Source organism: Stenella coeruleoalba (genome assembly GCF_951394435.1).
Source record: "Stenella coeruleoalba genome assembly, chromosome: 2".
Classification (NCBI taxonomy): Eukaryota; Metazoa; Chordata; class Mammalia; order Artiodactyla; family Delphinidae; genus Stenella; species Stenella coeruleoalba.
The window spans coordinates 32,318,310-32,561,575 of NC_137147.1; the positions used below are offsets into that span (position 1 = coordinate 32,318,310).

Below are 243,266 nucleotides of genomic sequence, written 5' to 3' on the forward strand. Positions count from 1 at the left end.
TTCATGTAATATAAAAAACTCCAGCCCTTAATAATTACACGGGTGTATACATTTGTAAAAATTCACTGAGCTGTACTTTTTTTTTTTGCGGTACGCGGGCCTCTCACTGCTGCGGCCTCTCCCGTTGCGGAGCACAGGCTCCGGACGCGCAGGCTCAGCAGCCGTGGCTCACGGGCCCAGCCACTCCGCAGCATGTGGGATCTTCCCAGACCGGGGCACGAACCTGTGTCCCCTGCATTGGCAGGCGGACTCGCAACCACTGCGCCACCAGGGAAGCCCTGAGCTGTACTTTTAAAATTTGTACACTTTATTATGTTCATTATATTGTACTCCAATAAAGTATTATTAACAGCAACAAAAATCCCAGCTTTGTGTACAAATAAACCAAAGAATCACCATTTGGGGGTTTATTGGGTTGGCGGTTTGGAGAAAACTGTTGTTTTGAGAAAACACGCTGCGGACTTCCTGCAAAAACTTGCTCTTTGGAAACTACCACTACAGCATGTGCTTTTGGTTAAGCATTCCACGGCTGAAACGCAACTCGATGCTAAAATGCCGAGAGGATGAGGCAAAATCTTGGCCAAGGTCAAGCTCCGCTGATGGTTTGAGAGGGGGATGGCAGCCAACTCTCTGCACTTGTATAACATTTAAAAAAGGAAAAACTAACCCCAAGTCATCTTCTGTTCCTTTTCTGAGCCAACTTTAGTCTTGCTCATTGTATCCGAGAACTCAGAGGGAGCCATGTGTGCTACGGCTCAGGCTGACCCAACCTCCAGGGCCAAACGTACAGATCTTGATTAGACAGGAACTAAGCCAGCTGACTGGGGCTCCAGTTGGCTCTATGAGATTTAACAAAAGATGTCAATATTTTAGATAAAGTTAGGGTCCGTCTAGGAGAGGGCAGAGAAATATACTTTAGCCTCTCTTTTGGCTCTCTGGTCATTTTTTCTGGAACATCAACAAAATGCCCCCAATTTGGTAGAAAATGGGGGCTCACGTCTACATCGAAGTGATTATTGTGAAAAGAGCCTCAAGTTTAGCATACTTGGTACAAATAAATCTGTGCTACACAAAGAAAAGCCAATACACTATACCCCTTTGGGACTGAAACTAAGCACAAGGATGGAATGGAAAATGTATTTCCTGCCAGGTCACAGGGAATGGATATATCGGAAATGGGAAAAATGTCTCTCAGCAGTTTATAAAATACAAACTTTACATTTTGCACATGTCCCGTCTCACTGGTGGCCAGGCAAAGGTAAGCAGGACCAAGTCCCAGGCAGGTCAGGGTTATACAGAGGCAGGCCCCTGAGACTTCTCAAGTCTCCCTGGGAGTTAACCTTGTCTTAGGACTCACAGATGGAGAACAATGTGTTAACACAGTGGACCCCTCAAATTTTCTTAGGCAGTCCTGACACCATAAAAAAAGAGAATTTTTTTTTTTTTGCAGTACGCGGGCCTCTCACTGTTGTGGCCTCTACCATTACCGAGCGCAGGCTCCGGAAGCGCAGGCTCAGTGGCCATGGCTCACGGACCCAGCCGCTCCGCGGCATGTGGGATCTTCCCGGGCTGGGGCACGAACCCGCGTACCCTGAATTGGCAGGTGGACTCCCAACCACTGTGCCCCCCGGGAAGCCCAAAAAAGAGAATATTTTTAACTTATTGGTTTAATGTTTTCCTTTTCAAGTATCCAATTCTATCCAATTCTCTATGGCACAGCCTTAATTTCTCCTATCTTTAAACTGAGAAACATTCTTCCCCCTCCTCACCCCCCACCAACATCCTCCCATTTACAGAACTTGGCAAAAGTTGCCTCATTTCTACTCTGTGCTTTTCCCTTATTAAGCCTTACAGCACTGGCGATGTGGGTGAAGATAAAGATTTCTCTTCTTTCTTTACTGTTAAATAGTGAACTGAATAGAAATGTGAGTTCCCTAAGGCCACACATAGTACAACTCTGGTGAGAAGAGTATTTTGACCTCCAGCGGAGCTCCAGATGGAGGGAGCAGGCTTCTCCCTAGTCAACGAGGCCAGGAGGACACCGTGTGTCATCCTGTTTCCCTCGCCCCCTTCCTTTCACGCACAGCCTCCATTCCCAGGGCTGGGGGTGGGATGAGAGTGTGCGATGAAGCAGAAGGTACACAGCACCCAAGGGAAAGTGCCACATAAAGAAACGGTGGGATGTATGACAGAATGCTACACTAGGAGGGCCCCTACAGCACATCTAATTCAAACTCCTAATTTTACAGGTAAAGAAAGGAGTCCAGAAAAGTTAAGTGATTGGCCCAAAGACACACAGCTGTTGACCACAACCAGAACCCAGGTCACCAACCCACTCCTCTGATCCTCCAACACACTATACAACTGAGTTTAGGAAAAAGCAAAATACGAAGTCCACAGACTATACTCCCATCACCCCCACCAACCAGATAAATGTACCTTCTTTAAAACTACCTGTGCCTCAATCTCCTATTTCTTTTCAGCCCTGTTAGCTCACTAAGCTCAAATTTTGGATTCTTATCCGGGACTGAATAGATACCCTGGTGGTCTGAGTAGTCAGAATCCCAACTCTGCCCCAGCATGTTGCAGCCTGAGAAGGCAGATCTCTGGGAAACAGGAGTAGAGTATAAGGAGCCTCTCCAACTCAGGAATATCTGAACCACACATCACGCTTATAATAATGCTGACTGTAAACTCAGCAGCTCTGGAAGCTTATGCTGGCAGAAAGGCAACAGGCTACCTATCGAGCGAGAGAAAAATTCAAGAATTAGAAACAAGGAAGTTGGGCTTCCCTGGTGGCGCAGTGGTTGAGAGTCCGCCTGCCGATGCAGGGGACACGGGTTCGTGCCCCGGTCCGGGAAGATCCCACATGCCGCGGAGCGGCTGGGCCCGTGAGCCATGGCCGCTGAGCCTGCGCGTCCGGAGCCTGTGCTCCGCAGCGGGAGAGGCCACAGCAGTGAGAGGCCCGCGTACAAAAAACAAGGAAGTTGCAAGGAGGACAAATGCTTTGAGTTCAATCTGGAGGGTATGAGATTAACTCTCTATCTCCATTCAGTCAGAGCACAGAATGACCTTTTAAGGCAGCAAGTACCACTGCCTTGGAGGAGGGAACAGCCCAGGATGTGTGAACTAGGTCCTTTGACATTTCCTATTCCTATGCACAGCAAGTCAGCTCTTGGTTATCTCCCACGTGATTGCCCATTTGGTCCAGTACCCACAGCGTCTAGGGACTGCCAATAACCAGAGTTGGCCACAGACAAAGCTGGTTAGAAGGAAACAATGGTCTAATGTACTTCCCACCTTCCCAAATAACATGTTGCCAGTTAAGTAAAGGACCTTGGTGCCGCAGGCAAAGACATCTCCCTGGTAGGGTAGGTGGAACAGGTACTTTTGAACAAGTGGAACGAACATTTGGCTGCGTGTCAGCCCTGCTCCATCACCTGATGCAAAACTGTCCCAGGACTGGGGAAAGACAGAAGGTATTTGGTTCCAGCATGAGGGGGCAACTTGGTGAATTCCTAAAAAGAATAACTGAATTCCAAAACAAGAGTATTCTGAGGATTATGTATTATTTTTATATTACTCAGATCAAGAGTTAACTATATGAGAATCATTCTTATACCCTCTTACAGCTTATTTCATCCAAGAAAAACTGATTCTCACTGTATTCCTGAGGGATGAAGTACTCTAAAAAAATGACCAGGTAAACCACAGAAAAGACAAGAGACCAGAAAGAAGGATCCTTTTAAAATATGTAACAATTAGCAAACTAGAAAAATGAGAAACTCTGATACCTCTCAGAGGATGAGACACAATGAAGAAAAAAACAAAAAAAAAAGGAAGAAAAGGTAAATGAATGAATGAAAAGCTCAGAGAGGCAAGGTAACAAAGAATTTAAATTATAGTCAAATGTCAGGGTCCCAAACATTAGAATACAAAGCTGAACAAAAGCTCTCTCTGCTTGCTGGGTCCCTAAGAGTCTAAAATGAGGGATTAAAATGGCTTTATTTCAACAGAACACAGTTTGTCATCTGATCTCTGTGACATGGATAAGAATAAGGAACTTATGGCTGCACTCTTAAGAGGCAACAAATCCCTGAATATTGTGCCTTGTTCACTTAAGGATGGCAAATCACTAATTGCTTGTCAATCAGGAAAAAAAAAGTCTATAGCTTTTATTTTAAAATAAATTTTTTTATTTTTAATTAATTTTTTTTACATTTTTATTTTAAAACAAACTATTTCCAAAAAACACTGCTGCAAGGGGGAATGAGGCAATAAAGGATGGAAGACGGAAGGGAAGCAGAGAAAAGACTCTGAGCCTGCAGTTGTAACGATCAGGCACATTCAGAGAGGCCTTTGCTGTGACACTGTCCGCTCACCTCTACTCACAGGGGAGGAAGCCCAGCAAATGCACTGGGACGTGAGTTAAAGGGTCAAAGGGAAGCATTCCCTTCACAGAAATTCCTAGAAGGTGATATCAATTTGTACTCACTCCAGCAACGTGAGTCCCCCTCCTCGCAACCCAATTTCTAGGGTTCTAACCTAAAAAAGTTAGCAAAGATATAGTCAAAGATTTATACACAAAAAAGTTCATCACAACATCATTGATATTAACAAAGGATCTGAAACAACCAAAATTTAACAGTGTGGGAATGGATAATAAAGCAAGGTAGAGTTACTGCAAATCTACTTTCCAAGATTTAAAGACACAAGAAATTACTTGTGATACCACGTTAAATGAGGAAAGAAAATTGTCTACCAAGCTGTATATATGACTCTCAAGTTTGTTTAAACACCTTACATCTTATATGCATTTTTCAATACCGAAAGGAAATTCATAAACACACCAGCAGAGATTAGCTCTGTGCTACATGGAGGGAAGATGGATTTTCATTCTTTCTTTAGATTCGTCTCTAACAAGCATACACATTACTTTTGTATCAGAAAAAAATTTTATGTTAAAATATGCCCGCCCTAAAATAACTCACTAGAGATAGCAATTGTCAGTCTTAGAGAAAGGCGTCCAAGGCTGACTCAGAAAACAAAGATTCAAACCTACACAGTAACTGCTCTGAAAAGGATGAGAAATCAAGGGTGCCACAGTCTAGATGTTTCCTCTACCGTGGCTGCTGGCTCTACATTACTAAGCTTTGCAGGGAGCTCTACTGGAGAAACCACTCCTCCTTCCGCAGCAACCACAGCGTCTTAAACGACCTCCTAACGTGGTTCTCACCTCTCAGTATGAGGATCACAGGGAAAGAGAAAGGAAGAGCCCTACTCTCTTGTTTCGGAGGAAGACGTTTTTCTTGTAAAGCTGTCAAAATGACTCAAAGTGAGATAGACACAATCTGAAACATAACTCATGAGTTATGTTTAGGAACCCTGTTATCAAAGCCCCTTATTTCTCAAGAATGAATATAAAGCAAGATCTACGACGCCCCCTTGTGGCAAGCCTGTCTACGACAACCACTTATCCATCTCCACGGTTCTCCGCCCCGGGCTGTGGGCAGTTACCAGCCCCTGAGGAACCTGCCCCCTAATAACCTTAGTGTATTGAACAAACGGTCCCCAAGGCAGCTGGTACTATTTGTCTTCAAGACTTTCTAGTTTAGATCCCAGAGACACCTATTCGAGGATGAGTGGGGATGAAAGGGCAGAGGAACAAACTGCAGGGTGTGCATGTGTTGTGGGCCGCTGTTGACAGGCCAAAGCTGTTGGCGGAGGCACACGACGACACCTGCACACATATCATGGGCTGCCACACGGCAGGGACCTATAGCATAAAGATCTCCTTCCCCAAGAGTATTTGCTGATTTTATAAAATTATGAAGAAAAAGGTTTTACATTTACAATCAATGAACTTTGTGCTTAGAAGTTGTTTTATTTACCAGTGTTAGAACTACCATCACCAACTCGGGCACAATTCCGAAAGAACTGAGCTCTTGTTGAATTCTGGCCATAAAGCTCTTTTTTAAGCTTGTTAAGATCTGGTAAGGTAAGAAAGTTTTCCTAATACTTTATAAAAATACTAACCGCTAATAAGTTGATTCCGTACTCCAAGTGGTGGCCTCACGTTTGGAAAGATGAAACACCACCGTTTTGAACATCGAAACGTATTAATTAGTCTTGGCGTCCCAGGCATGAAGGGAGATGGAGAAATCCTCTCAACCTAACCAAATGACGCTGGGAGAGAATTAAGAGCTTAAAAGAGGTCAGTATTGCAAACCTGATGGAACACTGAAGGGACCAGATACTGATTCTGAGAAAAGATAACCTTCCTCTCAGAAAGGGATTAAGCTAAAAACCCTGCCGTTCTGGGCAGGAGGCTTGCAAGAAACAGCGAAAGGGAAAGCTGAGCAAATTATCCAAGTTCTCTTGGGAGATGGTTCTTGTGCTTCTCTGTGCCCCACCCAGGCTGACGGCCTCTTTCCAGAAAAGAATTCCCTCCAGCGTTAGGGTGAAAACGTATGGCAGGAAGTTGCTGCTTTGGTCCTGAATGTGTAAACGGGAGCATTTTCAAGCATGTGAAATAAACCAAGCAACCCAGATGGGCTGGATCCCAACCAGGTGAGTTACCGCACAGCACTAGGCCAAAGAATTTCTAATTATGAGGTTGAACTGGGAATAGGAATCCGACCCCTTTTCGCCTCTCCAACCTCTAGAAGAACGTTTTTTCCCCTCCTAACCTGATGGGCTTGAAATACATGACAGCTCCTGTTTGAGGTGAACCAACATGCTGGACAGGGAGAAAAAGCATTAAAAACCTGAGTGTCTTGACAAGACACTTCAGGGAGAATCCTTCATTTGTCGCCTGCACAGGGAAAGCAGAAGAGGGAGAGTAAAATGAAGGCCAAGCCTCCCATTTGTCCAGAAAAATAAAATAAGAGGGTGGAGTAAAGAACGCTCACCCTGCCCAACTAAAACTCAAGACCATAAGCTCCCCCTGAAAACAACAGCCTTGCTCCACCAGAAGCATCCTGGGATCAGTACAGGTTAGTATTGTGAGTTGTGTCACCAGGCTTTGACAATGACATTAAAACAGGAAGAGGTGAAATTTTCACCCCTGGCTCCAGCTTCCCAGCTGTCCCAACGTGGAAGGGAAGCAGCCATCACGACAGCTTGATGAGAAGGTCCTCCCCGTATTTCCGGAGCAGCTTCTGGTGGTTGTGGTCCACCGACCACTGCTGGGGCAGGTGCTTGGGCTGCATGGAGTCCAGGAAGTGCTGCCGCCAGCGGCTCTCCAGCTGCATGAGGGAGCGCAGCCCGCCCTGGGTGTGGCGCTGAACCACCTTCAGCCCGTGCGGAATGTAGTTTTCATTGGAGATCCTGTCAGGACACAAAGTACATGGGTCTGAGGGAAACAAGCAGGACAGTAACACAGTGGCTCCAAATGCTATGGGCCAAGATGCTTCGACAGGGGTTACAGAGAGGCTGCTGCATTCCTAAAGGGTTGGTCATTTTGATGCTTTTAAAACCATCCTCTTTCCCATATCTGCCTTTTTAAAAATAGTTTGGACATATAACACACAATCCAGCAGAAGGCATTTGGGGATTCTGATCTATACTTATGGGAAGGCCACTGCATAATGCTCAGCCCCCACCAGAGAGGCCCCGCTGTCTGGCTGATGATGGGTGAAGAATGTTGGTCTTTCATTGACTCCAGGGTTCCCCAGTTGCTTCTTTTAAGATATTCATTCTGAATATATTATTAGCTGTTTTATTAGCTGAATTATATTAGCTATTCAATCAGCCCGCGTGTTCCAGGTTTTCAGCACAGTGTAACACCTGAATGTAAAATGAAGGTGGTAATATTTCTTCGGCGTCTTCCTTCTTATACAAAGAATGCCAAACCACATCCACAAGACGTGCTTCTGTTGCGATGAAATTCTACCGTGGTTGCTTGGTTGCACAGCTAGTGCTGTTTAATGAGAAGATGAGTCCCTGCTTCCTTTCTAACTAAGATACCTTGTGGACAGTACTGTCAGCTCCTATGAATAAAGGAAGCTCCCTGCCCGGGGCTCAGTTCCTCTCCCTACAATCCATACCCTACTCTCAGTCCTCGCTAACTAGCAGTGTTCGTGCCCCCTGGGTATCTGCAGGGCATTTTCTTATTTAGCTCACAAGCATCCCACTAACTTGCCTAAACTTTCCCCAAACGGCTGTTCTTCTCGGTCCTAGATATCCAAGCCCAGCACCCTCCCATCCAAGTCAGCAAGATGAATTTGTTAGAAAGGTCTGTCACTGAAAGGGCAAGTTTAGCTGTTTTAGGAAATACATTTGGGAATTGGTTAAAGGAGCCAGTCTCATTAATTTGTAATATGACCTTGGTAAGTTACTTAACGTTAACCTCGGGGCATCTAATATAAAACTTGGAAAACAGTTTTAAGAATAAAATTTAAGAATAATTTTTTAAAATTTTAAAAGATTTTAAAGATATAGGATATGTTAGCAGTTACCAGTAAGAAACTCCTACCTCATAGGGTTGTTATAAGAAATAATTAAGGCAATTTATATAAAGTTTATTAACTTGGTGGAATAGATTAGGATATCTATACAAAATTTGTTCAATAATATTTTTTGCTATAATTAAGTTCGTGGGGGAAGGCTGTTTTGTTTTTATAACAAAACACTAAGGCAACCAGCATAACTACCAGGATTTGCGACCTTATCAGTTTAATTATTTCAACCCCTGTTACTATTGAAAGAAGCGGCAAGTTGGGAAGCAAAACTATAGCAGGTAGCCCAGAGTTTTTATCATCTGGGCCATGTGCCCATTTATTTCTCAGGACCAAAAAATGCTTCTCATTTAGGGACACTGAATTAAATGATATGAATTCAACTATGTACTGACGGGGAAAGAGAGAGAAAGCAGGCAAGGAAGGAAAAAGGTAAAAAGTAATTTAAATAGTAACAGCAATTCTGGCCAACATCCCATTCAGTAGGCCAACACCCCGGAGTACAGGTGAGACAAGAAACATGAATCCATTTGTCTCAATTCCCACAGACCTAGATAAGGGAAGAGAGGCAAAACCACACACATTGTACTTCACGGGCAACTCCAGAGACTGGAGGATATATATTTTTTAAATTTTATTTATTTATTTATTTATTTTTGGCTATGTTGCGTCTTCGTTTCTGTGCGTGGGCTTTCTCTAGTTGCGGCGAGCAGGGGTCACTCTTCCTCGCGGTGCGCGGACCTCTCACTGCCGCGGCCTCTCCCGTGGTGGAGCACAGGCTCCAGATGCGCAGGCTCAGTAGTTGTGGCTCACGGGCCTAGTTGCTCCGCGGCATGTGGGATCCTCCCAGACTGGGGCTCGAACCCGTGTCCCCTGCACTGGCAGGCAGATTCTCAACCACTGCGCCACCAGGGAAGCCCTGGAGGATATTTTTTGACTCTTATTTTCCTCTTATGAGCTGACCTGAGGATTTACTTCTGCAGAGAATGTATAAGGTACAACTCCAGTGTCCCTGAACTCTCCTGCTAAGCATGAAAATGGCTGGACATAAGTTTATGACCTCGAAGGGTCAAGGATAGAAGGCAAGTCTCCTGTGGAAAGTAAATTAGCAAACAGATTGCTCTATCCCACCCGCATGGTATCTTAAGCCACAGAGACTCAATGGGGTAAGCACGAGGCTGCGCACTGCGCCTGGACGACCACTGCTCCCTTCCTGGCAAGCATTCTCACTGAGTAGTCGGGGTTAAGTCACTGAACTAGTCCTCAATGCCCTCTGAGCAGGACTGTAGATCATACCTGGTCTCCAGGCTGGCAGCCTCCTGAAGCATCTCCTCCGTGACCGTGTCTGTGTGATAAAACTCTCTGAGCGCCTGCAGCAGCTCCTCCTTTCGGTGCTCAGGCAGACCCTCTGCGTTGAGCAGGGCCCTGGCCCCAGAACGCACCTGCCGGCGCTCAGGGTCTTCCAGCAGGCGCAAGCCCTCCTCGGAGCCAGTGGGGGCCTGGAACTCCCTGGCCAGCTGCTGCTTCAAGTGGTTGTCATAGTAGTTGGAGATGGCGTGGCAGGAGGTGCAGAGCAGCAGCACATCGTGGGAGTTGTGGTCCTTCATCTCGATGGGAAAGTGCTTCCGGTACTCATGCGGAATCACGTTCTTCCTAAAGAGGCCAAACAGAAGGCAACGCTCATTAGCACACGACACAGAACATACACGGAGTCGGCAGGCAGGCAGGCTACTAGCGTTCTGATCTGGGCCTGAACACACCTGAGGAGCTTGGGTCCCACAGCCCAGCAGGGGCGACATTAAGGCCATAGCACCTATTCCGCTCTCGGCCCCACCTACACACAGGCCTTGGGTTCTCCTCTCCTTGAAGTGAGTGCAGGCCACCGGCTGTCAGACTCCTCTGGCAGGCCAGGGGCAGGGAGAGGCTAATAACCACCTTTGGGAAGGCTGTGCTCCCAGAAGGAAAACTATCAAGGGAGAATCATGAGGACACAGAGAGAAAGGCAGCTTCCTAAGAAAGGAAGGTCTCCGTTCCTTCACGAGCAAAGGGAATGACTCTCTTCATGGCAAACTGTTATCGAGAAGAGTGCTTCATTCTGGAAACTGAGAACTGGCTCAGGAGGGGCAGAAGCCACTACAGCAAGGCCAGGCAGAGTGCTGAAGCTCTTGAGGACACTGGGATGCCCCCTGGGGACAAGTCTCCCAGCCAAAGTAGGCAGACTGAGTGAAGCCCGCCGAGGGCTCTGCGCGTGGCTTGAAGGACACTTTCCAACAGGGCAGCCCAGCCCACACTCACCGAATGTATGAGTCTTTCTTGCCACACACTACACACAGGTTTTCTTTAACCATCAAGTAGTAGTCTCCCGGGGATTCAGGTCTCCCCGCAGGTTCAAACTGTAGCTTGACCACAAAAGGCTCTTCACTCACCAGCTCTTAGAGGAAAGAAGCAGTGTTAGTGTATGACTGCCCACCTCTCCCACAAGGAAGAGGCACCACCTCAGTTGTTCTCTGCTGTATCCTGGCAGAGATCTCTATTTCTGGGTTCTGAACAGCCCCATCCCACGTGTCTCTAGGTCTCTCTGCCTTCTATCCATCCCATCCCTCTGCCTCATCTCATGGCCACTCTGGTCAGTGCCTGCATGCACCTAATTATAAGTCTAATATGACAGTTGAATCTCAAACCTCCAATGCCTTTGTCCAGGTACCACTGAGCTTTTCTTCGATCACAAGTGCAGAGGGGCTGTCCGTCAGGGGCGTGGAGAAAGCAGTTATCATAGAGAGGTGATTTTCTGTGGGGAAGGGAGAGAGAAATCTAAAACTGGGAGCTAACTATTGATCAAGGTACCAGTTGCCTTCCTATATTGAGTGACCCAAACTATTCAACACTAGGGTCAAACATTACATTTTTGGAAAAAAAAAAAAAAACATGGCAAGAAATCATGTTTATTCCTCCATCTGCACTGGGCTAGGAAAGAGAAATTAAAATGAATCAGTGTATACTATTAGTTTTTATATTCATAGGTTGGAACATTAGAGCGTGAGTTGGGTAGTGTTTACGTAGTTCTATCATGAAAGCACGCAGGAACAGAACACCAGGAAAACTTCCCTGTAGAGTAATCATTGGATTAACAAAGTAAATTAAAATGAAAGAACTTCAAGCTAAAGTAATGGGTGCCACGTGGATTTATTTCTGGCTCATCTGCAATAGTTGCTTCAATTTAATCACACAATTCCTAAAGGCACTTTACTATAGGGACCAAACTTCCACTCCAAAGTACTTATTAGTCATCCTTCTGCAGTAGAGGCATGAGGTGTACAGGAAAATTCCCATTGGCTAGAGAATTAACATCGGCTTAGGACTGGATGCCATTCCAAATAATCAAATGCCAAATGAACAAGAGGTCAGATGATGCACGTCTCCTGAAAAGCATGAGGCACTTCATTTTACCTTCACAGCTGTCCTGAAGCAAGCAAGGAATAATAATTATGCCCTCACTTATAACTGGAAAAGTACAGGTCTAAGGTCACATCAAGGTCAGTGACAAAGCTAGGTTAAGCTCTCCTCCTTTTCACTCCAACTGCCCACAAATAAAAAAGTAGAAGAAGGACAAAAGGAAAAAATATACAAGTAAATCAAAGGATAGCTCCAACTGTCCTTGAAGGAAAGGAAAAATAGAACTAATCCTTGGAGAGCCTCTGCCGCCTTACCGCACTAGCCTTCTCCCCAGAGCCAAGGTAAGGCATCATGCCTTTTGCTGGTAGCTGGGCCTTGGGCTCTACTAGACATGGAACAACTCAGTTACCTGGCAGAATAGCCCACTCCAAGGGGTTTTCTTTTATGTTTTCTGGGGTCTCTCCCTTGGTGGTTGCCTGGCATCATTCCATCGGTCTTCGGCTTCTTATTTCTTGGCTTCTGCTGAGATTCTGTTGCTTCCCCATTAACCTCCTCTCCCAATCTGCTAATTCCTTTGCTTCGGAATGGGATATCTACCACATCCTGACATTTCTCCAAGACTTTTCTCCAGCCAATGAAGTCATCATTTTCTTCTAGAGTTGAATTCCTAGAGAAAGGGTATCCAAGAAGATGGAGAAAGAGAGCCACTGAAATCTGGGCATCCCTGGCAGCATAAATTACCTGAAGAGAAAAGTCAGAGATCAGTGGAATCCGGAAGGCAAACCAGAGAGAGCAACTTCAAAATTAATCGCCAAGACACAGACAACTTTTAGGTTCCAATTCAAGATGTACAGTAACCCAGGCACCATGTACTCCTTAAAACCTTTTAATTACAAAACAATTCAAATGATACAAAAACAAATCAAATAGTATAATGAATCCTCACGTTCCCTATGTTTTTAACTAACATAGCTAAAATAATGACCTACTCTATGTGCTCAAAATTCCTAATCTATACAAATCAGTGAAGTTTCTTTCTATCTGCTACCAAACCTGCTGGACAGATTTTTCTCAAGTTTGGGGTAGGGTAGTTACCACAGGTCTGACAACTTCACTTTGGAAACTGTCATCATCTAGAAAACTGAAACCAAGATTCATTAAGAGGCCTGTGTGACTATTGATCAGAAACAAACTGCTGTACATATTAATACAATGTGTAAAACAAGGAAAACAGTTTCAAACATGGACCTCAAATCAAAAGTCACAAGGGCCCACTTCTGGAATTTATGTATTTATTAATAGTAAGTCATTCACCCAGGCAACTAGGCACAGGCAAGCTGGTCATAAATAAAAGTTGTCAAAACTATAATTAATAGCTCTTCCCAACAAAGCATGTGAGGACTTTAAAATTCCTTTAATTCACCTTTAATAATCAAGCCTGGTAAATAACACTATTAGTATGGATTTTTTGTGTGTGCTTTTAGAATAATAGAAAAAAAGAATAGAAAAATAAGGTTTGAGTAAAATTCTCCACCTAGACCCAACCATCTACATCTCTGTCAGCAAGTTGTCTCCCACAGGAAAAGAGGGTGCTTGAACGTGAAGAGTTCAGAATGATTTTTAACAAATTATTTCCAAATGATAAGGAATCCAAGGCACTTTTCAACAAATGGTGCTGGAACAACTGGATGTCCACATGCAAAAAGATAAAGTTGGACTCCTACTTCACACCACACACACAAATTAACTCAAAATGGATTATGAACCTAAGTGTAAGAGCCAAAACATAAGACTCTTAGATGAAAACATAGGAGGGACTTCCCTGGTGGCACAGTGGTTAAGAATCTGCCTGCCAATGCAGGAGACACGGGTTCGAGCCCTGGTCCAGGAAGATACTACATGCCGCGGAGCAACTAAGCAACTAACTGTACTGAGCCTGTGCTCTAGAGCCTGCAAGCCACAACTACTGAAGCCCGCACACCTAGAGTCAATGCTCCGCACAAGAGAAGTCACCGCAATGAGAAGCCCGCACACCACAATGAACAGTAGCCCCCGCTCGCCACAACTAGAAAAAGCCCACGCACAGCAACAAAGACCCAACACAGCCAAAAATAAATAAGTAAATAAATTTATTTAAAAAAAAAAGAAAACAGAGGAGTACATGTTCATGACCTTGGGTTAGGCAATGATTTCTTAGATATGACACCAAAAGAAAAAAGAAATAAAAGAAAAAATAGATAACTGGACCTCATCATAATTAAAAGCTTTCATGCTTTAAATGATCCCATCAAGTAAGTGAAAAGACAATCTGCAGAAAATGGGAGAAAATATTTATAAATTATATTATCTGATAAGGGATTAGTATCTAGAATACATAAAGAATACACACACACACACACACACACACACACACACACACACACACAGGTCTCTTAAAATTCAACAATTTAAAGACAAACAACACAATTAAAATGTGAGCAAAGGATCTGAACAGACATTTCTCCAAAGAAGATATACCAATAGCCAATAAGCACATGAAAGATGCTCAGCATCATTGGTCACTAGGGAAATATAAATCAAAACCACAACGAAATACCACTTCACACCTACTAGGATTGCGCTAATCAAAAAGATGAATAATAATAAATGTTGGTAAGGTTATGGAAAATTGGAACCTTCATATATTGCTGCTGGGACTATAAAATGGTATGGTTGCTTTGGAAAATAGTTGGGCAGTTCCTCAAAGAGTTAAACATAAAGTTACCATATGACTCAGCAATTCCATCCTAGGTATTTACCCAAGAGAACTGAAAATGTATGTCCACATAAAAACTTATACACAGATATTCATAGTGGCTTATTCATAACAGCTAAAAAAATGAAAGCAACCCAAATCTCTACCAATTGATAAACGAATAAACAAAATGTGGTCTATCCATACAATGAAGCATTATTTAGCAATAAAAAAGAAATGAAGTACCAATAGTTGCTACAACATGGATGAACCACAAAAACATGGTAAGTGAAGAAGCCAATCCAAAAAAACCACATACTGTATGATTCCATTTATATGAAATGTCCAGAACAGGCAAATTTATAGAGACAGAAAGTAGATTAGCGGTTGCCGAAGGCTAGGGTGTTGGGGAGGTGACATGGGAAGTGACTGCTAATGGGTATGGGGTTTCTTTTGGGGTGATGAAAATGTTCTAAAACTAGATTGTGGTGATGGTTACACAACTCTGTAAATATACTAAAATCCATTGATTGTACACTTTTTTGTTTTTTGGCCACATTGCACGGCTTGCAGGATCTTAGTTTCCCAACCAGGGATCGAACCCGGGCCCCCAGCAGTGGAAGGGCAGAGTCCTAACCACTGGACCGCCAGGGAAGTCCCTGACTTGTATACTTTAAATGGGTGCATTTTATTGTATGTAAATTATATTTCAATAAAACTATTAAAAGAAAGGAAGGAATGAACCTACCAAGGCAGAAAGAAGTAACTTACTCAGGGTCGCAGCAAATCTGAAGTAGCTTTAGAAAAAACAAATCAGATAACTTGATTCCCAGAACTCTCTCACAGGATAATATTAATCCTAAGATACTAACTATTGCTAACTCTTTCCATTAACAATGTTTTGGGGGATTTCCCTGGCAGTCTGGTTGTTAAGACTGCGCTTCCACTGCAGGGTGCGTGGGTTCCCCCTGGTCGGGAACTGGGATTGCTGCATGCCATGTGGTGCGGTCCAAAAAAAAAAAAAAAAACCACAACACAATGTTTTAGAAGGATGAACAAACTAAGCAAACAAGAGAAGGTTGAAACCTAGGCCTGTAGGGGGTAGTAAGCAAAAAATCCAAAAATCAAATTAATCTGAGCCACAAAGAATGGCAAAGTATAAAGAATGCGAGGCACCAGGTATCTATAAAAGCAATGATACAAGGTGAAAACAGGAGGATCAGGTGACAGTCTCTGTAAATAACACTTACAACCCCAGATCTCCTCTCTTACGGCATAGGGACAGGCAATTACTCCTTCCCAGACCCAAAAGAGTAAAAGTTTGCAGAACCAAAACTAAAATGGAGTCACTTATGTCAGAGACAAAATGGAGGTGGCCAATGCAGGCGCATTAAAGAAAATGAAACTTTATTTAACATAACTTGCAGGAATTTACAGCTCTCCTCAGAAATCAGCAGAGGATGTCAGTCAGTCTCCAAACACTGAGTCTGTTCATGCCATCTTTAGACTTCCTTATTCCCCTGTCTCAGCTATCCTGATCCAAATAAGGAAGAAGACCACTAGGCAAACAATCAGCTGAAAAAGCCAAAAATCTTCCACATTTACCCAATGAAAACCCTTTAGTCTGTGAGCTACTGGAAGCTCATTGCTCCCATGGCCTTGAGTTTCCCAGCTTGCAGGTCAAAACTGTTGCAATAAACTCATATTTCTGCTTTGTTTTACTCGGTGGGCAGAGTTTGGGTTTTGACAAGTTTAAGTCATAGAGTGGCTAAATCACAGAGGATCTGGACCTGGTAATACCGGGCATGGCAGAGGCTGGGGGCAAAGTGTCACCAGGAAAAAGGGGGATTATGGGAAAACCTACATATTAAATGATAAGACTACCATCACCTTCTCTCCCACTCAGCTACCAGAATATAGGCTGTGGGGCTGATACCTCTTGGGCAGAAGAGTAGGAGATTCATGTCTGGAGAAACTGAGTGGCCTGAGAGAAAAGACTTACAGTTACTGACATTTGACTTTAATTTATATTAATAGTTACTGATAATAAAACTCGCTAGTCAAAAATACCTAGCCATATGCTCTGTGCTCTCATTCCTCTTTTTTTTTTTTTTTTTTTTTTTTTTTTTTTTTTTACCGGTACGTGGGCCTCTCACTGCTGTGGCCTCTCCCGTTGCGGAGCACAGGCTCCGGACGCACAGGCTCAGCGGCCATGGCTCACGGGCCCAGCCGCTCTGCGGCATGTGGGATCCTCCCGGACCGGGGCACGAACCCATGTCCCCTGCATCGGCAGGCGGACTCTCAACCACTGCGCCACCAGGGAAGCCCTCATTCCATTTTTTTAAATGTCAAATTTAAATATTATTTTCTGTATTTTACAAAATTTCATTAAGCATTATGTTTATAATTAGAAAAACAAGAATTTTTAAATGAAGAATGAATAAGAGTCTTTGGAAATTCTGAATTCTCACAATAATATGGATCACAAATTTGGTTTCAAATTTGGTAGCAATTAACTTTTTCTTCCCAATGTTTTATTTGAAAGATTTCAAACCTAAGGAAAAGTTAAAAGAATGATAATTGACATTCTTAATTGTCAACATTTGCTTTATCTCTTTATAATACAATACATACACCACACAAATACTTTTTTTTTGGGGGGGGGGGCTGAACACTTTTCAAAATTAAGTTGCAGCTATTATGATATTTACTTCATCTCTAAATACTTTAGTGTGTATCTTCTAAGAACAAGGACACTCTCCTACATAATCACAACACCATTATCACACCCAAGAACTTTAACAGTTGTATTCTAATGTCTCCAACAGTCCCAAAGATGTCTTTTACAGATGTTGCAGGATTCAGAAATTTCAGAATTTTATTTAGAATTTTTAGAATTATTTACAGAATTATGCATGCAACCTTTATCACAGTCAATTTTAGAACATTTTCAGCAGCCCAGTAAGAAAACTTATATCCTTTACCAGTCATCCCCCACTTCTTCCAGTCCTAGGCAGCCACTAATTTATTTTTTGTCTCTATAGATTTGCCCGTTCTGAATATTTCATATAAATGGAATCATACAATATGTGATCTTTTGTGACTAGCTTCTTTCACTTAGCGCAATGTTTTCAAGACTCATCCATGTTGTAGCTTTTTATTGCTGAATAATATTCCATTGTATGGCTATACCATATTTTATTTACTCATTCATTAACTGATAGATTCAACTGGCGCTTTAATGTCTCCTTTGTAAACAAAAATGGATAGCTAAGGATCTAAACATTTTAGAAAAATCTTTAACGTGGAAGACAAAGACCAAATCAAACATTTAAATTAGAAATTCAGAGTAAAAAGAGGCAATGCAGGAAAGAGAAGAAAACTTCAGAAATCTTCAATACTCTAAGATAACAGAAGCTATGATATCCATTAAACAAAAATGCAAAGTTATTTTAAAAGTGAATATTGAGAAAAGACCAGGAGCTCTTATGACTTAATATGATAGGAAATTAAAAGTTGATTGGAATACTGAAAGATAAACTTGAGGACATTTCCCAGAAGGTAAAAAAAAAATAGAGAGATGGAAAATCAAAGAGAAAATATTTTACTAAGAAAATTAGAGGATCAATTCAAGGGATTCAATATAGAATCTAGAAAAAAAAAAGAGGGAAATTTTCCAAGAAATAGTATGAGAATAATTCCCTGAACTGAAAGACATGAGCTTACAGACCGAAAGGGTCCACTGAATTGTAAAACTATAATGAAAAATGGCCCACACTATCATCATGAATTTTAAAAACTAAGAATAAAGAGATTTTCCAGAAAGAAAAACAAGTCACATACTCAACATCAACACTGGAAGCTACAAGGAGCATTGCCTTCAAAGTTCTGAAGGAAAATGATTTCCACCCTAAAATGCTATCTCTCAGCTGAACTATCAGTTAATAGAGAGGGAAACTAGTATCTTTACAGACATGCATGGTGTCATAAATTAACTCCCCATGCTCCTTTCCTCAAGAAGCTATTGAATGTACTCCACCAAGATAAGAAAGTAAAAAGACATGATATTTTTAAAACAGAGGATCTACTATAGAAGAGAGGTGAAGGGAATTCCCAGGTTGATGGTAAATGCAAATTTCAGGATGAGAGTTGGGCAGCAGGGCTGGAGTCCTGAAAGGAGCAGGATGACAGAGCTCTAGCAGGGCTAGCTCCAAGGGAAAATGAAATGAGTAAGTTACCTGACTGTGTCTGAAGCAGCAGAAAGGAGATCGCTACATAGTTCTGTTAGAGTCTGGGGTTGAAACAGTTAACAGGTATATAGAAAACTAAGCAAACAAAAATATAAATTACTACTCCTGGGAAAACAAAAAGTTGTACAAGGAAAAAACATTTACTTTAGTCAGTTTGCTATGTGGAGCAGCTATAAATAATATCAATATGAGTAGATATTAACCTGATAAAAATGATGATTTACCTCTCTATTGGGAGCATGGGGAAGGGAATAAGTATCTGTCTGGGGATACAGGAATTGCAAGAGTACTATACTAAATCATGTCTTCCACAGCAACAAGTCAAAAGATAATATGTAAAATAAGAAAGAGTACTATATGCATGTAATTTTAAAAGATAATGGTAATTACCAGAAAGAAATGAAATCAGTTGCCTCTGAAAAGAAGGAAGAGTAATTAGGAATGGGGGAGGAAGGCAGGGAACTACTGGCTGTTTTTTTTTTTTTTGCGGTACGCGGGCCTCTCACTATTGTGGCCCCTCCCGTTGCGGAGCACAGGCTCCGGACGCGCAGGCTCAGCGGCCATGGCTCACGGGCCCAGTCACTCCGCGGCATGTAGGATCTTCCTGGACCGGGGCATGAACCCGCGTCCCCTGCATCGGCAGGCAGACTCTCAACCACTGCGCCACCAGGGAAGCCCAGCTGGCTGTTTCTTATAATAAGTGTTATAACACTTTGGTTTTTTAAATTATGCATTTGTATTCATGACAAAAAAAATTACATTTTCTGAAATGCCTGGCATATAGTAAATGCTCCAAAAAAATAGAATGGGGACTCTTACCCTTTTATCTAAGTAGCATCTACATTATTATAGAGCATTGTTCTTGGGTATCATCAGTGAGGCTATTTTAAGGCATTTCTGCCCAACACATATCATCTTTGAGGATTAGAATTTTTAAAATAATTATATTTCACAAGCAATGACTCTTCCACTCTTCAACTACTCTGATAAGAAGTACCTGGTCCTCAGTAAGATTCTCAGCATCCCAGTTGCTGCAACGAAGCAGAAGGGACTTGTCAAGGGGAAAGTTCAAAACAGTCTCAGCGAGTGATTTCAGGCTAAGCCCATTAGAGAGCAAATTGTTTCTACAAGAAATAAATAAAATCATGTGTCAAAAATGGGAAAGGATAAGAACAGGGAAATCAAAAAAGGTATACAAATGGCCAATAAACAAATGACACATAATTTCACTACATCAAACCAAATAAAAAGTATATACAATTTTAAAATCTAGCAGATTACAAAGATTTTTTAAAAATAACTATAGTATTGGTGGAACATGAAGAATCACCATCTAATCTAAAATTTGTGCACTGAACATTTGTATAACCTTTATGAAAAACAGTCTGTCAGTAAATAGCTATCAAAATTTTGAACATGAAAATTCTGTGATTCAATAATTCCACTTCTAGTAATTTATCCTAAGACAAATGTACATAAAACAATCTTCATTACAGCACTGTTTATAGTAGCAAAGAACTGGAAACAACCTAACATCCTCAACAGAAGACTGGTTAAATATCCATGCAATTAAATTCCACGTCGCTATTAAAAATAAGGATGTAGATCTATATTGATGTGAAAAAATGTCCATGATGTATTAGTTAAGTAACAAGAGATTATGAAAGAAAACATCATATGAACTCTTTATATTAATATATATATATACACTACACAATAAATGTGTGTATGTGATTCTAGGTATGTGAAAGAGAGGAAGCATAAAGAGTTAACTAGAAAGATATTAATCAGATGTTAGTGATGTTATCTCTGGGTGTGGGGTTTGGGGTGATCATAAATCTTTACATTTTATATATATATATATATATATATTTTTTTTTTTTTTTGGCTGTGTTGGGTCTTCGTTGCTGCGTGTGGGCTTTCTCTAGTTGCAGCAAGTGGGGGCTACTCTTCGTTGTGGTGCGCAGGCTTCTCATTGCGGTGGTTTCTCTTGTTGTGGAGCATGGGCTCTAGGTGTGCGGGCTCAGCAGTTGTGGCACATGGGCTCAATAGTTGTGGCTCGCGGGCTGTAGAGCGCAGGTCCAGTAGTTGTGGTGCGCGGGCTTAGTTGTTAGCTGCATGTGGGATCTTCCTGGACCAGGGCTCGAACCCATGTCCCCTGCATTGGCAGGCGAGTTCTTAACTACTGCACCACCAGGGAAGTCCTACATTTTTTATATTTGAATTGGCTAGTGTTTGTGTATTACTTTTCAAATTTGAAAAATATGATAAGGCTACTTTCATTGAGGGCGCGAAGGTACAATAAAATCAAATAATCTTCTGCTCTTCAAACACTTTCTGATTCAAATAGCTGCAGAGTGGTGAAAAAAATTAATTTACCCAAGGACTGGAGAGTCCAAACAAGGGCTAATATAAAATTAAGAACACACCAGTCTACAAAACTGGAGCTGACTTGCTGGTTACCAAGTGAGAGACGAGAGATTTTAGAGGAGGAAGCTTGGAGGTGGAGGTTCACATCAGTGTTACTGTTACAACATGCACAATTCCCTCAGGTACTGTGGAAAATGAAATCATTATAATGATGAAGAAAAGGAAGTCCTTCATTACAAAAACAAGCAGTAACTTGATGGATTTCATCACCCCCAAAAGGCAGCACTGACTAAAAAGTTAAAAAAAAAAGGTCCAGACACACTTAGGTAAAATATGTAAGGTCGTGGTTCAATTAATGGAAATCAAGAATTTGGGGGAGACAAACTTCTTTCCTTTTATTTTCAATTTTTAAAATCTTTTTATGCTTTCCTTTATATTAGTAATTACAATAGCAATGAATGTTTATTGTTAAAAATTCAGACAACAGAGAAGAGTAATGGGTGAAAAGTGAAAGCCCTCCACCCCCACTTCCACTCCTCAGGAAGAATGACCCTTATGAGTATATTGTGGCCCCTCCAGACCTTTTTTACAGACAAACAAAAAAACAGATGGTTAGACGGAGAAGCAGATATAGTTTCTTGGTATTTGTTTTGTTTTTTATTCTGCAACTTGCCTATCACTTAATGTATCAGGGACCTCCTTCCCTGACAGTAAGCACCAATGTACTTATTACATTCTTTGTAACAGCTGTGCAATTTATCAAGCCTGGGTATTCCATAATCCTTGAAATCATGACCCTCATTGAAAGACAGCACTTAGTTTTTCGTTACTTAATTCCATTTAGGTCATTAGTCTTTTATTTATTTATTTATTTTTGGCTGCACTGGGTGTTCATTGCTGTGCACGGGCTTTCTCTAGTTGCGGGGAGTGGGGGTTACTCTTCTTTGCAGTGCGCGGGCTTCTCATTGCAGTGGCTTCTCCTGTTGTGGAGCACGGACTCTAGGTGCGTGGGCTTCAGTAGTTGTGGCACATGGACTCAGTTGTTCCGCGGCGTGTGGGATCTTCCCGGACCAGGGCTCGAACCCGTGTCCCCTGTATTGGCAGGAGGATTCTTGACCACTGCGCCACCAGGGAAGCCCCATTAGTCTTTTTTTAAACGTCCTATTTGGGAAGGTTTCACATTTTTCGAGGATGGATTAAAAACAAGATGCCACCTTTGCTACTTCAAAGTTTCGCTAGGAAAAGTTCCAAAATCATATACAATAATCTCAATAATAAACTATCTTCTGCTAACATATAATAAAAATATAGAGAGTATGAAGAAAAGAGGACAGCATTACCAAGAAAATCTGTGCTCCTCTCCAAAGTCAAATGAAAGTAACTACTTACAGCAAACACCAGGAGCAGCCTATGGCTAAAAGTTGAGTATAATTCTTGCACTATAATGTCAAATTTCTTCTACTATATGTCAAAAAATTTTAATTTTACTTTTCAAGTATTCAATAATAAAATAAGAATGTTTAAAATTTTAATAAGATTTCATTAGAAATGAAGAAGCCTGATAAATGCTTCATTCTTATTTCTAGAGAAGTTCATGGTCATATTCAGCTTTGGCCAAATTTTGTATTTTGACACTTGGCCATTCTGCATTTAGCCAGATAAGTAAGGCACTTCTAATTTCTATATACTCATAGAGAGGACTGTAAATGGATAGAAAGAGATCTGGAAGGACAAACCAATCAGATCATGGTGGTGCTATAGGTGGTGGTGATGACGATGATGATGATGGACAGTAATAGTTGAAATTTACACAGCACTCTCTATATGTCAAACACCATTTCTAAGTTCTTTACATAGTTTAACTCGTTTAATCCTCACACCGATCCTATGAGATGGGAACATTATTATTTCTACTTTTCAGATGAGGGAACTGAGGAACAGTGAGGCTTAGTAACTTGCCAAAGGTCACGTAGTTGGTAAGAGGAAGACTGGGGACTCCCACCCACACAGCCTGCTCTGGAGTCAAGCCCTGGCCACTATACACATGGCCTCTAATAGCAGAGTAACAGCAGGCAGCTCTAGGGAGGCAGCACCAGAGGAAGGAGGGCCTGACGAAAGGCGGCTTTGGCTGCTATACTCCAAATACCTTTATAGAGCTAAAAGAATTTTACAGTAAATATTTCAATGTATTACTTGGAAAAAAAATGGATACTTCATTTATAAGAGTTTTTTTTTAATAAGAGTTTCATTTACACAAGCCAAACTACTAAACTAAACTAAAATTTCATTTACTAGCAAAAAATTATGATAAGCATAGATTTTAATCAGGCCTTCTCTTAGTTTATCAAATCCTCCAACCCTTCAATATCAGTGGCAGGGAGAAAGGCAGGGAGAGAGGCTGTTTCAGTCCACACTATTAAAATGAGGACCTGCATATATACATGAGAAGGTAACTGCAGCTTCCTTAAACAGGGTAGAATTTCCATAGGAATAGAATTCCAAAGGAAAGGAAAATCTCTTCCTCTCAGTAAAGCATTAGGGCTACCATCATTCTGGGCCGAAAGCAGGGTCTGCACATTCAAATGTTGATCAGGATGAGCTGGGTGTGACAGCTGGGAGGGGTGGGGATTCTGGCAAATTGAACAAAGCATGCTCATCTAAGAGGATGCTTCCAGCCAGCTGCTGCCGTCTAGAACTACTGACCTAGTGTAGCCAAATCACCTAATTTTTCAAGAGAAGCCAGGAATACAGGTTTTTACATTAAATCTTCTGAATTTAAACTAAAATCTCCCCAAAATATCATGCAGGACAAAAACAAAAACAAAAAATCTGCAACTCTAATTTGCCCAAGGAGCCCATCAGTTTACAGCCTGTAGCTTATAGAGACACCTTATTAATGTTTCATCTAAAAAGACCAATTCTAGGTAACTAAAGTTTTCCCAGAAGTTGGAATATTTCCTCACAAATTCAATATGCATCTCAGAAGCCTCTAAGCTTCTAAAGAATTTTAGAGGCTTCATTACTGAGTCTCAGTAATCTACAACCCTTGCTAAAATATTTGCCCCCCAGCTACAGGAGTTCCAGTAATCATACAAACCATACCTCTGCCTCATGGCTAGGTATCTGAGGTCCAGGCACCCCTTAACGACGAGGCCATAATCTTGCAGGAGCTTGCTGGCATCTTCTGAACATCCTACTCCAACTTTTAAAATCGTGCCATCTGCCAAAACGTCCAGTAACGTTTTCGGTAGTGCCCTTCCTCCACAGATCAGCTTGGGCAAGCGAACCAAGGCACAGAAGCCACTTGGACAGGCCATTTGAAGGAGTGACAGAGGACTGGCTTTGCCTTCCGAATTCACCTGTAACAGAGGAAAACAGGGCCACAGTTCACACGCCAGCATAGGACCAAGTACAACATGAAAGTCTGGCAAAAAAGTCTAAGAGGTACAGTCTTAATTTCCCAGAGGGAACAACTGACCAGAGTTTGCCTCAAACCTAACGATGAGCCTTTGCTAACGAATGCAATGGACTCTAAGAAGCAGCGGCCTAAACGGAGGTTACCGGGGGCCCAAACATGAGCCTGAAATGAGCAGGCCATATAAATAGTGACCAGCTGACACAGAGCAGTGCTGGGACACACATTGACAGAGTCATGTGAGACACACTGGTTTTAAAAAGCTAAGGGAATAAAAGGCTAAGGAGCAGAGCGCCAAATGATGATGTACTCTTTTCATTTTCTAGACTCTTTAATATACATGTTAGTAACTTGACTCATTTACTTGTCATCACTGCCTCAAGATCCGACTTTTATTTTTATTTTTTTGCGGTACATGGGCCTCTCACTGTTGTGGCCTCTCCTGCCGCGGAGCACAGGCTCCGGACGCGCAGGCTCAGCAGCCATGGCTCACGGGCCCAGCTGCTCCGCGGCATGTGGGATCTTCCCGGACCGGGGCACGAACCCGTGTCCCCTGCATCGGCAGGCGGACTCTCAACCACTGCGCCACCAGGGAAGCCCAAGATCCGACTTTTAAAAAGAGGTAGGAAATACAGTACCATCAGTAAGTGGTACCTGCCAATATAATAAATCGTAGTAGCACAGAGTGCTTTCTCAGCATTTTATGGTCACAAATGCTGTTCATAAAAAAAATGTATATTGAGCATAAGCTAGGATTCTGATATCTAAAGAAATGAAAATAACTTTATATTTTAACTGATCTAGTTTTAATCTTTTTGATGTAATAGATAAATTGGAGAAAGTGCTTAAAGCTAAGGAAATTATTCCCAGAAAAATTTACATTAATTAAAGGTTCCCTAAAGCTATCCACGGAACCCAGGTTAAGCATCCAATAAATTCCAATCCTTCTTATTTTCCAGGAGAGGAAATTTAAGGGCTACAGATGAAACAGTTTGACTAAACATGCAGAGATAATGGCAAAGTCAGAAGTGGAACCCAAATTTCCCAATCTGTACAACAGAGAAGAAACAGTCAAGATCAAGATCATGAAGAGCTGCTGTTAAAAACAAAATTGGGAGGGACTTCCTCCTCGACTTCTACTTCAGTGCTAAGTAAAACCACGGTTTAACTCAGAAAAGCTTTAGGATTCCCCTTCTCAGGCATTGTTTTATCATATCCTCAAATGGAAACATGCCAGTTTGATTTCCAAAGTGTCTATTTCTTGGAAGATCAACAAGACCCAGAAGAAACTTGACTACTGGTTCCTATTCTATAACAATTCATCTGGATGTGGCCAAATCACTTTTTTTTTTTTATTAAAGCATAATTCCCTCCCTCTATAATACTGGCTCTCTCCAAGAAAAAGCAGAAAATCTCTACTTCTAATATTTAGCACTGCTAATTTGACATAATACTCACTGCTAATTCCTAAGGCCAGATCTTTGAAAATCTTTTCAGTCAAGTTCCGTTGTCTAAAATACATTAAATAAATAGCTAGCTAGCTAGATAAGTTGTCCTTTTAATACTGTTTCTGGATTGTGCTTAAGATCCACTGTATTATAATTAAGGTTTTTCCACTAGGAATTCAAATGTTTATGATTCCAATAGGTACCCAATTTATACTGAATGTATGATTGGAAGAATATTGCTTCTAGCAGACTCAATTTGGCTTAAAGAATAAGGTATCTAGTCTTTTTTTGGGGGGGGGGCTGTGTCAGGTCTTAGTAGCAGAACATGGGATCTTCGTTGCGGCATGTGGGATCTTTAGTTGCGGCATGCGGACTTCTTAGTTGCGGCATGCAGACTCTTAGTTGTGGCATGCAAACTCTTAGCTGTGGCATGCATGCAGGATCTAGTTCTCCCACCAGGGATTGAACCCGGGCTCCCTGCATTGGGAGCATAGAGTCTTACCCACTGGACTACCAGGGAAGTCCCAAGAATAAGATATCTAGTCTTAATTTCTTGTATTTCCCCCTTTTGCCAACATCTTTTTGCCTTGACATCACTTACCACCCATGGAAAATAATGAAACCCTTGGCTTACCAACATTGTATTTAATAGGAAAAAAAAAAACCACATTTTAATTTCGTTAGCATTATGTAATCCAGGGGTCACTGGGTTTTTTGTTTGGTTTTTGATTAGTCGACTCATAAGAAATGTTTGGGACATACACAATACATGTACATATGCATTTATAAATCATATAAATGTAGTACTATACTAACGTGTTAAGACATTATGAAAAACACACGAAAGTAAAAATTTGAAATGAATGATTTCAGTGATTCACTCACAGAGGACTGGTTTAGGGATCCTCCTTCCTGAGGGCCAGTGATCATCCATTTTAGCTTCAGGGATCTTACAAATCCAGAGCAAATAAAACATTATGGAAAAGTCCGCGATTCTTTAAATGACCCCACAATGGCAGCAGGGAGCAAAAAATAATCTGAGACCATATTCTGGGCTGGAACAAGGTTAACTATCTGTGGAGGTTATGTGTCAGTTAAACTAGACCATGGCTCGAGACAGGAATGAGCTTGTCCTGTTCAAGTGACAGAATGAAGGCTCAATGAGGCCGGAAAGTAGTAAGAGGAAGAGAAAAGGAGACAAAATCAGAGATGCTGAGAGAGGCAAGAGCATGTGAGTCCTTAAGAACACATAAGTAATTAAGACATCTTGGTTTTATAAGAAGCAATGGAGGCTTTTCAAGCAGGGGACTGAGACGATCAGATTAGCATTTTTAAAAGATCACTTTGCTTACTCTATGGAGAAGGGATCATAGGTATATGAGTCCAAGTAGGGAGGCCAGTCAGGAGGCTACTACAAAGGTCCAAATAAGAGACTCTTGAGGGTTGGACTAGGCAGGAAGTAGAGGAGATGTAGAGAAGTACATGGATGCAAAATCTATTTTGGAAATAACAAGGGTAATACTTCCTAAATGGAAATGAAGGGTTAATAGTAAGGAAAAAGGAGGGGACTTCAAGCCTGAAGCCTGGGCCTGCAGAAGGATGCTCTTGGGAAAATGACCTTCACTTCATTCAGTCTTTTTTACACCAATTACTTTGCACCTGTTAAGCAAGGCAGTCTACAGCCAGAGACTCCAGAAAAAATCAGGCAGGAGTCAGGGGCCAGAAATCTATTTAACATCTCCCTCTCCCCCAGAAGAAAGGCAATAATAGCTTCTAAAACATGGCAGAATCCTCATTTTATACAGGTGATTTATCCATACTTACACATCACCATGGGTAACTCGGGGGAATCTGGCAACGCATACCTCTATCTGGTAGAATGCTGTGTTATTTCCTGCTTTCTATAACCACTTCTTTGAATTTCCACATATTTTGCCATTAAAGAAACTTAACATATTATAACTGCCTTTTTGTGTCTGACTTTCAATCATATCACTTCTGTTAGACAAACCTTAGCAGGGAGGATGTCTCTTGATTTTAATCTTAAAGGTGGAGAAGACTAGGGATAATACAGGTTTGGGAAGAAAAATCGAGAGGTCTGTTAGGAACATGTTAAGTCTGAGATGACTATTAGACATTCAAGGGAGATGTCAAGTAGACGGGTGGATGTAAAGGGCTGGAGTTCTAATTTTGAGAGTCTTCAGCCTATCAACGATATTTAAAGCTACAAAATTAGATGAGGTCACTTAGAAAAAGAATATAGATCAGAGGACATAAATTAGTAGTCCTTGGACCTGTCTGCTGACCCACAGATGTTTAATATTATATATTTCTTTGATCTCCACATTTTAAAAACTTATGCCAGAACTTTTAAATTGCAGTGGAGTCCACATTTTAAAAAAATCTATATATCGAGCTTCTTTTTAAAGAACTGGACAATCTGGCAACACTTGGCTTGAACTGTATAGCAGCTTCCTCATTTATATAAGGCATGAATTCTCTAATTCACCATAATGTCTTCTCAACACTGAAGCCAACTGTCATTTCCCATTTATCATTGTATTTGTAAACCACTGTTTTTCCAGCAAAGAAATATTTCTCAGGATCCATGTCTCTATAAAACTAGGAAAATGGAAGATAGATCACAGAGGTCTTGTGTTTAAAGAAAAAAGGGAGGGAGCATACTTCTGTATGAAATTGAAGAATACTCCTATGCATTCAAAAATGCAAACAATCACTCTACATTGCCCATTTACATTTCCTGTCTGGACCTTGTAGGCATCTGAGTTTGCAGTCCCTGGGGTGCATACAGAAGAGACCAAGGCTAAGTCAACTCAATATTTGGATGTGAGGTAGAAGGGGGATCAGAAAAGGAAAAAGAAGGAAGAACAGTAAGACAGAAGATAGGAGAGTATGATGGCATGAAAGCCAAAGAGAATGTCTCGTGCAGGAATTACGCAGATGCTTTTGAGAGCTAGAATAATATGAGTCCAAATAAGTGTCCACTGGACTGGAAAACAAGAAAGCCATCAACTTCATCCGTTTCAGTGGAGTAGTATGGTAGGATGTCAGATTAGAGTAGGTCGAAGAATAAATGGAGAATAGCAAATTATACCCAAACAAGTAGATGAAAAGAAATAATAAAGAGCAGAAATCAGTGTAATGGAACAAACATACAATAAAGATCAACAAAGCCAGAAGTTGGTTCTCTGAAAAGACTAATAACACTGATAAACCCATGGAAGGAGTAATCAAGAAAAAAAAAAAAAGAGAAGCAAATAAGCATTGTCAAAAATGTCCTTACATAAAAAAAAAAAAAAATGTCCTTACATATCCATCAGATAGGAAAAAAAAAAAGTCACTGGATATTATAAACAAGTATATGCCTGTAATTTAAAATTTTGAAAGAAGACACATTTAGATGAAAAATAAAATTTATCAAAACAGACATGAAGAAATAGAAAATATGAATAGCCCCAAAACTATTTAAAAAATTGTATTCATAATTCAAAAACTTCCCTCAAAAGAAAACTCCAGATGGCTTCACCAGTAGATTCTAATCAAACATTTAAGGAAAAAAGAATGACAATCTTACACAAACTCTTCCAGAGAACACAAAACCAAGGAACAGCCCTAACTTGTATGAGCCCAGCATAACATTTTTATCAAAATCTGACAAGGTCATTTCTAGAAAGGAAAATTATAAGCCAATATCACTCATGAATATAGATTATTTTTAAAACACTAGTGAAGTGAATTCAGCAATGTATAAGGAGAATAAGACATCATGACCCAGTTGGATTTATGCCAGGAATTCAAAAATCAATGTATTTTCACCACAAGAACAGAATAAAGGAGAAAAACTACATACTCATCTCAAGAAATTCAGAAAAGGCACTTAATAAAATTCAACAACTATTCATAATTAAAAAGAGAAACTTTTTAAAAATTGAAGTATAATTGATTTACAATATTGTGTTAGTTTCAGGTGTACAGCAAAGTGATTCAGTTTTTTATATATATATATTTCAAATTATTTTCCATTATATGTTATTATAAGATATTAAATCTAGTTCCCTGTGCTATACAATAAATCCTTGTTGCTTATCTATAATAGTTTAATAGTTTATATCTGTTAATCTCATACTCCTAGTTTATCCCTCCTCCACCCCCTTTCCCCTTTGTTAATCATAAATTTGTTTTCTATGTCTGTGAGTCTATTTCTGTTTTGTATATAGATTCATTTAACATTTTTAGATTCCACATATAAGTGATATCCTATTAATATTTGTACTTCTCTGTCTGACTTACTTTACTTAGTATGATATTCTCTAGGTCCATTCTTGCGGCTGTAAATGACAATATCTCATTCTTTAAAAAAAAAAAACAAAAAACTTGGGAATTCCCTGGTGGTCCAGTGGTTAGGACTCCACACTTTCACTGCCAAGGGCCCGGGTTCAGTGCCTGATCAGGGAACTAAGATTTCACAAGTTGTGTGGCGCAGCCAAAACAAAACAAAACAAAACAAAACAGAAAAGCTCTTGAGAAACCAAGAATAGAATTGAATGTATTTAATCTGTAAACAAACCTACTGCAGATATCGTACTCAATATGAAAATGTTGAAAGCTGTCAATCTGAGATAGAGAATAAGTCAAGGATGCCTACTGTCACCACTCACACTGAGCACTATATTGAGATCCTCGCCAGTTCAGCAAGGCAGGAAAAGAAATACAAACTGTAAGGACTGGGAAAAAAATTGTCACTTCACAGATAATATAATAGTTTATATAGAAACCCAAAAGAATCTAAAAGTAATTAGAATTAATAAGTGAGTTTAGTAAGTTCCTTAATATAAGAGAAATACATATAAAGTTACATTTCTATATACCAGAAAAAACACAACTTTAAAAAAAATTAATTAATTAATTAATTTGTTTTTGGCTGCGTTGGGTCTTCGTTGCTGTGTGTGGGCTTTCCCTAGTTGTGGTGAGTGGGGGCTACTCTTCGTTGTGGTGCGCAGGCATCTCATTGCGGTGGCTTCTCTTGTTGTGGGGTACGGGCTCCAGGTGTGCAGCCTTCAGTAGTTGTGGCGCACGGGCTTAGTTGCTCCGTGGCATGTGGGATCTTCCTGGACCAGGGCTCGAACCCATGTCCCCTGCATTGGCAGGCGGATTCTTAACCACTGCACCACCAGGGAAGTCTCACAACATTTTTTAAGATTTCATTTATAACAGAATTATTTTAATCACAGAAAACTACAAATATATTATTAAGAGAAGTTAAAGATCTAAATAAATATTCTTAGATTATAAAACTCAATGTTGGAAAGAAGTCAATTCCCCACAAACTGATCTATTGATCCAATGCAATCTTAATCAAAATATCAAGAAATTGTTTTTGGTAGAACCTGAAAAGCTGATTCTAAAATGTATAACGAAATGCAAAGGACCAAGACTATCCAAGACCCTCCGGGAAAAAAACAAGATAGAAAGTCTTGCTGCGGCAGATATCAAGAGTCATTATAAAGCAACAGTAACTAAGACAGTTTGTGATCACTGGCGGAAGAACAGAAAAATAGACTACTAGAGTGTCCAGAAATAGATCTATTCATATAGAGATACGTGTTTGGGGACTTCCCTAGCGGTGCAGTGGTTAAGAATCCGCCTACCAATGCAGGGGACACAGGTTCGAGCCCTGGTCTGGGAAGGTCCCACATGCCACGGAGCAACTAAGCCCGTGCACCCCAACTACTAAGCCTGCGCTCTAGAGCCCACGAGCCACAACTACTAAGCCCACGTGCCACAACTACTGAAGCCTGCATGCCTACAGCCCGTGCTCCGCAACAAGAGAAGCCACTGCAACGAGAAGCCCGCGCACCTCAACGAAGAGTAGCCCCGGCTGGCCACAACTAGAGAAAGCCCGCACCCAGCTACAAAAACCCAACGCAGCCAATAAATAAATAAATTATTTATTTATTTAAAAAAAGAAAATGAAAAAAAGAGATACCTGTTTTACAGTAAAGTGGCATTGCACAGCAGTGAGATTTATCTTTTCAATCAGTGGTGCTAGGACAATTGGATATCCATAAAAAGAAAAAATGAAACTCAACCCTACCTCACATCATACACACACACACACACAAAAATCAATTCTGGATAGATTATAAATCTAAATATGCAATGTTAAAACCACAAAACTCTGGCTTCCCTGGTGGCGCAGTGGTTAAGATTCCACCTGCCAATGCAGGGACACAGGTTTGAACCCTGGTCCGGGAAGATCCCACATGCCATGGAGCAACTAAGCCCGTGCGCCATAACTACAGAAGCCCGCACACCTAGAGCCCGTGCTCCGCAACAGGAGAAGCCACCGCAGTGAGAAGCCCACGCACCATAACGAAGAGCAGCCCCCGCTAGCCGCAACTAGAGAAAGCCTGTGCGCAGCAACAAAGACCCAACACAGCCAAAAATAAATGTTAAAAAAAAAAAAAAAAAGACTGGTAAGAATCTGAAAAAGAATTTACTGATGTCTCTCTGTAAGTGAATCAAGTGGATGTACAGCAGCAAGAAACAGCATTGAAAATCAGCTATACACCGTTATAAAAATAAATTCCCCCCCCCCAAAAAAAAGACAGAGAGAGAGAGAGAAGTTCTTACAGAATTCGTTCAGGGGCTGTGATGCAACCTGGACAGACCACATCTAGATCCACAGCTGGATGGGACCTAAGGCTGCACACTCGTGGGGCTGAGAGGCTTGGTGAGGATGGGCCAGCAAATGCAGCCCCTTTAGAGTAATACTGCCTGGTCCCCATTCCATGGGTCCCAAATCTCCAGGTGCTGGGGACCCTTCCTACAGCTAAAACATGCATGGGACACCCAGAGGATGGTACACCGGCTGATGGGGAAGAGTTTGGAAAAGGCACCTCATCTCCTCATCTCCTGGTGGTCGGGTTACCCCCTCCAGCCTCTTTCCTAACAATCTCCCCACTTGGGGAAGTCAGCACCTTCAACATCCTGTTTCACACAGTTTGGAATTTGTCCAGAGGATGAAGTGGAAGGGGGTGAACCAATGAGAGACAAGCCCTAGTTGTTTGGACAGGCACATGCCACTCTAATTTCCAATCAGGAAGAGGAACTGACCAAAGGCTCAGCCTGCTCCGGGAACCAGAATAGGGCTTGAAGCAATCCTGCTGTTTTGGGGCCAGTTCCCAAAACAACAAGTTGAAAAATGGAGCTCAGGGGCACTGCAACTCAGAAAACTGCAGGGTTGTAAATGATACCTATTGTCAAAAAATGTCTTGAGGTAAGTCATCAAAAAGGACTTGTAAGCAAGGCAGAATTGCAGGAAAGGAATTTCAAGAGGTAGATTGGACCTGCCATTAAAGCACATGAAAAGCGGCTGCACTTCGCCAATGATGCAGTTGGCCAAAAAGGGCGTATGCGTTTTTCCTGATATTCAGGAAAAACGCATACGCCCTTTTTGGCCAACCAAACAGGTGGACAATGCAAATCAACACTACAAAGAGGTATCACTTCACATCAGTCAGAAGGGGCATCCTCACAAAGTGTAAAAACCAGAAATGCAGGACAGCGTGTGGAGAAGGGGGAGCCCTGTTATGCTCATGGTGGGAATGTAAATTGCCAACGGCCACTCTGGAGAAGTGTATTGTGTTTAATAAAAAATCTAAAAAACAGAGCTACAGAGCATATGGCACTTCCAATCATGGGCGTATATCTTGGGAAAACCAAACATCGACAGGACACAGGCATCCCAACGTTTAGTGCTGCTCTGTTTACAAGAGCCTTGACTTGGATACAACCTAAATGTCCTTGGAAGGAAAAAATGGATAGAAGATGTGGTACTTATGTACGATGGAATATTACTCAGCCATGAAATCAATGAAATAAGGCCAGTTGCAACAACTTGGGTGGACTTAGGTATGATCATTCTAAGTGACATAAGTCAGACAGAAAAAGAGACATCATAAGTTATCACTTATAGGTGGAATCTAAAAATGGCTACACGTGAACTAAATTACAAAACAGAAACAGAGTCAAACATTTAGGGTTTCCCTGTTGGCGCAGTGGTTAAGAATCCGCCAGCCAATGCAGGGGACACAGGTTCGAGCCCTGGTCCGGGAAGATCCCACATGCCGCGGAGCAACTAAGCCCGTGCGCCACAAATACTGAGCCTGCACTCTAGAGCTCGTGAGCCATAACTACTGATCCCACGTGCCACAACTACTGAAGCCTGCACGCCTAGAGCCCGTGCTCTGCAACAAGAGAAGCCACTGCAAGCCCGTACACCGCAATGAAGAGTAGCCCCCGCTTGCCACAATTAGAGAAAGCCTGCATGCAGCAATGAAGACCAAACGCAGGCAAAAATAAATAAATAAAATAAGTAAATTTATATATATAAAAAAAAACCCCAAAAAACTCCAAGAAAATAACAGGAGAGTATATTCATGACTAGGGATAAGGTAAGACTTGTTACACAGCACTATATATAGATCTTCTGATCATCAAGCTTTAACAATAAAAGGATGTAAAGGCAATCCACAGAATGGGGGAAGACATTTACTGTACATTTAACTCACAAAGGGTTCATAACCAAAATATATAAAGAACTATAAATCAGTAAGAAAAAGACAACTCAATAGAAAAAGAGGCAAGAGACTTGAACAAGTACTCCATAAAAGAAGATATCAAAATAATCAATAAAATATAGAAAGATGCTCAATCTCAGTACTGGTCAGGGACATGCAAATTAAAACCACAATGAAATACTGCTACACATCCTACTACATCCATTAGGATGGCTAAAATTTTTAAATCTGACAGTACCAAATGTGGACAAGGATATAAGACAAAGGGAATTTTCATACAGTCTTGGTGAGAGATTAAATTAGTAGAACCACTTCTGAAAACAGCTAGAAACAATAGGTACACTCATTACTACTGATGAGGGTAAACTAGTTAAAACCACCTTGGAAAACAATTTGGCATTATTTATGGAAGTTAAAGATATATATACAAACTCTATGACCTAGAACTCCACTCATAGATACATATGCCCAATAATAATAAGTGCATTTGTTCACTTCAGCATTCTTTGTAAGAGCCCCAAACTGTAAACAACCCAAAAGTCCATCAATATTAGAACGGATGAATAAATCATGATATATTTACACAATGGACATATGGCAGTGAATCACAGTCACACACAACATGGGTAAATCTCACAAACGTAATGTTGAACAAAAGAAGCCAGACACAAAATACACACACGATAGTTTCATTTACATTAAATTTAAAAAGCAGACAAAACTCGGGCTTCCCTGGTGGCGCAGTGGTTGAGAGTCCGCCTGCTGATGCAGGGGACACGGGTTCGTGCCCGGGTCTGGGAAGATCCCACATGCCACAGAGCGGCTGGGCCCGTGAGCCATGGCCGCTGAGCCTGCGCGTCCGGAGCCTGTGCTCCGCAATGGGAGAGGCCACAACAGTGAGAGGCCCACATACCCCCCCCCCACAAAAAAAAGCAGACAAAACTCAATTATCGTGCCTAGGCATGCATTTTTTTTTTACATCTTTATTGGAGTATAATTGCTTTACAATGGTGTGTTAGGACATGCATGTTTAAGTAGTAAAAGTATAAAGAAAAACACGAAAGCAAATACCATAAAATCAGGATAATACTAACCCTTGGTGGGAGAACAGTGATTACTAGGGGTCACAAGGGGAGCTTCTGGGGTACTAGCAAATTCTGTTTCTTGACCTAGTTTCCAGTTACACAGCTGTTCTCTTTAGTGAAATCATTTAGCTCTTTGTTTTTGTTTCAGGCACTTTTCTTTTTTTTTTTTTGCGGTACGCGGGCCTCTCACTGTTGTGGCCTCTCCCACTGCGGAGCACAGTCTCCGGACGCGCAGGCTCAGTGGCCATGGCTCACGGGCCCAGCCGCTCCGCGGCATGTGGGATCTTCCTGGACCGGGGCATGAACCCGTGTCCCCTGCATTGGCAGGCGGACTCTCAACCACTGCGCCACAAGGGAAGCCCAGGCACTTTTCTTGATGTGTTTTATTTCACAATAAAAAAAGATTAAAAAAAAAAAGACTCAAGGGGTAAGTTAAATAGCAGATTACACAAAACTAAGGAAAGAAAAAGGGAACTATAAAAGAGACCTGAAGAAATTGTACAGAATGAATCCAGAGAGACTAAGATACATTAAATATAAAAGAGATTACCAGACGTAGGAGAGCAGAAAAAGTTCAGAATATAGCTGATTTAATTCCAGCAAGAAAGAAGAAGGAAAAAAAAAAGGAAGAAGAAGAAGGTGAAAGAGGAGGGGTAGGAAGAAGAGGAGAAGGAGGAGGAGAAGAAGAAAAAACAGGGTAAAGGCAATCTTCAAAGAGAATTTAAAAATTGATATGATACCAATCCTTACATCCAGGATATCTCTCAGAATCCCAAACAGGAAATACAGTAAGATAACAACACTAGTCTCATGACAGCGAATCTTCAGAACCAGCAACTCAAAAAGATCTTAAAAGGAGCTACCAAAAATTAGATTACCTATAAAGAATCAACATTTACACTCATAGTTATTTTCAACAGCAACAATGGAAGCCAGAAGAAAGTGGAATGCAATCTTGAAAATGGTAAGTTGCTAAACTAGAATTTCATATCCAGCGAAAATATCTTCAAAGATCAAAAGCAAAATAAAGACACTTTCAAAACAATAATAAAGTAGTTTACTATCAATGACCCCTCAAGAAATGAACTTCTAAAGGACAACCTTAAAGAGAATGATGCCAGAAAATTCTGAGATATAAGGAAAGATGAGCAAAGAAAAAGGTAAACACTTTGGTAAATTGAAACGAATACTGACTGTGTAAAACAAGAACAAAAACAATAACTAAGCAAATACTTACACAAAAGTGAATGAAAGAGAAAACAAATCAGAAATGGAAGAATGAAAAGAAGGAGGATGGATGAAAGTTCTTCTGTGGCAGCAATCAGAGAAATGCAATCACACCTGAAGGGAATGTGGCATCAGAAGAAGTTCAATACATTCCAAAGCCATAAGGAACTGGGTTTTGGATTATTTGCCACTTAAACTTACTCTGCTACAGTGATTAAACATATTATTATTAAATCGATTGCATTACTATTCACTTCAGACTACCCTGTTGTTGCTGCAGTTATACTTCACTTGGTAGGATAATCAAGGTGTTTGGCAAATGTGAATTTTCCTAATCTACTAAAGCTCACTGTTTACTAATGTTTTCTTCTATGGTTGTTGGTGTAAATATGTCTAAAATGATATAGAAATATGTTTATTTCTAAAATGATATAATTCTTACACACAATAAACAAAAGGTGCCCAATCCTTTCCTGATGGCCCAAGGTCATTGGTATAAACTACTACTGCTATTGCTGATATAAAGAAATACCCTCGAGAACTCCCTGGCGGTCCAGTGGCTAAGATGCCACACTTTCAAGCAGAGGGCACAGGTTCAATCCCTGGTCAGAGAACTAAGATCCCGCAAGCCGTGCAGCGCACGGCCAAAAAAGAAAAAAAAGAAATACCCTCAGTAGCTCCTTAAGGCCTTATGTGACTACTAAACCTTGCCCACACTGTCAGGTGTTCTCTTCTTGGTCATCATTGTACTGGCATCTTTAGTTCCTCCTACCAACCTGTGATCTGATTTTGTGGCAGCAATTCTGCTTAGGGCCTCTTTCGATTACACTTCCTGACTCTTGACTGTATTCCAGATACCCAGAAGACATAGATCACAGAATTTTGGCAAGGTATTATGCTGAATTAATAAGAGATAATAACTGTGACTTATTTATATTTTGTAGTATCTTCTGTTGCAAGGAGATTAAAGTTCACTCTGTGAGTCAGAATGACAGAAGAGTAGATGTACCATATTATCCTCATCACAACTATGTAACAACTCCCCCAAAGTAATAGCTATTAGAAAAATTAACCGATGGCTAAGGAAAACCAGCTCAAATGCTGGTTACTAGCTTCATAGCCTTGGGCAAGTAACTAAACCTTTTAACACTTCCTATCTGTAAAGAAATAATAACAGTATCTTCCTACGAATGATTATTGTCAAAATTAAATGAGATAATGAAAAAAAAAACAATACCTGGCTTAGAGTAAATAGTGTCTAGCATTTAAACTATTATCTTTTTAAATCCCAATTTGTGTAATAAACACATATTTAACTAGACCTCCTTAACTATCTTCTCCATGGCATCCTATGAAAATACTATTAAAAATATTAACAGTAGCTAATATATAATGAGCAATTACTCTCTGTTAAAATTGTGCTGAAGTCTATACAGGGATTATCTATTTGAATCCTTAAAAAAGCTCTGGGCGGTAGATACCATTACACACACACACACACACACACACACACACACACACACACACTCCGCTACAGATAAGTACACTGAGGCTCAAAGAGGTTAAGTACTTGTTCAAGTTCACAGAATAAGTGGTGAAAATGGACTCATGTAGCTCAGACTCCAGAATCCATGATTATAAGCACTCCCCTATCCTGAGAAGAGAAGCTGCTTCTCCTTCTGCTAAAATCTATTTACAAATAAGTTGAGCACAAGCTAATTCTCCTTTAATCTTATCCTCTATTTGACTATTCAAGGTCCCTAGCTGGAAAAGCAGAAAAGATACGTTTCGTTTTTTGCCTTTTAACTTACCCACTCACAGTCGATTCCAAGCACTGGAAAATCTTCTAACTCACTCCTAAGCAAGGGCTCAATTTGATCCCACTCCGCCTCCTGAGACACAGTCGCCACCTTTGCTCTAAGGATCCTCTCTTCCCACGAGGCTCTGGGGGCACTGGAGTGCTGCTGGTCCTCTGCTGGAGTGGGCCGCTCTCTCCTGCCTGGCGCTTTCGGCTGCTGCTGTGACAGCTGCTGCTGGGTCACACGACTTGCTTTACTCCTCCGACGCTGGATGCCTTTCCACAGGACAAACCCCCCGACAGCCATACCAAGAAGGGTGGTCACTGTCAAAGCCACTAAGTGTTTAGACATCTTCAACTTTTCTGTTGTTTAGGAAAGCATATCACTAATCCCACAATCTGCAAAACAAATGGCAACAATATATTCACATACAGAATTTAAAGGTCCACGGATACAAGTCCCCCCCAACCCCACAAAAGACGTTGCATTCACAATCCATGTGCTCACAAACTAAAACAATTGCTACAAATTTCCACATGAAACAGTGATATTTTAAAATATTTTCCCCCTTTTGTATGTCCTGTACTCCATCTCTATCTCCATCCAAGAAAAACCCCCTGCCCTCTACCAGTTGCCCAGGGCTCTCTTAATCCTATAAAATCACATCAATCAAAACAGAATAAACTAGACTCTTACTTCCACTTGCTGATTTATTGTGAGTAAATTTTAGTTAATGGATCTTCCTCAGGGTGTTTGTGTTTGAACCTTCAATCTCTAAGAGTTGAATGGAAACTTCTGCTTTGCAATTTAAAAAAAATCTAGGGCTTCCTTGGTGGTGCAGTGGTTAAGAGTCTGCCTGCCAATGCAGGGACATGGGTTTGAGCCCTGGTCCGGGAAGATCCCACATGCTGCGGAGCAACTGGGCCCATGTGCCACAACTACTGAGCCTACGTGCCACAACTACAGAGCCTGCAAACCTAGAGCCCGTGCTCCACAACAAAGAGAAGCCACCACAATGAGAAGCCCTCGCACCGCAACGAACAGTAGCCCCTGCTCGCCACAGCTAGAGAAAGCCCGTGCGCAGCAACAAAGACCCAACGCAGCCAAAAATAAATAAATAAAATTTTAAAAAAATCTAATCATCTGCAACTGGTAGGGGGACTTTTACTTTTTTAGGAGGCGTGGCTGGTGAGGGATGGAGCAAACAGGCTTGAGTGCACATGGATTTTCCGTTGCTCCAGAGGTCTCGGTAGTTCTCCGTGGAAACACACTCAGTTATTGAGGGTAAGCTAGGACAGTACAAAAGGGAAGACAGGACTAGAAAAGAAAAAGAAAAGAACAGAACTTAGAGAGCCAGGATGTTCAGGAGGAGGTTGTAAATTGAAATGTCCACAGGGTCCAAACAGGATAACACAAATAAGTGAAGCAAGCCAAGTGCAAGAGAAAACTGACACAGACATCCTATTAAATATGTAGGAACTGTCTTCCTTTCTATCACAAAATGGCCTCTTTTCCATTTTCTGTACGTGAAATAAAACTCATATTTTATGGCAAGACAAGAAAAATTTAAACAAAATTTTTTTTCTATCCTTTGGTCTCCTCTCTCCTCCCACTGTGCACTGTGTATCTACATTATGCATTAACCCAAGCTTCCCCATTGAGAGAAATACCTGCTCACCCATAAAGAGCAATATTCTAGCATCAATAAGACAACTCCTTAAAGCTGCCATTCCTTCTTGATCTCATAAGGGGTCACATGGCACTTAGATCTGGATCATGTAAACTGCCAATAATACAGCATTTGATGTACAGCCTCTGTCTCAAAAAACTTATATAAATGCGCCTTGACTTCTAAGGGGAGGAACAGGTCTCAGAGCTTTCTGAGATGCTCTTCCTGGGTTATAATCCTCAAATTTGGCTCAAATAAAATCTTCCATTTCTTTCTTAGACGAATTGATTAATTTTTTCATCAATGCTTATTACAATGTGGTCTTTCTCCATCTATCTCTTGTTTTCCTATTTTTGACAGAAAAATAGGCATATACAACTATCTCTGTACTATTTTAAAAAACAACAGTAAATGTGTAACAATAAATGGTAAGTGGCCTTTGGCCTCAATAATGGAGAGAAAACATGGGAGAGCAACGATTCAGCACAAGGTGTTCATCCTGTTTGTGAAGAAGGCCCAGTGTGGTCAGATTACCCTGATTACTCAAGAAAAGTTAGATATCTGAATTTGATGTGAAATATCACCATTTTTAAGTGTTAGCAACAAATTTAGAGTTTTTGAAACATTGTACCAGCCAAATAAAAACATTTTGGGCTCTGGGTTACCCATCTGTAGGCTCTGACCTAAAATCTATACTGCCCAAAGACACAGTGACCTATTAGACCCTGCCTACACTTCTCTATGGCTGAGGGTTTCCCATTTAATGGGAATTCCTTTTTTTTTTTTTTTTTGGACATGCTGTGGGGCATGTGGGATCTTAGCTCCCTGACCAGGGATTGAACCCAGGCCACAGTGGTGAAAGCTTGGGATCCTAACCACTAGACTACCAGGGAACTCCCAATGTGTACTACTTTTATCAATTTTTAAAAGCGTCAACAACAAATTTTTAAAAATAATTTAATATTTACAACAACCCTGGGCTATAATTATGCCTACAGAGATATTCAGCAATGGAGAGGAAAAATGGAATCACAACAATTATTACAGTACTAATGAAAACAATAAAATGGCTACGCTGTTTTTAAAATATTTACTTTTTTGCAGAAACTGTGCTTAAGTATTCATATGTACTTTCTCCAGCACTTTTATTGAAGAGGAAACTGAGACTTAATGAGTTTAAAGAACTTGCATAGAGAGATTTCTAGTTAAAATACTCTGAGAAGACATAAAAACCCTTCCCTTTCTCACTCTAAACAATACAAATGTTGGAGAAAACATTAAAAAGATAATAAGGGGCTTCTCTGGTGGCACAGTGGTTAAGACTCCGTGCTCCCAATGCAGAGGGCCCAGTCTCGATCCCTGGTCAGGGAACTAGATTCCACATGCTTGCTGCAACTGAGTTCACATGCCACAACTAAGGAGCCAGCAGGCTGCAAGTAAGGAGCCCGCCTGCCACAACTAAAGAGCCCACATGACGCAACTAAGACCAAACCCAACCAAATAAATAAACAAATATTTTTTAAAAAGATAATAAAAGTTTAATACACAGTTAAACTTAAAAAGAAGAAAGGGAAATCATCAAGTGTCAGAAATGGAAGAAGGGAACCCACAGTGGGTAGGAGATAAAGCTGGGCAGAGACCAGAACTCATACCAGCCCCAGTGCTGGAGAATATCACCAGCCCAGGGACAGAAGTCTAGGCCACAGGCCCAGGGCACAGTGGAGATGCAGAAGAGTGTTGCCTTGTCCATGAACAAGAACCTGTAAGTGTTCACCTACTATGGTCCAGGCAAGACATCTGCCCAAGGCTGAGAATATGAACACAGTCCCTTGAAGATCGGCCAAAGTGGTGGAGTAGAAAGACCCTGAGCTCACTTCCTCTCACAACCACACCAAAACCACAACTATCTGCAGAACAACCATCTATGAAAAAGACCAAAACCTCCCAGAAAAGATCATCTACAACTAAAGACACAAAGAAGGAACCACAAGATGAGTAGAAGGGGACATGATATAATCAAGTCCCATACTCCCAGGTGGGCAATACACAAACTGGAGAATAATTATAGTGCAGACGTGGGAATTCCCTGGTGGTCCAGTTGTTAGGACTCCACTCTTTCACTGCTAAGGGTGTGGGTTTGATCCCTGGTCACAGAACTAAGATTCTACAAGCCATGTGGTCAAAAAAAAAAAAAAAAAGTTATAGTGCAGAAGTTCTCCCACAGAAATGAGAGTTCTGAGCCCCACGTTAGGCTCCCCAGCCTGGGGGCCCTGCAGCAGGAAGACTAGCCCCCAGATCATTTGGCTTTGAAGGCCAGCCGGGCTTAATTTCAGGAAGGACTGTGGGAAATACAACTTCACTCTTAAAGGGCACACACAAGATCTTACATGCACCGGGACTCAGGGCAAAAGCAGTAACTTGATAGAAGTCTGAGTCAAACCTACCTGCTGGCCTTGGAGAGGTGGGAAGCCGGCCGTAGCTGACAACAGCTACATTTGGCAGCTCAGTCACATTTGGAAGCCAGTGCTGGTGGGTGTGATCTTGGGCTCCTCCCTCTAGCCATTAGAGCCAAGACCTAGCCCCATCCAATAGTCTGTAGGCAGCAGTGCTGGGATGCCGCAGGCCAAACAACTAACTGAGTGCAGACACAGCCCCACCCATAAGCAGACAGGCTTCCTAAAGTCCTCCTGAGCCCACAGCCTCCTCTAAACACTCCTCTAGACAGGACCTTGCCCACCAGAGGGCCAAGACCCAGCTCCACCCACCAGTGGGCAGACAGTGGCCCTGCCCTCCAGGAAGCCTGCACTAGCCTCTAGACCAGCCTCAGCCACCAGGGGACAGACACCAGACACAAGAAAACCACAATCCCACAGCCTGTGGACCTAGCCTGCCCACAGCAGGCTAGAACCTACCCTGGGACCAGCTGGGCCCTGGCCCTGTGCACTAGCAGGCCAACGCAAGCTTCGGGACACTCCAGACCCCATACCAACTGTGTCAGGAATCACCACCTCCCTGCCAACCAATGATCTAAAACAAGCTCTGTGGGCTTCCCTGGTGGCACAGTGGTTGAGAGTCCGCCTGTTGATGCAGGGTACATGGGTTCGTGCCCCAGTCCAGGAAGATCCCACATGCCGCGGAGCGGCTGGGCCCGTGAGACGTGGCTGCTGAGCCTGCGCGTCCAGAGCCTGTGCTCCGCAACGGGAGAGGCCACAACAGTGAGAGGCCCGCGTACGGAAAAAAAAAAAAAAAAAAAAGTCCTGGGATCCCTGGACCCTGCAGCCAGACTCCAGGAACTGGCTCTGCCTGCCAGTAGTCCAACAGTAACCTCAGGGCCTGGCTTCACTCGCCAGTGGGCAGGCAACAGCCCCAGAGTCCTCCGGACCCTGACTCTACCCACCAGTGGAGCCCGCTCTAGCCCCAGGACTTCCTAGGGTTCTGAAGCCAGTCACCTTGTTACCAGGCCCTCTTAACAGCACCCAGCAGCAACCATACAAGGCAGGACCTGGCAACCAACCGGACTAGGGACCGACCAGGCTTACCAGACCACCCACACAGTCAGCCCACCACAACAGAAGGACCCACCCAGCCCTCTTAAGGGGAACCCCTAGAGCATATAGCTTGGGTGATGAGACAGGAGCTCACTGCTGGGACACACAGGACATCTCCTACAGAAGGACACTTCTTCAAGATGAAGAAATGTAACTAATCTACCACATACATAAAAATAAAAATAGCAACTTAGACAAAATGAGGCAGCAGAGGAACATGTTCCAGATGAAGGAGCAAGACAAAACCCCAGAAGAAGAACTCAGTGAAGTGAAGATAGGTTATCTACCTGAGAAAGAGTTCAGAGTAATGACTGCAAAGATGATCAAAGAACTCAGGAGGAAAATGGATGCACAAAGTGAGAAGTTAGAAGTTTTTAACTGAGAATTAGAAATTATAAAGAACCACCAAACAGAGATGAAGAATACAATAACTGAAATGAAAAATACACTAGAAGGAATAAATAGTAGGCTAGATGATACAGAGGAATGGATCAGTGACTTGGAGGACAAAGTAGTGGAAATCACTGCCATTGAACAGAAAAAAAAAGAATGAAAAGAAATGAGAACTGTTTAAGAGACTTCTGGGATAACATCGAGCCCACTAATATTCACATTATAGGGGTCCCAGAAGAATAAGAGAAAGAGAAAGAGCCTGAGAAAATATTTGAAGACATAATAGCTGAAAACTTTCCTAACCTGGGAAAGGAAACAGACATATAAGTCCAGGAAGCACAGAGTCCCATACAGGATTAATCCAAAGAGGAACACACCAAGACACATTGTAATCAAAATGACAAAAACTAAAGATAGAGAATATTAAAAGCAGCAAGGGAAAAGCAACAAATAATATACAAGGCTATCAGCTTATTTTCTGCAGAAACTCTGCAGGCCAGAAGGGAGTGGCACTAATCCTACTCATGAGGGCTCCACCCTCAGGATCTAATCACTTCTCAAAGCCCCCCCAATTGGGGTTAATTTTCAACATATGAATTTTGAGGGGACACAAAACATTCAGCCTATAGCACTCTTAAATATGAAAAGACATCCAAGAATCACCAGTTATTGCAGGTGTGTCTCCAACATCATTAATTAGCATTTTCTAAGGAACACGTATAGAATTCTGCACCCAGGGCTTCCCTGGTGGCGCAGTGGTTGAGAGTCTGCCTGCCGATGCAGGGGACATGGGTTCGTGCCCTGGTCCGGGAAGATCCCACATGCCGCGGAGCGGCTGGGCCTGTGAGCCATGGCCGCTGAACCTGCATGTCTGGAGCCTGTGCTCCACAACGGGAGAGGCCACAGCAGTGAGAGGCCCGCGTACCCCAAAAAAAAAAAAAAAAAAAGAATTCTGCACCTAGCATTTTGAGAGTACACATTCTTTAAAAACATACAAAGAAATAGATGGAACATGCCTCAACATAATAAAGGCCATAAATGACAAACCTACAGCTAACATCATACTCAATGGTGGAGGCTGAAAGCATTTCCTCTAAGATCAGGAACAAGACAAGGACGCCCATTCTCACCACTTTTATTCAACATAGTTTTGGAAGTCCTAGCCACAGCAATCAGAGAAGAAAAAAAAATAAAGGAATCGAGATTGGAAAGGAAGAAGTAAAACAGTCACTGTTTGCAGATGACATGATACTATCCTAAAGATGCCACCAGAAAACTACTAGAACCCATCAATGAACTGGGTAAAGTTGTAGGATACAAAATTAATATACAGAAAACTGATGCATTTCTATTCAGAAAGAGAAATTAAGGAAACAATCCCATTTACCATCACATCAAAAAGAATAAAATCCCTAGGAATAAACCTACCTAAGGAGGTAAAAGACTTGTACTTGGAAAACTATAAGATGCTGATGAAAGAAAGTGAAGATGATACAAACATATGGAACAATACATTGGATTGGAAGAATTAATGTGAAAATGACCTTACTACCCAAGGCAATCTACAGATTCAATGCAATCCCTACCAAAATACCAATGGTATTTCTTCACAGAATTAGAACAAAAAATTTTACAATTTGTATGTAAACACAAAAGACCCTTACTAGCCAAAGCAATCTTGAGAAAGAAAAATGGAGCTGGAGGAATCAGGTTCCCTGACTTCAGACTATACTACAAACCTAGAGTAATCAAAACAGTATGGTACTGGCACAAAAAACAGAAATATAAATCTATGGAACAGGATAGAAAGTCCAGAGATAAACCCATGCACCTCTGATTACATAATCTATGACAAAGGAGGCAAGAATATACAATGGAGAAAAGACAGTCTCTTCAATAGGTGGTGCTGGGAAAACTGGACAGCTACATGTAAAAGAATGAAATTAGAACACTCTCTAATATCACATACAAAAATAAACTCAAAAATGGATTAAAGACCTAAATGTAAGACTGGATACTATAAAACTCCCATTAGAAAACATAAGCAGAACACTTTTTGACATAAATTGCAATATTTTTTTGGATCCATCTCCTAAAGCAAATAAAAGAAAAAATAAACTAATAGGATTTAGTTAAATATAAAAGCTTTTGCACAGAAATAAAATTTTTTTAATTTAAATATATATATTTTTTAATTTTTAAAAAAAAGAAAAAAAGGGACTTCCCTGGTGGTGCAGTGGTTAAGAATCTGCCTGTCAATGCAGGGGACATGGGTTCAATCCCTGGTCCAGGAAGATCCCACATGCCGCAGAGCAACTAAGCCCATACACCACAACTACTGAGCCTGCACTCTAGAGCCCGTGAGCCACAACTGCTGAGCCTGCACGCCACAACTACTGAAGCCCAGGTGCCCTAGAGCCCACGTGCCGCAACTACTGAAGCCTGTGTGCTCTAGGTCCTGTGTGCCGCAACTACTGAGCCCGTGTGCTGCAATTACTGAAGCCCACGCGCGTAGAGCCCACTCCTCTCAACAAGAGAAGCCACTGCAATGAGAAGCCCGTGCACCGCAACAAAGAGTAGCCCCCGCTTGCCGCAACTAGAGAAACCTTGTGCGCAGCAACAAAGATCCAACACAGCCAAAAACAAAAAGCTTTTGCACAGCAAAGGAAACCACTGACAAAATGAAAAGACAATCTATTGAATGGGAGAAAATATTTGCAAATGATATGACCAATAAGGGATTAATATCCAATATATATAAACAGCTCATATAACTCAACATGAAAAAACAAAACAAAACAAACAACCCAATTAAAAAGTGGGCAGAAGAACTGAATAGCCATTTTTCCAAAGAGGAAATGCAGATGGCCAGCAGGCACATGAAAAGATGCTCAACATCGTTAATCATCAGGGAAGTGCAAATCAAAACCACATTCTCACACCTGTCAGAATGGCTATCACCAAAAAACCCCACAAACAACAAATGTTGGTGAGGATGCGGAGAAAAGGGAACCCTTGTACACTGTTGGTGGGAAGGTAAATTGGTGCAGCCACTGTGGAAAACATTATGGAGGTTTCTCAAAAAACTGAAAATAGAACTACCATAAGACCCAGCAACTCCACTCCTTGGTATATACCCCCCAAAAACGAAAACACTAATTCGAAAAGATACATGCACCCCAATGTTCGTTGCAGCACTATTTACAATAGCCAAGACATGGAAGCAACCTAAATGTCCATCAACAGATGAATGGATAAAGAAGATGTGGTACATATACTTAGCCATAAAAAAGAATGAAATAATGCCATTTGCAGCAACATGGATGGACCTACAGATTCATACTCAGTGAAGTAAGTCAGACAAAGACAAATATCATATGATATCCCTTAATTGTGAAATCTAAAACAATGACACAAATGAACTTATTTACAAAACAAAAACAGACCCACAGACATAGAAAACAAACTTATGATTACCAAAGGGGAAGGTTGGGTAGGGATAAAATAGGAGTTTGGGATTAACATATACACATTACTATATATAAAATAGATAACCAACAAGGACCTACTGTATAGCCGAGTACTCAAAATATACTCAATATTTTGTAATAACCTATAAGGGAAAAGAATCTGAAAAAGGATGTATATATTTGAATCACTTTGCTGTACACAGGAAACTAAAACAACATTGTAAATCAACTATACTTCAATAATTTTTTTAAAAAGAAGATACAGTATATACAAAGGAATACCACTCAGCCATAAAAAGAATGAAAATTTACCATTGCAGCAACATGGATGAATTTAGAGGGCATTACACGAAGTGAAATAAGTCAGACAGAGAAACACAAATACTGTATAATATCACCAACATGTGGAATCTAAAAATTACAACAAACTAGTGAATAAAACAGAAAGAAGCAGACTCACAGAGAACAAACTAGTGGTTACCAGTGGGGAGAGGGAAGGGGGAGGGGCAATATAGGGGTAGGAGGGAAAAAGGGGGTTATTTTGGGATTATATGAAATCATGTGTGTGAAACTTTTGAAAACTGTAAAGTATTATAGAATATAAAGAATCTTTCATTCAATTAAAAAAAAGGAATATGAACAGAGTCCCTCATGAAAGGAGAGCCCCTCAAACCTGCACTCTGGACAGATAAAGGACCCAAGTTCACATTATCCTTGAAAAAGGAAACCCTCAGCCAAGAAACTAAAACTAAAATGCTTAGAATTGGTCCGTTCTGTTGGAACCAGGCAGAGCTGATCATAAAACTGTTTTACCATGCAATGGCGAAACTGTTTTATCATGCAGGGAACATGCAGGACTCCCACCGAAGATCACTCCCTAGAAGAGTGCTCACAAACGAATGAAAACAAAACAAAACCCAAAACCCTAAAATCAATCATAATAGCTCACAGAGCCAGCAAAAAAATATCTATAACTGAGATCTGAAAGAGACTTCAAAGTAACAACCAGGGAAATTCAGGAAAATAAAATCCCAAACATGAACAGAAGGCAACAAAAAGTAGAATTTCTAGATATGAAAAATATCTGTTAAAATTTTTTAAAAACTCAATAGACAGGTTAAACAGCAGATCAGACATACAGAGAGAGAGAAAAAGTTACCGAATTGAGGATAAATCTGAGGAAGTCACCCAGAACGCATCACGGAGATAAAGAGGTAGAAAATATAAGAACAGAGACACAGAGGATGGATTGAGAAACTCAATATCCACATAATGAAGATTTGGAAGATGAAGGAGGTCAGATTTGGTACAGTTCTCTGAGTCCCAAGTTGGAGAAATTAAATATATCCAGAAAAAGACTTGTATAAAAATATTCATTACAGCTGTATTCATAACAGCCCCAAACTGGAAACAGCCCTAGTGGTATATCTACATGGAATGCTAACCAGCAATAAAAAGGAACTTATTACTGATACATGCAATCTGGATGAATCTCAAATAACATTAGACCGAGTGAAAGAAGCTAGATATAAAAGAGATACTGTATAATTCTATTTATATAAAGTTCTAGAACAGCTAAAACTAACCTATGGTAGAAAAAAATATGAACAATAGTAGCCTCTGGGAGAGGTGGGTACAGGGAAGAGACATTTAAGCTGAGCACTGAATGACAAAAAAAGCCAGATATGACAAATTCTAAGGAAGAGCATTTCAGGCATGAAGGAACTTTCTGAAACTGTGGTAAAGTTTCATGTCTTGATGGAGGCTTGGGTTACACAAGTGTATGCAATTGTCAAAATTCAGGGATATTTCTGATTTTTCTCCTGTTGGCCCAACTAAAGAATTAATGACTGCTGGTTCATTCATTGTCTATCTTTCCCACTAGAATGTAAACCTCATGAAAATAGGGACCTTAACTGGCTTCTTCATTTATATATAAATATCTCCAGCATGTATAGGGACCTTAACTGGTTTCTTCATTTATATATAAATATCTCCAGCAAGTAGCACAGAACTGATAACAATAAATATTTATTGAATGAATAAAACTCAATTCAAGGTATTATATGTTAACATTTTATGATAAATATTTCTTTTTTAAAATAAATAAATAAGTGTATTTATTTATTTATTTACTTTTGGCTGCATTGGGTCTTTGTTGCTGCGTGCGGGCTTTCTCTAGTTGCGGCGAGCGGGGGCTACTCTTCATTGTGGTGTACAGGTTTCTCATTGCAGTGGCTTCTCTTGTTGCGGAGCACAGGCTCTAGGCACGTGGGCTTCAGTAGTTGTGGCTTGCAGGCTCAATAGTTGTGGCTCGCAGGCTCTAGAGCACAGGCTCAGTAGTTGTGGCACATGGGCTTAGTTGCTCTGTGGCATGTGAGATCTTCCCGGACCAGGGCTCAAACCCGTATCCCCTGCATTGGCAGGCGGATTCTTAACCACTGCACCACCAGGGAAGTCCTATGATAAATATTTCTAATTCAATTATCAAAATTACAAAAATCCGTTTATTCACGTGAAACAAAATTTTTTTCTCCTTATTGAGTCTTCATACTATAAAGAAGCAGTATGGTTCAATACTGGGTTAGGAGTGAGAAAAATCAAATCTTGTGTTATAGACTGAATGTTTGTGTCCCTCTGAAATTCATGTGGAAATCACAACCCCAAATTTTTGGTATTAGAAAGTGGGGCCTTTGGAAGGTAATTAGGATCAGATGAGGTCCAAAGGGTGGCACCCTCGTGACTGGGATTAGTGCCCTTAAAAAGTCACGAGAGACCTTGCTTCTCTCTGACCTCTGCCATAAAAGGATACAATAAGATGTTGTTGGCAGTCTGCAGCCCAGAAGAGAACTCTCATCAGGACTCAACCATGCTGGCAATCTGATCTCAGACTTCTAGCCTCCAGAACTGTGAGAACTGCTGTCTATAAACCACCCAGTCTGTGGTATTCTATTACAGCAGCCCAAACGGACTAAAACACCCGCTAAGGACTTGCCTGGGGATCCAAAGCTTTCAGTGCTTCACTATCTTCAGTGACTGAAAGGATCTGCCATTCTTTTAAAAAAAAAATTGTGTAAAACAACAACATCAAACCGATAACAATGGTTACCTAAGAGTAGTAGGGTTATAAATAGTTTTGATTTTTCAAATTCTATACGAGTATGTATATATTCATAATTAGAAAAAAATAAGTTTTTTTAGTGGTGCTTTTTAGAGATAGGCAAAGTAAATATCCCACTTAACATTTAAGACATATGATTATATTCTTGAAATAAATCTCATTTTAATGAATTAAACAAATATGTTAAAATGTTTAGAGAATAGCATAAAGTAGAGGATAACAACATGAGCCTTAGAGTCAAATATCCTGAGTTCAAATCCAGCCTCTGCCAATTGTTAGCTATATAAACTTGGTTAAATTACTTAACTTCTCTAAGCCTCAGTTTCCTCCTCAGTAAAATGGGAAGGATAGTACCTACCATGTAGGATTATTGTGAGACTTAAGTAAGATGATCAAAATACTCAGCATATTGGCTAGCACATTAGGGTTCAATAAATGTTAGCTATGACTACTACTGAGGTTCTATAAACCACAGAACTATTAAAGGAAAACAAAGAATCATAGAGTTAAAATTTAGAAGCCAAATTCAGCTCTCACACAATTCAAGATTTCTTTCTATGGTAATCCTGACAGATCATGACCTTATCTCTACCTGAATACATCCGGGAACAGAGTTCATCACCTTAAGAGGCAGTTTTTGTTGAAAAGTCCTTGCATTCTGTAAAAGTTCCCTGCATAGAAACTGCTCTCTTTGATGTTCAGTCTGGCCTCTGAAATGACAAGTGTTTACTCCCTCCTTAGAGCTTGTGAAATATGTGAAGATAGCTCTTATACTCCCCTTAGTACATTTTACTTAACCCAATCAGCTTCCTGTGACCTAGTTTAAAGACCACTTGCCATTATGGCCAGATCTTTCTGAATGGCTCCAAGCTTGTCAAGGTATCTCTTAAATGTGGCACCCAGGTCTGTATTCAAAACTTGAGACATGTTCTAATTGATGTGGACTACATTGGTACTATTACTTCCCAGGGTCTGGACCCTATATTTTATTAATGATGGATGAAATGATAGGTTTTTGAATAGCAGAATCACACTGGCGACCCTCATAGAGTTTGCGGTAAATTAAAATTCACTGAAATCATATTGAGTTCCCCATTTTATATACTTGTAATTTATACTTTGCTGTTAAATCCAAAATTTTACATTTCTTTCTTCTAAATTTCCTCTTGTCTGTTTCAGCCAAACATTTTACCCCTTGAAACCAATTTTCATCTTGATTGTGCCTCCCCTCCCAACTTAAACATGTTTTTGTATAGAAAAGTGAATTTCTGTCTTCAAAGAAAATAACAGCATCTAACATGTGTTTTTATTAATTCATTTTTCAAATTTATTTTTGTATTTCAAATTATCTCCATGTTTAATAACACTAAAATGAGGTTACGTTACAGTAGAAAAGTTGAAAAAACAAAGTATTATTGATTTGCTTCCATCGAGAAGGGCTCCCTCAGATCTAGAATTCCCAGGCTATCAGGTTCCTACTTATTCTTTATCATGTGTGACCTGAGAAAAAGAAAGGCCTCACAGGGAAACTGAAGGAGCAAGTGGGGTACCTCCATATGAGGGAACTGTTGGCAACATTCAAAAAACTTACTAATTCATTTTTATATGGAGAGATTTTGTGTGGGTTTTTTCCCAGCCAAGGGATTCATTCAGCAAACATGTAAATAGCACCTTCAATAAACGAGACATTGTGTTAGACTTTGGGTAAAAAGAGTTAAATGGCACAAGCTGCTTTCAAAAATGCAGGATTCAGAAAAGGAGAAATGCATGTATTGAACAAGCTGCAATTTGGTGAGGAAACACCAACAACAGAAGCACACACGAGTACAGGGATGGCAAAGAGGAAAGAGTAAGGGGATTATTAAGAGAAACACTCGCTGAGAGGGATGAACACTGAGACTGGTACTGGTGTTAAAAAATGAGCAAACATTCTCCAGGTGCGCAAGGCAGAGGGAATAGCACGTGCAAGGACACAAAAGGCACGAAGCATCGTGGTACTCGTGAAAGAGTACAAGCAAATTTAACACATACTGTAAGTGCAAAATACCAAATTTTGAAGAATTACTCTTTAAAAAAAGTAAAAAATATCTTACTGATAATTTCTATATTGATATTTTAAGGTGACCTTTTTTTATTGTAGTAAAACATACATAACACAAAATTTACCATTTTAATCACTTTTAAGTGTAACATTCAGTAGCATAACTGCATTCACAAGGTTGTGCAACCATCACCACTATCCATTTCTAGAACTACTTCATCATCCCAAACAAACTCTGTACCCATTAAACAATAACTTTCCATTCCTCCCTCCCCCAACTCTTGGTAGCCTCTATTATACTTTCTATCTCTATTAATTCCATATTGATTTTTTATATCTTTTTTTTTTTTTTTTTTTTTTTTTGCCGTGCCACGTGGCTTGCAGGATCTTAATTCCCTGACCAGGGATCAAACCTGTGCCCCCTGCACTGGAAGCGCAGAGTCCTAACCACTGGACTGTCAGGGAATTCCCGATTTTTTACATCTTATGTTGAAATAATATTTTGGATATACTGGGTTAAATAAAACTGGTTAAAATTAAGTTCACCTGTTTCTTTTTATACTTTTAATGTGGCTACTAGAAAGCTTTAAATGATTTATGGGGCTCACATTATATTTCTACTGGCTAGCACTGTGCTAGAGCACAACGTGCAAGTAAGGAAACAGAGAGGGATGATGCGAGAAGGAGTAGATACAGGTCAAGTTGTGAGGAGCCTTCTATTACCCTGAAAGATAAAACCTTATAGGTAATGGAGAGCCAATAACAGACTTATAAGGGAAGTGACAAGTTCAGGCTCCTATTTCAAAGAACACCATGGTGGCAGTGTGGGTGCTGGACTGCAGGCGGGCAAGGCGAGAGGCAAGGAGACCTGTTAGAAGACTCACAATAGCACGGCCAAGAGGGAAAGAAGATCCAAATCAGGGCAGAAGAAGGCAGAATGGAAAAGAATAGCTCTTAACAGAATGGCGGCATTGGAATCACCTGGATTAGTAAACAAGTCACAACTTTTACAACTTAAAATTTTGAAAGTTTGATGAATATAAAATCAATAGCTTTCCATACCCATTATAACGATATGAAGAAAATCCCATAGCAATATAAGCTGTTTTAAAACTATAAGCCACATGTTTTTTGTTTTATTTATTTAGTTAGTTAGTTAGTTGCTCCAGGTCTTACTTGCAGCACGCAGGGTCCTTAGTTGCAGCTCGAGCGCTTCTTAGTTGCAAACTCTTAGTTGCAGCATGCATGTGGGATCTAGTTCCCTGAACAGGAATCGAAACCAGGCCCCCTGCGTTGGGAGCACAGAGTCGTAACCACTGTGCCATGAGGGAAGTCCCACAAGCCACATGTATTTAAACAACAACCACATGTACACGAACAAACCTAGGTGTAAACTCAACAAGAAATGTTCAAGATCAATATGAAGAAAAACAGAAAGCTTTACTGAAGATATAGAAAAAGACTTGAAGAGCACAGATATATTATAGCAGCTGTCACTTACAGAGCACATATAATGTGCCAGGCTCTTTACATGCATACTCATGTATACGCATATATACATGACTCATTTAATCTTTCCAACAACTCTCTACAGAAGGTACGATAATTACCCTATTTTTCTTTAATAAACAAGAGATTGTTTTACTCAAATACTCAAAATAATGTAGTAAATTAAATGCAAACTTAATTTTTAAAAAAGTTTTAAAAAATGAACTGACAGCAGAAGCAAGAACTACAGCCTGTGGAACACAAACCACATCACAGAAAGATAGACAAGCTGAAAAGGCAGAGGGCTATGCACCAGATGAAGGAATAAGATAAAACCCCAGATAAACAACTAAATGAAGTGGAGATAGGCAACCCTCCAGAAAAAGAATTCAGAATAATGATAGTGAAGATGATCCAGGACCTCGGAAAAAGTATGGAGGCAAAGATCGAGAAGATGCAAGAAATGTTTAACAAAGACCTAGAAGAATTAAAGAACAAACACCTAGAAGAATTAAAGAACGAACAAACAGAGATGAACAATACAATAACTGAAATGAAAACTACACTAGAAGGAATCAATAGCAGAATAACTGAAGCAGAAGAACAGATAAGTGACCTGGAAGAGAGAATGGTGGAATTCACCGCCACAGAACAGAATAAAGAAAAAAGAATGAAAATAAATTAAGACAGCCTAAGGAACCTCTGGGACAACATCAAATGCAACAACATTCGCATTACAGGGGTCCCAGAAGGAGAAGAGAGAGAGACAGGACCTGAGAAAATATTTGAAGAGATTATAGTCAAAAAGTTCCCTAACTTGGGAAAAGAAATAGCCACCCAAGTCCAGGAAGTGCAGAGAGTCCCAGGCAGGATACACCCAAGGAGAAACATGCTGAGACACATAGTAATCAAATTGACAAAAATTAAACACAAAGAAAAATTATTGAAAGCAGCAAGGAAAAAACGACAAATAACATACAAGGGAACTCGCACAAGGTTAACAGCTGATTTCTCAGCAGACACTCTACAAGCCAGAAGGGAGTGGCATGATATATTTAAAGTGATGAAAGGGAAGAACCTACAACCAAGATTACTCTACCCAGCAAGGGATCTCATTCAGATTCGACAGAGAAATCAAAAGCTTTACAGACAAGCAAAATCTAAGAGAATTCAACACCACAAAACCAGCACTACAACAAATGCTAAAGGAACTTCTCTAAGTGGGAAACACAACAGAAGAAAAGGACCTAAAAAACAAACCCATAACAATTAAGAAAATGGTCATAGGAACATACATATCAATAATTACCTTAAACGTGAATGGATTAAGTGCTCCAACCAAAAGACACAGGCTTGCTGAATGGATACAAAAACAAGACCCATATATATGTTGTCTACAAGAGACCCACTTCAGACCTAGAGACACATACACACTGAAAGTGAGGGGATGGGAAAAGATATTACATGCAAATGAAATCAAAAGAAAGCTGGAGTAGCAATACTCATATCAGATAAAATAGACTTTAAAATAAAGAATGTTAAAAGAGACAAGGAAGGACACTATATAATGATCAAGGGATCAATCCAAGAAGAAGATATAACAATTAAAAATCTATATGCACCCAACATAGGAGCACCTCAATACATAAGGCAACTGCTAACAGCTCTAAAAGAGGAAATTGACAGTAACACAATAATAGTGGGGGACTTTAACACCTCACTTACACCAATGGACAGATCATCCAAACAGAAAATTAATAAGGAAACACAAGCTTTAAATGACACAATAGACCAGATAGATTTAATTGATAGTTATAGCACAGTCCACCCAAAAAGAGAGGATTACACTTTCTTCTCAAGTGTGCACGGAACATTCTCCAGGACAGATCACATCTTGGGTCACAAATCAAGCCTCAGTAAATTTAACAAAATTGAAATCATATCAAGCATCTTTTCTGACCACAACACTATGAGATTAGAAATCAATTACAGGGGAAAAATCCGTAAAAAACACAACACATGGAGGCTAAACAATACGTTACTAAATAACCAAGAGATCACTGAAGAAATCAAAGAGGAAATCAAAAAATACCTAGAGACAAATGACAATGAAAACACGATGATCCACAACCTATGGGATGCAGCAAAAGCAGTTCTAAGAGAGAAGTTTATATCAATACAAGCCTACCTCAAGAAACAAGAAATATCTAAAATAAACAATCTAACCTTACACCTAAAGGAACTAGAGAAAGAAGAACAAACAAAACCCAAAGTTAGCAGAAGGAAAGAAATCATAAAGATCAGAGCAGAAATAAATGAAATAGAAACAAAGAAAACAATAGCAAAGATCAATAAAACTAAAAGCTGGTTCTCTGAGAAGATAAACAAAATTGATAAACCATTAGCCAGACTCATCAAGAAAAAGAGGGAGAGGACTCAAATCAAGAAAATTAGAAATGAAAAAGGAGAAGTTACAACAGACACCGCAGAAATACAAAGCATCCTAAGAGACTACTACAAGCAACTCTATGCCAATAAAATGGACAACCTGGAAGAAATGGACAAATTCTTAGAAAGGTATAACCTTCCAAGACTGAACCAGGAAGGAATACAAAATATGAACAGACCAATCACAAGTCATGAAATTGAAACTGTGATTTAAAATCTTCCAACAAACAAAAGTTCAGGACCAGATGGCTTCACAGGTGAATTCTATCAAACATTTAGAGAAGAGCTAACACCCATCCTTCTCAAACTATTCCAAAAAATTGCAGAGGAAGGAACACTCCCAAACTCATTCTATGAGGCCACCATCACCCTGATACCAAAACCAGACAAAGATAGTAGAGAAAAAGACAATTACAGACCAATATCACTGATTAATATATATGCAAAAATCCTCAACAAAATACTACCAAACTGAATCCAACAACACATTAAAAGGATCATACACCATGATCAAGTGGGATTTATCCCAGGGATGCAAGGATTCTTCAATACACGCAAATCAATCCACGTGATACAGCATATTAACAAACTGAAGAAGAAAAACCATATGATCATCTCAATAGATGCAGAAAAAGCTTTTGACAAAATTCAACACAACTTATGATAAAAACTCTCCAGAAAGTGGGCATACAGGGAATCTACCTCAACATAATAAAGGCCATATACGACAAACCCACAGCAAACATCATTCTCAATGGTGAAAAACTGAAAGCATTTCCTCTAAGATCAGGAACAAGACAAGGATGTCCACTCTCACCACTATTATTCAACATAGTTTTGGAAGTCCTAGGCCTGGCAATCAGAGAAGAAAACGAAATAAAAGGAATACAAATTGGAAAAGAAGAAGTAAATCTGTCACTGTTGGCAGATGACATGATACTATACACAGAGAATCCTAAAGATGCCACCAGAAAACTACTAGAGGTAATCAATGAATCTGGTAAAGTTGCAGGATACAAAATTAATGCACAGAAATCTCTTGCATTCCTATACACTAATGATGAAAAATCTAAAAGAGAAATTAAGGAAACATTCCCATTTAGCATTGTAACAAAAAGAATAAAATACCTAGGAATAAATCTACCTAGGGAGACAAAAGACCTGTATGCAGAAAACTATAAGACACTGATGAAAGAAATTAAAGATGATACCAACAGATGGAGAGAGATACCATGTTCTTGGATTGGAAGAATCAATATTGGGAAAATGACTATACTACCCAAAGCAATCTACAGATTCAATGCAATCCTTATCAAATTACCAACGGCATTTTTACAGAACTAGAACAAGAAATCTTAAAATTTTTATTTATTTATTTATTTTGTGGTATGCGGGCCTCTCACTGTTGTGGCCTCTCCCATTGCAGAGCACAGGCTCCGGACGTGCAGGCTCAGCGGCCATGGCTCACGGGCCCAGCCACTCTGCGGCATGTGGGATCTTCCCAGACCGGGGCACAAACCCATATCCCCTGCATCAGCAGGTGGACTCCCAACCACTGCGCCACCAGGGAAGCCAAAAAATCTTAAAATTTGTATGGAGAAACAAAAGACCCCAAATAGCCAAAGCAGTCTTGAGGGAAAAAAACAGAGCTGGAGGAATCAGACTCCCTGACTTCAGACTATACTACAAAGCCACAGTAATCAAGACAATATGGTACTGGCACAAAAAGAGAAATACAGATCAATGGAACAGGATAGAAGGCCCAGATGAAAACCCACACACCTATGGTCAACGAATCTATGACAAAGGAAGCAAGAATATACACTGGAGAAAAGACAGTCTCTTCAATAAGGGGTGCTGGGAAAACTGGACAGCACATGTAAAAGAATGAAATTAGAACACTCCCTAACACCGTACACAAAAATAAACTCAAAATGGGTTAGAGACCTAAATGTTAGATGGGACACTATAAAACTCTTAGAGGAAAACATAGGAAGAACACTCTTTGACATAAATCCCAGCAAGATCTTTTCTGATCCCCCTCCTAGAGTAATGGAAATAAAAACAAAAAAACAAAGAAACAAAAAAATGAATTGACCATCAAAAAAGTGAAAAAACCCATGGGATGGGAGAAAATATTTGCTAGTCATAGATCTCATAAGGGCATGTATCTGGACTATATAAAAAACTCTTATGGGACTTCTCTGTTGGCGCAATGGTTAAGAATCTGTCAACGCAGGGACACGAGTTCAATCCCTGGTCCAGAAAGATTCCACATGCCATGCCATGGGACAACTAAGCCCATGTGCCACAACTACTGAGCCTGCGCTCTAGAGCTCACATGCCGCTACTACTGAGCCCACGTGCTGCAACTACTGAGCTACATGCTGCAACTATTGAAGCCTATACGCCTAGAGCCCATGCTCTGCAACAAGAGAAGCCACCGCAATGAGAAGCCCGCGCACCACAACAGAGAGTAGCCCTTGCTCACTGCAACTAGAGAAAGCCCATGGGCAGCAAAGAAGAGCCAACACAGACCCCCCAAATTTTTTTAATAAAATAAATTTTAAAAACTCATAACTCAATAATAAAAAGACAAAGAAACCAATTTAAAACAGGCAAGAATCTGAATAGACATTTCTTCAAAGAAGATATACAAATGGCCAATAAGCACATGAAAAGATGCTCAACATCATTAGGTATTAGGGAAATGCAAATCAAAAGCACAATGAGATACTACTTCACACCCATGAGGATGGCTCTAATTAAAAAGACAGCTAATAAGTACTGGCAATAATATGGAGAAATTAGAACTCTCATACATTGCTGATGTTGACAGAAAATAGTACAGCTGCTTTGGAAAATAATCTGGGAGTTCCTCAAATGATTAAACATAGAGTTGCCATGTGACCTAGCAATTCCACTCCTAAGTATATATCCAAGAGGAATGAAAGCACATGTCCACCCAATAGTTCATAGCAGCATTATTCATAATAGCCAAAAAATGGAAACAAACCAAATGTCCATCAGCTCATGAATGGATAAATAAAATACAGCATATCCATAATGTTATGGGTTGAATTGTGTTCCCCCAAAAGATATGCTAAAAGTCCTCACCCCCATTACCTACAAATGTGACTTTATTTGGAAAAGGCCTTTGCATACCTAATTAAGTTAAAATGAGGTCCTGCTGGAGTAGAGTGGGCCCTTAATTCAATATAACTGGTGTCCTACATGAAGGGGAGAAGAGACGCAGAGACAGACTTGCACAGAGAGAATTACGATGTGAAGATAGACACTCTGGGATGAAGGCCATGTGAAGAAAACAGAGGCAGAAGTTGTAGTTACACAGTTGCAGCCAAGGAATGCCAAAGAATGCCAAGGATTGCTGGCAACCACCAGAAGCTAGAAAGAGGCAAGAAAGGATCCTCCCCTAGAGCCCTCAGAGAGAGCACAGTCCTGCTGACCCCTTGATTTTGGACTTTATAGCCTCCAGGGCTGTGAGAGAATACATTTGTTATTTTAAGCCACCCAGTTTGCGTTACTTCAATACCATATCCCTAGGAAACAAATACACCATATGATACAATTTTATTCACCAATAAAAAGGAATGAGTACTGACACATGCTACAACATGGGTGAACCTTGAAAATATTATGCTAAGTGAAAGAAGCCAATCACAAAATACCACAAATTGTATGATTCCATTTATACAAAATATTTAGATCTATAAAGGCAGAAAGATTAGTGGCTCTTCTAGGGCTAGGGTGTTGGGGAATGGGAAGGGGAGTGACTGCTAATAGGTATGGGATTCTTTGGGGGATGATAAAAATGTTCTAAAATTAGGTTGTAGTGGCTGCATAATTGTGAATATACTAAAAATCATTGAATTGTACACTTTAAACAACAAATTATGTGAATTACATCTCAATAAAGCCACTTTAAAAAAAAACTACTTGAGGACTTCCCTGGTGGCGCAGTGGTTAAGAATCCACCTGCCAGTGCAGGGGACACGGGTTTGATCCCTGGTCCAGGAAGATCCCATGTGCCGCGGAGCAATTAAGCCCATGCATCACAACTACTGAGCCTGCACTCTAGAGCCTGTGAGCCACAACTACTGAGCCCGTGTGCCACAACTACCGAGCCTGCGTGCCATAACTACTGAAGTCCCCGTGCCTAGAGCCCGTGCTCCACAACAAGAGAAGCCACCGCAATGAGAAGCCCATGCACCGCAACGAAGAGTAGCCCCTGCTCGCCACAACTAGAGAAAGCCCACACACGGCAATAAAGACCCAATGCAGCCAAAACAAAACAATACAAAAACAAAAACAAAAACAAAAACACTACTTGACAAGCTGATTCTAAAATTAATCTGGAAAATAAATTGTAAGACTACCACCAAAACACTAATTAAATAATGAGTATGTGAGCTGATAAAGTATATGACGTCTAATAAAATAACAATAAAAATAATCATGAGGACTATTTATACTACCAGATATCAAAGTATAATATATATTTGATATAGAATGTTATGGTATTGGTCCAGCAAAATAGAAAAGTAGGACATAGAACAGAAGAGAGTCCAGAAACAGACACCAGAAACAGACACTATGTGGGTGAGAAATTAGTACATGATAAATGCGTCATTTTAGATTAGTGGGTCAAGAATGGACTGACATTCAGAGTGACATTGCTTGGAAAGAGTAAGGCACACACCATTTTCTCTCTCTCTCTCTCTCTCTCTCTCTCACACACACACACACACACACACACATACACACACTCAAACACACACACACACAGGAATTAGAGAAAAACTCTACCATATAACAACTTACAGGAGAAAACATACTCATAAGAGAAAACTCTGCTTCAAGGTAGAACAGGGTTTTTCAACCTCAGCACTACTGACATTTTAGGCCAGAAAAATTCTTTGTTATAGGGGCTTTTCTGTGCATTGTAGGATGTTTAACATCATCCCTGGCTTCTACCCACTAGATGACAACCAAAAAATGTCTCGTGACATTGCCAAGTTGCTCCTAGAAAGCAAAATAGCTCCCATTTGAGAACCACTGGGATAAGGAATGAAAGCCACAAAATACAAAATACACATAGTAAAAGACTGATACATTTAAACATAAAATTTACAACTTTTGTTCTACAAAGATGCTCTATGGTTAAAAGGTAAGTAACAACTTTAAAATGCAGTATGTTGGGAATAAATATTTCAAACATATATGAATGATAAAAGATTAATATCCTGAATATATAAAACAATACTATAAAAAAACACTACCATATATAAAAGATAACCCAATAGAAATGAGACATTTCTCAAAAGAGGTAATACAAACAGCCAACAATCATGAAGAGATGCTCAATCTCACCAATGACTAGGGAAATACAAATTAAAACACCAAATTAGAGTCATTTTCCACCCATCAGGTTGGCAAAAGTAAAAAAGATTGATAGCATCAAATGTTTAAAAGAGCTGGGGAAATAGGTATGATTATACACTGTTGGGCAGTTTGGCATTAAACATCCACACTCTCCTACCCACTAATTCCACCTGCAGGTTTCTATCCTTGACAAACGCTCACACAAGCACACAGACGCAGGTGTAAGGATATTCTCTGCGACACTGTGCCTAATGGTGAAAAACTGTAAGCAACCTATGGTATCTCACATACAATGGGATCTTAACACACTCTGAAATTTACAGAGCAGGTAGAACGAATACGCTAGATGTCTACATATTGACAAAGAAAAAGTTGCAAGACCCATTTTTAAGCATAAAAAGTCTAGTTGTTGAATTGGTACAATATGCCAGATTTGTAAAAGTTTAACACAAAACCTTCCATATTTATATGTACAAACACATATCAATAAATGTAAAGACAAAGAAATAGAAAAAACACCCCAAACTGATAACAGTTTTTACCTGGGGTCAAGAGATTAAAGAAGAAAAGATGGAGATGTAAAGAGATAGGTCAAAGAGGATCTATTTTAAATTTTTGATATGATTGTATGCATGGACTACAACCAAAATAAATACAGAATAAATATATTTTTTAAAACAAACTCAACTTGACCAAAATTTATAATTCCTTCCCCCTCTTAAACCTCTTTTCTCTCGTACCTCGTAACTTCGATATTAACAAAACCTTTCAGTACTGTTCCTTCTACCCTTGCAATGAAACTAAAAAAATACGGTATAGTGTTTTCAAGGAATGGGTATCTAAGAGAGTTTGCGTCCATTAATACATTAAAAGGTTATAAAGGTTTGGGTTTCGTTTATACTTAAACGAGCAGATATCAATTTTGTAATAAATAATCATTAACGTTCTGGTTCTGATCTATTCCAGGGATGCGAAAAGGGAAGGAGGTGGCTCCCAGCAAGGCCCGGAGCAGCGGGTGTGGTCTCGGAGGAAAGAGGTGGTAACAATGGGGGCGGGGGACGAATGGAGGGGACCAAACTGTTAACTGTGGACGCGTGCAACACGCAGCGCCCAAGCAGTTGCCAGGTGCTGCGAGCGGTGCCTCCGTTTTAGCTAACTGGGTCAAGAAGCCACGAAGGCGAGGGGCGGGTGGTGGTGGGATGAACTGGGAGACCGGGATTGACATATATGCGCTAATATGTATAAAATGGATAACATAAGAACCTGCTGAATAAAAAATAAATTAAATTAAATTAAAAAAAAGAAACCACGAAGGTTTGGTATGTACTCCTATAGAGAGCAAAAGGGGGTCCGAGGAGGCGCCCAGGGAAGGGCGTGGGAGGCCGCGGACCGAGGTGACAGCCCTCGGAGCGCACCTGGGTGCTGAACCGCCCCCGCCACGGGCGAGCGGGGCGGGGAGAGGGGCAGGGCCAAGTCGCTTGGGGAAAACGAGGTCCCCGCAAGCAGTCGCCCCCGCACACGGTGACATCGCCAGCTTCCTGAGCCCTCTCCTCAATCCGCGCTGGAAACCCCCTCCGCCACTCGCACAAGTCTGGAGAAGAGCCTCGCCCGCCCCTGATCCTCGCTTACCTGCGGCCCTGGACCCCACCGGGAACACCTGCGGCGCCTCACATTGAAGACCTGGAACCTCTGTGGCCACCTGCGCGCACCCACCCGGATCCACTAGGACCGAAACCACTTCCGGTCCTGTGACGGGCTGAAGGGACAGCCCCAGTCAGGGTATACAAATGGACGACGCCATCTTGTACGGAAGCAGTTGGGGGCAGGTGGTGCCTCCCGAGTTTCTCCACTGCTGAACAAAAGATTTGTTAAAATTGGAAAACCTTAACATCTTTTCAGATAAGTGGTGTTTTTGTTTTTGTTTCCAGGTGATATTTTTGTTTGTTTTGGTTTTAAAGAAAGAAGCCTCTGGAACCCTTACAAATGCAATCTGGGACATCTAACTGTCCTTACTAATTAGCTCCAGTAGTGTTTCTCCACTGCATAGATATTCTTAACTGTTAAATGATGAAGGTAAATAGAAGAGACACTTGTTTAAATAATGTATTCCTCATTAGCAGCACATTTTATACTATAGCCATTATAATAATTTATGCCATCTTTTATAACAATAACCACAATACCTTCCATTTATATTTAAAAACTTTCATTCACCCAGTCTATCAGCAACTGTTATTTGTGAGGCAGCTAATGTGTGCTATGTGCTGTTGCTTTGTCACAGAATGTGTAAAATAGGAGAAATGAGACGTGCATAAACAATATAAGGGATAATAATAGCTGCCATTTGATGACTGTGATCACAGTGTGCTAGGAACTTTGCAAAATGTTTTACATATTTTGTCTCATTTAATATTCATAACCTCATGAGACAGTAGTATTATCAGTACCTCATCACCAACCCATCTGAAGAATGTCCACGAGCTGATCACTCACACCCACAACCCCTTTCCCACACCCTGTCTTTAAAAACCTTTCCCTGAAAGCCATCAGGAAGTTCAGATCTTTTGAGCCCTAGCTGCCTGGACCCTTGCTTGGTGTCTTGCAATAAATGCTGCACTTTCCTACACCACAATCCAGTGTCAGTAGATTGGCTTTACTATGCGCAGGTGAGCGGACCCAAGTATGGTTGGGTAACAAATGTAGTGATTACTCTCAGTGGAGTAGTGACTCTGGAAGAGAACATGGGGAGGTTCTTGAAGTGCTAATAATGTTCTGTTTCTTAATCTGAGTGCTGGTTTACATGTGTGTTCAGGTTGCATATTTATGTTGGTTTTCTGAATGCATACATACATCAATAAAAAGTGATGGTTTTTTCGGGGGGGTTTCTTTTGTTTTTTTTTTTTTAATGAAAATAAAGGAGTGAAAAGTTTATAAGCCCAAAGAAGAAAGAGAACAGGAGAGGCGATAATAGCAGTCAAACAAATATCAGTATAATTTTAGAGGATAGAAATTAGATTAGAATGGAAGGACATATCATTTGAGGGATCCCATAATAAACTGTCTACATCCATAAGCAATCACCCTACATTTAAGGCCCAGTCAACAAGCCCCATCTATGCATAAATAATTTCCAGTCAACTTTTTAGTACTTCACTCTGTCTTAGTCCCTTTGGACTGTAATAACAAAATACCATTGACTGGGTAGCTTATAAACAACAGAAATTTATTTCTCACAGTCCATGATCTACGTGCTGACAGATTTATTGTCTGGTGAGTGCCTACTTCCTGGTTTATAGACAGCTGTCTTTTCACTGTGTCCTCACTTAACCAAGGGTAGGGAGCTCTCTTGGGCTTTCTTTTTTATTTTTTTACACACCACACAGCATGTCGGATCTGAGTTCCCCAACCAGGGATTGAACCTGCATCCCCTGCGTTGGAAGGATGCAGTCTTGATCACTGGGAAGTCCTCTTGGGCCCCTTTTATAAGGCACTAATCCCAATCATGAGGGCTCCACCCTCATGACCTAATCACTTCTCAAAGGCCTCTGCCTCCTGATACCATTATGTTGGGAGTTAGTTTTCAACATATGAATTTTGAAGGGACACAAAACATTCAGCCTATAGCACTCTTAAATATGAAAAGACATCCAAGACTCACCAGTGATTGCAGGATTGTCTCCAACACTATTAATTAACATTTACTAAGGAACATGTATAAACTCTACACCCAGTATTTTAAGCACACACATACTTTAAAAACAAAGATTTAAGAAAATTAATTTTAATTTAGGCCATTGAGCAACTTTCTACATACTGAAAAAAAAATGCTATCATACGGATCTCATTTTCTGACCACATTACAATTAAGTTGGAAATCAATAATAAAATGATTGTTTTTAAAACTCCATATATTTGGAGAATTTGGGGTTTTTTTTGCAGTACACGGGCCTCCCACTGTTGTGGCCTCTCCTGTTGCGGAGCACAGGCTCCAGACGTGCAGGCTTAGCGGCCATGGCTCACAGGCCCAGCCGCTCCACGGCATGTGGGATCTTCCTGGACCGGGGCACAAACCCGTGTCCCCTGCATCGGCAGGCGGACTCTCAACCACTGCGCCACCAGGGAAGCCCCTGGAGAATTTTTTTTTAAAAATCTTAGTAATTTAAAGCTCAGAAAAGAAATCCCAATGGAAATTTATAATATTAGATTTGAGAAGTAATAATAAATACTATACATATATGAAAATTTATAGGATTCATGTAAATTGATAACGTTATATGCTTTTTACACTAGAAAATAAGAAAGACTAAAAATTACATAAGTGATCAGGTAATACATTAGAAAAAACAAAAGAATACATCCAAAATACTAGAAGGAAGAAGATAACAAAAATCAGAGAATAAATTAATAAAATAGAAAAAGATGTTATTCATATGGCCAACAAAACTAAGGTTAGATCTTTGAAAACACTAATGAAAAAAGTTCTGTGAGATTGATCCAGATAGAAGAGAAATAACAACAAATAAATAATACTAGGATTAGAAGGGGGAACATAACAAAATACAGCAGAGATATAAGAAATTAGAAAATGTAATGAATGACTTTATGCCAACAATTTATTAGACAAGAGAATGAAAAGACAAAACACAGACTTGGAGGAAATATCTGCAAAACACATATCTAATAAAGGACTGTTATACAGAATACAGAGAGAACTTTTGAAACTCAACAACCCAATTAAAAAGTGAGCAAAAGATCTGAATAGACATTTCAAAGAAGTTATATGATATCCAAAATAAGCATGTGAAAAGATGTTCAACATTATATGTTATTAGGGAATTGTAAACTAAAACAATAATGGGATACCAGTATTTCATTGATTCTGTAAATTCTGTTAGAATGGCTAAAATCCAAACACTACAATGCCAAGTGCTGACAAGGATATGGAGCAACGGAAACTCTCATTCATTGCTGGCTGGAACGCAAAATGGTACAGCCACTTCTGAAGATACTTTGTCAGTTCCTTAACAAAGCTAAACATAGTTTTGCCATACAATCCAGCAATCATGCTCCTAGGTATTTACACAAATGAGTTGAAAACTTAATCCACACAAAAACTTGCACACAAATGTTTATAGCAGCTTTAGTCATAAATTGAAAGCAACCAAGACGTTCTTCAATAGGTGAATAGATAACAAAACTGTATTACATTCATACAATGGGATATTATTCAGTGATAAAAAGAAATTAGCTATCAACCCATAAGAAGACGTGGAGGAACCTTAAATGCATATTGCTAAGTGAAAGAAGCCAGTCTGAGAAGGGTACATACTGTGTGATTCCAACTACATGATATTCTGGAAAAGGCAAAACTATGATGACAGTAAAAAGATCAGTGGTTGCCAGAGGTTCCTGGGGAGGAAGAGAGGGGTGTATAGGTGGAGCACAGAGGGATTTTAGGCCAGTGAATCTATTCTGTATGATACTGTCATGGTGGATACATGACATTATGCATGTATTAAAACCCATAGAACTGTGCAGCACAAGGAGAAAATCCTAAACTATGGACTTTAGTTAGTAATAATGTATCAATATTGGTTCATCAATTGTAACAAACATACCACACCAGTGGAAGATGTTAATAGAAACTGTGCCTGTGTGACAAGGCGGGGGGAGTTGGGGAGAAGGCATATGGGAACTCGTGCTTTATGTTAGAATTTTCTCTGAACCTAAATCTGCTCTAGTAATAAAGTCAATTAACTACAAAAAAAAAAAAAAAAGAGAGAGAGAGATCATGCTGTGAACTGCTTGATTTATCTAAAAATGGTTTATTCATTTATTTATTGATTCCAAGGACAACTTAATGCCAAGCATTAGGACATCACGTACAGAAAGTTTAAGAGGAACTGTGGCAGAAGTGCTAGTGGGCTACCCAATATCCATTCTCCTCTCTACTTAGTAACAGAAGTCAGGGTATTAAATGCACTAACAAATGCATTTTTCTGTCTCCATTGTGAATAATTATGGTGGCCATGTGACTACGTTCTGGCCAATGAGGTATAAACAAGTTTTTGCATTGGACTTTGGGTAAAGTTACTAAAAAGGGGGCGTTTTTTGGTGGGTTTTTTTTTTTTTTTTTTTGCCTTTTTGTCATTACCCTTCTACTTCTTTCTTGCTGAGACTAGGACCTGATGGCTGGCACTCCACAGCCCTCTGCCACTGCAGTGGCACCTTGAAGATGGAAGCCAGGTACCTAGAAAGGTGGAGTGGAAAGGAGGAAGAAGCCTGGACCCCTGATTCCCTCTATAGTCTGTACTAACCCTGAACTGCCTACCTCTGGACTTCTTTTACATGAGAAAATAAATTAATTTTTTTAAGCCATGCAGTCAAGTCTTTGTTACTAGCAATAGAACCCAATCCCTAAGTGATACAGGACATGAAAGATACTAATAATGAATGCATGCCACCCAGGTTAACTTAAACCTGCTGAATACAGTGCCCAGTAGATGTACAATAAAGGTGGATACCCTGGGCTTCCCTGGTGGCGCAGTGGTTGAGAATCTATCTGCCTGCCGATGCAGGGGACACGGGTTCGTGCCGCGGTCCGGGAAGATCCCACATGCCACGGAGCGGCTAGGCCCGTGAGCCATGGCCACTGAGCCTGCGCGTCCGGAGCCTGTGCTCCGCAACTGGAGAGGCCACAACAGTGAGAGGCCCGTGTACCGAAAAAAAAAAAAAAAAAGTGGATACCCTTTACTGGATTTGTTCAGTGTCTTGAAGATAAAGGTCAAAACTTTGAGGAACCACTAAATAGGCTCTTTCTGAATATCCTATTTCCTTCCATTGAAATTCTATTGCTCCTTTCTGCCTGCTGGTCACATCTATAAACTTTTGTAATATTATTAGGTACTATACAGATTATAAAAATATGTAGCTGTGCACTCAAGAAGCTTACAAGCTAGTTGGAACCACAAAAAGACTATTTGTCAGCAAGTGAGAAAAGGTATCCTTTTTTGGTGGTTTAGAGAATCAGAACTTTTTTTTTCTCTTAAGGAGCTGGAATGAGACTACCTCTTGGGAAAGATGCCTGAATTCATTTAGAAGAAATTCATGAAGCCTCCTTAGAGTGAGGGTGAGACACATACATCCCCCAGTGAGACAAGTTCATCTAACAATAGGGGTTGAAAGACTGAAAGGCTGAATCTTCCTGGGAGAAAGATACCTCGGAGGAGACACTTTGGGAGAGAAAGAGTGTTTAAAGTGTTCTGGGATGTGAGTTTAAGTTCTTTATGCGGGGTCATGGGGGGGTGCGTGTTATGCAACTTCATCTTCTCTCCCTCCTAGGTAGGTTTCCCTTAAGTCTATATTGTTCTCTAGTGCTTTTGTTCCAGTAGATTCTTTGGAGGAATTTGAATAGGTGTTGAATTTTGCATCCAGGTTTGCAAGAGGAAAGGACAAAGGTTATTTTGGGTTTTCTGGAGCTGGGGGAAAAGTGTAGACTCTGGCCTCTAGATCACAGAGAAAAGAGCACAGAAAGAGAACTCCAGTTAAAGGTGACGGACTGAGCCACATATAAGTCCACTTCCTCCTGAAATTCCTCTTAAAAAATGGGAAAACACAAAGCTTCAAGGTAAAAAGATATAGAAAAAGATGAAGGCCACCCAAATGAGAAAAAACAGAAGCTATTTACTCAGAACTTGCTGTGGCAGGGAGTCAGCCATCACTTCTGTTTGGCAAAGACTCAAAGGCAGGCAGAGAAATGGGAAATCTTTATAGTGAAAACAAGGGAAGGCTTTAGATATTCTCTGAATGGAGTTCATTGTCATGGGGAAGCTAGGGATACGCTAAATGGAAGCCAGGCTTCTTCTGTGATTGTTTTGGCTTTCTCTGTTTGGTCCTGTGTTGGAAGTGGGGGCAAGATATAAGGAAGCTGACTCACTGACACTTCTGGGCTGACTGCCCCAGAGGCTGGTTGCCTGCCGTGGAGATTAGGGGTCAGTGTTCTATTGTCATACGTGGTATGGCTATTTGTCCATTTGTATAGTCAGTCTCTCACGGAACAGGACATAAAATCACTAACATTTTGGAAGCTGGAAAGCAGAAGGATGGTGGGAACTGACTTAGCAGACTCATCATCTGTCAAAGGACAGGCTAAGAGCAAGCCTGCTTTGTCCCAGAGAACCACCAAAAGACTCTAGAATTGGCAGCACCAGGTACCTCAAGAAGCAGGTAAAAGTTGGGACTAAAAGCACAATAATTGGTTAAAAGTCTACTTCGGAAGCAGACCACCAGCTCCTCCCTAGCTCCCAAGTCACTCCCCTATGGGCCCCTGCAGAAGGTTTAGGATTGATTTCCTGGAGAGGGTAGAGGTTACCCTCTACCTCTTATCTAGTTAAGGATAGGGGTGCCATGCTAGTAATATGAGAATTCAGTGAAAATCACTTCTTTCGAGACTCCTGCATTACTCTCTCACATCAGCAACCAATATTAGAAACCAAGTGTTGAAGAAAAATTTTCAGATAATTTTGATATGAGCATGTATCAAAATTTCATTATCATCTTGCAATAAGGAAGAAGCTCTGTAGTAGGATATGGGAGAAAGTGTGAAATACTTTTAAATGAACCAAAAGATTACTGGGAAATTGGAAACTATGCATTGTTTTAAATATACTCTTGCCACTTATCAGATTCTATGGGATTTATGCCTTTTACTGACTTTGAACTGTTTTACAAAACTGAAGAGATATAAGCTAATTTGTAAAAAAAAAAAAACTAATAGTAATGCAAAAAATTATTGTCTTTATATTTGCAAATAAATTCTGTTAGGTGAAGCTTCTATTGACGTCCCTGCCCCCGACACCCTCCAATAAGCAAGCTTTGCATCTATTAAGAAAATTGGTTTCAACATTTCCCATGGGCTTAGATACTTGTCTGGTCTTTGGATGTTCCTTTGAACTGACTGCAACATCTTTTCCCATTCCCTCATTAATTAATGAGTTAAATTAAATCTTTGACACATTCATTTCATATCTGCACCTATCATGATTTTTTTAAAACTATTATCCTTTAAGAAGTTAAATTCAAAGATTTACTTTTGGTAGGGATATCTGAGAGGAAGAGATTGGTTAGAAAATCATTTTAGAGTAGATACAAAAAAGAAAAGTATATTTGGTAAAACTCACTATACTCTTAACTGAAGGGTGAGTGGGTGCATAACTGGTTTCTCAGAAGTTATAATCCCATTAGTTGTGAGCATTTAATCAGTAATTCTAATTTCTTCCTGGAAAGAGGCTGTAAATTACATTATGCAAAAATTGCATCTTGGCCCTAGTTTGGACTTTTTTCTTTTACAGATGATGATTCCCAAATCTCCAGTCCAAAGCTGTGTCTCTAAATACTTATTATACCAATGCTACTCAAAATACTGGGCTGAAATGAGCAAATGACCTTGCTATGGAATGTAAATCAGCATTCTGCTTCCTTCACTGAAAAATCTTCCAACAAAAATGTGAAGGGAACTTAACATTGTGCTTGCTGACATAGGTAGTTTATACTTTGGCACAAGCTTTTATCTTGTTGAGGATTGATAAAAACAGACTGCACATAATGGTGGTATGTACCAAAAATGGAATATCATTCAGCCTTAGAAAGGAATTAAATTATAATACATGCTTCAACATGGATGAACCTTGAATACATCATGCTAAGTGAATAATCCTAACACAAAAGGACAAATAATGTATGATTTCACTTATACGAAGTAGCTAGAACAGTCAGATTCATGGTGGTGGCCAGGGGCTGGGTGAAGGAGGGATGAGGAGTCATTGTTTAATGGTACAGAGTTTCAGTTTAGGATGATGAAAAAGTTCTGGAGATAGATAGTGATGACAATCGCAAAGCAATATGAATGTAATATAACTAATGCCATAGAACTATATACTTAAAAATGGTTAAAATGGTCAATTTTAAGATATTTTATACATTTATTTACCTGCCACAATTTAAAACATGATTAAAATGATAAATTTTGTGTATTTTGCCACAATTTTTAAAAATTGCATGCTAGCTAATCCAGAGACTACACTTTGAATTATGCTATATTAGACTCCAGGTTTCTCCAACTAAATTTATCAATCGCAACAGATTTTTTCACTCACTACAAGCTACCTCCTCTCTACTCCCCACTCCACATATATTCTACCTCTTTCTCCACTATTCATTTGGTTACTAATACTGGAAACCTGTGAAATATTCTAGGCTCCTTCCTCTCCCTCATCTTTTTGTATGTAATCTAATAATGGTTGTCTAACTATGCTGATTGTAAAGAAATTGTTCCTCAGCTTCACACCCTCCGACCTCTGCTCTCTCTTTTGGTGCTGGGCTAGGTCTCTGCAATTCACATATTTCCTTTGCCAGCCTAGCTCTCCGTTAGGTTCTGCCAATAGTGGGAGATCAGAGACAGAAATAAGGGAGAAAGGACTTGCTCCTTCCTGTTCACTTCCTTTTTCTATCATTGTCACCCAGGCAACAGTTCTTCATGCCAGCAGCAGCGGTTGGTTCCAGCTTTGGACTTCTTTCCATATTCCCAGAAGGAGGCTTATCACATTCCTCAGAGATACCAGTACCAGCCAGCCAGCCAACCTCCTCAGCGGTCTGAGTCCTGACAGACCTCGGGACTCAGGTCCCTCCTCTGAGCCACTGAGGTACCAGTATAAGGTCAGTACAAGGCAGCATGTTCTCCTCAGGGTCTGGATTCCACCTCTAACACCCTTCCTTCAAGTGCTTGGTCCCAATAACCCCAACCTTGACCTTTTATTTCTCCATCTACTGCTTGCAGTTACTACTTTCTCTGTTTCACTTTCCCTTTTCAATTCTCCAACACCTGTGATAGCTCTAATAACTCTTTGTGTTAATTTCCTCAGATAACTGCTGCAGTTTCTGTTTCTTTATTGAATCCTAATACAGAAAATAGTCTAAGAGTGGTTCTAAGAAACAGACTTTCAGATATAGGATTTCGGGTTGATTTGGTCATATCCTTAAATTCAAACTCAATGTTGAGCAACTCATCAACGGGAAATGAGACGTAATGACATCATTTTATCACCTTTAGTCATTTGTGTTGAAGTGCCCACTAACGCAAATGCTTTGGAGCCATATTTGACTGATGGTAATGGTGACTATACCAACTGTAGGCTGGGAGTGACTTTATTTGCACGCACTGAAGAACTCACATAAAGAAATGAAAAGTTCAAGTCATTAAACATTCAGTTCAAGGCACGACAAAAGCTTCTACGGCAGCCCTAAAAGAACCCCTTAGTTTTTGCACCTGAAGGCTAAATCAAACATAAAATTTAATTGTGCAGGTTTCAGAATTACAACAGAAGTTGATTTCATAGCCTTGCCAAAACTCTAGTGAAAGATGGAGCATTGTTTGGGAAGGGTATGACACTGAAACTTGGAATGGGGACATTAGGAACACAAACAAAGTTAAGATTCTAGAATGCCCAAATCTCTCCAGTAGAAACAGCCCTTCATCCCTTGCTTAAAAGTCCTGTAACTATATCATCTGCAGGATGTCTATGTTCCCCAAGTTTCACTCCAACCACTCATTGTTAGCTGTAGATCAGGGTTTCTCAATGGCTGTGGATAATTCTTTGTTGTGAGATGTCCTGTGCATTGTAAGATATTTAGCAGCATTCTTGACCTCTATCCACTAGATCCAGTAGCAGCTTCCCCAGCCTGAGTTGTGACAACCAAAAATATTTCCAGACATTTCCAAAGGTACCCTTAGAGGAAAAAATCATCCCCAGCTGAGGACCACTGCTCTAGATCCATAACCAGGGTCAGATCGCAACATTTTCCACGGTCTGACTGGGAAGAAATGACTTGTACTTAATGTTGCAATACTTTGCTGATTTATATTTGAAGAAACTTGGAGAATATGTGGAAGAATGGATTCTTCCTTTCCAAGAAGGAAATAAATAAAGAAGACAGAATGTAATATTAGATTCGGTTGAACAGTTGATGTAGGCACTCATCACAATTCTAAATTTACTGTGTTATCTGTGCAGCTGGAAATGACTCTAACAGTTGGTTGACTGAAACTGCATTTTAGTAGTGGCCTATATTCAATAAAGTTGAAATGCAAAACCTTCCTGGCATACTTAGAATGAATCCAAAGGCTTAAGGAGATAGAAATGTTGGAGTGGATCTATCATGTATGAATTGCCACCCCCTCACTCTCTCATCTGAGAAATCCCAGAGGACACTCCCTTCTCTAAAGCACTGAGAAATACATTAGTGAATGGGCACCAGTATCCTTGTAAACTATTTGGTGACTGTTTTCTGTAGACAGGTTTCACGAAGGGAGAAGTTATAGTTGAGATGGGTTCCCTGATTGCAGTGGAGATGCTGGGATCTTGAAGTAGCAGAGGTCAAAGACTGTGAGTGAAGAGTCAATGTATGGACTTCCTTCCAAAGAGTACAGCAAGGAACGAGGAGGAAAAAAGAGTCACTTTACAGTGTTGAAACTTGACAAACGCTACCTCAGCCAGGTTATCAAGGCAGTAAGTCATGCTGACAGTACATACTTGCCTAAATAAACTAGGACTGCCATAACAAGACAGCTTGGACTGGATGGTTTAAAGAACAGAAATCTATTTTCTCACAGTTCTGAAGGCTGTGCCAGCCAATTCTGTTTCTGCTGAGACTTCTTTTCCTGACTTGTATATGGCTACCTTCTCACTGTGTCCTCACATGATGGAGAGAGAGAGCCCTCTGGTATCTCTTCTTATAAGGGCACTAATCCTATTGGATCAGGGCCCCTCCATTATTACTTCTTTTAACCTTATTACCTCCTATAGGCCCTATCTCCAAAAACAGTCAAATTGGGGCTTAGGGCTTCGACATATGAATTTGGGGCGAGGGGACAGGGGATGACACAATTCAGTCCATATAATACCCTTGATATAATGTGATGAAAATGCACTTTACCTCTGTGGCCTTTCTCCCAAAAACACATAACCCCAGTCTAATCATGAGATAAACATCAAACAAATCCCAGTTGAGTGACGTTCTACAGAATACTTGACCAGTACTCTTCGAAACTGCCAAGGTCATCAAAAACAATGAAAAGTCTGAGAAACTGTCACAACCAAGAGGAACATAAGAAGACATGTCAACTGAATGTAAAGTGGATCCCCTGATGAGATCCTGGAACACAAAGGTAATCTGATGTATGGATTTTAATAATAATGTAATGATATTGGTTCATTAATTATGACAAATATACTGTACTAAGATAAGATGTTAATAATAGAGGAAATTGGGTATGGGGTGTATAGGAGCTCTTTAATCTACCTTCACAAGTTTTCTGTAATCTGAAATGTTACTGGAGTTCCACTTATGGTATGTCCTAGTAAGCTCCTGTACTGGACTAGACATGGACTCTAGGCAAAATACACCACAAGCCAACTCTCTGAAGGCACTGGGAGTGAAAAAAGAAGCAGATAGATTCTGACAGGAGGTCAATCAACACCTACAAGATAGCAATAGCATGGGATGAATTTTCTATGTTTTATAATAGTCTTTAACCTGAAGGCAGGCTTCATCCAGAGTTACTTAGAGTGCTAAAACACTGATAGAAAATTCATAGTCTTTCTGAAAAACCAGAGGAGAGAGTTGGAGGGACCCACAGCTGCTGGACAGTGAGAGGAGAATCCAAGAAAGGAGTGAACTAGACAGAGGGAGCCACATAATTTGTGTTTAAACACTGTTCAACTTCTGGTAAACCGCTGAATTGCATATTTTCAGGGCAGACTGCAAGCAGCCCAACCAAAGATAAAACAACTGAACTGAAATTTGTGCTGCAGCCCAAAAACAGTTTGCAGTTTGAATCATCCCTAATGGCATGTTAAAACAAACAACCACCACAACAAAACTGACACTCTTTAAAAAAAAATAACTATCAGACATCTAATAGAGACTAGATAGAATTTAGTCTCCACAACAATTCAAAATTACTTGACATATGAGGAAATAAGATGATGTATTACATCTTCTCAAGAGAAAAGACAATCAACAGAGAGGGATACCAACATGATACAGTTGCTGCAATTAGCAAAGTTTTTTTTTTTTTTTTGCGGTACACGGGCCTCTCACTGTTGTGGCCTCTCCCATTGCGGAGCACAGGCTCCGGACGCACAGGCTCAGCGGCCATGGCTCATGGGCGTAGCCTCTCCGCAGCATGTGGGATCTTCCCGGACCGGGGCATGAACCCGTGTCCCCTGCACCGGCAGGTGGACTCTCAACCACTGCGCCACCAGGGAAGCCCTAGCAAAGATTTTAAGCCAGATATTATAGCCATTTTAAATGATAAAAAGGAAAAATGTCCATAATGTACAGAAGGATAGGACATCTCAGAAGACAAATTGAAATGATAGAAAAGAACCAAATGGAAATTTCAGAACTAAAAAAAAAAATCTAAAATAAAAAATTCACTGTAATGCTGTGGAGCAACTAAGCCCGTGTGCCACAGCTACTGAGCCTGTGCTCTAGAACCCGCGAGCCACAACTCCTGAAGCCCGCACACCTAGAGCCCATGCTCTGGAACAAGAGAAGCCACTGTAATGAGAAGCCCGTGCACCATAAAGAAGAGTAGCCCCTGCTCACTGCAACTAGAGAAAGCCCATGCACAGCAACAAAGACCTAACACAGCCAAAAATAAATAAATAAATTTATATTAAAAAAAAATTCACTGGATAAAAGTAACAACAGAGTAGAGTTGACCAAAGAGTCAGTTTAACTTGAAGACAGGTTAATAGGAATGATCCAATATGAAAAACAGAAATGAAAAATCATTGGAAAGAAAATGAACAGAGCTTCAGAGGTCACAGAAAACATTAAAAAAATCTAATGTATATTAAACTGGAGTCTCAGAAGGAGAGGAGAGAGAGAAAAAGAGACAGAAAACAATATTTGAAGGTACAATGATCAAATGATCAAAAATTTCCCAAATTTGTGGATGGACATACATTTACAGGCCCAAAGATTTCAGTAAATCCCAAGCTGTGTAAATTCAAAGAAAACCATGCGTAGGCATAGTATATTCAAACTGCTGAAAACCAGAAAAAGAGCATGTCCTGAAAACAGCAAGAGAAAAATGACTCATTACATACAAGAGAATGATGAATCAAAAAACTACTAATTTTCACCAGAAACAATGGAGGACAGAAGACAGTGGACTGACATTTTTTAAGTGCTAAAAGAAGACACTGACAACCCATAATTCTATACCTAGGGAGAACATCCTTCAGAATGAAGGCAAAATAAAAACTTTAAGATTAAAAAAAAAGTTTTAAGAATCTATCACCAGCAAGACTGTACTACAAGAAATACTAAAGGAAGATCTTTGGACTAAAAAGAAATGGTACCTGGCATAAAATCAGCTCTTTAGGAGGAATGAGGGGCATCAGAAATGGTATATATCTGGGTAAATAGACAAGAGATTTTTTCCCACTCATAATTAAAAAACAAAAACAAAATCGTATGACTGTTTAAAGCAAAAATTGTCTTGTTGGGTTTATAACATTTGTAGCTGTAATACATAAGATAACTATAGCATAAAAGATGGGGAATAGAAAATTGATCTGTAGACTTGTAAGTCTTCTACATTCTATGTAAAGTGGTAAAATATTAACTAAGTAGACTGGGAAAAGTTAAGGATGTAGGGCTTCCCTGGTGGCGCAGTGGTTAAGAATCTGCCTGCCAATGCAGGGAACACGGGTTCGAGCCCTGGTCCAGGAAGTTCCCACATGCCGTGGAGCAACGAAGCCCGTGCACCACAACTACTGAGCCTGCATTCTAGAGTCCGTGAGCCACAACTACTGAGCCAGCATGCCACAACTACTGAAGCCCGCGTGCCTAGAGCCTGTGCTCCGCAACAAGAGAAGCCACCACAATGAGAAGCCCATGCACTGCAACGAAGCGTAGTCCCCGCTCGCCGCAGCTAGGGAAAGCCCACACACAGCAATGAAGACCCAACACAGTCAAAACTAAAAATAAATAAAAATTAATTAATTAATTATTTTTTAAAAAAAAGTTAAGGATGTAAAGAGAAATACCTAGAACAGGGACTTCCCTGGTGGTGCAGTGTTAAGACTGGCGGAGTTAAGTCTCCACGCTCCCAAGGCAGGGGGCCTGGGTTTGATCCCTGCTCAGGTAACCAGATCCCACATGCATGCTGCAACTAAGAGTTTGCATACCACAACTAAGGAGCCTGTCTGCCACAACTAAGACACGGCACAACAAAATAAATATTTAAAAAATAAATAAATAAAAATTAAAAATTTCTAAAAAAAAGAAATACCTAGAACAACTTTTTAAAAAATATGTTTATTTTATTCATTTATTTATTTGGCTGTGCCAGGTCTTAGTTGTGGCATGCGGGATCTTTTAGTTAAGGCATGTGGAATCTAGTTCCCTGACCAGGGATCGAACCTGGGCCCCCTGCATTGGGAGCACGGAGTCTTACCCACTGGACCACCAGGGAAGTTCCTAGAACAACTAACTATTAAAAATGTAATGTAAAAAAAAAAAAAAAAAAAAAAAAAAAAAAAAAAATGTAATGTAAAGAGGTATAGCTAAAAAGTCAATAGATAAATTAAAATTAAATTTTAAAATATTTAAATAGTTGAAAAGAAGACAAAAAGGAAAAAAAGAGGCACAAAAAATCAGAGGAGACAAATAGAAAACAAATGATAAAATAGAAGGCCAAAATCCAAACATGTTAATAATTACATTAAATGTCAATGTATTAAACACTTCAACTGACAGGCAGAATTGCTTCATAAAAAGGCAAACTACACTATTTACTACCTATAAAATATACACTTAAAAATATAAAGACAGATAGTTTGAAAGTAAATAGATAGAAAAAGACATGCAAACAGTAAGTGTACGAAAGTGGAGTGGCTGTATTAATATCAGATAAAACCGATTTTAAGATAAAAAGTACTACAGGAGATAAAAGGGGGCATTTTGTAATAACAAAAGGTCAATATATTGGAAGTCATAACAATTATAAATGTGTATATGCCTAATAACAGAGCTTCCAAATATATGAAACAAAAATTAACAGAATTAAAAGGGAGGGGACTTCCCTGGTGGCGCAGTGGTTAAGAATCCACCTGCCAACGCGGTGGATATGGGTTTGATCCCTGGTCCGGGAAGATCCCACATGCCGCAGAGCAACTAACCCATGTGCCACAAGTACTGAGTCTGCACTCTAGAGCCCGCGAGCCACAACTACTGAGCCCTTGTGCCACAACTACTGAAGCCCTCGCGCGTAGAGGCTGTGCTCCGCAACAAGAGAAGCCACTGCAGTGAGAAGCCCATGCACCGCAACGAAGAGTAGCTCTCGCTCACCACAACTAGAGAAAGCCCGTGCACAGCAACAAAGACCCAATGCAGCCAAAAATAAATAAATAAAATAAATTTTAAAAGGGAAATGGACAATTCCATAGTCTTAATTGAAGATTTTAACATATCTCTCTAGGCAACTGATAGTCCAACCAGGTAGAAAATCTTCAAAGACATATACGAACTGAACAACACTATCACCTATTTTGTCATAATTGATATTTATAGAATGCTACACCCAACAACTGCAAAATACACTCTTTTCACGTGCAAATGATATGTTTACCAGGAAAGACTGCATGTTAAGCCATAAAACATATTTTAAACATTGAAATTTTAAAGAGTATTTCTCTAACAATGGAATTAAATTACAAATAAATAACATTCTAAGAAAACTCAAAATATTTGGAAATCAATCTACACACTTCTAAATAATCCACAAGTCAAAAAATCAAGATAAATTAGAAGATAATGAAAATAAAACATTTGATATTTGTGGGATACAGATAAAGGAGTTTTTAGAGGGAAATTTATGGTTTTAAATATTTTACATTCAAAAATAAGAGAGACTTCCCTGGTGGTCCAGTGGGTAACACTCCATGCTCCCAATGCAGGGGGCCTGGTTCGATCCCTGGTCAGGGAACTAGATGCTGCATGCATGCCGCAACTAAGAAGCCCATGTGTCACAACTAAGACCTGGTGCAGCCAAAATAAATAAATATTTAAAAAAAAGAAAAAAACACACAAAAGGAAGAAAGAGCAAAAATCAACTATCTAAGTTTCCACCAGGAGGAATTAGAAAAACAAGAGCAAATTAAGCCCAAGGAAAATAGAAGGAAATAATCAAGATAAGAGTAGAAATCAACAAAATAGAAAATGGGCATATAATCCATGAAAACAAAGGCTATTTTAAAAAATTGATCAATAGGAATCACAAGCCTCTAGCCAGATTGATCAAGAAAAAAAGAGAAAAAAGAAAAGAAAAAGGGGAGAGGACAAAAATTATCTCAGAAGTTTAAAGTTGGCTTAACATTTGAAAATCAACCCATGTAATTTACCCGAATCATGCCTGATTTACAGATATTCTGCGCCAAAGAGAAGACACAGCTGTAGCATTACAGCCCCCAATAGGAGTTTCCTTAAAAGACAGTGGTGAAGTAAATCCTCCCAGTGGGCAGATCTTCAAGAAATACACTTGGTTGTCCACTTTATCTGAACTGAAGAATGGCCAGAACACACCTACCCTGACTAATGGGCAGTTGCTTACAGCTTCACAATACGCTTAGGGAACTGGAAAGAACAGCAGCATTGGAAGGTAAGTAGAAAGAAGGTATGGGGAAGAGGTATGTGAATGGACCTCTCAGATAAGCAGAATGTAATATGTGTCTCATAAAAATGCTCACAAAAGGGCATCCACTGCAGAGGAGGCTGTCAGTCAAGTGGACAAATGACACTTAGTATGAATATCACTTCATTTCTTTCTCCAGACACAATAGTGTTTGCTCAATGAGCTCAAGTACAATGTGGCCAAGTCGTGTGGACTCAGCAACATCAACTTCCCCTCAATAAGTCTGACCTAAGTAAGCTCCTCAGCAAGTCTAACACACCTATGATAAATACTGACTGGACCCTCAATACGACACTCCTAGGGGAAGCAGTCAGCCGACTGGTAGCAAGTTGATTACACTGGACCCCTTATATAACAGCAATTGTCCTTCCCAGAATAGACATATATTATGGGTATGGATTTGTCTTCCCTGCTCATACGGTGCTTCTGTCAGCATCACTATCCAAGACTTGAACAGAATGCCTTATTTACTGTAATGGTGTTTCATACAGGGTTGCTTCTAATGGGAAGCATATTTCACTGTAAAAGAAGTGTGACAATGGGCTCATGTCTATGAAATTCATTGATCTTTCCATATACCTTATTAACCAAAAGCATGTGGCCTGATGGAGTGCTGGAATAGCCTACTAATGGCTTGATTTCAGCACCCTTGCCAGTGGGGAGATAGCATCTTGAAAGACTGGGATCATCTTATAAAATTCAATATATTCTTTAATATATAGTGCTATTTCTTCTACAGCCAGAATGCATGTATCCACAAATCAAGGGTTGGAAGTAGAAATGGCTTTTCTCATTCTTATACCTAATAATCCCCTTCCAGAATTTTTACTTCCCATGTCTGCAACTTTGAATTCTGTTGGTTTGGAGGCCTTAGTACCCAACAGAGTAATGCTTCTACCATGAAACACAATAACAGTTCTTTTGAATGGGAAGTTAGATGCCCCCCTAGCCATTTTGGGCTCCTCATGTCACAGAACCAACAGCCAAGAAAGGATTACTCAAGGGAATTCCCTGGCGGTCCAGCAGTTAGGACTCAGCGCTTTCACTGCTGGGTCCCAGGTTCAATCCTCAGTCGGGCAACTAAGATTCCGAAAGGGGCACAGCCAAAAAAATAAAAGGATTGCTCAGCTGGGTGAGGTGATTGATCCTAATTACAAGGGGGAATTGGGTCTCTGTTACACAGGTACCCAAGAGTTTCTCTGGAACCCAAGAGATTCTCTGGGAAGCCTTTCAGCACTTCTACATCTAATAGAAAAGATTAATGGAAAATTAGAGCAACCAGAAAAAAGCAGGACCCTGAAGGGCATTTAGATTCTTCAGGAATGAAAGTCTGGTTCATCCCAGCAGCTAAAGAACTCAGGCCAGAAAAAGAGGTTCTAGGTGAGGGAAAGGAAATAATGAATGGATAGTGGAAGACAACATTTATAAATGTCAGTTATGGCCTTGTGACCACTTACAGAAATGAGCACAGTAATAGCTATGCATATTTTCTTCCAGCTTTTTATGTGTGTACATAAAAAGAATCTCTCTCCTGATTTTCCCTTATTATCTTACATAAGGACTGCTGATGGTTGTTAACTTTACAATTTAGTCTTTTTTTTTTTTTTTTTTTGGCCATGCCGCATTGCCCTCAGCAGTGAAAGCACAGAGTCCTAACCACTGGACTGCCAGGGAATTCCCTACAATTTAGTCTTTTGGTTTCAATCTATGCAGATAGGACCTTGGACTGAATATGAGAAGTAAATAACATTGCCTATATATAGACACTGTAACTATAACTCCATGGCAAGCATTCTTCCTGCCTCAGGACATTTGCATTTGCTATTTTCTCTGCTTAGAAGGCTCTTTCCCCAGATATCCCTGAGGGCTTCTCCTTGACCTTTTAATCTTTATTCAAATATCACTTTTCTCAGTGATGCTTTCTCTTTCCACCCTATTTAAACCTCAAAGTAGTTATCATCATTTAACATATTATATATATTTATGTGTTTACCTTATTGACTTTCTGTGCTACACTCCCTTTAGGAAGTAAGCTCTTGAAGGGCAGGGACTATTATCCAGCTTGTTCACTGCTATACCCTCAGTACATAGAGCAATGTAGACATGCAAGAGATATTTGTTGACTATGCAACATTATGTTATGCAGGAATTTTAAACAATGAGGTAGAGTTATAAATACTAAACAAAACTGTTATTCATGGTTTCCTCTCAGACATTTGGGGAGAGCATAAATATGGATTTTAACTTATTACCTAAGTTAAAATTTTTTTTTCAATGTTGGGAGACACGAACATATTTGTCAACTTAGGGGGAAAAGCCAATAGAATTGGATGGTTTGGTTAATATATAGGAGAAAGGATAATTAATTGAGCAAAGTATGTGAGGAGGTAACGTGAGATGGTTCTACTGCACAGTGAAAGCACTGTGCTTGGATAAGAGGAGTGATAAGAGGCCTCCATGAGGAGGCCTGAAATTGAGGGAGTTCTCAACTGATAGCCTCCGTGATCCTTGTGAAACAGATGGGTAGGCCAAGGCTGAGGGCAAGGGCTTGGAGAGTAGGCTCAATTTGTGAGTGTTCAGGAGAGGTGGCATGGTTATGTTAACATTATTTTATTTAATCCTCACATCAGTCCCATGAGGTATTATTATCTCCACTTTACAATATTATTCCATTTTACAAATACAGAAACAGAAGCACAGAAATTATGTAATTTGCAGAAGACTGCACAGCTGATGAACGATGGAGCCATTTTAGGAAGCTCTAACCCAGGTCTCTCTGACTTCAATCTGTCTTGGCCTCACATACCTCAGCAAAGAAGTGGAAATGGTCTCAAGCTACACCATCCTCTAACGTAATGGTCCCCACAGTGGAGGAGGATAGGCACATCCTGGGTGTGCGTGATGGTATACTGGGATATTAACAAAAAATGTTAGATTTCTATTTATACTTTTTAAGTCTAAAACAATAATAAAGAAATTCAGCTTTGCTACTATTTAACATACAGCTGGACACTGGCATCCTTATTTGGTCTGGATGCCAGCTGGCTATGAGTCATTTTGGTATCTTCAGGGAGACATAGGAGCTCCGCAGTGCAAATGGATTGATAGTCCTCACCCATATTATACTTTTTGTGCTTAAGCGATGACATCAGTATGTTCATTTTTATAGAACCAAGACTTTTATGTAGCAGAGTGTTCATAATACAGTGGTCTATGGTGAAAAGGGGATTGCTGACAAAGATATTTGGCTTCGCTCAGATATTCGCTAAATGTTTCTTGTCAGAGTATTAAAATAGTTGTCAGAATCTACAAATAACTTACACTTTTCTTTTTTTCTGCTGGGGAAGACAGTGGTGAGGGATAACGTATACTTTTCTTTTACAAAAAAATGAGCATTTGAATTTGCTAACTTTTTCAAATGTGGATGATGTTAATGATGATAAGGTGGCTGTCAGTAGTATGCAACTCTATAGATACTGAAAAACAATGTTTTAAACTCTTTTCCTTCAAGATAAAGTTGATAGTGTAATGAGTGACAAATAACTGCTTTTTGAAAGCTACTGTAAATGAATATTTTGAAAAATGATATTTAGAAGTCTTTCTATTTTGGTAGGGGTGTTTTTTTGCCAAAAAACATAGAAGTATGTCACTTATAAAATGTTCATATTTGCATGCCTAAAACCTTGGAAATAGTTTTCTACTGTGTTTAAGAATCTTACGAATAAAAGAGATCCAGTGAATTTTAAATATATTTGCTAAAAATATAACATCTTCTGATTAATTTGCAAGTGTAACTGATTGATATAGAAGATAAAAATTAACTAGATGAATTTCAGTAAAATTCATCGGGACTGAAAAATTAATTTCATGTTTGAGTAAGCCCAGCCCGCTATTTTCCGTTTGCATCCTTTGTATTTTTGTGAGTTTCATTTCCATTAAAACGAAGTAATAAAGTAAACAGATCATAGAGGCAAACTTCAGAAATCATAAGATCATAGTGTGTTAAACCACCATTTCAAAAAGAAAGCAGTCAGATTGCTCTTGCTTAAAAAAAAAAGTTCATGGGAGCAAAAAGCGCTTTTCGTATAGAAAATAAACAAAATTTATATTTTAAAATAGTGTGTTTATTTCAGCTTCATCTCATCCTTTAGTTTTTAAATTTTTTTTTGCGGTACGCAGGCCTCTCACTGTTGTGGCCTCTCCCGTTGCGGAGCACAGGCTCCGGACGCGCAGGCTCAGCGGCCATGGCTCAGGGGCCCAGCCGCTCCACGGCATGTGGGATCTTCCCGGACCGGGGCATGAACCCGTGTCCCCTGCATCGGCAGGCGGACTCTCAACCACTGCACCACCAGGGGGAAGCCCTAGTTTTTAAATTTTTAAACCTTTTTTGTGATTTAAAAATGTACAAATATATTAGGACAGTATTACATTATATACATACAACATGGGTGTATGTTAAATGTTGAAAGGAGAGTTTGCGATAAAAAATTTATAGATCATTGTTCAAATACATCATGGTTTCTCAACTTGAGCACTATTGACATTTTGGGCTGGAAAATGCTTTCTGTGGGGGCTGTCCTGTGCATTTTAAGATATTTGGCAGCATCCTTGGCTTCAACCCACCAGATCCCAATAGCACCCTTCCCCCCACAGTTATGACAATCAAAAAACTTCTCCAGACATGACAAATGTGCCCTTAGGGTAGAGTTACTAGATTTAGCAAAACAAAAAAGCAAAATAAAAACAAAAACAACAGGACATATATTTTTCATCCCCTATTCTTTATTTATCTGAAATTCAAAAATTAACTGGCTTCGGGCTTCCCTGATAGCTCAGTGGTTAAAAAACTGTCTGCCAATGCAGGGGACATAGGTTGGAGGCCTGGTCCGGGAAGATCCCACATGCCGCGGAGGAACGAAGCCCGTGCGCCACAACTACTGAGCCTGTGCTCTAGAGCCTGCGAGCCACAACTACTGAAGCCCGGGTGCCTAGAGCTCGTGCTCCGCAACAAGAGAATCCACCACAGTGAGAAGCCCGTCCACCGCACCTAGAGAAAGCCCGCGCAGCAAGGAAGATCCAACGCAGCCAAAAAAAAAAAAAAAATTAACTGGCTTCTGGTGTTTTATCAACACCCTCCCCCGCTGAGAACCAAAGTGCTAATGTATTATTATGCCTATATTACTCTCTACAACCTTGCCTTTCTCTCAGCCTCACCCTACCTTCCAAACTCTTCCACTGTGCCCTCTAGAACTTATTATCCACAGCCTGCAAAAGCCCCTGCATTGTCAAGCTTTCTCTTCAATTTCTTACCTTTATTAAAATCTGACTCTCCCTTGAGGACACTATTTTCCTGTTGCCCCACCCAAATGGTGCTGTTTATACTCTCAGGTTCCACATACCTCTGGGATGAGAGCTGTACTGAAATTTGGGAGAAGCAAAAAATATAACTGGTGTTTCCAATGGAAAACTATGCATTCTTTAGAGCAGACCTTTCCACGTTATCTGATTCTAGCTTTTTATTGCTTTGGAGGTATTTTACAACTTCTGTAAACTGTATTTAACTGGTAACAAGGCAAAATAAATTCTGTCCAGTGGAAGCTCAATTGACTTTCCTTAAAAAATAGAAACTATCCCATTCTCCACCTTCTTAGTACTAAACATATAATCCTACTTTCACCAGTACCCATCCTGTTTTCCTTCCCTCCTGTTTTAATGGAGGGGTTGTCTTTCCTCCTAATTAGGGCCAAATTCTTTTCCTGTGTTTTGGATTCCCTCAACCCTGCCTCCTCAGAACTCTTCCCTGTGGACTACACAGTCTGGTTTCATCTATATATCTTTTTCAATTTTTTTTTTCCTCTGAATAGGACCCTCAATGGTTTTAAACATTCTTTTTTTTTTTTTTTTTTTTTTCTGTTAAAGAAAACAAAACAAAACCCTTCCTGGATCTTAGCTTCCCTTCTAGCTACTCCTCTAACTGCCTTCATTTCCTTTCCTTCCACTCACTGTTCAGCCAGTTCTCCTCTGGGGTCCTGCGTTATCACACCCATGAAGGACCTCTGATTGAGATCACTTATGTCTCACTGATAAAATCTTAGTGTCAACAAATCCAACATTTTTCAGTCATCTTATTGACTTTCCAACAACAACTGACACAATCTGACCACTCTCCCTTCTTGAAATGCTCTCTTTTCCAGCTTCCATGACAGTACTCTCCCAGTTTTTTTCTTATCCTTCTGACCACTCCTTCTGACTCCTTGTAAGTATATCCTCCTCTATCCATGCATTAACCCCAAGCATCTCTCAAAGCTCGGTTCTAGGCCTTCTTTTCTTTTCTTTCCAGTTAATACTTCTGAATATTCTTGTCCATGCCTAGGACTTTACCACCACCTCTTTATCAATGACCTCTGCCTTGACCATGCATCTGAACTCAGGTTACTTATCCATTCTTCTTGGAAGTCTCAGAGGCATCTCAAATTCAATGTATATATAACTGAACTCATGATTTTCTCCCTCAAAACTTAGCCTTTTCCAGGAGTTTTATTTCAATGAACAGTTATACAAAAACCTAGGCCCTGATGTCCCTCAACCCCTAATCTCTCCAATCCATCACCAAATTCCATCTTTTTATATTAGATCCATTTACTTCTAACTCTACTTTCACTAGATTTGTCCAAGCTACCATCTTCTCTCCCTGTGTACTCCTGTAAAATCTTCCTAATCATCTACTCTAATCCACTCTCAGCCCCCTCCATCCTTTCTTCTCATAGTAGCCAAAATAATCCTATAAAATGCATATCTGATCACATAAGCCCCTGTTAAAAACCCTTCGGTGACTCTTAAAGACCAAAATCTTCAACATGGCCAGGCCCCTGCATAATCTAGGCTGCATCCTCATCTGATATCATGTTCCATTCCAGCCGTGCTTCAGCCACAATGAGTGCCTTCTAGGTCTCCCTCCACCCCCTCTACCCCCAGAGACTTTGCATGGGCTGTTGCCTTTGCTTAGAACACGGCCACCCAACTGCCCACTTGGCCACATTCACACCTGCCTTTCCTTCAGATCATAGCTCCCCTCAATGCCTCTAATAGGATTCTCCCATTTTAATCTCTCACCATCATCATCATAATAGCTAATATTCAGACATGTTTACTACACATCAGTCACTGATCTAAGGGCTCTACCAATAAGAATTTGTTATATATGGAAACTGAGTTACCACACACTTTTATGTACCATAACTGTAATTTTCCTCATGTGTAACATAGAATAATAATACTTTCTTCATAGGGTGGTTGAGAATATAAAATGAGTTAATATGTGAAAAGGACTTGGAACAGTGCCAGCCACATAATAAATGCTCAATAAATGTAAATGTTAGCAATTGTTAGTATTGTAATCTTACATTGACTGCATGATTATTTGATTAAAGTCTGTCTCTGTCTCATAAGTACTATGAACATTGGTCAGGGTCTTCTTTTTTTACCCACTATTATATTCCTTGTGTCTTCCTAGGGCATTGGTACATTGTAAATGCTCAAAAACATTTCTGGAATTAATGAATAATAATTTGTGTCCAACCACGCAGGATTGTTACAAAGCTTAAAAAAAGTATGTGAAGTACTTTTTAAAACTACATAGGCATATAGAAATATTAAACATTTAAATGGTAAACTGTGATGGTAACTGTAACCATAACAGGAATCTTAGGAAAGGAAAACTAATGTGGCCTAAAATTGTTAGAAAAGAGGCTTGTGGAAGAAGAGGACTTCAAAGTATATATAGGATTTGCATGTATGAAGTGGACCTCAAAATATGTATAGGATTTGGTAGAGTAGTGTGAGCATATACGTATGCAGGGAAGAATGGGCTACCAGCCTACTTGGTGGATGTGTGATGAGGAGTAACAGGAAATATAATTATAGATACAGTGGAGACAAATCATGGAGGGACTTGATAGGCAGATAAAGGAGTCTGGACCTGATATGACAGAGAAGAGAGTATTGACCAGGCACATTTCAGGAAGATTCATTCACCTATCAACTAGTGACCAGGACCTCTTCTTGATACTGTAGATTCAATGGTAATCAAAACAAACCATGAGGGACTTCCCTGGTGGCACAGTGGTTAAGAATCCACCTGCCAATGCAGGGGACATAGGTTCGAGCCCTGGTCCAGGAAGATCCCACATGCCGCGGAGCAACTAAGCCTGTGCGCCACAACTGCTGAGCCTGTGCTCTAGAGCCTGTGCCCTGCAACAAGAGAAGTCACCGCAATGAGAAAAGCCTCTGCACTGCAACAAAGAGAAGCCCCTGCTCGCGGCAACTAGAGAAAGCCCGTGCATAGCAACGAAGATCCAACACAGCCCAAAGTAAAATATAAATAAATTAATGTAAAAAAAACAACAACCATGAAATAGAGACACACATGTAGAGAACAAATGTACGGACACCAAGGGGGGAAAGAGCGGGGGATGAATTGGGAGATTGGGACTGACATATATACACTAATATGTATAAAATAGATAACTAATGAGAACCTGCTGTATAGCACAGGGAACTCTACTTCACTTCGCTCTACAGTAGAAACTAATCCAACATTGTAAAACAACCATATGCCAATTAAAAAAAAAATGGTGAAGGGATTTGACCAGGTGATTTCTGAGATCCCATGGGCTTTATCATTTTGTGATTTGAATAATGATTATCTTTCAGCAAGCTCATACTTCCAGCTCCAACTTCAGTGGGATCTATACTATAGTCAAGAATACTGGTGATACTATTTACATCTTGAGTTCATGTGGTTTGTTCAGAAGGGAGGGGAAACAAGTTTATAAATACATGCTGTGATCAGTTCATTTTCCAGGAGCCTGTCCTTGATTACCACTGAACCCACAACGACAATTTATATTTGACATCTTTATCAAAGAATCTTCTTGCTTCTCCTTCGGTATATTTTACTTTGGGGAAGGGGCATTGCCCAATTTTATTTTCTAAATGGTGTTTAGCAGACTGAAGATGCTCAATAAACATTATATATCCATGGAACCATCTCTGGAAAAGAAATCTTGGCTGTGTGACTACATACCCAGTGCAATAAACAATAACTGTTTTAACCCATTCACCAGGGGGGTAATTCATGTGGAAACCTAAAATTAAAAATAAGTGAAAACAGCTGGCTCATGATGATTTTGTCAAGAAAACTTCAAATATACAAAACCCAGATGGCTGGCATAGAACAGCACAGAAGATACCACTGAGTAAATATCAAATGAATAATCCTGGCCATTGAGAATTTCTGTTCACTTTCACTCCATAAAGGTTATGTCAAAGTGGATTTCTTTATTCATCATGAAGAATTATGCATGGAAACTGACAAAAGATTAATCTCCAATATTTACAAGCAGCTCATGCAGCTCAATATCAAAAAAAACAAAGAACCCAATCCAAAAATGGGCAGAAGACCTAAACAGACATTTCTCCAAAGAAGATATACAGATTGCCAACAAACACATGAAAGAATGCTCAACATCACTAATCATTAGAGAAATGCAAATCAAAACTACAATGAGGTATCACCTCACACCAGTCAGAATGGCCATCGTCAAAAAATCTACAAACAGTAAATGCTGGAGAGGGTGTGGAGAAAAGGGAACCCTCTTGCACTGTTGGTGGGAATGTAAATTGATACAGCCACTATGGAGAACAGTATGGAGGTTCCTTAAAAAACTAAAAATAGAACTTCAATATGACCCAGCAATCCCACTACTGGGCATATACCCTGAGAAAACCAGAGTTCAAAAACAGTCATGTACCACAATGTTCATTGCAGCTCTCTTTACAATAGCCAGGACATGGAAGCAACCTAAGTGTCCATCAACAGACTAATGGATAAAGAAGATGTGGCATATATACACAATGGAATATTACTCAGCCATAAAAAGAAATGAAATTGAGTTATTTGTAGTGAGGTGGATGGACCTAGAATCTGTCATACAGAGTGAAGTAAGTCAGAAAGAGAAAAACAAATACCGTATGTTAATACATATATACGGAATCTAAAAAAAAAAAAAAAGGTTATGCAGAACCTAGGGACAGGACAGGAATAAAAACGCAGACATAGAGAATGGACTTGAGGACACGGGGAGGGGGAAGGGTAAGCTGGGATGACGTGAGAGAGTGGCATGGACTTATATGCACTACTAAATGTAAAATAGATAGCTAGTGGGAAGCAGCTGCATAGCACAGGGAGATCAGCTCAGTGCTTTGTGACCACCTAGAGGGGTGGGATAGGGAGGGTGGGAGGGAGGGAGATGCAAGAGGGAGGAGATATGGGGATATATGTATATGTATAGCTGATTCACTTTGTTATAAAGCAGAAACTAACACACCATTGTAAAGCAATTATACTCCAATAAAGATGTTAAAAAATTTTTTCAAAAGACGAATTATGCATGGAAAACTTGAACGAAATGTCTGGAAAGTAAGTTGGATTGTGATTTGAAAATTCTAGTAACAAATGATACTCTGACTTTAATTACTGAATTCAATTACTTCACAGACTGGAAACTCACTTCAAGACCTGTGAAAAATGCCCCTTTTAAAAAATGTATTAGAGGGAATTCCCTGGCGGTCCAGTGCTTACAGGGGGCACAGGTTCTATCCCCAGTCGGGGAACTAAAATCCCGCAAGCCACACGGTGTGGACAAAAAAAAAAAAAAAAGATATTAGAAATTAATAACAGAAGGAATTTTAGAAAGTTCACAATATGTGGAAATTAAACAATATATTCTTAACTAATGGGAGAAATCACAAGGGAAATCAGAAAATACCCTGAGATGAATGAAAACACACAACATACAAAAACTTATAGGATGCAGCTAACACAGTGCTTAGGAAGAAATTAATAGCTGTGAATATCTATATTACAAAGAAAGATCTCAAATCAGTAACATAACCTTCCAATTTAAGAAATTAGAAAAAGACTAAACCCAAAGCAAGCAGAGGGAAGGAAATAAAGACTAGAGCAGAAATAAATAAAATAGAGAAGCAAAAAACAATAAAGAGAATAAACAAAAACCAAAAGTTTGTTCTTTGAAAATATCAACAAAATTGACAAGACAGCTGGACTGACCAAGAAAATAGAGAAGACTCAAATTACTAAAATCAGGAATGAAAGAGGTGCTATTACAACTTTACAGAAATAAAAAGAATTATAAGGGAATACTATCAACATGCCAACAAATTAGATAAGCAATATGAATTCCTAGAAACACCCAAACTACCAAAACTGAATCAAGAAGAAATAGAAAATCTGAATAGAACTATAACAAGAGATTGAACCAGTAATCAAAACCTTCCCACAAAGAAAAGCCCAGGCCAGGCAACTTCCCTAGTGAATCCTACCAAATGTTTAAAGAAGAATTAGCACTAATCCTTCACAAACTTTTCCAAAAAATAGCCGATGGACTTCCATCTCATTTTATAAGGCCAGTATTACCCTGATACCAAAACCAAAGGCATCACAAGAAAACTGAAAACAAACATTTCTATGAATATAGTCACAAAAATCCTCAACAAAACACTAGCAAAGTGAATCCAGCAACATATAAAAACGATTAAACACCATGACCAAGTAGAATTTATCTCAGGAATGTAAGATTGGTTTAACATATGAAAATCATATTAATAAAGGACAAAAACCATATGATCATCTCAGCATACAAAGAAAAAGCATTTGACAAAATCCAACATCCTTTCATGATAAAAACATTCTACGACTAGGAATAAAAAGGAAGTTCTGCAACCTGATAACAGAATCACATAAAATCCACAGCCTACACAATATTTAATGGTGACTAATATTAGGAACAAGACAAGATGTCTGCTCTTACTACTTCTATTGAACACTGTATTAGAGGTTCTAGCCAAGGCAATTAGATAAAAAAAAAGAGAAATAAACGGAACGTGGATTGAAAAGGAAGATGTAAAAGTATTTCTATTAGCCCATGACATGATTTTGTACATAAAAGTTTTAAGAAACCTACCTACCAATTAGAACTAATAAATGAGTTAAGTAAATTTGCAGGATACAAGGTCAATATACAAAAATCTATTGTGTATCTATACACTAGCAATTTTTAAAAATTAATTTATTTATCTTTGGTTGCATTGGGTCTTTGTTGCTGCGCATAGGCTTTCTCTAGTTGCGGCGAGCGTGGGCTACTCTTTGTTGTGGTGCACGGGCTTCTCATTGAGGTGACTTCTCTTGTTGCAGAGCATGGGGTCTAGGCACGTGGGCTTCAGTAGTTGTGGTACGCGGGCTCTGCATTGTGGCGCCTGGGCTTAGTTGTTCCGCGGCATGTGGTATCTTCCCAGACCAGGGCTCTAACCCATGTTCCTTGCATTGACAGGCGGATTCTTAACCACTGCGCCACCAGGGAAGCCCATACACTAGCAACTCAATGAAGGAAAGAACAGTCTTTTTAAAAAATGGTGTTGGGATGATTAGATGTCCACATGGAAAGGAATAAAGTTGGACCATTACCTCATACTATATACAAAAATTAACTCAAAATGGATCATAGACCTAAATGTAAGAGTTAAGACTATAAAGCTCTTAGAAGTACTACAGGAGTAAATCTCTGTAACTTTGCATTAGGTGGGTTTCTCAGATATGGCACCAAAAGTACAAGTAACAAAAGAAAAAATATGTAATTAGACCTTAACAAAATTTTTAAACTTTTGTGATTCAAAGGATACAATCAAGAAAATGAAAAGACAACTCACAATATGAGAAAACATATATAAAGATTATAATCTGATAAGGGACTTGTGTCTAAAGTATGTAAAGAACTCTTACAACTCAGCAATAAAAGGACAAATAATTTTTAAATGGGCAAAGGAGCTGAATAGACATTTCTCCAAAGAAGATATACAACTGGCCAATAAGCACATGAAAATATGCTCAACATCAAAGGCCATCACAGAATTGCAAATCAAAACCATAATGGGAAACCATTTCACCCACTTGTATGGCTATAATTAAAAAAAAAAAAGATAGGCAATAACAGGCATTGGCAAGGATATGAAAAAACTGGAACCATGTTACGTTGCTGGTGGAAACGTAAAATGGTCAGTTGCTTTGGAAAACAGTGTGGAAGTTCCTCACAAAGTTAAACATAGAGTTACCATATAACCCAGCAATTCCACTACTAGGTATATATACCCAAGATAAATGAAAACATGTCCACACAAAAATTTGTACACAAATGTTAATAGCAGCATTATTCATAATGGCGAAAAAGTGGAACCAGCCCAGATGCCTATCAACTGAAGAATGGAGAAACAAAACGTGGTATTGTCCATACAACTGAATATAATTTGGTCTAAGAAACAAATAGAGTACTGACACATGCTACAACAAATATAAACCTTGAAAACACTGTTAAATGAATGAGGCCAGACACAAAGACCACATATTATATGATTCCACCCATATGTAACGTCCAGAATAGGCAAACCCAGAGAGAGTAAATAGATTAGTGGTTGCCAGGAGCTAAGAGGAGGGAGGAATGGGGAGTGACTGCTAATGTGAATGGGGTTTCTCTTTGGGGTAATGAAAATGTTCTGAAATTAGATAGTGGTAATGGTTGCACCACTTTGTGAATATACTAAAAAGCCATTGAATTGTGAACTTTAAAAACGTGAATTTTATGGTATATCAATTATATCTAATAAAATTATTATTATCATTTTTAAAAATTTATTTATTTTAGGCTGCACTGGATCTTCGTTGCTGCATGCAGGCTTTCTCTAGTTGCGGCAAGTGGGGGCTACTCTTCGTTGCGGTGCATGGGCTTCTCATTGCAGTGGCTTCTCTTGTTGTGGAGCACGGGCTCTAGGCGTGCGGGCTTCAGTAGTTGCAGCATGCGGGCTCAGTACTTGTGGCTTGTGGGTTCTAGAGCGCAGGCTCAGTAGTTGTGGTGCACAGGCTTAGTTGCTCCACGGCATGTGGGATCTTCCCGGACCAGGGCTCAAACCCATGTCCCCTGCATTGGCAGGCAGATTCTTAACCACTGCGCCACCAGGAAAGCCCTTAAATTATCATTTAAAAAGAATGGATGTATGTCCTATAGATCTTGTTGGAGGAATTTGCATTTAAATGGATATTTCTTTTTTTTCCCCAAATTAAAATTGACTGTTGTCTGTTTGAAATGACCAATAACTTATCCTTTAAAATGACACTACAGTTAAATTATACATATATTTGACGCATTGATCGTTGTCTAAATTAATATCTCTTATCTATAAGTAGCAGTTTATTTTAAAGTTGAAAATATTTTGAAGTGAAAAATTTCTGAGATGCTAGTATCCATACATAGCCCTTAATATGCTAAAATTTAGTAAATGTGTGAGAAAGGGCTTAGCATTTTCTTAGGTTATTTTTTAAAACAAACAATTTCTAATGTTTGAACATTTCCTTAGCATCTAGTGCTTTTCAAGATTCTTTACTTTTTCTTTAGTGATATCAGGGCCAAGCAAAATAGAAGTCAAAGAGTAAATGAATTTCTGGCAATTCTATGTTTAATCAGTATTCAACTCATGGTGGAGCAATTAAGCAAGACTTCCCATGTTCAGTAATTTCCATATCTTGGTTTTTCCAGAATGAATTTTCAAAACAGTGTTTCCAGGCTTTCTGAATGTGAATGTTAATATACAGAAGTTTCTTGGCCTAGGTAAGAAAAATATGAATTTTTTACTTTTTCTCCCTCTTCTTCCACATAGTCTATGTACTGGATAGATTACTCAGGAGTCCAATTTCATTTGCTATTTTTAAGCTAAGTACACTGGATTTTTTTTACAATAAATGCCTGTATCAAAAAGGCCAAGCTTATATGGTCATTGAAGTTAATTGTTTGTGTTATATCATTATGTACATTATTAGTTTGCAATAAATGACACAAGGGACTATGTCAAATTCATAATAAAAGTAAACAGCTATGGTGGGGCTTGATCTTCTGAAGTTGGGTTATATTATAGCTAGGGTTGCCAGATTTAGCAAACAAAAATACATGATGCCCAATTAAATTTGAATTTCAGATAAACAATGAATAATAATTTCAGTATATCTCAAATACTACATGGGACATATTTATGCTAAAAAATTATTCATTGTTTATCTGAAATTCATACAGAACTGGGCATCCTGCATTTTATCTGGCAACTCTAATTACATGAATAAGAGAGATTTTCTGCACTCTCCTTACAAAAAGCTGCCCAGACTAGCAGTAGGATATAAACAGACTGAGAGGTCCCTACATTTCTGTCCTGGCTGGTCACTGAACAGTTAAGGAAGTATCCAGCAAAGTCCTAGAATTGGGCTGGCTTGTGATCGGATCCTGGTCTATTTTTAGGCTGAGATAAATGGGACAGTTATTCCAGGGATTGGGGAAAAGCGAGTCATATTTAAAATTGTGGAGAAGTATGTGCTTGAGAGGGGAGGGGAGGGTGTCATATATTGTCACAGTAAAGGCCACTTCAACCACATCATTACTGTGCACATCCACCCCACCCCAGGCAAAACAAAGTAGGTATAAATGATGTCCTATTAATTGGAAGGAGCCAGAGGGCTCCCTGTTTTTGAATGTGTGGATTGAGTACGTCAAGCAAACGAACAGTGAGATGGGAAACTGGCTTTGAAATCATCTCCACTGGAATGAAGCACAGTTACCTCAAACCCAATGCATCTGACACTGATGCATTACCTTCCCCTCCTCATTCTTCCCCTTTCCCTGACTTCATTCATGTATTCAACAAATATTTGAGTGGCTACTCAGTTCCAGCATGTGCTAGCTCTGGCCATATACCCATGAGCAGAATAGGCATGGTCCCTGCTCTCAGAGAACTTACAGGGGGAACATGCTGATATAATCACGAAAATACATGTTTAATTACACATTAAGACATTGCTATGAAGAAAAGATGTTGGTTGCTATGAAGAAAAGGTGTTGGTTATAATCAAGATGGTATATCACTACTGATCTTTACGGTGCTATTATAATGAAGAAACACTATGAAGCATCCTAAGAATTAAACTTTTTAAAAGAAAGTATTACACATTTTCCTGTTTAGGGAAATAATATTCCATTAATATTCCAAGGCACTTAACACCTGTCTCCTCACTGGGGTCACCGCGGAGGCTCCCAGACGACTGTAGTGCAGCTACTTCTGGCCTGGAACGCAGCTGCTAGTTAACAGCTGTACAGCCTCAGAGCTCCACACTCAAGGCCTTGAAGAGGGGCTCACCGCACCCAATTAAATAACATATATTTCTATTTTCGAATAATGCATCTTGTGTCTTGCGGATGTACCTGGAACTAATGAACAGAGGTACTTTCTGCTTACCTGAGCTTTCTCAACTCGGTTTTGGCAATTTTCTTTTTCAGTTAAAAATTCCTCCCCCACACACACTTTTTTCCCCATATACCACTTCATCATCTAACCGATGGAACCCAGTTTAGCCTTTTTCACTGAACGGCTGGAAGAAGGGAAAATCAGGAAACTGGATGGGGCGGGGGTAGTGTCAAAACTTTCTTTGGGGGGCCCCAAGCAACCTTACCCCGAGTGTCCAGTCCTAACTCCTGGTTCCTTTCCCTTGGACAGGGCTCGGGCGGCCCAAGGATGAGGCGAACTGAGGTAGAACAACCGGAGCCTCTGCCCGCAGTCCTCCCTCCACCTCTTTGCCACCTCGGGCTGCATTTTCCGGACCGGAAAAAAAAGAGCCGGGAGCACACTCGCCGCGGCGATGGACCGCCGGCCTCTGTGGGAGGAAGGCGAGTCCGCAGCCCCGCGGCCACTTTGATCGTTGCGCGCCTCCAACTTCACAGAGTGCACCGCTCAGGGGGTGCAGCCCGGCCTCCGCCCAGAGCGACCCCGGTCCTCGCGCGGGGAGGAGCTGCGGCGGGAAAGCCGAGCCGCCGCCCGCGGTCTAGAGGCCACCCGCCCGAGTTTTTCCGGCCCTCAGCCCGCGGCGGGGGAGGAGCCGCCGCCACTCGCGTTCCCTGGCCCCCGTCGCCGCCGGCGGAAGGGCCGCGCGCTTCGCGGAAGCGCGGCCGCAGCTGAGGATCAGCTGCTGGAGGAGGCGGAGAAGGAGAAGGAGGAGCCTAGGGGAGGGGGAAGGGGAGGGAGGGGACCGTCAGGAAGCCGCGAACGCCACCGAGTGTCTGCACACCTCGCTCCGTCTGCTATGGCTGGTTAAAGAACCATCCGGATCGCAGCGCGGGGGGAGGGTCGGGTGGGGGGAGAGCGCCGGCCGCGCGTGAGGCCGAGGGAGGGGCGGCGGCGCGAGCGGCGGCGGCGGCGGTTCCAGCATGAAGAGGAGAGCTGGCCTGGGGGACAGCATGAGGTCAGTGGTGGGCTTCTTGTCCCAGCGGGGCTTGCATGGGGACCCCCTGCTCACTCAGGACTTTCAGAGGAGACGCCTGCGAGGCTGCAGAAACCTCTACAAGAAGGACCTCCTGGGCCACTTCGGCTGTGTCAATGCCATTGAATTCTCCAACAATGGAGGCCAGTGGCTGGTCTCAGGTAAATCAACCCCCTTCCCCTCCCTGCGCCTCCCGGCCCCCTTCCAACCTCCCCTTTCCGTTTTCCCTCGCCACCCTCCTCCTGCCCTCCGTCCCCACCCCCTCCCTCCTCAACCCCCCCTTCGGCGGTGGGAAGGTGGGTGTCAAATTAAAACCCTGGCGGGGGAGGGAGGGAGAGAGGGGTAGGAGAGGATGTCTTCTATAAAAAAGACCTAAAATGGTTGACAGGTCCTTAATTCGCTTTATCCCAAGTGTAAAGTGATCTCTCCTCATGACTGCGGTGGAAGTGTGGGTCGGGGAGGGGGGCGAGGTTACCGCTTGACAAAGTTTGATGGGAAACTCTTCCTCCGCGTACTTTAAAAGGTGCTGGGGGCATTTGAGCGATTTGGTGGGGGAGGAGGCCGAGGCACGCCGGAAGCCGGGGGCGGCGCGGGGGGAGCTCGAGCCCCTGTCTCCGTCGTCCCGGGAAGGGGCTTTGGGTCCGGGGGCCGGGCTGTGACAGGGCCGGCCGCCGGAGGGGTCGGGGCTGCGACTCCGAGTGAACGGAGGGGAGGTGACGAGCGGGTCCCCTTGGGCCGCCCCCTCGTCGCCCTCGGGCCCAGCGCCATCTCCTCGGGTCCTAGAGTGGCCTCTTCCGTATCTTGTTTTTCTTATGGCTTTGGGAGTGCCGAGGGCTCTGGAGGCCAAGGGGCACCGGCCTGAACTTGAATGCGCAACTTGCGAGGCAGGGGGTGGGGGGCTAGACGACCCCGGGAGACTTGTTGGCTGGAGCCCCGAGCCCGCACCCCCTTTCCCCGCGCCTGCCGTTGCAGGTGGTCTCCGCGCCTCCTCCTCCCGCCCAGCTGGGCTTGGTTGCCCCCCGGCTCCCCCTCCGGTGTTGGGTAAGTGGCGAAATCGAGGCCGGCGCTCTGGCCGGGCGGTGTAGGCCTCGCTCTCCCGGGGCTCCTAGCGACAGGCAGCTGAATCGATAGCCTATTGCTCCCGGGGAGGCCGGGGCCGGGCGGGTGGCGGCGATAGCTGCTCCGGGGGAGGTGCTCCTGCCGCCCGTGGGGGCGCTCGCCGCCGCCGCCCTCATCACGGGGGTCGCGGGCCCACGGCTGGCGAGAGGGGATGGGTTACGCTGGGGGCGGCTCCCCGAAACCCGGTTCAGGGGAGGAGGGCGAAGACGGCTGATCTGGCGTTCCCGCTCGCCTTTTGCCCTCCCAACCCCGTCCCTTTTCCTATATCGAGAGGGAGGAAGGGGGAGCCCAGCGCTGGACGTGGCGCTTCGCTTCACCCAGGCTGGTCCCCGAATGATTTTCTAATTTACGTCAGTGGGCAGCTCGCCAGAAACTTCTGGGATCATGGCAAAGCATCCGTCTTCTTCGCGAGTAACATTCGGAAGTGACACGGGGCGTGCAGTCCAGTTTGGGGGTAACAGAGATAAGACTTGTGATCATTTCATGATAAACCTTCTGGGGTTTCTCCAGAACTGACTTGACTTTTCCACTTCAGATCGTTTTCTCTTTGACTAGGTAGATTTTAGTCCTAGATCATCTCCTGAAGAAATCTAATATTCCACTTCGAGACATACCCCAAACAAAAGCTTCCTTCCCCCACAGGGCCAAAAATTCCAGGGGCAAAGATGGGGGAAGAGCTCTTTACAGAGCTCCCAGTTTTTTCCCCTGCTGCTACTTCTGTATTCATCATACTCCTGTCTACTTCCCAGACTGATATATTCCAACAGACATGTTCCCAGACACAAGTAAATGCACCCTACAGGGTGAGGGAATTTAGGGGGTGCTATTACAGACTGAGCTAATCGTGTTGATTAAATCATAAATGTAGTCATACATTGCTCAATTTAACAGGCTTTTTATTTATTTATTTTAAACATCTTTATTGGAGTTTAATTGCTTTACAATGGTGTGTTAGTTTCTGCTTTATAACAAAGTGAATCAACTATACATATATCCCCATATCTCCTCCCTCTTGCATCTCCCTCCCACCCTCCCTATCCCACCCCTCTAGGTGGTCACAAAGCACCGAGCTGATCTCCTTGTGCTATGCTGATCTCCCTGTGCTATTCGGCTGCTTCCCACTAGCTATTTTACATTTGGTAGTGTATATATGTCCATGCCACTCTTTCACTTTGTCCCAGCTTACCCTTCCCCCTCCCCGTGTCCTCAAATCTGTTCTCTACGTCTGCGACGCTTTTTAAAAGTAACAGATTTATTAAGATATAATTCACATGCCATACATTTCATCCATTTAAAGTTCATTAACACTTTTTAAATATATATATTTATTTATTTGGGCTGCGCCGAGCCCCAGTTGCCACCTCTAGTTCCCCGACCAGGGATGAACCCGGCCCCCTGCATTGGGATGGTGGAGTCTTACCCACTGGACCACCAGGGAAGTCCCCATTAACACTTTTTTAAAGATGCTAAAAAGTTGCCTCCATTTTCTACCAGTTAATCCTTGTGTAGTACCTTCCCCCATGAACCCAATTTTCTCTAGACTTGACCAGTTCATTTCCTTTATCTTAATTTTAGTCTGTAGAGGAGCAGGGTCCTTTCCACAGGCAGGCTCTGGTAAACCTTCTGGTTCTAGGCATTCATTTCCTCTTTTCTAGGCCTGAGTTGCCCATCTCCATCAGTACTTCCTGGGTTCCAACTTTCTTTGCCCCTTACTTCTCCTCCTTCCCGGCACACTTCCTCTAGCTTAGTTCTTCCTGTTTCCTTTTTATCTACTCATGTCCTTGTTCCTAGTCTTCCAGTAGGCTTTTTCACCTGCTCCTCCAGTTTAGCTCAGCTACCGTTAGCTTTTCTTACTTGTTCCCTGAACGGTAGAATTAGCTTATTCACCATCTAGTATGAGTACAACTTATGCAACAGAAAGTTCCTCCTGTTCGCTTCAGATAAGGAAGCCCCCTCTGGGAGTCATAAATACACTTGTTAAAGCAAATTAAATTTTGTTCTGGGAAGTCCTTCAATAAGCTTCCCAAATTTAAAACTATTTAAGGTGTCTACATCTTATTTATCATTGTCCTTCTTTAGCAGTTAACACCCGAGGGGAGGAGCACATGGTATTTTGAGGCTAATGCTATCAATCCCTAATGTTTCACCAAAAATGTGGTGGGAGGCCAGACTGTAGGATGGTAATGAGATTACTTTTATACATTTTGTTGTAGTGCTTGTATCTTGTCTGGATTGGTTAAAGCTCTTGAAAGTGGTGATTAAAGTGAAAGTTTGTTCCACAGAAAAGGAGATTAGACTGTGGTTACCAGAGGAGGGGGCGGGGGAGTTGGGCCGGTGGCAGGGGAATTGGATGAAGGCAAGTCAGAAGGTACAAACTTCCAGTTATAAGACAAACAGGTACTAGGGATGAAATGTATAATGTACATGATAAATATCATTAACACTGCTGTATGTTATATATGAAAGTTAAGAGAGTAAATCCTTCGAGTTCTTATCACAAGAAAATTTTTCTATTTCTGTAATTTTGTATCTATATGATAGAGTGAATTCACTAAACTTATTGGGATTATCATTTCATGATGTATGTAAGCCAAATCATTACACTGTACACCTTAAACTTATACAGTGCTGTATGTCAATTATATATCAAAACTGGAAGAAAAACAGTTTTTTAAAATGATAGCTTGTTCATAGTTTGCTCACTGTTTTCATTTTCTAATTGTTTGGGCAGGCTCACGTTTCTTGTAACTGATACACTATTTGGGTTTTTTTGTTTTGTTTTTGTCTTTTTTTGTTCTTTTAATTTTATTTATTTATTTAGCTGCACAGCTCGGCCTATGGGATCTTAGTTCTCGGATCAAGGATTGAACCCGGGGCAGTGAAAGTGTCGAGTCCTAACTACTGAACTGCCCGGGAATTCCCTGACACACACTATTTGATAGAATTAACTTAGACCTAGGCCAAAAATAATATTTGCATGATTCCTATGGCCTTATAAAAATGCTGTTTGTTAAGGATACATCATTGCTTTTTTGTTCTAATAGCTAGCCCCTTTTCCAGGGCACAATGAGGCCAGCAGATATTAAGAGTAAAGCAGAGAAAACCAGGAAGGAGAAAAGGTGCTCAGCTGGGAAGTGAGTGTGTGACAGCAACAAGTGGGAGGATGTTTTTTTGACATTTTGAAATACAGAAGTATTTTAACCTAAAAAGTATTTTTCTTTTTTTTTTTTGCGGTACGCGGGCCTCTCACTGTTGTGGCCTCTCCCGCTGCGGAGCACAGGCTCAGCGGCCATGGCTCACGGGCCCAGCCGCTCTGCGGCATGTGGGATCTTCCCGGACCGGGGCACGAACCCATGTCCCCTGCATCGGCAGGCGGACTCTCAACCACTGCGCCACCAGGGAAGCCCTAAAAAGTATTTTTCTTTATTGCTGAAAGGGGCATTACTGTGATATCATGTAAGACAGTGTGGTATAGCATACACATGGTTAAAATCACTGCTGTGTCATTTAATGTGTAACTTTAGTCAAGCTGCTAAGCCTCTCTTTCCTGATTTAAGCAATGGGAATACCAGCACCCACCTGAAGGGCTGTTGTGACAGCTACATTAGGCAAAGTTTAGATTGGGTACTGAACAGAGTTCCCAGCCTTTCAGAAAAAATGCTGAGTTTGTTTTCTTTCCCCTTTGTACTTATAACTTGTGGTTTCATTATTAGCTGGTACTTGTTCTTACAGTGATGGTAATGGACATGTGCAAATGGGGCAGACAGGATAGTTTTGTGATTTTTTTGATGTGGAATGAGGAGGCACAATATGGTGGGGAAAGAGCCTGGGATTTGGTGTCACGTGGTATGTTGGAGGCTCTACCAGTCACAGATTGTACGAATTTAGGCAAGTTCCTTCATTCCTCATCAGTAAACGGGATTAACAAATTGCCCTCACTACCTAACAATGAGGTCTGTTCAATGAAATGTCATGTGTGAAGGTACTTTGTGAACTATATGGGTTTGAGTGAACATTATTCTATAAAGGACAGCTTATGCCTGATGCAGTCTTATCTTAGAATATTTATGGGTGTTAGTTCTTTGAGAGATAAGGAACAACATTAAGTGCTACTTACAAGAGATTGTAACACCATCAAGGAGGTTATGCTAGTACACATATTTAAGGGATAGCCTGGGTTTACCTTTTAAGTCTTTGGTTGCATCTGATTCTTTCTTTAAATTGCCTCCATTGTCTCCTCTTAGGTTTCTCCTTTTCCCCAGAATGGAAATATGTTTGCTTAAAAGTCTTTTTATTTTCTCTTGGGGAAGGAAATGAACATCTTCTTGCATTCTGACTGCTAGACCAATCAGAATGTAGCTCTGGGGGAATTCCCTGGCAGTCCAGTGGTTAGGACTCAGCGCTTTCACTGCGGGGGTCAGGTTCAGTCCCTGGTTGGGAACTAAGATCCCACAAGCTGTGAGGCACAGTCAAAAAAAAGAGTGTAGCTCTGTATATATAACTCTCTGCTTTCTTATATCTTATAAATGGTTTTGGTAAATAGAATCTTAGCAGTAAATAAAAATATTCAGCTCTTTGGGATAAGAGTTGCTGTAATATTATTTACCCTGAATTGATGTTTAAGGCATTGGAACTTGTAGCACTAGCAGATTAATAGCCCATAGTGTGAAGTTTTGAGTTACAGTGAGAGATTATGATTTCTTTTTTAATGCTTATGACTAAATGTAGAAAAAGCACCCTCAGAAGCTTTTCAGATAGCATCAGCAACTATACTGTTTCAGAGTGTTAATTAAGTAGGAGTTGTGAATGGGGAGAGGCATTAAATTACTTGGGCATAATATTTATAATTGGACTCACTATTTAGTCCTATTTCTATTTCATATGGGTCTCCCATATTCTTATGGGATATAAGTATCCACAGTTATATAGAGAGATTAAGAGTCATATAATAAGGACAGTGATGCATCTCACAGGGTTGTGGTGAGGATTGAATGAAATAACACCTGTAAAGTTTTTAGCACAAGGGCCTAGACCATGCTGTTGCTCTGGTTGCTACTGCTGCTGCAACTGTTGCTACTGTAACAGTAGTAACACGGAGGCCCGCGTACCACAAAAAAAAAAAAAAAAAAAAAGCTTTTGTAGTACGTACGTTTTTGGTTTTTTTTTTTTTGCGGTACGCGGGCCTCTCACTGTTGTGGCCTCTCCCATTGCGGAGCACAGGCTCCGGATGCCCAGGCTCAGCAGCCATGGCTCACGGGCCCAGCCGCTCCGCGGCATGTGGGATCTTCCCGGACCGGGGCACGAACCCGTGTCCCCTGCATTGGCAGGCGGACTCTCAACCACTGCCCCACCAGGGAAGCCCAGTACATACATTTTGACATGGTGATTAGGGAATCAATTCTTGGATTTTCTTCTGGACTTTTCTGTTTACTGATAATGCATTGCTGTGAAGGTGTTAAATTTTATTCTTTGGTCTATTTATTAGTTCAACAAATAGTTTTTTTGTGTTTTTTTTTGCGGCACGCGGGCCTCTCACTGTTGTGACCTCTCCCGTTGTGGAGCACAAGCTCCAGACGCGTAGGCTCTGTAGTTGTGGCTCACGGGCCCAGTTGCTCCGCGGCATGTGGGATCTTCCCAGACCAGGGCTCGATCCCGTGTCCCCTGCATCGGCAGGCGGACTCTCAACCACTGCGCCACCAGGGAGGCCCCAGCAGGGGCCTCTTATGTTATCCATTTTATACATATTAGTGTATATATGTCCATTTTATACATATTAGTGTATATATATATATTAGTGTATATATGTCAATCCCAATCTCCCAATTCATCACACCACCAACCCCCACCCCTGCCACTTTCCCCCCTTGGTGTCCATACGTTTGTTCTCTACATCTGTGACTCTATTTCTGCCCTGCAAACCGGTTCATCTGTACCATTTTTCTAGGTTCCACATATATGAGTTAATATACGATATTTGTTTTTCTCTTTCTGACTTACTTCACTCTGCATGACAGACTCTAGATCCACCCACATCTCAACAAATGACCCAATTTCGTTTCATTTTATGGCTAAGTAATATTCCATTGTATATATGTACCACAGCTTCTTTATCCATTCATCTGTTAATGGACACTTAGGTTGCTTTCATGACCTGGCTATTGTAAATAGTGCTGCAGTGAACATTGGGGTGCATGTGTCTTTTTGAATTATGGTTTTTTCTGGGTGTATACCCAGTAATGGGATTGCTGGGTTGTATGGTAGTTCTCTTTTTAGTTTTTTTAAGGAACCTCCATACTGTTCTCCATAGTGGCTGTATCAGTTTACATTCCCACCAACAGTGCAAGAGGGTTCCCTTTCTCCAAACCCTCTCCAGCATTTGTTGTTTGTAGATTTTCTGATGATGCCCCTTCTAACTGGTGTGAGGTGATACCTCATTGTACTTTTGACTTGCATTTCTCTAATAATCAGTAATGTTGAGCAGTTTTTCATGTGCTTCTTGGCCATCTGTATGTCTTCTTTGGAGAAATGTCTATTTAGGTTTTCTGCCCATTTTTCGATTGGGTTGTTTGTTTTTTTAATGTTGAGCTGCATGAGCTGTTTATATATTTTGGAGATTAATCCTTTGTCTGCTGATTCATTTGCAAATATTTTCTCCCATTCTGAGGGTTGTCTTTTTGTCTTGTTTGTAGTTTCCTTTGCTTTGCAAAAGCTTTTAAGTTTCATTAGGTCCCATTTGTTTGCTTTTATTTCCGTTACTCTAGGAGGTGGATCAAAAAAGATCTTGCTGTGATTTATGTCAAAGAGTGTTCTTCCTATGTTTTTCTCTAAGAGTTTTATAGTGTCCAGTCTTACATTTAGGTCTCTAATCCATTTTGACTTTATTTTTATGTATGGTGTTATGGAGTGTTCTAATTTCATTCTTTTACATGTAGCTGTCCAGTTTTCCCAGCACCACTTATTGAAGAGACTGTCTTTTCTCCATTGTATGTCCTTGCCTCCTTTGTCATAGATTAGTTGACCATAGGTGTGTGGGTTTATCTCTGGGCTTTCTATCCTGTTCCATTGACCTATATTTCTGCTTTTGTGCCAGTACCCTACTGTCTTGATTACTGTAGCTTTGTAGTATAGTCTGAAGTCAGGGAGTCCGATTCCTCCAGCTCCGTTTTTTTCCCTCAAGACTGCTTTGGCTATTTGGGGTCTTTTGTGTCTCCATACGAATTTTAAGATTTTTTTGTTCTAGTTCTGTAAAAAATGCCATTGGTAATTTGATACGGATTGCATTGAATCTGTAGATTGCTTTGGGTAGTGTAGTCATTTTCACAATTTGATTCTTCCAGGTCAAGAACATGGTATATCTCTCCATCTGTCTGTATCATCTTTAAATCTTTCATCAGTGTCTTATACTTTTCTGAGTACAGGTCTTTTACCTCCTTAGGTACGTTTATTCCTAGGTATTTGATTCTTTTTGTTGCAATGGTGAATGGGATTGTTTCCTTAATTTCTCTTTCAGATTTTTCGTTGTTAGTTTATAGGAATGCAAGAGATTTCTGTGCACTAATTTTGTATCCTGCAACTTTACCAGATTCATTGATTAGCTCTAGTAGTTTTATGGTGGCATCTTTAGGATTCTCTGTGTAGTATCATGTCATCTGCAAACAGTGACAGTTTTACTTCTTCCTTTCCAATATGTATTCCTTTTATTTCTTTTTCTTCTCTGATTGCTGTGGCTAGGACTTCCAAAACTATGTTGAATAATAATGACAAGAGTGGACATCCTTGTCTTGTTCCTGATCTTAGAGGAATTGCTTTCAGTTTTTCACCATTGAGAATGATGTTTGCTGTGGGTTTGTAGTATATGGCCTTTATTATGTTGAGGTACTTTCCCTCTGTGCCCACTTTCTGGAGAGTTTTTATCATAAATAGGTGTTGAATTCTGTCAAAAGCTTTTTCTGCATCTATTGAGGTGATCATAAGGTTTTTTTCCTTCAATTTGTTAATATGGTGTATCACTTTGGTTGATTTGCATATATTGAAGAATCCTTGCATCCCTGGGATAAATCCCACTTGATCATGGTGTTGTTGGATTCTGTTTGCTGAGGATTTTTGCGTCTATATTCATCAGTGATATTGCTCTGTAATTATCTTTTTTTGTAGTATCTTTGTCTGGTTTTGGTATCAGGGTGATGGTGGCCTCATAGGATGAGTTTGGGAGTGTTCCTTCCTCTGCAATTTTTGGAATAGTTTGAGAAGGATGGGTGTTAGCTCTTCTCTGAATGTTTGATAGAATTCATCTGTGAAGCCATCTGGTCCTGGACTTTTGTTTGTTGGAAGATTTTAAATCACAGTTTCAATTTCATTACTTGTGATTGGTCTGTTCATGTTTTGTATTCCTTCCTGGTTAAGTCTTGGAAGGTTATACCTTTCTAAGAATTTGTCCATTTCTTCCAGATTGTCCATTTTATTGGCATCGAGTTGCTTGTAGTAGTCTCTTAGGATGCTTTGTATTTCTGTGGTGTCGTAACTTCTCCTATTTCATTTCTAATTTTATTGATTTGAGTCCTCTCCCTGTTTTCCTTGATGAGTCTGGCTAATGGTTTATCAATTTTATCTTCTCAGACAACCAGCTTTCAGTTTTATTGATCTTTGCCATTTTCTTTCTTTCTTTTTTTTGCGGTATGCGTGCCGCTCACTGTTGTGGCCTCTCCCGTTGCGGAGCACAGGCTCCGGACGCGCAGGCTCAGCGGCCATGGCTCACGGGCCCAGCCGCTCCACGGCATGCGGGATCTTCCCGGACCGGGGCACGAAACCGTGTCCCCTGCATCGGCAGGTGAACTCTCAACCACTGCGCCACCAGGGAAGCCCCTGCCATTTTCTTTGTTTCTATTTCATTTATTTCTGGTCTGATCTTTATGATTTCTTTCCTTCTGCTAACTTTGGGTTTGTTTGTTCTTTGTCTAGTTCCTTTAGGTGTAAGGTTAGATTGTTTATTTTAGATTTTTCTTGTTTCTTGAGGTAGGCTTGTATTGATATAAACTTCCCTCTTAGAACTGCTTTTGCTGCATCCCATAGGTTTTGGATCATCGTATTTTCATTGTCATTTGTCTCTAGGTGTTTCTTAATTTCCTCTTTGATTTCTTCAGTGATCTTTTGGTTATTTAGTAATGTATTGTTTAGCCTCCATGTGTTTGTGTTTTTTAACGTTATTTTTCCTGTAATTGATTTCTAATCTCATAGCGTTGTGGTCAGAAAAGATGCTTGATATGATTTCAGTTTTGTTAAATTTACTGAGGCTTGATTTGTGACCCAAGATGTGATGTATCCTTGAGAATGTTCCGTGTGCACTTGAGACGAAAGTGTAATCTGCTCTTTTTGGATGGAATGTGCTATAAATATCAATTAAATCTATCTGGTCTATTGTGTCATTTAAAGCTTGTGTTTCCCTATTAATTTTTGTTTGGATGATCTGTCCATTGGTATAAGTGAGGTGTTAAAAGTCCCCCGCTATTATTGTGTTACTGTTGATTTCCTCTTTTATAGCTGTTAGCAGTTGCCTTATGTATTGAGGTGCTCCTATGTTGGGTGCATATAGATTTATAATTGCTATATCTTCTTCTTGGATTGATCCCTTGATCATTATATAGTGTCCTTCCTTGTCTCTTTTAACATTCTTTATTTTAAAGTCTATTTTATCTGATATGAGTATTGCTACTCCAGCTTTCTTTTGATTTCCATTTGCATGGAATATCTTTTCCCATCCCTTCACTTTCTGTGTATATGTGTCCCTAGGGCTGAAGTGGGTCTCTTGTAGACAGCATATATATGGGTCTTGTTTTTGTATCCATTCAGCCAGCCTGTGTCTTTTGGTTGGAGCATTTAATCCATTCACATTTAAGGAAATTATCGTTATATATGTTCCTATTACCATTTTCTTAATTGTTACAGGTTTGTTTTTTAGGTCCTTTTCTTCTCTTGTGTTTCCCACTTAGAGAAGTTCCTTTAGCATTTGTTGTAGAGCTGGTTTGGTGGTCCTAAATTCTCTTAGCTTTTGCTTGTCTGTAAAGCTTTTGATTTCTGTCAAATCTGAATGAGATCCTTGCTGGGTAGCGTAATCTTGGTTGTAGGTTCTTCCCTTTCATCACTTTAAATATATCATGCCACTCCCTTCTGGCTTGTAGAGTGTCTGCTGAGAAATCTGCCGTTAACCTTATGGGAGTTCCCTTGTATGTTATTTGTCATTTTTCCCTTGTTGCTTTCAATAGTTTTTCTCTGTGTTTAATTTTTGTCAGTTTGATTTCTATGTGTCTTGGCGTGTTTCTCTTTGGGTGTATCCTGCCTGGGACTCTCTGCACTTCCTGGACTTGTGTGGCTATTTCCTTTCCCATGTTAGGGAAGTTTTCTACTATAATCTCTTCAAATATTTTCTCAGGTCCTTTCTCTCTCTTTTCTCCTTCTGGGACCCCTATAATGCAAATGTTGTTGTGTTTAATATTGTCCCAGAGGTCTCTTAGGCTGTCTTAATTTATTTTCATTCTTTTTTCTTTATTCTGTTCCACAGCAGTGAATTCCACCATTCTGTCTTCCAGGTCACTTATCTATTCTTCTCCCTCAGTTATTCTGCTGTTGATTCCTTCTAGTGTAGTTTTCTTTTCAGTTATTGTATTGTTCATCTCTGTTTGTTTTTTCTTTAATTCTTCTAGGTCTTTGTTAAACATTTCTTGCATCCTCTCAATCTTTGCCTCCATTCTTTTTCAGAGGACCTGGATCATCATCACTGTCATTATTCTGAATTCTTTTTCTGGAAGGTTTCCTATCTCCACTTAATTTAGTTCTTTTTCTGGGGTTTTATCTTGTTCCTTCATCTGGTACATAGCCCTCTGCCTTTTCATCTTGTCTCTCTTTCTGTGAATGTGGTTTTTGTTCCACAGCCTGCAGGATTGTAGTTCTTGCTTCTGCTCTCTGCCCTCTGGTGGATCTTGGCTGTCTTCTAAAGTCTCCTCCTTAACACTGCATGTTCTATGCTTACTTACTTCAACCACGTGACTAACTTCACACCTCCTTTACTCTAATTAAGAGTGGGTATACAAACTGTGGTTACCAAGTTGGTTCCTCTTCTCCATTAATCTAACTAAAAGTACAAATAATATATTGTGTTTACTGAGCCTGTGGTTTTGAGTTTGATTTCTGCTGAAAGTATGCTGCTTGAGTATGGCTGAATTTCAGCCAACAGAAATAGGTATCTTTCCTTATAATTATACCTGTGGAAAAAATATCTATGCTTGGGACACAGATAATGTGCTTCAGAATAAAGTGCCTTTTGGAAGAAGGTTTAAACAATGTAACATGGGCGATCTGCCCAGAGAGCACTGTAAGTCATTTGGAAGCACTTTTGGCACTTGGAAGCACTTTTGACAGTAAAATGAAGCATAGTGTTATTGCAGGTTAAGTTTACTTCTGTCACCAGCAGCTTCACTCTGCTTCTGTGAAAAAGGTGTTTTCTTTCCAAGCTTGCACACTGACTGGATGAACAAGGAGGGTTACTCTTCAGGTTCTGGTCTTGGATTCCACTTGCTCTTCACCTCAGTTTTTCTAGGTCAGGGATTTATGGAAAGAATTGACAACAGTAGTTCGTCACTTTAGTTGTCTGCTCTTCCCATGCCTGCATGTTTGCACTTGCTTTGCCACCTTGCGCCTCAGTCCTTGCACTTTGTAGTGTTAGACGCCCGAGATTCTATCATGTACCTCTCAGGATACAGAGTTGATATGCAATGGAGATCAAGTCTATGTGCTTTGAGTACTATTTTCCTGTTAGGGCCAATCTTAAGGGAGTTATATTCCAGAGGGCTGGGGCATGTAGAAATCAATGAGAAAATGGCATCTGAAGTAACTGACAAGCTTATAATATATCCAAGTAGCAGAGATTATATTGGCAGCAAGGCTGATTTCCATCTTCCCTTTTGCCTCTGCTGGGGCTCCTGCGGTTGATAAAGTGAGGTAAGATTACCTTAAATGGTTGATCAAGTAACTCCTTAGGTCCCCTGCCTTTGCTGGGGTCCTTTATAACTAAGATGACCATATATCCTGGTTTACTTGGGACCATCCCAACATCCTAGTACAATTATTAGTGCTCCTTTCATTCTTGAAAAGGTCCTAGTTTGGATTATAAGTCACATGGCCACCTGCTCATGATTGTCCGAGTTGTCTGGCACTCAGGTAGAACCAAAGCCCTAGTCTCTTAACACCTCCCATTCACTGTTGAATGCCTCTGCTGGAAAAGCTTCCAAGCCCCCATTCTCCCCACGTCAGGTCTTTCAACTGCCACTTTTAAGGTACTAAATTGAATCTGAGAGGCAGAGTGGTTGGTTAGTCATTTGTCTCCTCCTTGTCCTCTTATTAGAAAGAAAAACAAACAAAAAGGCTAAAACCATTTAGAAAATGCTAGATCCAGAGGCTAGTAAGTTACCCCTTCCTTTCTATGTACTTCTTCTTATAGTTCTTGTTCTACTGTCCACTTGCTGTACATTCTTTTTTCTTTCTTTTTTTCTTTTTAAGTCTTCCTGTGGGTTGATGTTTTTTGCAGAGTTGATTTTGAGGAAAGATGTTTTGACGAATGATTCTCCACTGAGTTGGAGTTTTTTTCCTAAGGTGTTTTTAACCCAAAGTGATATAATACTAAAACCATGCTAAAGGCTTAGTTTTGTGGAGTATCTATCTAGCACCATATACATTTGGAATAAAAGTTGGCCCCCTCAAGTGTATAGGTTGGCGCGGTGAAGAGTTTTCGGGGATTGTAGTTTTTCAGATATGTGGGCAGTTGGCTGTAGAATATCTTTGGTGTTGTGTAATGTCATCATTAAAGAAGTTTAAGAGATCTGGCCTAGAGTCCTGATTTCACCCTTCCGTGATCTTAGGCTGCTGATGTTCTCCCTCTGTGGAATCATACAGTTTAATTGCTGGAAAGGACTAATGATCATCTAATTGAAGCCTTTAATTTTACATATAAGGGCATAAAGGAGCAAAGAGGTAAAGTGATTAGCCCAGTAGCTCACAACTAGTAAGTAGTACAAGCAAGATTAAAATCTGGGTCTTCTGACCTGGTCCCTCAGTATGGAAAATTATGAGGTTCTGCATTTATAAAGGACTTACTCAAGTAAGTGGCTTACTTCACCAGTACATTCTGTCTGCAGTTTTATTGTCTCTGAACATGGTTGTTTTGATTAAGTTGGTAGTGCCTCATTATTTTGCAGATGAGTAGTAGAGATTTTCCAGGGGGAGGCAGACTGTCACTGTGGCTGACTCTCCAGTTTTAATTCTTAGCCTGCCTATACTTCCTTACTTTAAAAGGTTTTCCAAGAACATTACTCAGAAGAAGGAATTTTTGCAAATCCAGATACCCGTCAGAATCTTATTACACAACTTTCCTCACTCTGAATTTCCATTCAAGTCTTGTATCTAAATTCCAGTTGTATCTTTCATGTTACTCCTTAAAGCCAAGTGACTAATTGGAGTCTCTGAGGATTGTTGTTTCTTTCTTTTTAGGTGTCTTAACCATGTTTGATGGCCTAGTACAGATACCTTATTGCTTGCTGCCGTAGGTGGCTGAAGCATGTTTTGCCTTAGACATACTGGCAAGAAACAACTGAAATTGGCATGTTTGGCAACCAGGTTCAAGCAACCCTTGATTTTAGTCTCAGAGTTGACCTCTCTGTTTATACCTACTCTTGGGTGGATATTGTGTACCTTCCTGGAAGGACTAAGCATTGGTGCCTGCTTTGGTTCAATTTTTAGAAATAGCCCAAGAAGAGAGAAGAAAGCTTTATTATGTTGTTACTGTTGCTTATGCAAGGAATTTTGCAGAAGTTATGCAGGCAATCTTCTTATTTAAAAAAAGAAAAACTTAAAAATCAGAAACTTCTCAGATTGAATGAAGAGCATCTGTGCTTTAATGAGGAGAGTGTATTGTGCAGGTTAGTTCTGTAGGGCAGAAGAAGTGAGACTGGACATGAAGACAGTCTGTGGTCTGGGAGTACCTCAAAATAAATGCATCATCCACTATCATAACTTCCCTGTAAATCCTTACTGTTGTTGAGGATCTGTTTTTAGCCCTAGCTCTATTTGAGGATCTTTTTGTTCTTTGATATTTCAGAATTCCATACTTTACCGTTGAGAATTTCCTGTTGAATCATACAAGTTATCGGAATATGGCACTTATAAGACAGACTTCCCACTTATTCATAAGTTTAAAATGTCATGTATTAATTATGGGAAATTTGGAAAATACATATTTAAAGAAAGAAGTATCCCACCTACTCAGGATGACCATTTTAGACACCTGGGACATATTTTATTTAGACTTTTTGTATTTAAATGTACATATTTTAAAAATAAAATTGGAATTAGGCCATCTCTGCTGTTTTATCTTTTTTTCTTAATATTGACATTTTTTTTCATATGTCATTGAGTATTTTCAAAAGCAGAGTCTCTCAGCCTCAACACTGTTGATGTTTTGGGCCGGATAGTTCTTTGTTCTAGGCGGCTGTCCTGGGCATTGTAGGACATTTTGCAGCATCCCTGGCCTAAGACTATATGTGTATGCCAGTGGCAGCTCCCCAGTTGTGACAACCAAAAATGTCTCCAGGTATTGCTGAATGCTCCGTTGGGGGGGCAATATCACCTGGTTGAGAGCCACAATTCTAAAGCAAAAATTCTCAAACTCTTTGGCTTCAGTGAAAAAGACAAATAACATTTTAGTGTTACTGTAAAAGTAGTTCTGACTTAGCAGGCCTCCTGGGGTTTGTGGAACATATTTTGAGAACTGTTCTAATGTATGATATATTATGGCAGCACTGTATCCTGTCAAGGGCCTACATCAGAATTTAACCAGTTCCCTCTCATTCTATTTATTTTTTGCTTTTATCACAATTCTTATAACTAAACCTTTGCAAAAACTTTTTTTTTTCCTGAGAATAAAATCTTAGAAATGGGATTCTGGATCAAAGTTTTTTTATAATTTATAAAATACATTTGATATATATTTGTCCTCTGAGATGGTTGAATTAATTTATTTATACTTGTACCACTGTATTATTAGACTGCATCATGGCTATTGTTGGGCATCATTTAATCTTTGCTATTCAGTCAATATGTGAAGATGGTATTAAAAATTTTTATTATTACTGAAGTTCTCATATAACTGGACTTGATTATTAGTGAGGCTGAATATTTTTGTCTTAAGTTTTGGCCATTTTGTAGTCTTCCTTTAGGCTGATTACAGTGTAACTCATAAGATTGCAGCTTTCTTTGTTAAAATGATCACATTCTCCTAATGCCTTTAGAGATTAATCCCTAGTTACTCTGTTTGTGTTTGAGTGTGTGTCAAATCGCAACCTCAGGTTTAGAGTCCCCCTCTTAAGGAAATAGGTAGTAGAGGTGCCTGGTAAACTACTGTCTAAATTTCAGAAGTTTGAGCCCCACCTTTTTGACTTTTGTCACATTTCAGGGGTATCATCTGTGCTATTTAACATTTTTTTCTAAATTGACTCCTTAAAACAATATTTGAAAGGAAACTTTATATTATTATAATGTCTATGAAATCATGGGTTTAATGGTCTAGGTTTCTTTTTCCTAATACACATTAAAATACATAATTGTTAAAATCATTTCTCTACTTTCTGAAATCATCCAGTGACCTCTGCTTACTACACTTTAGGAAGAACAGGTGCTTTGGAATCAGACATCTTGGATTTGAATCTCACTTTGCCTCTAACTGATGGTGTGCTCTTGGATAGGCGAGTTTACCTCTTTGTGCCTTAGTTTCTTCATTGGCAGAAAGGGGATGTTGGAGAAGATGATCTGTTAGGTGTCTTCCAACTCTACTCTGTGATTCTGATGTGTATTCCTTTCTCTATTTCTGCTCAGGAATTTGAGACATTGTCTAGGGGTTGGTGTGCTGGCTTAGGATTTAAAAACCCTAGCTCTGTTAAACCCCACTGCTACTAATCATTTAATTTTAGAGAAACTATTTTATTTCCTAGGGTTCTAGCTATCTCTTTAGGGTGTTGCTGCTACTTTAATTTCTGCTTCTCATTTAATGTCAGGTGATTCAAGCAAGGAGTCAAGGCTTCCATCATTGAGGCACACCAGTGCCTCACCCTTCACATCCTTAAAATGGGGATAATGTTTCTGCCTTACTTGCCTAATTGGACATGTGGGAAAATGAAATAATAGGTAGATGAGTAGAATCAGTTTTCAGGAAAAAGGTACTAGGTAAGAGCAGCTTATTAGCAGAAGTATCACTCCTGTGGCTACTTCTGTAGTGAAGAGCAAACTTGTGTGATACCACCTCTCCTTATCTCTCCATACCTGCCTGCACTTGCCATTTGATTTTTTTTTTTATTTCCTGATTTAGGAAGTACCATTGGACCCCCGTTTTGTGACCTTGGGCAAATCACCCCATTTTAACTTATCCATGGGCTAATTGCAGCCTGCACTGAGGCCTGCATTCAGCCTGCAAAAATCAGGTTGCTATCTTCTCTTAAAAAATTGGAAGATCTGGCTGACTTAAGCCTGCACTCTGCTGTGGCAGTAACTGGCTGGAGCTGAGTAGTGGCTTTCCTTGAAAAAGGGTTGTGTAACCTCTAGTCTGCTATTTAATCTGGCAGGTTTCACTCATTTGCTTTGCTACCTGGCCCCTGTTGTACTTGAGAGGCTGGATTGTATTGTGGTAAGGAGCACCGTCTCTGGAGACAGATTACCTGGATTCAGATCCCAACTTCCATTCTTGGTAGCTGTGCACCTTCAGGTTATTTAGTTTTTCTGTAGTTTCATCTGTATAATAAGGATAACACTACCTGCTTCATAGGGCTGTTAAGAGGATTTGAAGAGCCACTACATGTAAAACCCTTAGGATAGTCCCTGACCCAGAGTAAATTTAGCTGATGTTAGCTATTGTTGGAGTTCAAATAGCATAATAATTAGCTAACATTTATCTAGCTTGTATTGTGTATCAGGCAGTGGGCCAAGCCCTTCACACAGATCTATCATTAATCCTAACATAACACTGTAGAATAGAGAGTTATTTTTTCAGTTTTGCAGATGAGAGGGTACAATTTAGAGTGGTTAAGTAACCTGTCTAAAGGTACATGGCTAGTAAGTGGGTAGCAACACTGACAGTTGAACCTATGTTTTTCTAAATTAATTTATTTTAAATTAATTTTTATTGGAGTATACTTGCTTTACAATGTTGTGTTAGTTTCTACTGTAGAGCAAAGCTAAGCCTGTGGTTTTGAATGCTATGCTGTGCTGCCTCACACTACATCCATCTCTAAAGTAGGTTTAATTGCAGAATTGGCATGCTTGGGTAAACAGAGATTAGTGCTCTTAATGTTTTTGTAAGTGATTTGAGGAGAGAATGCATATAAATAGCCCCAATTTATATACGACATTAGTTCCTTCAAGTAGTGGAATGCCAAACCAATGGAAATAAGCTGCAGGCAACTCTTTGGGTGGAACGAGTGAGCAGAAGAGTGGTAACTGAATTTCAGGGTAGGTAAGTATAAAACAATACATAAAGAAAAATAACAGACTGTTTGTAGAATGATGTGCTCCAAGATATTCAGTAAGAGAATCATTTTAGTCTATTATTTGAAGGTAGAAATGGCCAACACATATTTCATACCCATTAGGATAGCTATTATCAAAAAACCAAAAAATCAGAAACAGAAAATAACAAGTGTTGATGAGACATGGAAAATTGGAACCCTGTGCATTGCTGGTGGGAATGTAAAACGATACAGCTGCTGTGGAAAACAGTATGGCAGTTCCTCAGAAAATTAAACATAGAATGTTACCATATGATCCAGGAATTTCATTTTTGGGTGTATACCCAAAAGAATTGATAGCAGGAACTTGAACAGGTATCTGTACAGCCATGTTCATAATAGCATTACTCACAATTGCCAAAAAAGTGGGAGCACTCTAAATGTCTGTCAACAGATCAATGGATAAAATGTGGAATATACATCCAAAAGAATATTATTCAGCCTTAAAAGGGAATGAAATTCAGGACTTCCCTGGTGGTCCAGTGCTTAAGAATCTGCCTTCCAATGCAGGGGACGTGGGTTTGATCCCTGGTCAAGGAACTAAGATCCCACATGTTGCGGGGCAGCTAAGCAGCGCACTCTAGAGCCCACGCGCCACAACTAGAGAGAAGCCCAGGCACCACAACAAAGATCCCGCGTGCTGCAACTAAGACCCTATGCAGCCAAACAAATTAATTTTTTTAAAAAATCCAGTCTTTTTTTTAAAAAAAGGAATGAAATTCTGGTACATGCAGCAACATGGATAGACCTTGAAGACATTATGCTAAATGAAATAAGCTAGTCATAAAAGAACAAATATTGTATGAGTCCATTCATATGAGGTACCTAGAGTAGTCAAATTCATAGAGACAGAAATGGTGTCTCTAGAGGTTGAATGGTGGTTGCCAGGGGAGGGGGGAGGCAGGAATGAACAGCTGATACTTTAATGGATATGGAATTTCAGTTTGGGAAGATGAAAAGTTCTGGATGGATGGTGCTTTTCTTCCCTGCGTAAAGCTGTGAAACATCCTCACTTGGAATTGTAAGTAGTGTTCTGGCCTCTTGCACTTTGGTAGAAAGGATACACCTTGGTTTTAGGCTCCAGGCCTAGCTTCTTAGGTTGTTAGCAAGTCATTTTGTCTCTCTGATCCTCATCTGGAAAAAGGGTTATATAATCCTTACCTCGCAAGTGAAGATATATGTGAATAAACTTTTATACAAAAGTTAATTATTTTCAACTTTGGGGAAATAACAAAACAGACTTATTTCTCATACACTGATGTAGCTGGGCTGTATGCCACATAGGCTGCACCTCTATATCTCCATGCTTCTTCTTAGAGCTCAAGGAGAGGTATGGTTGTCACAAAAAGAGGTTTGGCTCCGCAGAGTGGCGATTACACACATGGAGAAGAAGGAATAAATAGGCTGAGAAGAAAGCCAGGCTGCTTGATTTCCTTTAAATCTTTGCAGGTTAAAAAAATAAACAAAACTGCAGCAGTATAAAAGTGCATTAAGTAAAATTCCTATCCCCAAGAGTAACTTCTGTTAACCATTTTACATTTGCCCTTCCATGTACAAATTAGTGTATTCTTTTGTTTTATTAAAATACATCATGCTGTTCATACTCTAACGCCACCTGAAACAAGAGTTTGGAAGATTGGGACAAATTCATGGAGGATACTTAAGAGAAACTAGGATGTTTTAAGGAGTGTGTATACCTAATAAGTGACACACTGGGCTAATAAGTGCTTTTATATTTATTATCTCACCCAAACACATAACAACCCTGGGAGATAGTTGGCATTTTCTTCATTTTACAGTCATAAAATTGAAGCTAGAGTAGTAGAATAACTCGCCTAGGACACATGGGTGGTGAAACCAGGATTTGAATCCAGACACTTTTATTCAAAAGCTTGCACTTCCTGTACCACCTTTGCTGCCTACAAAGATGGAACCCTAAACCCTGAATCTAATCCCGTGTCGTTTTTTAAAAGAAAATGTTTTGAATGGTTAACACAGTCACTAACACTGCATCATAGTGATTATGCCATATCAGAAGAGACAGAGCTGCCTCATGCTTTTTTTTTTGCCTGCATAATACATAGTATATATACGAACAGTAAACTTTTTGCATTTTTAAAATTGTGGTACAACATACATAATGCAAAATTTACCATTTTATTTTATTTTTTGGCCCTGCCACGCAGCTTGTGTGCTCAGTTCCCCGACCAGGGATTGAACCCAGGCCACCTCAGTGATAGCCCTGAATCCTCACCACTAGGCCACCACGGAACTCCTTTTTTTAAATTTACCATTTTAACCATTTTTTTTCTTTCTTTCTTTTTTTTTTTTTTTCGGTACGCGGGCCTCTCACTGTTGTGGCCTCTCCCGTTGCGGAGCACAGGCTCCGGACGCGCAGGCTCAGCGGCCATGGCTCATGGGCCCAGCCACTCCACGGCATGTGGGATCTTCCCGGACCGGGGTACGAACCCGTGTCCCCCACATCGGCAGGCGGACCCCCAACCACTGTGCCACCAGGGAAGCCCTTTAAGTTTTTCTTTTTCTTTTTTTTCATTTTAACCATTTTTAAGTGTACTGTTTAATAGCATTAAGTACATTGACATTGTTGTACAACCATCACCACCATCCATCTCCAGAACCTTTTCATTTTGCAGAACGGAAACTCTGTACCCATTAAACAACAGCTCCCCATTGTTCCTCCCCCAGCCCCTGGCCCCCACCATTTCTACTTTATGTCTCTATGATTTGACTACTCTAGGTGCTTCATATAAGTGGAATCATACAGTTTTTGTCCTTTTGTGTTTGGCTTATTTCACTGAACACTATTTAATGAGACTTAGTTTGATGGACATGTAAATGTCTTTTGCTCTACAAACAATGTTGTACTGCAGGAGCATTTGATCCCGACTTTCAGAGTGCTCTCTCAGATCTGTCCTGTGCTTGGCTGACTTTGAGGAAACCCAAAGCGAATTCTTTCCTTCTGTGCCTCAGCTTTTCTGGACTTTTCTTATTTTAAGAAGAATGTTAAATAATTTCTTTTGTTAACAGCACGGTGTGAGAGCTTGCAGACTTTCTGCTTATGGCTCACAAGCCACTGGAAAAGAGTAATATTTAAATATAAAGTCTTTCTGTAACTACAGAGCTGCTGCCACAATGTGATTATAGTACATTTTAGGATGAATTGGTCAGTTTGATACAGAATTAAATCAACCCAAGATGACCAGCATAAGTAGCTGTACTCTCTTGGGATTCTCAGCTGGGTTGAAGCTAAGCAGTGGTTTGTGAGGAAACCAGGCTTAGAAGGCCTGCCCTCTCCTTGTCCTTTGCCTGGCACTGGCACTAAGCAGAAAGGTCTTGCCTTCCTAAGAGGTCCTGGTGCTCCCCCTGAAGTGTCTGAGAGGCCAACCCCACAAGCACCCAACTGCTGCCAGACTCACGGAGCCGGCTTAAAGGATCATACTCTTCCCTTGGATTGTTTGCAGGTCAGACAGTCTCTCTCTGTGGGACTCTACAATACATCTTTGGTTTTTTGAACTGACCAGGTGACTCACAGAGACAGAACTGTAGAGCTTTTTTCATGTTCTAAACTGATTTATCCTTGCTTCACCAGCCCTCCTTTGCTTTGTGGGGTCAGAGTTTTGGGCACAGCTGTTGTGCTCTCTCTACTGGCTTAAAAGCAGCCCAGCAATTTCAGATTATGCCTCAGTTTGCACCGTTGGTGTTTTTTGCCAACACGTGGTTGAAAAGTGTCATCTTTACACAGGGCTCTTAATACCTTGCCTAAGGAAATGGGGGTGGGAGGGGCATGTGCACCTTACATCTTCTGACACTGACCTTGAGGGCAAAGCAGAGGAGGTAGGCCCTGCCATAGCGATAATTTCTGCCTCAGTGATTCCAATCTTCTGTGGACTTGGGCTGTCATCATCATTTTAGGTACTAAGGACAAATCATTTTATTTTATTTTTAATTAATTAATTTATTCATTTATTTAATTTTTGGCTGCATTGGGTCTTCACTGCTGCACAGGGGTTTTCTCTAGCTGCTGAGAGCAGGGGCTACTCTTTGTTGTGGTGCGTGGGCTTCTCATTTTGGTGGCTTCTCTTGTTGTGGAGCACAGGCTCTAGGTGCACGAGCTTCAGTAGTTGTGGCACACAGGCTTCAGTAGTTGTGGCTCGCGGGCTCTAGAGCACAGGCTCAGTAGTTGTGGCGCACGGGCTTAGTTTCTCTGCAGCATGTGGGATCTTCCCGGACCAGGGCTCGAACCTGTGTCCCCTGCATTAGAAGGCGGATTCTTAACCACTGTGCCACCAGGGAATCCCCAGGACACATCGTTTTAAATTGATCTCAAGGCACTCTACAAATAACCATTCTTTTAAAATCAGAAAGAATTTATTTGGCAAAATTAAATCTAGAATGAGCATTGAAGATAATGCTGACTGGATGATAGGGGAAGATCCTTTGGCTGAGAATGGTTATGACTTTGAGCGCATAGGTATAGATATTCTGTTTTCTTTTTTATTGAACTTTTTTTTTTTTTTTAAGCTGCTGCAGTTCAAGAGAGGTTGTACTGCCTGCATAGGTCTTAATGAACAAACACAGAGGTGCCCACAGTTATATTTCTTTGCTATGGGTATCCCAGCACATCCTGGAGAGTCTTATTTTCTTTTTCTATCATGAACATTAAAAATATGTATATTTATTTATTTTATGGAAATGTGCAAGCATATACAAAAATGTAGTGTACCCATCTACAACAATTATCAACATTTTATTAATCACCTATCCCCCTACTTTTTATTTTCTGGAATATTTTAAAGGAAATTACAGATTTTTGCCATTTCACCCACTTCAGAATGTACCCCTAACTGATAAGAACTTTTTTCTTTTTTAACATGATCACAGTACTGTTACTATATCTCATAGATGTAACAATGTCATGAAATATTTAAACATAAAGAAGAGAAGTATCAATCAGATTTGACAAAGTGTTGACAGTTTGTTAAATTTTCTTCTAATCTACTGTTTTTTTTAAAGGAAATAAAACTTTACAGGTACATTTGAAGTCCTCTTTTGTTATTTGTGTGTTCATAAATAATATGGTATTGTTTTGCATATTTAAAACTATATACTTAATGTTTTCCTTTACGTATCCTTCTGAAACTTGTTTTTATTACTTAATACTAGGTTTTCAAGATGTATTCATTTCAGTACACGTATCTGTAGCTCATTTTAAATGCTGTATAGTGTTCCATTGTGCTTAGATTTCATTCGTGTTTGTATTCCAGTCGGTTTTATCAGTTTATATATTGATGGATATTTATGTTATCTACCTTTTTTTTTTTTTGCTATTATGAACAGTGAGGCAGTGAACATTCTTTTGTACATTTCTTTGTGCCATTTTGTAAGAAGGTATCTAAATTATAATTTACATTTTCCTGATTAATACAGAGGTTGATATCCTCTATAATCTCTGTTGGCCATTTGGTTTTCCTCTTCTGTAGTTGTCATATTTGCCTCTTTTCCTAGTTGTTTTCAAAGTTGATTTGTAGGAATTCTTTGTATGTTCTTTATAATAAGCCATTATCAGCTTTGTGCATTGCTAGAATCTTTATAATTTCAGGAAAGCCTTTCCTGGTCCCTGTCCCTGCTCCTTCTGTGTACTCCACTTAAGTTGGTTTCTGTTTTTACTCCTGTGGTCCTTTGTTTTATTCTTACCTACTCATTTTTGAGTTGTGCTACCAAGTCAGAGAATCCTTTCAGTTGTCCATCAGCTGAATTTGCTTTGTCAGTTACGGTTTGTTTTTCATTCTATAAGGCAAGCAATCCAGAATAGTGGTTAAGAGAGTGGGGAGTCTTAACTGCTTGCTTTTGAATCTTGGCTCAACCACTTTACTTACTGTTGTGACCTTGGCAGATTACTTAACTCTCTTGTACTTGACTTTATAATCTGTAAAACCCATGCGAGTAGAGCTGTTATGATCCCAGTTTTGTATTTGATGAAACTCAGGCTCAGGGAGATTAGATTAGAAACATGAGTAAGTTGAAGAAACATGTGGGCCTCTTTATCTTTTAATTTTTCACTTTTGATAGAGACATGGGCACAGAGAAATATTTCTCTAAATATAAGATATAAAGTAACAAAAACAGTGCCAAGTCCCTGACCTGTGGCCTCAAGTGTTGGGGAAAAACAGTAAGAGTAGAGACTATGTAGAACTAAAGTGCCCATGGCCTGTCTAAATCTATTAATAGGGAGGAAAACCCCTTTATGCCATTTTTCATGAAAATAAAACAACAAAAACCCAAAGCTTATTTTCATGACCTTAACTTATAAGAGACATAGAATTTAGAAAACCATCCCAGGCCAGAGGACTCATAGTTGAATTAGGCAGATCATAAACACAGAACATTGTGGACCATACTTAAGGGATCATTCCCTTAAGGGTTGACAGTGAAATACTTTGGAGGAGGACACAGGACTTGATTTTGACGGACAATGGAAGGAAGAAGGATCTCAAGAAACAAAGGAACTCAAGAAATGAAGGCAACTTCTTTCTAGGGGAGGGAGAATAAGTATGATTTGGCTACTATGTTTCCTACTGATTTTTTTTCCTACTAAAAGAGGAAATATGTTTATGGCAAAATGTCAAGTAGTAAAGGAAGGTATAAAGTAAAAATTAAAACATAAAATTTTCCAATGGTATATACCCAAAGGAACTGAAAGTAGGGACTTGAACAGATATTTGTACATCCATATGCTCTTAGCAACGTTATTCACAATAGCCAAAAGATGGAAACAACCTAAATGTCCATAGATGGATGAATGGACTAAAAAAAATAACGGTATGTGTGTAATGAAATATTACTCAGCCTTACAAAGAATGAAATTCTGATACGTGCTACAATATGGATGAACCTTGAAGACATTATGCTAAGTGAATAAGCCAGACACAAAAGGACAAATGTCTGATTCCACTTATATGGGAGTACCTAGAGTAATCAAATTCATGGAGGCAGAAAGTAGAATGGTGGTTACTGAGCACTGGGGAGAGTTATTGTTTATTGGGTACAGAGTTTCAGTTTGGGATGATGTAAAAGTTCTGGAGATGGGTAATGGTGATGGTTGTACAACACTGCAAATATACTTAATGCCACTGAATTGTATGCTTATAAATGGTTAAAATGGTGCATTTTCTGCTATTTATATTTTACCACAATGTAAAGTCTCCAAACAATTCTAGCCTAGAGGTGGTGTCCACTAAAAACTTCTTTTGTAGCCATCTAGATTTGCAAATACAAGCATAGATATGCAAGCATAAGCATATTCATTCAATGTCTGCTCTTTGGGACATTCATTTAGGTGCTGGGAATTCTGCAGTGAACAAAACTGACAAGGTTCCTGCTGTATTGGAGCTTTTTAAAAATTTGTTTTACACAAATGGATGTTGGTATGCATACTGTTTTACACCTCATTTTTTCCCCTAACAAAGACCTTTGGTCATCTTTCTGAGTTAGTTCTTAGAGATCTACTGATTGAATGGTTGCATGGTATGCCCTTGTTACGGATGTGATATAATTTGTGGCTATTATATTGCATGGAGGAGGGGAGGCAGAGGTATAGAGCTTACTGTGGCTTGCTGCCCATGTTTGCTCCTGTTGTAAGTTAAATTTTTATTCGGAATATAATAAAGGTTTGTTGTAAAGAGTCAAGCAGGGCTTCCCCAGTGGCGCAGTGGTTGAGAATCTGCCTGCCAATGCAGGGGACGCGGGCTTGATCCCTGGCCCGGGAAGATCCCACATGCTGCGGATCAACTAAGCTCGTGTGCCACAACTACTGAGCCTGTGCTCTAGAGCCCGTGAGCCACAACTACTGAGCCCGCGTGCCACAACTACTGAAGCCCGCGCGCCTAGAGCCCACGCTCCACAATGAGAGAAGCCACTGCAATGAGAAGCCCGTGCACCGCAACGAAGAGTAGCCCCTGCTCGCCACAACTAGAGAAAGCCCGCGTGCAGCAATGAAGACCCAACACAGCCATAAATAAATAAATAAAATTAAAAAAAAAAAGAGTCAAGCAGTGCCAAATCTATAAAGTAAAAGTAGAAACCCTCTTAATCTGTCCTCTACCTCTCTTTTAATCCTATTCCCTGGAAGTAGTAACCACTGTTTACAGCCCATTGTTCATCCTTCCAGATGTGTAGAATGCGTTTGCAAATATAAAGAATATGTAGAGCATGTATCTTCTCATTCTCCAGGAGCTGGCTCATGCAGTATAATATTGCTCATTCAACTCAGACTATTGAGAATTATGCAGAGGAAAGAGCTGGACTGAGCTTCATGAGAGCCAAGTTCTGTCTTAACCCTGCTACTGTGACAGGCAATTCCTCCTCAGTTGTCATTTGTCTGGTGTCCCATAGTCAGTGAGATCACATCAAGGAGAGTGCTTTGGAAACTATTATGGTATAAATACTAGCATATTTAGAGTTCTTTGATTGCAAGCAGTAGAAACCAACTCAGGTTCTGTTAGACAAAAAAAAGGTGGGGGGACATTAGTGGAAGGATTTTAGGTAGCAAATGAAGAAATATTTAAACAGCTGGGTCTCTGGAAATTCAGAAATTTCTCTGTATCTGTTCAAGATGTAATTTCTGGGGAAAAGTGAGTGGCTTAGAGGCCATGTGTCTACTGATGGTTAAGGGGGTAGAGTTCTGGGTTTATGTGTCCCATCAGAATCTCACAGAGTTGGGAAGATGCAGTTTTGGAAAGTATGGGATTCAGGCTGGCAAAACCAAATGTCAGCCTTGAAATGTCAGCTCTTTTAACTCTAGATTCTTACTCACCTCTCAAGGAGGAGATGATCGCCGGGTTCTACTATGGCACATGGAACAAGCTATCCACTCCAGAGTTAAGCCCATACAGCTGAAAGGAGAGCATCATTCCAACATTTTTTGCCTGGCTTTCAACAGTGGGAACACCAAAGTATTCTCTGGAGGTGAGAAGATTTCCCCTTGGGAAATTGTGGCTGGGATTTCAGATAAAGGAGTGCTAAAATTATTCCTTAATTTTCCTTCCTTTATCTCATTGAGTTGTGGAATTACTGTTTTCCCATAGCTTGTCTTCTCTGTATTACAGCAGTTTAGACACATGTATTAGACTAATGTCTGTCTGTCCTTTCTCTCCTTTGCTCTTGTTCTTTCTCTCTTTTTTGGTAGAAAACTTTTCACATTGCAGTCTGATACACAGAAACATGTTAGAAAGAGTACTTAACACATACTAAGTATGTGTGGTACACTCTGATTTTTTTTTTTTTTTTCCTATTCTATTCTGTTTTGTTTTTAAAGATTTTAAAGGTTGTGACTCAAATTGGTGTTATGACCCATGGGTGGCTCCTGTGTGAAAAAACGTTGTGTTGGGGTATAATTGGAATGGCTTTTGCTCAAGCCAGCCTCTTGATGATGGCATTCATCAGTCACACTCCTTTCTGACCACTACATTTCTAGCCCTGACCTCTCTTCTGCACTGCAGATTTCCCCACTGAATATCTACCTTTGTTTTCCAAAAGTAATTTAAATCCAGCAGATCTAAAACTAAGATTATTAGTCCTTCTCCCCTGCACAGTATTTCCTCTTGTTTCCTGGTTTCCCTTTCTCGGTTATTATCATCATTCAACTAATTATGTAAGTTGTTAGGTTTAACTTTTAAGAAACTGCTGACATTGGAGCATTTTCAGCTTACAAAAATGACAGTTTCATATGGTTCAGTCTAATAGAAATCTCAAAGTCAGCTTCAGACCTGCCTTTCTTTCATTTTCACATCTTGTATGTCACCAACTACACTGTCAGATCTATTTTGGAAGCCTCATATCCATCCTTTAGTTTCTGCTCTCTTGTTATACCGACTGCTCTGATTCAGGTCCTCATCTTTGGCCTGGACTACTGCAGTGTCCTGCTGTGATTTCTGCTACCGGTATCTAACTCTCCTTATTCATTGCTTATACGAGTTTTCTTCAACCATGTGGACCTTTGATCCTACATGTCCATCCACAGGATAAAGCCTCGATCCAGTCTGCCTATCTGGCCTCATCTTCCTCCCCTGCATCTTGTGCTCTAATTCACTAAATCACTTGTCATCTTAAGTGCTCTGTGCCTTTTGCCCATACTGTTCCTCCATAGGCCATGATTAATTGTCCAGACCCCACCAATTCCCATAAGTCTTCCATCGGTAAGAGTTTTGAGTTATTTGAGTTTCTATTCAAGTGTCTCCTTCCCCATAAAAATATTCCCCCTTTATGCCACGTACTTTCACCCTGCTAATAAAGGACATAATTGCTCCTTTATCTGTGTTCCCATTGTAGAGCATATCGCTACAATAAGATAACCCGTCTTGTCACTATTAGTTGTTTGTGCAGGTGGACTGTGAATTCCTCAATCTTATTCATTCCTCTCGTATCCTCAGCACCTCATTCTGTGCCTGTTACCTAAAAGGCATTAGTATGGGTTTGATTTACTTGGTATGAACCCACCATAGAGTTACAGTGAGGACTTTAAGATGACCTGGCCACGTCTCTACTGCTTATGCTTTTAGCATAGAGTGGGAAATTTTTTTACTGTCTTCATTTTGGGATTTTTATTTTTTGGCTATATAAACCATTTGAAGGCAGGACTACACATATCGTGGATGCAGTATTTTTAGATTCCTTGAGAAATGCAAGAGAAAAAAGTTGTGGATAAAATCTTTCCCATTATTTAGGATCACACTATCATTAGATTTTAATGCTATAAAAGATGATGAGGGTATGAATAGTAGCAAACGTTTGTTAGGGGCTTAGTCCTACTCCAAATGCTTTTATATTCTTGTCTTCACGATAACTCTATGAAGTAGATACAATTGTTATTCCTATTTTGCTGAGACATAGAAAAGTTACAGATATTTTTCCAGGTCTCACAGTTAATGAATGTTTTGTTTAAAAAAAAAAAAGCTAGCTTGGATGAATGGATTGATTTGCCCATGATCATTTATTCTTTTCCTGAATAGCCACAGTTTTTTGTTTTTTTAATCATCCACTGGATAATGCATTTTGGAAACTTATTATATCTACGTGCTATTATGCTTTTTCAAATTCTCTATAAGAATATCCTATCCTTCTTCACTATTTTTATAAACCTTTTTCTAATTAACACTCCTAATTTGTAAATATTAACATTGACTTTGTTCATTTGTTTTTCCTGAAATCTTTAAAATACTGAATTGTAATATGAACAGGATCACTTTGCAGGAATTACCAAATGTCTGCTTTTTCCCTTGCAGGAAATGATGAGCAAGTTATCCTCCATGATGTTGAAAGGTAAATAGATTGTTGGTATGTGAAGGTAATTAACTCTATCTTTCGTAAGAAGAAAGGCAGGTATCTCTTTAGACCGAAATAGTTCTTGTCTTTTGAAGAAAATAACATGAAATCAACTGTCCTTTGCTGAAAAAGATTTACAAAGTTGATATAAAATTATAGTTTTCAGGTAAAAATTTAAAGGGAGAGGTTGTAAGGGAAGGAAGCATAATATCTAACCCTCAATAATTTTATGAGGCAATACTATTATGATCTCAATTAGGAAACTGAGGCATAGAGATATTAGGTAACTTAAAGTCAAGTGATGTTAGGATCTGAACGTAGGCAGCCTGGCTTTGGAGCCATGCTTTTACTCACCATGCCAGACTGCCAGGAATCCCTCTTCTACCCCTGCTGGCATCAGGGCTGCTTTAAAGCTTTCCCTCGCTTTTTGGAAATCCAGCACCACCCCAAGACTGTACACAAGCAGATGCATTCTGTAGTAAGTGAAAACATAAAACTTACCAGTTGAGTCACTTTTTTGGGGGTGGGGATGTTAGTTCCCCGAACAGGGATTGAACCCGGGCTCCAGCAGTGAAAAGCGCTGAGTCCTAACCACGGGACCTTCAGGGAATTCCCTTGAGTCACCTTTAAATATGCTTATTTAGTGCAAAAAGCAAACTTGTCGTGAAGTCTTATCTCTTTAGTAATACTTTTTTTTTTAACCTGGAAGTCGAATACCTACTTTTTAGTAAATGTAATATCCTTTGGGTTTAGCTAGGTTGACTTTCTCCTGGAAATGAAAGAGAACTCCATTCTAGGAACTAGAGGGCTTTAACTCTGCACTACTTTTGTGTGTATGTGTGTGCCTGTGTGCCTCTCTCTGCTCTCTGTCTCTCAGCAGTGAGACCTTAGATGTGTTTGCTCATGAAGATGCGGTGTATGGCTTGTCAGTGAGCCCAGTGAATGACAACATTTTTGCCAGCTCCTCAGATGATGGTCGGGTTCTCATCTGGGACATCCGGGAATCTCCCCATGGAGGTAGGGTCACTGTGCAAAAGGTGATTGGACTGTGTTGAAGAGTTTGATGTCAGTTTCATAGCAGATCCAGTCTATGACTTGAGTAGCCTGGGTAGAAGTGCTATAAAGGGAGAGGAAACTCAGCGACATAAATGTGTCTCTGGAGGTCCCACCTTACCCCTGAGTACTCAGAAGTGAGGCACCTCTGCCAGTCCTCCTCCAATCACTTGTGAATCTCCACAGACCTTTGCACCTGGAGTAAATACCACAGTATCTTGCTGTGTAGTAGCCCCAAGGAGCAGAACATGTGGTGCCTCATTTGTAGAGAGTAGCCACCAAGGGCCAGCTTTGTGCATGGTGCTGACATGCACATATTCTTGGTTACTTACAGAGAATGGGCGTGTTGTGCACTTTGTTACATCCTAGATCCAGGGTTGTTATTTTGCTGAAAGAACCACAGAACCTCACCTTCACTGTGTGTAGGAACTTAAAATGATAGCAGATACCCTCTGTTTAAGGGGGATTGTCTGGGTGAGTTCCTCTTCCAAATGTGTTCTTTGGGTCTCTGAAATGTAAATGAAGAATTTGTCTTGTTGAATTTCTCTGAAGTTCTTCAGGAAATGCATCTTTTCAGCTCATTTCCTGCAGAGAGACTTCTGTCACTCTATCTTCAAAGGCTCTTTCCTCCAGCATACCCTCAGTGCCACCCCCAGCCCCACTCTTGGTGCAGCTTTGTCATGACCATACCTATGCACATAGAGTTACTATCTTGCCTACCTTGTCTGGCAGGCTCTGAGTCTTTTTATTCTTCTGTATTCTGAGCATTTAACATGCTGGTCTGTGCTCATTATTGAGGTTCAGGCTATAAGAGAAGTTTGTTCTCAGAGTCAGATAGGTTTGGTAGCCAAAAGCAGCAGCTATGGTTGAATGAAGTGGTTTGCTTGGTACGTGAACTTCTCCTTTGTCTGAACTGCCTCGTGGCTGAGATTATTGAGCACTCCCTGTGCCCAGAGGCCTGTGAAGTATCACATATGGAAATCATAGACTGAGGAGTGCTTTCTGTCTATTGCTTCTAAACAACTTCCATAGGAGTATGTCCCCCCAGGCAGCAAAGTGATTCCTTCCTCACCTGGAGCCAGCTAGTATATGCAAGAGGCTGCAGGGTTTCAAGGTGAAGTTGATTAGAAACTGGCTGGATGCAAGAGAAGTTCAAGTACTAGATGAAATGAAATCCTAAAATTCTAGACTGAGGCTATTTTCTTTTCAATTTAGGGAGCAATATTACCAGAAGGAAAAACTGCACTATTGTTTTATTTTGTCTTCATTAAATCTTTGTGTAGTTTTAAAACTTTCAATTTCTAAAGCTAGTAAATTTGGATTAAGGTATAATAATCCTACCAGTAATTGATTGTGAATTTTTTTAGCTCATGAGGAATTCAATTTTACTTACTGTAAAACAGCTTAACTTCCCATTTACAGTGACCATTTCTGTTTTGTTACAGGATCTGAATAGGTACTATGTTTATTTATCGGCATTATAGTTTAAAATTTGTGTATATGTGTTTAAGTTGCTGTTTGCAGACTTTCTGGTGCAGAAGGGTGTGTGCCAGGACTTGGGACCTTGTGAACAAGCGTGGCTACTGGAATGATGTCCTACACTGGATTCCAGCCCACTGGGGTGATTGTTAACGGCTGTGCTCCTCTTGCTTTCACATCCTGCTTGTCTGCCTGCCACAGGCCCAGCAGTGCCTGAAGTGGACTGATCAGAATTTCTCTCTTCACAGAGCCCTTCTGCCTGGCCAACTACCCATCAGCCTTTCACAGTGTCATGTTCAACCCTGTGGAGCCCAGGTTATTGGCCACAGCCAATTCAAAGGAAGGAGTGGGACTCTGGGATATTCGAAAACCTCAGAGGTGAGCCCCCTTTATTCAGAAGTTGTTAAAAGTTTCCCCTGACTCAACTCTCAGGTAATGTCATCAGTCAGCAACAGTCTTGAGAACCTGGTTGGCAGTTGATCTCAGCTGGACATCTCCTAACATATCCCAGTGTCTCTGAAGCCAGGGGGACCCTATTTCCAGGGGGCAGGCAGTGTGAGACATCCACACTCCTTGCTAAGGAGGAATCATAAATTGTAATCTGGACTCTAGACAGGATCAGTTCTAGGCAAACTTTGCAATGGCAGAGCTCTCTTCAGCACTACCTTCTATCTTTAGGTCCAGGGTTCCCCAAATGCATGGGAGGTCTTCTGGAGGAGTGATGGTGATTTGTTAAATGCATTGCCCCTGAACTGAGGATTCTTAACCCCGGGCTGAAGGGAATATGAGCTTCAGGAAGACTGTGAGCCCCCAAACTGCATGGAAATTATATTGTGTATTCATCTAAGTATGTTTTTCTGAGAAGGGAGTTTAGTTTTTTTCAGTTTCACGAAAGGACCAGTGACTGCAACAGTAAAGGTTAAGGGCCATTGCACTACAGTGTTAGGGACCTAATGTGTTCCCCTTCTGTTTGCATTATTAAAGAGCACACTTAGGACAATTCTGAGCTGATGATCCGAATCACTAATGGGGGAATTTCAGACATCATTAAGAGAAATATGTGGATGGGGCAAGTAGGAGCCTCTTTCATGTTCCTTAAATCCCATGGGGGAGAGATGACCTTTCATGGCATCTGTGCATGAAGCCAAACCTTGCTTTATGAAAGATCTGCATGCATTGCTAGCTCCTCTGAAAATTCTACATGGAGTTAACTTCCCACTTTAAGGTACTATTGCAGAAGAGTATCATGGAAAGTAAGCGAGGTTATGACTTATTTCATGGGCCTCGGATGAAAGGGGCAATTGAGTACAGAGGATTACCTTCCTTGGTGATTTTTAATTCTAGCTAATTCTCTCCATGGGGCAGTCTGGTGAGGTTGGATCTATGGCAGATCTGTGTAGCCCAGAAGGGGATCCCTGGTGTTGAGCAGGGCTCCCTGAGGCTCCATAGGGCAGCAGAGATTTCTCCTGCTCTCTGTTGCCTATGCACCTGGCTCTTTCTTTTCCACGTGGCTGAAATGCGTGTAGTAGCAGGACCCCTATTGTGCATTTACGCTGTGTGCTGAGGGAAGCTTGTTCTCTGCCAGGAAGACAGTCTCCTGTGTTCGGCCCAAGCCTCCTCTGCCACGTTGGGCTCTTCAGGAACAACTGTTCTGCCTTGTCCTTATCACAAAAGGCAGAATTTGGACTAAAGATGCCAGCTTTCTCCCAACCTGCTATCTCCCATACTGAGAATGAATAGCTGGCAACTGGAGTGAGCCCTGAGCTATTCATCCCCAGTGGAAAGCTTGAGCAGTTCATGATGTTAGCAGTGTCTTGAGAGAAGAGGGGGGTTGAACGTTAATGCTTCTTCTGATTTTCCCCTACCAGCTTCTTACTGTGCATTATATTGAGGCCCTCCTCCCATTTTTACTTGTCTCCTCACTAAACATGGCTTCTTTCTTTTTAAAAAAATTCTGAGATTTCTGCTTTACTTTTATTGTAACATTTATTAGATTTAAGGTCTATATCCAGAAAAGTATAATGAATAGAAAAAAAAGATAGAAAAAGAAAATCCCATCTCAAGATTATCTCTGTTGCTTGTATGTTTTTTAAATGTTTTACATCAATACAGTACTTCTCTTTCCTGGTCTCTAGTCACTATCTCCAAAGGTAACTACAGTGAACAGTTTCTTATGTATCTGTCCAGAACATAACTTAATGTGTGTAACACACATAAGGAATATATATCCTTAAAAGAATTTAGACTAAAGGAACCACATAATAATACCACTGTGCTCAGCTTCTTTTTCCAATTAATAATATGTCTTGGAGCTTTTTTCATGTAAGCACTTGCAAATCTAGCACATTCTGTTAATGGCTACGTCGTATTCCATTCATATGATGTACCCAGCAACCAGACTTCTTGTTTCCTGTTTGGGCCATTATAAACTATGCTTCACTGACCCTGATCACACGTCTATCTTGGCCTACCTTTGCAAAAATATCTAGGTAATTGCTGCATCAAACAAAGAGTGTACGTTTTTACATTTTTTATAAAAATTGTCAAATTTTCCCACGACCACAAAAGGCTGCACTGATTTACAAACCTACCAACTGTGCATGAGACTACATGCATCTCCAGACTGTCATGAACACTTAAACTGTTGCAGGTCTTATGGGGGAAAAACATCTTCTTGTTTTGATTACTTCTTCATTTATGGGTGAGGTTATGTGGTTTCTTTGGTAACCTATAGTTTTCAAAGGCCATGTGGGAGAAAAGTCGTCTAGTAAAGCTAGTTGGCAATCTTGACTGATTCCTTTTTTAGAATAAAAGGAGGAGCACAGTGCTGTGGAGACTAGGATGTTTTTACCTGTTTCTTTCAACTTTTCTAAGGTTTTTTGGATATGAGGCAGAAAAAGGGTGTGAAATATTCTTGAGGTCCTGTTCTTCACATCCACTAGTGTTTGGGGATTAAACTGCAGATCTTTTCTGTTTGAATTTTCTCAGTGCAAGTTGGTATCGGGAGAAAGAGACGGCCCTTTGTCTTTTCCATGCAGGATTAATTATGCCGAGTTGCAATGGATGATTTGTCTCCTAAACACAGCTGCCTGGAAACCCCAACCCAGATCTTGGGACAATTCTGAATTGCCTGGGAGGACAAGCCTGGAACAGGAGAGATGATCTATTTCAGGGATACTTAAAGTCTAGGGAAAGATTTTAGGGAATTTGTGAACCCCTTGTAATTGCAGGTAAAATCATGTGTGCTTGTGTATCTGAGTGAGCACACGTGGCATTTTTTCTAGGGACAAGGAGAGCTTTTACCAGGTTCTCATAGAGACCTTTGAACCCCAAGAGGATGAGTCACTCAGTGTTCTAAAGATTCTTGATTTAGAGCCTGTTGTGGTTCCTTAGCAGGCTTCTAAGTAACTTCCAGCTTGTAGTAGCTTGGGCACATGTGTGAATTCTGGGCCTTTTCAAGTGGCCCACTGGCTCCCTAGAAACAAATATATCTCTGTGGAACAATAAGGGGGGCTCACATTGAATATCTTTCCCTTCCTACCTTACCTTATGGGTGGTTCCATGCTGGAACGGTTTCCCTGCCCTACCCCAAGCCTAAGCTGTGTCTCTCCACTTTAGCAGGTAGCCCATAGGAGTGTGAACAGGTTCATGTTTGTCCTACTACTGCCCTGAAATAAGCTGACTAGAGGGCTGGCTGGTAGAATAAAGTGTCAGCTCTAGAAGGGACTTCAGTTATCATCTGATCTGACTTCCTATTGTACGGATTGTAAAGGGAGGCAGAAGAGCTTGATGGTTTAGAGTGTAGGATCTGAAGTACATCCTGGGTACAGAGCCAGGTAGTATACCTTAATAGCCATGTGATCTTGAGCATGTTACTTCACCTCTCAGTGCCTCATAATAATAAATAATAGCTAACATTTATTAAGCATTACATGCTGGGGATAATGACAGTTACATGAATAATTCCTTATTTAATCCTATGACACCCTTATGAAATAGATTCTATTATTCCTATTTTGATGATAAGGAAGTCAAGGTACAGAGAGGTGAAATAACATGCATATATGTGTATTATATCCTCCCCTGTATGTTCTAGTTTTCTTTCATCTATGCCTCCTTGAAATAAAGCTTTGTCAGAATTCCTCTCAAATTTTTTTAATACAGGCCTATCCAACTCTAGAGTCTGAGGCCTTTAGACTTTCTGCCTCCCTTTTCACTGTCTTCTGGCCCAGCCCCAGTCTTCATGCTGACTTCCCATGTTTCTCGCTCTCCTAACCCTGGAAACCCGCACATGCTCTTAATTTTTCTTTTGTAAAGCTTTAGAACAGAGGTTGTAAACTAGTTGCCCATAGGTCATATTCAACCCACGGAGATATTTTGCTTGGCCTACATGATGTAATAGTGTTTAGAAAATTACACAGAAAAAATCACAGTTTCTAACATCTCTTGAAAAATTCAAAAGATCTGATATCATTGGACCTTTATTCTCACATGGCAACAGTCAGCCGAAGTTGAATCATGGGTTCCTCTTTAAACCTTTGGGATGTGTTACAGGTTCCACCACTCCTTGATGTCTTAATCCGGGTGTGCTTCTCTCATTTATGTTACTTCCCTGGTCATGTAGTCATTGGAGCTTGAGGGTCTGCTTTGGGGATTTTAGTGGAAATGAAGGGGGCATAGCTGGGGAACTTGAGTATAAGTAACTGGATAAGAGAAAACTTCACATATACAAGTATGCATTGCAAGTTTGGGCGAGGTTTGGTTTATTTCATTTAGATTATTTCTGCTGATGTCTTTTCACAACCATCCTCTCCTTTATCACTGCCAACATCCCAGTTATGATGTCTTGCTTGGACTATTGCAGTGGCCTCTGAACAGTTTTCAAAACTGAACTCCTTGAACACCCAAAGCGTTCAGGAAGAGTGAAGTTTTCCCTGCTGTTACTCTCCTTGTCTCACCGTTTTCATTGCCTGTTTTAGCTGTCTGTTCACTCACCACCTCTCTCCCTTCTCGTATCTTTAGTTTGTCAGTTTTTGTCAGGATCCGTTAGTTCTGTGACAGGTAACAATGTCTTGCTTTGACAAGGATAATAAAGAGAGTGGTTCTTTCCCACTCAATAATAAAACTAGGGCAAGCCAGGAATTCCTGTAAAGACTTACCTTATAAGCTGGTGCTTTTACGTGTTGTGTAAATTACACACTTGATAATGGGTAGTGAGTGCAAATTCCTGCTCTCAGAAAGGAGTTGCTCTTAGTAACTCATCTGGCTTTGGGGCCTAAATGTTCTCTCGGCCTGTACCAATCCTACTTCTGTAGAGACCAAGTTAAGTGTAACTCCTTGCCTTCTGAACACCTAGGCAATCTCTGCCACATTGCATTTGAGGGCTACTCATACTATTATGGGAAAATAGAGCCCAAGTGTTCAACTTCAAAGGCCCGAAAAGGCATTTATACTCTGCTTTCTCTCTCTCCTCTCCCACTCACCCATCTTTAGTGTTTATATGTATATATCCAATACTCAGGCAAATGTCCCATCTATTGAAGCCTGTAATAAAAGCTTGTTTTTTTCCCCTAAAACTGTATATCTTTAAGTTCTTTATTTTTATTAATGTCGCCATCACTCTTGTACTCATCCTGGCTAAAATCCTAGAGTCCCATTTGACTCTTCTGTTTCTCCCTCCCTCTGCCATGACCAGCCTTGCTCTGTGTTAGTGCCTGGCCACTATTTTCAGTTCTTAAAGCCCCTGCCCTATTTCAGGTCCATATCACTGTTTCCATAAGGTGTTGACTACACTGGCTTCTTAACCTGCCTCTTGCTTCTGGCACATAGCACATGTCCTTAAACATCACTTCTGCCATTCCCCTACCCAGGAGCTGTAGTGGCTGCCTTTTATCTTTCTTCATGGCCATATCCCCTGAACCAATTATGCAGGATGCTCCAAGAAAATGTTTTTTTGGGAATGAATGTATGACCTAGTTTACTGGATGAAATAAAAACTCGTTACGCAAGCAGTCAACCCCTTCGCTGGTACCAGTGCCCCTTCTCCCCTTGTAACTCCTCCTCTGCATACAAACACACGTAGAGGAGAATTTCTCCTTTTTTCTTGATTTTTCTTTTCCTATTCAAATCCTAGTTACCCCTCAAGGTCCAAGATCAAATGGAAGCCCATCAGTGCAGACGTCCTTGCTGTGTCTCCCTGTTACATACTCTTAAAGCTTACTTTACTCGCTGTGTCCCCAGCATCTAGCCCAGTTTTGGCACAGAGTACATGCTGAATGAATGAAGCTTGCCCTCACTTCTAGCAGAAGGGATCGCTCTATCTAGAACCTCTGTAAAGTATAATGCTTACGGCCTGTGGCATTCATGTTGCATGTCTCAGTCACCGCTTTTGCCATCATTGATTATCTTTCCTGTGACTGTGTTTTATCTCCAGACAGACCAGTATTATGTCTGTTATTTCCTTCCAGTGCTCAGGAATTACTTCTCAGGAAGGAAGCACTTGTCCTAATCTGTACTATGAATTCTCATGTTTTTCTGTGGATTTTTAAGGACAGAGCCATGTTTTATTTATTTTTAATCTCTATCGCCTAGCACAGTGCTTAGAATGTTATGGACCCTTAGTAACTATTGAATGAGTACAGTGTTACACTCATCCCAAAATAGTATGTATTCTCAAAGCTAGCTTTCTGTAATGTTTTCATTAACTCCCTGAGTGTAATGGCATGGATCAAAATGTCATCTGTAGGGAATAAATCCTTAGAGGAGGTTGTAAGGGTTCTTCTGGGGCTTTGGACACCTGTCAACTAGTGATGTATGGAAGTCAAGGATTCTGGCAAAATTGCTTTCTGGCTTTTGGGCCACAAGGTGGAGCTCTAGAATCAGCTTTGGCCACTAGAAGATACCAGGGCCCCAGTATCCTAACCCAGTGATTCTCAAACTTTAGAGGGCATCAGAATCACCTGGGGAGGTTGTTAACGTGCACAGAACCTGTGAATCTGCCATTTTTTAATACATACCCCAGGTGATCTGACAACTTTGCTTATCCTTCAAGGTGGAAGCTGTGATTATTCAGAGGTCTGTTGAATTTGCTGCTGTGTTCATTTGGACCCAGGGTCTTTGGGCTTTAGGCCAGAGCTTCCCTGTGTCCATTCATTCTCACCAGTGTGCCTTTTTATAGAAAGAGACTTAGCTTCAGACCAGAGCATCTGGGGAATGCCTGGTGAACGGATGGGAGTTGTGGAAGCATGTTCCAGTTCATATCCTCCCTTTAATTCTCCCCAACTCTTGTTGTTCAGGAGGAGGTGATATCAAATTCCTAAATCAAGTACACTTTATTTTAAAATCAAATCTTGACTTTTTCTTCTTTTTAAAAAGCTTTTTATATTAAAAAATTCACATACACATATATATATGTAGAATTGTAAAATAAACTCCATTATACCTAGCACCCAGCTTAAATTAACCCATTGACAATCTTATTTCATTTATTCTTCCTCTGTGACCTCCCTTCCCAATTATTTTGGATCCATTTCCATGTAGCATTATATCATTTCCTCTGTAAATACTTTAGTATGTATCTCTGAAAGGTATTCTTTTTTAAAAATTGAGATAAAATTTACATAACATAAAATTAACTATTTTAAAGTGAAAACTTGGGCTTCCCTGGTGGTGCAGTGGTTGAGAGTCCACCTGCCGATGCAGGGGACATGGGTTCGTGCCCTGGTCTGGGAGGATCCCACATGCCGCAGAGCGGCTGGGCCCGTGAGCCGTGGCCGCTGAGCCTGCGCATCCGGGCATTTATCCAAGAGAGAGGAAAACTTACTTTCATACAGAAACTTGAACATGAACGTTCATAGCTGCTTTATTCATAATAGCCAAAAGCTGGAAACTACCCATATGTTTTTCAATGGGAGAATAGTTTAAAAACAAAAAAAACTGTAGTACATTTATACCATAGAATACTACTCAGCAATAAAAAACAGTGAACTATTGATACATGCAACGATTTGGATAAACCTTAAGTGAATTATGCTACATGAAAAAGCCAATCTCAAAAGGATACATACTGCATGATTCCATTTATATAACATTCATGGGAGAATATAATTATAGAGATGGAGAACAAATTAGTCATTGCCAGGTGTTAGGGTTAGAGGTAGAGGGGGTGGATGTGACTATAAAAGGGTGGCACAAGGAAGTCTTGTGGTGATGGTACAGATAAGTATTGTGGTTACATGAAGTTATACAAGTGATAGAATTGCACAGAGCTACACACACACACACACACACACACACACACACACACAAATGAGTGCATGTATAACTGACAAAATCTGAGTAAGCTCTATAGATTGTACCAATGTAAATTTCCTTGTTTTGACATCATACTGTAGTTATGCAAGGTGGTAACACTGGGAGAGTCTGGGTAAAGGGTTCAAAGAACCTTGTTGATTTTCTATATATAGTATCACGTCATCAGCAAACAGTGACTGTTTTACTTTTTCCTTTCCAATTTGGGTTCCTTTTATTTCTTTTTCTTCTCTGATTGCTGTGGCTAGGACTTCAAAACTATGTTGAATAAAATGGCAAGAGTGGGCATCCTTGTCTTGTCCCTGATCTTAGAGGAAACACTTTCAGCTTTTCACTGTTGAGTATGATGTTAGCTGGGGCTTTATCGTATTTTTGTGTTGAGATATGTTCCCTCTATGCCCACTTTCTGGAGAGTTTTTATCATAAATGGATGTTGAATTTTGTCAAAAGCTTTTTCTGCATCTCTGTTGAGATGATCATATGATTTTTATTCTTTGCAAATTCTTTTTACAAGGAAATTTATTTGCAAATTCCTCTGAATCTATAATTATTTCAAAATAAAAAGTTAAATGCAAGTAACACATAATAACATTCTCCTTTTAAAACTGTCAGTAAGGCTAAAGTTCCTTCTGACTACCTCTTCCAGTCCTGGTCCCCTGCCCCCTCCTCTGGGGGTAATGAGTGTTAGGAGTTTGTAGTATATGCTTCCAGAACTTTTTCTTTGCTTTTATATGCTTATACATGTACCCATAGAAAATATATGATTTTTGTTTCTATATGCATGTATGCTTTTCACACAAATGATGTACCACTCTGCAGTTATTCTACAACTTGACTATTTCACCCATCAGTGTATGTTGGGGATTTATCTATATTAACATATCCAGATTTATCTCGTTTCTTTTGCCAGTTAAGAACTTGAGTCAACTCTCTGACTCTCTCTGTTAAGAGTCAGCTTAGGTTTTTCTTCTAGGAAGTCTTTTGTGACTGCTCCCCCTCCTGTGTACCCAGTGGATGGTAGATATTCTTCCTGTGTCTCTCACAGCACATATTCCCCTTATTAGAACACTATTCATGTTATAGAAGGAAACTGTTGGTTTTCTTGTCCCTGATTAGTTCTTGAAAGTGTCCTTTCATCTTATTTCATCTTTAAATTCATGTGCCTAGCATATTGTCTAGAATAGTTAGCAGGTATTCAATAAATGTTTATTCAGTAAAGGCATGCCTGAATATATGAGTTACTGAACTACCGGGAAGGGTATGAAGTGAATTACTTAGATGAATCCTTCTGGCCCTGATGCATTGTTATATGATGCTATTTTTTTTTGCTGGGTGGAATAATCCATCTCCAGAGCGTATTCTGTGAAATCTTGTTGAACCAAGAAGCAGAAAACAACTTGTTGGCCCTATTTCTGCTGCTTATTTGTTGTATGGTTAAAGCCAAGTCACATAAGCATTCAGGACCTAGGTCTCCTCCAATTTGAGATGAGAATAATGTTACCTTCACTGTCCACCTTACAGGATTAATGCAAGGATTAGATGATACAATTTACAAACATCTTGGAAATTAATTTTTTATACATCTTTATTTTTAAAATTTTATTTATTAATTTATTTATTTTTGGCTGCATTGGGTCTTCGTTGCTGCGCACGGGCTTTCTCTAGTTGCGGCGAGCATGGGCTACTCTTCGTTTTGGTGTGCGGGCTTCTCATTGCGGTGGCTTCTCTTGTTGTGGAGCACAGGCTGCAGGCATGGGGGCTTCAGTACTTGTGGCTTGTGGGCTCTAGAGTGCAGGCTCAATAGTTGTGGCACACAGGCTTAGTTGCTCTGTGGCATGTGGGATCTTTCCCGGACCAGGGCTCGAACCCGTGTCCCCTGCATTGGCAGGCAGATTCTTATCCACTGTGCCACCAGGGAAGTCCCTATACATCTTTATTAAGGTATAATTGCTTTACAATGTTGTGTTCGTTCCTGCTGTATAACAAAGTGAATCAGCTAAATGTATACATATATCCCCATATCCCCTCCCTCTTGCGTCTCCCTCCCACCCTCCCTATCTCACCCCTCTAGGTGGTCACAAAGCACTGGGCTGATCTCCCTGTGCTATGCAGCAGCTTCCTGCTAGCTATCTGTTTTACATTTGATAGTGTATATATGTCCATGCTACTTTCTCACTACGTCCAAGCCTCCCCATCCCCCCAAGTCTATTCTCAACGTCTGCATCTTTATTCCTGCCCTACCACTAGGTTCATCAGTACCGTTTTTCTAGATTCCGTATATATGCATTTAGCATACGGTATTTGTTTTTCCGTTTCTGACTTCACTCTGTATGACAGACTCTAGGTCCATCCACCTCACTGCAAGTAACTCAATTTCGTTCCATTTTATGGCTGAGTAATATTTGGAAATTAAATTTAATGAAGAACTTGTGGCTTCTTCAAGGGTATCTATCGTGATTTGATTCCTTCAGTGAATTCTTCATAGTTTGAACTTTTTATTTTGTGACCTTAGGTTTGACCCCTTGTATTTTATCTGGTGTGAGTCACGTGTTTTAGATGGGGATGTCTTCATACACTCTTTAATAATCTTGGCTTCATTTATCCATGAATTTGCCCACGTATAGAAGACTTTCCAAGAACATTGCTAATGTTTCTGAATTCTACATTAAAAACTTTGTGTTTTGAATCAGTTTTTTATTCCAGTAATACAACTTTGCCATTTATTTATGGGTGCTTGGGAAGTGGAATGGTGGATCTGCAGAATGAAATCAAACTAGGTGTAGTTTCAGATCTAACCTGGTACTATGTCCAGTGCTAACCAAGGGAGGCCTGTTTAGTACTTAAAAACCTTTCAAAGGAGGGATATTATTTGCCTTCATTGAGAAGGATGGTGAGGGACACTGAAATTTTCAGAGTCCTTTGAAAATTTTTGTTTAACTATCATTATATAAATTTAAAACAATGATTTAATTTCAGATTTGCATCTACACCAGAATCCTGTGGGGCAGCATATTATTTGAAGTTTCAATTAAGAAGCTCTTTAAATTCCCCACTGTCATACTCTTCTCAAAGCTATCTTCTGTGGTCCCTTAATTAAAGAGGGAGTATGTTTGAGATGACATTTTAGAATGATGTATTTTCTTCTGATTACAGAAGTTCATGTTCATTGTAGGAAAACTTGGAAAATAAAATGAAAGGTATAAAAAAAATTACCTAAATGCTATAGTCTAATTAACATGTCTTCTTGTTGGTCTCAGTACATCCATCAATCCAAATGTTTATCACTATCTATCCTTAGACATAATTGGATAAGGCATGTATTCAAATCCTATAGAGTTCACTGTCTACCTTCTGAAACCTGATACATAAATTTTCTTTTTTTAGCTTGTAATTGACTTCCTAAAGTTTAACTATTAATTTTCCTTTTGAACTTTCATTTTACAAATATCAGAAACTTGCTTTAAAATACAAGATAAAATTATGATACCTGTTTACCTGTTAAAGTCTTCCTTCTTGCTGGCTGCTTATTAGCAGGTAGATAAATTTAACTCATTTGAAGGACGTGTGGTGGTGTCAGTGAGGAGGAAAAGACCTAAGTGGTCATTGGCAAATCATTTTACTTTCTAGGCCACAGTCCTTTGCCTGTGAAAGAAAACTTTGACTCCGATGATCTTCAAGCCTCCTGCTATTTCTCTGATTTTTATGTTGCTCTTCTGCTTGCCTCTCAAGATTAGACTTTGTGGGCAGACAAATGTCAGGAGCCAGGTGAACCTTTGTGGAGCCTGTTTTGTTTAATGTTCTAAGTCAGGTTTTTCAGACTGCTACTCATGATCCATTAGATCATGCAGCATCTACGTATTGAATGCCTATTGTGTGTCTGGCACTGTGTAAGCACTTGGGATGCACAGGAAAAGATATAAAAGTTAATAGTCTAGTGGAAAAGGACAAATAAGAAACAAAAATAAGTACGTAAAAATTTATGGTATGTAAGATGGTGATTCATGTAGTAGAGAAAACTAAGCAGGCAAGGGAGAGAGCGAGCATTGGGGAAGTTGCATTTTTGCATAGGGTATATCAGGAAAGCCTAATTGAGAAGGATATTTGAATAAAGAGTTAAGTGAACGAACCATGCTCATATCTGGGGAGGAACGTTCCCTCAGGATTTGCAAGTGCAAAAGCCCTAACGCAGAAACCTGTCTGACATATTCTAGGAGCAGGAAGGAAGCATCGTGTGGTTGAAGCAGAGTAAGGTAAGATGAGTGCTAGGGGGCAGAGCCAGAGACATAGGGATTGAGGGGCTGTCTAGGGCATTGTTGGCATTATAAAGAATTTGGGTTTGGGGGACTTCCTGGTGGTCAGTGGTTAAGACTCTGTGCTTCCAATGCAGGGGGCGTGGGTTCCATCCCTGGTCAGGGAACTAAGATGCCACATGCCATGTGGCGCGGCCAGAAAGTTAAATGAGTAAGTAAGTAAATAAATAAAATTTAAAACCTTAAAAAGAAAAAAAAGAATTTGGGTTTTAATCTGGTTGAACTGGGAAGCCACTGGCAGATTTTCAGCAAAGGAATGATGTGATCTTGACTCATGGATCAGCATGCCTCTGGCTGTCTTGTTCAGGATGAAATGAAGCATGGGCCAAGAGTGGAAGCAAGGAGATAAGATAGGAAGCTCTTTCAGTAATCCATTGGGCCATGAAATTAATTTAGATGGTCACAAGTATTTATTAGATAGAAAATGGAAAATAGAAAATCAGTGCATTGCACACAGCAGACAGTAAGTTGTTTAATGAATTTATGCTAAATAAATGTGAGTGTACTGGAATGCAGTATAAGATGTACTTACTACAAAGGTTTACTATAAACAAGTTTGAAAGCCGTTATCCTAAGACATTTATATTATTGCCAACTAGAGGTGACTTTGGTTTTTGGACACATTCTCAGTAAGTGGCTCCTGTATGAAATAAGCCATCTTCCTATAATCGTGTCTCATCGGTCAGCACTTTGGCCTTCTCTCCCCTTTCCTTTGCATTCCTCTCTTCTCTTGTTTTCAACTGTTTGCATAAGTGTTCTTGTAGAAGATACCAAATTGTAATTTTTGTTTTCAGACCCTCTCCTGCTTAGGATTTTTTCTAGACTTTGCCTGTTTCCCCTTTAACATTCCTCTAGCTTTGTGGCCTTGTATCCTGACAGTCAGCACACACACCCAGTTTCTCCTCCTGCCATCAGGGTCTGCCTGTTTATCTGCCTGTATTCCCACCCACTCCTTCTGCACTGTTACTGTTGCTGTAGCAACTGCCATCTCAGTTTCCCCCTTCCCCTGGCTTTTTTCTTCCTCCTGCCAACCACTATTCATTAAACTCTTCCTCTCCAGTTTTCTACACTGTGAGGTCAGGGCTGATGCTATGTAACATCTGTCAGACGGTAGGGCCAAGAATAGCTTAAGATAAAGATTAAATGGCTGCTTACAAAACCCCTCTCTGTTTTTCCACAGCTCAGAGTAAAGGGGGGTTTTGAATAAGCAGGTCATCTGATGAACTGAGATGACTAAATGCTGAGTCCCTAATTCCGTAGAAATGTCATGAGTGTCCAAGAACAAAACTGTTACGGCACTGCTTCTTAATTCATTTTGAGATCTTGCATGAGGTTGAGATCTTGGTTGGTTTTATGTGGCTTTTGGGATCCTCTGAGCCAAAGGCAAAAACGTGGACTGTATGTCACTTCAACTCTGGGTATGTCCCTGTTCTGGAAGGTGATGATTAGAGGCACTGCAATACCTACCATCCATGTTTGCTTCATGGAGGGACTAGATATGCCATTTGATTACCTGAAGATCTTTTTATCAGAAATTTAGTCTAGCACTTCTGCTGACCTCATTCAGACTTAAATTTCTGGATGTTCAAAAAGGGAAGGAAATTTTACCGTGGACACTGAACCTGTATCTATATTGCAACCCAGAGAGGCTTGGCAGTGGATCATGTTCTGAAGAAAATAAGTTTGTTTAGTCGCAGATGACAGTGTGTCTTTCTCGGGCTTATTGTCCAATAGTTCTGGTTTCCTCTAGAGAAGTCTCAATCTTGGAACTGAGGACTGTATTAGAAAAAACAAAAGAGAAAGCCCAGGTTCTTCTCCTTCCAACTCACATAAAAGAAATGGTTAAGGAAAATGTGGTAGGGACTTCCCCGGTGGTCCCACGGTTAGGACTCGACGCTTTGACTAACGTGGCCACGGGTTCAATCCCTGGTCGGGGAAATAAAATCCCACGAGTGCACGCACAGCACAACCATTTGAAAACAAAGGAAGATGTGGTATATATATGCAATGAAATACTACATAGCCATAAGAAAGAATGAAATAATGCCATTTGCAGCAACATGGATGGACCTAGAGATTGTCATACCAAGCAAAGTAAGTCAGAAAGAGAAAAACATAACCATATGATATCACTTGTATGTGGAATCTAAAATATGATACAAATGAACTTATTTACAAAACAGAAACACACTCACAGACATGGAAAACAAATTTACGGTTACCAAAGGAGAAAGGGGGTGGAGGAGGGATAAATTAGGAGTTTGGGATTAGCAGATACAAACTACTATGTATAAAATAGATAAACAACAAGGTCCTACTGTATAGCACAGGGGACTATATTCAATATCCTGTCATAAACCATAATGGAAAAGAATATGAAAAATATATATATATATAAAAAACTGAATCACTTTGCTGTACACTAGAAACTTACACAATGTTGTAAATCAACTATATTTCAATTAAAAAGAAAAGGAAAGAAAAAGGTTAAGTGATCACCAAGATCTTGAACACACTTGAACGGAACTGATGTGGGCTGTGACTTTTTGAACTTTTTCACTTTTTACTTAATTCTAGTATCTTCTAGGGTTTGTCATGTTCTCTGGGTTGTGTTATAGGAAGTACAAAATGCCCCTGTATTCCCTATAGGTCATCCTGTCCTAAAGCAGAAACTGGAGGGGAGAGATTTTCCCCTACCCGTGGGACATTGAATTTGCCTCTCTGGTTGTCTGATACCAGCTCTGATGCCTGTGATTTGGAGTAGCAGTGCCTTGACTCCAAGTGTTTCACAGGTGTTAGGAAACTTTCACATAGAAACTCTGAAGAAATTCGTGCCAGTGGGCTTTGGAAAATCTTGTTGGCACTGTCGACGAATTACTTAATCATGGATTTATGGAAATCTAGGTTCAGGAAGCCAGATCTTGGAACGCTTACCAGTGCTCTATCTTGTGCAGGACTTGATACTCCTAGTCACTTTTTCTGGAAACAGCCTTGGCTTGTTCCTCTTCTGTTCCAAGACTTTAGCCTTGGCCAAAGACTTAAAATTTTTCTTTTTATCCCACCAAAGCAGTAAAGAAGTCCAATTGAATATTTTTGAGGGGCCAAAAAGCAAAAACCCAGGGGAACACACTAGTGAGGAATATTTTCCTGATGTTCTGAGGTTCTCTTGCTTTTTGTCCTGCGTCTTTTGCATGCTGACCCTTGGATCACCTCCTACCCCATTCTTGTTGCATTTTATGACAAATTCTTGGTTGAAGATAGGCTGGGAATAGATTGATTGCTTGTATTTTTCTTATAAGGATATTTTGGGGTTTTTTTAAATCTATTAACAATCATTTTATTTTACTTGCTTTTATCTTATTTATTTTTTAATTTTTTTAACATCTTTATTGGAGTATAATTGCTTTACAATGTTGTTAGTTTCTGCTGTATAACAAAGTGAATCAGCTATATGTATACATATATCCCCATATCCCCTCCCTCTTGCGTCTCCCTTCCACCCTCCCTATCCCACTCCTCTAGGTGGTCACAAAGCACCGAGCTGATCTCCCTGTGCTATGCAGCTGCTTCCCACTAGGGATATTTTGATTTGAACTCATTTTAACTTGTTGCTAGTCCTTTCAAGATACTGCTCATCTCATTTGGGTGTGTGTAATGGTGACCATTTCTCTGGAGGAGTGGAGATGGGCACCTCCGCTGTCAAGATTGAGGCATTCTTATGTACAGGTACCATCAGTCCTCCAAGAAGAAGTAAGAAATTTCTCCTTCAGGGAATGTGTTGAGGGCAGGAAAAAAAACATTTCAGGCATTGTTGGTAGAGTGGAACTCTGATCTTAAAAGGAGTTAGAGTCCTTTCTGCTGTTAGACATGGGGCTGTAAAAAGTGCCATATTGTGTGGTTGGCTTTTCGCTGAGCCTCTAGTAATCTGCTTTCTCTCCACCTTATTTTCCCCTCTACACCTGCCGCCCCAAATTCCAAAATGGAACCATATTTTTCAAAGTGTGGTTTGAAAGTCACTTGCATCATAATTAATTAAGGTTGCTTGTTAAATTCAGATTCCTGGGCCCACTTCTCAGACTGAATTAGAATATCTGGGGATGGATCCTGAGAATCTGCCTTGTTTTTTTGTTTTTTTTGTTTTTTTTTGCCCATGTGGCTTGTGGGGTCTTGGCTTCCCCGACCAGGGATTGAACCATGCCCCCTGCCGTGGAAGTGCGGAGTCTTAAGGACTGGACCGCTGGGGAAGTCCCAATCTGCATTTTTTAAAAGTCCCAGATGATTTATCATGCATCTTACCCATGGAATCATAAACAACAGGATCTTTGACATTATCTTTATATCTTGACTGTGAGGGGGAACTGCTCCTAAGCCTTTTCTTCCTGATGAACAAGACCATTCTCAACAGGAGGAGCCAACTGCAGAACCCCTGCTGAGAAATTACAGTTAATGTAGCTCACTTTCTGAATTTCAGGTGTCAGTCTATCCCTCTGAAAGGATTTTTGCACCCAAACATGAAGTATTCAGTTTTAGTAGCTGCTGCTACAGGTTTTTGGTAGCTGCACCCCTAAACACTCTAGGAGCAAGATTCCTATGTACCTACTCTCCCTGTGTGAGAGATAGGAGTTCCCTGCCCAGAAACTAAGAGAAAAGTTAGTGACTCTTGTGGAGCCCACAAACAGACCTCTGTAGAGTGGCCAGATTGCAGACATAGGAGCTTGGGTGGGAATGGGATGGGCCCAGATGCCTGTCTTGGGCAGACTCCTGCAGGCCTGACTAGAATCTGCAGAGGAAGTTCCTGTTAACAAATGGAAAGGGTGTTGCCAGAGGCCCCAGCTTTCCTGTCAGGGATGCCTGAGCTGATGCAATCCCCTGCCGCTGTGGCTGACCAAGTTTCTTTTTTTTGAGTCTTGTTCCCACCCCCAACTCCTCTTCAGTCCTACAGATACTGGTTTATTTGCACACTCCATGCTGATCTTGAATTGAAAGGCTTTCATTGTTTTTGAGATCAGTGTTTAGATAACACCACATGCCTGTGGCAGCTAGGACACCCTGTAAAGGAAATGCCTGGGCTCTAACAGCCCCATCATTCATGCCCTGTATGTGAATGACTGTGGCCTGTGTTTAGGACATTATAAGAACATTGCTTTGCAGGGATTATTACTTGGGGACTGCAGGAGTACCAGGCTTCTCCTTGATGTTTAGAGTTCTAGGGACCGTTTTCTAAGTCACTTCTCTCTTTACTTCCCTTCCAAACATAAGAGGATTAAAGTCTTTTGCCTAAGCTTTGTTTCCACACATACCTGCAGTACTAGAGCGTTCTTCCCTCTGGTGAGAAGACTGCTTTGGGGGACACAGGACTCACTGTGGCTAGTGGTGGTGCAGAATGTTTTTATGATTAGGCCAGGTTGGCAGCTTCCTTTGCACTGTGGTCCAGGGCCTCCTTTTCCCATGGGATATCTGCTTTCTTTTTTAAAAAACATTATAGTAGTAATCTCTTTAATTTGTATAGCGCTTTGCCAGTTATAAAGATTTACACCACATATTTCATTATATCTGTATAATGATATAAAGAATATATTAAAGAGTCTTCAGAACCAAAATTAATATCAGAGTTTCAGAGAAAAGATGACTTCTTGGATTTATGGTTAATACAACAGCATGTTGAAAAAACCAGAGTTGTGAATTCAATTATGTCAAATGGTCAAACATGCTAACACTAATAGCAGGAGTAATTTATTCTCTATAAAACCTATAGACACTATTATAATTGTAAATTACTTTTAATTCCTTTTTTTTTCCTCTTTTGGTTGTTTACAGGTTTTGTTTTTGTTTTTTGGTTCAGTTTAGTTTTGTTTTTGAGATATCTCCTTTCTTGTCCCCTTAAACTTCTCCATCACTCTCTTGCCAGAAAAGAAATAAAAGAAAATGTGTTATATTCATTCAGTGTTAAATTTCTTCTGGTAACATATAGCTCTTTAAGTTTTCACTTGGTAAAATGCTATTAAAACTTCTTCCTTAAAAATGTTTCAAATAAGTCTGGCAGGCTCTAATTTATGTATCTCAAGGCCCTTTCCAGCTCTGATTCCCTAAATTTATAAACTTTTTTTCTTAAATTACTAGAATCTCTTTTCATGACCACGGTGTCTTGTGAAGCAGAGTGAGTTAATAGCACTGATGTGGCCCTCATTTCTATAGCATTCTCCAATGCATATACTTTTTTAAAAATAAATTTGTTTATTTATTTTTGGCTGCGTTGGGTCTTCGCTGCTGCGCATGGGCTTTCTCTAGTTGCGGTGAGCGGGGGCTACTCTTCGTTGCAGTGTGTGGGCTTCTCATTGCAGTGGCTTCTCTTGTTGCAGAACACAGGCTCTAGGCACACGGGCTTCAGTAGTTGTGGCGTGCGGGCTCAGTAGTTGTGGCTTGCAGGCTCTAGAGCGCAGGCTCAGTAGTTGTGGTACACAGGCTTAGTTGCTCCATGGCATGTGGGATCACCTGGACCAGGGCTCGAACCTGCATCCCCTGCATTGGCAGGCAGATTCTTAACCACTGCACCACCAGGGACGTCCCTCCAGTGCATATACTTAATCTCACTTTCTTACCAGTAATTTCGTGTTCCAAGAATTAAAGAAAGAAAAGTTGGTTGACATGGACAATGAACCGTCATCCCTCTATAATAAAATAGTGTCCGGGTAATCATAATCAAGGAGCCTGACTACTAGAAAGTTAAAACACACACCATTTGTTACTTAGTACTGTATAATTGTTAATGTTCACTGCCATCCTAGTTAACACATTGTAAGTATCTTCTGAGTCATCAAAATAAATTATTTGGAACCATACTGTGTGACTTTTAAAAAATGTTATGAACATTATGAAACTACAGAAGAATACTGCGTGAACCAGATCATACCACTCTCTAGTAGAAGGTGGATAAATGGAATTATATATATTAGCCAAAGTATATTTTAAAGCTAAATATAAACTCTTTGGGAATTGTAAAGGGAAACAAGTCATCTTGCTTTTCTAATTGTTGTAACTGCTTGCTCTGTGTTTAATTTAAAATTTTCTTTAATACTTATTCTTGAGTTGTGCCATATGGAATATAAAAATTCTCTAAACAGATTGAAAATTCAAAAATAAATGTGTAAGCAATAAAGTGATTATTGTCTTTTTAAAAATCCAGAATAAACTAGAATATCTTGTTTTGGCTGATGGTTCTTGTATCTCTAATTCAAAGGACAAATATATTCCTTAAATACCATCCATGATTAGCCAGTTAGTGTGGACACCACTGACTTCCCAGGGTCTTGACAAGTATCTATTTGCGTATGTAGCTCTGGTAAATAAAAGAACTAATCATTTTAATATGTCTCTTCTTTCAAGATGCTTGTATTATCCTTTTCCTATAAATTTACTGGTAATTTGCCTTTCAGAGATTGAAGAGGGGAACCACCAGGTTAAATAACTTGCTTTAATGTAATCAAGGAGTCATCCCCGCCCTCTTTATTACCTTCTAGCCCACTGCATAAAAACAACTTTCTACCAAAATTCAGATGTGCAAGCCTGACAGGAGGTCCTGGTACAAAATGCAGTGTTTTTTGCAGACTCTGGTCCAGCCCGCCTCATGCCTGAACCCTGTGCTTTCTGCCTTCCAGTTCTCTCCTGCGCTATGGGGGCAACCTATCCCTCCAAAGTGCCATGAGTGTGCGATTCAACAGCAACGGGACCCAGCTCCTGGCCCTGAGACGTCGCCTGCCCCCTGTGCTCTATGACATCCACTCCCGCCTGCCTGTGTTCCAGTTTGACAATCAGGGTTACTTCAACTCATGTACCATGAAAAGCTGCTGTTTTGCAGGAGATCGTGACCAGGTAAGTGCCTTCTGCCGCCTGCATCCCACACTCATGCTTTCCTCTCAGATTGTTCTTTCTGTACTGGTCTTTATTTCTCTTTAGCCATGTCAGGTAGAAACAGTTGAGGGGAAACAATAAGTGTCTGGAGACATTCTGGCTTAATAGTGAGTTTTTCCATCAGAGCTGCCTTTGGGTAATATGTATGAGGCACACACCATAAACCACAATATGGTTCTGAGCAACCTAGCTCTGCCAAGTTTGTGAACAGACTTTAAGATTCTAAGAGTGTGTCATTTCAAAAGAAAGGAGGAAGTCCATGGAAAATTAGCCTGCCAAAAAAAGACACCTTTTTTTTTGTATCAGTGAAACACAGTGATGTATGAAACACTGTAAGTACCCTCCAAGAGACACACATCCTGAATAGTCCCTTGGAATGGCACCTTTTTCTTGGATGAAATGGGCTGAGCAGCTTTGTTTGAGAGGAAGCCAGATGCTGACGTTTTTCCTTTTTATTGCCAGTATCACAACTGGGAAGGAGAGCCCAAGCTGTGAGTTTCCAGCCTTTTCACAGTCTTACTGGGAATCGAGATACTGATGTTGACTTAGAGCTGGCAGTTTAGAAACATACCTATACCTTTGCTATACCTGTCTCTCTTGGCCATAGAGTTCTGAAGTGGGTGTCAGTGAATGGATCAGTTGGACTGGTCTGAGTAATCAAGCTGAGTAAAAACAAATATAAAGTAAGATTGATCAAATAAATGGATAAATTTTTTTTTTCTTCTCAAACACAATAAATCTTATTGCCGTTTCACATCTAGATTGGAAAAATAGAAACCTTAGTCTTGCTAATTCTTAGTGTTCGCTTTGGATCCATCAACTATGTTAAACTTTGACATATAATTCTCACATGCTGTACTCCACTGCTTTAAAGTTACTTGTGGGCAAGGGGCATAAAAGAAACAGTTCTTTGAGAACTTGTGAAGACCCTGCTTTTTGAAGGCAGTAGCTGGGGTTTTTCTCCCTAGCTGAGGTAGAGGCTCCCCGACATCATAGCTTAAAGATTAGCATATGTAGTAGGAGCACAATAAATGCTTTTTTACTTGAGTTGCATGTTAAAGAAACTGAGAATATCTTTTAAGTTGTCCAGGCTAGGAATTTCCCCTTTTATAAATAGAGAATATATATCTAAATTCAGAATTTATATTTGTCAGAGTCCTAGGGCCTACTTAGCTGCAATCTACACTTAAAACCACTAGGTGGCTTCAGTTATATAAGCGATATCTCCTTGGAGAGGCCACAATGCCTGATAGACTTAGTTTTTATAGACAGTTTGTTTCTTGGGTAGAAAGAAGCAGTTTCTAGAGATGATGTGACTCACAACAGAATAGGTTATTTTTTGTTCTGCAGAATGGTTGATTTAGTTTCATATAGCTATGGAAATGACAACCAAGCCCCTGCCTCCCTGTCTACCTTTCCTCCTTGCTTTTGTTGATTTTCTGTCTTCTGTCATGTCAACCTCTTATGCATGTGATTTTATTTCATTGAACAATAAAGAGCAGGCACTAAATGTAGAAATGTAGTGGTTTATTAGGTTTTATTACCAGAGACACAGGCCCTGAGAGAAAGGAGAAAGAGGTGAAGGAGAATGGATGTTGTGTTTTCTTTTAGTTCCTATGTTAGCAGCCAGAGCCTGCCTGCATGGAGTCCTTAAAAGACCCAGAACAGGGCTTCCCTGGTGGCGCAGTGGTTGAGAGGCCGCCTGCCGATACAGGGGACACGGGTTCGTGCCCCAGTCCAGAGAGATCCCACATGCCACGGAGCGGCTGGGCCCGTGAGCCATGGCCGCTGAGCCTGCACATCTGGAGCCTGTGCTCCGCAACGGGAGAGGCCACAGCAGTGAGAGGCCCGCGTACCACAAAAAAAAAAAAAAGACCCAGAACAAAGGCCTCTAACCAATATGTAAAAGCACATAGGCCATGGTTTCTCCACCTTGGCACTGTCAACATTTTGGTCAGATAATTCTTTATTTTGTGGGGCTGTCCTGTGCATTGTAGGATAATTAGCAGCATCCCTGGCCTCTCCCCACTAGATGCCAGTATCATCTCCCCCAGCTGTCACCCAGACAACCAAAAATGTCCCCAGACATTGCCCCTGATTGAGAACTTTTGACCTAGGTTATAATTACCCACTTTGAGATACGGGGGGACAGGTACAGATACTGCCATAGGCAGAGCCACACAAGGTGTTTTGTGGTGCTCCTGGTTATGTACATTGACAAGATGTAGTTGTTTTGGCCTTTCAGGTTATATATAATGGTAAAAACATTGAATGGCTTTTGATTTTCTCTATTCAGATTTGACTATTATGTATGATTTTTGTCCTATGGGAAAAGTTTGTGGGTAATATATCCTTTCTGACAAACTAGACTGCTTTTTGGTTGGGATAAGTGGTTTGCCATGGATAGAGGAGGATGGGAAGTCATTGAGTCTAACTTCAAATCCATTTCAGAGTTAAAGTCTATTTATATTCCCTATATAGATTATCAGAAGTATATAACCTAGGGAATAGGAAGTACAGAGATTTATGTTTGGCTGTTTTCTTCACTTCTTAGGGACTAAGAAATGTAGCTAATTCATCATTATCTTGTCTCCAATGCCTGGCACACTGAGAGCACAATAAATATTTGTTGAAGTGAATCTTGAGTACTTTGGTCAATGTGTGGTTTTTAGCTTTCCAGGCCTAAGCCTTGTATAACTGTAAGTCAGGATTGATAAGTACCTGTTTTTCTGCTCAACTTCCAGGAGCTTTAGGAGGATGAATTAAATAATGGATTTTCAGTGAAACTAATCTACTGAGCTTATACTTTCTAAGTGTAGCATAGGAGGCCAAAATTATTGTCTCATTCCTGAAACATGTCTCTCAAAAGTGATTTATGGGCTCTGACTTTCCACACTCAGGGCTAAAGCAGCAGCTGCCACAGTTACAGTATGATCTGCAGGACCGATAGGTATATTCTTTGACTGATTCAGACAGGATCTTTTTAGCTGCTTTCAAATTCCAAAGCCTACCCTTTCCTTATATCGGTCTTTATATTTGATCTTTTTCTTGTATGCTTTGAGTACGCCCACAGCCCGAGGCTCTGTGCTCTGGAACTCTTCATTTAGTCATAGGCTGGGTAAGTAACCATCCCAGAGAGGAATCTGCGAATTTCCATAATAGGAATGAACATGGTCAAGAAAGGCAGTAAGCGACCTATCTATCTGAGACAGTCTTCTGGCTTTTAATTACACTATTACTCAGTCCACACAAATCAAACCATTATGCCAGAGAGCCTGTACTTCCTATAAGACTGTTCTAGGTTCACTAAGTAATTCATTAGCCCCAAAATGAAACTAACATTTCAAGATCAGAATAAAGCATAAAACCGACTGAGCCTACTTTGTGTCTTCCCCATACACATTGCCACCATTGTAGATCAATTCTAATTATAGAGCTATTAGAGATCATTTTGTACAACCCCTCCTTTTACAGATGAGAAAACAGGATTAGAGAGGGTAGGTATACAAGTTAAGACATGTACAAGTTTGAGTAGGACTAGAACCCAGATTTTTGAGCTCTCAGTGGAGACTCCTTTTCACTATACAGAAGGTCACAACGTAATGCCTGAAGCAAGGCAAGCAGCAAAAATGAGTGAGTTGGGCTAGAAGTAAACATTAGTGAGTAGTGGGGACCGTGGCCAGCTGGAGAGCCCACCCCATCCTAAATCTGAGTGAATGCCGTATAAATGAAGCTTTGACGCAGCTTCAGCCCATTGCTGCCAGGAGGGCCTTTGGTTTTTTCGAGGGAAGCCAGAAGTAAAGATTTGTTACGTGAAGTTTCCTGGTTTTTTAGTATTGCAGCAAATTCATACTTCATTGTATGAATTAAACAAACCTGTGAACCATAACACCTATTCTTTATTAGAGCCACCAGTTTCAAACCTCTGTGCTTCAGCAGGATGTTTTTCTGTCATGTTTAGTTTCATGGTCTGTCACTAATTCATAGGTGAGTGGAGACACATTCCTTTTTCCTGTTTCCTACTGAACCCTTCCTAACTTCATGCCTTTTCATCCCCTCCATCTTATAAAATAAGAAAGCAGATATTTACTGAGCATCTGCTGTGTGCCAGATGCTGTGGTAGACACATTCACGTGACTGCCAGTTCATACCCTCTTTGAGATTTTCATTCAAACCCCTGTATATACACTCTGTCATCCCCACTTTTGGCTAAGAATACGTGGTTTGTTTATTGCTAGTATAATCTTATTCAAGTTCGATAACTTCTATCATCAGATAAGGTGACATGAGTGACATCAGATTGATTGGGCATCAACAGGAACAATTAGCCCCAAATAAAGCCTTAACTTTTTTTTTTTTAAAGGCAGCCCATCTTCTAATCTTGCAGTATAGTGAGGAATCTTTTAGTAAAACAACAAACAGCATTCCTTCCTCGAGGCTGCCTGAACCCAAAGGTTCTCCTCCTTGCTTTTGTATCATACTTGGATTTTTTTGTTTTTCATTTTCTCTCTGAAGCCTGACTAGGTACATTCTGGCTCCCAAGTTTCACACTCCCCTCTGTATACTTAGTGAGCCAATCTCTTAACAGGGTTAAAAAAGAAGGGCAATTTTCCACCTGCTAGCTTTTCTGGCACACACTTGTAAGACAGCACCCAGCTTTTGTTCCCTTTCTTTCACAATTCCTTAAATGGCTCTTGCCCTAGATTGCGAGAGTCCAGCAGAGCACCTCAGGCTTCTGGGAAATAAGTCTTTCAGGCTAACTGGTTTGTGTGGCCTGGAAATGGACAGTGTGGTAATTTAAGTCTTCTCTTTCGTTAGTCTCATCTAACACCTGGCCTGGTAATCCCTACATCTTGCCGAAAGTCGGATAGGGAAGGAAGGAGAAAGAATAATAAAGTTTTCTTGAAAGGGCTGAGCCCTGGAGTGTCTGAACATTGGGATCACTTACAGAGGTCTTTCTCTTGAACTTGACAGATGGCAGACCCCTAAAATCATGATAATTAAATCATCATATCTCATCCCCTGGAGAAAAGAGCTGACTTGTACACTGTGAATCCAACAAAACGGCCTTGAATACATGGCTTGGCCTCAGACATTACGTCACCACTCAACCTTTCTGTGTTGACATTATACGGGTATAATAGAGGTGTAGGAATTCACCAGGAAGTGCACTCCAGGCCAGTAAAGGAACCTAGAAAGTTATAACTCCGCTTTTTTTTTTTTTCCTAATAACTCCATGCAGCCCTGATTAAGCTCACGTGGGGGCCTGGCATGCCATATGTTCTCCTGAAATAAATGCACACCTTTAATAGGGGAGATGCAACTCTCAGATTCTATCCTTTGACTTGCTTTGTATCTTTAAGCTAACTTTTTCTTCTTCTCCTTGCCTTTCTTTTATATATTTTTTGCTCTTTAGCTTCTAAGCACTTTCATGTCATACTAATCCTCCCAGCAACCTTTGGGTATAGTTGAACAGGTTTCATCTCCATGTGAAACTAAGGTCTAGAGTAGTTTGAAACTGCAGATCTAATCAGTAGCTGAACCAGGACTAGGCTCAGTCCATTGCCTATGATTGTACCCTCTTCCTCATAGACCTGCTGCCACCTGTGTTTTCAAATCAAGCGGCAATAGCCTCTTCCATGGGCTGATGAGGAAGAGCTGAACACAGTTATGGCAGAGGAATTCCTTGTTGTTTGTATTTTTTAGGTGAATATTTCAGGAGACTCTTTACTTTATAAAGAGAAGGTAGCATGAAAATAACTTGTTTATTAAATCAGCTATTTGTAAATCTTTTTGACTCCTGAACCTCTTCGAAAGTCTAAAAGCTTTGAACACCATTTCAGAAAAATGTACATATGCACATCGTTTTGCATGTAATATTAAGGAGTTTATGGAATTCCTGAAAACTAGGGATTCAGGTATTAGCAATCCTGGATTAAGATTTTACTCAAGGATTAAACCATCTTTTAGTTCATTTACTGATGTAGAACTTAGAAAGCTTACAAGGTTTTGGAGTATATGCACACCTGCTAGATATAGTCTGGTTTTCAATTGTTAAGCTGAAAAGGACCACTAGGTGACCTGATTTCCTCTTAGGAACAAATGGAATTGATGTGATCTGGTGATACAACATGGCAGTGCTCCTTTAATATATAGTTCCTGACTAGGAGTTTGGGCTTCACTAGGAAATCCCTGGTAGATATTAATGATGGGAACAGAGTATAACCTGCTCTACCTGCCCCATTCTCCTTGTAGTGTTTAAGTAGCTTTACCTCATTTTGGGGTATCTTAAAAAAAGGGAAAAGGGAAATAATATTCCTTCCTCTGAAAGACTGGAGACCTTTGCTTGAATAAACAATATAAATACATATTTGCAGACTGAAATGAGTGATGCCATCTCCCCACTTCCCAGTCCCCAAGTATAAAAACTAAGGCCCACAGAGGAGAAATTGATTGTTGAAGGCCATTTGGTTGATGACCCCTCATCTTGCCCAGGTTTCCAAAAGAGTTTTGCCAAACAGAGATTCATCTTTAAGTAATGCAGCCTACTTTGTTACAAGCAGCTGTTAGAGATTTAGAGCATTTTTTTAATTTCTTCCCTACTGATTATTTGACAGTTATTGGCTGTCTTTATGGAACTTTTTTATTATTATTAATAGAATTTTTCCTACTCAGAACCCATAAAAGTTAGTTATTTTAATAAACCAAAGAATCCAGGAGCCTAGTGGAGCTGAAATGGCAAATGATCCAAAGAAGCAAAAATCACGTGAAACTTCACATGCAAAAAATAGTGTTAATCTTATGGGTATGCATATTTGTGTGCTTTTATTGGTAGCCAATGGAATTGTATTTTCTCTGACCACAAATAAAATCAGATAAACCTATGGCTTTGGCCATTTCCAAAGAAAACTTTTCCTGTTTGCTTTGGATAGTATTTGTGACAGGCTCTGGGTATAAGTGATATGATCAAAGGTATATTATATACCAATTGGCAAACCTTTTACTGAAAATAATCTTATAGAGGGCACATCACAAAATGGTTCAGTCACATTTTTTTTTCCCCTTCTGACAAAGGTCAGGGAGAAATGAGAGCTGTGTTTGATTTAAATGTTAAATAGCAATTTCTGCTGTTGCTGATCCAGGCTAGAGAGCCATCTGGTTTTTCTATCCTATTCAATACAGTTAATTAGACAGGCGTGCCATTTACTGGAGAATAATTAATCAGTTACTATGGGAGGAACCTTAGAGAGAACTGTGTAAATTGATCGGTACTCAGTGAATAATAGCTGATTGATATATGTCTTTCTCCATCAGCAGATATTGGGGAATATTAACTGCTGTGCACACACACTTACACACACATATCATATACATATATTTTACTTAGAGAAGTGGAGCGGAGAAATTGAGCAGAAAGAGATTTCTCTGTTAGCAAAGGACCTAAGACATATTCTGGGTTATTTTTGGAGTATATCAGTAGATGGTCTGTTCCTCCTGCATGCTAGAACTTTTTCCTCTTTTTAACATGGATTTCGGGTGGGTAAGAAGTGGGAGGCATTTTTTTGGTTTCAGGAGTTCTTGGAGGGGACGCTGGGCATTACAGCAGTCTACCAGAGTAGGGAGTATTATGTGACTGTTTTCTCTAAAGGTTAATAGATTGACAGAGGACATGTGGGCAAATAAGATAGTGACAGGGTGCTAATATGGGGGGGGGGGTTGGTTTTTTTTTCTTTTTGGTCGTTGTTGGTGGTCATGGTGGTAGTTCCTTGAAATCTATTAAGAGGAGCAGTTGTTGCTCTGTCCCTGTGCTTGAACAAATTAATATTTCCATACTGACAGTGGATTAGATAAAATGCACTGGCTTTAGGTTAGCTCTACTTAAGATGACTGGGCTGCATCAAGATCAGTAAACAGGCTGCCCTCTTGGGCTACGGAATGAATGAACAGTGAGAGATGGGGTTAGAGTGTAACCAACCTTTAACCTTTGTGGCCAGCTGGGAAGGATTGTGGATGGTGTGGATCCACACAACAACTTATGCTCATTTTTGCATTGGTATCACGCATCTTACCCACAAAGCCAAGTTAAAATTAAGTATGTCTTCCACTCTCTGATCTGAAGTAGGCTGTGGGTCTCCTACCTCCTCCTATCCCCCATACCTCAAAGCATTTGGGGAAATGGGGCTTCTATTGCCTAGATAATGGACTCCCTAAAACATTCTTTCTCATTCGGAGCCCTGCCCCATCTATCTCTGTGAGGATACAAGGTGAAACACTCATGTGAAGTGAGTTGGTTTTTTTTTTTAATTAATTTATTTATATTTTACTTTTGGCTGCATTGGGTCTTTGTTGCTGCACGTGGGCTTTCTCTGGTTGCGGTGAGCGGGGGCTACTCTTCTTCGCAGTGTGCGGGCTTCTCATTGCGGTGGCTTCTCTTGTTGAGGAGCTCGGGCTCTAGGCACGCCGGCTTCAGTAGTTGTGGCTCGTGGGCTCTAGAGCGCAGGCTCAGTAGTTGTGGTACATGGGCTTCGTTGCTCCGCGGCATGTGGGATCTTCCCGGACCAGGGTTCAAACCCTTGTCCCCTACATTGGCAGGCGGATTCTTAACCACTGCACCACCAGGGAAACCCCCTGAAGTGAGTTTTTAATTTGTCACTCACCCCTCAGTCAGAGGCTTCAGCCTCCTTCAACTGGGAGGAGAGGAATCTTTCCAGCTGCTCTGATGACGTTAAATGTATCTTTGGACTCAGTCCACTTGAAATGATGTTTATTTCTGCAAAGGTTTAAAAAGAAAGAAAGGGAAGGGAGGGGAGGAGGGAGAGAAAAAAAGAAAGAGAGATAAAGGAAGAAGGAAAGAGAGGAAGGGAGGGATAGAGGGAGAGAAAAGAGAAAAGAAAAAAGAAAAGAAAAAGAGCTCCTTTGGCTGCCTTGTGGTTTTTTTGTTGGTGGTGGTATTTGTTTGTTTGTTTGTTTGCTGCTGCCACACGCATGCAGGATCCTCAGTTCCCCAACCAGGGATCAAACCCGTGCCCCCTGCAGTGGAAGCATGGAGTCTTAACCAATGGACCGCCCCTACCTTGTATTTTAAAATAGCCCAGAGCTCTGTCCCTTCTAGAATATTCTTCTGTTCTTCTCCCAGATAGCCATGTAACTTGCTCCCTCATTTCCTTCAGGGCTGTACTCAAAATGCCATATTATCAGAGAGGCCTTCTGTGACTACCCTGTATAAAATGAAACTAACCACCCCCAGCACTCCTTACATGCCCCAACCTGCTGTTTAATTTTTCTCTGTAATGCCACCACTGGACACATTACATACATATATTCTTTTTAACTTTTTTTCCCCTACTTACTCTTCACTCACATTATATATGCATAAAATTCTTTTCCTCTCCCCACCCAATAAAATGTAAGTCACATGAAGGTAGGGACAGGGTCTTTCTGATCAGTCCTTTCTCTGGGACAGTGCCCAACACTGTAGACATAGTAGACATTCAGTAAATACTTGTTTAATGAATAAACGGATGAACTCATTTTTAAAATATTTCACTCTCTCAGCGGTATCCTAGGCAGCCGACTTTTAATGTTGGAAGGGGCCCAGCAGACAACCAAGAAATGCCATAAATGAATTCCTCAGGGCAGTTTTGTGATTCCAGTGTGTGTGAACAGTTAAACAGTCTGACTAGCCGGCAGTGGGTCGAGACCCCTTCCTTGGAAATTATCCTGAGCTGTTCCCTTGTGGTGGCTGCAAGAGGAAGAAAGGGTCAGCAGTTGCCCTTGTCTCTGAGAGGAAGCCTGTACATGGTACTCATTTTCCACCTATTTCTGGAGCTGTCATACTAAATCCAAGAGGCCTCAACTCTGTGGGAGTTTTTTTCCTTCTAAGGAAGGCTTGTGCGTCAGCTTTCTGTCTGGGAGTCCCCTTTTACCTTTTCATGGCTTTCCCTGGTGAATAGTTGAGCAAATGGGAAAGCACTGATCCTTTGCAATGAAATAGTAAAACCTCTGATAAGCCCAGCCTTGGTTCACTCTTTTTTTTTTTTTTTTGCGGTAGTGGGCCTCTCACTGCTGCGGCCTCACCCGCCGCGGAGCACAGGCTCCGGACGCGCAGGCCCAGTGGCCATGGCCCACGGGACCCTCCTGGACCGGGGCACGAACCCGCATCCCCCGCACCAGCAGGCGGACTCCCAACCACTGTGCCATCAGGGAAGCCCCACTCTTCTTTTAATATTTATTTTTTGTTTGTTTAGTTTGGGGAAGATATTGGGGAGGGGGGTGCACAGGGTAACAGGAATTCTCTATTTGAAGTTTTATAGCCTCTTTTAAACACAGAGCATGAAATGATGAGCTGTTGAATAATAAATATGTTTTATATATAAATTATTAGTACACAGTTCTTTTGTGTTCCCTCCCCCATGTGTCTTAATTTGGATTCAAGTTTCAGGTGCAAGTAATTTATTTGGAAATGCAGTAAATATCAGAGGAGTGGAAAAGTGAAATAGAGGAAAGAAGGATGATTTAGTGAGCCAACTACTACTGTGGGCAATTGGAGTTTGATTCTGAGGGGAAAGGGTATAGAACACACACTTCAGGGTTATTCTACCTGGGATCTAGGCAGCTGGGATATGAGTTGCTGGAGCCTGCTCACAGGGAGTGTTCATTCCCTAGAGTACCCTGCAGCCTCCTGAGCTTTCGAGAAGCCCTTAGGCAAAGAGATATGGATACTGGCAGTTGGAGATCAGGTACACTAAGCAGTAAGGCCTGAGGGACTTGAGCAGGGTATGAAGGAGTGAGTTACCCGTGCTTTCTGTTTCTGTTAAAACAGTAGACTACATGAGCACTTTATCTTTCCTCTTTCCTTTGCCTTTTCCTACCACATCTTTACCTGTGGGTGGCTCAGGGCTCAAATCTATCTTGCCTTGACTTTTGTGAATCAACAGGCACCTTGTTTCTCATAATGGCACCTAGTGATCTCGACTTCATGGCAGGGTAGCTGTGTACCTACATGTATATTTTCTACTTGGTTTAAGCTCCTTGAGAACCCGGGTATTACCTTATATATCTTTGTAAACACCAGAGTGCCTGGCATATAAGTGCTCGGTTCGTGTGTAATTAATGAATTTTTTCCCCTAACTATTGATAGTAGGTAGTTTTGCCAAACAGGCTGTGAGAGAAAAGCCTTTGGGCTCCTGAATTTCAACTTCCTAACTTCAAACAAGGTAGTGTCATTAAACTGCAGGGAGTTACTGGATGGACCCTAAGTCAAGACAATGAAGGTTCATCTTTTCGTTTTTTCTTCTATTTTTAAGGGGAAAATATTTAAGTATAATTGTAGTGATAAGTACATTAACATTGTTGTGTAACCATCACGAGCATCTATCTCCAAAAGTTTTTCATCTTGCACAAGTGAAACTCTGTACCCATTAAACACTAACTCCCCTCCCTCCCCTGCCCCCAGCTCTTGGTAACCACCATTCCACTTTGTCTTTATGAATTTGACTACTCACTTACTCTAGGAACCTCATAAGTGGAATCATACAGTATTTGTCTTTTTGTAACTGGCTTATTTCACTTCGCATAAGGTTCAAGATTCATCCATGTTGTAGCTTGTGTCAGAATTTCCTTCCTTTTAAAATCTGAATACTATTGCATCGTGTGTATGCACTGCGTTTTGTTTATACATTCATCTCTTGCTGGACACTTGGGTTGCTTCCCTCTTTGGCTGTTGTGAATAAAGCTGCTATGAACATTGTTATATAACTATCTCTAAGAGATCTTGCATTCAGTTCTTTTAGCTATATACCCAGAGGTGGAATTGATGAATCATATAGTGATTTTATTTTTAATTTTTTGAAGAACTATTTTCTGTTTTTTTTGATAATAACCATCCTAATGAGTGTGAGGTGGTATCTCCTTGTGGTTTTGATATTCATTTCCCTAATGATTAGTGATGTTGAGTATCTTTTTGTGTGCTTATTGGCCATTTGTATATGGCCATTGTACATTTCTTCTTTGGAAAATGTCTGTTCAAGTACTTTGCCCAGTTTTAAAATCCTGAGGTCTTTGGTTTCTGTTGTTGAGGAAACTTTTAAATTGAAGTGTAACACGATTAGACTTTGAGTTTCCTTATTTTCAACATACTTATGTAGTGACTCGTCAAGCAACTGTGAGCCAGCAGTTTAGGGATTTTCAGCTCTGATCTGGCTTACATCATTCCTTCACAGAGTAATCATAGACTCTTAGAACTAAATGAGCCTCAGAGGGTATCTTAGTCTGTTATGGCTGCCATAACAAAATACCATGGACTGGGTGGCTTATAATTTCAGTAATTTCTTTCTCACAGTTCTGGAGGCTGGAAGTCCAAGATCAGGGTGCCAACCTGATTGGGTTCTGGTGAAGGCCATCTTCCTGGTTGCAGCCTGCTGACTTCTCACTGTTTCCTCACATGGCAGAAGGGGCTAGGGAGCTCTGCCGGGTCTCTTTTACAAGAGTGCTAATCCCATTTATGAGGGCTCCACCCTTAAGGCCCAATCACCCCCCAAAGGCCCCACCTCCTAATATTATCACATTGGGCATTAGGATTTGAACATGTGAATTTGGGGGGACACAAACATGTAGACCATAGCAATGAGCAACCAGATGAGGAAACTGAACCCACTTCTTTTTCCACTGTGCCCTGAGCCAGATCACCTAACCCCTGTGGATAGCACTTTCTTCATCTTTGAACATGAGTCTCTTTCCCTCCTTTCTCATGTTATTACTAGTGTTTTGAAGACTGGTAAATTGATTTTTAATGATTACAAAGTATTTAGTAATGTATTCATTAGGCATGAGGTTGTGTATATGTTGGACTTACACTTTTTGGATATTTGCAGTGTCATTTTTAAGTCAGAAATTTACTTTTAGAATGGAAATGCATTTCTTTTATTTATTTATTTTATTTTACTTTTGGCTGTGTTAGGTCTTCGTTTCCGTGCAAGGGCTTTCTGTAGTTGTGGCAAGCGGGGGCCACAATTCATCGCGGTGTGCGAGCCTCTCATTGCGGCATCTCTTGTTGCGGAGCACAGGCTCCAGACGCGCAGGCTCAGTAGTTGTGGCTCACGGGCCTAGTTGCTCCGTGGCATGTGGGATCTTCCCAGACCAGGGCTCGAACCCGTGTCCCCTGCATTAGCAAGCAGTTTCTCAACCACTGCGCTACCAGGGAAGCCCAGAAATTTTCTTTAGAAAACTGTAGGCCTTTATTTTTCTGGGGGAATAAGCAGATGGGACCAAAAGGTAGGAAGTAATGCTGACCTAAACTTGAAGCAAAGCACTTTTGTTAATCTTTGGAAATAAATGAACTCTCAGAATTGCTCACTGGTTGCTATTAGACAGTGCTCTTATGAGTCCTAATTAAAATAGATCTGGCTTAGTGTCCTCTCTTTCTGAGATCAGGCAGTTTGAAGCTGCCTCATAAAAGGGGATTGCTTACGTCTCTGTCATTAACTCATAGCTGGGTTGGCAATGGCTTCCTGCTCAAAGATGTAGATGACAACAGGGAAATTCAGGATGCTTGGGCTTGCATAACAGATCTCTTGGGAAGCTCCTAAATTTAAAAAAAATTTTTGAGAGATTGGTTCAAGATGGCAGAGCAGAAAGACGTGCTCTCACTCCCTCTTGTGAGAACAGCAGAATCACAACTAACTGTTGAACAGTCATCGACAGGAAGACACTGAAACTCACCAAAAAGGATACCCCACATCCAAGGACAAAGGAGAAACCACAATGAGACGGTAGGAGGGGCACAATCACAATAAAATCAAATCCCATAACTGCTGGGTGGGTGACTCACAAACTGGAGAACACTTATACAACAGAAGTCCACCCACTGGAGTGAAGGTTCTGAGCCCCACATCAGGCTTCCCAACCTGGGGATCCGGCAACAGGAGGAGGAATTCCTAGAGAATCAGACTTTGAAGGCTAGCGGGATTTGATTGCAGGACTTCGACAGGACTGGGAGAAACAGACATGCCACTCTTGGAGGGCACACACAAAGTAGTGTGCGCATCGGGATCCAGGGGAAGGAGCAGTGACCCCATAGGAGACTGAACCAGACCTACCTGCTAGTGTTGGAGGGTCTCCTGCAGAGGCAGTGTGTGGCTGTGTCTCACCATGAGGACAGGGACACTGGCAGCAGAAGTTCTGGAAAGTACTCCTTGGTGTGAGCCCTCCCAGAGTCTGCCATTAGCCCCACCAAAGAGCCCGGGTAGGCTCCAGAGTTGGGTCACCTCAGGCCAAGCAACCAACAGGGAGGGAATCCAGACCCACCCATAAGCAGACAAGTGGATTAAAGTTTTACTGAGCTCTGCCAACCAGAGCAACAGCCAGCTCTACCCACCACCAGTCCCTCCCATCAGGAAACCTGCACAAGCCTCTTAGATAGCCTCATCCACCACAGGGCAGAGAGCAGAAGCAAGAAGAACTACAATCCTGCAGCCTGTGGAACAAAAACCACAATCACAGAAAGATAGAAAAGATGAAAAGGCAGAGGACTAGGTACCAGATGAAGGAACAAGATAAAACCCCAAAGAAACAACTAAATGAAGTGGAGATAGGCAACCTTCCAGAAAAAGAATTCAGAATAATGACAGTGACGATGATCCAGGACCTCAGAAAAAGAATGGAGGCAAAGATTGAGAAGATGCAAGAGATGTTTAACAAAGACCTAGAAGAATTAAAGAACAAACACCTAGAAGAATTAAAGAAAAAACAAACAGAGATGAACAATACAATAACTGAAATGAAAACAACACTAGAAGGAATCAGTAGCAGAATAACTGAGGCAGAAGACCAGATAAGTGACCTGGAGGACAGAATGGTGGAGTTCACTGCTGCGAAACAGAATAAAGAAAAAAGAATGAAAAGAAATGAAGACAGCCTAAGAGACCTCTGGGACAACATTAAACGCAACAACATTCGCATTATAGGGGTCCCAGAAAGAAAAGAGAGAGAGAAAGGACCCGAGAAAATATTTGAAGAGATTATAGTCGAAAACTTCCCTAATATAGGAAAGGAAATAGCCACCTAAGTCCAGGAAGCGCAGAGAGTCCCAGGCAAGGTAAACCCAAGGAGAAACATGCCGAGACACATAGTAATCAAATTGGCAAAAATTAAAGACAAAGAAAAATTATCGAAAGCAACAAGGGGGCTTCCCTGGTGGCGCAGTGGTTGAGAGTCCGCCTGCCGAGTTCGTGCCCCGGTCTGGGAAGATCCCACACGCCGCAGAGCGGCTAGGCCCGTGAGCCATGGCCGCTGGGCCTGTGCATCCGGAGCCTGTGCTCCGCAACGGGAGAGGCCACAACAGTGAGAGGCCCACGTACCGCAAAAACAAAACAAAACAAAAAAAGCAACAAGGGAAAAATAACGTACAAGGGAACTCTCATAAGGTTAACAGCTGATTTCTCAGCAGAAACTCTACAAGCCAGAAGGGAGTGGCGTGACATATTTAAAATGGTGAAAGGGAAGAACCTACAACCAAGATTACTCTACCCGGCCAAGATCTGATTCAGATTCGACAGAGAAATCAAAAGCTTCACAGACAAGCAAAAGCTAAGAGAATCCAGCACCGCCAAAGCAGCTCTACAACAAATGCTAGAGGAACTTCTCTAAGTGGGAAACACAAGAGAAGAAAAGGACCTAAAAAACCAACCCATAACAATTAAGAAAACGGTAATAGGAACATAATATCGATAATTACCTTAAACGTGAATGGATTAAATGCTCCAACCAAAAGACACAGGCTCGCTGAATAGATACAAAAACAAGATCCATCTATATGCTGTACACAAGAGACCTGCCTCAGACCTAGGAACACATACAGACTGAAAGTGAGGAGATGGAAAAAGATATTCCATGCAAATGGAAATCAGAAGAAAGCTGGAGTAGCAATACTCACATCAGGTAAAACAGACTTTAAAATAAAGACTTCCTTGTTACAAGAGACAAGGAAGGACGCTACATAATGATCAAGGGATCAATCCAAGAAGAAGATATAACAATTATAAATCTATATGCACCCAACATAGGAGCACCTCAATACATAAGGCAACTGCTAACAGCTTTAAAAGAGGAAATCAACAATAACACAATAATAGTGGGGGACTTTAACACCTTACTTAAACCAATGGACAGATCGTGCAAACAGAAAATTAATAAGGAAACACAAGCGTTAAATGACACAGTAGACGAGATAGATTTAATTGATAGTTATAGCACATTCCATCCATAAACAGCAGATTACACTTCTTCTCAGCACACACGGAATATCCTCCAGGATAGATCACATCTTGGGTCACAAATCAAGCCTCAGTAAATTTAACAAAATTGAAATCATATCAAGCATCTGTTCTGACCACAATGCTATGAGATTAGAAATCAGTTACAGGGAAAAATAACGTAAAAAACACGAACACATGGAGGCTAAACAACACGTTACTAAATAACCAAGAGATCACTGAAGAAATGAAAGAGGAAATAAAAAAATACCTAGAGACAAATGACAGTGAAAACAAGACGATCCAAAACCTATGGGATGCAGCAAAAGCAGTTCAAAGAGGGAAGTTTATAGCAAGACAAGCCTACCTCAAGAAACAAGAAAAGTCTCAAATAAACAATCTAACCTTACACCTAAAGGAACTAGAGAAAGAAGAACAATCTACAGATTCAATGCAATCCCTGTCAAATTACCAATGGCATTTTTTACAGAACCAGAACAAAAAATCTTAAAATTTGCATGGAGACACAAAAGACCCCGAATGGGCAAAGCAGTCTTGAGGGAAAACAACGGAGCTGGAGGAATCAGACTCCCTGACTTCGGACTATACTACAAAGCTACTGTAATCAAGACAATATGGTACTGGCACAAAAACAGAAATACAGATCAATGGAACAGGATAGAAAGCACAGAGATAAACCCACGCACCTGTGGTCAACTAATCTATCACAGAGGAGGCAAGGATATACAATGGAGAAAAGACAGTCTCTTCAATAAGTGGTGCTGGGAAAACTGGACAGCTACATATAAAAGAATGAAATTAGAACACTCCCTAACACCGTACACAAAAATAAACTCAAAATGGATTAGAGACCTAAATGTAAGACTGGACACTATAAAACTCTTAGAGGAAAACATAGGATGAACACTCTTTGACATAAATCACAGCCAGATCTTTTTTTGATCCACCTCCTAGAGTAATGGAAATAAAAACAAAAATAAACAAATGGGACATAATGAAATTTAAAAGCTTTTGCACAGCGAAGGAGACTACAAACAAGCCGAAAAGACTACCTTCAAAATGGGAGAAAATATTTGCAAAAGAATCGATGGACAAAAGGTTAATCTCCAAAATATATAAACAGCTCATGCAGCTCAATATTAAAAAAACAGACAACCCAATCGAAAAATGGGCAGAAGACAGACCTAAATAGACAGTTCTCCAAAGAAGACATACAGATGGCCAAGAAGCACATGAAAAGCTGCTCAACATCACTAATCATTAGAGAAATGCAAATCGAAACTACAATGAGGTATCACCTCACACCAGTTTGAATGGGCATCATCAGAAATGCTACAAACAACAAATGCTGGAGAGGGTGTGGAGAAAAGGGAGCTGTCTTCCACTGTTGGTGGGAATGTAAATTGTTACAGCAACTATGGAGAACAGTATGGAGGGTCCTTAAAAAACTAAAAATAGAATTACCATATGACCCAGCAATCCCACTATTGGGCATATACCCAGAGAAACTGATAACTCAAAAAGACACATGCACCCCGGTGTTCATTGCAGCACTATTTACAGTAGCCAGGTCATGGAAGCAACCTAAATGCCTCTCGACAGAGGAATGGATAAAGAAGTTGTGGTATATATATACAGTGGAATATTACTCAGCCATAAAAAGGAAGGAGATTGGGTCATTTGTAGAGACGTGGATGGATCTAGGGACTGTCATACAGAGTGAAGTAAGGTAGAAAGAGTAAAACCAATATCATATATTAACACATATATGTGGAACCTAGAAAAATGATACAGTTGAATGGTTTGCAGGGCAGAAATTGAGACACAGATGTAGAGAACAAACGTATGGACACCAAGGGGGGAAAGTGGCGGGCTGGGGGGAGGGGCGTGGTGTGATGAATTGGGAGACTGGGAGTGACATATATACGCTAATATGTATAAAATGGGTAATAAGAACCTGCTGTATAAAAAAATAAAATTCAAAAAAAATTTTTTTGAAAAATTGTGGTAAAATATACATAACATGGAACTTACCACTAAAACCATTTTAAAATGTACAGCTTCGTGGCATTAAGTACATTCACATTGTTGTGTAACTATCACAACTGTCCATCTCCAGAACTTTTTCATCTTCCCAAAGTGAAACTCTGTACTCGTTGAAGAGTAGCTGCCCATTTCTCCCTTACCCCCAGTCCTTGGCAACTACCATTCTGCTTTCTGTCTCTATGAATTTGACTACTCTTGGTTCCTCATGTAAGTTGAATCATACAACGTTTGTCTTGTTGTATATGGCTTATTTCACTTAGCATAATGTCTTCAAGTTTTACCCATGTTGTAGCATGTGTCTGAATTTCGTTTTTAAGGCTAAATAATATTCCATTGTATGGATATATACCACATTTTGTTTATGTGTTCATCCATTGATGAACATTTAGTTTGTTTGGCTGTTGTGAGCCTTCTGCTCTGAACATTGGTGTACAGATATCTCTAGTCCCTGCTTTCAATTCTTTGACATATACCTAGGAGTAGAATTTCTGGGTTATATGGTAGTTCTATGTTTAACTTTTTGCAGAATCTCTATACTGTGTTCCACAGTGTGTGCACCATTATATAGTCCCACCAGCAATGCGCAGTGGGTACCAACTTCTCCACCTCCTCACCAACGCTTGTTTTCTGTTTGTTTGCTTTTTGGTTATCGCCATCCTAATGGGTGTGACGTGGTACCTCATTGTGGTTTTCATTTTCATTGCCATAATGATCAGTGATGTTAAACATCTTTTCACATTATTGGCGATTTGTATATTTTCTTTGGAGAAATGTCTGTTCAAGTCCTTTGCCCATTTTTGCCCATTTTTAAATCAGGTTGTTTGGTTGTTGCCAAGTTTTAGCCAGTTAGCCTTTTGATTTGCAAATAGTTTTAAGAGAGTGTTTGCTCTGTGGTGCCCTATGAATATATGTTCATTTATCTTGTTTATTTTTAAAAACCTTTTTCTGTATAGGTAGATAGGTAGATAGATTATCAATCAATACATAAGTAATAAATAGATTTTTTTTGTCCCAACAGTATATCCTTTCAGGCTCTGATGACTTCAACCTGTACATGTGGAGAATTCCTGCAGATCCAGAAGCAGGTGAGTGTATCCCGAGTGTGAACCTGCTGCTAATGTTGGCTCTATTGACCTCCTGCGTGCTGTGCCCTGAAAGGGCAGATCTTTAGCAGTAGAGGAAGATATTTCTCTTTTAATACAAAAAAGTTTTTGGAAAGTGACCAAAGTAAATTTTAAAATAAAAATTAGGAGCCAAATTTAGCTATAACCTTCATGCATACTCTTATCTGACATAATCATGCTCAGCTTTTTTTCCTCCTAAGAACTTTTCTTTAGACTTCATAGATCTCCTTTATGTCCATTTTCCTCTCTCCTGTTTCACACTTGGAGTATTATTACCTTGCTTTTTACATGCTTTTCCTTTATTATTCATGTGCACATTCCTGCTTATGACTCTACAAACAGTTGGTAGGGCCTCTGCCTTTCTTTTAGCCTCCCTGGTGATGTTAGGTAAAGGGAAACTTTCTTTGTTGATGGACAGATATACTCCCTGGAGTTTGGCTAACCCCAGACATGAGAGAAATTAGGAAGAAATATTTCTGCTTTTGCTCTAGATGTATTCTGAAAAAGAGCCTGCTACTTTCCATAAATTTGGACCTAGGCCATCTGAGCTTTCAGGCAGTGCGGACCATTCTTCATTCTTTTTTTTTTTGCGATACGTGGGCCTCTCACTGTTGTGGCCTCTCCCGTCGCGGAGCACAGGCTCCGGACGCGCAGGCTCAGTGGCCATGGCTCACAGGCCCAGCCGCTCCGCGGCATGTGGGATATTCCCGGACCAGGGCACAAACCTGTGTCCCCTGCATTGGCAGGCGGACTCTCAACCACTGCGCCACCAAGGAAGCCCTCTTCATTCTTGATAATAGTGTCCTCACGTGCTCAGATGAGTGTTACACTGGTTGCTTCCTACTGGTAGAAAAATGTCTATTTTTTGTTCTCAGGACAGCTCAGTACAGCCATCTGCTCCAGGTGATACATGGCATCAAACTGGAAAATGGCCATCAGGAAAGTAATAGAGGACTGTGCTGATTATATTACACAAGATGTGTCTAGTGCTCAGAGTCTAGGAAAGTTGTTGGCTTGCCTATTGCTGAATTAACAATATTGTTACCAAACATCTGCCTTTCAAAACTTGTCGAGGCTTACTTTTGGAAACTATCCTGTTGCTGTGGTCTGGTTACTAAACAAGTTACAAAAGACCTTTTTCCCCTTCTGGAATTTGGAAAGCATGAGTGAAGCATCTTACCTTTGAAGCACTACCAGATGGGACAGCAACAGTCTATCTGAACAAAAAGTGATGTTCCAGCACTAGAGATAGTTCTGTATTAAGTCTCCCACCCCCGTAAGTCCTAGATTGATTAGCTGAGAAATAACCTATGGGCTTAATTGTATCTTTTACCTGATCTTGAAAAGCTTTTCATTATTAAGTCAGTGTGGCTTTTAAAACAGAAAGTGGATCATCAGCTCCCCCAGGACTGTCCTCTGGAATCTTTTTCATGTTTGTATTGAGAGAAGGGGAAAGAATTAGCAGTAGTAGTGTAGATTTTTTCACCTCCTGCTGATTTCTGTACTGACTTAGGGTACAGGCCACTGTTAGGCTGTCTTTATATGTAGATGGGTATGCAGTCTCTGGGTTGGCAGGGACCCTCATAGCTGATTTAGGATTCCAGTATCAAAACTGCGAAATGGGTGCCTGGACCTTCCAAGGATTGTATAGGCACAGCTGGTTTAAAGGAATCCATTTCTAGATTCTCAAATTCCATGTGTATTGTCCTTTCCCACCTCCCCTTTTCCCTTTGTCCTTCCCCCACTTTACAGAAAAACAAACAAACAAGCAGACAAACAAAAAACACCAGAAAATTGGAAGTACTCCAGAAATTTCTGGCCACTTGAACCTTGGCATGGTGCATTGCCCTAAGATGTAAAAACAAGATGCCAAAAAAGCTGAAGTATCCTGTAATCATAGGGCTATAACCCAACCCTCCACCATCTTCTACCTTATCTTCTTATGCACTTACAATAAATTGCTCCTTTTTATAATAATTGGTTTTTATAAAGCATTAAAAGTATATCTGTTTTGATCAATTGTGTTCCAGTAAGTATTGTAATGGTAACTCAAATCCAATACAGAAATGTTAGCACTTAGAGCCTTACAGTCACAGTAAATAAAGAAAATTTTAAGTTTGTAATTATATTTTTATTGGTGAAACTATGATAGATTTTCATTAAAATATATTAGGTTGAAATTTGGGGGGAGGTAGATAAAGTAGAAATATTATTTCAAGGAGGAAAAGGGAATGATATAAAATTTCTATTAAAAAATAAATTGTTAGACGTCAGATTCCACATAGGATGCAGTAGGTAGCTCCTATTGCAATAAGTACAAAAATCAAATTACAAAAGCCATATTTTTAAAGATGTCAGAGAGCTGTGGTTACAAAGTCTGTGAGGAGAACTGAAGTTCAGAAGAAGGAAGAGCCCTTCCTAACTGAGCAGAAGGTGCTGGCCATGTTCTTTCCTGAGGGCATCTATGCACAGGCTGTAGTTTGGGCTGCCATGGACAGACTCTACCAGGGTCAAAAGAAATCAGAGTTTTCGATGGCCACATGTGTTGATAGGATAGACTGGATTCTAGAGGAACCCCGAACGTATGACCAGTCTTCCCTATAGGACATTTGCTGGGTGCTGGGGTTGCCCTGGGAGCTAGGGGGCTAGGCTGGAAAGCAGAATGAAATGCCCACAGTATACAGTGCTTAGGAGACAAAGTTCCCCTAGTGGGAAGGTCCTGCTCCACAGGGCATTTTGAACCTACTTGGGAAAGGATGATAAAGAGGTAAGATTAAAACCTCCAAAGAACAGAATGTTCAGAGCAGAGAACAGAGGTTTGACAGGCTCTCCATCAAAAGTCCAAAAGGACTACACTTGAGGATGGAGCTGGGCCAGAAAGGCCGAGTGTAATATCCTACAATCTCCTGGTACGTAAGTAGGACACGAACTTCCATTAGTGGAAGAGATCTGCAACAAGCACGCCACAGGTCTTGCCTTTGAGACGTTTGAAACCAGAAGTAGACTTGGGACTTCCCTGGTGGTCCAGTGGTTGAGAATCTGCCTTCCAATGCAGGGGATGCGGGTTCAGTCCCTGGTCAGGGAACTAAGATCCCACTTGCCGTGGGGCAACTAAGCCCACACGCCACAATTAAAGAGCCACCGTGCCACAACTAGAGAGAAGCCCTCGCGCCACAACGAAAGATCCTGCATGCCGCAACGAAGATCGCACGTGCCACAGCTAAGAACAGATGCAGCCAAATAAGTATTTTTAAAAAAAGAAGAAGTAGACTTATTCAACCCAGTGCTGACCTGGTTCCTTCTTATTGGATTGAGGGTGATCAGCCCCTTCTTTTCTCAAGAGTGGAATGGGTAAATGCATATGGAGGAAACAGCTTTCATCTCTCTATTAGTTTGCTAGGGCTGCCATAACAAAATCCCACAGACTGTAAACATCAGAACCATATTTTCTCACAGTTCTGGAGGCTAGATGTTCAATATCAAGGTTCTGAGAAGTTCGATTTCTCCTGAGGCCTCTCTCCTTTGGCTTGCAGATGACTGCCTCCTCATTGTGTTCTCACATGGCCTTTTCTCTGTGTACATACATCGCTGGTGTCTCTTCCTCTTCTTATGAGGACGTCAGTCTTATTGGATTAGAATCCTTCCCTTATGACTTTGTTTAACCTTAATTATCTCCTTAAAGCCCCTCTCTCCAAATAGTCACATTGGGAGTTGGGGCTTCAACATACGAATTTGCAAGAGACACAGTTCAGTCCATAGCAGTCTCCATGGTTCTTTATCCTCAATGTCCAGCATACAATAAAAAAATTATGAGACATGAAAATGTGGTCAGTAATCAAAAGAAGCCAACCCACAATATAATCTAAATATTGAAGTCAAACAGTCAGGAACTTGAAATACTGTAAATGTGATAAAGAAAATAGAAATGATGGATGGACAAAATGGATAAAAAGATGGATAATTTCAACAGAGAATTGGAATCTACCTAGAAAAAAAAATCATGTAGAACTGAAAAATATGTCTAAAACTAAGAATTTTTTGATTTGTTTAACCTTGAGAGGACAGGCTTGGTGAATAGAAGACAGGTCAATAAAAGACATTCAAACTGAAGGACGATAAGAATGGAGAATGGAAAAAGCAAAGCAGAGAGTGTAAGAGACAAGTGGGACACAGGTGATCTAACATATGAAATTGGAATCCCAGAAGGATAAGAGAGAGAAAGTGAAGCAGAGCAATATATGAAGAGATAATGACTGAAAGTTTCCAGAACAAATGAAATATGCCAATTCTCAGATTCAAGAAACTCAGTAACCAGAAGCGGAATAAATAAATACAACACACCTAGGCATATCATGTCAGACTGTTGAAAATGAAAGATAATGAGAAAAAGCCCAAAAGCAGTCTGAGAAAATGGACAAATTACCTGTAAATAAGCAACAATAAGATTGATGGTCAAATTATGGAAGCCAGAATATAGTAGAATGATATCCCTAAAGTGCTTAAAGAATTAAAACCTGCCAACCTAGAATTCTAGGGAACCTAGAATCCAGGGAAAATATCTTTCAAAATTATAGGTAAAATAGAAGACATTTTAGAAAAAAGAAATTGTAGAATTTTAATATAATCATTTAGCAGCCCTCAGTGAATTAATGCCTCTAAACATTGAGCATCTACAGCTGTTCACATCACAAAAAGAAAGACAACTAGACATTAAGAGTCTCCTGATGAAGAAACACAATGGTGCCTAAGGTCTTGCAAAATAAAATAACCCTGAATCTAATCAAACCTCAGGATCCAGCTTTCAACTTGCAGGTAGCACAGAGGACAGAGGAGTGTTCTGTACTACGTTGTGAGGATATAGGTCAAATGATCTGTGTTCTTCAACAAGTATTTACATTTTGGTGAGAAAAGGAAGGATGGACAGGAGAAAATCTATTGTATAAGAAACCCAAAAGATATATTAAAACAAAAAACAGGCAAAACTAAAGTATTTAGAAGGGAATTCCCTGGCTGTCCAGTGGTTAGGACTCCGAGTTTTCACTGCCGAAGGCCCAGGTTCGATCCCTGGTCGGGGAACTAAGATCCCACAAGCTGCACGGTGTGACCCAAGAATAAATAAATAAATAAAGTATTTAGGAATGCATACTTGGATGAATAAAATTATTTTAAAAAGCAGGGAAGCGATTAATGTGCAAGTCAGGATAATGATTTCTTTAGGGGAGGGAAGGGGTTGTAATAGGAATGAAGCATATAGAGGCCTCTGAATGGCCAGGAAAAATTCCATTTCTTGAGACCTGGGTGTTGGTTATACAGGTGTTCACGTTAAAAAACTTCATTAAGCTATACTTTTTTTTTTTTTTTTGCGGTACGCGGGCCTCTCACTGCCGTGGCCTCTCCTGCCGCGGAGCACAGGCTCCAGACGTGCAGGCCCAGCGGCCATGGCCCACGGGCCCAGCCGCTCCGCAGCATGTGGGACCCTCCCGGACTGGGGCACGAACCCGCATCCCCCGCATCGTCAGGCGGACTCCCAACCACTGCACCACCAGGGAAGCCCCTAAACTATACTTTTTATGCTGTTTTCTGTATCCTTTTTATACTCCTTGATGAAAAAAGAAAAAAAAATCAGTGAATAAACATTGGACAAAGAATAGATCACAAAAGAAATAAAATTTTCTTAAATGAATAAAAATGAAAACATGATATCCCAGCAGAAGCATTCACATGCTGCATGTATTTAGTCCAGATCAGTGGTCTGTAGAATTTTCTGTTCGCATACATATCCCCACAATAATTTTTTTTTGAGTTATAACTTACATATATTAAAGTACACTTTTATTTAGGAATAACTTAAACCCTCTGCTAGGTTGGCCCCCATGATAGGGTGCTTGTTGCCCCAGGGCAACTCCAGTGATTAGAAAGTTCTTATATGTAGGCTCTCTATTTTTAAATGTTGGCAATTCATAGTTTTTAAAAACATTTAGAAAGGTTCAGCAAGCCAAACATAACATAAAAGGGCTAAATGTGGCCTTGAGTTCTAGCTTTGAATGCTTAGATAACGAAAAATCTGTCAGGAAATTCCTCATCTAATCTACTGCCATTTTGACTTAAACAAATCTGGAAAAGGCTGTGCTCGCTCTCTCTGTTCATGCCAGTTGAAAGTAAGATACTGAGGCAGGCTATGGGAGGAAGCTGGCTTGTTGTTATATGCCTTAATGGCATAATCAGATGACACGCAATCTGCATTTATTGAATACCTGCTGTGTGCTTCTCAGTGTGAGCCACAAGCAAGAGCATCTTTTTCTTCTCCATTCTCCTGTTCAGAAAGACTGACAGTCACTGGAGAAATTTTTTTGCTACACAAACTCTAAAGAGATGAAGTTTATTTATTATATAAACAACACAGAATTAGCCAGTTGGCTAAGTAATTCACATAGGGCTTCCTCAATCATTTCAAGATGTAAGAACTAATACCCACTGTAAAACTTCCTACCTGGAGGATTAGGCTCAATTTTTTTAGTTGATGTCAAATAATTACTCATTTCTCAAAATCTCTTTAAAAATCAGAGGAAGGAACTGGGGATTTTGCTGTAGCAAAGAAAAAGCCCATCAGAATATATTTTACACCTACGAAGTACGTAGGAAGAGCATCTGTTTCTATGTGATAATTCTGAAGATAAAATAAACAGGCTGGCCGTTATCTATAGAGCCAGTATGGTGTATGGGAAGGAGCGTTAGGCTTAAGATCATACCTGGATTCAAGTCTGCAGTACTTCCAGTAACCAAATGATTGAGTGATTCTAGGCAGGTTATATAACAGCAGTTGTCTGAGTCTCAGTTTCTTCTGTAAAATTGCTACCTCCACCCCCCGCCCTACCACCTCATATCGTGGATGACTTAACAGCCTTGGAGGCTTTCTGAAAACTAGGTGCTTTCAAATGTAAGACATTGTTGCTGCTGTGTGTAAGATCAATGCCCATAGATCCATAATTTCCAGAGCATTGCTGCCTAGTAACCTAGGTAATAGACGTAATGGGTTTACATTTGGTAGATGTTGGTGTCTTTGGAAAATATTCATACGGCCTTTTCCTTCCCTTTTCCCTAATTCTTGTTGGAAAGGACTTTAGGGTTTTCACTGATAGAATTGCTTCCCCTGAGATATGCCTCTACACTAAGACCTTACTATTTATGGAAAGAAGCATAATGTAATAGAGTTGGTAGGCCTGGGTTTAAATTCCTGATGCATTCGTCTCTTAGTTGGAGGCTTTGGAAAAATTGTTTAATCTTGCCAAACTTTCTTCATCTGTAAAATAAGAATATTAACAATGCAAACAATAACAACAGTAGTAATAATATCTGCTTTCTTAGGGATATTGTGAGGGTGCTCAGTAGCTACTAAATGTTGCTATTCCTCATTTTAAAAGCTTTCTCCCTTTTAACTTTCCTCTGAAAAACTCCTTAGAGACCAAGCCATGGTGCTCATCTGGTGCCCTCCTGAATGGTCAGTTGAGTTTTTCTTGCATGAAGGCTGCTCTTGACTCATCAGTAGTTTAAGAGGGGGGAAGTCATACGACAGTTTTTTCCCTGAATAGAGGGGAAAACATGCAGCTTCACTGCCAGGTCACTGCAGCCATCCCCCACTGACAGTAGGCTGTTGAAGTCGGCTGGAAACAGCTGTAAATGTATTTCCATGGGCCTGCATACGTGTGCCTGCTCTGTCTCTCCTCCTTTTTCTAGACATGCATTTACTCTCAGTGAGTTAGGCCTGGGCATCTGCTTTTTCCTCCCATGTAATAGGAAGAACAGCTGTTTTTAATTGGCCACAAGTAGTTGGTTGCAAACACATGTGAAGTACAGATGAAAGAAGAACTTAGTGTAATTGACTTTTTTTGTACAATTAAGCATTGCTGTCTGTGGAGCTCTTTGAGCTTTACTGACAGCACTGACTGTCCCATCTGGCTTTTCTTAACTCTTAAGTGGTTACAGGATCCCCAGGAGGCAGCCACTGCTCTCTCTGTATTGTCAGTACCCTGATTGTATTTCTCTTTATGGTTTGAAACTTGGAGCCCTGGGAGTGTTCACTAGGGCCTTTTGGAATTACTAAGAGGTTGTTTGGACAACTCTTTTAGATATGTGAGGAAAAGAAAGAGTCCCTTGCCCCTCATGGCTCCTCATTAACTCTACCAGTGGAGTCAGGAATGAAATAGATTAATTGCCTGGACAGGTACTTACCAAACCTCCTTTTGGTAGATAACAGCTTTAGCCTTCTGCTTCAAGCCTTGTTCCAGAGGAAATAATGAGATTTACTTTAATTTGTTCATTTACTGAGTATCCTTAGATAAAACATTATGCAAATCCTATGGGTGATTGAAAAATGAATACTTTCTTGCCTTCCAAGAACTTCCAGTCTAAGAGGGATGAGAAAGGGTATGTGTGTATGTGCACACTAAATTTAAAAATGGATTCCAAAGCCTATAGAAAAAGGTAATTAAGGAGGGCTTGAAGAGATTCGGGGGATCAGTGAAGTTTTCATGGAACTAGCATTTCAGAGGACTGTGAAGGATAGGTAGGATCTTAGCTACTTTATTTCTCTGCTCTTAACTATAGTCAAAACACAATAAAAGAAACACACAAAATTGACAGCAGGAAGATGGAGAAAGACACTTGGGTAATCCCCATGTTGGATGGTGAAGCCCACTAATGGAGATTGGGTTCTTTCCTGCATGCTTATATTCCACAGTCTAATACACTCACACCTTTTCATTCATTCATCAGATACTTGTTGAAAATTTACCATGTACTAGGTAGAGACTGTTCTAGAGGCTTAGGATACAGCAGAACAAAAGAGCCCTGCCATCATGGAGCTTACATTCTAGCAGGGGAAACAGACAATTAACAATAGATACAGTAAATTATATAGTATGTTTAAAAGGTTAGAAGTGCTTTGGAGAAAGAAAAAATAGAGAATAAGGGGGATAGGAAGTGGTATGGGAACAGAGTTAGGGAAATGTAATTTTAGATAGGATATTCAGTATAGTCCTCACTGAGGAGGTCACATTTGAACAAAACCTCAAATTGGTGAGAGAGCCTTGCAGAAATCTGGGATAAGTGCATTTCAGGTAGAACCAGTATGAAGGTTTTGAAGTGAGAATGTGCCTGAGGGGAGAATAGTAGGGCTTAGTCATAGAGATAAATGGGGTATAGGGGTGTCCAATCATGTAGGCTTTTATTGTGAGTGACGTGGGGAGCCATTAGAGAATTTTGAGCAGAGGATTGACCTGATCTGACTTATTTTAACAGCATCACTCTGACTACTGAGTTGAGGGTAGATAGTGGGAGTGGGGCTGCCAAGGGTAGAAATGAGGAGAACTAGTAGGATTCTCTCACACAGGTGAGCTGTGGTGGTGGCTTGAACCAAGGTAATAGGGGTTGAAATCTAGATATATTTTGAAAGTAAAGCCAAAAAAGGGGGAGGGGGTACTTCCCTGGTGGTCCAGTGGCTAAGACTCCACACTCCCAATGTAAGGGGCCCGGGTTCGATCCCTGGTCGGGGAACTAGATGCCACATGCATGCCGCAACTAAGAAGCCCGCATGCCGCAGCAAAGTTCCCACGTGCCGCAGCTAAAACCTGTCACAGCCTAAATAAATAAATTTTTTTTTTTTAAAGTAAAGCTATCAGGATTTCCTAATAGATTAGATTGGGGGAGAAAGGGAGAGCAGGTAGAGTTTAATATCTCTCTTAAACAACGAGGTAGAGTTGTTGAATAAACACTTTGGATGTTAGAGGTATGGAGGTCTGGAGTTCAAGAAAGACCTGGACTAGAGATAAAAATTTTTTTGATATCATATAGGTAGTATCTAAAGCCACAGACTGGATGAGAACACCAGTGACTGAGATCAGCAGTGAGTGAAGTATAGGTAGTTTAAGGGAAGAGGACCAAAAACTGAGCGCTAAGGCATTCTCATGTTAAGAAGGCAGGGAGGGGACTTCCCTGGTGGTCCAGTGGTTGAGACTCTGCACTTCCACTGCAGGGGACATGGGTTCAATCCCTGGTCGGGGAACTAAGATCCTGCATGCTGCGCTGAGTAGCCCCCCAAAAAAAAGCCAGGGAGAAGAGCCAAAAAGGGAAATCAACAAGGAGTCACCAGTGAGGTAGCAGGAAAACCAAAAGAGGGTGATCCTAGGAGGGCAGTGAAAAAAGTGTGCCAAAGGGGAGGCAATTCTGTTGAATCTTGCTAATAAGTCAAATAAGACGAGTTAGGATGGGAACTGAATTAACCATTGGATTCTTTGGTGAATATCACCAAGCCCAAGTCTTATTGCTTAGGGAAGGACTAGGTAATTACAGAGATTTGAAGTCCATTGCATCATGGCAATAACCATTGTTACCTGATTTTTTGACTTCTTTTCCTGCAAAGTAGTACCACTCCTTTATGTGCTTGCTTCCCATCTTGCCCTATCACTGTGTTCTGCAGGCTTTTGTTTGCTACTCGAGTCTAGAGCTACCAGATGAAGTTTTCCCATGCTTCCAGCATTTCCTATACCAATATCTGTCTTTTTTTTTTTTTTTACGCGGGCCTCTCACTGTTGGGGCCCCTCCCGTTGCGGAGCAACAGGCTCCGGACGCACAGGCTCAGCGGCCATGGCTCACGGGCGCAGCCACTCTGTGGCATGTGGGATCTTCCCGGACCGGGGCACAAACCCATGTCCCCTGCATCGGCAGGCGGACTCTCAACCACTGCGCCACCAGGGAAGCCCGGTTATATAGTTCTTGGCAAAAATATTCCCCACCTAACTTTTTCCAACTCGATTCTCCTGTTGATGAGCAGGCTCTGGTTAGATAATGGAGGAGAGGAGGCCCCAAGGTCGTACTGGTATTGGCATCTTGACATTAGCCATTTCAGACTAAAGAAATTTATCTGGTATATACAAATCTCCAGAACTGATAAAACATCTATTCTCTAAGAATCATTGTATGTAAACTGTACAGTAGCAGCTGTATTCAATTACTTGAAACCTGGAAACCAGGAGAGGGACTATAGAGAACCTCTCTGAAGCCCATTCATTGCTATGATTCTCTGTACGCAGCCTGGGTTACCTTATACAGATGGCAGCAATACTTCCTGTACCTGTTTTCACCTTCTGTCTCTTGGCTCTATTGACTTCCTCTTCATTTTCAGATTTTCTGGGTACACATTTGGGTAGGAAGAAGGAGAAATAATTTCTTATTAAAATTGTTGCCAAGGGACTTCCCTGGTGGCGCAGTGGTTAAGAATCCGCCTGCCAGTGCAGGGGACACGGGTTTAAGCCCTGGTCTGGGAAGATCCCACATGCCGCGGAGCAGCTAAGCCCATGTGCCACAACTACTGACCCTGCACTCTAGAGCCCGCGCACCACAACTACTGAGCCTGCGTGCCTAGAGCCTTGTTGCTCCGCAACAAGAGAAGCCACCACAATGAGAAGCCCATGCACCGCAATGAAGAGTAGCCCCCACTCGCCACAACTAGAGGAGGCCCGCGTGCGACAACAAATACCCAACACAACCAAAAATAAATAAATTTATTTTTTTAAAAAATTGCTGCCAAGAAGAGAAACCAGATGAAGTCACAGTGCTTGAAAGAGCATTAGAAACAGTTTTTCCATGGTTTGAATTTTCAAGCATTGATACCCTTCAGTTATTCCTTAGATCTGAAAGTTATCGTAATTGTATTCTAAGTCATCTTTGACAGAAAGATTGGTTTAGTTGATAAACTTTAGTTCTCTGGTAGCTGATTCTTTAAGACATGAGACCTTCTAACTGTCCTCCTTTGGTGGTACTTATTCTAGAATTGCCCTCTCCTGAAACACTATCCATTTAACAATGGATACCTGCTTTAGTTTTACTAAGTTCCTGCTTTAGTTCAGGCATTGCACCCCAGGTTCTGGGTGTGCAAGAGATCCACTTCTACTCTCATAGACTATTCAGTGTTGGCAATGTGATGAAATGTCCTGTGCTGATACTGTAGAGCTTGCAATCACAATACCATTGGATAGAATCTTCTTCTTCCCCTCTTTTAAATTTAGGACTTAAAAAGAAAATCAACTTGTACAATGACTGCCAGAAGGATTTAGAAATCAGTTATGACCTTTTGACTCCACCCCTATTCAAACCTTTTCATCTCTTAAATGCCAGTGTTACAGAGGGAACGATATTAGGCATTACAACCAAACAGACTCTGGTTCAAATACTGGCTCTGCCATTTACTAGCTACTTGAAAGAAGTCACTGAAGTTCTCTGAGTCACTTAAATTCTTTTTCTTAGAGGCAGAAGGATTAAACAAGAGATTGGTACTAGGTTCAACCGTAAGTTTCTTTGCTAGTGACCACCCCAGCGTGGGTATGAATAGGAGTAGGATGTTGGAAACGTAGAATTCAGAAGAGATCCATGAGCAGGACTGCTACTTGTTGAATCAACCATATATAGAAAAGAAACTCACCCAAAGGAACTCCTTGGGGTGGTGAGATCACTTTATTGAGACAACTGTTTTAGATTCCCATGGATCCCTTTTCCTTAATTCTCTCAAGTTTCTTTGTACTTTGACTAGGCTCAGGTTACCTTCCCCTCCTCCCACTCCACCCTAGGAACCTAGTGCACTCAGGCTGCCTAGGGGTTCCCATCAAGGCAGCCTACCTTTGGTGCTTAAACCTTTCCTAATCCTTTGTCTCCATAAAAACACACCTATGTCCTAGTTACTTTTCTTCTCCTTTATAGTTTATTAACAAACATGATGATGTTGGGCTGAAATATGAACGGCTCTAAATACATTATCCATCCTGAATAATTCAAATATTAATAATGTCAAACATGGGGGAAAATTTAGGCAAAGGATATTTTTGTCACTCACAAAGTAGAGTAAGCACCTGGTGCTAGCCGAGTTGGCACCACCAAGGAGCAAATCAGTATAGTCTGAAACCTCTTGCTGTCATAAAAAAAAAGATACGTACATGTCAATAAAGAGGGATATCTTTCATGAGGCAGAAGAGGTGAAGGAGGAATTGTCAGGAGGCCAAAAGCAGAAGACACCTTCTGCAGAACCAGATTATTTCTGGAAAAGGGATGTTGTTCTGGCCATTTTCCCTCCAGATACTGAGATGAGAAACGTTTGGAATAAATGTTTGAACAAGGTGGAGTTGGGACTGGGATGGAGGCGTGTGGAGCTGAGATAGTGCGTGATGGTACTTTGTGCCCTCGTGGTGCCATGCTCCTGGTAGGGTCTAAGAAGGCACTCATTGCTTAAATAAATGAGCACTCATTTGTTTGTGTCTGTATGCATCACGTTTTGCCAGTTGGTGTGTACTGAGCTGTTGATGGCTGCTCAGAAGTGACCTTATTCAGAACTTGGGTGCATTTGTTCTGTGTGAGTGTGATGCCCTTACCAGTGAAGTTGAACCTTTGAGATTGTCCCGAGTTCATAAATGATGACATTTTCATCTATAAGTTCTAGGCCTCTGGTACTTTTCGCCATCATTGAAGAAGAAAGCCTACAGGATGGTCCTTAAGATACAGCTTTCCTATCAATGGCCTCCATACATGGTGTATTTAAGGCCCACACTCTCTAATTCTCAATACCTGGGCTCTGCTTATTATGAAAGTGACCCATATCTCCTTTCTTTATCCTTAGTTCTCCCTGCCATCAGAGTGAAGAAGGGATTTTCTCCATTATTTTCCCAGAGGTTTTTGTTTGTTTGCTTTGTTTGCTGTTTTCATTATAGAAAATGAGGGCAACTGGATCAGAGATTTTTTTGCGCGTTTAAGTAATTACATGCTTCTGGTTCTGCATGTCCCTGGCTCAGCTGCCACCTGTTCTCAAGCAGTTCGGTCTCATTTTGCTTATGACTGGCCTTTTTTAAGGTAACACTTGGATTCTATCTTGGGGATCAAAACCTTGAGAAATGTTTTAAGTGGCTGTGGCTTCATTGACAATGGAATTGCAGTGGGTGGGCGTGGGCAATGCTTAAAGACTAAATAAAGGCTCTTGGTAAGAGCACATATGCCGAGAGATATTTCATCTTCCTTCTTTCCATAGCAACTTTATCTGTAAGATTAAGCATTCTCCTGGTGGTATAGTTAATAAAATATCTCGGCTCTGGTTCAGAGCTGTTTGTTTGCCATTACTGGAACCTGTTTACTTCCATCTGTTTCGTCATTTGATTTTTGTTTCCTTCTGTCTTCCCAGGTGGCATTGGTAGGGTGGTCAACGGAGCCTTCATGGTGCTGAAAGGGCATCGGTCTATTGTGAACCAGGTCCGATTTAACCCCCACACCTACATGATCTGCTCTTCTGGTGTAGAAAAGATCATCAAGGTGAGGCACCTTACCCTCTTGTCCTTTTAGAGAAATTATTGCAATTCGTAAATGGAAAAAACTAAATGTATATAGGACCTCATAGCTAAACATACCGAAGGTCTATCAGAATTCTCAATTATTTTGACATATTATAAAATACGGAAAAATTGATGTTAAAGAGGGTGGTTTTAAAACCCTCCTTTCAGGGCCATTTTTAAAAATAATCACTAGGTTTTGAAACTAGATACTACCTGTATGCCACTACATTTCCATGGTCTCTGATCTGGAGTCTGATGAATTCTGCTTTCCAAACCCCATCTGGTGGTAAAGAAGCTATCATCCCCAAAGTTACTCTGTGTGCACTTTTCCTTAATTGCTGTCCTCATAACTAAGTGACTACCGGAACCATAGCTAACTTGTCTCAGGACATATCAAAATATTACAACCACATGCATATCAACCACTGCATGTGGTTGTGATTGAGGCTAAACACTTGCATCAACTGCACATTGACTGAATGAACTTAACTCTGCCAAGGAATATTTTTAGAGCTTGCAACTGAGAGACCCAGCCTGGCCTGCGTCCACGGAAGGATGGCCCGCTGCCCATCACTCACATTCCAGTCGCTAGTAACCCTTTTCCACATCTGAGAAAATGAGGGTTCAGGGCAAAGGACGAATTCTTGAGGACCCTGTGATAACTTGACTATTAAATAAGGATAGATGATCTCCCCCGCTCCCCAGCAAAACATAAAACTCCTCTTTTTTTTCCCCCAAAATGACATTGAAAACCTGAGGGAAGTTTCAGGGGAAAAGTAAAAATTGATTTGTAACAAATTGGTAGTTTTCATTTTCTTTCATTCTTTAAAAAAACCCAGAAAACTATACAACTTGTATCTGAGGCAGAGGAAGCTATCAAAAATGTAATGTTGGAGTATGGGTCAATATTTTTATTTGTCCTTATTCCAACTTCCTTTATTCAGGTTTTATTGGTCCTGTGGATCAGGGCTGACTTTCAAGATTGCATACATTTATTTACCCATAAATAAACAGGGCTAGAACAGGACCTCTAGATCATTTTTACTGACTTTTCCTTTTGTAGATGATGAGGTTTAAATTGTAAATTTACTGTCTGGGGTTAATTATACAGCTAATTAGTGGTAAGGCTAGCATAGAGCCCTGTTCTTTGTTCTTCCTGGTATACTGCCACATTTACCATGCTAGCGGGAAGACAGCAGGCAGCCTGATGCCCCTGCTGGGTTTGATCATCTCAGTAGTCCTTCACTTGGGCAGTCATTGAATTGCCCCTGTCCCTTGCATTGTTTTCCCTTCTCCTTTAGCCTGTGACTCATGGGTTGGCACAGTAGCATGTCCTCTCTAGGCCCATTGACATCATTCTCTCAGGGAGCTCTGCTTGAGCATCTCCTTTAGAACAGAGATTCCTGCTTGGCTGTACACTCTGGGATGCTTCTGTGCTAAGTCTCCCCGATTATTGTTTAGTCAACCGGAGTCCTTACCCGAAAGGTCATAGGTTGGAACCTAGCCAAGTTCTCAGAGAAGAAGGAGAAGAAAATATTTTCTCTGTGAAAATATTCAGACTAAACTATGGAGCTCACTGCTTTCAGGTTCCAGTGAGGTCTGAACATTGCCTCAGCAGTAGGCATGTTTAGCCAATTAAAACCTTAAGTCAGTACAGTTAGTACCCTTGGGCAGCCCTTCGAGTCTGTCTCCCATCTGTCAAGTGAGGGCGCTAACAGTGACTTGACACCTAAGAGTGCCTTGTAAGTTACCTGTGCCTGACAATTTCTGACTATTTTAACAAAAGTCACTTTCTTGTTTGCTGTTTCTGAGAGGATCAATGGCTCAAAGACCATCATTCCACCATATTCTAGTCCAGCCTGCTTTTCTCTCTCCACCTCTCTCTCTACTCACTCCACCTTCCCCCTGACTTGTCCTTTGCTGATGCCTTTCTGGCCTGGAGGAGAAGAGTCCCTATTGTCAGGGCCAGCCTCTTCTCACCCATAACAGGTCTTCTATCCCCTTGAATTGCCCACACTTAGCAGAAAAAAGGGGGTTCATTTTGTAGTTAAACATAAGAGATAGCAAGATGGAGCAAATGCTGGCATTTTTTTCCTCAAAGACCAATATTCATTTACTCACCCTGTATTTGTGAACCATACCTACTGTCTGCAATTTGTGCCAGGCCCTGTGAGGAACACAAAGAAAGAAAGATAATGCAGGTCCCCATGGGAATTGGTGACCCAGTAGGAGAGACAAGAAATAAAGGTAATGAAAAATGCAATAAGTACATAAGAGATAGAAACAGTGCTGTGTGGGGAGGGGGAAATTTTTTTCCCCATCTGGGGTAATCTCAGTGTAGGTAATACTTGAACTAGATTTTGAAGGAAAAAGCCTGCAAAAGAAAAGAAAGGAGTAAGATGGGAGGACCATTCTAAGCAGAGAGAATGGACATTTAATTATTTCACTGAATCAATAAATATTTATTGATCACCTACTGCATTCCAGGCAGTGTGTTCATGAATAAATGCTCAGAAGCAGCAAAGTGTAGGACCAGTTTAGAAAATGATCATTTGGCCAAAGTAAAGAGCACAGAAAGGGAGGGCTGAGATGTAAGGCAGGGATGGTAGGCCAGAGGTGGGCCCAGGAAGTCTTGGAATCCGGAGTAGAGAGTGTGGAGCATCCCTGAATAACAGCTTAAGTCTCTATCTGTGTAGTTTTTCTTGGTAGGTGGGCAAATGTCTAAATTTAGTGTGATAGCACAAAGAGAGAAGAGGGCTTAGAGATGCTACATCAAGCATGTCATGGTCACCTGTGTAGATCAGAACACTTGTTACTTAAATTGCTTTCCATTTCGATGATGCTTTGAATAAGAATTGAACTGCATCCTTTTCCTCAGCAGCCTCTTGTGCTAAACTTTTCACTGGGCTTGAAGAGAAAGCTGCTCATCCCTCCTGCTTTTCTCATGAACTTTGCCCCCCCATGAAGAGAAACATCTAGCCACACTTAACATGCAACAGAAAGTTGTGTTTTCATTGCTTCACTTCTGAGTTGTTGACTTTCAGTGTAAGAAAAATAACAATTTCACAAATGTTTGAAATTGATATTTTAGGGATGAGGAAGGACTAACATAATCGGGATGGTCAATGCTTCTGTTGTTCAAAAGTCTCTTTGAGGATGAGTCTCAGACCTTCTAGTTGAGGTATTCAGTTGCCAAACGAAGGAGGAAGCACCACAGTTATTGGTGCTTTGGTATACGTTATATCATTTTACCATTCTCATTTCTACAGTTGAGAAAGAGGTTTCCAGGATGAAGTCATTTGCTCTGGGCCATGTGAAGTGTTGAGGCTCGGGTTCCTACCTGTTCTACTAGTTCCCACAGCTCTGTGCGGCAAGTCCCTTGAGGACTGAAGACTGGCCGTCTGGGATAGGGGTTTTGTTTTGCTCTGAATCTTAGGATTGCATGAGACCCATCTAATTTCACTGTTTAGATAAGGAAGCTGAGCTTCACCCACGGTCACCAGCGAACTAGAGCTGTGTGGGAACCCACATTCAAGACTCTTGCCTCCTGATCCAGCGTTTTGTTCCATTACTCCAAGCTTCAGGAATGAAAGTCTACCTCAGCTTAATACATTCCAGAGCGCATATAAATGCCAACTTTCAGTATTTTGATTTTCATTCCTGAAGTGAAGATATAGGAGGCTGGGTAGTAGATTAAAATCTAGGCTTGTTGGATAGTTGGGCCAGCAAGAATCTCACCATTAACATTTTGTGATTCTGTTAAATTCTAAGTTTCTGGGAAGTACATATAGATTTCATATTATGCAACATGGTTAGTAACATTTTCCATTTTTAAACTGGGGGAGTGAGAACTTTAGCCCAGAATATAGACTAAGACCCCAAAACACCCTAAAGGCTTTGCCTGTTGGACCCCTCAGTCTCTCTCTTTTTTAATTAATTAATTATTTGGCTGTGCTGAGTCTTAGTTGCAGCAGGCGGGATCTTTGTTCCCACATGCGGGATCTTTAGTTGCGGCATGTGAACTCTTAGTTGCAGCATGTGGGATCTAGGTCCCTGACCAGGGATCAAACCCAGGCCCCCTGCATTGGGAGCATGGAGTTTTAGCCACTGGACCACCAGGGAAGTCCCCCCCACCTCAGTTTTTTTCTAAGCCACCAAACTTTTATTCCCAGAGACATCTGTTTGCAGAGATAGTCATTTACAGCTTGGGCCATTGCTGAAGGCCAGGTCTAAATGTTTCCCGAAAATTGAGTCTCACAAAGAATTTGAGAATTGCTTCAGGCTAAGCCTTTATTTTCTGCTACTTATTGTATGCAAACTATATTCCAGTGTTTCTTAAAAGTTGGTCCCCCCACTTACCCCTTGAGTGCTAATTAAAAGTGCAGACCCCTGGTAACCTACCCATGACTTACTGAATCAGAATCTCTAAGGGTGGGGCTCAGGAGTCAGCTTTTTTTTTTTAAGATAAAACACCTTGATTTATTTATTTATTTATTTATTTATTTTTGGCTGCGTTGGGTCTTCATTGCTGCGTGTAGGCTTCCTCTACTTGCGGCGAGCAAGTGCTACTGTTCGTTGTAGTGCTCGGGCTTCTCGTTGCGGTGGCTTCTCTTCGTTGTGGAGCACGGGCTCTCGGCGCGCGGGCTTCAGTAGTTGTGGATCGCAGGCTCTAGAGCACAGGCTCAGTACTTGTGGCACACGGGCATAGTTGCTCCATGGTGGGATCTTCCCAGACCAGGGATCAAACCCATGTCCCCTGCATTGGCAGGCAGATTCTTAACTACTGCGCCACCAGGCAAGTCCCAGGAGTCAGCATTTTAATTATTCTTCAGGTAATTCACGTGCATGCCAAAGTTTGAGAACCACTGCCTTAAAACTCCCCTGGGTAAGATTATGAAGCTGGAGATGGGAGAACGCCTGAGGAGTTGTGGGCAGGGAACAAAGTTGAAGGAGGAATGAATCTGAGTTGGGAACTGGTGAAGACACTTAGCCTAGAAGATTTCTTCAGCCCCTCTTGAACTGGGGATCCTCCAAAGAAACACTGTCTCCCAGGAGATCAAAGTAAATCACGGAAGGAAAGGGCCTCGGGAACAGGGCTTACAAGAAGGCGAATTTGTCCTTGGACAGCTTTGCCGAAACAAAGCCATTGTCTTGATAGGGGATGAGGAGCCACTGTTTTCTGGGTTGGGTGCTATCTAAATATAGACACCAGCCTGTCAAGGCAAGAAAATCATCTGGAATTTCATCTGAGTTGCCATGACTACCAGCTGATGTAACTGAGCTTCTCTGTGCTGCTCTGGACCAGTCTGGCAATCAGGTGAAGCTCATCGTTCTCATTTGCAGTGACAGCTTAATTATCTTGGATATCGTTTTTGCATAACTTATTCAACTTGTAAAGTTGGGCTTTTGCATTCAGACAGACCTTAGTTTGAATCCTTTTGGCTATGCGCCCATGTCTCTGACCATGGAGTGGAAGGGTATTAAGGGATGGGTCTGTGGTCTTGGAAGGTGTGTCCTACCTATTCCTGCAGCTAACAGAAGAGTTGGGGAGCAAGCCAGCAGCTCCCTGGTTAAGAGAACCCAGATTCCTGGGTAACTGATGCCTGCACGTCCAAGAGGGAACTGCAGTGTAGGCAGCTGGCTATTCTTATCAAGCTCCAGTAAGCAATTCCCATTAGTTTAAAATAGAAATGTTGCAGTTGGGGAGAAGTAGAGTTATAGGCTGAAATATTAACTGTCGCAGAGGACTGACTGCTGGGTCTCTTTTCACTTTGGAAAAGTGGTACCTCTCCAGTCTTCTGAGAGTTTTGAACACATTGGCCAATCTTCAAGTCATCCTCTGTGCTCTGAGATTATGAAGGGGGTTATTGTAGTTTCCAAGCTACTAATAGAGGAAGCTAAAGGGAAGAGGGGTAGTGGCAGACAGGGTGTGTGTTTATCCTGGGCCTAGAGACAGGACTTGGGTCTCCTGAAACTAGGCTAATGCTGTGTCCTAGACCATGCTTTGTCCCACATTTGAATCTGGAAGCTTCCATTTTCATATGTGGCCCACATAATCCAGTCTGGATTATATTTTTAAAGTTGGTTAGCAAGTCCTGGCTCAGTGACGGGGAGGGTCTGGGGAAGCTCTGCCTTAGTGTTCTTTATGTTCGACAGCTTTAGAATACATTCTAATCAGCCCTCATTGGTTTTGTTTTCGCCTTCTGTGCAGATCTGGAGCCCATACAAGCAGCCAGGATGTACCGGAGATCTGGATGGTCGGATTGAGGATGATTCTCGCTGTCTCTATACCCACGAAGAGTACATCAGCCTTGTCCTGAACAGTGGGAGTGGCCTGTCCCACGACTACGCCAACCAGTCTGTGCAGGAAGACCCCCGGATGATGGCCTTCTTTGACTCCCTGGTGCGTCGCGAGATCGAGGGCTGGAGCTCCGACTCAGACAGCGACCTCAGCGAAAGCACCATCCTCCAGCTGCACGCAGGGGTCAGCGAGCGTTCGGGCTACACCGACTCCGAGTCCTCGGCCTCGCTGCCCCGCTCCCCTCCGCCCACAGTGGATGAGTCTGCTGACAGCGCCTTCCACCTGGGGCCCCTGCGGGTCACTGCCACAAATGTGGTGGCTTCAACTCCGCCACCGCCCACGTGCGAGGATGCCACCACTCGCCAGCAGCGCCTGTCTGCCCTGCGGCGCTACCAGGACAAACGCCTCCTGGCTCTTTCCAACGAGTCCGATTCAGAAGAGAACGCCTGTGAGGTTGAACTGGACACAGATCTCTTCCCCCGGCCACGGTCTCCCAGCCCTGAAGACGAGTCCAGCAGCTCCGGCAGCCCCAGCAGCTCCGAGGATGAGGAGGAGCTGAATGAACGGCGAGCGTCCACCCGGCAGCGGAACGCCATGCGGCGCCGGCAGAAGATGCCTCGAGAGGAGAGGCCTGGTGCCCCGACCAAGCCCACTGACACCTGCATTGGAGAAGACAACTATGATTACCCCCAGATCAAAGTAGATGACCTCTCTTCTTCCCCCACCTCCTCTCCTGAGCGGAACACGTCCACTCTGGAGATTCAGCCAAGCCGAGCATCGCCAACTTCCGACATAGAGTCAGTTGAGCGCAAGATCTATAAAGCTTACAAGTGGCTCCGCTACTCCTATATCTCCTACTCAAATAACAAAGAGGGAGAGAGCTCGCTTGTGTCTGGGGAGGCAGATGAAGGGAGAGCAGGAACCAGCCACAAAGACAACCCAGCCCCTTCTTCCAGTAAGGAAGCCTGTCTAAACACGACCATGGCCCAGAGGAGCCAGGACCTGCCCCCCGCAGGCCACAGCAAGGATGCTTTTAAAGAAGGGACTTCTGCCATAAATCCCAGCAATGGCCCAGGCCATGAGCCCAGCGGTCACCCTTGGGCTGAGGCACCAGAGGACACCTCTCAGGACACGAGTAACACTGGTGGCTCTGTAGAACACTCTTTTGAGACCAAGAAGCTCAATGGAAAGGCCCTGAGCAAGGCCCTGAGCAGCCGGGCTGAGGAGCCACCCTCCCCTCCTGTCCCCAAGGCATCTGGCTCCGCTCTCAGCAGCGGGTCTGGCAACTGTCTGAGGACCCAGTCTGATGACAGTGAGGAGAGGAGCCTCGAAACCATCTGTGCCAACCACAACAATGGGCGCTTACACCCCCGGCCCCCTCATCCCCACAGCAACGGGCAGAGCTTTGGGGAGCTGGAGGCGGTGGCCTGCTCGTCCCCAGGACGTTCGGACACTGATCATGATAACTTGTCCCTGACGGCGATGCTCCTACACAAAGATTGTTGTGGGTCTGAAATGACCTGTGAGACCCCCAGTGCTGGAACGAGAGAGGACCCCACTGACCCCCCAGACACAGACAGCAGCAGGGCTGTTCATGGCCATAGTGGCCTCAAAAGGCACCGAATCGAATTGGAAGACACAGATTCGGAGAATTCCTCCTCAGAGAAGAAATTAAAAACATGATAAATACAAAGGGAAAACAAAAAGCTACGAAAAGTAGCTTTATAAAAATTTTTAAATCCTGTTTAGTGAACACAGAGGAAAGGAAAAATAGTATTAAAGGCACATAAAACCAGGGCCTGAAGTTTTGTGTCTGATGCTGCTCCCTTCTATTCAACAATGGGTCTGATGTTTAGCTGGCCACTGGCTGTGCTGTGTTAAGAAAGGGAAACAAATCCAAGTGACTCCTTTCTAGTAAGACTTGAGCATAGTGTACCTGTGCAGATTCTGTTAAAGTAAATCCTCGTTGAGATGTTTGACTTGTTCTTGTGTGTGTGCGCTGGCATGTGTGAGCTCATTGTCTCAGACTTTTCTTTCTTTTCTCCATCAGAAAGGATCTATGGATCTGTATTTTCTGCCATCTCACCCCATTTACATGCCATAGGTGTTCTGGTCTTAATAATGAGTGCCTGCTAAATCAGGTTGTGTTGCCAGTGAGTAGTGGATTTATGCTGAAAGAATGGAGACGAGAATGGAAATAGACCTTCAGCCCACTGGCTGTGCTGGAAAGGAAAGCATGGTTCCTTTCTTAAAGAAATCTTCCATGTTTTCTCAGTAGCACTTCTTCATTGATCATTTAATGTAGACGTACTAAAAGTGGAGCGTTTTTAATGCTAATGAGAGGTTAGCACTTAAGATCAGATTTGAGAGAACATAGACCCCTGATAAATTTCACTGGTTGCAAATTGAGCGATGGCGCAATACCATACTGTAGGGAGGCCATAAAATATAACTAGTTGTGGGTAACACTTTAACAAGTTAGGTGCTAGTTCCTATGAGGCGCTCAGAAAGCCAGCAGGCTCTTCCTGACCGCGTGTGGTGGCATCTAGGCATATTGAAAGAAGGGGAAAGACAGCTCTCAAGAGATTTGTCCTCAGACTACTAAAGTGAATGTTATAGGTGTGTTAATGAAGAAGTATAGGAAAGGGCAGAGTATGGTACTGCCTTCATTCAGTTCAACCCAAAATGGTCAGAATTGGTAGAACTGGCGTCTTCCCTCAGGCTTGCTGTCCACAGAGACTGTGGTGTTCTGACTGGATCTTGCAGAGCAGGAGGCATCTCGAAGTAACAGATTCTTATTGAGTAGGTCTGTTAGGAGGCAGAGAGTATGGAGAGAGGAGTCACTGGCTCTGTTTCATTAAGGTAGATAAAGATTGAGAGAGGAAAAGACCAGGAGCTTTTCAGCATTGCAGTGGTGGTCACACTCACTTGGTTATTAATGAAGGCCTGTACAAGACGGGAAGACCTAGGATGACAGATACCTTGTTGGTGTGGATGTCATGAAAAGGCAGGAGAATACTGGGAAGAAATGAGGGAGAGAGAGAACACTACAACTTTCTTGAGCACAAAGGTGCTAGACAATTAGGAGACCAGCGGCACTGGCTTAGAGAGGACCTAGCATGTGACTGGTGTGGCCTCACTGATCCAGCGTTCTTTTTAGGGAAGGACCCGTCCTACTGGAACTGAGACCAAGGGGAGACAGCCTGTGGAGGATGATGACTTGGGTGAATTTAGTCACTGGGGGAAGGGGGGTTATTTATAAAGGAAGGTTGTTGATCTAAGCCAAAAGGAGATATCACCTTGCTAAGCTTTGTTAAAAGAAAGATGTGCCTGGTGTGTGTGATGTGACTTGGGTGTAAAAACATTGGCTTAGGAGAAGGAGACCAAGGAGTGTGAGTAGCAGTGGGGATGCTTACAAGTTAACAACTGTAATCTCACCGGGGAGTGGGAAAGTGATTCTGTAACCATTAGAATTACTTTAATCTGTAATCAAAACGGTTCTATGATTTGTCTTTGACTATTCACAGATAATTGTAAATTCTGGTTTTATAAGCCCAAGTCATTTTACATTTGCTTTTCCAAAATTTATTAAATTGGAATTTTTTAATCCTTTATATACAAAAAAAAAGATATAATCACTCAGTGTGTGTTTCTCTTCCCCTTCCTAGTCAGCATTCCCCTTCCCAATCTTTTTGTTTTATATTATTTAATCTAGTCAGTAGCTAGCCACTTCTGACTTCTCTAAGGACAATCCGCATATCTTTCTGGAGAAGAAGTAAAGTTCCGCTGGGAACTAGCCACTTGGTAGTTACTGTTCCCAAATGCAGAACTTGGTCTTTTCATGTTAAGAGCCGTTATCTCATTTGGGTACTCAAAAGAGAAGTCAAAGTTCATTCTGGTTCAACTTTAGTATCCAAGAAAGACATTTTTAGCAAGGATGGCTTCCATCCTTGGGAGACATCCCAGGTTCAGCTTGCCAAGAGATAGGCCCCGCAGCATACCCACAGAAGCAGGCTGAGGAATGCTTGTCTCTGTAGCCATCCACTCTCATTTCCAGAAATCTCCTTTCTGATCATGGAGAGATCAGAAGTGGTAGTTCCTGCCACTACCACTTCCAGGGTCCCTTCGCCTAAACTTGAGACGCCAACTTTGGAGGCACATTTAATCCTCAGATCCTTCCATGATAGGTATTTTTACTAACAGGGCAGATGGCACTGATTAGGTTATGAGCTATTCAAAAGTGCCTCTTACGGTTTTTTTCCTGCATCCTGTACATAAAATTTTAAGTGGCTGGTCCAGATTTATAAAACCTTCCCTCCACTTTATTTTCCACCTGGTTTTGTAAATGATTCCCATGTCTCTAGGACAACAGGTAAATGAGTTAAATGAATAGTGGGCTTGGGGCAAAAGAAGGTTGCAACTGCGCTTGATTTACTAAGCCCGGAGTCCCTTGTGTGTCAAGGTGCCTTCCTCTGCTGAAGCCTTACCTCCTCACAAGCCCCACCTCTCTCCCGGCAACGCTAGCTCTTCTCTTGTGTATATGCAAATAAACCTATTATTCACTTCTAATGGCTTCCTCTTCTCTTCCAGGGAAGACTTGGTTGCTTAGACACCCCTCCTCCTTCGTTTCTTTCCTGTTTTAATTCTTGCCTAATTGAAAACTTGATTCAGAGCCACACTGAAGACTAGAAGAAAAACTGCGGTGCACTACATCTATGCCAATGATCATTGTCACTTCTAGGTGTTGGGACAAAGGTTACATTGGGACAACAACATTTGGAGTAGGAGGAGGTACCTAACTGGTCTCCTTCACCAGACTTAGACTCAGGATAGTGAAATCCTGGAATTGACTCTTATTAGCTGGAACTGAGGGAATGATGCAGTGAAATGACATTACAAACAGCCTCCAAAGAATTATGTTTTCTCATGTTTCCAAATATCAAGTTGCTTTTCCTGCCCTGTCCCAGACATGCATTGCAAACTTTTTTTCTTAACAGAAAGAAAAAAAAAAACCCACCTTATATATATATCCTGTCTGTAAAGCGGCCTCCTTCAGTTAACTGAAAAATTCTTGCCAGGCAAGACTCGTGAGGAAAATCTATGCTTCCAAGGGAAGACTGTCCTTCCCTTAGGACCTAAGCAAGACAATGTGCCAGCGTTGAAATACTAAGGTGAGGTAAGGCTCGGTGAGTCCAGACTTGCCCACAGCAGCAGGATAAGGGCTTCGGACAAGCTGTGTGGTTTCTCTCAGGTGGGGTATTTCAGTCTAAGTGCTCGTTTGTCCTTGAGCACTCATACTAGAGTAAAAATAACATTTAAGTGGCTTGGAAGTAAATTTGAAATTCTTCAAAGAACAGTGCTTCCCACATGCAGCAGAAGAAAAATGTATATGAGAAGAAAATCTAAGCCATCTGCACCCTGATTGCAATTCACTGTTAGTACAAAGGTGGTAAGATGCTTCTCAGAATGGAGGCTGACAGGCAAAGGTAAACTTCACTGGGGCCAGCACTAATGTGGCCAGGGACAACAGGAGGAGTTGCTCAGTTCTGTTCACTCAACAGAGTTTACTTGAGCTGTGCAGAAGGATCCTGCAGTGCTTATCTACAAGACAGTCACGTTGTAAGGAAATCGGGTATCTAGTATTTCATATTAACTAAAATTGGGAAGTGACTCTTTTCTGGAGCCCAAAGCCATGAGCTAATGGAATATTCCAGCTGAAGTACAGAATGCTAGCTTTCAAGACTCCCTGTGTCTGGCTTTGTTAGTACCTCCACCAAGGCTGGAGAAAGGCAATAAAATACTAAGATATCTGGGTGCCAATCCAGATCCTTAAGCATGAGAGACGTTCTTGGGAACGTCTAGGGAAGCTGGCATGGAAGACATTTGGAGGGAAGGAGAATAGGAAGACTGCAATAGAAGGAATGAAATGCTAGGTGCCTTCAAACTGCTTTCCAGATCCACAGAACTCGTATTGAACATGCGATGGATTGGCCTTTAAAACACCAGGTCATAAAGATTCTTGAAAATCCCTAAGTAAGGGAATTCCCTGGCAGTCCAGTGGTTAGGCCTCTGCTCTTTCACTGCTGAGGGCCCGGGTTCGATCCCTAGTCGGGGAACTAAGATCGTGAAAACTGTGCAGTGCAGCCAAAAAAAAAAAGAAAATCCCCAAGTAAAATCCCAAGTTTAAAATGGAAGTCAATAAAAATGCAGGATTGGTTTGGGAGAAATTCCCTTTGCTGGAATGCATAAATTCCATGAAATAACAATCATATAATGACCTGAGCACCAGCACACTTAAACATGTACCTAGAACAGGTGAGTGTGTGTTTTTGGCAATTGGCGTAGGCTTTCAAAGGGTAACATCTCCCTGTTGGACTATTCCTAGGCACTATGGCTAGCGACACTATTTGGGGCCTCCCCCTACCACTTTTTTAACTTATTTTTTCTTCATGTCTCAGAGTCAGTATTTTCTAACATTTCTAGTCTCTCCAAGACCCCACCTTAAATTGCTAAAGCTAATGTCTGTTCTTTTCTCTTCCTCCTGAGAGAGACCTGTGAGTTGGATGGAAGTGACATTGAAGTAGCAAAAGAAGTGGATTCTGTACTGATCTCTTCAGTGGAGTAGCGTCATGAACCTTGGGCAAATCACTCAGACTCTTTGGAACTGTGAAATGGAGGTCCCTGTTAAGTCTAAAATCTCATTCTTTCCATCTCATGGCCTGTCTACATCCTGTTCCAATGAGTTCTCATACCTGAGCCATCCCTCTAGTGCCCACCAGAACCAGTCTGTGAGCCAAGGTCTTTGGCAAGTGTACAACTGCTCGGAGCCTCAAGCTCCTCATTTGTGAAATGGGGGGAAGAATACCTGTCTCAGCACATTGTTAGAGTGTTAAACATGTGGGCACACGTGTGTGTGTGTGTGTGGCTTAGAACAGAGCCTGATGTATGGAAAACACTGAAGTGCTTGCTGTCATTAGCATATCCTCTCTATTCTGCTCTCAGTGCTTGTTGAAAGCAACGTGCACACCACAAAGAAGGCTTTTTTCAATGGGGTCTGCCAAGGAATATAGAAACAGAGAAAGAACTTACTGTTTATTAGCAAACCTTACTCTGAAGCCACAGGAAAGAGTAAATTATCCCCATTATAGTGGACCTGACTGGAGCTGAGTTTGGGGACTTAGACACCACCTCCAACTTGGGGAGCCAACTGTCTAAAGGCTCTGTCTGAGAGCTTCAAAAAAAAGCCAGCCTTGGCTGACAGGGCCCACAGATCCTTGCTTACTACAGCAAGTCTTCAGGGGATGGGGGAGAACTAGCAGATTTCATTAAACTGCAGTCTTAATATGGTGGTACTGGAGATGACCCAGACCTCAGGAGCTGGGACAGCAAACTTCTCTCTGGCCTTCAGAGTTAAAATTCCCCAATCTGGCACTGGGCCAGCCCTAGAGAATCAGAAAAGTGGCAAGCCATGGAAATGTTCTGTGTTTGTGCCTGAGAGAAGTTTTGACCGGAGTTTCCATGCAGGACTGTTTCGCATGTGTATGTGTGTTAAATATTCTGTAACATCTGATTCAAGAAGAAGCTAAACCGTAAAAAAGCCAACAGAAGTCTGACTAGGCCAAGGGGAAAAAGAGTCAAGAGTTCAGTCCCGGCCCGCTAAACCCTCAGGACAGATCTGGAATAGAGATTTAAGAGCACATGTGCGGCCTTGGAGAGGGCAGACAGAGGAATATGAGAGAGGAGGGGTTTGAATTGCTGGTGGAAAAGAGGCAGTGGAATTATACTTGTGGGCGGGGAAAGCTTTTCAAATAAAACACACCTGCCAGAAGAGAAGCTAGAACAAGGGTAGGGAAGAGTGGTCCTGAAGGAGGTAGGGGTGCTTAGCTGTATCATCCGGTCCAGTGCCCTCGTTTTTGAGATGGAGAGCCCAAGGCCAGTTAGTGGCTTGGCCTGGCCTCTGAGGCTGGTGCTCTCCTCACATCTTGCTGTTTCTAGATGTGGTTCTTTGGTTGGAGGGGGCGCTTACCTTCTTTCCTTGACCTTCCCACCCTCAACCAGTGTGACTCCAGCGGGGGCTCTGATGACAATATGCAGCTGTAGCAAGGGATTGAAGATGGCCTGTAAGGAGGAAGCGCAAGGAGGGAAGAGCCTTGTGCAAAGGGAAACCAGAATCCGCTGAGCTTGGACCACCCTCACCCCCAGAAAATCAGCACCAGGGCCCTTAAACTCAGACTAACGTGACTTGTCCCTGCACCTCTCTGCAACTCTGGAGGCTCCTAGGTTGCTGAATGCCGTCTTGATGTTTCAGCGCCCAGAAATGTCAACAAATCTCTTGGGTGAATTTCAGAGGGGAGCAATAAACATGTTGGGAGACTGGAAGAAAAGATCAAAGGGACCGGAGTGTGGGAACTGAGGTCGTTAGGTTTTAGGTACACCGGCGCTCAACAACGGGAGAAGACTTTTCCAGTTGTAAGCACCCGAGGACCAGAAGAGGAAGGAACAAATCTTAAATGGAATCTGCCCAGCTGCAGGCCAAAGAAGACTGGTTCAAATTGCTGTGTTCCTCTTGGCTGCTGGGTCCTGGTAAGATCTTTTTCCTAAACTAGCTCTGAGAAGCAGCTTACCGTTCAGATCCCTTCATTGTTATCTGAGTTTTAAACTTCCCTGCTCAAAGGAAATTCCAGCACTTTGTTCCTCAAGCACCTGCCTGGGTTGGAATTCCATGGGCAGGTGCTACCTAGTTTAGCCTTACTGGGGAAGGCTGGGCAGCCCCAGTAGGTGGAAGAGCTGGCAGAGACTCTGCCTCATTCCGATCTGGCTGACCATGGGGGCAAGAGTTGACACAAAGGCAAATTTGTCCTCCTCTTCAGGCCAGTGTCCAAATCCTACAACTTCCCCAGCTTGTCTTTCTGCCGAGAGACCAGAGAAGATGTCCTAGGCTTGGGCTCCTACTGAGTCGGGGTGCTCTGTGTCTCCCTCGTGAGGTCAGTTGAGTCCAGTCAGCAGCTACATCTGACCTGCTGACCTCCTCTCTCTTCTCCCCTAATTTGGGATCCAGTCGGCAACCTCGCTTCCCCCTAAGACAGGAGAGTACACTGGAGGTATCCCAGAGGGGTGGGGGTTAGGAGCCCCTGCCCGCTGAACATCCACGCTATTTTTACCTCTTCATCTCTCAGGTCAATATGTATGAAGAATTCGGGGAAAAGACAGTTCTTGGATTCCACTCAGAAGGGAGGGAAGAGGATGGTTGGCTGGGTTGATCCTGATGTTGGTACCCTGGACAACAGGAGCCAGGGGGAACCAGGAAGAGGGATGGGGGCGTGAAAAGACAGAGGACCACTGGTTAGCATGCCTCTGGGGTCTCCTTTGGAAAACAGTCGAACTTAGGAAATAGATGAAACCGTTGGAGCAGCAGGCTTAAGAGGCAAAGCTCTGACTTCATTCAAGAGGATTGGCTCATGTGTGTCCGAGATCAGTTAGACCTTCTAGTTATTTATTTATTTTATTTATGGCTGTGTTGGGTCTTCGTTGCTGCCCGCGGGCTTTCTCTAGTCGCGGTGAGTGGGGGCTACTCTTCATTGTGGTGCACAGGCTTCTCATTGTGGTGGCTTCTCTTGTTGCGGAGCACGGGCTCTAGGCACGCAGGCTTCGGTAGTTGCAGCATGCAGGCTCAGTAGTTGTGGCGCACGGGCTTAGTTCCTTCGCGGCATGTGGGATCTTCCCGGACCAGGGTTCGAACCCGTGTTCCCTGCATTGGCAGGCGGATTCTTAACCACTGCGCCACCAGGGAAATCCATAGATTTTCTCTTTTTAATGGGCATTGGCTCTTGTGATTGCTGATGCAGGGAAAGATCAAGGACTCTACCATTTCAGCCCTGGGTGCCTTTGGGGCCAGGGACAAGGCCTTGGCAGTCAGGAAGATCTCTGGCCAGGCCCTTGCCAGTAACACTTGACCGACGGTGCTCAAGTCCAAGTGTTCCCACCTTCAAAATCTAGAGTAGCCGGTAGCCTCTTTAAGGTGTTCTCTAGGCCCAGAGGGCAGGACCACTATACCCTGCAGCCTGTGGAGTGCCTAACCCTAGAGGTTGCTATTCACACTGTGGTCCACATGACTGGCCCCTCCCAGCGCGATGGGAGGCACCACCTGCTCAGCTGCACACTGTGGTCCTGCCAGCGCCATCCAGTGGAGCTCCCAGTCCAGAAAAGGAGGCATGTGAGTCCCGGGGTCTCCTCCTTCATGCTCTCCTTGCCGCCACACCAAGTGCACTATGGGCTCCCTCCCTAGAGCGTTCCCCTCCCCAGTCTCCCTTCCTTCCCCCTCTTATGAGCAGCATTTAGCTCAAGGACCAGGTCACTGCAGAGGGGGGGTGGAGGGAAAGCTTGAGCCCAGCACACACCTGTGACACCTGCTGAGCTGACGGTCACAGGGATTTTCTTCTTCTCAGTCCTCAGTGTGACTTCAAGGCCTAGGAGAGTTTCAGCTGCCCAGTTTTCCACGCTGCTTCTGACATTCAGTCCTCCCCACTTGGACACACTGTGGGTCCTGCTCTGTGAGGGGCAGTGAGATCAGAGGGTGAGATTTGAGAAGCAGCTTCTGCACCATCCCTGCCTTCTGGTAATCAGACCCTCCTTTGCCCCTTTCCGCCCACTTCTGGGCATTTCTCTCCTGCTGCTGCTTCCCGTCAGTCCCAGCAGAGAGGGAACTAACAAGCTTATTCTAACTCTCAACTGTCTCCTGAGCTCTGTGTCCCTTGCTGGTGCCAAGAAACCTCCTTCCCCCATGCTCTGAGTCAGAGCCCAGCCACCTTAGAATAGCAGAACAGTGAGTCAGGGAGAGATGAGGGCCATGGTAGGGGGGACTGTGAGGGTCCAGGGTAGCCTGGGGTTGTAGGCTATACAAAGTAGAGATGAGGCTTACCTTGCAATGTTACTGTCTGGGTTAGTGGGGGGAAAAAAAAAATATATATATATATATACACACATATAAATACATATGTACATATATATGGGTGTGTGTGTGTGTGTGTATATATATATATATCATCTAGCACAACATCCATCATGAAGTAGGCACTGGGTAAAGAGAGCTGCTATTATTGTCATCATAATCTTGTCTTCTTCCAGGTCCAGTGACCTGCTGACCTTTGGCTTCATGTCCATGATGCCGGTATTAAGTGAAATGTCAAGGAAAAATAGAAGTAGGAAGTCCTGGTGACTTCTCCAACTGTGTCCTCTTCTCTTCCTAATCTATTCTCTCTCAGCATTTATGAGAAAGTGACATGGAAATAAAGCTCAGTGTTTTGAAATGCTGGGTTCTTTCTTTGTCCTAAATACTTCCAAATAGAGCCAGCCACAGAAGCCGCTCCGCACAGCTAGAATTTGAAAACCAGAAGCCAGTGAGGGGAAAGAAGTGGCCACAGGCAGAGGGAGCCTAGACCCTCACAGCCACCGCGACTCCTCCCCGCTGTCCGCCCCATGCTTCCAGTGACTTACTGGGATTGTCCAGCAGAGCTTTGGTCTGTCTGGTAGGAGTATGGCCTTCACTTAGGAAAAGACAATAATGAGAAATCCAAACTTAGCAAACCAAAATGAGGACAAAGGGATTCACGTTACATACAAATGGATTCTTGGCAAAAGACTTCGGATGATGCTGTGTGAAAAGAGGCACCCCTGGGTGTAGGGATGTAGGGTAAGCTCTGAGCGAGTCCCTTAAAAAGAAACCACTCCCCCAGGAGACCCAGAGTGATGTGTTAGCCCTGAGCTTTGCCCAGATGGTTGATCCTCCCAAAATATAGGAAGTTTCCCCAGGGAAGAAATTTCACAGTTTCCATTATCCATAAGGATTTTAATCTCTCTCTAGGAAGTTACCAGAAATCCGAGGGAAAATTCCCAGCTGATCCCTTGAATCCTCCCTTCTCTTCTCAGTTCCTTGGTACTCCTAGTGCTGGGGAGGGTTTAAGGAGCCAATTCCCTCCCAGCATTTCCTCCCCAGTTACAAAACACGAAAATGGTCATTGTAGGGTCAAAGATCTTTGCATCCCAAGAACAAAAGAAAGTTTTTGGAAGAGTAGTTTTTCTTCAGAATTTTCATCCACAAGGGATAGATAAAGAACAACCTTACTTTATGAGACCAGGATGTTTAAATGTAGACAGTATCCTAGAAACTTAGCAAAGTGATGTGAGACATGAAATAAAAAGATGTGTCTATCTCTGTCCTTCAGTAGGCACGGTGCATCTCAGTACTGGTGTCCTGAGGCTTTGCAAATCAGGATGGCGAGTATCTTGTTTTGGCTATTATTTCCATGTGGGGAAAATGGACGAAAAGAACGATTCCGATTCCCTGCAGCCCCAGTCTTGTTGCCTGCCAGCAGTGGAGACTGTTCACAGTCGGGCGCTACTCAAAGTAAGTATGCACATATTCTATTGATATGTCCCAGCAATCCTCTCCTGTACATACGTTCTAGACATTCTCACCCAGGTTCTGAAGGGGACACATACCAGATTCCACTGTGGGTTTGCATGTAATGCCAGGGAAGTGGGCAATAAAGTGGGAGTGGAGGTCCAAAATGTGGTAGTAGCCCACCCCCGAGGACCTACAGCAGACGGCACAATGGACCAGATGCACTGCTCATGGCAACATACATGCATCCCAAAACCACAGAGCTGAGTGAAGAAAGTACAGAATAAGGACTGCAACATAATACAACCACATGTGTAAATTAAAAATGCACGCACACAAGAGGAACACACATTTATCATAAACACATAAAACAAAAGATACACATTATGTAAACTGGAACAGTTACCTATGTGGGAAGGAACATGAGAATGGGGAACAGAGGTGAATATATAAATAAACCAGGACCACACTAAAACTTGTACACGAATGTTCATATCAGAATGATTCCTAATACCCAGAAATTGGAAACAACCCAAATGTCCATGAACTGATGGATACATGAAAGTGGTATATCCATACAATGGGGTAATATTTGGCCATAAACAGCAATAAAGTGCTAATTAATGCTACAACGTGGATGACCTTTGAAAACATTATGCTAAGTGAAAGAAGCCTGCACAAAAGACCACATATTGTGTGACTCTATTTTTATGAAATGTCCGGAATTAGCAAGTCTAAAGAAACAGAAAGTAGATTAGGTTGCCTAGCGCTAGGGGGCAGGGGGGTTGAGGGAAAATGGGGAGTGACTGCTAATGTGTGTCAGGTTTCCTCCTGGAGTGATGAAAATGTTTTAAACTTAGATTGTAGTGATGGGTGTACAGCTCAGTATATATATCAAAAACCATTGTTTTACACATTAAATGGGCAAGTTTTATGGTATGTGAATTATATCTCAATAGAGACTTTTACAAAGAAAAACAGGAGGGGGAGGGTATGCTTAAGTGGTTGCCTGTGGGTCCTTCCTCTTTGTGCTTCTGGTTTCATAGGGAACTGGGTGAGGTTCACCTACCTTAACCCTGCCCATGGGCCATTGCCCTCAGATGTGCGCATTTGCCTCTGGCCCTTCTGGCTCAAAAACCCAGCACTGGCCAAAGGCTCCCTGGAACTGAGTCAAAGCTGACTCCAGGACAGGACTGACCAGCTACATGCAGACCATGTCCTCCACTGCCCAAAGAGGCTCACTGCCAGCCTGGGGTGGAGGGTTTCCTCACAATGGAAGTTGGAAGGGACATTCAGGGCCTTTGGTGTTCTATTAACTAAAAGTAAGTTTATCATCAGTCAGCAGTGTAACTCTAAGAAGACATATCTTTCCTTCCTGGCTTTGTCATACTTAACTTCTCTGAGCCTCAGTTTCTCTCTCTGAGAAATGGGCATATTTACCTAGAGCAGTTTGGGATAGTAAACTGAGCCTGCCTTCCAAAAATTTGACCTGTTCCTCCAAAGAGACAACCACATATACTAATACAGTCTTGAATTTGGCAAAACTGGTAGAAGGCTCCAGATCATGGGAAGTAAAGCATAATCTTAATTGAGAGTCTGTTATGTGCCAGACAGTGGTGGGTGCTGGGAAACAAAGATGGGTGGAATGGCTTTAGGAGTCAGGTATCTTGGGTACAAATGACAGAAACCCAACTTAAACTGACAGCAGCAGAAAAAGGGAATACAGTGGCTCAGAAATGAGCTGAGTGGTAGAGACTCCTCTCCTCTGCATCATTTTCTGTGGATGGTCCGAGAAAAATTCCTATCCCTCCTAGCTTACTGACCTAGGTGGGAGATGAGAGAATCTTTCAGCAGATTCCTAGTCTCCCTTCCTTTGGAAACAGAGTGGGTATGTCCAGTGCTGTAACTACAGTCGAATGGAAATGCAGAGAAGCCGATATCCTATCAGGAAAAATCTCAACACTTTTAAGCCTGAAAGGAGTCTCTGCCCATTAGGAGACTAGTAGTGGCAAGTGACAGAAAATGGGGCTTAAACTGCATGGAACAATGATGGTGACTTATTGGCTCTCCCGTAACTGATAAGTTCTGGGATAGAGTGGCCTGAAGGTTTATCAGGGCTCTATCCCCTTCCCTGCAGTTCTCTCGGCTCTGCCCTCCATGTGTGTCTGCTCTGTCTCAGGCTGGCTGCCTCCATGGCGGTGAGGTAGCCCTCATCATCAGTCAGAGCAACACACTGCCTTGTTCCCATCTGGGGATAAGGCAAGAGCAGCTTCCTGCAGTCGCTGAAGGAAAGTCTGTAAAGGGTGGCTCTGCCTGGACCGTCACGGCCTGGGCAACGCCCATGTCAACTCCTGAGACCGTGATGGGCTGATGTGCTTCTATGAGTCAGAATCCACCTGGAAAATCACAGCTCGCTTCCCAGTGGGAGAGCGTGGAAGGACATGGAGAACATGGACACAGTGCTTCCCACAGGGTCACAGATCTCACTTACAGGAGAGGATATGGGGGCCAAAGCTTGCCCAAGGCTCCACATCTGGTTTGTGGCAAATCTAAGACCAGATGTCAGTGGTTTTGCCTACAGTTGGCTGCTTTTGAATCAATAATAGAATAGAAGACCTTGATGGGAAGCAAACACCCCATCACTAAGGAGATTCAAGCCGAGGCTTGATGGCATCCTAGCTATAAAAGGAATTACCACACTGATTTCCAAGGGAGGACAGAGGCCTCTGTTACTGGTGCTCCGTGGGAACAGCATGGGGATGAGACAACTAATCTCAGGAAGGGCTAGTGGAGATGGGGCTCTGCAGCAGGGCTGGGCTCATCCTGTCCGCTTTCCTGGATTTGTAACTTCCTGAGAGAGCCTGACTCCCCTCTGCTTTCCCCTCCTCCCTGCCCTTTTCCAGGTTGAGATGGACAAGCTGGGGCTGGTAATTGTGTTAGTTCAGCTTCTTCCCTGGCCCTGCCAGCCCAGTAATCTGATTTCCAAGGGACGAGGGATGGCAGGGCCCAGGCTCAGGAAGAAATCTCCTCCCTTGTGTCCATCGGGCCTGTTAATTTGATAGAACTACTTGCTGAGCTTCCACAGAACCCTCATTAGGAACAAATTTCATCTGGTTCCCACAGCCCTGGCCCTGAAGAGCTCTCCAGCTCTCAGCCCAGAAGAAACTTCAGCTTCCAATTTAATTTCTGCATAAGGAAATTGTCTTTATTATAATAATAGCAACCAGAGATTGAGCACCTACTGCATGTCAGACACAGTACCGGGTGCTTTGTGTCTGATGACTCAGTGTGTGTGCTGTTAGACTTGTGAATTCACAGGTGCTCCAAGCTAGGCTCTTGGCTAATGATCCCCTTTGTCACATGATTCTCCCTCCATTTGAATGGATTTGCTCTTGGGCCTGGGACCTTTGGCCAAATCTGAGGATTGCGTGATCCTCAGTGTTTCCAGGGCAAGATGGCTGCCTGAGTGCAGCAGGATCTGACCCAAGTCTCCTCTCCTGCCCAAGGGTTCCTGGTGTCTAACAGGTGCCAGCAGCCACTCAGGACACCCGTTGGAGCTCACCTTCACCATCCCGCCCCATCACCATAACAACCACCTGTGGCTTCAAACCCTCTTCTAAAGCTCATCCTGCCAAGCATCATGGAAGGTATGTAGCTCAGTGGAAAGAAAGACGCTGGGCCCTGGAGAGAAGCAGCTTTGCCACCTATCAGCTACGTGACCTTGGACAAGTTATCTAAACTCTGAGCTGGGGCTTCCTCATCTGGGAATGGTGAGAGTGTAATCTACCTTAGAGGACATTTGTGAGAATTAAATGAAGGAAAGGATATGCAACCTAGTCTCCAATTTCACTGTGTGGGATGGGAATTATTAATCACCCCTGGCTCAAGTATTTTCCAAGGGCCTGAACCACCTCTATGCCTGGCCATCTGGCCCTACACTTTGACTTCCTCCCCAGGAATCCCAGGATAATCACAGGGTTGTGGGGCTGTGGAGGGATTGCCAGATTGCTCATCACTTGGAAACTGCAGTCACCTGCTTGTTCTTTGAGGGTCCCTGTCCCCACAGAGCTCATGTTTTTATGACACAGATGACAGATAAGTAAATGAATATATAAAGTATCATGTTGTGACATGCTCTGTCCCAGTGGACATCAGGGAGGCTACAGGGACCCCAGCTAGGGTGCTGGTGTCAGTGCCACACTAGGGAAGTGACAAATGACTTTCCGTGCACCACTCCACCCAGACAATAGGCACCCGCTTCCCCAGGCCATCAGCCTGCTACCTAAGTCAGTCTTGGTGCCCACAGGTACAGCCTCTACCCCAAAGAAGCCTCTTCTCTCAGGCTGTTTCCAGGGTCAGACCTGGGCTCAGCCCCCTGCTTCTGCTGCCCAACATTGTCGTGGGTGCAAATTCTGGGCAGCTCAGGGAAATACCGACTCCCCCTCTCAAAGAGCGTCACAACTGGCTCCCCTGCCTCTTTTGAATCTATTCAGATGTCACCTCTCCCAGGAAGTCTTCCCTGACCACCTGTTCTAAATTAGCCAGCCTCACACATGACCCCCACCCCACTTTCCCCCATCCTAACTGCCCATCTCCTTAGCCAAAACTAACAAGTGAGTCCAACGAGGTCACATGATACAAAGTCAATATACAAAAATCAATTGTATTTTAGGATTCATTTTGACTTAACATTTGTATAAAGTGTGAGGTAAGGGTTGAAGTTAGTTGTTTTCATATGGATATCAACACCATTTGTTGAAAACATTATTGTTTCTCCATAAAATAACCTTGGCACTTTTGTAAAACATTTCACTAACTATATATGTATTGGCTTATTTCTGGCTCTATAATGTTGCATTGATCTGTATGTCTATCTTTATAGAAATACCACATTGTCTTGATCATGTAGCTTTATAATAAGTCTTGAAATCAGACAAGTCTTCCAGCTTTGTTATTTTTGTTGTTTTTTGGCCACATTGCTTATGGAATCTTAGCTCCCTGACCAGGAATTGAACCTAGGCCCTCGGCAGTGAAAGCGTGGAGTCCTAACCACTGGACGGCCAGGGAATTCCCTGTTCTTCTTTTATAAAATTGTTTCAAATATTCTAGGTACTTTCTATTTCCACATACATTTTATTTTTTATTTAATTTTTAAAGTTTTGTATTGAAGTACAGTTGATTTACAATGCTGTGTTAGCTTCTGGTGTACAGTAAAGTGATTCGGTTCTCTCTCTCTCTCTCTCTCTCTCTCTCTCTCTCTATATTCTTTTTCATTATGATTTATTACAGGGTATTGAATATATCCCTGTGCTATACAAGTAGGACCTTGTTGTTTATTTTATATATAGCAGTTTGTAAATTTCCACATATATTTTGGAGTCAGCTTGTCAATTTCTATGGGGAAAAAAAAAGAAAAAAGCCAACTAGCAGCTTATTGGGATTGCTTTGAACAACTTGCAATTGAAAAATAGCTTAATTTGAGGAGAATTGATATCTTAACAATATTGTGGCTTTCGATCCATAAACATGGTGTATCTGTCCATTTAATGTTCATTTACTTGGGTCTTATTAAAATTTTCAATGGAATATTTTATAGTTTCCTGTAGAGAGTTCCTCACATATTATGTTAAATCTATCCCTGAGAAATCAAGTTTTTGTGTTATTGTAAATTGTATTTTTATATTTTCATTTCTAACTATTTATTGCTAATATACAGAGATACATTTGATTTTTGTATATTGACTTTGTATCATGTGATCTTGCCAAACTTATTTACTAGTTTTGGTAGCTTTTTGTAGGTACCTTAGGACTTCCAAAGTAGACAGTCATGTTGTCTTTGAATAAGGATAGTTTCCTTTTCAATCTATATAGCTTTTATTTGTTCTACTTTCCTTATTGCACTGTCTAGGACCTCCTCTACAGTGTTGAAAAGAAGTGGTGAGGTGGTCATTTTTGTTCTTTACCCAATCTTTGGGGGAAAACATTCAGTCTTTCACCATTAAGTCTTATATTGGCTGGAGATTATTCATAGATGTCCTTTAACAAGTTAAGAAAGTTCCTGTCTATTTATTGTTTACTGAATGGCTTTTGAATTTTGTCAAAAAATTTTATAACTCAAGTGAGATGATCATATAGTTGTTTGGTTTTTTTTTCAGTGGCGCTAGTATGGTGAATTACATTGATTAATTTTCAAGTGGTAAAAAAACCTTTCATTCCTGGGATAAAACTGATTTGTTCATGCCTCATTTCCCTTTCTATCCTATTGCCAGATTTGATTTGTTAAAATTTTGTTAAAGGTCTACGTTCATTAGGGATTCATTTTTTTTTTTGCGATCTTATAATCAAACCTTTTTTTCTGATTTGGGTATCAGGGTAGTGCTGGCCTCAAAATATGAGTTGAGAAGTGTTCCTTTTTTTTTCTTTTTTTCATTTTCTGTGTAGAATTGATTCAATTTCTTCCTTAAATGTTAGGTCTGATTTACTATTAAAGCCACCTGGACCTGGAATTTTCTTTATAGGAAGATTTTTTAAAAAATCAATTTACTGATGTATTGTTTATGGCTGCTTTCACACTAGAAAGGCAGAGCTCAGTAAATGCAATGGAGAACATGTGGTCCACCAAAGCCAAAAGCACTATCTTTCCTTCCACAAAAGAAGTTTGCCAACCCTGCTCCACAGCAGTGCCCTGTCCATATGATGGCTGCTTGACTTAATTCAGCTTCCTTGAAGAGGCTGACTCTGAGATGGAAACTGAGCCAAGTGGTTGACAGGGTCTTGGTGCTCCTGCCAGGTTTCAGGCCTGAGCCTCTGAGGTGGGAGAGCCGAGTTCAGGACATTGGACCACCAGAGACCTCCCAACCCCACGTAATATCAAACAACGAAAGCTCTCCCAGAGATCTCCATCTCAACGCTAAGACCCAGATCCACTCAACGACCAGCAAGCTACAGTGCTAGATACCTTATGCCAAATAAGTAGCAAGACAGGAACACAACCCCACCATTAGCAGAAAGGCTGCCTAAAATCATAATAAGGCCACAGACACCCCAACACACACCACCAGATGTGGACCTGCCCACCAGAAAGACAAGATACAGCCTCATCCACCAGAACACAGGCACCAATCCCCTCCACCAGGAAGCCTACACAACCCACTGAACCAACCTTACCCACTGGGGGCAGACACCAAAAACAACAGGAACTATGAACCTGCAACCTGAGAAAAGGAGACCCAAAACACTGTAAATTAAGCAAAATGAGAAGAAAGAGAAGTACATAGTGGATGAAGGAGCAAGGTAAAAACCCACCAGACCTAACAAATGAAGAGGAAATAGGCAGTCTACCTGAAAGAGAATTCAGAGTAATGATAGTAAAGATGATCCAAAATCTTGGAAATACAATGCAGAAAATACAAGAAATGTTTAACAAGGACCTAGAAGAACTAAAGAGCAAACAAACAATGATGAACAACACAATAAATGAAATTAAAAATTCTCTAGAAGGAATCAGTAGCAGAATAACTGAGCCAGAAGAACAGATAAGTGACCTGGAAGATAAAATAGTGGAAATAACTACTGCAGAGCAGAATAAAGAAAAAAGAATGAAAAGAATTGAGGACAGTCTCAGAGACCTCTGGGACAACATTAAACGCACCAACGTTCGAATTATAGTGGTCCCAGAAGAAGAAGAGAAAAAGAAAGGGACTGAGAAAATATTTGAAGAGATTATAGTTGAAAACTTCCTTAATATGGGAAAGGAAATAATCAAGTCCAGGAAGCGCAGAGAGTCCCATACAGGATAAATCCAAGCAGAAACACGCCAAGACACATATTAATCAAACTATCAAAATTAAATACAAGGAAAACATATTAAAAGCAGCAAGGGAAAAGCAACAAATAACACAAAAGGGAATCCCCATAAGGTTAACAGCTGATCTTTCAGCAGAAACTCTGCAAGCCAGAAGGGAGTGGCAAGACATATTTAAAGTGATGAAAGGGGAAACCCTACAACCAAGATTACTCTACCCAGCAAGGATCTCACTCAGATTCGACAGAGAAATTAAAACCTTCACAGACAAGCAAAAGCTAAGGGAATTCAGCACCACAAACCAGCTTTACAACAAATGCTAAAGGAACTTCTCTAGGCAAGAAACACAAGAGAAGGAAAAGACCTACAATAACAAACCCAAAACAATTAAGAAAATGGTAATAGGAACATACATATCGGTAACTACCTTAAAAGTAAGAGGATTAAATGCTCCAACCCGAAGACATAGACTGGCTGAATGGATATAAAAACAAGACCCATCTATATGCTGTCTACAAGAGACCCACTTCAGACCTAGGGACACATACAGACTGAAAGTGAGGGGATGGAAAAAGATATGCCATGCAAATGGAAATCAAAAGAAAGTTGGAGTAGCGATTCTCCTATCAGACAAAATAGACTTTAAAAAAAAGACTAATACAAGAGACAAGGAAGACACTATATAATGATCAAAGGATCAATCCAAGAAGAAGATATGACAATTGTAAATATTTATGCACCCAACACATAAGGGTTTATAAATACATAAGGCAAATGCTAACAGCCATAAAAGGAGAAATCGACAGTAACACAATAATGGTAGGGGACTTTAACACCCCACTTTCACCAATGGACAGATCATCCAAAATGAAAATAAATAAGGAAACACAAGCTTTAAATGATACATTAAACAAGATGAACTTAATTGATATTTATATGACATTCCATCCAAAAAAAACAGAATACACTTTCTTCTCAAGTGCTCATGGAACATTCTCCACGATAGATCATATCTTGGGTCACAAATCAAGCCTTAGTAAATTTTAAAAATTTGAAATCATATCAAGTATGTTTTCCTACCACAATGCTATGTGATTAGAAATCAATTACAGGGAAAAAGTCTGTAAAAAGTACAAACACATGGAGACTAAACAATACACTACTAAATAACGAAGAGATCACTGAAGAAATCAAAGAGGAAATCAAAAAATACCTAGAAACAAATGACAATGAAAACACGATGACCCAAAACCTATGGGATGCAGCAAAAGCAGTTCTAAGAGGGAAGTTTATAGCAATACAAGCGTACCTCAAGAAAAAAGAAAAATCTCAAATAAACAATCTAACCTTACACCTAAAGGAACTAGAGAAAGAAGAACAAACAAAACCCAAAGTTAGTAGAAGGAAAGAACTAAAGATCAGAGCAGAAATAAATGAAAAAGAAATGAAAGAAACAACAGCAAAGATCAATAAAACTAAAAGCTGGTTCTTTGAGAAGATAAACAAAATTGATAAACCATTAACCAGACTCATCAAGAAAAAAAGGGAGAACACTCAAATCAATAGAATTAGAAATGAAACAAGAGAAGTAACAACTGACACTGCAGAAATACAAAGGATCATGAGAGATTACTACAAGCAACTACATGCCATTAAAATGGACAACCTAGGGACTTCCCTGGTGGTGCAGTGGTTAGGCATCGGCCTGCCAATGTGGAGGACATGGGTTCGAGTCCTGGTCCGGGAAGATACCACATGCGGCAGAGAGACTAAGCCCGTGTGCCACAACAAATGAACCTGCGAGCCACAACTACTGAAGCCCACATGCCACAACTACTGAAGCCCGCGCACCTAGAGCCCGTGCTCCACAACAAGAAAAGCCACCGCAACGAGAAGCCCACACACCACAACAAAGAGTAGCCCCCACTTGCCGCAACTAGGGAAAGCCCACATGCAGCAACGAAGACCCAACACAACCAAAAATAAATAAATTAATTAATTAATTAAAAAAAAATAAGACAACCTGAGAGAAATGGATAAATTCTTAGAAAAGCACAACCTTCCGAGACTGAACCAGGAAGAAAAAGAAAATATAAACAGACCAATCACAGCACTGAAATTGAAACTGTGATTAAAAATCTTCCAACAAACAAAAGCCCAGGACCAGATGGCTTCACAGGTGAATTCTATCAAATGTTTAGAGAAGAGCTAACACCTATTCTTCTCAAACTTTCCCAGAATATAGCAGAGGGAGGAATACTCCCAAACTCATTCTACGAGGCCACCATCACCCTGATACCAAAACCAGACAAAGATGTCACAAAGAAAGAAAACTACAGGCCAATATCACTGATAAACATGCATGCAAAAATCCTCAACAAAATACTAGCAAACAGAATCCAACAGCACATTAAAAGGATCATACACCATGATCAAGTGGGGTTTATCCCAGGAATGCAAGGATTCTTCAATATATGCAAATCAATCAATGTGATAAACCATATTAACAAATTGAAGGAGAAGAACTGTATGATCATCTCAATAGATGCAGAAAAAGCGTTTGACAAAATTCAACACCAATTTATGAAAAAAACCCTCTAGAAAGTAGGCATAGAGGGAACTTACCTCAACATAATAAATGCCATATATGACAAACCCACAGCCAACATCGTTTTCAATGGTAAAAAATGAAACCATTTCCACTAAGATTGGGAAAAAGACTAGGTTGCCCACTCTCACTACTATTATTCAACATAGTTTTTGAAGTTTTAGCCACAGCAATCAGAGAAGAAAAAGAAATAACAGTAATCAAAATCAGAAAAGAAGAAGTAAAACTGTCACTCTTTGCAGATGACATGATACTATACATAAATAATCCAAAGGTGTTACCAGAAAACTACTAGAGCTAATCAATGAATTTGGTAAAGTAGCAGGATACAAAATTAATGCACAGAAATCTCTTGCATTCCTATACACGAATGATGAAAAATCTGAAAGTGAAATTAAGGAAACATTTCCATTTACCATTGCAACAAAAAAATGAAGTACCTAGGAGTAAACCTACCTAAGGAGACAAAAGACCTGTATACAGAAACTATAAGACACTGATGAAAGAAATTAAAGATGGTACAAACAGATGGAGAGGTATACCATGTTCTTGGATTGGAAGAATCAACATTGTGAAAATGACTGCTACCCAAAGCAATCTACAGATTCAATGAAATCCCTATCAAACTACCAATGACATTTTTCAGAGCTAGAACAAAAAATTTCACAATTAGTATGGAAACACAAAAGACCCCAAATAGCCAAAGCAATCTTGAGAAAGAAAAACAGAGATGGAGGGATAAGGCTCCCTGACCTCAGACTATACTACAAAGCTACAGTAATCAAGACAGTATGGTACTGGCACAAAACCAGAATTATAGATCAATAGAACCGGATAGAAAGCCCAGAGATAAACCCATGCACATATGTCACCTTATCTTTGATAAAGGAGGCAAGAATATACAATGGAGAAAAGACAGCCTCTTCAATAAGTGATGCTGGGAAAACTGGACAGCTACATGTAAAAGAATGAAATTAGAACATTCCCTAAACCATACACAAAAATAAATTCAAAATGAATTAAAGACCTAAATGTAAGGCCAGACACTGTAAAACTCTTAGAGGAAAACCTAGGCAGAACACTCTATGACATAAATCACAGCAAGATCCTTTTTGACCCACCTCCTAGAGAAATGGAAATAAAAACAAAAATAAACAAATGGGACCTAATGAAACTTAAAAGCTTTTGCACAGCAAAGGAAACCATAAATAAGACGAAAAGACAATCCTCAGAATGGAAGAAAATATTTGCAAACGAAGCAACTAACAAAGAATTAATCTCCAAAATATACAAGCAGCTCATGCAGCTCAATATCAAAACAACAAACAACCCAATCCAAAAATGGGTAGAAGACCTAAATAGACATATCTCCAAGGAACATATACAGATTGCCAACAAACACATGAAAGGATGCTCAACATCACTAATCATTAGAGAAATGCAGATCAAAACTACAATGAGGTATCACCTCACACCAGTCAGAATGGCCATGATCAAAAAATCTACAAACGGTAAATGCTGGAGAGGGTGTGGAGAAAAGGGAACAGTCTTGAACTGTTGGCAGGAATGTAAATTGATGCAGCCACTATGGAGAACAGTATGGAGGTTCCTTAAAAAACTACAAATAGAACTACCATATGACCCAGCAATCCCACTATTGGGCATATACCCTGAGAAAACCATAATTCAAAAAGAGTCATGTACCACAAAGTTCATTGCAGCTCTATTTACCATAGCCAGGACATGGAAGCAACCTAAGCGCCCATCGACAGATGAATGGTTAAAGAAGCTGTGGCACATATATACAGTGGAATATTACTCAGCCATAAAAAGAAATGAAATTGAATTATTTGTAGTGAGGTGGATGGACCTAGAGCCTGTCATACAGAGTGAAGTAAGCCAGAAAGAGAAAAACAAATACCGTATGCTAACACATATATATGGAATCTAAAAAAAAAAGGTTCTGAAGAACCTAGGACCAGGACAGGAATAAAGATGTAGATGTAGAGAGTGGACTTGAGGACACGGGGAGGGGGAAAGGTAAGCTGGGATGAAGTGAGAGAGTGACATGGACATATATACACTACCAAATGTAAACTAGATAGCTAGTGGGAAGCAGCCACATAGTACAGGGAGATCAGCTCAGTGCTTTGTGACCACCTAGAGGGGTGGGATAGGGAGCGTGGGAGGGAGACGCAAGAGGGAGGGGATATGGGGATATATGTATACGTATAGCTGATACACTTTGTTATAAAGAAGAAACTAACACACCATTGTAAAGCAATTATACTCCAATAAAGATGTTTTTAAAAAAGAGAAATTATGAAAACATAAACTATGGGAAATTTTAGGAAAAAATGTGTAGAAAATTATACAGATCTACCAGCAAAAAAAAAAAAAAAAAAAAAAAAGAGTCATTTACCACAATGTTCATTGCAGCTCTATTTACAATAGCCAGGACATGGAAGCAACCTAAGTGTCCTTAGACAGATGAAGAAGATGTGGCACATATATACAATCGAATATTACTCAGCCATAAAAGGAAACGAGGGCTTCCCTGGTGGCGCAGTGGTTGAGAGTCTGCCTGCCGATGCCGGGGACACAGGTTCGTGCCTCGGTCTGGGAAGATCCCACATGCCGTGGAGCGGCTGGGCCCGTGAGCCATTGCCGCTGAGCCTGCACATCTGGAGCCTGTGCTCCGCAACGGGAGAGGCCACAACAGTGAGAGGCCCACATACCCAAAAAAAAAAAAAAAAAAAGGAAACGAAATTCAGTTATTTGTAGTGAGGTGGCTGGACCTAGAGACTGTCATACCGAGTGAAGTAAGTCAGAAAGAGAAAAACAAATGCCATATGCTAACACATATATATGGAATCTAAAAAAATATATATATGATTCTGAAGAACCTAGGGGCAGGACAGGAATAAACATGCAGATGTAGAGAATGGACTTGAGGACATGGGGAGGGGGAAAGGTAAGCTGAGACGAAGTGAAAGAGTGGCATGGACAAATGTACACTACCAAAGGTAAAGTAGATAGCTAGTGGGAAGCAACCGCATAGCACAGGGAGATCAGCTTGGTGCTTTGTGACTACCTAGAGGGGTGGGATAGGGAGGGTGGGAGGGAGACGCAAGACAGAGGAGAAATGGGGATATATGTATACATATAGCTGATTCACTTTGTTATACAGCAGAAACTAACACATCATTGTAAAGCAATTACACTCCAATAAAGATGTTAAAAAAAATTAATTTACTTAAAATTTTTTATATTGAGATAAATTCCACATCACATAAAATTCATCATTTAAACCATTTTAAGGTGTATAATATATTGGGTTTTTACTATACTCACAGCATTGTGCAACCATTCCCACTACCTAATTCCAGAATATTTCCATCACCCCAAAAAGAAACCCCACACCTCTCAGTTCCCTCTTTCCCCATCCCCTGGTGACCAGTAATCTATTTTCTGTTTGTACGGATTAGCCTATTCTGAACATTTCATATAAATTCAGTAGTACGCCCTGTGGCCTCTGTGTCTTGTTTCTTTCACTTAGCATAATATTCTCAAGGTACCTCTATGTGTATCATGTATCAATACTTCATTCCTTTTTATGGCTGGGTAATACTCCATCGTATGGACATACCACATTTTGTTTATCCAGGCATCAGTTGATGGAAACTTGGGTTATTTCGACTTTTCGGCTGTTACAAATAATGCCACTATGAACATGTTTTTGTGTGAACATATGTTTTCAATTTTCTTGTGGAATTGCTAGGTCATATGGTAACTCTCTTTAATTTCTTGAGGAACTGCAAGGGCTGTTTTCCAAAGTGGCCACATGCACCATTTTACATTCCCAGCAACAAAGTATGAGGCTTCTGAAGTTTTCATATCCTTGCCAACACTGGTTATTTTCCACTTTCATTGTTTCTTTAAAAAAGAGTGGGCTTCCCTGGTGGTGCAGTGGTTAAGAATCCGCCTGCCAATGCAGGAGACACGGGTTCGAGCCCTGATCCGGGAAGATCCCACATGCTGCGGAGCAACTAAGCCCGTGCACCACAACTACTGAGCCTGTGCTCTAGAGCCTGCGAGCCACAACTACTGAGCCCGTGTGCCACAACTACTGAAGCCCACACGCCTAGAGCCCGTGATTCCAACAAGAGAAGCCGCCACAATGAGAAGCCTGTGCACCACAATGAAGAGTAGCCCCCGCTCGCAGCAACCAGAGAAAAGCCCGCGTGCAGTAACGAAGACCCAATGCAACCAAAAATAAAATAAATTTATGAAGAAAAAATGAGTATTATAGTCATTCTAGTAGGTGTGAAGTGGTATCTCATTGTGGTTTTGAATTGTATTTTCCTAATGATTAATGACATTGGCAATTTTTTATATCTTATTTGGAGAAATGTCTAGTCAAACCCTTCAGAGCCTTTTTTTTTTTTTTTTTTTTTGCGGTACGCGGGCCTCTCACTGTTGTGGCCTCTCCCGTTGCAGAGCACAGGCTCCAGACGCGCAGGCTCAGCGGCCAGGGTTCACGGGCCCAGCTGCTCTGCGGCATGTGGGATCTTCCCGGACCGGGGCACGAACCCGTGTTCCCTGCATCGGCAGGCGGACTCTCAACCACTGCGCCACCAGGGAAGCCCAAAGCCTATTTTTAAATTGGGGTGTTTGTCTTTTTATTGTTGAGCTTAAGAGTTCAATATGAATTCTGGATACTAGCCCATTATCAGGTACATGATTTGTAAATACATTATCCCATTCTGTGGCTTTTCATTTCACTTTTTGATGGTGTCCTTTGATGCTTAATAGTCTAATTTACTCTTCCCCCTTTTGGTTGCTTGTGAACTGTTGGTGACATAATTAAGAAACTATTACATAATTCAAGGTCACAAATATTTGTATCCAAGAATTTTATAGTTTTATCTTATATTTAGATCTTTGATCCATTTTGAGTTAATTTTTTAACATAGTGTGAGGTAGGAACCCAACTTCATTCTTTTGCGTGTGGATATTCAGTTGTCCCAGCACCATTTGTTCTAAAGACTGTTCTTTCCCATTGAATGGTTTGACAACCTTATAGAACATCAGCTGACCATAGGTGTATGAGTTTACGTCTGGACTCTCTCTGGCCTATGTAACTGTGGTCGAGTGAGAGAAGAGTGGTGGGAGACGAGGTCAGAGGAGTCAAGACCTGGATTGTTCAGGGTCTTGCAGGCTGTAGAAAGGATTTTGGCTTTTGCTCTGAGTGAGATAGAGCCACTAGAGCATTTTGTTCAAAGGAGTGTCATGATCTGACTGACATTTTAGCAGAACCATCCTGTGTGTGCTGCTGTGTAGAGAATAAACAGAGGGGCAAGGCCTGAAATAGGAAGACCAGCTGGGAGGCTATAGTAATAATCCTGGCCAGAGAAGCATATCAAGTGTGAAAGCAAAGAGCATGGCCCAGCAAGTGCCTAATGCATGAACTCTGTCAGGACTGGGTTAGTTTCCAGGAGCAGAAATCCATCACCTAGTTGGTTCTAGGTGGTGGTTAATAGGACAAAAGGGAATCTGGATTTGGGAACCAGCAGGTCAGTGGGTGACCTACCTCCATAGGTCTCAGTGGTCCATCGTCTCTCACCTGCTCTCTCAGCGGACCAGCTTTCTCTGCTTGATCAGTATTGGGCTAGAGAGAGGAGCTGTCCTTCCCTAGTGTCCAAGGATGGTGCCCCCTCCCCTTTTAACTGGCCTAACTTACCGCCATTAATTAGACAAAAGCAGCTCCTGACAGGCCCAAGTCTCAGCCTCTCAAAGGCCCTCTGTCCAGTGCTATTATTAATAATGATAAAAATATTTTCCATTTCTGTCTGTGCTTCCCAGTTTTTAAAGCCATAAAGTAGCATATTCTAGGAGGCCAGAAAGCATTATGGTTAAGATGTGGTTCCGGAACCCAGTGACTGGAGCTGGAATCCCAGTGTTCCATCATCTATTAGTTCTGTGACCTTCGGAAAGTTGCTTGACCTCATTTACAAAAAACATTTAATATGTTTGTTTGAATAGCTAATCCATGCACATGTGTAATATTCAATAGGCATAAAAAGATATAGAGTAAAAATAATTATCCTCCTACCCCTGTCTCATATGTCATCAGTCCCCACACTGATCAGTTTCTTACTTAATCTTTTGGAGCCTCAATTTCCTCTTCTGTACAATGGGAACAATGATGTTTGCCCAACCTCCCACCCAAAGCTTTCATAGAAATTAAATTAAACAACCTGAGCAGAAGTGCTTCATTAGTAAGCTGTGAGCCTATACAAATGGAAGGAGACAGTTTATATAAGCCAGGGGCATGACTTTGAAACTTTAAATAACCAAAGTCCATCAGGCTGTCCTCATTGATCCCAGGTCTGGATTTTGTTGAGATAAAGCAAACTGATTTTATGGAGTCTTCCCGTAATTTTTGAACTGTCAACATCCTACTCTTTCAAATTCCAGCTTGGGTGTCACCTGTTCTGAGAGGCTTTCCCTGATCCTTGAGTGGATCCTTCACCCCAACTCCATGCACCTGCTGTTTTTGAGGCCCACAATCTCTCCTTTTGGAGCTCTCTGTGCTGCAGGAGGCCTTTCTCTTGTTTGTCAATACATGGCAATGTAGCCCTGAATGGTGGAGTGAACAGAGCTTGGACCTCGGTGTCACCACCTCGGGGCTATGTGACCCAGGCAAGCGCTTTAATCTCTAAACCTGTTTCCTCAGCCACAGATTTTGGTTAATAACTTTACCTCTAAGGCAGCAGTTTTGGTCTCAGGACCTGACACTTCAAGGAAACAACAGTATGAACACAGAGTATAAAGACCATAGAACTTTTATGTGTGTAGGTTATAGCTGTGTATTTAGATATCCACATATTTACCATATTATTTATACCTATATATTTATTTACTCATAGATTTACCATATTAAACATTAAAGCTGAGAAATTAAAACATCTTTATTTATTAATTTAAAAATAACAATAGCTTTGTTGTACACCTGAAACTAATATTGTAACTCACCTAAACCTCAATAAAAAATAATAAAATAAAAAACTTAAACATCCAACCCATTACATGTTAACATGGTTATTTTTTTTTTTTTTTTTTTTTTTTTTTTTTTTGCGGTACGCGGGCCTCTCACTGTTGTGGCCTCTCCCGTTGTGGAGCCCAGGCTCCGGACGTGCAGGCTCAGCGGCCATGGCTCACGGGCCCAGCCGCTCCGCGGCATGTGGGATCTTCCCGGACCGGGGCACGAACCCGTGTCCCCTGCATCGGCAGGCGGACTCTCAACCACTGCGCCACCAGGGAAGCCCAACATGGTTATTTTTAATTTTTCAAAGTTATTTGTGCTTTCCAAAACAAAAGATTTACTGAGAAAAAAATAATGTTCTTTTGTATTTTTGCAAGCTGGATTCTCATATTTCTTCTACCTTCATTATGCTGCAATATGTGCTTTTGGTTGAAATATATGAAGACAATATAACCTCATGCAAAAAGTAGCTAGAAAAGGGAGAGGTACTGATATTTTAGTGGCCCTTTCAAATTATTGTGGATAGTCTTCTTCGACACTATACCAAAAATCAACAAGTGATAGTTTCTTTTTTTTTTTGCGGTACACGGGCCTCTCACTGCCGCGGCCTCCCCCGTTGAGGAGCACAGGCTCCGGAAGCGCAGGCTCAGCAGCCATGGCTCACGGGCCCAGCCACTCCGCGGCATGTGGGATCTTCCCAGACCGGGGCACGAACCCGTGTCCCCTGCATCGGCAGGCGGACTCTCAGCCACTGTGCCACCAGGGAAGCCCGTGAGAGTTTCTTAAAGGTCTCCTACAGCATGAAATCTGAACTACTCGATAATCTTTTCATAGTCTGTCATATTAAAATCCATGGGTCTATCTTACACTTTAAGTGGATCTTTTTCCTGTGCATGATTTCATAACTTTGTGCATTAGTCATTTGGAGAGTATTTTTTATAGAATATGCAAATCTTCCGAAAGTTGACACATCTCATTATCAACCTAGAAAAATCACATGCCTAATATCACTGCCGATTTCATCAGAAAAGTCTTTAAGCATGAGAAGCTGTCAAGATCATAGTGGCAGATACAAGTTTTCCAAACTTCTATCATACTGTTGTTTTCCTTGAAGCAGAGGGCTCATTTTGTCTATTTTCAACAAAATGACTGCCAAACATCCAGATATGAAGAACAATGGTTTGTCTGTCAAGCATTCCTTAGAACAAAAATGATGTTCCAGGAAAAAGGTGGCTAATCTAGCTCACAACTCAAACAGTCATACGAGTACTAGTCCCTGAGACAGTCGTTGAAAGGCAGCAGAAGTGCTTTCTGTGTACTTCCCACTGTCACACAGAATAGTAAAACATGTACTTGGGGGAGATTTAATAAGATGAATAATGTTTACCGCTTCATCAAGGGCATTCTTCAGTGAAACTGGAATCTTTTTGCTGCAGCTATGTGGTGGTGAGGAAAACAATGACCGTTAGTACAGTTTGGTGCCACTGCCTTGATCTGTGCTAAGGCATCAGCAGTCTTGCCCACCATAGCTTTTGTGCCGTCAACGAAAATGTCAACACAGTAAAAAAGCAAATAATATCTTAGTATTATAATGAAAATACTCTAAACCTTTCTGGATCCCTTGAAAGGGTCTTGGGACCCCCAGGGGCCAGAAAAATACACTTTCAGAACCACTGCTAAAGGGTTGTTGTTAGACGTCCGTAAAGCAGTTGCTATGGTGCCTGGCACACTCCAAGTGCTTGAATGCTAGCAGTTCTGTTTATTATTCAAATTGACTTCACATACTGTATCTCACAATGACCTCTCTGTACCTACCACATCTAGCCCAGACTGCCTTTGTAGTATTAACTTCACTGGATTATACTTATCCATGAGTTTCTCAAGGGCATGTATCTGTAACCAGGAGGCCTGCCTACTGTCCAGCTCATTTAAATGACTAAATGACCTACTCATGGTAATTATGTCAATTTCTATAGATGAAAAAGGCTGAGTGTCTGAGATTGAGTGACTTTTCAGCTAATGGCTGCACCTGTACTGGTAAGGTCAATGCTGAGGGGCGGGGGAGAGGCTTAGGCAGCAAATGGGGATCCATTGGGAGTAAGGGGTAGAGGAAAGGCAGGGGAAACATTTGCCAAGTGTAAACACTGCAAACAGACTTCCCCAAAGGCCAAGCTTGCCCACGGCTGCCTACATGGTGTTTTAAATTTCAAATCCCTGAGGAAAATGATAGAGTACAAATGGGGAATTTGCAAAAGAGAAAATCCAAAAACTAAAAATGCACTTGAAGAGATGCTGAAACTCATGAGTAATCAGACAAATGCAAGTTAAAACAACAATGAGATCTCACTTTACACCTAATAAACTGGCAAAATTAGAAAGCTGAATGACACCCAGCATTGGTATCAACATGGGTGGCTGGGAACTCCCATGAAATTTGGGTGAGCAGATCAGCTGATGCTGCTATTCTGAAGCATAACCACTCAGTGTCTAGTTAAACGAGGTATAGACCTACCTAGGACCTGCGCCTGCACAAGTATCCTATGTAAATTCTGAAACTCCTGCATAAGTTTGTATAAAACTGCATGAAGTGGTTCAACATAGCAATGTTTAAGGATGGTGAAGAACCAGGGGCGTGGGAAGGTCTGTCTCAGTGAAATAAATGGGTAAAGTGTGGTTGATGTACACCATAGATTACTGTATCAGTTGGGTCCCTGCAGGAACCAGATGCAGGCTCAAAAAAGGTGACTAAAGATAGTCTTCAGTCAAGGTATGGGCATGATTCAGGGAAACGGATAAGGAATGGTAAAGCCCCAATCTCTAGCAAGAGGGGCAAGTGGCGAGAACAACCTGAATCAACCAGAACTGGGGTCCTAAAGGAGGGCCACCTGACAAAAGCTGTGGCTTATGTGGAGAAATGCAGCTACTGACAAACTGGACTAGCAAGAAAGGAGCCAGGGAGCAAATACCTGACCTCTGTCTTCCTGCCCTCTTATCTCTTCATAGTGCCCCCTGTTGGCCAATCCAATTGAAATTTGGAGAGCAAGGGCGCACATAGCAGGAAGGAGGAAGCTGAAGGGGCAGACACAGAATATCAATCAGAAGTATAATGCAGGGACTTCCCTGGTGGCATAGTGGTTAAAAATCTGCCTGCCAATGCAGGGGACACGGGTTCGAGCCCTGGTCCGGGAAGATTCCACATGCCGCGGAGCAACTAAGCCCCTGTGCCACAGCTACTGAGCCCGCATGCCACAGCTACTGAAGCCCACTCAGCTAGGGCCCGTGCTCCATAACAAGAGAAGCCACCGCAATGAGAAGCCCTCGCACCACAACAAAGAGTAGCCCCCACTCACCACAACTAGAGAAAGCCTGGGAGCAGCAAAGAAGACCCAATGCAGCCAAAAATAAATTAATTAATTAATTTTTAAGAAAGGAAAAGACATCAAGGCAATTCAATGGGTAAAGGAAAGTTATATCAACAAATTGTGCTGGATTAACAAGTTACTTATAAAAAAATGAACCTTGACTCCTATCTCATACCACACACGAAAACTAGTTCAAAATGTATCACAAACCTAAACATAAAAAGCGAAAACTCTAAAGCTTCTGGAAGAAAACATAGGAGACTATCTTCACAAGCTTGGAACACGCAAAGGTTTTTTAGATAGGACACAGAAAGCAATAGCGATAAAAGAAAAAAATTGATAAATTTCTCTCTCCTTCCCCGAGTCTCCCTTCAGGGCTGGCATGCCTCCTCTCCCCACATGTTCCATACAGAGCCCTCACCCTCTACTCCCATCAGCACCATGTTTCTGAGGGCTTTGGGGGATCATTCACACAAATTTTGCTATGATTTACTCAGCATTTCCCTTTAAACCAACTCACTCCCTTTTACTTAAATCTTGTCCAACCTTCTTTTTGCTTTGTCCTAAACAATCTTTGCTGTGAGATCCCTAGTTTGATAGGGTTTGATAGGGTTGTCATTTTTCTCTACTAAATATTAAAACAAGTCCCTATTAATTTTTTTTTAATGTGTGAAAAATCTAAAACTATTTCATGTACTGCACTTTTTTTTTTTTTTGCGGTACGTGGGCCTCTCACTGTTGTGGCCTCTCCCGTTGCAGAGCACAGGCTCCGGATGCGCAGGCTCAGCGGCCATGGCTCACGGGCCCAGCCGCTCCGTGGCATGTGGGATCTTCCCGGACCGGGGCACGAACCCGTGTCCCCTGCATCGGCAGGCAGACTCTCAACCACTGCGCCACCAGGGAAGCCCTGTACTGCACTTTTTACAGGTTCTTGTGAATGTGTGAATGGGCGCGAGCATGTATGTGTGTGTCTGAAGGTGTGTGTGGGCGGGTGAGAGTGAGCATGTGCAAGTGTTCATAAATATGTATGAGTGTGTGTGTGAGTGTGGGTGCCCTGCAGGTGAGTGTAGGTGTGTGCATATGTGTATGTGTGAGTGTGTGTGAATATGTGAGCATATGTCTGGATGTGTGTAAATGTATGTGTTCCTGACTGTGCCTGACTGTGTACTGTGTGTGAGTGTTGGGGTGGGATGGGGCTGGAGGAAGACTAGACTGGCTACATAGTGATGAGTCATAGTGGGAGGTAACCACCTCCCCTTGCCCCCCAACAGTGAGCCCTGATCACCAGGAAACAGGCAGGGCAAAGAAAAGGCATGTGGGCCACCATGCCCTTCAGCCACTTCCTGCTTATTATCCGCAGGCCCTCAGAGGAGGGGTGTGGGGGAGTGTCTTCTTGGCCAAGGGAGCACCTGGTTACAGCTGGTGTCCTGGTAACCATCACCAGGGACTGGGAGTACTTCTGGGAACAGCAGAAGCCAGCAGGCGGGGGCAGGTCCTCCATTGCTATATTTACAGGTCTGGATTTAGCACAAGACCTTGAGGCGGGGACCGAGCTCCTAAATTTTCAATATGTTCATCTCCCTGGCAACCTTGTGCAAGGGATATTTTGTAGGAGCTCAGAGAGGTTAGATAAATTGCTCAAGTTCACACCGCTAGGATATTCAGAACCGGAGCAGGACCCAAGTCAAGGGTTTTTCCATTAAAGTTCAGACAGCACGGCACCCCCCAAAACCCCGTGGCAGCCATTCCTTGCACATGAGAACCTGAGCAGTAATGCCACGTGACACCAGATTTCTCTGTGGCTATAATCATATGGGTCTACCCCGTGGTCTCAGCTAAGTGGTTCTTCTGCCAATTTCCATGCCAAACCCCTCAGCCGGGAAGCAGCTGGTGTCATGTGTATGGAAATCTCATGAGTGGGGTGACACTGCACACAGCAATTGGCATGCAAGGGCATTGATCAAGCAGAACTGACTTCAATTTGAAGTACTGGGGCAGGGTCCTGGAGGTGGGGGAGGGCCTCTGTGGAGGGACAGGGGTGGCCAGAGCATTATGTCTGGAGGGCTCAGGGCTGTGAGTATTTAGCAACCATCATGGAAGCATTTCAATATTTAAATAATTCGGGCACATTCTGCATGTCAGCCTTGTACAAAGGATCCCAGTGTTTTCAATCTTCTCAGAGGTAGACGGTGAGGAAGCTCCTCTCTCTGTCCTTCCTCTGTCCGCTACGCCCTTGCATCGTAGATGAGCCCTTTAGTGCCAGGCACAATACTAGAGACTGAATCTCTGCCTGCACCCCAGGAGCTCCTGTCCTCCTTTTCTAAGAGATATTCTCTCAGGAATCCGGCGCAAATCCTAGGTTATAGAGGGGTCAGGTTGGTGCTGGTCAAGGTCAGTGTGCCCTGAGGGTCTGGGACGCAGGTCATTGTCACTGCGTGGAGTCCAGGGCAGAGGCGTTATGCACACAGGGCCCTGAAGTTGGCTCTGGGACTCAGTCCCCCACCGTCTCATTTAGGCTTCACAGCGGCAAATGTATTCACAAACTTCGGGCTAAAGAAGCTTCACTTTAAAGAAAGTAGAGGAAACCCTGTGGCAAGCGAGATCGTGGGCAACTCAGGGTGGATGGGTATTTGGAAGGCCCTGGGCTTCTGCCTAAGGACCTGCCTTCCTCTCGCTCAGTGGTTCTCAAACTCAAGTGAACACGGGATCACTCCAGGGGATTAATAGTTAGGCATGTATTTTAGCATGAAATGGAGGAAAATGACAAACCTATCAAACTAGGGATGGTACAGCACTCTCCATGGCAGGTCCCACGGGGCAGTGCTGGGCCCCCCTGCCACGGGCAGAGAGCTCCAGCCCTGTGTCCATCTGTCCGTCACTCCACTCCGAGCTCAAAGTCCTGGGGGAGGGAGCTGGAGTGACAACCAGGACTGCCAAAAGGAGAGAGATTCCCCCTAAAAAGAAAATCTGGGTGCTGCTTTCTAAAGCAGGGCAGAATATATGCTGGACAGATGGATAACAGCAGACGTCCCCAACTGGTTTCTGTGGGAGGAAGGTGGTGCTTTGGAAAGACATGGACTCTGGGGCATGGACACCTGATTATGACCCCAGGCTTATCACGTCTGCTCTGTAACTGTGGACATCCTCCATTTATAACCGTGCCCAGACTTCCGGCAGCTCCTAGGGAAAAGCCCCAAATATTTTCAAGGCTTGGTGTGATCTGGTCCTGCTTCATGTCTCTTATCTGTCCCCAGACCCGTGGCCTGGGACTGAGCCTGAGCCATCCCTTCTCTCTTCAAGCTCTTCCTCTCCCTCTCTTCTGCGTAATTAACGGAATTAGGCGGCCTCCTCAGCCTTAAGACCTCACTCAAACCCCCAGCTGCCTGAGGAAGGCCTCTGTATGAGTCAGGGTTCCCCAGAGAAACAGAATATCTCTGTCATCTCTATCTCTGTAGATATAGAGAGAGATTTTAAGGAATTGGCTCCTATGGTTGTGGAGGCTGGCAAGTCTGAATTTTGTAGGGCAGGTCGGCCAACTGGAAATTCCAGTAAAAGTTCATGCTGCAGTCTTGAGTCCGAAATCCACAGGGAAGCAAGTTAGAAACCCAGACAAGGACGGTTTCTATGTTGCAGTCTTGAAGCAGACTTCCTTCTTCTTCTGAAACCTCAGCCTTTGCTCATAAAGCCTTCAACTAATTGGATGAGGCCCACCCACAGTATGAAGTGTTACCTACTTAAAATTCACTGATTGTAAATGTTAATTACATCTAAAAAATACCTTCACCAAAACATCTAAGTGGTATTTGACCAAACAACTGGGTACTATAACCTAGCCAAGTTGACACATAAAATTAACAATCACACTTTCCCTGACATCTAGGGAAGATAAGCACCCCCTTCGTTCCCCCGCTTCCTGCTTACATGCTATTCCAGGACTGTGACTCCCTCCTTCATAGAACTATGACACTTCCTAATACTATCTGCTTAGTTTTGCTCTTCTCCACATTTTGCACTGTGTGCCTAAGGTGTGAATTTTTGTTATTTATTCTCAGAAATTGGGTTGGGGTGCTTATTCAATCTGAAGATTTAGGTTTTTCTTCAACTTTGATCAATTCCCAGCCATTATCTTTTCAAATATTGCTCCTCTCCCATTCTCCCTCTATTCTCCTGGGTATGCTAGCTAAGGTGTGCTAAATCTTGTCATTTTTTTCTCCTCTGTGTCTCTTAGCCATGGTTGCTTCCATATTTTTCTGCTCTTTGTTTTCTCACTATGCTAATGGCAGAGTGATTTTTTTCAGAGGAATCATCCCACTTGCTAAATGTCTCTTTAGCTGTGTCTTATTCTGCTCTTCAATCTATCAATTTTAATAAATAATTTGTTAAAAATTGGGTTGGCCAAAAAGTTCATTTGGGTTTTTCCATAAGATGTTACAGGAAAACCTGAAGGAACTTATTGGCCAACCCAATATATTTTTCATTTCTAAAACTATTTTGCTTGTGTTCCATCAATTTTTTTCATAGTCTCCTATTCTTTTTTTTTTTTTTTTTTTTTTTGAGAGTTATGTTTTATTTGGCAGGAAATTTTAGGACTTGAAGCTCAGGAGGCAGCATCTCAAGTAACCCTGAGAGAACTGCTCCAAGGAGGAGTTTTGCAACAAAGGGCAGGTAGTTGGGAACATCAAAAGGTTATTGTTAATTAAAGAAAACCAGATATCCCAAGTTAAGGAATTTAGCATCTTTCTATATATGGGAAGATGCAAGAATCTGGGCTCACTAAAATCATTCCTTTGATATGCACCTCAGCTATCTGGGGCCAGTATCTTATGTTTTCACATCCATAGTTTCCTCAGGGTTTTCACATCCTGAGTTTCCTCAGGTCTCACTGTTGGGAGTGGCCACAGTCTGACGGCTGCTAGATGGCAGGTATTCTTTCCTTCCTGAGTTTCCTCAAGGCTCACAGGCTGGTTGGAGGGCTGCAATCGCTGATGACTGTGACATCCTTTGTTCACTGATATGGCAGGAAATATTCCATTTCTCAGATCCTCCTCTTGGTCAGGAATTCAACGAATATTTGGGAGACATTTCATGACCAAATTTTGTCCCAAGGCACTGGGACATAGTATCCTATTCTTTACTATTATTTCTTTTCTTTAAAAAATTCTTTATAATCACTTAAAATGTTTATTTTAGGTTTTCAGATTTTTTGTATTCTTTCCATTTCTTAGGGGGTGAATTCTTCTGTATTTTTTATTTTTAAAAATATTTTAATATTTACTGATTATTTCTTATGGTAGTTTGTTTCCCTCTGTGGTTTATAATTTTTGATTGGGAACTCATCTTCGATGGGAGTTGTTTTGTTGTGGGATGTCTGTGAAAATGTCCTTGCAGAGTACTTTAGGTTTTGCTTCTGTCCAGGTCCTAAGTTCCAGACTAACTTTTTTTTTTTTAATTTATTTATTTAATTTATTTATTTCTGGCTGCGTTGGGTCTTTGTTGCTACACACGGGCTTTCTCTAGTTGTGGAGAGTGGGAGTTACTTTTCATTGCAGTACACGGGCTTCTCATTGTGGTGGCTTCTCGTTTCAGAGCTCGGGCTCTAGGCGTGCGGGCTTCAGCAGTTGTGGTGCACGGGCTCAGTAGTAGTGGCTCGCAGGCTTTAGAGCACAGGCTCAGTAGTTGTGGTGCACGGGCTTAGTTGTTCTGTGGCATGTGGGATCTTCCTGGACCAGGGATCAAACCTGTGTCTCCTGCATTGGCAGGTGGATTCTTAAACACTGCGCCACCAGGGAAGTCCCTGGACTAACTTTTATGTTAACTTTTTGGCACAGGAGTCCTGGGACCAGTGGCACACTAAGGAGGGGATGCAGTGGGAGCCATCTAACTCTCCCCTCCATGTGGGGCAGGCCTGGACCTTCCATCTTTCACAGGAACTTTTCTCCCACCCAAGCTCAGGACAGTGAGAAAATTTTGTTGCTCCTCCTGCCGGCCTGATTGGTAGAGTTTTCCCAGGCTTCTTTTTCCCTGACTAGTTCTCTCTTTAAATCTCTAAGCCTTAAAAGGATAAGTTCAGAGGGATAAATTCCTGCCCTCCCGCCTCAAACAGCCTAGGGCTACCTCCTATCTTTGAAAGGGCCTTAGAACTCTAGGCTCCAGGACTTAGGGCATTTATCTAGTCGAAACCCCATGAATCAAAGGCTCAGCTCTCACTCCTCATTCTGACTTTGAGTTCTTGCACTATCTTTGGAATCTGAGGATTTTCCGTTTTTTCTTTTGAGCTCAGCTGTGTATTTTCAAATGTTTTACTTGTGTTTATGCAGCACTTCTATATGGTAGCAAGAGAGGGGCTGCCTGAAATACTTCAATCTAGCATGTGGCCAAAAGTGTTCTAATACATTGATCTGTGTGTTATCCAAGTAATACTAGTCTCCCCCACTAGACGGTAAACTCCATGAGGCAGGGAATGTGTTGGCTTTTGTTTCCAAAAAGGACTGAGCATATGAGTTCAATAAATAGTCTTGAATGAATGAATGAAGATACTCTCTCTGGAGACGTCAGTACCTAATCCATAGAGCTGTTGGGAGAACTTAGCAAGAGAAAGTATGTCAAATGCTTGGCATATGGTGTGAGCTCAGAGATGGTATTTATTAATCATGTCTATTAAGTCAAAGGCTCTACCATGATGGTTTCCCTGTAATTCAGCTCTCACCCCTCACCTCAGACTTTAGTCCTGGACTAGGATAGCAGACAGGTTCTGTGGGTGTGGCCTCCTGACTTCCCCAGAGTACAAAGGTCAGCCCTTCCCACCAGAACAGCCCTAGCTCCTGGGTTTTAACCTGAGCCCCAAGGCCTGAATATGAACTGGCTAAAGTCCTGTCCTGTCTAGGGATCCCTGACCACGCCATTACCAGTGATCCCTTGTACAGCCCATTTTCTCTAGAAATCTCAGCTTTGAGAGGTTTGTTGAGGAAAAATGCATTTAATAAGTAATCATTGATGTATTTTTGCATTTTAATTAACCGAAGGCATTCAACTGCCTGGGCTTCCGATCAGCATGATAGGGTGAGATAATTTTAGCCCAAAGCAAGGAAACATAATATTTTCATCAGGCTGTGTGGACTCTCCTCCCATTTCTAACCCAGGGATTTGAAGACTCCAAAAGATAAAGTCCTGCCCAGGGGGACCCACCAACAGCAGCAGTGCCTTGCAACTCAGAACCAAAGAGGACAGCCAGGGACTTCTAAGATGGCACCCAAGGTCAACCTTATAAGTATAGTTTCAAGAAACCAGGTGGAAATGGTGAGAGGCAAGAAGGGAACTGACAAGGCTTACAATAGGTTTTATGTAGCCTCAGGAAAACTAATTTAAAATGTGGTGGGTGTGTGTGTGTGTGTGTGTGTGTGTGTGAGGGGGGTCTCCTTGGGCATGTTGGAAAGTATACTCAACCAATGAGGGGAACTTTGAGCTATGGACTAAAAATAATGAGATATATTAAATGCCTTTTACATATCAGTCACTTCACTTAATATAATTTCCTCAACACCTGTGAGGTTGGTACCACCCCCCACCACCACCACCACCACTTTACAAGTAAAGAAACTGAGTCAGAGGGATCTTAAGTAACCTGGCCACGGACATGTAGCTGGTAGGTCAAGAGCCAAACTGGTGTGACTCCCATGCCCAGTCTCTGGCCACCAAAGACTGCCTCTCCTGTGCATGAGGAATGAGTTTTAGGCACTGATTGCCAACTTTGGCTGCTTGCTGGAATCTTCTGAGGATGTTTAAAAAATATTGATGTCTGGGTCCAAACACTAGAGATTTTTTAAAAAATTAGTTAATTTATTTATTTTTGGCTGTGTTGGGTCTTCGTTGCTGGGCGTGGGCTTTCTCTAGTTATGAAGAGCAGGGACTACTTTTTGTTGCAGTGGGTGGGCTTCTCATTGTGGTGGCTTCTCTTGCTGCAGAGCACAGGCTCTAGGTGCACGGGCTTCAGTAGGTGCAGCATGCAGGCTCCGTAGTTGTGGCTTGTGGGCTCTAGGGCACAGGCTCGGTAGTTGTGGCGTGTGGGCTTAGTTGCTCCGCAGCATGTGGGATCTTCCTGGACCAGGGATCGAACCCACGACCCCTGAATTGGCAGGCAGATTCTTAACCACTGAGCCACCAGGGAAGTCCCGCCGCATGAGCTTCTAAGTCAATGGTGCTGGTGAGGAGAAGTTGAGAATTCTGAATTGGAGATGTGAAGCTTCGAGTCTAGACCCGGGGTGGGGGCCAGGGAGGGGAGGTAAGCTGGAGATAACATTTCATCAGCTTGTAGATGGGACTGACAGCCATGGGAGAGGTGGGATCCCTGGAGAAACTTAGAAGGGAGGGGAAGGGAAGTGAGGACTGGGCCCCAGGCCTCCACCATGGAGAGGTCAGGAAGAGGAGGCTGAACCAACCCAGGAGACTGAGAAAGAGGAGCCAGTGAGGGTAAGAGTGAAACCATGTGAGTGGGGTGTGCTGATGGGAGTGAGCTCAGACAGGCAGGAAAGAGGGAGGGCTTAACTGTGCCAAAAACTTCGATCAGCTGGTAAGATAGGGACCAACCTAAAACGCTGAGACTTGCAAGTTGGAGGTCATGGGCAACCTTGACAAGAGAGCTTCAGAGGGGTGGTGGGGACTTAGACTTCACAAGAGCGAGTACAAGAGTGAACGGGACAGAAGGAGATGGAGATACAAGGACAGACCAATCTACCTGAGGGATTTTGCTGTACAAGGGAATAGAGAAATGGACTAGCCCATTGGGAGAAGAAGGAGAACCCAGATGGTCACTGATGACCTTGCTGAGAGGTTTCAGAGCAGCAGACGTGACAGAATGGGGACTGCTGTGTTAGGCAGGAGGTCGGCATGTCTTCCCTGAGACTGAAGGAAAGAGGGAAGAAAGCGTTAATGTGTAGACATCTCTGAAGGAAATGGAGGGCTTCTGCCAGTGTTCTTTCTCTGTGGCCTGAAATTTCACCATCACTGTTTTTGGAAACCTGACTTTCAGCAACCAAAGAGAAAGATGCCACCTGAAGAGGAGAGCCAAGATGGAGGCCGGTAGAGAAAGGTCCCCAAGGAAAGGATGAGCTCTAGTTACAGCCCCTTTGGCCTAAGGCTGCCTGTCAGGGTGGATCTGGTCAGAAAAGCCGGTCTGGCTGGGGCAGCAGGTGCAGGACAGCACATCTGCAGACAGCCTACAGCTTCAGGACCCAGGACTTTACCACTGGAAAATGCATTAATTTAGGAATCCCCCAGTTCTGACTAGGGGCTGATGATTCAGAAGGGCTAATGGACCCTCGGTAGGAAAGAATCCTTCCTGCTGTTTCATGGTTCCCAGAGCCACACCTGTGAAATAATGAGGGTGACCTTTGCATCCAGAAAAGGGATGTACCAGTTGAGATGCCTCAAGCCAATAAAACAGTGATGATTGCTACTCAAAGTGTGGTCCCTGAACCAGCAGCATCAGCAGCAACTGGGATCTCCATAAAAATACAGAGTCTCAGACCTATTGCATCGGTCTTACTTTAACAAAATTCCCAAGTGATTCGAATGTGTTCACCTAACCACTAACATTGAGAACCACTAAGTTAAGCCATAAAGATGTTTACTTTGGGAGCTAGAATCCAGGGTAGATTCGGCAGCCCCCCTGATGTAACTGAGGACTAACAATTATCAGAGGGTTTTTTTTTTTTTAATCCTGATGCTTATTGCCTCATGATTATAAGACGGTTGCCACAGCTCCTGGAATCATGCACTGATATGACAAGTTTCAAAGCCTGGGAATGGGGTGAAGGGCCAAGGTGATAAGAGCTTGTTTTGTGAACTCTCTCCTTTTGTCAAACAGGGAAAAAACTTTCCCAGATCCCTGCAAGAAATGTCTCCTTGGTTCTAATTGGGCAAAGACTTGCCACCCTCACCTGCTAGGGCATCTGGGAAAGTGAATTTCTGGCTTTTCATTGTCCGTAATAGGAAGCAGAATATGGAGGAGATGGGAAAAGGCTACTAGGCAGCCAGTCATCAGTGCGTGCCATAAAAGGCAAACGTGAACCATAAATGCACATATGGCAAACTTAACGCATTAAGTAATTCAGTAATTAGTTAAGTAATTATTTAATGATAGAAAACAAAGGAGATCAGGGTCTCCCATTAATTTTGTCTTTAACTGATTTGATCAATTAATAGATCAGTTTTTTTCTGTTTGATTGATTTGCTTTACGTTTGTCCAGATCAAAAATCAAAAGATTTTGTTTAAAATACAAGCTTCTGAACTTCCCCAGTGGCACAGTGGTTAAGAATCCGCCTGCCAATGCAGGGGTCATGGGTTCGAGCCCTTGTCCGGGAAGACCTTACATGCCGTGGAGCAACTAAGGCCCCGTGCATCATAACTACTGAGCCTGAGCTCTAGAGCCTGTGAGCCACAACTACTGAGCCCGCGTGCTACAACTACTGAAGCCTGTGCGCCTACAGCTCGTGCTCCGCAACAAGAAAAGTCACCGCAGAGAGAAGCCTGCGCACCACAACGAAGAGTAGCCCCTGCTCGCCGCAACTAGAGAAAAGCCCGCATGCAGCAACGAAGACCCAGCGCAGCCAAAAAAATTAAATAAATTAAATAAAATTTTTAAAAAAAGTACAAGCTTCTTTGAAGGCAGAAGTTCCCATCTGAATGTACTGTTCCTAGCTCTGTGTCACTACACTCAGTAAAAATATAGGTGAAGAGACCAAGAATAAGGTAGTCAACCACGTCTATTAATGCTCTTCAAACATATAAATGTGCTGGCCACAACAGCTGCATAAAAAAACCCTTAGAATTTTAATACCCTTTACCACAGAAATTCCACTTCCGCAAATTAGTCCTAAGGAAATAATCATGAATGCATTTCAGAAACAGCCATTGACAAGCTGCTTATAAAAACTGGGGACAACTTAAATCTCCAATGACTGGGTGTTTGTTAGATGATACAGCCATACAATGAGATACTAAACAGCTATAAAAAAAAATTGACAGCATTGAGTAGTATTTAATGGCAAGCGAAGATGTCCGCAATATATCATTAAGTGAAAAAAGCAGTTTATGAGGCAATAAGTATACAGTATAATCTCATTTTAATTTTTTTAAACATAATTATGCTATGAAAAAAACACACTGCAAGGACACACCACAGAATATTGCCTCTCTGGATGGCAGGATTATGTGAGGTTTTGATTTTTTCCTTATGTAATTTATTTTGTAAACATGTTTTATTTTGCTATAAGGAAAAAAAAAGTTAGAGAGGGTTTGTGGAGCTCTGATTAGGACCTAGGCTTCCCTTTCTCAGCCCTTCTCCCTACCCCCAGGCTAAGCAAGAAGACTTCCCCTGCCAACTCAGAATGCTGTGGAGGCTTCTGGATACCCCTCCCACTTGGCCAAGTTTCTGTTTTGGTGGAAACTCTCAATGTTTCCATTGTCTGACTTGAGAGTGTTCAAATTATTCAGCTTAAGTTAAGTAGGACTAGGTGTTGTTTTGATAGAGACTCTCACCCATCGATTTTCTTTACCTCTTGTTTGTTTTAGAAGCCACGAATGAAAAGGGTTGAAAGGGAAGGCAGCCCACCTTGCAGTATCTACGTCTGAAAGGCAGCCTTTCTGCTGGAAGAAAGGACAGTCGGGATGGCCTCTGGCTGGTGACTTTCCACACTGCCAGGTCCTTAGAGTCTTGAAAGCCAGCAAGAACTGTTTCTTCGCAGTAGTAGCCGCCTGGGTTCCAAGGTGAGTCAAATAATATCCCTTATCTAAGTAGACCAGATGGTGGTTTCATGAGTGGACATTTATCCTCTTAACTCAGATGTACGTTCCTACTCTGTGCCAGGTGGTTTTGTGGGGAGAGGGAGCCAGTCTAGACAGGTGACCATGGCAACCTCTCAGGGGTGGTGACATCTGAGCTTAGACTTTAGTGGACTTCCAGCCATGAGCAAATCTGGCGGAACAGGTTTCCAGACAGAGGAAACGACAAGGGGAAGGACTTGTGTGGGAATGAGCTTGGCCATTTCTAGGAAAGGAAGGAATCCTAGGAGGTCTTTTCCTGGGATAAATTCCCACAATGGGGTGACGGGACCAAAAGTTATAGACATTTTTAGACTCTTTATATATATATGTGTGTACATATATATTTCTCTGGATTGTTTCCAAAATGAACTTAATTCAGATCTTGTGTTCAATTGTTAACAGTGGTTATCCTGGAAAGTGGGATTCAGTGGTCGACAGGATGAGAAAAGAGACTTTCAAGTTTCTATCTTCTGCATGATTTGAATTTTGTGCCGAGAGTATACATCATTTTTATAATTTAAAGTGACCTAATGTTTTAGAACACTGGTAATAAGCAGGGTGATAGATACAGTGTTTTATTGTTCTAAATGTCACACATACATATATAAATCCATGATATGTATGAAATATTTCATACTAAAAGCTTGATTTTTTATAAAATGTATTAATCTATACGCTACCAGGTAGCTCTAAATGTGACAGTTTCACCACATATGCACAAGGATCGACGGTTATTACTCTTTAACATTTTTGCCTCTTTAATTGGGTTCAGGCTCTAGTTTGCTCTGGTGCTAGACAGATCACTTTATCGTCTGTAGGTTTCAGTTTTTTGTCCAATGAGAAGAAAGATCTGACCAAGCTCTCAATTCCCTAACAGAATTTTTCAGGAAATTTAATAAAATAGTATGTGGAAAGGCACTTAGTAAAATTTTAAATGCAATAGACTAGAACAGACGAAAGAGAGAATTAGGAAGGAATTTCCACCTGGAATGGACTCCCCCTTTGTCCACATCTCACCAAGGCCAGTGGCTTCTCAGTTCAGCCTTCCTGCACTCTCTCATTTACCCCGTTCTGTCCATTATCTAAATTCTGTCTCAGATGTTCTTAAACCTAAGGCTTTACAGTGTGACACATTAATTGTTTTGCATGCATTGATGATGACATCCCCCAGAGGAGGGTCCAGTGAAGGCATGGTGTCCTGAGGGTGGCAGTTTAGAGGAGAGGAGATAATTTAGGGGGAAAGGGTGGTCTTTCCCGATACTAAAGTTACAGAGAGTGGGATGGGTTGGGAAGAGTTTCAAATGAGGTTTTATCAGAATTAGGTTCTAGTCTGGGTTTTTCAAAAACTAGCTCTGAGTGTGTCCGGTCTCTTCACCTTTCTGGTTTTGGCTTCTTGAGATGTGGAGCTCAAGAAGCGGGGCTACGAAATTTTCCCTTTCTGTTTCGTTATGGTGTTTTAGGGATTTGGTAAAGCAACGTACTTTAAGAAGCCTTGAAAATGCGGAGGCTTTGTAGAAGTACAAGGGTCTATTGTTGCTATTTAATGACTGCCTTTGTGCCCAGCGGGTCACACAAGGATGCTCACACAAGGCCTGCTGACCGAGGTCGGAGGGAAGGGGTCCTCTCACTGGCTCCAAGTGTCATGGACAGACCTTGAGCTTTGATTCTAGGCAGAACTCAGTTTACACCTTCGTTCTGCCAACCACTACCTGCTAGTTATTAAACCTCCCTGTGTTCAACGTCACCTACGCTCACCAATATCCTGTGCTTCTCCCCTTCCTGGCACATGGAAGACTCAGCCCACTTGTAGGCGGGTGGGGCCATAGGACTAGTTCTGGCAACTGAAATGACAGCAGAAGTTCACTTCCAGGCTGAAGAAGAAACTCATGGGCTTCCCTGGTGGCGCAGCGGTTGAGAGTCCACCTGCTAATGCAGGGGACACGGGTTCGTGTCCGAGTCCGGGAAGATCCCACATGCCGCGGAGCGGCGGCTGGGCCCGTGAGCCATGGCCGCCGAGCCTGCGCATCCAGAGCCTGTGCTCCGCAACGGGAGAGGCCACAACAGTGAGATGACTGCGTACCGCAAAAAAAAAAAAAAAAAGAAACTCATGCATGATTCTCCAGTCTCTCTCTTCCCCTGCCAGGGCAATTGTGGCAGAGGCCTTGAGTTTACATAGTGGGCCAAGAGATCAAAGCAGCCAGGGTCTTGGAGTCACTGCATGGACGGCTGCTGTGAGTGGCAAATACACACTAATTGTATAAAACCACTGAGATTCTTAGGACTGTTTGTTACTACAGCACAACCTTGCCTATCCTGACTGACACACAACCTGAGCCTCAGTTTCCCCTCCCCTACTTCACATGGCTGTGGTGAAGATTTAATAGAGAATATGCGTCAAGCTGTTAGCTCAATGTTGACTCATAGAAGGGACTCACTAAATGTTTAATTCTTGCCCACCCCTAGCAAGATGGTCATTCTTGGTAAAGTCACACAAGGCCACCCGACCAGACCTTCCCATGGACCTCTGGAGCATAGCTATGAGATCAGTAGTTCCTCATGGAAGCAGGCATGCCATCCTTATTAAGCTGTAGGTATTATGAGTTCTGTCTCTCCACACTTCCCAGTTATTTCTGTGGAAATCCTGGGGTCGTAATTTGGATTTGTTGAGAGATGTGGCACTGACAGCCCCTGACATCTGTTTACAACAAGCTGTGACAACTCCGCTTTCCCTGCACCACTGCTACCATCGGCTTCCATCCACAGCAAGGGGCAGGGGTGGGGCTGCTGAATGGTTGGGAGTTGGGAGGGAGCTACCATTGCCCCTCCTGGTCCATCCCTCGACTCTTTAACAACAACAAAATAATAAAAATAAAATTATTAATTCAAAACAAATTCTGAGCTGTGGGTGCCTTTTTTTTTTTTTTTTTGAGTAAGGTTTAATGAAATGTTGGTGGTGCTAAAGCAAAACATGAACCTGAACGCTGAATGGGGAGGAACAAAACCCCTGTGAAAAATCACCTTCCCCTTGTTAATGACGGCTGGGTGTGTTTGAGGGCGGTTCTGTGAGGGGGTTTGTGCAGACAGGCTGACACTTTTAGCTACATCAGGAAAGCAGTTTCTTTCTTTCTTTTTTTTTTAAACTTATGCATTTTATTTATTTATTTTTGGCTGCGTTGGGTCTTTGTTGCTGCACGCGGGCTTTCTCTAGTTGTGGCGAGCGGGGGCTACTCTTCATTGTGGTGCGCGGGCTTCTTACTGTGGTGGCTTCTCTTGTTGTGGAGCACGAGCTCTAGGCATGCAGGCTCAGTAGCTGTGGCACATGGGCTTCAGTAGTTGCAGCACGTGAACTCAATAGCTGTGGCACGTGGGCTCAGTTGTTGTGGCTCGTGGGCTCTAGAGCGCAGGCTCAGTAGTTGTGGCGCATGGGCTTAGTTGCTCCGCAGCATGTGGGAATCTTTCTGGACCAGGGCTCGAACCTGTGTCCTCTGCATTGGCAGGCGGATTCTTAACCACTGCACCACCAGGGAAGTCCAGGAAAGCAGTTTCTTGAACCCCACAGTGAGGGAGAGAAGTTAAAGAGCCCTTAGAAATTTAAATCAGGGCTCTGGTGGTATTTTCCAGAGCCAGTGACTCAGGATTGCTCACCTAGACACCTTTCCCAGCAATATTTCCCCTGCACACACACTGTCTCTCCACACACACACACACACACACACACACACACACACACACACAAACACACACCCTCATCCAGTTATGGAGAAGATGGGAGCGTGCAACTCAGAAATGCTTTTCGCCTAGCCTTGGAAGACACAAAAGAAAGGCAAGTCCATTTTCAAAGTCTAGGCCTGGCTGTGGACGGGCCTACTCCTCCCTCAGTCCCTCTCCTGACCCACAGGAGCTGTACGAGACAGTTCAGGAAAATGGATTCCACCCCACCTCTCCATCTTATGAGAAACAGATGACTCCTTCCTCGGAAATGGCCAGCGCCTCCAGAAATCCATCCTTGTCCCTTATTTGTTCCAAAACAAACACTTGCCTTGGCTTCTGTTCTCACGCCCAGACATGCTCTACAGGAGTAGAGCTCCTGAGCCAAAGGCCTGGGACTTGCATGGAAGTCAACAGACTCTCCAGGAGCTGCGACCACAGAGAGGTGGGGCGGGGTGTCCTAACCAACGTTCCAGACTTAGACATCCACATGGGCTTATCCCCTTCACCCAGGTAGGCTCTGGATTCACTTCAAGGGTGATCACAGTTAACAAGGTATCAGCATGTATGGGGCATTTGCCAAACGTTAGGCTCTCTGCTAAGATCTGTGTGAGTGTTTCCCATTTGACCCTCCCAGTCCCATTAATAGAGGAGGAAACTGAGGTTCAGAGAGATCAAGTCATGTCACTACTGGGTGGGGAAGACGGAGTCCAACCCAAGCCCAGATCTCTCCACTCCAGGCTTAAAACTACTTTCAGAACTAGGAATAAATGCCGTCTTTTCAGATCTTCACTGATGGCCTGAGGACTCACCTTCATTTAGGTTCCGTCAGTGGAATCTGGAGCTTTCACCTTCCTTCCTTATTTCACTGAAATCTTACCACAGGGAGGCATGGGGCTGAGCCTCACAACCGTCTTAGGGAGGGAGCCCTGGCCTCTCAGAGAGGTTAAGGACCTTGCGGTAAGTGACACTGTGATGGCTCTTGGGAATGGATTTGAATTTTGGAAACAGCCAAAAGCTATTTGGAGTAAAGTCTACTCAACTAGTTAATGTATCTATCTGCCAAGTTAGGCGCGCTCAATGTAAATTTACACACAACGGATCATCTTGTGTGGTTCATAGGCTGGTGTTTCAGGAATGGTCAGAAATTTCTTCCGAATCTGAACTAAAATCTGCCTCCTTGTAATCTGCTCCTGTGACTCCAGTTCGAATCCTGCAGCCACATAAAATCAGCCTCATTGCTACCTCTCTCCACACTCCACTCCATCTCACAAGCGCAGTTATCCGGATGCCAACCCAGCAGATTAGAGACTGCAAAATAAAAACAAAGGGACATGGACGTTAGAATCACCTGAAATGATTCCAACGTACCAGTTCCCAGGTTCTACCCCCAGAGAGTCTAATTTTATCAGCCTGGGTTAGGGCCCAGGTGTGGTTGTCTTTTTGAAGTTCCTTAAGTGAGTTTAGCCAGGGTTGAGAACTGCTGTGTTCAGAAGAGAGGAGAAATTAAACCCGGAGAGTCTGGGTAACTAGCCCAGGAACCATATTCTAGAGCTGGGCGTTAGGCCACTGTCCGCCTGCCCCTTGGTTCCTCTGGACATGCCCACCCTACTTGACCCAAATGGGTCCCCTGACTGTGGGGTCCCAGCAGGGACAGCAGGGGAATGATGGTCTCTGCAATCTGCCCAGTTCTGAAAGTGTTGCTCATCACCCACAGTAGTGTTTGATTTCTTGTGACAAAAGGAATGCTGGAGAGCTCGGTGCAGGTGATGCCCTGAGTGCCACTCTGCTCAGCTCCCACATGAGGACATGGACTTGGGGGTGTGGAGTCGGGTCCAGAACCATGAAAGGCCCGTGTCTGTGGACATTCTCTCGACTTGCACTTAGATCGTTAGAAGTACATACTTCTGGAACCATGACACCAGCCCTACTATAATGGAATAAGATATCCAACTTTCCAAGAGATCTTACCTCCCAGGCATTGAGAGGTACCTCCTTCAGAATTCTGAGGGCCAGAGGAAGCCTGTGGAGTGAGGCCGCCTCTATTGCTGTCTTACTTCTGATAAGAACAAAGATTTATTTATTTATTTATCTTGCAGCACGCGGGCCTCTCACTGTTGTGGCCTCTTCCGTTGCGGAGCACAGGCTCCAGACGCGCAGGCTCAGCGGCCATGGCTCACGGGCCCAGCCGCTCCGCGGCATGTGGGATCTTCCCGGACCGGGGCACGAACCCGTGTCCCCTGCATCGGCAGGTGGACTCTCAACCACTGCACCACCAGGGAAGCCCAAGAACAAAGATTTTGAATCCTCACCTAATTTAATTTCTGACCTTATAGGTACTGTGTACGTATAATGCTGATGTTTTGGGACTTCCCTTGTGGTCCAGTGGTTAAGACTCTGCGTTTCCACTTCAGGGGCACGGGTTTGATCCCTGGTTGGGGAACTAAGATCTCACATGCAGTGTGGCGTGGGCCAAAAAAAACCAAAAAGCGTATGTTTTATATAACCTGTAGCTGGGGACATGAGGATGGGTTGCCCTCCTGCCCTGGCACTGAGACTGATAGGAATAACAGGCCTGAAGGAGCCAAGGCAGGGATTGTCTCCACTGTGGCTCCCCAGGGGAGAGTCCACCGACTCGCCAGGGCCTAGCCTCAGTCCCTCTCCCTGTAACCCTATATTTAAGCTTCTCTAGATGTCTCTTTTTCTTAAGCCCCAGATGCTGTGTTCCTGGCTCTCCATTACCCT

The 243,266-nt window shown here is 41.6% G+C and overlaps 2 protein-coding genes across 3 annotated transcripts; one reads left to right on the forward strand and one right to left on the reverse strand.

Moving 5' to 3' along the window:
• Positions 1 to 3,635: 3,635 nt before the first annotated feature.
• On the reverse strand, positions 3,636 to 98,283 carry EXD2 (exonuclease 3'-5' domain containing 2). 2 transcript variants are annotated; one of them, XM_079913632.1, is made up of 9 exons: positions 97,746 to 98,283; positions 38,796 to 39,181; positions 24,309 to 24,565; positions 19,834 to 19,960; positions 12,262 to 12,593; positions 11,141 to 11,247; positions 10,755 to 10,890; positions 9,756 to 10,112; positions 3,636 to 7,329 (listed from the first exon to the last, which is right to left on the reverse strand). In XM_079913632.1, exons 2-9 carry the CDS (start codon positions 39,132 to 39,134, stop codon positions 7,113 to 7,115), a joined length of 1,872 nt encoding a protein of 623 aa, XP_079769758.1. In that variant the 5' UTR covers positions 39,135 to 39,181; positions 97,746 to 98,283; the 3' UTR covers positions 3,636 to 7,112. The 2 variants fall into 2 exon arrangements, with proteins under 2 accessions (XP_079769758.1, XP_079769759.1); XM_079913633.1 differs by lacking the exon at positions 97,746 to 98,283 and adding an exon at positions 63,994 to 64,019.
• Positions 98,284 to 98,418: 135 nt separating this feature from the next.
• Positions 98,419 to 196,588, forward strand: DCAF5 (DDB1 and CUL4 associated factor 5). Its single transcript, XM_079909117.1, has 9 exons — positions 98,419 to 98,710; positions 126,107 to 126,250; positions 128,566 to 128,602; positions 129,483 to 129,622; positions 131,386 to 131,515; positions 151,413 to 151,626; positions 171,001 to 171,067; positions 185,322 to 185,449; positions 191,681 to 196,588. The coding sequence occupies exons 1-9, from the start codon at positions 98,497 to 98,499 to the stop codon at positions 193,451 to 193,453; spliced, it is 2,847 nt and encodes a 948-aa protein (XP_079765243.1). The 5' UTR covers positions 98,419 to 98,496; the 3' UTR covers positions 193,454 to 196,588.
• The last annotated feature ends 46,678 nt before the right edge of the window (positions 196,589 to 243,266 follow it).

Excerpts from the sequence above, each read along its gene's own strand:
- EXD2 (XM_079913632.1), bottom strand. The coding sequence starts at position 39,134 with ATGTCTAAACACTTAGTGGCTTTGACAGTGACCACCCTTCTTGGTATG. Across the intron at positions 19,961-24,308 it reads TACCTAGCCATGAGGCAGAG|AAACAATTTGCTCTCTAATG; the intron begins GTATGGTTTGTA and ends TATTTCTTGTAG. Across the intron at positions 10,113-10,754 it reads AAGAAAGACTCATACATTCG|GAAGAACGTGATTCCGCATG; the intron begins GTGAGTGTGGGC and ends TGGCCTCTTTAG.
- DCAF5 (XM_079909117.1), top strand. The coding sequence starts at position 98,497 with ATGAAGAGGAGAGCTGGCCTGGGGGACAGCATGAGGTCAGTGGTGGGC. Across the intron at positions 129,623-131,385 it reads CCGGGAATCTCCCCATGGAG|AGCCCTTCTGCCTGGCCAAC; the intron begins GTAGGGTCACTG and ends CTCTCTTCACAG. Across the intron at positions 131,516-151,412 it reads GATATTCGAAAACCTCAGAG|TTCTCTCCTGCGCTATGGGG; the intron begins GTGAGCCCCCTT and ends TCTGCCTTCCAG.